Genomic DNA, 251,822 nt, shown 5'->3' with positions numbered 1-251,822 from the left:
GAGTTACAGTTTAGATTACTGGATATGGGTGCACTGAACTTGTTTGCCCAGTAGGTGGCAATGTTATGAAAGGTTTTATTTCTCCTGATAAACCATAACAGTAATGACAGTTATGTTTGAATGATCCTTTCACAGGGGTCACCTAACATCATTGTAAAACACAGATATTTACATTATGATTCATAACAGTAGCAAAATTACAGTTATGAATTAGCAATGAATATAATTTTATGGCCGGGGTCACTACAACATGAGAAACTGTATTAAAAAGTCACAGCATTAGTAAGGTTGAGAACCCCTGCCTTAAAGGGATGTGTGTATGCCCTAATTGGATGTGACCAATCTTACTTACTGTGGTGGTTTGGAAGAAAATGGTCCTCAAAGGGAATGGCACTATTTGGAAGTGTAGCCTTGTTGGAGTCGATGTGGCCTTGTTGGAGGAAGTGTATCACTGTGGAAGTGGGTTTTGAGGGCTCATATATGTTCAAATCATGCCCATCGAGACAGTTTACTTCTGTTGCCTTTGGATCAAGATGTAGGATTCTCAGCTCTAGCCCCATGACTGCCTGCATGCTGCCATGTCCCGTCATGATGATAATGGACTGAACCTCTGGAATTTTAAGCCTACACCTCAGTTAAATGTTTTGCTGTGGTCATGGTGTCTCTCCACAGAAATAGAAACCCTAATGAAGACACTTATGAAGGTCACTATTCCTGAATCTATTCTACATTGTTGGCATAAATTCTGGTATGTACTTTTTTTTTTTAATTGTTGTTTTTGAAACAAGATCTCACTATGTAACCTTGGCTGACCTGGAATTCAGTCTCTGCCTCTATAGTGCTGGGATTAAAGTTGTGCGCTACTGTACCCAATCTGGTCAAATTTTTTTTATTTGGTATTTTGAGACAGAGTTTCTCTGTAGCTTTGGTGCTGTCCTGGAACTAGCTCTTGTAGATCAGGCTGGCCTCGAACTTACAAAGATCCACCTGCCTCTGCCTCCCTAGTGTTGGGATTAAAGGCATGTGCCACCACTGCCTGGCTCTGGTTATGTTTTTAAAGTTTGTGGGTAAGGTACCTAAGTTCCTTGGCCTTATCATTTGTATAAGAAGCCCACTTGCAACATAATATTATAGTTAATATTGTCTTATTCTGCCTATGCCTTCAATGCAATCTAAGTTCCTTTCAGGACCCAGCTGATTCTGTTGAGACCGGGCTGTTTCCTGCTCCAAGTTACTCCATATTATGTGAAAGTCTTTTCAGACTGTAAATTGCTCTGAAAAACTTCACTATAATTTTTAATATATTGATATTGTGTATATGATGTGTGTGTGGGGAGTGTAGGAACATACATGCCACAGTGTAAAGATCTGATTCTTTTCTTCTACAACGGGATTCTGGGGTAGAATCCAGGTTATCAAGTTTTTATGGCAAACACTTTTACCTCATGAGCCACCTTACAAGCCAGAGAGAGTCTAAGCTGCTTTTGGAGTCCATTTTGAGTGGAGTCCATTTGAGTGGAAAGATGAATGGTGCCATACGTCTAGTACTACCCACATAGCACAACCATAAACAGCTTATTCCTAGGAGTGGAGAAGATGCAACTCCATGAACTTTTTGAGTGAACTGGGACTGTAGGGGCACATGAGCATGTTAAAATTACATCAGAAAGCCAGGCCCCAAGAACTTAGTGGACATATCAGACCAAGGAAAAAGTGTGACTTCTTCACCCAGATCCCATGAAGAGATGGACATTGTGGTGGTTTGAATAAGAATGGCCTCCATAGGCTCATATATTTGAATGTTTGGTCACCAGGGAGTGACACTAATTAGAAGGATTAGGAAGTGTGGCCTTGTTGGGCTAAGTGTGACCTTGTTGGAGGAAGTGTGACACTGGGGCTGGGCTTTGAGGTTTCAGAAGCTCAAGCCAGGCCCTGTGGCTCTCATCTGCTGCCTAGAGATTTGGATGTAGATTCTCAGTTACTTTTCTAGCACCATGTCTGCCTTCATAATGTCATGTTTCCTGTCATGATGACAATGGACTAAACCTCTGAAACTGTAAGCAAGCCCTAATTAAATCCTTTCCTGAGACAAGCAGTGGTGGCACACACCTTTAATCTCAGCACTCAGAAGGGAGAAACTGATGTATCTCTGTGAGTTCAAGGCCAGCCTGGTCTACAGAGCTAGTTCCAGAACAACCAGGAGTGTTATACAGAGAAATGCCATCTCAAAAAAAGAAAATCAAAACCAGAAAAAAAATAAAATCATTTCCTTTCTAAGAGTTTCCACGGTCATGGTGTCTCTACACAGCAATAGAACAGTGACAAAGATAGAAGTTGGTACCAGAGAGCAGGGTACTGCTGTGATACAGCTGACCATGCTGCTTGTTGGTGGAATGTGGACTTTGGGACTCTGGCTTGGGAAATCAGTTGAATGCTTTAGCTAAAGCAGAGCTTAATGGGCCATAATAGTAGTGCTGGGAGCAATGATGATCCAGCTTTATGATGATTCAGCTGAAGAGGTTTCAGAGAGAAAGAACATTAGCAAGTAGCCTAGTGGCTGTTCTTATGACATTTTGGCGAAGAATATGGCTGCTTTCTGCCCTTGTCCCAAAAACGGGTCTGAGACTAAACTGAAGATTTTGTACTCATGTCATTGATCTATAATGAAAAGAAACAGCTGAGAAAGGAAAAGCACAAAATGTGCAGTTTTGGAGACAAGAAGCGCCAGAAGTATAGTGGAGCTAAGCTCAGTGTTCAAGGAGATAAGAAGTTTAAAGAAGAATCTGGTGCTAAATTGAATAATTGGTATTGGTGACTTCAGTGAAAGACCCAACTCAGTTTAGTTTCCAACTTGTGAAAAGAAATTAAAGAAAAGCTTAAGCAGTGAAGGAACAATCAGCAACAGAAAGTTGAAGCAGATGTAATTGAAAGAGGGGACCATGTTCCAGCCCCCCCAAAACAGCAGAAATTGGAAGCTTTGGCCACGTGGTTCTGGCTTTTACAGTCAAGGATAGAAGAAAGGGGTTGTAAAATCTTCATCCTTGACTAAGGGAAGCTACTGAGGCCGGGTATGTGTCAGGGATGTCCCTGAGTGGAGGCCCAGAAAGGCCATTATGTGATGCTGTGAAAGAGAAGTCTCATTGGAGACCCCAAGATGTTGGAGGTGCCAGAGTCATGAGAAGTGTGTTACAGTCAACAAAGCTGAAGCAGTTTGGAGATCTGAAGAGTGCTTGGACATCAGATATGGAGATGCAGAGTTTGGAGTTTGCCCAGCTGGTTTTCAGACTTTCTTCAGTCCAGTGTTTCCTCACTATGCTTCTTTTTCTCCCTTTTGGAATAGTAATGTATATTGTACACCATTGTGTGTTAGAAGTATGTAGTCTGCTTTTTTATTTTGATTTTATGGGAGATTACAGTTAAGAGACCCCCATGAGTCCCAGAAGCAACTTTCGACTTCGAAGCAGTTTTAAGACTGTGGTAGACTATGGGGACTGTCGAAGTTGGACTGAATGCATTTTTGCAGTATGGTATGGCTACAAGCCTATGGGGGTCAGGGAATGGAAGGGTGTCTTTTTACAACAATAGGACACTGACTAAAACAGATACTTGGCACTGAGATAGTGACAGCCCTTATTGACTTGTTATTTGGCTATTTAGTATGTACACCAATGACTGCTGAGCAGAGAACTTCTCACTGTTCTAGGAACTTAAGCTCCTCTTGCTTCTTCCTACGGTTGATGTGGCTTACTTGAATTAGTGCTTACTCATCCTCCTGCTTACCTATCCAAACTTGCCCTCTGTTCATCCATCTGCCTGTTCATTCTTCTGGAGCTTGTTCTACACTTTCATGTCTGTAGCTAGACTTAGCTCTACAACTCATCTTTGATCCTGTGGTTCAAATCTAAGGCCGGTATCTAGCAGCCAGTTCTTAGCTTTGTTCAGTTGATACCTTATCAATACAGACTCCATTTGAACTTTCATCAGCTTCTGTGCTTTTCATTTCTCAAAAACTCTTGAACTCTGCTATAACCTCTGAACTCTTTACAACTATTCTATAAACTTTATATCATATATACATATATGTATCTATATGCACACACATATATTTGTATATGCATATATATTTACTGTATGATGTGTAATATATTATCTGAGAGTTAATATTACTAATAATATTGGAATTAAAGAATATTATGGTTGGAGAGATGAATTAGCAGTTACGATTGAGGACTCTCCTTGTAAAAGACTTAAGTTTGGTTCCAAGGTATCTGATGTCTTCTCCAGAACTCTGCAGGCACCTGAACACTACAGCTACACAGTCCCACACAGACAAACATATATAAACATAACAAAAGTAAAAAATAAATCATACACTAAGAGGGAAATCATGCCTAGTACTAGAAACCTGGACAATTATCTAGAGCTAATGAAGTCGTGGATCTTGTATTACTAAACCAGCATTCTAAATACATGCCCTTATACCCACAGATAAGTATACTCCTCACCATTCATTAAGCAAACTTCTCTTTGCAACAGATGGAGAGGACTATAGAAAACCACAACCAGTCATAATACAGATGCATCTACAAAACAGCCCCACACTTAAGACTCAGGGACCATTTCAAAAGAAGGGACAGAAACATTGTAAGAGCCAGAGGATTGGGGAGTTTCCTGTGAATTTTTATCTCCTGGGAATATCAGAAGTTACACCCATAAAGTCTCACCAGCAAGACTGCTCAAATATGAACGGAGCAAAGATTACTCCAAATGGGCATGCCAAAGTGGATGGGGAAAAGTCCACAAGGTCTCAACTATATACAAAGTACTATAGGCAACTGAGAAAAGCTGGGATCAAGGGAAGTAGTCTCCCCTAATAATGAGCAAAACAATTTTAAATTGTTCAGTGTCAAATGAGCAGCCTTGAAAATACATATCAGTGACATTATACAGAATGAGAAGGTTATATTTAGGAATATATATATATATATATATATATATATATATATATATACATACATACATACACAGAATCCCTGTATAACAGAAAACTAAAAGCCAAAACAAAACAAAACAAAACAAAACCAACAGCAGAAAATCAACAATCATTGGTCACTGATATCTCTCAACATATCAAAGATCTTAATTCCCCAATTAAAAAAAAACACAGGTTAACAGAATGGATGTGAAAACAGGATCCATCCTTCTGCTGCATCTAAGAAACACACCTCAACATCAAACATAGACATTACCTCAGAGTAATGAGTTGGAAAAAGGTTTTACCAGCAAATGGGCCCAAGAATCAAGCTGGTACAGCTATTTTAAATATCCAATAAAATAGACTTCCAACCAAAATTAATCAAAAGAGATGGACAAGGACACAAAATAATCATCACAGGAAAAATCCACTAAGATGATGTTTCAGTTATTAACATCCATGTCCCAAATGTAAGGGTACACACATTTCTTTCTGTTGGGAGATATATATCCCTGCCCCTAGACTTTATTTGCCTGCAGCTGATCTGAGCACAAGACCCTGTGTATGTACGGTCTTGTAGTGACATGGGAGCTACAGGACCATCAGAATTTTACAAGACCATTTCGGGTTTTTACATCTTTCTTTCTTCCTTCCTTTCTTTCTTTCTTCCTTCCTTCCTTCCTTCCTTCCTTCCTTCTTTCTTTCTTTCTTTCTTTCTTTCTTTCTTTCTTTCTTAGAATTGGGGATTTTTATTAATTTCGAAGCATCACATTGATATAAAAAGATTTTATAACACAGCAATGTAATAGTTAATGCCTGAGATTTTTTTCTGGTGACAAGGTTACAGGTGATATACAGAAGTTTATTTTCTTTTTATTTATTTATTTATTAAAAATTTCCACCTCCTCCCATTTCCCTCCCACTCCCCTCTCCCCCTCCCTCTCCAGTCCTAAGAGCAGTCAGGGTTCCCTGCCCTGTGGGAAGTCCAAGGTCCTCCCCCCTCCATCAAGGTCAAGGAAGGTGAGCATCCAAACAGACTAGGCTCCCACAAAGCCAATTCACGTGGTAGAATCAAAACCCAGTGCCATTGTCCTTGGCTTCTCAGTCAGCCCTCCTTGTTAGTCACATTCAGAGAGTTCGGTTTGATCACATGCTCCATCAGTCCCAGTCCAGCTGGCCTTGATGAGCTCCCATTAAATCAGCCCCGCCATCACAGTGGGTGGGCGCACCCCTCACGGTCCTGACTTCCTTGCTCATGTTCTTTCTCCTTCTGCTCCTCATAAGGACCTTGGGAGCTCAGTCCAGTGCTCCAGTGTGGGTCTCTGTCTCTATCTCCATCCATCACTGGATGAAGGTTCTATGGTGATATGTAAGATATGTGGCTATGGGATAAGGCCAGTTCAGGCACCCTCTCCTCTGCTGCCCAGGAATAAGCTGGGGACATCTCCTTGGACACCTGGGAATCCCTCTAGAGTCAAGTCTCTTGCCAACCCTAAAATGGATCCCTTAATTAAGATATCTACTTCCCTGCTCCCATATCCACCCTTCCTCCATCTCAACCTTCCCATTCCCCCAAGCTCTCCCCAATTCTCCCTTCTCCCTTCTCTCTCCCCATCTCACTCCCACCCCCGTGCTCCCAACTTTTCCCTGGCGATCTTGTCTACTTCCAATATCCAGGAGGATAACTATATGTTTTTCTTTGGGTTTACCTTCTTATTTAGTTTCTCTAGGATCACGAATTAAAGGCTCAATGTCCTTTATTTAGGGCTAGAATCCACTTATGAGTGAGTACATACCACATCTTTTAGGGTCTGGGTTATCTCAGTAAAGTGTTTTCTATTTCCATCCATTTGCATGCAAAGTTCAAGATGTCATTGTTTTTTATCGCTGAATAAAACTCTAAAGTGTACATGTGCCACACCTTCTTTATCCATTCTTCTATTGAGGGGCACCTAGGATGTTTCCAGGTTCTGGCTGTTACAAATAGTGTTGCTATGAACATAGTTGAACAAATGCTTTTGAAGTATGATTGGGCATCTCTTGGATATATTCCCAGGAGTGGTATTGCTGGATCCTGGGGTAGGTTGATCCCGAATTTCCTGAGAAACTGCCACACTGATTTCCAAAGTGATTGCACAAGTTTACATTCCCACCAGCAATGAATGAGTGTTCCCCTTACTCCACATCCTCTCCAGCATAGGTTATCATTGGTGTTTTTTATTTTAGCCATTCTGACAGGCATAAGATGGTACTGTTTTGATTTGCATTTCCCTGATTGCTAAGGAGGTTGAGCATAACCTTAAGTGTCTTTTGGCCTTTTGAACTTCTTCTGTTGAGAATTCTCTGTTCAATTCAGTACCCCATTTTTTAATTGGGTTAGTTAGAGTTTTAAAGTCTAGTTTCTTGAGTTCTTTATATATTTTGGAGATCAGACCTTTGTCTGATGCGGGGTTGGTGAAGATCTTCTCCCATTCAGTAGGTTGTCTTTTTGTCTTAATGACAGTGTCCTTTGTTTTACAGAAGCTTCTCAGTTTTAGGAGGTTCCATTTATTCATTGTTGCTCTTATTGTTTGTGCTACTGGGGTTCTACATAGGAATTGGTCTCCTGTGCCCATGTGTTGTAGACTATTTCCGACTTTCTCTCCTATCAGGTTCAGTGTGGTCAGATTAATATTGAGGTCTTTAATCCATTTGGACTTGAGTTTTGTGCATGGTGATAGATATGGATCTATTTTCATTCTTCTGCAGGTTGACATCCAGTTATGCCACCACCATTTGTTAAAGATGCTTTCTTTCTTCCATTGTTTACTTTTAGTTCCTTTGTCGAAAATGAGGTGTTCATAGGTTTGTGGATTAATATCTGGGTCTTCGATTCGATTCAACTGGGCAGCATCTCTTGTTTTTGTGCCAATACCAAGTTGTTTTCATTACTGTAGCTCTGTAAGAGTTTGAAGTCAGGGATGGTAATACCTCCGGAAGTACTTTTATTGTATAGGATTGTTTTGGCTTTCCTGGGTTTTTTGTTTTTCCATATAAAGTTGATTATTGTTCTCTCAAGGTCTGTGAAGAATTTTGTTGGGATTTTAATGGGGATTGCATTGAATCTATAGACTGCTTTTAGTAGAATTGCCATTTTTACTATGTTGATCCTCCCAATCCAAGAGCATGGGAGATCCTTCCATTTTCTGGTATCCTCTTCAAATTCTTTCTTCAAAGACTAAAGTTTTTGTCAAATAGATCTTTCACTTCCTTGGTTAGAGTTACCCCAAGATACTTTATGCTATTTGTGGCTATCTTGAATGGTGATGTTTCTCTGATTTCCCTCTTTGCTTCTTTGTTCTTAGTGTATAGGAGGGTCACTGATTTTTTGGAGTTGATCTTGTATCCTGCCACATTACTAAAGATGTTTATCTGCTGTAGGAGTTCTTTGGTAGAGTTTTTGGGGTCTCTTATGTACACTATCATATCATCTGCAAATAACAAACGTTTGACTTCTTCCTTTCCAATTTGAATCCCCTTGATCTCCTTAAGCTGTATTATTTCTATTGCTAGAACTTCAAGCACTATATTGAAGATGTATGTAGAGAGTGGACAGCCTTGTCTTGTTCCTGATATTAGTGGAACGACTTTGAGTTTTTCTCCTTTCAATTTAATGTTAGCTGTCGGTTTGTTGAATATTGCTTTTATTACGTTTATGTATGATCCTTGTATCCCTAACCTCTCCAAGACCTTTATCATAAAGTGGTGTTGAATTTTGTCAAATGCTTTTTCAGCATCTAATGAAATGATCATATGGTTTTTTTCCTTCGGTTTATTTATATGATGGATTACATTGATAGATTTTCATATGTTGAACCAGCCCTGCCTCTCTGGGATGAAGCCTACATGATCATAATGTATAAATTTTTTGATGTGTTCTTGGATTCTGTTTGCCAGTATTTTATTGAGAATTTTTGTATCGATGTTCATGAGTGAGATTGGTCTGTAATTCTCTTTCTTGGTTGTGTCTTTGTGTGGTTTTGGTATCAGGGTAACTACAGCATCATAAAAGGAGTTTGGCAATGACTCTTCTGTTTCTATTTTGTGAAACACGTTAAGGAGTATAGGTATTAGTTCCTCTTGGAAGTTCTGGTAGAATTCTGCATCTGGTCCAGGGCTTTTTTTGGTAGGGAGGTTTTTGATGACAACTTCTAATTCCTCATGACTTACAGGTCTATTTAAATTGTTCACCTGGTCTTGATTTAATTTTGGTATGTGGTACTTACTCTGAATTTCCTCTGTGTCTGTGGTTGTGTCCCCCTTTTCATTTTTTAAAATTTATTTATTTATTTATTTATTATGTATACAATATTCTGCCTGTGTGTATGTCTGCAAGCCAAAGAGGGCACCAGACCTCATTACAGATGGTTGTGAGCCACCATGTGGTTGCTGAGAATTGAACTCAGGACCTATGGAAGAGCAGGCAATTCTCTTAATCTCTGAGCCATCTCTCTAGCCTGCCCCTTTTCATTTCTTACCTTGTTAATTTGCGTGTTCTCTCTCTGTTCTTTGATTAGTAGTGATAGGGGTTTGTCAATCTTGTTGATTTTCTCCAAGAACCAGCTTTTTCTTTCACTGAATCTTTGAATTGTTTTCTGTGTTTCTATTTTGTTGATTTCAGCCCTCAGTTTTTTTTATTTCCAGTCATCTACTCCTACTGGGTTAATCTGCTTATTTTTTTAGAGCTCTCAGGTGTGCTCTAATGTGTGCTTTCTCCATTTTCTTTATGTGGGCACTTAGTGCTATGAACTTTCCTCTTAGCACTGCTTTTATAGTGTCCCATAGGTTTGGGTATGATGTGTCTTTATTTCATTGAATTCAAGGAAGACTTTAATTTCTTTCTTTATTTCTTCCTTGACCCAGGGGTGGTTCAGTAGTTGACTGTTCAGTTTCCATGAGATTGTAGGCTTTCTGGGGGTAGAATTGTTGTTGAATTCTAACTTTATTCCATAGTGATCTGATAGTACACAGGTGGTTACTACAATTTCTTTGTATCTGTGGATGTTTGCTTTGTTACCAATTATGTGATCAATTTTTGAGAAGGTTCCATGAAATGCTGAGAAGAAGGTATATTCTTTTCTGTTTGGATGGAATGTTCTATAGATGTCTGTTAAGTCCATTTGGTTCATTACATCTGTTAGTTCTCTTATTTCTCTGTTAAGTTTCTGTCTGGTTGACCTATCCATTGGTGAGAGAGGAGTGTTGAAATCACCCACTATCAGAGAGTGGAGTTTGATGTATGGTTTGAGTTCTAGTAATTTTTTTTACATATGTGGGTGCTTTTATACTAGGGGGGGTAGATATCCAGGATTGAGACTTCCTCCTGATAAATTGTTCCTGTTATGAGTATAAAATGTTCATCTCCATCTCTTCTGATTGATTTTAGTTTGAAATCATTTTTGTTAGGTATTAGTATAGCCACACCCGCTTGTTTCTTTGGTCCACTTGATTGGAAAACCTTTTTCCCAACCCTTTACTCTGAGGTAGTGTCTGTCTTTGAGTTTGAGATGTGTTTCTTATAAACAGCAGAATATTGGATCCTGATTTTATATCCATTCTCTTAACCTGTGCCTTTTTATAGGTGAATTGAGTCCATTGATATTAATTGATATTAATGACCAGTGGTTGTTAATTCCGGTTATTTTTTTCTGGTGGTGGTGTTTGTGTGTTTCACTTCTTTGAGTTGTGCTGGTGGAGGGTTGTCAGATGCTTGTGTTATTATGGGTGTTGTTTGCTTCCTTGGTTTGTGATTTTCCTTCTAGAATTTTCTGTAATGCTGGGTTTGTGGCTACGTATTGTTTAAATCTGTTTTTGTCCTGGAATATCTTGTTTTCTCCATCGATGGTGAATGCAAGCTTTGCTGGGCATAGTAGTCTGGGCTTGCATTCATGGTCTCTTAGTTTCAGCAGCACATCTCTCCAAGACCTTCTGGCTTTCATGGTTTCCATTGAGAAGTCAGGTGTAATTCTGATAGGCTTCCCTTTATAAGTTACTTGATCTTTTTCCCTTGCAGCTCTTAATATTCATTTTTTATACTGTATGTTTTGTGTTTTGATTATTATATGGCGAGTGGATGCTTTTTTTTTTTTTGATCCAGTCTATTTGGTGTTCTGTATACTTCTTGTACCTTCATAGGAATATCCTTCTTTAGGTTGGGAAAGTTTTCTTTTATAATTTTGTTGAATATATTTTCTGTGCCTTTGAGCTGTGATTCTTCTTCTTCTACACCTATCATTCTTAGGTTTGTTCTTTTCATGGTGTCCCAGATTTCCTGGATGTTTTGTGTTAAGAATTTGTTGGATTTGATTTGTTCTTTAATCAATGAGTTTATTTCCTCTATAGTATCTTCAGTGTCTGAGATTCTTTTTTCTATCTCTTGTATTCTGTTGGTAATACTTGTCTCTGTAGGTCCTGTTCGTTTACCCAGATTTTCCATATCCAGCCTTCCCTCAGTTTGTGTTTTCTTCATTACCTCCATTTCATTTTTCAAGTCTTGAACTGTTTCCCTTACCTGTTTGATTGCTTTTTCTTGGTTTTCTTAAGTATCTTTGAGAGATTTATTCATTTCCTCTTTTTGTTTATCATCTCCATTTCTTTATGGCAGTTTTTCACGTCCTGTTTAAGGTACTCTATTATTTTCATAATGTTCTGTTTAAAGTCAATTTCTTCTATTTCTTCCGGAGTAAGGTGTTCAATTCTTCTTGTTGCATTATTCCTGGATTCTGGTGATGTCATGTTGCCTTTCAGGTTGTTGGAGGAATTCTTGCATTGGCGCCTGCCCATCTCTTCCTTCAAATGCAGCCAGGAGAGTCTTGGTGTCTTGGTCCAATGGTGTAGGAGAATTGTCTGTAATCTGTCAATCATATTTTAAATAAATGCTGATTGGCCAGGCAGGAAGTATGGGTGGGAAAACCAGACAGGGAGTATAGGTGATGCAATGAGAACAGGAGAATTCTGGGAAGCAGGATGCTCCCTCGACCATTCCTGCCCAGACCACTAAAGAAGTAACATGTGAGCTGACAGCTGAAAAAGGTACCAAGCCATATGCCTAACGTAGATAAGGATAATGGGGTGATATATGTTATAAGAGCTAATAAGTAGCCAGAGCTAATGGGCCAATCAGTTTATAATCTTATGGAGTCCTCTGTGTGATTTTCTCTTTGAGGCATGCCAGTTGTGGGGTACTGGGTGGGACAGAGACCCCAACAAGTTGGCCTTCATGTTACAGTCCAATCTTTTCTGTGACTGACTCTCTGGGTGGATCTCCTCAGTGCAGGAGCAGGAACTGTTCCCATCTGGATGGAACTCCTCAGCACAGAAACAGGGACTCCTGGTAGTCCAAGGACCCCATAGACAAAAGGGCGAACGTGAGGGGAGGGCAGGGTTGAGTGGAACACAGAAGACCCTGCAGCAGAAGCTGAAGGTGCCCTGCACTCCCTTACAGGGACCTTCTGGCCTGCCTGGCCGGCAGACACTCACCCCTCTGGGTGGATAGCCTTAGTGTCTCTGTCTGTCTGTCTGTCTGTCTGTCTGTCTTCCTTTCTTCCTTCCTTCCTCCCTCCCTCCCTCTCTCTCTCTTTTTCTTCTTTTCTTCCTTTCTTCTTTCCCTCTTTCCTTCCTTTCTTTTTTTTTTGAGACATAGTTTCTCTGTGTAGCCCTGGCTGTCCTGGAACTCACTCTGAAGACCAGGCTGACTTCGAATTCGCAGAGATCTGCCTGCCTCTGCCTCCTGACTGCTGGAATTAAAGATGTATGCTGCCACCACTGCCCAGCAAGGGCACACGCATTACTAAAAGAAACTTAGTAAAGATTAAATAACACATCAAACCTTACTCATATAATAGTGGGGGCCTTTAATACCCCACTCTTACCAATGGACAGATTATCCAGACAAAAACTAAACAGAGAAATACTGGAGCTAACAGGTATTATGAACCAAATGGATCTAACAGATATCTACAGAACATTTTATCCAAACACAGAAAATATATGTTCTGCTCTCTCTCCTGCTACGCCATCCCAGCTTTCTGCCTGGAACCCTTACCCTTCCTCTCTCCCTTTTTCGGGGCTTAAATTCCTCCATCTCAGCCGGGATGGGCGCCACAGGCCGGGACAGGCGGTGAGTGCAAAAGGACGGGAGTCCCTTTGTTCTGATAGCCGGCCTGCAGCATGCTAAGACTGCAGGCAGGGAGACTTCTGACCAGCGAGTGGCTCTGATCCTGTACCAGAAGATACAACGGAGGGGTAAGTATGTTGTTCCTGACTGCCACACAAGTCCAGTTAGGGAACACACAATATTCCCGCCATCCTTATCTCCCTGGCTACTCCAAAGGGGTGGCTTCCCCCAGCTAAACCCTTTCTCCTGCTACGCCATCCAAGCATTCTGCCTGGAACCCTTACCTTTCCCCTCTCCCTTTTTCGGGGTTTAAATTCCTCCATCTCAGCCGGGGTGGGTGCCGCGGGACGGGACAGGCCGTGAGTGCAAAGGGATGGGAGTCCCTTTGTTCTGATAGCCGGCCTGCAGCAAGCTAAGGCTGCAGGCAAAGTGATTCCTGGATAGCAAGGGGCACTAATCCAGTAGAAGAAGACCCAGTGGAGGGAAGAGCCATTGGAGAGCATCTGAAGGAAGAGATGGGCAGGCGCCAAGGCAAGAATTCCTCCAACAAGCTGAAAAACAACATGAAAACACCAGATCCCAGCAATCTTACCACAGAAGAACTTGAAACCCTATTCCAGAAGAAGTAGAAAACAGTGTCATTATGAAAGCAATAGAGTCTCTTAAACAGGGTATGAGTAACTCACTTAAAGAAATAGAAGAGAAATATAACAAAAAGATGGAAGAAATGAGTAAAGAAATGGAAGACAAATATAACAAAAAGGTTGAAGAAATGAGTAAATTCGTAAATGATACCCTGGGAAACCAAGAAAAAACAATCAAACAGGTAATGGAATCAGTTCAAGAATTGAAAACTGAAATGGAGGCAATGAAGAAAACACAAACCGAGAACCGGCTGGATATGGAAAACCTAGGTAAATGAACGGAGACTACAGAATCAAGCATAACCAATAGAATACAAGAGATAGAAGAACGAATCTCAGATTATGAAGACACCATAGAGAAAATAAACGCCCTGACCAAAGAAAACATCAAATCCAACAAATTCTCATCACAAAACATTCAGGAAATATGGGACATAATAAAAAAACCAAATCTAAGAATAATAGGAGTAGAAGAAGGAGAAGAATTGCAGACCAAAGGTCCAGAAAATATATTCAACAAAATTATAGAAGAAAACTTTCCCATTCTAAAGAATGATATTCCTATGAAGGTTCAAGAAGCATACAGAACACCGAATAGACTGGATCAGAAAAAAACATCCCCTCGCCATATAATAATCAAAACACAAAGCATTCAGATTAAAGAAAGGATATTAAGAACTGCAAAGGAAAAGGGGCAAGTAATCTTTAAAGGTAAACCTATCAGACTTACACCAGACTTCTCTATGGAAACCATGAAAGCCAGAAGGTCCTGGATAGAGGTACTGCAGAAACTAAGCGACCATGGATGCAAGCCCAGATGACTATACCCAGCCTTCTTTCATTCACTATCAACGGAGAAAACAAAATATTCCAGGATAAAAACAAATTTAAACAATATGTAACTACTAATCCAGCCTTACAGAGAATATTAGAAGGAAAATTACATCCCAAGGAATCCAACATTCCCAACACTGCCTACAATTACTCAGACATCTAGCGACCCTTCACAAGCACAACTCAAAGAAGGAAAACACATACACTCTACTACCCCCCCCCAAAAAAAATGACCGGAGTCAACAACCACTTATCATTAATATCTCTTAATATCAATGAACTCAATTAACCTATAAAGAGGCACAGACTTAGAGATTGGATACGAAAACAGGATCCAACATTCTGATGTTTACAAGAAACACACCTCAACCACAAAGACAGACACCTACTCAGAGTAAAGGGTTGGGAAAAGGTTTTCCAAGCAAATGGACCTAAGAAACAAGCAGGTGTGGTCATTCTAATATCTAACAAAATCGACTTCAAACTAAAATCAATCAGAAGAGATGGAGATGGACATTTCATACTCATAACAGGAACAATTCATCAGGAAGAAGTCTCAATCCTGAATATCTATGCTCCTAATATAAAGGCACCCACATATGTAAAAGAAACTCTTCAAGAACTCAAGGCAGTCATCAAACCACACACACTAATAGTAGGAGACTTCAACACTCCTCTCTCACCAATGGACAGGTCAATCAGACAGAAACCAAACAGAGAATTAAGAGAATTATTGGAGGTATTGAATCAAATGGACTTAACAGACATCTATAGAACACTCCACCCAAAGAGGAAAGAATATACCTTCTTCTCTGCAGTTCATGGAACCTTCTCGAAAATTGACCACATACTCGGTAACAAAGCAAACTTCCACAGATACAAAAAAATATTAGTAACCACCTGTGTCTTGTCAGATCACCATGGATTAAAATGAGAATTCAACAACAATGCTACCCCCAGGAAGTCAACAAACTCATGGAAGTTGAACAGTCAACTACTAAATCACCCCTGGGTCAAGGAAGAAATTAAGAAAGAAATTAAACTCTTCCTTGAATTTAGTGAAAACAAAGACACAACATACTCAAACCTATGGGACACTATGAAAGCAGTGCTAAGAGGAAAGTTCATAGCAATAGGTGCCCAAATAAAGAAAACAGAGAAAGCACACATTGGAGACTTAACAGCACACTTGAAAGATCTAGAAAAAAAAGAAGCTGATTCACCAAGGAGGTCTAGAAGACTGGAAATAATCAAACTGAGGGCTGAAATCAACAAAATAGAAACACAGAAAACAATCCAAAGAATCAATGAATCAAAAAGCTGGTTCTTGGAGAAAATCAACAAGATTGACAAACCCCTATCCAAACTAATCAAACGGCAGAGAGAGAACATGCAAATTAATCAGATCAGAAATGAAAAGGGGGACATAACCACAGACACAGAGGAAATTCAGAGAATCATTAGATCTTATTACGAAAGTTTCTATGCCACAAAGTTGGAAAATATAAAAGAAATGGACATTTTTTTAGATAAGTACCATATACCAAAGTTTAACCAAGAACAGGTGAACAATCTAAATAGACCTGTTAGTCGTGAAGAATTAGAAGCTGTTATCAGAAATCTCCCTACCAAAAAAAGCCCAGGACCAGATGGTTTCAATGCAGAATTCTACCAGAACTTCCAGGAAGAGCTAATACCTATACTCCTTAATATATTTCACAATATAGAAACAGAAGAGTCATTGCCAAACTCCTTTTATGAAGCTACAGTTACCCTAATACCAAAACCACACAAAGACAAAACCAAGAAAGAGAATTACAGGCCAATCTCACTCATGAACATCGACGCGAAAATTCTCAATAAAATCCTGGCAAACCGAATCCAGGAACACATTAGAAAAATTATCCATTATGCTCAAGTCGGCTTCATCCCAGAGATGCAGGGCTGGTTCAACATACGCAAATCTATCAATGTAATCCATCATATAAATAAACTGAAAGAAAAAAACCATATGAGCATTTCATTGGATGCTGAAAAAGCATTTGACAAAATTCAACACCCATTTATGATAAAGGTGTTGGAGAGACTGGGGATACAAGGATCATACCTAAATATAATAAAAGTAATATACAGCAAGCCGACAGCTAACATCAAATTGAATGGAGAGAAACTCAAAGCCTTTCCACTAAAATCAGGAACACGACAAGGCTGTCCACTCTCTCCATACCTCTTCAATATAGTGCTTGAAGTTCTAGCAATAGCAATAAGACAACATAAGGAGATCAAAGGGATTCGAATTGGAAAAGATGAAGTTAAACTTTCGTTATTTGCTGACGATATGATAGTGTACATAAGTGACCCTAAAAACTCTACCAAAGAACTCCTACAGCTGATAAACACCGTAGTAACGTGGCAGGATACAAGATCAACTCCAAAAAATCAGTGGCCCTCCTATACACAAAGGATAAAGAAGCAGAGAGGGAAATTAGAGAAACATCACCTTTCCCGATAGCCACAAATAGCATAGCATATCTTGGGGTTACTCTAACCAAGGAAGTGAAAGACCTATTTGACAAGAACTTTAAGTCTTTGAAATAAGAAATTGAGGAGGATACCAGAAAATGGAAAGACCTCCCCTGCTCTTGGATTGGGAGGATCAACATAGTAAAAATGGCATTTCTACCAAAAGCAATCTATAGATTCAATGCAATCCCCATCAAAATCCCATCAAACTTCTTCACAGACCTTGAGAGAACAATAATCAAGTTTATATGGCAAAACACAAAACCCAGGATAGCCAAAACAATCTTATACAATAAAAGAACTTCTGGAGGCATTACCATCCCTGACATCAAACTCTATTATAGAGCTACAGTATTGAAAACAGCTTGGTATTGGCATAAGAACAGAGAAGTCGACCTTTGGAATCGAATGGAAGATCCAGATATTAACCCACAAACTTATGAACACCTAATTTTCGACAAGGGAGCTAAAGGTATACAATGGAAGAAGGAAATCATCTTTAACAAATGGTGCTGGCATAACTGGATGTCAACCTGTAAAAGAATGAAAGTAGATCCATTTCTATCACCATGCACAAAAATCACGTCCAAATGGATTAAAGACATCAACATTAATCCGTCCACTTTGAACCTGATAGAAGAGAAAGTGGGAAGTAGTCTACAAGATATAGGCACAGGAGGCCTCTTCCTAAGTAGGACCCCAGTAGCACAGACAATAAGAGAAACAATGAATAAATGGGATCTACTGAAACTGAGAAGCTTCTGTAAAGCAAAGGACACTGTCAGTAGGACTAAAAGGCTGCCTTCTGACTGGGAGAAGATCTTCACCAACCCCTCATCAGACAAAGGTCTGATCTCCAAAATATACAAAGAACTCAAGAAACTAGACACTAAAACTCTAATTAACCCAATTAAAAAATGGGGTACTGAACTGAACAGAGAATTCACAACAGATGAACTTCGAATGGTCAGAAGACAATTAAGGTCATGCTCAACCTCCTTAGCGATCAGGGAAATGCAAATCAAAACCACTTTGAGATACCATCTTACACCTGTCAGAATAGCTAAAGTCAAAAACACCAATGATAGCCTATGCTGGAGAGGATGTGGAGTGAGGGGAACACTCATCCATTGTTGGTGGGAATGCAAACTTGTGCAGCTACTGTGGAAATCAGTGTGGTGGTTTCTCAGGAAACTGGGAGTCAACCTCCCTCAGGACCCAGCAATTCCACTCTTGGGAATATACACAAGAGAGGCCCTATCATACTACAAAAGCATTTGTTCAACTATGTTCATAGCTGCACTATTTGTAATAGCCAGAACCTGGAAACAACCTAGGTGCCCCTCAATAGAAGAATGGTTAAGGAAGGTGTGGAACATATAGACATTAGAGTTTTACTCAGCGGTAAAAAACAATGACATCTTGAATTTTGCATGCAAATGGATGGAAATAGAAAACGCTTTACTGAGTGAGGTAACCCAGACCCAAAAGGAGGAATATGGTATGTACTCACTCATAAGTGGATTCTAGCCATAGTTAAAGGTCTTTGGGTCTATAATTTGTGATCCTAGAGAAGCTAAATAAGAAGGTGAACCTGAAGAAAATCATATAGTTATCCTCCTGGATAGTGGAACTAGGCAAGATTGCCGGGCAAACTCGAGTGCATGGGGGGTGGGGGGTGGAAGTAAGGGAAGATGGTCAGGGAGAGGGGAGGGGGGAGGACTGGGGAAGGCTTGCGGGAATGGGATGGGGGGAGGGAGGAAGGATGGTTGTGGGAGCAGGGAGGTGTATATCTCAGCTAATGGAGCCATTTTAGGGATTGCAAGAGACTTGATTCTGGAGGGGTTCCCAGTAAAAATTAAATAAAAAAATTTAAAAAAAAATTTAAAAATTAAAAAAAAATAATAATAATAAAAAGAAAACGTTTTACTGAGTCAGGTAAACCATACCCAAAACGAGGAATTTGGTATGTATTCACTCATAAAGAGCCATAATTAAAGGTCTTTGAGCCTATTTTTCGTGATCTTAGAGAAGCTGGATAGGAGGGTGAACCTGAAGTAAATTCAGGTAGTTTTCCTCCTGGAGATTGGAAACAGACAAGAGTCCCAGGTATCCTCGGGTGCATTGGGGGGTGGGAGGGTCGTGGGAAGGGGAGGGGGTTAGAGAGAAGGGAGCAGGGGAGGAAAAGGGAATGCTGGGGGACTGGGGGGGGGAGGAAGGAAGGATAGATATGGGATCAGGGAAGAATATATCTCAACTAAGGGAGTCAGTTTAGGGGTTACTAGAGACTTGATTATAAATGGGATCCCAGGTCCAAGGAGAGATCCCCAGAATGTTCTCTGGACAGAGGAGAGGGTGCCTGAACTGGCCTTGGCCCATAACCATACTGATGAATATTTTGCATATAACCATAGATCCTTCATCTGGCGATGGATGGAGATGGAGACAGAGACCCACTTTGGAACACTGGACTTAACTCCCTAGGTCCAAACGAGAAGCAGAAGGACAGAGAACGTGAGCAAGGAAGGCAAGATGAAGGGAACCTTCATCCGACAATGGATGGCGATACAGACGGAGACCCACATTGGAGCACCGGACTGAGTCCCCAAAGGTCCAAATGAGGAGCAGAAGCAGGAAGAAAATGAAAAAGTAAATCAGGACTGCGAGGGATGCGACCACCCACTGATACAAGGGAACTGATCTAATGAGAGTTCACCAAGGCCAGTTGTCTGGGAATGAGCGAGCACGTGATCCAGCCAGATCCTCTGAATGAGGCCGGTTTCTCTGAATAGGGCTGGCCCGGAGTCTTTCTGAAAAGCCATTGACAATAACACTGGGACTTGTTTCCTCTGCATATACTGGATTTTTGGGATCCACTCTGTTTGGATGCTCACCTTCTTGGACCTGGAGGGAGGGGGGAGGCATTTGAACTACCCACAGGGCGGGAGAACCTGACTGCTCTTGGGGATGGAGAGGGAGGAGGGGAGGGAGTGGGGGGAGTGGGAGGGTTCTGGGAGGAGGGGCGGAATTGGAGACTTTTGTATTTTAATAAACTTTGGGGAAAAAAAAGAAAGTACAGCAAGTAAAAAAAAAAAGAAAATATATGTTCTCTGAACCTCATGGAACTTTCTCTGAAATTGAGCACATACTTGGGTACAAAGCAAATCTCAGCAGATACAAGAAACTGAAATCCTATCAGACCACCATTGATTAAACCTGAATATCAACAACAACAGAAATAACAAAAAGCCTACAAACTCATGGAAATTGAGCAACTCTTTACTGAATGACTACTGGATCAAGGCAGAAATAAAGAAAGAAATTAAAGACTTCCTTAAATTTTCCCAAAGAGAGAATTCAATAAAAATAAATGTACATCATACCCAAATTTATGGGATACTATGAAATTGGTGCCAAGAGGAAAGTTCATAGCAGTAAGTGCCTACATAAAGAAACTGGAAAGATCTCACGCTAGCAAATTACCAGCACATCTGAAAGCTCTAGAACAAAGAGAAACAAATGCACCCAATTGGAGTAGATGGCAGGAAATAGCAAACTCAGGGCTGACATCAATAGAATAAAAACGAAGAGAACAATACAAAGAATCAATGAAACCAAGAGTTGGTTGCTTGAGAAAATAAACAAGAAAATAATTTGTTTGGTTATTCAAACAAATTAAAAGGCACAGCGATAATATCCAAATTAACAAATCAGAAATGAAAAGGGGAAATCTGAGGAAATCCAAAGAATCATTAGGTCAGACTTCAAAAACCTGTACTCCACAAAATTGGAAAATCCAAGAGAAATTGACAATTTTTTCCATAGATACCAATTACCAAATTTAAATCAAGATCAGATAAACAATTCAAGACCTATAACCTCTAAGGCACCAGAGGTTAAAAGTCCCCCAACCAAAAAAGATGGTTTCAGCACAGAATTCCACCAGGCTCTCAAAGAAGAGCTAATGCTAGCACTCCTCAAATTATTTCACAAAATAGAAACAGAATACAGACCAATTTCCTTCATGAACACTGATGCAAAAATACTAAAAAAAATACAAACTGAATTCAGGAACACACCAAAAAGATTATCTACCATGATCAAGTATGTTTCATCCCACATATGTCATATTACCAAAAGCAATCTGCAGATTCAATACAATCCCCATCAAAATTCCAATACAGTACTTTAAGACTTTGAAAGAACAATACTCTTAGTGAGGTAACCCAGACACAGAAAGACAATTAACACATGTACTCACTCATAGGTGGTTTTAAAACATAAAGCAAAGAAAACCAGCCTACAAACCACAATCCCAGAGAATTTAGACAATAATGAGGATACGAAGAGAGACATACATGGATCTAATCTACATTGGTAGTAGAAAAAGACAAAATCTCCTGAGTAAATTGGGAGCATGGGGACCTTGGGGGAGGGTCGAAGGGGGGAGGGGAGAGGCAGGGAGGGGAGCAGAGAAAAATGTAGAGCTCAATTAGAGTCATAAAAAAAGAAAGAACAATACTCAACTTCATATGGAAAAACAAAACAAAACAAAACAACAACCCAGGATAGCTAAAACAATCAATATATAATAAAAGAACTTCCAGAGGTATCATCATCCCTAATTTTAAGCTTTACTTCAGAGCTATAGTAATAAAAACCGCATGATAAAAGCATAAAATCAGACAGGTGGATCAATGGAATTGAATCAACGACCCAGACGTATGGGCACCTGGGTTTTGACAAAGAAGCCAAATTTATACAATGGAAAAAAGAAAGTATCTTCAACAAACAGTGCTGGTCTAACTGAATGCCAGCATATCGAAGAATGGAAAAAGATCCATATCTATCATCCTCCACAAGACTCAAGTCCAGGTGGAGCCAAGACCTCAACATGAAACCAGATACACTGAACCTGATAGAAGAGCAAGCAAGGAATAAAGAATAACCTTGAACACATAGGCACAGGAGACAGCTTTCTGAAGAGAACACCAATAGCTCAGACACTAAGATCAACAATTAATAAATGGGACCTCATTAAACTGAAAAGCTTCTGTAAAGCAAAGGATACTGACAATAGGACAAAAGGCAGCCTACAGAATGGAAAAGATCTTTACCAACCAATCTGACAGAGGGCTAATATCCAAAATATATAAAGAACTCAAGAAACTAGACATCAATAAACCAAATAATCTAACTAAAAAAATGGAGTACCAATCTAAACATAGAATTCTCAATAGAGGAATGTCAAATGTCCAAGAAACACTTGAAGAAATATTCAACGTCATTAGCCATCAGAGAAATACAAATCAAACTACTTTGAGATTTCATCTTACACCTGTCAGAATGGCTAAGATCAATAACACAAGTGACAGCTCCTGCTGGCCAGGATGTGAAGAGAAACACTTATACATTGTTAGTGAGAGTGCAAACTTGCAGAACCACATGGAAATCAGTGTTCCAGTTACCATATTACTCTTAGGTATATACTCAAAGAATGCTCCATTCTACCACAGAGACAACTCGCTCAACCATGCTCATTGTTGCTCTAGTCATAATAACCAGAAACTGGAAACAACCTATGTGTTCCATAACAGAAGAATGGATAAAGAAGGGGCTGGAGAGATGACTCAGTGGTGAAGAGTACTCACTGACTGCTCTTCCAACGGACCTGGGTTCAATTTCCAGTACTCATATGGCAGCTCACAACTGTTTGTAACTCCAGTTCCAGAGGATCCTACATTATCACAAAACATCCATGCAGACAAAACACCAACAGACATAAAAAAAATAAAATAAAATAAATTTAAAAAAGAAAGGATGTAGTGGCATTTTATTTGTATTTTAATAAATCTTGCCTGAAGATCAGAAAAGTAAAACAGCCATACTGGCCAGCCTTACAGGCCAAGCAGCAATGGCACACCCCTTTAATCCCAGTAGTCACAATGACACACAACTTTAATCCCAGTAGCAACAAAAGCACACAGTCTCATTCTGAGATTCCTGGAGGCAGAATTGCCATTTCGGACTGAGGTAAACGTAAGAGCCAGTGGCTGGCTGTTTTCTTTTCTGGCCTTCAGGTTGAACCCCAGTTTCTGTCTCTGAGTTTTTATTAATTGTGATTCAAAAGGATAAGGGACTGGAGAGATGGCTCAGAGGTTAAGAGCACTGGCTGCTTTTCCAGAGGTCCTGAGTTCAATCTCTAGCAACCACTTGGTGGCTCACAAGCATATGTAATGAGATCTGGTGCCCTCTTCTGGTGTGCAGGCAGAATGCTGTATACATAATAAGTAAATAAATCTTAAAATAAGAAAGGATAAACCTGGCAGTGGTGGTACACACCGTTAGTCCCAGCATTTGGGAAGCAGAGACAGGCGGATCTCTGTGAGATTGAGGCCAGCTTTGTCTACAGAACAAGTTCCAGGCCAGTAAGGGCTACACAGAGAAACTCTGTCTCAAAAAAGAAAGGATAAAGAAAATGTGGTACATTTACACAATAGAGTATTACTGAGAACTTAAAAAATAGACATAGTTTGCAGGCAAAAGGATAGAATTAGGAAAAAACTATCTGAGTGATGTATCCCAGACCCAGAAAGACAAATAACATATATTTGCTTGGATATGCGGATATTAACTGTTAAGTCAATGAGGACAAAGTTACAATCTGCAGAACCACAGAGGGTAGGTATAGAGTATAGAGGGAACAGACAGACCTTGTTAGGGAAGGGAAATAGAATAGATAAATTATTAACTGGCCAGGTAGTTACTCAGCACTTGGGAGACAGAGACAGGAAAATCTCTGTGAGTTTGAAGCCAGCCTAGGCTACAGAGTGAGTTCTAGGACAGATTTCAAAGCTACAGAGAAATCCTGTCCCAAAAACTAAAAAAAAAAAAAAAAATATTGATTGATTGACTGGGAGGAGGGGGCTGAAATGGGAGGGTCAGGTGGGAGCAAGAGGGGGTTATGGGAGGGAATACGGGGAGAGATAACTAAAATTGAGGGTAGTATGGAAACCAAATACAGTAGAAACCTCCATATATATATAAAGGTGATCTAAACGAAGTTGCCAAATAACGGGGGAGACAGAGTCCCAGCTGACCATCTCTTGTCACCAATGAAGCTTTGGTTTGGGTTACATCTAATTGAGTTGCTGGCCAAATGGGTACCACAGGGATTGAATTCCCAAACAACCTAGGCTGCTGCCCCCCACAAACTGACAGCAGGGTCCCATGACTGAAGACAACACCTACACAATTCCTTGAACATGGAGATGTTGAGATGTTGAACTGGTGCCTACATGGTGCCTATACTCCTATATTCTATTTGGTGTTCTGTAAGCTTCTTGTATCTTCATAGGCATATCTTTCTTTAGGTAGAGAAAGTTTTCTTCTATGATTTTGTTAAATAAATTTTCTCAATTTTGAATTGAGCTTCTCCTTCCTCTATACCTATTATTCTAAGATTTGGCCTTTTCATGGTGTCCCATATTTCCTGGATATTTTAGTTCAAGTTTTGGTTAGATTTAATGTTTTCTTTAACTGATGAGTCTATTTTTCTCTATTTTATCATCAGCACTTGAGATTCTCTCTTCCATTTCTTGTATTCTGCTGTTCATGCTTGCATCTGTGGTTCCTGATTATTTTCTCATGATTTCTGTTTCTATAATTCCTTCAACTTGTGTTTTCTTTATTGTTCTATTTCAGTTTTCAAGTCCTGGATAGTTTCTTTTATATGTTTGATTTATTTTTTCTTGGTTTTCTTTAAGTGATTTGCTGATATCTTCCAATCTTTTGTTTGTCTTTTCTTCCATTTCTTTAAGGGAATTTCTCATTTTTTTAAAAAGTTTATTAAATTATAAAAGTTTCCATTTCTGCCCCTCCTCCCAACACCCTCCCACTTCCCCCACTCCCTCTCCTCCTCCCTCTCAATCCCTAAGAGTAGTCAGGGTTTCCTGCCCTGTGGGAAGTTCAAGTTCCTCCCCCCTCCCTCCAGGTCCAGGAAGATGAGTATCCAAACAGACTGGATCCCAAACATCCAGTATATGCAGAGGAAACAAGTCCCAGTGTCATTGTCAATGGCATTTCAGAAAGACTCCGGGCCAGCCACATCCAGAGAATCCGGCCACATTCAGAGAATCTGGTTAGATCACGTGCCCATTCAGTTCCAGTCCAGCTGGCCTTGGTGAACAGTCCCCTTGTATCAGTGGGTGATGGCGCCCATCGCAGTCCTGATTTCTTTTTTCATTTTCTTCCTCCTTCGGCTCCTCATTTGGACCATGGAGGGTTCCGTCCGGTGCTCCAATATGGGTCTCCGTCTGTATTGCCATCCAACGTCGGATGAAGGTTTCCTCTGCTCTTGCCCTCTTTGTTCACGTTCTCCTTCCTTCTGCCTCTCGTTTGGACCTAGGGAGCTAGGTCCAGTGTTTCGACGTGGGTCTCCACCTCCATCTCCCTCCATCACCAGATGAGGGTTCTATGGTGATATGCAAAATGTTCATCAGTATGGTTGTGGGCCAAGGCCGGTTCAGGCACCCTCTCCTCTGTCCAGAGAACAATCTGGGGATCTCTCCTTGGACCTGGGATCCCCTTTATACTCAAGTCTCTTGTAAACCCTAAAATGACTCCCTTAGTTGAGGTATATACTTCCCTGATCCCATATCTATCCATTCTCCCTCCCCCCCCATCCCAGTCCACCGATCTTTCCCCATTCCTCCCCTACTCCCTTCACTCTAACCCTCTCCCCTTCCAAAAGTCCCCCCACCCCCCCAATGCACCCGAGGTTGCCTGGCACTCTTGTCTATTTCCAATCTCCAGGAGGATAACTACATGATTTTTGTCAGGTTCACCTTCTTATTTAGCTTCTCTAGGATCACGAATAATAGGCTCAAAGACCTTTGATTACGGTTAGAATCCACTTATGAGTGAATACATACCATATTCCTCTTTTTGGGTCTGGCTTACCTCACTCAGTAAAGCGTTTTCTATTTTCATCCATTTGCATGCAAAATTCAAGATGTCATTGTTTTTTACCGCTGAGTAAAACTCTAATGTGTATATGTTCCACACCTTTTTTAACCATTCTTCTATTGAGGGGCACCTAGGTTGTTTCCAGGTTCTGGCTATTACAAATAGTGCTGCTATGAACATAGTTGAACAAATGCTTTTGTAGTATGATAGGGCATCTCTTGGGTATATTCCCAAGAGTGGAATTGCTGGGTCCTGAGGGATGCTGACTCCCAGTTTCCTGAGAAACCGCCACACTGATTTCCACAGTGGCTGCACAAGTTTGCATTCCCACAGACAATGGATGAGTGTTCCCCTCATTCCACATCCTCTCCAGCATAGGCTATCATTGGTGTTTTTGAGTTTGGCTATTCTGACAGGTGTAAGATGATACCTCAAAGTTGTTTTGATTTGCATTTTCCTGATCGCTAAGGAGGTTGAGCATGACCTTAAGTGCTTTTTAGCCATTCGAAGTTCATCTGTTGTGAATCCTCTGTTCAGTTCAGTACCCCATTTTTTAATTGGGTTAATTAGAGTTTTAGTGTCTAGTTTCTTGACTTGTTTGTATATTTTGGAGATCAGACCTTTGTCTGTTGAGGGGTTGGTGAAGATCTTCTCCCAGTCAGAAGGTAGCCTTTTTGTCTTACTGACAGTGTCCTTTGCTTTACAGAAGCTTTTCAGTTTCAGTAGGTCCCATTTATTTATTGTTTCTCTTATTGTCTGCGCTCCTGGGATTCTGCTTAGGAAGTGGTCTCCTGTGCCTATGTCTTGTAGACTACTTCCTACTTTCTCTTCTATCAGGTTCAAAGTGGTTGGATTAATGTTGATGTCTTTAATCCATTTGGATCTGAGTTTTGTGCATGGTGATAGATATGGATCTATTTTCATTCTTCTACAGGTTGACATCCAGTTATGCCACCACCATTTGTTAAAGATGCTATCCTTCTTCCATTGTATAGCTTTAGCTCCCTTGTCAAAAATCAGGTGTTCATACGTTTGTGGGTTAATACCCAGGTCTTCTATTCGATTCCATAGGTCGACTTCTCTGTTCTTATGCCAATACCAAGCTGTTTTCAATACTGTAGCTTTGTAATAGAGTTTGATGTCAGGGATGGTAATGCCTCCTGAAATTCCTTTATTGTATAAGATTGTTTTGGCTATCCTGGGTTTTTTGTTTTGCCATATAAACTTGATTATTGTTCTCTCCAGGTCTGTGAAGAAGTTTGATGGGATTTTGATGGGAATTGCATTGAATCTATAGATTGCTTTTGGTAGAATTGCTATTTTTACTATGTTGATTCTCCCAATCCAAGAGCACAGGAGGTCTTTCCATTTTCTGGTATCCTCCTCAATTTCTTTCTTCAAAGACTTAAAGTTCTTATCAAATAGGTCATTCACTTCCTTGGTTAGAGTTACCCCAAGATACTTTATGCTATTTGTGGCTATCATGAAAGGTGATGTTTCTCTGATTTCCCTCTCTGCTTCTTTATCCTTTGTGTATAGGAGGGCTACCGATTTTTTGGAGTTGATCTTGTATCCTGCCACATTACTAAAGGTGTTTATCAACTGTAGGAGTTCTTTGGTAGAGTTTTTGGGATCGCTTATGTACACTATCATATCGTCTGCAAATAACGAAAGTTTAACTTCATCCTTTCCAATTCGTATTCCCTTGATCCCCTTATGTTGTCTTATTGCTATTGCTAGAACTTCAAGCACTATATTGAAGAGGTATGGTGAGAGTGGACAGCCTTGTCGTGTTCCTGATTTTAGAGGAAAGGCTTTGAGTTTCTCTCCATTCAATTTGATGTTAGCTGACGGCTTGCTGTATATTGCTTTTATTATATTTAGGTATGATCCTTGTATCCCCAGTCTCTCCAACACCTTTATCATAAATGGGTGTTGAATTTTGTCAAATGCTTTTTCAGCATCCAATGAAATGATCATATGTTTTTTTTCTTTCAGTTTATTTATATGATGGATTACATTGATAGATTTGCGTATGTTGAACCAGCCCTGCATCTCTGGGATGAAGCCGACTTGAGCATAATGGATAATTTTTCTAATGTGTTCCTGGATTCGGTTTGCCAGTATTTTATTGAGTATTTTTGCGTCAATGTTCATGAGTGAGATTGGTCTGTAATTCTCTTTCTTGGTCGTGTCTTTGTGTGGTTTTGGTATCAGGGTAACTGTAGCCTCATAAAAAGAGTTTAGCAATGATTCTTCTGTTTCTATATTGTGAAATATATTAAGGAGTATAGGTATTAGCTCTTCCTGGAAGTTCTGGTAGAATTCTGCATTGAAACCATCTGGTCCTGGGCTTTTTTTGGTAGGGAGATTTTTAATAACAGCTTCTAGTTCTTCACGACTGACAGGTCTGTTTAGATTGTTTACCTGGTCTTGGTTCAACTTTGGTATATGGTACTTATCTAAAAAAATGTCCATTTCTTGTACATTTTCCAACTTTGTGGCATATAAATTTTCGTAGTAAGATCTAATGATTCTCTGAATTTCCTCTGTGTCTGTGGTTATGTCCCCCTTTTCATTTCTGATCTTATTAATTTGCATGTTCTCTCTCTGCCATTTGATTAATTTGGATAGGGGCATGTCGATCTTGTTGATTTTCTGCAAGAACCAGCTTTTTGATTCATTGATTCTTTGGATTGTTTTCTGTGTTTCTATTTTGTTGATTTCAGCCCTCAGTTTGATTATTTCCAGTCTTCTAGACCTCCTTGGTGAATCAGCTTCTTTTTTTTCTAGATCTTTCAAGTGTGCTGTTACGTTTCCAATGTGTGCTTTCTCTGCTTTCTTTAATTGGGCACTTAGTGCTATGAACTTTCCTCTTAGCACTGCTTTCATAGTGTCCCATAGGTTTGAGTATGTTGTGTCTTTATTTTAATTAAATTCAAGGAAGATTTTAATTTCTTTCTTTATTTCTTCCTTGACCCAGGGGTGATTCAGTAGTTGACTGTTCAACTTCCATGAATTTGTTGGCTTCCTGGGGTAGCACTATTGTTGAATTCTAACTTTAATCCATGGTGGTCTGACAAGACACAGGTGGTTACTAATATTTTTTTGTATCTGTGGAAGTTTGCTTTGTTACCCAGTATGTGGTCAATTTTCGAGAAGGTTCCATGAGCTGCAGAGAAAAAGGTATATTCTTTCCTCTTTGTGTGGAACGTTCTATAGATGTCTGTTAAGTCCATTTGATTCAATACCTCCAATAAATCTCTCAATTCTCAGTTTGGTTTCTGTCTGATTGACCTGTCCATTGGTGAGAGAGGAGTGTTGAAGTCTCCTACTATTAGTGTGTGTGGTTTGATGACTGCCTTGAGATCTAGAAGTGTTTCTTTTACATAAGTAGGAGGCTTTATATTAGGGGCGTAGATATTCAGGATTGAGACTTCCTCCTGATGAATTGTTCCTGTTATGAGTATAAAATGTCCATCTCCATCTCTTCTGATTGATTTTAGTTTGAAGTCAATTTTGTTGGAAATTAAAATGGCCACACCTGCTTGTTTCTTCTGTCCGTTTGCTTGAAAAACCTTTTCCCAGCCCTTTTCTCTGAGTAGATGTCTATCTTTGTGTTTGAGGTGTGTTTCTTGTAAACAGCAGAATGTTGGATCCTGTTTTCGTATCCAATCTCTTAGTCTGTGCCTTTTTATAGATGAATTGAGTCCATTAATATTAAGTGATATTAATGACCAGTGGTTGTTGACTCCGGTTATTATTATTTTTTGTTTATTTGTTTAATAGAGTTTGTATGTGTCCCTTTTTTGAGTTAAGCTCGTGAAGGGTCGCTAGATGTCTGAGTTATTGTAGGTAATGTTGGCAATGTTGGATTCCTTGGGTTGCAATTTTCCTTCTATTGCTTTCAGTAAGGCTGGGTTTGTGGCTACGAATTGTTTAAATTTTTTCTTATCTTGGAATATTTTGTTTTCTCCATTGATAGTGAACGATAGCTTGGTTGGGTATAGTAGTCTGGGTTTGCATCCATGCTCTCTTAGTTTCTGCAGTACCTCTATCCAGGACCTTCTGGCTTTCATGGTTTCCATAGAGAAGTCCGGTGTAAGTCTGATAGGTTTACCTTAATAAGTTACTTGCCCTTTTTCCTTTGCAGCTCTTAATATTCTTTCTTTAATCTGTATGTTTTGTGTTTTGATTATTATATGGCGAGGGGATGTTTTTTTTTGATCCAGTCTATTCGGTGTTCTGTATGCTTCTTGAACCTTCATAGGAATATCATTCTTTATGTTGGGAAAGTTTTCTTCTATAATTTTGTTGAATATATTTTCTGGGCCTTTGATCTGCAGTTCTTCTCCTTCTTCGATCCCTATCATTCTTAGATTTGGTTTTTTTATTGTGTCCCAGATTTCTTGAATGTTTTGTGATGAGAATTTATTGGATTTGCTGTTTTCTTTGATCAGAGCATTTATTTTCTCTATGGTATCTTCAGACTCTAAGATTTGTTCTTCCATTTCTTGTATCCTATTGGTTATGCTTGTCTGTAGTCTCTGTTCGTTTACCTAGATTTTCCATATCCAGCCGGCCCTCGTTTTGTGTTTTCTTCATTGCCTCCATTTCAGTTTTCAATTCTTGAACTGTTTCCATTACCTGTTTGATTTTTTTTCTTGGTTTCCCAGTGTATCATTCATGGATTTACTCATTTCTTCGAACTTTTTGTTATATTTCTCATCCATTTCTTTACTCATTTCTTCAATCTTTTTGTTGTACTTCTCATCCAGTTCTTTAAGGGAGTTATTCATATCCTGTTTAAGGGACTCTATTGCTTTCATAATGGCATTTTTTCCCCGCTTCTTCTGAATTAAGAGGTTCAAGACCTTCTATTGTAGGGTCATTGGTATCTGGTGTTTTCATGTTGTTTTTTAGATTGTTGGAGGAGTTCTTGCCTTGGCGTCTGCCCATCTCTTCCTTCAAATGCTCTCTATTGGATCTTCTGGTACCAGGTCAGGTTCCCTTGTTGGGCAGGGACTTCACTGACAGAACGTCTACCTTTCGGCAGGTAGTCTATTGAAACACAGGCACTCCCTCCTGCCGGGTTGCACTCACAGCCCTGGCCCTGTGTGCAAGGGAGCTGCTCTGGGGAGATCTTGTGGCCCCAGAGGGAAGGGGGAAGAGAGGAAGGTGTGCCTGGATAAAGACTAGGACAGGGGAAGACAGGTGGACCAGGGGCCAGCTCAGCCACATTCCTGACCAGCAGGGGCCCTGACTTCTAGCAGAAGGCCATCTGAGGGGTGAGTTTCCTTCGGACCGGGGCAGGGTCCCGGTGAGGAGGAGCTTGGGCGTTCCCCAACCCCATAGACGCCCAGGTCGCCCTGCAGTGCTGGCTACCCCCTCCCGCCTGCCATCCCAGTTCCCATCTAGGTACGAATTCCTATATTTCTCCCTTCCCCCTGGGGCCATAAAATTTCCCCAGCTCAGCTGCCTTGTGAGCTGGGCCTGGGCTGCAGGCGCATCCCGGCTGGAGGCAGTTGCTGGGTCTTAAAGGCCTCCCTGAGGACAGGTGGACCAGGGGCCAGCTCAGCCACATTCCTGACCAGCAGGGGCCCTGACTTCTAGCAGAGGGCCATCAGAGGGGTGAGTTTCCTTCAGGCTGGGGCAGGGTCCCGGTGAGGAGGAGCTTGGGCGTTCCCCAACCCCATAGACGCCCAAGTCGCCCTGCAGTGCTGGCTACCCCCTCCCGCCTGCCTTCCCAGCTCCCATCCAGGTACGTATTCCTATATTTCTCCCTTCCCCCTAGGGCCATAACATTTCCCCAGCTCAGCTGCCTTGCGAGCTGGGCCTGGGCTGCAGGCGCATCCCGGCTGGAGGCAGTTGCTGGGTCTTAAAGGCCTCCCTGAGGACAGGTGGACCAGGGGCCAGCTCAGCCACATTCCTGACCAGCAGGGGCCCTGACTTCTAGCAGAGGGCCATCTGAGGGGTGAGTTTCCTTTGGGCCGGGGCAGGGTTCCGGTGAGGAGGAGCTTGGACGTTCCCCGACCCCATAGACGCCCAGGTCGCCCTGCAGTGCTGGCTACCCCCTCCCGCCTGCCATCCCAGCTCCCATCCAGGTACGAATTCCTATATTTCTCCCTTCCCCCTGGGGCCATAAAATTTCCCCAGCTCAGCTGCCTTGTGAGCTGGGCCTGGGCTGCAGGCACATCCCGGCTGGAGGCAGTTGCTGGGTCTTAAAGGCCTCCCTGAGGACAGGTGGACCAGGGGCCAGCTCAGCCACATTCCTGACCAGCAGGGGCCCTGACTTCTAGCAGAGGGCCATCAGAGGGGTGAGTTTCCTTCAGGCCGGGGCAGGGTCCCGGTGAGGAGGAGCTTGGGCGTTCCCCAACCCCATAGACGCCCAGGTTGCCCTGCAGTGCTGGCTACCCCCTCCCGCCTGCCTTCCCAGCTCCCATCCAGGTACGTATTCCTATATTTCTCCCTTCCCCCTGGGGCCATAACATTTCCCCAGCTCAGCTGCCTTGCGAGCTGGGCCTGCATTGTAAGCACATCCCGGAAAGAGGGAGTGCCTGTGCTTCAATAGCCTGCCTGAGGAAAGGTGGGCATTCTGTCAGTGAAGTCCCTGCCCAACAAGGGAACCTGACCCGGTAACAGAAGTTCCAATAGAGAACATTTGAAGTAGGAGATGGGCAGACGCCAAAGCAGGACCTCATCCAACAATCTGAAAAACAACATGAAAACACCAGATCCCAAGGACCCTACAATAGAAGGACTTGAACACCTTAACCCAGAAGAAGTGGAAAAAAGTGCCATTATGAAAGCAATAGAGTCCCTTAAACAGGATATGAATAACTCCCTTAAAGAACTGGATGAGAAATATAACAAAAAGTTTGAAGAAATGAGTATAGAATTAGATGAGAAATATAACAAAAAGTTTGAAGAAATAAGTAAATCTGTGAATGAGACCCTGAGAAACCAAGAAAAAACAATCAAACAAGTAAAGGAAACAGTCCAAGAATTGAAAACTGAAATGGAGGCAATGAAGAAAACCCAAACCAAGAACCGGCTGGATATGGAAAACCTAGGTAAATGAACGGAGACTTCAGAATCAAGCATAACCAATAGAATACAAGAGAAAGAAGAACGAATCTCAGATTCTGAAGATACCATAGAGAAAATAAATGTTCTGGTCAAAGAAAATGGCAAATCCAACAAATTCTCTACACAAAACATTCAGGAAATCTGGGACACAATAAAAAAACCAAATCTAAGAATAATAGGGATCGAAGAAGGAGAAGAACTGCAGATCAAAGGCCCAGAAAATATATTCAACAAAATTATAAAAGAAAACTTTCCCAACCTAAAGAACGATATTCCTATGAAGGTTCAAGAAGCATACAGAACACCGAATAGACTGGATCAGAAAAAAACATCCCCTCGCCATATAATAATCAAAACACAAAACATACAGACTAAAGAAAGAATATTAAGAGCTGCAAAGGAAAAAGGGCAAGTAACTTATAAAGGTAAACCTATCAGGCTTACACTGGATTTCTCTATGGAAACCATGAAAGCCAGAAGATCCTGGATAGAGGTACTGCAGAAACTAAGAGAGCATGGATGCAAACCCAGACTACTATACCCAGCCAAGCTATTGTTCACTATCAATGGAGAAAACAAAATATTCCAGGATAAAAACAAATTTAAACAATACGTAGCTACTAATCCAGCCTTACAGAGAATATTAGAAGGAAAATCACTACAGAAGGAATCCAACATTCCCAACACGGCCTACAATAACTCGAACATCTAGCAACCATTCACAAGCACAAATCAAAGAAAAAAAACACATACACTCTACTACCTAAAAAAAAAAAAATGACCGGAGTCAACAACCACTGGTCATTAATATCACTTAATATTAATGGACTCAATTCACCTATAAAGAGGCACAGACTTAGAGATTGGATACGAAAACAGGATCCAACATTCTGCTATTTTCAAGAAACACACCTCAACCACAAAGACAGACACCTACTCAGAGTAAAGCGTTGGGAAAAAGTTTTCCAAGCAAATGGACCTAAGAAACTAGCGGGTGTGGCCATTCTAATATCTAACAAAATCGACTTCAAACTAAAATCAATCAGAAGAAATGGAGATGGACATTTCATACTCATAACTGGAACAATTCATCAGGAGAAAGTCTCAATCCTGAATATCTAAGCTCCTAATATAAAGGCACCCACATATGTAAAAGAAACTCTTCAAGAACTCAAGGCAGTCATCAAACCACACACACTAATAGTAGGAGACTTCAACACTCCTCTCTCACCAATGGACAGGTCAATCAGACAGAAACCAAACAGAGAATTGAGAGATTTATTGAAGGTATTGAATCAAATGGACTTAACAGAAATCTATAGAATGTTCCACCCAAAGAGGAAAGAATATACCTTTTTCTCTGCAGCTCATGGAACCTTCTCGAAAATTGACCACATACTGGGTAACAAAGCAAACTTCCACAGATACAAAAAAATATTAGTAACTACCTGTGTCTTGCCAGATCACCATGGGCTAAAATTAGAATTCAACAACAATGCTTCCCCCAGGAAGCCAACAAACCCATGGAAGCTGAACAGTCAACTACTAAATCACCCCTGGGTCAAGGAAGAAATAAAGAAAGAAATTAAACTCTTCCTTGAATTTAATGAAAACAAAGACACAACATACTCAAACCTATGGGACACTATGAAAGCAGTGCTAAGAGGAAAGTTCATAGCACTAAGTGCCCAATTAAAGAAAGCGGAGAAAGCACACATTGGAGACTTAACAGCACACTTGAAAGATCTAGAAAAAAAAGAAGCTGATTCACCAAGGAGGTCTAGAAGACTGGAAATAATCAAACTGAGGGCTGAAATCAACAAAATAGAAACACAGAAAACAATCCAAAGAATCAATGAATCAAAAAGCTGGTTCTTGGAGAAAATCAACAAGATTGACAAACCCCTGTCCAAATTAATCAAATGGCAGAGAGAGAATATGTAAATTAATAAGATCAGAAATGAAAAGGGGGACATAACCACAGACACAGAGGAAATTCAGAGAATCATTAGATCTTACTATGAAAGTTTATATGCCACAAAGTTGGAAAATGTAAAAGAAATGGACATTTTTTTAGATAAGTACCATATACCAAAGTTGAACCAAGAACAGGTGAACAATCTAAATAGACCTGTTAGTAGCGAAGAGTTAGAAGCTGTTATCAAAAATCTCCCTACCAAAAAAAGCCCAGGACCAGATGGTTTCAATGCAGAATTCTACCAGAACTTCCAGGAAGAGCTAATACCTATACTCCTTAACGTATTCCCCAATATAGAAACAGAAGAGTCATTGCCTAACTCCTTTTATGAAGCTACAGTTACCCTAATACCAAAACCACACAAAGACACAACCAAGAAAGAGAATTACAGGCCAATCTCACTCATGAACATCGACGCGAAAATTCTCAATAAAATCCTGGCAAACTGAATCCAAGAACACATTAGAAAAATTATCCATTATGATCAAGTCGTCTTCATTCCAGAGATGCAGGGCTGGTTCAACATACGCAAATCTATCAATGTAATCCATCATATAAATAAACTGAAAGAAAAAAACCATATGATCATCTCACTAGATGCTGAAAAAGCATTTGACAAAATTCAACACCCATTTATGATAAAGGTGTTGGAGAGACTGGGGATACAAGGATCATACCTAAATATAATAAAAGCAATATACAGCAAGCCGTCAGCTAACATCAAATTGAATGGAGAGAAACTCAAAGCCTTTCCACTAAAATCAGGAACACGACAAGGCTGTCCACTCTCTCCATACCTCTTCAATATAGTGCTTGAAGTTCTAGCAATAGCAATAAGACAACATAAGGAGATCAAGGGGATTCCTATTGGAAAAGATGAAGCTAAACTTTCGTTATTTGCTGACGATATGATAGTTTACATAAGTGACCCCAAAAACTCTACCAAAGAACTCCTACAGCTGATAAACACCTTTAGTAATGTGGCAGGGTACAAGATCAACTCCAAAAAATCAGTGGCCCTCCTATACACAAAGGATAAAGAAGCAGAGAGGGAAATCAGAGAAACATCACCTTTCATGATAGCCACAAATAGCATAGCATATCTTGGGGTTACTCTAACCAAGGAAGTGAAAGACCTATTTGACAAGAACTTTAAGTCTTTGAAATAAGAAATTGAGGAGGATACCAGAAAATGGAAAGACCTCCCCTGCTCTTGGATTGGGAGAATCAACATAGTAAAAATGGCAATTCTACCAAAAGCAATCTATAGATTCAATGCAATCCCCATCAAAATCCCATCAAACTTCTTCACAGACCTGGAGAGAACAATAATCAAGTTTATATGGCAAAACAAAAAATCCAGGATAGCCAAAACAATCTTATACAATAAAAGAACTTCTGGAGGCATTACCATCCCTGACATCAAACTCTATTATAGAGCTACAGTATTGAAAACAGCTTGGTATTGGCATAAGAACAGAGAAGTCGACCTTTGGAATCGAATAGAAGATCCAGATATTAACCCACAAACTTATGAACACCTAATTTTCGACAAGGGAGCTAAAGGTATACAATGGAAGAAGGAAATCATCTTTAACAAATGGTGCTGGCATAACTGGATGTCAACCTGTAAAAAAATGAAAGTAGATCCATTTCTATCACCATGCACAAAAATCACGTCCAAATGGATTAAAGACATCAACATTAATCCGTCCACTTTGAACCTGATAGAAGAGAAAGTGGGAAGTAGTCTACAAGATATAGGCACAGGAGGCCTCTTCCTAAGTAGGACCCCAGTAGCACAGACAATAAGAGAAACAATGAATAAATGGGATCTACTGAAACTGAGAAGCTTCTGTAAAGCAAAGGACACTGTCAGTAGGACTAAAAGGCTGCCTTCTGACTGGGAGAAGATCTTCACCAACCCCTCATCAGACAAAGGTCTGATCTCCAAAATATACAAAGAACTCAAGAAACTAGACACTAAAACTCTAATTAACCCAATTAAAAAATGGGGTACTGAACTTAACAGAGAATTCACAACAGATGAACTTCAAAAGGCCAGAAGACACTTAAGGTCATGCTCAACCTCCTTAGTGATCAGGGAAATGCAAATCAAAACCACTTTGAGATACCATCTTACACCTGTCAGAATAGCTAAAGTCAAAAACACCAATGATAGCCTATGCTGGAGAGGATGTGGGGTGAGGGGAACACTCATCCATTGTTGGTGGGAATGGAAACTCGTGCAGCCACTGTGGAAATCAGTGTGGCGGTTTCTCAGGAAACTGGGAGTCAGCATCCCTCAGGACCCAGCAATTCCACTCTTGGGAATATACCCTAGAGATTCCCTAACATTCTACAAAAGCATTTGTTCTACTATGTTCATAGCAGCACTATTTGTAATAGCCAGAACCTGGAAACAACCTAGGTGCCCCTCAATAGAAGAATGGTTAAAAAAGGTGTGGAACATATACACATTAGAGTTTTACTCAGCGGTAAAAAACAATGACATCTTGAATTTTGCATGCAAATGGATGGAAATAGAAAACACTTTACTGAGTGAGGTAAGCCAGACCCAAAAAGAGGAACACGGTATGTATTTATTCATAAGTGGATTCTAACCATAATTAAAGATCTTTGAGCCAATTATTCGTGATCCTAGACAAGCTAAATACGAAGATGAACCTGATGAAGATTATTTAGCTATCCACCATGAGGTAGGAAATAGACAAGAGTCCCAGGTAACCTCGGGTGCCTGGGGGGGGGTTGGGAGGGTTGATGGAAGGGGAGAGGGTTAGAGAGAAGGGAGTAGGGGAGGAATGGGGAAAGCTTGGTGGCCTGGTATGGGGGGGGAGGGAGGAAGGATGAATATGGGATCAGGGAAGAATATATTTCAACTAAGGGAGTCATTTTAGGGTTTACAGGAGACTTGATTATATATGGGATCCCAGGTCCAAGGAGAGATCCCCCAGATTGTTCTCTGGACAGAGGAGAGGGTGCCTGAACCGGCCCTGGCCCATAACCATACTGATGTATATTTTGCTTATCACCATAGATCCTTCATCTGGCGAAGGACGGCGATACAGACGGAGACCCACATTGGAGCACCGGACTGAGTCTCCCAAGGTCCAAATGAGGAGCAGAAGGAGGAAGAACATGAAAAAGGAAATCAGGACTGCGAGGGATGCTATCACCCACTGATACAAGGGAACGGATCTAATGAGAGTTTACCAAGGCCAGTTGGACTGGGACTGAACGAGGACGTGATCTAACCAGATTCTCGGAATTTGGCCGGATTCTTTGAATGTGGCTGGCCCGAAGTCTTTCTGAAAAGCCATTGACTCTGACACTGGGACTTGTTTCCTCTGCATATACTGGATTTTGGGGATCCAGTCTGTTTGGATACTCACCTTCCTGGACCTGGAGGGAGGGGGGAGGAACTTGAACTTCCCACAGAGCAGGAAACCCTGACTGCCCTAAGGGACGAAGAGGGAGGAGGAGAGGGAGTGGGGGGAGTGGGAGGGTGTTGGGAAGAGGGGCAGTAATGGAAACTTTTATAATTTAATAAAATTTACTTTAAAAAAAAAGACTGGGACAGGATTTGGGAGAGCTCTGCAGGGAGGAGCCTCCTCTGCCTGGTGACCAGAAAGTCGAGGGGGGCGGGGAAAGTCTGAATTCCTCCTAGTCAAAGCCCTCGGGCCAGTAGCAAACTCACCCCTCCTTCAATGGATGACTGCTAGAAGATCACTGTCTCTTGTTGGCCAGGAGTGAGGCTGAGCTGAGACAGAGCTTACCTGTCCTCAGGCAGGCTCTCAAAGCAAAGGAACTGCCCTTGCCGGCCTGAGCCCACTTACCAGGCCCAGCGTGCAAGGGAGCAGCTCTGGGGAGATCTTGTGGCCCCAGAGGGGAGGGGGGAAGAGAGGAAGGTGTACCTGGATATAGGCTGGGATAGGATTCGGGAGAGTTCCGCAGGGAGGACCCGCCTCTGCCTGGTGACCAGAAAGTCGAGGGGGGCAGGGAAAGTCTGAATTCCTCCTAGCCAAAGCCCTTGGGACAGGAGCAAACTCACCCCTCCTCCAATGAATGTCTGCTAGAAGATCACTGTCTCTTGCTGGCCAGGAGTGTGGCTGAGCTGAGACAGAGCTTACCTGTCCTCAGGCAGGCTCTCAAAGCAAAGGAACTGCCCCTGCCGGCCTGAGCCCACTTCTGGGAATTTCTCATTTTATCTTTAAGAATTTCAAACATTCTCTTGAAGTTATTTTTTTAGGTCATTTTCTTCTGGTTCATCCATATTTGGTTGTTCAGGTCTTGCTGTTGTAGGGTCTTTAGGTTTTACAGGTGTTGTGTTGCTCTTTGTGGTATATCATGTGATCTTACCTTTTCTACTCATCTTTTCCTCTAATAGGTGTGGTTGGGATTATCTGAGATTCTGTTGAACAATCTAGGTGCCAATGAATCCAAAGCTCAGATGGTTGTTCTTCATGGTACAGTCAGTGTCCCAGTTCTAGTTACCCCGTTGGTAACTCCTGTTCCTGGAGATAGCTTAGCACTCCTGAGCTTTGCTCTGCTCCCTTGGAGTTTGCTGTCTCGGGCCTACTTTGGCCTAGGTTGCCAGCTTTGCCCTGTTTCTGTAAATCCTGATCTGGATCCCCTCTTTCAGAAGTCCCTGGCTGACAGAGGTCCTGGCTCAGGCCTAGTTCCTGGGAGGTCCTAGACTCTCGCCCAGACCCACTGGGGTGTTGGCTTATGTCTACTCCCTTGAATGTCCCAGATTCATGTCTGTACCCTCAGCAGTCTCTGGCTCTGGCTCACTTGCTCAGTGGTTATTCCCCTGTACCTGTTCCAGTGGAGATCGCTGATGTTAGATCTGGTCGCTGGCTCAATCCTGATCTGCCAGTGTCCTGGGACTGGATTTGCTCCTGGCTTCTACTCCTGGTGGGGCTTGTTTTCTGTCTTAGGTAGCTGGTTCAGTCCCACTCCAGTTCCGGTGGAGATCGCAGACTCTGTGTCAGGTTGTTGGCTCAATCCTGGTCTGCCAGTATCCCAGGACTGGGTTGGCTCCCAGGACTGGATTTGCTCCTGGCTTCTGCTCCCAGTGGAGCTTGTTTCCCACCTGAAAAGAAACCTCTGTGTCTTAATCCCGGCACTTACCGCCAGCCTCGGCATCCAAGCGGCAATGGCATGGCATAACACTGCTTGGGTGTTCAAAAACCTGAGACTAGATAGCCCAGGGACCTAGTTAAAACCAAATAATACTGCTCAAAAACAAAAACAAAGCAAAACCCCCACAAAATAAACAAATAAAACCAAAAAATGTAGTAATAAAATAACTCCTAATGATACGACATTCTACTCTTCTCATAGACCAGAGCCTTGTTCAGCCATCATCAGAGAAACTTCCTCCAGCAGAAGATGCCAACATATACAGATGCTCACAACTAGATATTACACTGAGAGCCATAGATCTTAGACTTCTCAGCCCTAAATGGGAGGTCTTTATCAACTCTCTCCTCTTAGAGCTCAGGGAACCTCGTGGAGGAGGAGCAGAAAGAATACAAGAGTCAGAGGGGATGGAGGACACCAGGAGAACAAGGCCTTCTGAATCCTCATGAGCAAAGCTTATATGAACTCAGAGACTGAAGCAGTATGCACAGGGCCTGCATGGGTCTGCACCAGGTCCTAGGCATATATATATATATTATACCTTCTAGTTTAGTGTTTTATAGGATTCCTGAATTGGTAGAGTGGTCCTCAGATTTTGTGGGTTTTTTTGGGGGGGCTCTTTTCTTTCTGTTTGTTTTGTTGTAGTTTCTTAAAATATGAATGAATGTAAACCTAGCCACTAGGGTAAAGGTTAACAACTGAACTGTCACACCTGCTGGGAGAGGGAAAATCAGTTTCTCCAATGGAGTGACACTGGGTATATCATCAGCCTCACATTCAGGAGGAGTCCAACCTATAATTCTACAGGGTGTTGTGTGTGTGTGTGTGTGTGTGTGTGTCTGTGTGTGTGTGTGTCTGTGTGTGTGTTTTATCTGTTATAGTTTGGTGGTTTTCTTTGTTTTATTTTTGTTCTGTTTAGGTGTTATTTTATTTTGTTTTCTTAATGAGGGGCTTTGTTGTATTGAATTTTTGTTATTTTGAGAAAAAAATTGAGTTTGTAGGGATGAGGAAAGAATCTGGGAGGAGTTGGAAGAGGAGAAGGAAGTAGGGTAAAAGGCTGAGCTCGATTCCAGATTTGAAAACCCAGTAATCCCTGGGTTCAAAAACCCATCTCCCTAGCAGGGCAGTGGTCATGCACACCTTTAATCCCAGCACTTGGGAAGCAGAGGCAGGAGGATCTCTGAGTTTGAAGCCAGCCTGGTCTATAGAGTGAGTTCAGGACAGCCAGGAGTACACAGAGAAACCCTGTCTCTGAAAACCAAAAGATAAAGAAAGCAGCCCAACTCCTTGAACTCAAATCCCTGGGATCTCCCCAAACTCGGAACTTGAAATTCTACCAATCTCTACCCTGGAAATCTTCACCCTGGAAAACTCATTCCCCAAGAAATTCTATTTAAGCCTGTCTGTTCAGTTTTGCTTCTTACTTACTACTTCTCGCCCTAGCAGAGGCAGCCACCCTCTTGTGTACCTCCCAATAAATCTCTTGTGTGAGTTTTGTTGTACGGTGTGACATTGTGGTATTCCTTGGCTCCTGAATGGCAGGATGCCTTTCCCCTCAGAGCTACAACACTTTCTATTCAGAGTTGTAACATTTACAAAGAATATGATCAAAATATATTTAAATTTAAAAATTGTTGTAAGTAATAAGATAAAAAAGAGAATTTGTTGCTGTTTCAGAAGATCTGAGACCTATATGACAGTTTACAAACATTCCTAACTCCAGTTCCATGCGGTCTGATGCCCTCTTCTGATCTCTTAGGGCATCAGGCACACAAATGATGCACATACATAGATGAAAGTAAAATAGTTACACATATAAAATAAAATAAACCTAAAATAATAAAATCACAAACAGACTCTTGGTTAACTGATGGTCTTTGTGTCTGGTCCTTTTTCCAGGGCTAGAATTTTGTTTGGTTCAAACCTATACAGGTCTAGTGTGTGCTGCTGCAGTCTCTGGGAAAGGATTGGAGACTCAACAAGACTTTGTGTTCTCAGCACAAAGGATATTTATTTGCCCCAGAGGAACAAAGGACAATGAATAAGAGACAAAGACAGGAAAGGAAACAGTTGTGGAAGAAGGGAAAAGGAGCAAGGGAGGGAGGCAAGAGATATTTGCCCAGAGGGATAGGGAGGAGACAGATGTGACCCATAGATAAATGGCAGTTTATAAAGGGAAAAGGAGAAACCCCATGTTAGGATGAGTTGGTTTGTTTTGATTGGGCATGTTAATAAAGGTAGCCAAAAGAGGGTATTTTAGTTAAGGTTTTATTGCTGTGAAGAGACAATAGCTTTGTGTGGGGCCTGGGATGGAAGAAGGATCTTCAATAGGTCCAAGCTGCTGTGCAAGTTGCTCTACCATTTGAACCATATGATCCAGCAGACTTGATGGGACTTGAGGTGTCAGTGACAGATAAGGATGCTGTTTGGAGCCATTGGCAGGGCCTCTATAAGTGAAATCACAGAAGAGTCCTTTGGGATTTCGGACCAAGGCCCTACCATCTTCTGCAGACAACTATTTTCCCTTTGAGAGACAGCTCTTGACATGCTATTGGGCCTTAGTGGAAACTGAATGCTCGATAATGGGCCACCAAGTTACCATGCAACCTGAACTGCCCATCACAAGTTGAGTGTGATCAGACTCACCAAGTCACAAAGTAGGATGTACACAGCAGAAAGCTTTTATCAAATGGAAGTGGTGTATATGAGATCAGGCCTGAGCAGGTCCTGAAGGCACTAGCAAGTTATATAAAGAAGTTTCCCAAGTGATTCCATCTGCTGCCAAACATGCACCTCATGGGGTGTGCCCTATGATTGGTTGACTGAGGAAAAAAGTAGGGCCCAGTTTACTGATGGCTCTACATGATATGCAGTCACTATCCAGAAGTGAACGGCTGGAACATTCCCACCCCCTTCTTGGACAACCCTGAAAGAAACTGGCAAAGGGAAATCTTCACAGAGGGCCTAACTTCAGGCAGTACACAGGGTCATACAGTTTGTTTGGAAAGAGAGATGACCAGATGTGTAATTGTTCACTTCTTTTTTTATTTTTATTTTTTTAAAAAAGAAAACAAAGTATCTTTTTTTCATTATTCATACCAATCCAAGTTTCCACTCCCTCCTCTCGTCCCATTCCCTTCACTTACCCCCCAACCCCACACCCCATCCACTTCTCAGAGAGAGTAAGGCACATTGCTTTGGGGAAGGTCCAACGCCCTCCCTACTATATCTAGGCTAAGCAAGGTATCCATCCAAAGAGAATAAGTTCCCAAAAAGCCAGTACAAGCAGTAGGGATAAGTTCTGGTGCCATTGCCAGTGGTCCCATCAGTCTGCCCCACATTCAGAGGGACTAGTTTGGTCTTATGCTGTTCCTTTCCAGTACAGCTGGAGCTGGTGAGCTCCCATTAGCTCAGGTAAACTGTTTCAGTGGGTGAACCTATCATGGTCTTGACCACTTTGCTCATATTCCACTCCTCCCACTCTTTAACTGGACCTTGAGAGCTCAGCCCAGTGTTCCAGTGTGGGTCTCTGCCTCTGTTTCATCAGTTGATGAATAAAGGTTCTGTGGTGATATTTAAGTTTTTCATCAGTCTGACTACAGGGCAAGGCCAGTTTGGGCCCCCTCTCCTCTATTGCTTAGGATCTTAGCTGGGGTCATCCTTGTGGATTCCTGGGAATTTCTCTAGTGCCAGGTTTCTTGCTAGCCCCATAATCAAGCTATCTTGATTATGATATCCCTCAATCAAGATATCTCTTTTCTTGCTCTCATTTTTGTCCTTCCTCCATCTTGTCTATCCCTCAAGTTCTCCTTACCCCTCCCTTCTCCTCTCCTCTTCCCCTTCTACTCTCCCTTCTCCCTTCATCCCTATGTTCCCAATTTTGTCAGGTGATCTTGTCTATTTCGACTTTCCAGATGGATTTATGTTTTTCTTAGGGTTCAAACACCTTGTTACTTAGCTTCTCTAGGCTCAATGTCCTTTGTTTATAGCTAGTAAAACCTATGCGTAACTACATACCATATTAATCTTTTTGGGTCTGGGTTACTTTGCTCAGGATGATGTTTTCTAGTTCCATCCATTTGCATGCAAAATTCAAGATGTCATTGTTTTTACCCACTGAGTAGTACTCTAATGTGTAAATGTGCCACATTTTCTTTATCCATTCTTAAGTTGATGCTCCCCTTCTTTTGCAAAAAGAAATTTCCTTGATGAGAAGTGAAGACAGCTTATCTGTGGCTGTATGGGAAAATATTTAGAATATAGTTAGGGACTGGCTTGATTTAGTAATTGTTGCTGTAGGTCCTCCTAGTCTAAGAGCCATGACTTCACTGGCCCTGGCTAGGTTTCCAGTATTGATTTCCTCTTGTTGAGTGGGTCCAATTAGAGAACTGTTGCCTACTGCCCAGGTGGACAGGCCACTACTGCAACCTTAGGGCTATTGTGTGATATTGGTGGTTGTTGTGGGTCATAGGCATCATAGCTGGGTAGTACTGTTAGTTGCTTCCCTCCTTTGGAAGCTCGCATGGCACCTACTGGTACCCTGAAAGCTACTTCCCAGGGAGGAGGCACCCAGGTCAATTCCACCTCAGCAGGCTCTAGGCTCTTGCTTATGAAGGACATATCACCAGCAATAGGGACTTACCTATTAGGGAGAGTACTGAGCAATATTCTATAATGTTTGGTGTTGTTAGGACAACCCAGCTAACAAGTCATGTCTGGTGTTGGGGTTTTTGTCAGGCGATCCTTGATTCTTAGAGGGAACATTGTCAGTCCAGATGAAAATTCTGACAGATATAAGATAAAATCTCAAAGTTGTTTAGATTTGCATGTCTCTAATTGCTAGGGATGGTGAGCTATTTCTTAGCCATTTTTTCTTCTTTTGAGAACTCTCTATTCAGTACTTAGGCTCAGTTTTTTTAAATAGATTATTTGTTTTTTGACTCTTTTTTGAATTCTTTGTTTATTCTGGATACTAAACCTCTGTTAGATGTATAGATGGCAAAGATTGTTTTGCATTCTGCGGGCTTCCTCTTCATCTGATTGTTTCTTTAGCAGTGCGTTGGGAAATATTATTTTCAGGTCTGTGACTTTTGTTTACAATGCTTTCTCATTACAGATGTTTGTGAGCCACCATGTGGGTTGTTGGGAATTGAACTCAGGACCTCCAGGAGAGCAGTCAGTGCTCTTAACCTCTAAGTCATCTCTCCAGCCCCGGGACTTGATTCTTGAGTTGAAACTGGGAATTAGTATCTGAAGAGGGAACACAACCTTGGTTGTTGGAGGAGGACTTGGAGGACTTATTCTCTTAAGGCAGAGATCCTGACTTGATTTCTGGTGGGAGATGTGAAGACTGAGTCTTTGCACTGAGAGGCTAGAACTCATTCTCTCAAGCAAACAGACTCAGTAGAATCAATAGGGGAGGAAGCCTATGGGGAAGAACAAAAGTGGAGTGTTGAAATCTGGCACAGGGAAGGTAGGACTGTGAGCCAGGTGGAGTCAGCTGTTACTGTCTAATTTGAGGACCCCAGACTCAGTGTCTGGTAGGTGAAGGTCCATAACTCTAAACTTTAGCATCTGAAAAGTCTGAAATTTCATGAACAAGTTGTCCTGTTTCATGGAATTAAGTGGAAGCATGAGACCCCAATCAGAAACAAAAGGACTTTAGGGACTGGAGAGAGAGCTCAGTGAGTAATAGTGCAGATGACCTGGGGTTGATTCTCAGCACCATGCCAGGTGACTCATAACCAACTATAGCTCTAGCTCCAGGGTCGAAAATTATACTATCAAGTAGAGAAATAGCCAAATAAGATGTTATAGTTGTGCTTTTCTTTGTTTCTTTCTGAGTTAGAAGAAATAATTGACAGAATCATGGAAGGGCCTGGGCTTGGAGAGATGCCTCAGTCAATAATGTGTCACCAAACACGAAGACTTGAATTTGGATCCCCTAGTACCCATGTTAAATGGTGTGTGGCAGTACATCTTGTCTTGTTAACTCCTGTGTCGGGAAGGCAGAGGCTGTCAGGACCTTGGTGCTCAGTGACAAGCAGCCTAGTGAATTGATGAGCTCCAGGTTCAGTGAGAGACCCCGTCTCAAAGAATAAAGTGGAGAGAGATCAAGGACGACAGTTGATGGCTTAACCTCAGTCCTCCACATATACTTTTACATGCATATGTAAACACACACACACACACACACACACACACACACACACAGAGAGAGAGAGAGAGAGAGAGAGAGAGAGAGAGAGAGAGAGAGAGAGAGAGACAGAGGAGAGAGAGAGAGAGGAACCTCCTAAAAGATCTAATGAACATTTACAGAACATTCTGCCCCAAACAGAACACACATTTTTCCCAAATCCATATCAGTCAGTGAGATAATCTATAGCCTGACTCATAAATCCAACTTCAATGAATTTCATAGAAAGTATGTTGTCTATAGAATGAAACCTAAAATCATTGCCAAAAACCGTAACAGAAAACTTTCTGAGCATTTGGAAATTAAACAACATACTCTAGAACTAGCAAGGTGACTCAGCTGTGCTTTCCAGTAAGCTGGAAAAGAACCTGAGTTTAATCCCTGGGACCCAAATGCTGGAGAAAGAAAGCCAGCTTTGGAAACTCGTGCTCTAAGCTCCACAAGTGCGCTCTGACATATGCATATGTGCGCGCACACACAGTCAACTAATAAAAATGGAATATAAATTCTTAAATGGGCTGGGTAGATGGCTCTGTGTTTAAGTGCACTGGGTAGACTTCCAGAGGACTCGGAGCCAATCCCTAGCACCCACATTTCATTCACAACCGTTGGTAACTTGAATTCCAGGGAATGTGACATTCTCTTCTGGCTTCTGCAGGCCTCAGGCATTTAATTATAGACATACATGAAAGGAAAAAACTCATAAAATAACTATAAAAATCTAATGTATTTGATAAAAAGAAAATCTAGAAAATTAAAAATATTTAGAATCGAACTAAAATGAAAACTCGAATGGAACTTGGTAACAGGCCTATAGTCCTAGCTACTGAAGATGCCGAAATAGGAGGAAACCTTGAGCTATGATAATTTAAGCCAGTCTGGGCAAGATAGCTAGACCCAATTTTTTTTGATTATGGTTGAATTTCCATTTTTAATTGATTTTTATTGAGCTCAACATTTTTCTCTGATTCCCTCCCTGCCTCTCCCCTCCCCCTCAACCGTCTCCCAAGGTCCCCATGCTCCCAATTTACTCAGGAGATCTTGTCTTTTTCTACTTCCAATGTAGATTAGATCTATGTATGTCTCTCTTAGGGTCCCTATTGTTGTCTAAGTTCTTTGTAGGCTGTTTCTTTGCTTTATGTTTAAAAACCACTTATGAGTTAGTACATGTGATAATTGTCTTTCTGTGTCTGGGTTGCCTTACTCAAAACCATGTTTTCTAGCTCCATCCATTTTCCTGCAAGATTCAAGATGTCATTATTTTTTTCTTCTGTGTAGTACTCCATTGTGTAAATGTACCACATTTTCCTTATCCATTCTTTGGTCAAGGGGCACTTAGGTTGTTTCCAGGTTCTGGCTATGACAAACAAAGCTGCTATGAACATAGTTGAGCAGATGTACTTGTGGCACGATTGAGTATCCTTTGGATATACACCCAAAAGTGGAATTACTTGGTTTTGAGAAAGGTTGTTTCCTAATTTTCTGAGAAATCGCCACACTGGCATCCAAAGGGGTTGTACCAGCTTGCATTCCCACCAGCAATGCAGGCAGGAGTGTTCCCTTTCCCCCACAACCTCTCCAGCATAAGTTATCATCAGTGTTTTTGATCTTGGCCATCCTTGCAGGTGTAAGATGGAATCTCAGAGTTGTTCTGGATTTGCATTTCTCTGATGACTAAGGATGTTGAACATTTCCTTAAGTGTCTTTCAGCCATTTTAGATTCCTCTGTTGAGAGTTCTCTGTTTAGTACTCCAATTTTTATTGGATAACTTGTTCTTTTGATGACCAATTGCTTGAGTTCTTTGTATATTTTGGAGATCAGACCTCTGTCGGATGTGGGGTTGGTGAAGATCTTTCCCATTCTGTAGGCTGTCGTTTTGCTTTGTTGACCGTGTCCTTTGCTTTACTGAAGCCTTTCAGTTTCAGGAGGTCTTATTTATTAATTGTTTCTCTCAGTGTCTGTGCTGCTGGGGTTATATTTAGGAAGTGGCTAGACCCTAACTCAAAACAACTCTGGATTCAAATCGTTTCACTGGTTAACTTTGACACATATTTAAAATTAAGCAATAATAATTATATACAAACTTTTCCAGATATATGCAAGATCTATGTTTTCAAATCTATGAAACACTAGTGAAAGACAGTGAATAGTGAGCCATGCTATGTTCTGAAATCAATGCTAAAAACCAAAACTCTCTGAGCACTGAAAAGCATAAAGAGACTGGGATATTAAGTCTTTATTGTCAACTTGACAGAACTTAAAATAACCTAAGAAATATGCCTCTGGGAGTGGGTATGAAGGCGTTTTTCACTGAAGGTGAAAAACCCACCATGAATGTAGGGGGAACCATTTCATGGTCTGGGGCCTTGGACTGAACACAAAGGAGAAATAGAGGAAAGCACCAGAATTCTTCATCTTCAGGTTCCAGAAAGCAGATGCAATATGCCTCACACTATGGCTTCCCCAGTGAGTTTCCCTCCCACCATGTTTTCCCCCGCTCTGAGGAACTGTACTTGCGAACTCTGAGCAGAAGGAAATGCTAAGTTGTTTCTTGTAAGGTATTTTGTCACAGCAACAAAAAGTTCCTAATGCAAGAGCCAATTCTCTCAACTTATTCAACAACTTTTAAAGAAATTCCAATTCACATTGGAGCACATTTATTCAAGGTGATTTAAGAATTTATAAATGGACTAGTGTGCATTTCAGTGCTAGAGCACATGTTTAACATGTGTCTAAATTTGATCCCCAGAATCCAAATATGAGTAAAATTAAATATTATTGAAGGTCAAACTAACGCAACTAAAACAATTTTGAAGTTGAAAGTTGGTAGTGGTGCCTCATATCTGTAATCCCATTACTTTTGAGGCTGAGACAGAAGGACTATCATGAGTTCAAGGCCTGTTTGAGTGACAGTGATATTTTGTTTAAAAAAAGAAACAAAACAAAGCAAACTTAAACAAAATAGAATAAATTTGGAGAAATCACACTATCTAGTAGTGTCTGTATATGTGTGCGTGCATATATAAGTGTGTGTGTGGTATGTGTGTGTGTTACTAGGGACTGAACCCAGAGCCTTATACATGGTGAACAAGCCTTTAACCGCTGAGCTATAACCCCAGTCTGGTACTACCCAATTTCAAGGTCAATTTAAAGGGACAGAAAGAAGATCAGTGATCTGAGGATGGGGTTAAAGTATGCTGAAGGGCAGAAAGAAAAGATGACAGTGGGACACAAGTAAACTTTTGGGGGTAGTGAACAGATTAATTACTTTTTATGTGGTTGATATGAATATATATGACATATGTATATGAATATATGATAATTTTATACACTTTAAATATGATCAGGCTCAACAATATTACTTTAAAAAAATTCTTTCTTTTAGGCAGTGGTGGCGCACTCCTTTAATCCTAGCATTTGGGAGGCAGAGACAGGCAGTTTTGTGAGTTCGAGGCCAGCCTGATCTACAAGAGCAGTCCAAGGCTACAGAGAAACCCTCTGTCGACCCGCCCCCCCACCCAGGAAGTCCTACAGCCAGTAGTTACCTGCCCACTGGGGCGTGGCCTCTTATACTATATATGCTGATATAGAGCATGTGTCTGGCCTCTTTTCTGGCTGCGGGATCCGGTTTCTGATCTCTGCTCCAGCAGAGGATTCTGATTTGTGAGTCTACCCCTAAATAAATAACCGTCTATCTCTCAGTTCTGAGCTAGTGTGGGATTTCTTTTAAGTGTCCTTCTTGACCCCCCTCACCCCCGCCACAAAAAACTCTTTCCAAACTCGGCATGGTGGCACACATACATCTCTAGCATCTGGGAAATGGAGGCAGGAGGATCAGGAGTTCAAGGCCATCCTCACCTAGAAAGCTCAAAATCAGCATGAACGACATGAAAGAGACCTCATCTCAAAAAAGAAAGTGGAAGAGGGCTGGAGAAATTACTCAGCAGTTAAGAGCACTCGATGTTCTTCCAGAGGACCCAGATTCAATTCCCAGCAATGACATTAGCTCTCAAATGAGATCTAATGGTCTCTTCTGTCTGATGCCCTTTTCTGTTATACAGGAATACATGGAAATAGAGCAGTCACATCCATAAAATACATAAATAAATAAAGGAAGAGGAGAAAGAGGAAGCAGCAGCAACACTCAGTGAGATGGCTCAGTCAATAAAGGTACCATCTGAGATCAAGTCCTTGAAATAGGATTTGAAGAAGGAAATAACTGGGTCTTATAAATTGTTCTCTGACTGATTTGCACGTGTGCACAGCACACACACACACACACACACACACAGATGAATAAATAAATGTAAAAAAAGGAATGTAAATTCTTTGCCATTTGATGTATTTTTTTATATCCAGTAGGCGGCAGTTAGAACCACAGATTGTGCCACAGTGTTTGTATCATATCCTGTGACAGTATTTTAGTTTGTAAAAATAACAAACAGGAAGTTTCCCAAAATCATTACAAATCACCAAGTTTCTATGCATTAATTTTTTGGAGCTTTGGATACAGCAAGTATGGAATGCAGGAAAAGAATGGACAAAGTCCCATTTCAACCCAAGAGCAATTTGCAGTCATCAGGCTGATTGATAGTTGAACAACTTTTTGCATTTCTATAGGATTGTTTTTAATAGAAGGTGCTATTAAGTCCATTTATTCTCTGTGAAAAAATGCTCTACTTAAAAAAAACACTAGGGATGTAGTTCACTGTTAGTTTATGTTCTTAATTAATATGTCACACACTGGGTTTATTCCCCAGCACCCAGTCGAAACTATAAATTAAAGCCTGACTCTGCTATATCATTGTCTCATTAAAAAAAACTAGATTGAAATTTCATTGATTTAAGTTCCTTAGTTCTCCAGTTGTCTTCAAAGCTTTTTCTTCTGATAGCAAGGAAGAACTGCAGTTCACCCTGCATAGGAATATGGGGCAATTCCTTTGACCCCAAGACCAGTTATCTGTTGGGAAAAAAAGAATGAAACTGGTAAATTATAGTCTTCAAACCATCGTTACAAATCCAGGCATGGTGGCTCATACTTGTAACCTCAGTACTTGGGTGGTTGAGGCAGAAAGACTACATAGCCAGCCCGGGCTATGTAGTGAGATCTTGTCACAAACAAACACCAAGTAAATTGAGATTTATAATAATATATCTAGGGGCTGGAGAGATGGCTCAGTGGTTAAGAGCACTGACTGCTCTTCTAGAAGACCTGAGTTCAATTCCCAGCAACCACATGGTGGCTCATGACCATCTATAATGAGATCTGGTGCCCTCTTCTGGCCTGCAGGCATACATGTAGGCAGAACACTACATATAATAAATAAATAAAAAATAATAACATGTTTAGCTACCTTTAATAACCCCATTTTATTTTTTTATCATGAAAAAGAGTTAGGTATTACATGGTTCAACCAGTCATTCACATACATTCTAGCTCAATGAGCAAGCATGCACACTGATATAGAACAATTTAGTTCCATCATTTTCTCACCTGTCAAGAAAGGTGAGTTTTTATTTGTTTGTTTGTTTTGGTTTTTCAAGACAGGGTTTCTCTGTGTAGCCCAGGCTGTTCTGGAACTCTCTCTGTGTAGATCAGGCTGGCCTCAAACTCACAGAGATCTGCCTGCTTCTGCCTCCTGAGTGCTGGGATTAAAGGCATGCACCACCACTGCCTGACTCATGTATGATTTTTTAAATCAGTGTTTGCTCTGTCACAAAAATTGTTAAAAACCTGCACATATTTTTTATGACATCAGAACAATCAGATGATCTTACAAACACTATTGAAGCATGCAAATATTTCAAAATACTGAAAGTAGGTTAGACACATCATTCTGAACTTTATATAACTTATAGTCTAGAAAATCAAAATGGTTAAGTTTATTGTGACTAGATTAACATGCCAATCACATGTTTTTGGGGAAGTATGCAGAAGCACTGATCAATTATTTTACAGAATACCCTCCACACCCCCCCAAAAGACCACATCACCTTGAAAATGCCACCAGCATCAGGCTGCCTCAGAAGGCCTTCAGCATCCATCCCATCCCTGGCACAGGTCACATACATTTCAGAATAATCCTTTCCTCCAAAGCAGCATGATGTTGTTTTATCAACAGGCAACTTTACAGTTTGGAGTCTTTTTCCTAGGTCAACAAATACTTTATTTGAAATTTAGGTCTAGAAATTTGCATCATACACAATGCTTCTGGAGCTTTTATGAAGGATAGGGATGGTCTAAGAGACTGTGGGGGTCAGAATTCATCCCGTGGAAGGGGCTAATGCACAACAGAATGGCGTACCATCATGTGCTGACTACATCAATTTAAAACCTGAGGAAGCTTGGAAAGGAATTCTAGACACAAAAGAAAGCATGGCTTCTTGGTAGCCAGCATTCCCCCCCCCCACCATGGGCTGTGCTTGCTGGCAGTGAGCAGGAGCTCCGCAACTCCTTTAAGAAAAGGCTTACTGACTCAGCATAAGAAACGGGAGCTTCTATCCTAATATCCAACAAAATAGACTTCAAACTAAAATCAATCAAAAGAGACAAAGTAGGACATTTCATATTAGTCACAAATTCATGAATAGGAAATCTCAATACTGAACATCTATGCCCCAAATACAAGGGCACCCTCATATGTAAAAGAAACACTTCTAAAGCTTAAATCATACATTAAACTCCACACACTAATAGTGGGAGACTTCAACACTCCCCTCTCACCACTGGACAGGTGAGTCAGACAAAAAATTAACAGAGAAATAAGGGAACTAACAAATGTCATGACTCAAATGGACTTAACAGACATCTATAGAATATTCCATCAAAACTGAAAAGAATATACCTTCTTCTCAGCACCTCATGGAACCTTCTCAAAAATTGACCACATACTCGGTAACAAAACAAACCTCAACAGATACAAAAAATTGGAATAACCCCATGCATCTTATCAGATCACCAAGGCTTAAAACTAGACTTCAACAGCAATACTAATTCCAGAAAGCCAACAAGCACATAGAAATTAAACAATGCTCACCTGAATCATCAATGAGTTAAGGAAGAAATAAATGGAGAAATTAAAGACTTTCTAAAATTCAATGGTAATGATCACACAACATACCCAAATTTATGGGACACAATGAAAGCAGTGTCCCTACATAAAGAGGCTAGAAAAATCCCACACTAGTGAATTAACAGAACATTTAGAACAAAAAGAAGCAAGCTCACCTAAGAGAACTAGATGGCAGGAAATAATCAAATTGAGAGCTGAAATCAATTAAATAGAAAAAAGAAAACAATACAAAGAATCAATGAGACAGAGTTGGTTCTGCTAGAAAATCAACAAAATAGACAAACCTTTATTCAGATTAACTAAAAGGCAGAGAGAGAATATTCAAATTAACAAAATCAGAAATGAAAAGGGGGACATAACAACAGATATGGAGGAAATATAGAGAATCATCAGGCCATATTTCAAAAACCTGTACTCCACAAAATTGGAAAACTTAAAGGAAATGGACAAACTTCTGGATAAATATCACTTACTAAAATTAAATCAAGACCAGATAAACAAATTAAACAGACCTATAACTGCTGAAGAAATAGAAACAGTCATCAAAAGTCTCCCCCCCAAAAAAAGCCCAGGACCAGATGGTTTCAGCTCAGAATTCTACAAGATTTTCAAAGGAAACTAATACCAATACTCCTCAAATTGTTCCACACAATAGGATCAAAGGGAACATTGCCAAACTGTTATTTTATGAGGCTACAATTACCCTAATACCCAAACCATACAAAGACATCGCTTAGAAAAAAATTACAGATTAATTTCACTCATGAAATTTGATGCAAAAATACTCAATAAAATACTGGCAAATTGAATTCAAGAACACTTCAGAACCATCATCTACCATGATCAAGATGACTTCATCCTAGAGATGCAGGGATAGTTCAGCATATGAGAATCTGTCAATGTAATCCACCATATAAACACACTAAAATAAAAAACACATGATAAAAAAAGATAAAAAACACATGACAAATCACATTATATGTCAGAAAAGCTTTTGACAAAATACAACATCCCTTCATGATACAGGTCTTGGAGAGAGCAGGATTACAAGGAACATAAACATAATAAAGGCAATATACAACAAGTCAACAGCAATATCGCACTAAATGGAGAGAAAGAAATCAGAGAAACATCATCCTTCACAATAGCCACAAATAGCATAAAATATCTCAGAGTAAATCTAACCAAACAAGTGGAAGACTTACTTACATGACAAGGACTTTAAATCTTTGAAGAAAGAAATTGAAGAAGACACCAGAAAGTGGAAAGATCTCCCATGCTCTTGGGTAGGTAGAATTAACATAGTAAAAATGGCAATCTTACCTAAAACAATCTACAGATTCAATGTAATGCCCAGCAAAATCCCAGAAAAAAGCCAGACACAGAAAGACAATTATCACATGTACTCACTCATAGGTGGATTTTAAACATAAAGCAAAGAAAGCCAGCCTACAAACCACAATCCCAGAGAACTTAGACAACAATGAGGGCACTAAGAGAGACTTACATACATCTAATCTACATGGGAAGTAGAAAGTAGAAAAAGACAATATCTCCTGAGTAAATTGGGAGCATGGGGACCATGTGGGAGGGTTGAAGGGGAAGGGGAAAGGCAGGGAGGGGAGCAGAGAAAAATGTAGAGCTCAATAAATATCAATAAAAATATTCCAGCAAAATTCTTCACAGACCTTGAAAGAATGGTACTCAATTTTATATGGAAAAGCAAAAATCCCAGGAAAGCCAAAACAATCCTGTATAATAAAAGAACTTCTGGAAAGATCACAATCCCTGACTTAAAATTCTACTACAGAGATACAGTACTGAAAGCAGCCTAGTATCAGCATACAAACAGACAGGAGGACCAATGGACCAAATCGAAGACACCTTCGAACACCTGATTTTTGACAAAGAAGCAAAAAAAAAAAAAATCAAATGGATAATAAAATATCAAAAAGAAAGCATATTTAACAAATGGTGTTGGCATAACTGGATATCAACATGTAGAAGAATGAAAATAGATCCCTATCTGTCACCATGCATAAAACTCAAGTTCAAATGGATCAAAGACATCAATATAAAGCTAGCCACACTGAACCTCATAGAAGAGAAAGTGGGAAGTACACTTGAATGCATTGGCACAGGAGACCACTTCCTGAATATAACCCAGGTAGCACAGACACTGAAACAACTAATAATAAATGGGATTTCCTGAAACTGAAAGGCTTCTGTAAAGCAAAGGACATGGTCAATAAGACAAAACAACAGCGTACAGAATGGGAAAGATCTTCACCAACCCTGCATCAGACAGAGGACTGATCTCCAAAATATACAAAGAACTCAAGCAATTGGTCATCAAAAGAACAAGTTATCCAATAAAAAAATGGAGTATAGACCTAAACAGAAAATTCTCAACAGAGGAATTTGAAATGGCTGAAAGACACTTAAGGAAATGTTCAACATCCTTAGTCATCAGAGAAATGCAAATCCAGAACAACTCTGAGATTCCATCTTACACCTGTAAGGATGACCAAGATCAAAAACACTGATGATAACTTATGCTGGAGAGGTTATGGGGAAAGGGAACACTCCTGCATTGCTGGTGGGAATGCAAGCTGGTACAACTCCATTGGATGTCAGTGTGGTGATTTCTCAGAAAATTAGGAAACAACCTTCCTCAAGACCCAGCAATACCACTTTTGGGTATATACCCAAACAATGCTCAGTTGTACCACAAAGACATGTGTTCATAGCAGCTTTGTTTGTCATAGCCAGAACCTGGAAACAACCTAAATGCCCCTTGACTGAAGAATGGATAAGGAAAATGTGGTACATTTACACAATGGAGTACTACATAGAAGAAAATAATAACATTTTGAAATTTGCAGGCAGATGGATAGAGCTAGAAAACATTATTTTGAGTGAGGTAACCCAGACACAGAAAGACAATTATCATATGTACTTACCCATAAGCATTTTTTTTAAAACATAAAGCAAAGAAAATCATCCTACAAATCACAATTCCAGAGAACCTAGACAACAATGAGGATTTTAAGAGAGACATACATAGATCTAATCTACATTGGAATAGAAAAAGACAAGATCTCCTGAGTAAATTGGGAGCATGGGGACCTTGAGAGAAGGGAGGGGAGAGGCTGGGAGGTGAGCAGAAAAAAATAAAAATCAATAAAAATAGAAAGTATATAATATAAAAAATAAAAAAAGAAATGGCAGCTTCCTGGTTTTTCTGGTTCATGATGCCAGCATGAACTCTGACTCTTTCAGGAGGCTGAGCACTTAAATGGGGTTTGTGAGCAACATGCTACTAGTTGCTAAATGGTGACATAGACCAGCTGCGACCCTGGAGCTGGGGCAGCGTGTGTGGCTCTCAGAGGCAGTGAACATGCCTCCACCATGTTGGAGTGGGCAGAACCAACAGACAGGACCGTGGAATTGTTCCTAGCAATGTCTGCTTAGCATTTTTAGAAGTGGTCCTGGTCAGAAAAGGATTATAGATAAAATTATGTTTTGCAATAAAAACAAATTCAGATGGTAAAGACCTCTAAATGGGTTACATTGTTGGATAAATGTACATGGGCTTGAGAGAGAGAAGAAAAAATATAGAAAAAATAAAACATAGTCTTTAAAGAGATAGAGTAAGACAGTCATAGATTAAAGGAATAAAGAAAAATAAGCAATGTATACCTGGAAAATACACAGAGAGTATGAATTATGTTTAGTATTGTGTTTTCTTTGAATTTTTTGACTACAGAGAGATATTTGCTTTTGGGGCTGCTAAGTTAAACCAACATATATATTTTAAAGGTATTTTGATTACAAAATTTGGGTCTAAGGATTTGTTGCTTTGGAAAAGAGGTTCTGCTTTTATGGATTCTTTCCAGACTAATGTGGTTTGATGGGCCAAGACCATCCAAAAGATTTCCATGAACCCTCAAAATTACTTTGCCCAACAAAAAGCAGGAACGGTTTGGAAAGAACTATGCACAAATTACCTAAATAATTGTTTATAAATATGTTTACATTTAAAGGGGAATATTCTATAGAGATTTGCATTGGTATGGATGTTGGTTTATTGATACAAATTTAAGATCAATTTTGTTATATGTGTATTTATGCTCTTGTTTAAGGTATTGTTTTTGTGCAGCTCTTTTAAAAATGTAATATATAATTTAAAAATATAGGTTAATAGAAAATCATCTATGATAGTCAAGTTTGTAGTGAGGTTAGTTAGGTTTTCTAGATACATAGAAATATATTTCAGTTAGATAGGTATTTAAAATGTTTTAAGAACTTAGGACTTTTCATGACAATGAGACATATCTGCTCCTGGCAGCACCAATGTACTTCAAGAGGATAATAGGCATCAAAGAGACTCCTTATGGAGTTGGTTAGCCATTTGAGCAAGAAACTGCTCTTGCCTGGACTGCTTGATGTTATGCTGTATGAACTGGATATGTAGGACCCACAGAAAAATGACTGCTAAATTTGCCTAAAGATGAGATGGTCCTTTGGGGTTCCTGCTTCATGAAAAAAGTCTGCCAGACATTCTTCGGGATACAGAAGAAAGTGACTGGCAGACTACCAATATAGGGGGAACTGTCTTTGAAATTTTCTGCTTCTTGGAAAAGTCTGCTAGATACTATGGGCCTGTAGGGTGAAGACGGGTGCCCCAATGTTACAGAAGAACTTTGGGTGACTGTCTAGGCAGTGAGATGTCTCTTCAATTCTAGAGTTTTGGAAGTTGCTTACAATGCACTTCCTGTTTACTTAGGTAATATTTTATACTTCTGAAGTCTTTGATGGAGTTAAACAATAAATAGTTATAATTATAATTTTCCTTAGTTATGATAAAATATAAAGTAGATATAAATAATGTAACTGTAATTCTTTTTTGACACCTGTTTTGTTACATGTATTTTTTACTAAACCTTCATTTTTATTTAGACAGAAAAGAGGAAATGATGTGGGAAGTCCTTCTGTATATGTATTGCTTTTATTGGTTAATGAATAAAGAAACTGCTTTGGCCTATGATAGGGCAGAGTAGAGCTAGGTGGGAAAATTAAAGTGAATGCTGAGAGAAAGAAGGCAGAGTCAGTGAGAAGCCATGGAGCCACTGCAGAACACAGATGCTGGATGGAACCTTACTGGTTAGCTACAACCATGTGGCAATACACAGATTAATAGAAATGGGTTAATTTAATGTGTAAGAGCTACCTAGTAATATGCTTAAACTATTGACCAAAGAGTATTGCAAATAATACAGTTTCTGTGTGATTACTTTGGGTCTGGGCAGCTGGGAATGAATGAGCCATCTCTGACTACAAACCCCCACATGGCTTGACTGCCTCAAACTCACCATCTCCTTGGCTTAACCTCCTGATTTCTAGGTTTATATATAAGCTACCATATTACCTGGTTCCCATCCATGTATTTAACTTACCTTCTCTGACAATTTAACTATTGGCAGAGAGACTTACTTCCATAGGAAAAGAAATTCTGACTATAAATTTGGCGTTGTGTATTTTGCCTTCATTTCCAAAATTGCCCAGTTAAGACCACTAACATAACTCTAACTGTATTAGTAATGATCTCTAGTTTTCTGGACTGGGTAGGCTGTTCCATTTTGTCTCCAGCGTACCTGTCTCAGGATCTAGACGAATTACTCTTCCTCCATTGTAACAGGCCACCCAAAGCTTTCCCTCAGCATCAATGCACATTCCATCTGGAATTTGTTCATCTTTCTCCATCTTGTAAACAATTCTGCGGTTGGCTGCAGTTGATAACCAAAACCAAAACACGACAAAACAATGGGTCACAGAATGCTGACAAGTAGACGGTGCACTCTCAAGCACTGTCACTTATGCTTGTCTAGTGGCTGGCATGTGAAAAAAAAATTTTTTACTATATCATTTGGGATAGATTCACTTCCTTTTGTCTTTATAAAGATATATATGTCTAAGATTTCTAAGGCTTCAGAGGAAAAGAAAAGTTTTGTTTTCTTTTTTTCACTTCTGGAGGTAGAATTCAGAGCCTTGTGTATGGTAGACAAGTGCTCTACCACTAAGCTCAATAAAACTGCATTATCTACTTATTTAGATACAAGTTCTCATTTTATATCCAAGGCTGACCCAGAATTCATGTGTAGCCCAATCTGTCTTCAGAGTCTTAAAATAATCTTCCTTCCTCAGACTTCTGAGCACTAGGATTAGTCTTGAAGGAGCAGTCATCATGCCATTTCCGAATTCTTAGTATCAATAGGTAGCTCTCTGAGGCTGACCAAAACTAAGCTTTGCAAGTCTATCTCGAATGTTCTTCAGTCTGTGCTTAGATCACTATCTTAGTTACCAACATTCCTGCTTTTACTAAGCAGCTTAATGGTACCACATGAACAATGCATGTACAAAATCTGGGGAGACACTCATTATTTTTCTTACTTGCTACAAAATCAAGAAACAACAATTAAAGAGCTTACTTATTAAAAAGGGCATTCTAAAATCCTCAGGTTGCTTAAAGGAGATCCAGAGTAACTAAACAATGGACACTGAAATGTAGAAGAGGGCTGGAATTTCACCTTAGTACACACACAAAGAAATGAGTTTGGCCTCCAGCACCTCAAAACAAAAAACAAAAAACAAAAAACAAAACAAAACAATGCAGAAGAATAGCCAGCTACAAAATTCAGGTCATTCCAGCAATCAAATTGAGGTATAATGGAAAAATGTTAAAACCATGTGTAAGAAAATTGGGTAAGAATAGTCATAAAAAAGAGCACTACATACTTCAAAGAAAAGCCTCTGTACTGGAAGGGTTTGCCCTTGATTAAATCTACACAAAGCCTTGTGACTTTTTTCAAGTCATTTTTGCTCTTCCTGTCTGGCACTTTTCATCAAGCAGTTTCAATGTCTCCGTTTCAAATTCTTCTAAATAATTTTTTCTCTAGAAGTTCCCAGTGATGGCTCATTTTACAGAACATTGATGGAACTGAACCATGCCTATGGTTAACTTAAGATCAAATAAGAATCGGGCACCAAAATGTTCAGAGTTTTCCCTCTTTTCTCACACTCTGTTGTATATTATGAGCCTCTAGGCACTGTCTGATAGGTTAAGATTCATCTCCAGGGAGGAGATGGAAGAAACAGTTCAGGCCTAGTTGCAGTAGGCCAGCTATAGCCCTAGTCCCAAATAGCAGAGTTCAGATGTGCTGAGGACCACAGTTTGACTGGCAGTTCAGTCAAGTCTGAGTCATCTTTAATTTCAAAGTTCTGTAGTTGACAAATAAATACCTTTTCACATGGACTGTGGGAGATATCCCTTACTGATCATTAAGACATAAAAATGATATGAGTGGTATTATAAAAAATAATAAAGATGTTCTTACAGATCTGTCCTGTATGCAGGTCATAGTCAAAGGCATCCACAGAGTAGGACAGGCTGTCAATATAGTAGAAAATTTTATGGTCCAGGGACCAATCCAAACCATTGGAGATGTCTACTTGGTCAAAGTATTTCTTAACGTTGTGATCAGGAAAGAGGGAGTACAAGGACCCTTGGTGTCGCTCAAGTACTGCTGGGGCTGTTTCCTCAGCCATGGTGCCTTTGGGACACAAAGAACATTAGCTCAGACCTGTAGATATTCATCCTGTACAACCCCCATCTTCTCTCATTATGGATCATTTGCAGTATTTTAGTTAAGAGAATTTTATACAATCTCAAATTTAAACAATCTCTTTTTCTTATCTTTTAAGGATGGCAACTGCCTTTCTTATAATGGAAAGAAACCCACCCTAAGGCTGGGTGTGATAACACACCTATGATACCAACACTTTAGATTAGGAAACACGAGGGTGAATTTGAAACAGCTTGGTGACTTTGAGGTATGGTTGGGCTACATAACAACCTCCTTCCTCAAACTCACTCTCTCTCTCTCTCTTTCTCTCACAAACACGCACACACATACACATATACACAAATGCACAATACACTATTTAGCAATTTAGAGATATGGTTTCAAATAAGAAGGGATAAACATGAACTAACCTCATTTTCTCCTACTGAGCACAAGTATAAAACCTGAACAAAATGCATGGTATATGCTAAGTGTGGTGGCCCCTCCCCTGTAATCCCAGCACTCTGGAAGCCAAAGGAGGACAATCAGAAGATTGGGGACCACCTGAGATATGTAAGAATGTAACCCCTTAAAAGAGATTTGTGGACTCCTAGGCTCATCCTCAGCCTGTATCACAGGTTCTAAAGGATTTAAATATTGTGCAGGGTCTCATAACACAATATTCATAATCTCTAGGATATAACCTAAAATTATTTGGTGCTATATTTGGCATTAAATGTCTTCAAAAGCCAAAAGCCCATGTGTTAATGACTTGTGAGATGCTGTGACTTTTTAGGGGGTGGAGCCTATTAGAAGTCTCAGGTCATTGGATGCATGACTTTTTAAAAAAATATTTATTTATTTACTTATTATGTATACAATATTCTGTCTGTGTGTATGCCTGCAGGCCAGAAGAGGGCACCAGACACCATTACAGATGGTTGTGAGCCACCATGTGTTTGCTGGGAATTGAACTCAGGACCTTTGGAAGAGCAGGCAATGCTCTTAACCTCTGAGCCATCTCTCCAGCCCCTGGATGCATGACTTTTAAGGGGGTTGTGGAACACTGGCCAGTCTAGTCATCTTTTACTTGCTGGCTCACGAGATGTGAAATTTGCTCTACCACACGTTCTCAACACAATATGTTTCCTTACCAGAGGTCCAAAGCAATAGGGTCATTTGATCATGGACTAGAACCTTTAAAAATGTGTATCAAAATAACCTTTTTTTCTCTTTGTAAGTTAATCACCTTAGTTATCTCATTATTGTGATGGAAAGATAACTAATAAATTGAGCAACACAGGGAAGGAAGGGTGGATGACTCAATAAGTGTAGGAAATCAATAGATTATGAAAATCATATGGCACAGATGTTGGAAGATTTTGTTAAAGACTAATGCAAGTTTTATAAAAAAATAATTATAAACAGTCATGAATCTCAGAATAGAACACATTGCCAAAGTATTAGAAGCTGTGAAGAATAACCAAACAAAACTAGAGAGTGCACTGGACCAACTCAATAGCAGAAGAGCATTAACATGAACAAAGGTCAGTGTAGTCTATGTTAGAGCAATGAAAATAAGGTAATGGGCTGGAGAGATGGCTCAGTGGTTAAGAGCACTCTCAGATGTCCTAAGTTCAGTTCCCAGCAACCACATGGTGTCTCATAACCATCCATAATGAGATCTGTAGGTGTACATGCAGGCAGAACACTGTATACATAATAATAACAGCTTTTTAAAAAGAAACCAGGTAAAGTGAAAAGCAGAGCCAAAAAGCTTTGGAAGACAAAAAGAGCAGATCCTGTAGCCCCAGGGCAGCAAAAAGGCTAAGACCTCATTGGGTGCCTAGAGAAAAAGAAAAAGTGCAGGCGAAAGGTTTTTGAAGGTTATGTGGCTCAAAACTTTCCAGATTGGAGAACATTATCAAAGTTTTCAGTAGACTTAAGAAGCTGAGCAAATCCAAAACATAATGAACAGAAAGGAACCAAGACCCCCACACACTGTGATCAAATTACTGAAACCTAAAGTCAAATAAAGATACTTGAAAACAATGAAGGAAAAATGTCATATTACATATGGTGGGCAAAGAGGGGAGTTACAGGTTGAAAATGGCCTAGTCACTAAGAATACACAGCAATTTTAAATGGCTATTTATTTAATAGTACAGCATTAAAACAACAAAGAAAAATTTGTCATACCTGAAAAGAGGTAGAAAAATACTGAATTATACTGGGAACAATCAACATCCTTCTCTCAGTGGCAGGAAGTAGAAGAACTGAGAGCAGAGAGTTACTGCCGCTTACAGAATGCTTTGCCAAGCAACAGCAGCATATGCATTCGTCTCAAGTACTTCATTCCCTTAAGTCAGTGTTCAGTATTCAGGGAGATGGACTTGGGTGTCACATGCTCTCAGAGGCCAGAACAGACTCTGATTAGAGTGAAGAAACTGGGAAGCTACTATTTCATACTTCATTTGAAAGAAGAGGAAAATAGATTGCAAATAGGAGAAGCAAGCTTGAGTGGCAAGAGGACAGTGTATAGGTACATATATATACCTATATATATATGTATATAGTGTATAGGTCCTCTATCTTTCTCTCTATATAGGTATATAGTGTATAGGTCCTAAATATATAGACATATACTGTATAGGTCCTCTCTCTATATAGGTATATAGTGTATAGGTCCTATATATAGGCATATAGTGTATAGGTCATATATATATATATATATATATATATATATATAGGTGTAAAATGCATAGGTCCTCCTTCCCTGGGGAAGATGAGTCACTCAGCAGTTTCCTGCTATCTCAAAGTTGCTTCACAAACATTCTTCCACACCTCTCACGAAGAGACTGAAGAACATGTGGAAGGGCTATCTTTCCTCCTTTATCTAAGGTTGTGCTATGTAGCCCAGGATGGATTTGAACTTACAATATTCCTGCCTCGGTTTCCTGAGTGCTAGGATAACAGGTGTATGGCACCGGGATCAACTTCATAATTCTTTATCTAGCAGAAATTATTGGCAGAGGGACTCTCTATAGATTTCCATCTTTATTCTTTCAACCTACGCTGGGTAATCTCTGTGGTTGTAAACAGTCCAGCAAGATGTGGACCAATAGATAGTCAGTTCATGACATCTTACCTGCCTCTCCTGCTGATAGTGAGTCACCATGGGAAAGGCTGTCATAGCCAAACAACATGAGAAGGCAGTGTAGGGATGGAAAAATGGGGATGGTGAATCAATGCTGGCTAATTCCCAGGGTGATAGGAGGTGAAAAATAACTGATATTTTAAACTACAGTTAAAATTCTTCTAAAGTCAGATGTAGTGTTTGATATGTGTCTATAATCCCAGCATTTGGGACCTGGAGGCAGGAAGATTGCAAGTCTGAGGCAAACCTCATCTGCATAGCAAGTTTGAGGGCATCCTGGACCCCATAGTGAAACTTTTTCTCAAAGCAACAAAACAAAACAGCAGTTACTATGAAGCAGAGATGCTGCAGGACTTCAGCATCACCAATGAGGGGCAGAGGGACAGCGTGTATCTCCAGGCTGGATGCCCTGAGAAGGACAGGACATCACCTCCACAGTATTCCAGTCAGGAATGTCTAACATCAAACTAATCTCAAGGAAACATCAGACATCTACAAAATGAACAATGTTTTATTATTAAAGAGGGTGGGTGGGATCATAGTCTTTAAAAATGGCAATGCCATAAAAAAGAGAGAAGGGGGAGGGTCAAGAAAATGCTTCATATTAAGAGGATAAAAAGACAAATAAGTACAGTATGTGATTCCAGACTGGATCCGTCACTGGAGGGGAAAATTCCATAAGGGACATTATTTGGTCAGTTGACATAATAGAAATACAGACTTATTGAATCAATGCTAAACTTCTGTAAATTGTGTTCATGTAAAAATATGCCATTCTCGCCAGGCATGGCACGGTGGCACACACTTTTAATTCCAAAATTCAGAAGGCAGAAACAGGTGTATTTCTGTGAGTTCAAGGTCAGCCTGGTCTACTTAGCAAGTTTCAGTCTGGCCAAGGTTGCATCGTAAGACTGTGTCTCAGAAAAAAGTCGCTTTCCTTAGAGAACACACAACACACACACACATACACATGCAACCCTAAATGTTTCTGGAGAGAGAAAGGCTCTGATAGAGTACATATTAAAACTAGAACAAAATGTTTACAAGTCACTCTCTAACTCTGGGTAAGGCTTAATATATATGTTCATTATATAGTATCTAGTATATATACATTTTTTTCCATCCCATAGTAACACACACACACACACACACACACAGAGTAAGATTCAAACACAAGAAATAGGGGCAAAAAAAAAGAAAAAGAAATCATACCAGCAAAGTATCTTCCAGCAGGATCCACCTTCCCATCATTGAATCGATTATTTGTCTTATCTTTATCCACCGTGGCTAAGACAAATACTGATTGATCTTCCCAGTTCAAAGCACAAAATTTGGTTCCAATGGTGGCAACATAGCCACCCAACTGTCGAAGTGCCACTGAGCTAACTGGGGCATCTGCAGAGGTAAAGGCAATACCTAGAAGGTAGTAGGCAATCTGGTGGTCCAGCACAGAGGTCATTTTGTCATGTTTCATCTCTTAGGCAGGGGTTCAGTAATTTTTTTGGGGGGGGGTTTGAGACAGGGTTTCACTGTTTAGCTCTGGCTGTCCTGGAACTTGTTTTGTAGACCAGTTTAGGGTGGCCTCAAACTCACAGAGATTTGCCTCTCTGCCTCCCAAGTGCTGGGATTAAATGAGTGCACCACCACCCCATGGGTCCAGTGATTTTAATAGTACTAAAATGTTGTCTGACCATGTAGCTGAGGGGTAGCCCCAATCTCAGTATTCTCTTGCCTCTTCCTTCTGAATACTAGTATTATTGGTGTGCACTGCCATATTAGTTAATACCATGTTGAAAGAGTCCTTATTTTTAATATATTTAATTACAAATTGTTACTCATTTTCCAAATATTTTTGAAAGTATGCAAGGTATGACTAATACGATTGTATATGCAATGAAATACAACCCTTATATCTCTATTATATTCCTATATTTTTATTTTAATAGTTAGCTTTTCTGGTTTTAATATTCTTCCCTGTATTAAAAAGAAAGCTTTTTAAGTGGAGAGAGATTACCGTGTTGAGTATCACAGGAAATACAGTTATCTGAGTTTGTTTAGAAACATTTCCCAAGCACCTCATCAAAGCTAAATGCTCTTAGCTCAAAGCCCTGCTCAGAAGTTGACTCAAGCCCTTGGGGACCCTGGGAATATACAAGACCATATAAGGAGGGTCATGCTCTTAACAAGGAATTTAACTACAGCCTGAGATGCCTCCTGATAATTTAGTTTTCTAAACTCCTGATAAAACATAGACCCTTGGCAAGACTGGGAGACTTTGCTAATTATGGGTAGGAATTTGGGGAATGCTGGGAATGAGGGACCAGGGAAGGCAGAGGCAGAAGCATTCTGCTTGGAGCTATAAACACATTGATGGGTAAGTTTGAAGCTGATTCTAGTGGAAGCAAGAACCTGTGAGTTCCACATCAACCTTAGCTATATGTCAAGCCCTTGCCTTATAAAGAAAACGGTTCAGTAGGTAAGGGCTTTTTGCCACCAAGTCTGATAATCTGAGTTCAATCTCCAAAACTCATATAGTGGAAAGAAAGAGTTCCAAAAGTTGTCCTCTGACTTTATATGGTGGAAGAAGTGAACCGACTCCTGCAAGTTCTTCTCTGACGTCAACATGGGTGCGGGGGAACCAGTATGCCCCAAACACAAAATCAATTTTTTCAAAAAGTCTGGGAATGCAGCTTGTGGTGTGTGTGTGTCCTGGTTTCAATCTTCAGCACCAGGGAAAGATGCTTTAAACTCACAGTTGAATTCATGGGAAGAGAGCAGAAACCAGAAATTCCCTTTGATTTAGGAAAATCCTGCTATCTCTTCCCAAGGATCCAATAACAAAAACAGAAACTTGTTTGCCTACTCGATAAGCACTCCCGGCCCATCGCCTGGAGACATAGAAAGCCCTAAAAACTCCTTTGAAACCACAAAGCTCTCTTGGGAATCCTGTCAGTAATCTCACATTTGTGCTGGGAGTAAACAGTACTGGTTGATGCTTTTGAAGCCTAGGAACTCTCTCTCTCTTTTTTTTTCCCACAAAGAAGTGATACATCTGTTTATATTGTTGTTGGCTTTTTTTTTTTTGAAAATGGAGGTCTTGGCCTAACCAGAGTAGATAGCTTTTGCTATGCCACTAATGGAGTGTTCGCCGTGGATACTGTTATCTGAAGGCAATCACTATACTGAAAGAGACACTATAGTACCTCAGCATTAAAACAAAAACAGGGCACTGGAGGCATAATTTCGTGGTAGAGTACTTGCTGAGCATGCCTGAAGCCGAGGGTTCCATCTCCAGCAGCACAAACTAAAGCAAAGGAAGTTGGGAATGTTGTGCTCCAAGCAAGAGGATGAGAAAAGTATTGATGATCATCATTGGGTTCACATGGATCACAGGTACAGAGACCATGACAACCCAAAGCATTTCAAAGTATCTTTAGTCAGGCTTTAAGAAGAAGGACCCAAGTCAATGATGTCCCCCTTCTCCCCCCCCCCCCCCCCAAGCTGGGAAAAGATGGCTAACTGTGAGGAGAGGAGCTTGGCTTTCATTCTTACCCACAGCCACTCGTTGCACATGCTTGCTGAGTGAGTCCCATCGACAAACCTTCTTTGCAGGGATGTCTACAAACAGCAGAGAGTTGGATACCTCCTCCCATACCGGAGACTCCCCACACCTGCAGTTCTCTCGTAAAACACATTCGATCTTGATGGAAGACATGGTCGCAGGAAAAGCCTATTAAAGGGAACAGAGAATAAATGAAAGGCAATTGTATGGAACAAATTCAGCACAAGACCCAGTACGGATGGCAGGGATACCTTGGTTTCTGGTATTGTGCAGATACGACAGTTTTCTGAAATTACAGGTTAATGGCAATCCTGCATTGAGCAATTCTATCTGCACCAGGTTTCCAACAGCTCAGACAGTACTGAGGGTTTTGAGCAATAAAGTATTTTTTTTAGTTAAGATATGCACAGTAGCACTTCTGTACACTGTAAATGTAGTTTTTATATGCACTTGGAAGACAAAAAAATCTGTTAATTGATTATTATAAAATTAATTTTATTAAGGCAGTCTGGAACCAAATCTGAACTCTCCCTGAGTATTGAATCAGAATAAAAAGGCGGGTGTACTTCCCCCCATCAGAGCAAGGTGTGCAGCATGGCAGCAGATGGTGAGGAGGAGAAAGAAGAAAGGGCTAGTAGGACATGACATGAAGCATCTCCAGTCAACTTACCAGTGAGGGTCTTTTCAAGCTGCCTTTAAAACGGAAAAGAAAAGAAGCACTCTGCCACCCACACCTTGGTGGTAGTAACTCAGCAAGAGTGCTAGGCAGCCTTTTATGCTTGCACCCTGACCTCCAAAGGGCGGGCAACTCCCTTATTGGTGGCCCCTCTGGGTGTCTGCAGGTCACCTTTTTATGCTGTCACTCCTCCCTCATCAACTGATGCTATTGCTCTCCTTGGGGGAGGGCAGCCAGTTTTAGAAATGTATTCATCAGTGATAATACCCTGAATTAAGTTAACAGCCAGAGGCTTGGTGTGTGGCCAGGGTACAACAGTTTCCTAGTGCTAGGGCTTGGGGTTAATATCTAGTACTGTCCCTACCTCCCCCAAAAAGTCTATGTCCATTTTCAAATTCAGACAATCGCAGGTGTGAAGGGCATTTTCCCTGGTAAGTGTTTTTGTTTGTTTGTTTGTTTGTTTGTTTTTAAGTGTCAATGCGGGGCGGGGATGAAGATAGAACCAGGACCTTGATGCACTCTGCTACAGTACTCCACCTCTCGCTCCCTTAGTTGTTGAAGCTTGGCTCCTTGAGGCTAGTTGGCAGGGAGCCTTGAATCCCAAAGGCAAAGAACAATCTATGCTTGGACTTTAGGCCAAAGACTGTAGCCATTGAACTGGGAGAAATTAAAAAAAGAAAAATTATCAGAAAAATAGAGATCTGTCAAGAATTCTCCCTTGAAGGGGCAGGAAACTTTGCTCTGCAAGTCTGCCCCAGTAGGTCTTAGTGCTGATGGAAATTGCGGCAACTTCATGCTTCTCCCAGGGGTCTACCTGATTTGAACTAAGCAGTTCCACACGTGGGTGGGCAAGTGAATACAAGGGTCGGGGGAGAACAAGCTTTGGTTCAATATTTCCTTCAATAAATTGCATGATTTTAGAAACACAGCTCAGACCTCTGTCTCAAAGTATTAACTACCAGCACTGTAGCATTTGCCATGTTTCATTGGCTGTTAAAAATTGACCCAGGCTCCAAAGGGCTTTCATGCTATCAATCTTAGATAAGCCGCAAGATCAGACGCAGGACTTTTGCAATAGCATTTTCAACTCCACAGTCTGTCCTGCGAGCAACGGGGGGTGGGGGCAGTGCTGCCAAATGACCCATTTTTTGACCGGGTTGAGGGGAAGGGAGGTTCTGACTGCAAACTGGCGGCTTGGATGGGGGTGGAGTACCTGTGCCAACGGGAGGGTTCTTCGGACAAGCTGGTAGCACTGCTGCGCCTCCCGAGGTTGGGGGCAGTGACAGCAATGACAGAGCTCTGGGAAGCTGACCGCCACCGAGCCTACCTTGCTCCTGGCACGGGGTCTCCGGTTGGTCACAGGGCAATCTCTGCGCCGTGTGGGAAGACAAGGGTGAGCGAATCTAGCTTCCCGGTCGCCTGGGAATCTAGCTTTCTTGCCTTCTTCACTAATGCTGTCCTGTCCTGGATATTCGCAAGGCTAGTGTGACAGCGCAGGCAGCTCAAAGGTCACGCAGAGAACCTTGGGAAGGAGAAAAAACTCTCCAGGCAGATGGATAGCCACAGGCCTGGGGACTGTGAGGCCTCACCCTTCTCGCTCCTGGTGCTCACGCTGTCTCCCACAGCAACTGGAAGCACCCAGCTGAATCCAGCCCAGGCCGGCATGAGAAGCAGCAGGGGGCACAGCAAAAGTAAACTTTGGAGTTTGGACGGCTATCTAAAGTTAATCTCTTAGTTCAACAAACAGAAAGAAGTTGTTAAAATGCCTAAAGGATTGGGACAGGGATCTGGTTAAACACAAATAGGTTAAAAAGAAAAGAACAAAGCGGTTAAACAAAGCCCTTCGCCTCCCTAGCTGGGAAGACCTTGGTGACAACAGGCCAACCCTTGCAAAATACTTTTGGAAGGGGAAGAAAAATGACTTTATTTGATATGGTTTAAAAATTACATGGAATAAATGATCCTAAACAACATTTAGCTTTCCAGTTCCCACCGAGAGCTATACATAGCTATACTTTTCTCCAAAACACCCCTGAGTTTGTGCTGGTTCTAGAATCAGTAGTATATAAGTGCTCAACTGGTATGTCTGGAAGTTTCAAAGGTACTTTCATGTTATTTCTTTTCCCTTCATTTTTGTAGGGTTAGGGTGAAACTCAGGGCCACCTACCTCCAAGTATTCTACTACTGATCCACACTCTTAAGAAATTGTTGCTTGACAGTCTCATTGTATATCACCAACTCCACACCAAAACTCAGCCCCCCTTTCTTTTCTTTTGAAACAGTCTCAGGTAGGCTGGGCTGGCCTTAAACTGGTTATGTAGATAAGAATAGCCTTGACTCCTCTTGCCTCTGTCCCACTTTTCCCTTTTCTAAAACATAATCATTTATTTTTGTGTGTGTGTGTATGTTTGCTTGTATATATATATATATATATATATGTATTGCATTGCATACATGCCTGGTGCCTGTGGAGACCAAAAAAGGGTGCTGGATCGGGTGCTGGGAGTAGAACCCATATCATCTACAAAATTAGCAAGTGCTCTTAACTGCTGAGTTATTTCTCCAGCCCCAATTTTTTTTTCTTAAAAAGCAATGGAGGGAGGTGGCTGTGGTGGTACGTACATAACCGTAGCACTCCAGAGCTGGAAGCAGGAGGTCACTGAAAGTTCAAGAACAGCCAGGTTTAGGTGAAGAGTTCCAAGTCAGTCATAGGGGCATAATGAGATCATTTCCAAAATTCAAAATTAAAATAGGGGCCTGGGAAATGGCGTATTTGGTACAGTACTTGGTGTATGTGCATGAGGATCCAAGTTTGGATCCCAGCACCTACTGAAAAAGCCTGGCGTAGCAGGTGGCCTCATATCTGTAACTCTGGAGTAGAGAATGGAGCGTCTCTGGCCAGCTAGCTTAGCTAAGTTGGTGAATTCAATCCCTAGGATCCATATGGTGGAAGGCAAGAGCAGAATCCCACTAATTTTGCTCTGACTTACACACACAGACTATGACATAAGCATGATACCCCCTCCCATAAATAATAAGTGTAGTTAAAAATAAAACATCTAGTATTTCACTTGAGATTTGTGTGCTTTATTGTATGTAAATACTCTAAGATCGCTATCCTGAATATACTGTCCCATTCTTTGCCTTCTGAACTATGCAAAAGTCATCTGATACATTTAAAACACCATTGGCTTGGCATAATTTTAATTCACTAAGGAAGAAAGGAATAAAATGAGCAATCCAAAGTACAAGATACTCCAGACATGTTGGACACAATCAGAACAAACTCATTTCAAAGTTTTCTTTCTTTGTGGACAGTACTGGGGATGGGAACCTAGGCTTTGTCCATATGCAACACACACACACAGTATCCCTGAGCTGTACTCCCAGAACTCAATTAAAGTTTAAGGACGGGGTGGGGGTGGGTGGAAGTTTAAGGACGGGAACTTGGAAAAACCAGTTTTTGACTGCCTTCATCCAAGGATATACTTAAGACAATCATGCTAATGTGTTCTCAAACATCTACAAAGCGGGGAGACTCCCAAATTGTATGTTCAACTGGAGAAAAGCATCTGTCAAGCACACTCAGCCATCCAGAACAATGTGGGAACTTTTTTTTTTTTGGAGGGAGTGAGAGGGGTTTCACTCTATATCCCAGACTGACCAAGAACTCACAATGCAGTGCAGGCTGGCCTCAAACTCAATATGATCCTCCTACCTCAGCATCCCAAATGCTGGGATGACAGCATGTGTCACCACACCTGACTTCTGCTCTACTTTCTAGGCAGTCCCCTTTTGTTCCTGTCTGGTCTTCCTCTGCCTCCTGGAATGCATATGGCTCCCTCCCTAGTCTGTATCTCAGCCCTGATCTTTTCCAGAGTTACAGCAGGAAATCAACCTCTTTGAACAGTCAGCAAGCCTGGTGGGCAGTCCCAAAGCAATCCTCCCCTCAGTAAACTTCCTGCCCTGCCTTCATGGGTGGGAACATCCAAACTGGGACATCTCACCATTTCTCTTATTTCCTAATTAAAATCCATAGAAATGGTCCTTCTGACCACCTGAGATGAATCCAGAACCCACATGGTCATGGTGGAAGGAGTGAGAACCTAGTCCTACAAGTTGTCCTCTGACTTCCAGAAGTGTGCCCTGGCTCACACACACAATGTACAAAATTTTCTATAGTGTAACCATGGTTGAAAACTGGGTCCCCTACTCTGGTGTAAGTTTTTACAAAATGGTGCAGATGTCAACAAACTTGGCTTTGGTGAGGTTGCCCAAGGTAGTGGTGTGGCCCCTGATCAAAGTGCAACAATCAGCATCAACCAGAATTGTTGTTTTCTTCAGCATAGGCACTGAGAGAGTCCTAGTATCTCTGACTGGAGATTAGGTGCAGAAGCAAGGAGCCACCTTGCAGGATTGCTGTGGGGTCTGCTGCTCTTGCAGAAGCACCTCCACACAGACACAATGACAGCTGGACCAAGCCAAGTCAAGGGTCTGCTTCTGCGTCAGCATGATCTTTAATGGGGTTGGGTAGATGAATCAGTAAAGTGCTTACTTTGCAAATGTGAAGACCTGAGTTCAATGCCTAGAACCTGCCATGTATGTGTAATCCCATACTGCCATGTGGTTGTAATCCCAGTGCTGGTAGGTGGAGGCAGGAGGGTCTCTGGGGCTCAATGACCAGTCAGTCCAGGCTAATTGGTGAGATGTGAGCCAATGAGAGAACCTGTCTCAAAAGAGGGACATCCCCAGGCAAAGGTTATTTATCTTATTTATTACTTATCTCAGACTCTTAATGGATGGAGAGGGGAGACAGAAGCCCTCCTCTGTAAATTGATCTGACCAGATGACTTCCACGAGTCTGCAGCCTCAGCCCAGCTAACCACTGTGGCCTCAAGGCTGCTGCTGCAACATCCATGGAAGCTGCTGTGGCTCCCATGCCTAGTCCAGGGGTTTTGTGATCCTCCCCATGGTGCTATCTGCTATCTGCCATTTGGTGTTATCCCCAGGAAAAACGAGCAATCTCCCTTTATTTGCCCGATGGTTTTGACATTCTTTTTTGTTTGTTTTTCGAGATAGGGTTTCTCCATAGCTTTGGAACCTATCCTGGAACTAGCTTTTGTAAACCAGGCTGGCCTCGAACTCACAGAGATCTGCTGCCCATGCCTCCTGAGTGCTGGGATTAAAGGTGTGTACCACCACCGCCTGGCTGTTTTTGACATTCTTTAATTCATTCAGGCCTCCACTATTTCTCTCCTAGACTTCTGTCATCCTCCTGGGGACGTCATCTCAGCTCTCTGGATCTGCTGCTGGAAAGACTCACTAGACAGGGAGTCATATAGGTCTGGGAGTGGTGTTTGTCACCTTTATTTTCTGTCACATGCCATGCTGACACATAGAGTTTTTTCAAGTTGTTACTGTTTTATTTTTTTCACGGAGGGATAACCTTATTTTTTTATTTTGGCTTTTTTGAGACAGGGTTTTCTTATGTGGCCCTGGGTGTCCTGAAGCTCACTCTGTTGACCAGGCTGCTCTCAGACTCTCAGAGATCGGACTGCCTCTGCCTCTTGAGTGTTGAGATTAAAGTTGTATTTCACCACACCTAGCTGGGACAACTTAGAAAAAAATTTTCATCTTACAGAACATTCGTGTCCTGGTTTTATTTCTGTTGCTATTTTAGGGGAAGAAGGGGCTTATTTGGCTCATAATTCCATTACAGCCCAGTACTGAGATGTCAAGGCAGAAACTTAAGAAACTAGTCGCAGCAAATCAACAGTCAAGAGCAGAAAGAAATGAGTGCCACAGGCTACTCACTTGCTGGCTTTGCTCGCTTTCCTCACTCTTGTGCCTAGCCTAGGGAATGGTGCCTCTCACATCATCTAGAGTGATTCCTCACTGGCATTCTCTTCTCAGGTGATTCTAAAATAACCAGCACAAGTTGCAAAACTAGTGTAAAGAATTTATGTTTATCCTTCAGCTGGATTCTGCAAATGTTCTCTCTCTTTCTCTGTGTCTGTCTATCTGTCTTTGTCTCTCTTGGTGAGGGGGGGCAGGCAGCACTTGAATCTAGGGTCTATTCATGCTACTACATTACTATATAAACTACACTACTGACCTACATCTTAGTCCTTCAAAGGTGTTCTCTTACATAGCCATAGTACAATAGCCACAATCAAACAAACTTAAGTTTGACTCATGGCTACGAGAAAGGAAAACACACACCATGGGGAACTGTGCCATATTGCAGCAACAAAGTTTTGGACAGAAACTATAGAAGCTTTTGACCTTGTCTAGGGTGATTTCAGGGAGCGTCTGAGGAATGGATGCTGTCAGGGAATAGGAGTAATTATATGATTGGGTATTTAAATTTTTAAATTATTTATTATTTTACATGAGTAGGTTTCTTGCCTGCTTGTAAGTCTGTGTACTATGTATGCCTGGTAGTTACAGAGCCCAGAAGAGAGTGCATGATCCCATGACTTTGCAGTTCCAGATGACTGTGAGCCACCTGTAGGGGACCAGGTCCTCCAGAAGTGCTTTTACAAATCTGCTGAGCCATTTTCCAGGTCCTATTTAGAAAATTGTTAAAAATGTATTTTGTATTTGGGGTCTTTTACCTGCATGTATGTCTGTGCACTATACATATGTCCGGGAGCTGAGGAGGCCAGAAGAGGTGGATTGCCTAGATGTGATTGGATAGAATAATTGTGAACCTCTCTGAGGGCACTGGAAATTGAAATCAGATCCGCTGGACAAGCACCTTAATCATCAATCTACCTCTCCAGCCCTTATGATTGGGTATTTTCATTCTAGTCTAGTAGATAAGGACAATGACAGAGAAGTAGGACTCACCAGTGCAAACCAGGGTAGGGTAGTTTTAGTTATTTCTGTGAATTGGACAACTTCTATAACTAGTCTTTTCTTTTTTACATTCATTTGTTTGTTTTTTTGTGTGTGTTTCTGAGAGAGAACCCATGACCTTGCACATGCTTAGCAAACATCCCATCAATGGACCCATGTCCCTAGACTGAAACAATATCTATGAGACCATTGTAATGTTAGTAAGAACTTACCAAGCAGAATGAGCCTCCAAAAAGAAATGGGCTTGTTAAAATGTTTAAGGGAGAAATAATGAAATTTTGGTCAACCAACAGTTAAAGTCAAAGTAATGACTCTGGTTCAAAGAGAAAGTCATCAGAGTGATTTCTTTTTTCTCAGCTAGGTGCTGTGGCACGCACCTGCCATCCCAGCACTGGGGCAGGTTTGTTATCAGCAGCAGAAGCCCAGCTCTACACTGAAGCCTGGAGCACTCTCAGGAGTTCTCTTAATTGGTTAGGGATCTTGACTAGGTAAAACCAGATACTTGGCCCAGCACAGAAAAGGCTTTCAGGATGAGCCAGCAGGGAGCAGAGTTGGAGTTAAATAGAAATGGGAAGACAGGCAGGCAGGGGAAGAAGCCAGCACATCCAAGATTACGGGTATGAGCTTCTGGAAGATGAGTTACTTTGAAATCTCTTGGCATTGGCTCCATATACAGTTTTGATGGCTCTCTAGTTACATTTCAAAGGACTTCTAAGCAATCCTTGCATTTTTTGATAAATAAACTTATGAGGTGGCTCTGGAGGAGCCTGATAAAATAAAATCAGGAGCCACCAGGGCTATGAGAGATTAGGATTATCTTTTTACTAGAGAAGGGTATCTGGTGAGATAAATTGTTTTTATCTGGGTCAGGAAAAACCTTCATCAGCTGTTAATTATGATGAAAAAATTTAAAGATTTATTTTATTTTTAATTCTGTGTGTGTGTCTTTGTGTGGGTATGTGCTCAAGGGCATAGGATCCCATGAAGGTACAGTTAAGGATGGTTGTCAACTGCCTGCCATGATTTCTGGGAGCTGCACTCTGGTCCTCCACAATCATTGTTAATCACTGAGCTATCTCCCGCACTTTGTGCTGGCAATACTGATTCTCAGTTGTTGAAGGGCTTCAACCAGACTTTGGGGTGAGGGACTCCTTTCCCTTCATGTATCCCCATAATCTCCCCTGTCTTTCTATCCTGCCTCAGGGATGGGAGGATCTGGAGTTCAAGGACACCCTTGCCACTAACAAACAAACAAAAATATTTGTTTTTTTCTAAAACGGGAGAAGACTCTAAGGTAAAAAAAATTACTGAGTGGTTATAAATAACACTATTGTGCTTCCCATGGTGCCGAGTATGGCTTTCAACTCCTGCTCCTCTGCTCCAGTGCTGCTGTTAGAGGCAGGCATGACCACCTGGCTGTTCTGGTTTTTAAAACAAGGTCTTACCCTGTAGTCCAGACTTGACTAGAACTCACTGTGTAACCCAGATTGATTTCAAACTCTGGGCAATCCTCTTAGTTCAACTTCACTGGTCCTGAAGCTATAGTCATGTGCCACCGTGACTAGCAATCCATCACCGAACAATAGATAAACATTTTTTTTTAACAAAAAAGAAAAGCCATTTCTCAAAGTCACAGGATCAAGAAAGTAATGTATACTGATAGGGCTTCCAGCTGGTTCCTGTGTGAAGTACAGTAGGCATAATAAAGGGGGGGGGAGGGAAGAAATACTGAAGAATCAGGAAATTAGCCTTGGACTGATGCAATCTATTTGTCATCAGCTTTTGGAGGCTTCCTAAGAATTCTTAGGATTTCTAGACAATGTGTTTAATTCCAGCACTCAGGAGACAGAGGCAAGTGGATCTGAGTTCGAGTCCAGCCTGGTCTACCAGAGTCAGGACTACACAGAGAAATCCTGTCTCAAGAAAGAAAGAAAGAAAGAAAGAAAGAAAGAAAGAAAGAAAGAAAGAAAGAAAGAAAGAAAGAAAGAAAGAAAGAAAGAAAGAAAAAAGAAAGAAAGAAAAGAAAGAAAGAAAGAAAGAAGAAAGGAAGAAAGGAAAGAAGGAAAGAAAAAAGAAAAGAGAACAGAAAAACATTCTTAGGTGTTTTTTTTTTTTTCCCAGAGGTGGGGGAGAAGTTGGAGGCAAGAATTCAAACAGGGCCTGGTACATGCTGGATAAATACTTAACTACTTAGCTACATCCCAAGCCTGAATTCTTAGCTTAAGGTTGCCTTAGGGAATAAATGTTCAATGGTGATCACAGCAAAGGGATGCTTACTTGTCAAGTCAGGAAACTTGATTGAACTTTGCACAAATGCCTTGGAATTTGGTGTGACGTCAGTAACTGACAGTTCCTGACAAGGTCTTTCCTTTAAGGCTCAAGGGCAGTTTTTCTCTGGCATTTTTTAGAAAACCCCACTTTCAGGTTTGAGATTTTGTACAGGCTTGAGGGCGTTTTGTCTTTTTGTAGCTTTGATGATGAAACTCAAGGAAGCCCTCTTCTGCTAAACTCCATTCCCAACACTTGTGCCTACTGGAGATGAAGCTAGGGTCATATCTGAGACCCAGAAATAGTTGGTCATGTCCTCTTGGGATAAAGCATAGTTCAGAAATGGGAGCATTTTCCAAGTACCTGGTCAAATTCCTTATTTAGCACAGAAGGGGTCACACTTGGGACTGCCAGAGGAGACAGTTTTTTTGTCATCAAGATGACAGCAAGCCAGGCATGGGGCACATACCTGTAATCTCAGCACTTGGCAGGTAGAGACAGGAAGATCAAAGCTATTCTCAGCTACATACAGAGTTCAAGGCTAGACAAGGCTACATGATCCTATCTAAACAAACATTTTAAAAATGAATCAACTATTTATCATGAATGATTAACTTAATTATTTTAATGGCTGCATTTTAATTTTCATTTATGTTGTTTTCATCTGTGAATGTAGTCAGTACAGGAAAATGTGGCCATAGTTTTTTTTTTATAGAAACACATGTTAAAAGTGAACATTTTGAAGATTTTTTTAATTGATGAAAGAAAATAGCTTAGAGTTACACTTCCAGAGGTGGATGGAAAATTGCTCCCTTTAAGGTGCCATTCTTCTTTATTCTGATTTAATTAATTAATTAATTAATTAATTTTCTCTCTCTCTCTCTCTCTCTCTCTCTCTCTCTCTCTCTCTCTCTGTGTGTGTGTGTGTGTGTGTGTGTGTGTTTGTGTGTGTAGGTTAGAGGAAAACTTTCAAGAGTTGGCTCTTTCCTTCCTCCTTGTGGGTCCTGGGAATTAAACTCAGGGCAACAGTCTTGGTTGTAAACATCTTTACCCTATCTTGCCAACCCTAAGGGCACCATCCTCAAAAGCTAAGAATTTGGTATTTGAAAGTTCATCTTCAGGGAATGACATGTAATATAATTGAACTAAAGGTATAACCTTAAGAGTATTATAACTGAAGACACCGTGGGTGAATTGGTTAAATGTAGTGACAGTGACTTTGATAAAGTGTTCATGCACAAGGAAAATGTAGTCATTAGATTTTCCTGCAGTGATGCAGTACAATTAATAAAAACCCAGAGACAGATATTGGGGTTCATCCTGAAAGTCAGAAAAGAAAAACATCCAGGCACTGGCTCTTACCTTGACCTCAGTCTGAAATGGCGATCCTTCTTCCAGGAATCTCAGAATGAGACTGTGTGAGAGCTGTGTTTTTACTTTGTAATTTGTAGTCCTCAAATGGCTCTTATTGCAAAAGTAAGATCCGTCCCTACACTCAGGTTTCTTGTTCTTTCTTTGAATAATGGCAATACTTTAGGCTGCTAATATTCTAGGGTTTTCTGGGAGCCTTGGTAATTGTAATTCCATCAGTTCTCTGTACTTCTCATGAATTTATGCTTGATAAGAGTGATGTCATTCTAGGAAAGAAGAATAAAAGATTGCATTCAGTGGCCAATATATCTCTTTATTTGAACTGTCAGTTTCTCATCTGTCCATTGTATTTATTAAGCAATTCAATATTTTTTCAAAAGTGAATTCTATTTGTTTATTTATTCAATGCATGTACCTGCACAAACATGTATAGGCACACATTTGCCACATCTGGAGATCAGAAGACTTGTCTATGTGGGACCCAGGGATAGAAGTAAGATCATGAGGCTTGGTGGCAAGTGCCTTTATCAGTTGAGCCATCCTGTTGGGTTCCCAACTTACTATTGTATCTAAGGTCTTGGAGTCAGAATTGGAAAATGTCCATTCAAGCTAACACTTGAAATTCTTATCATTTGTAGCAACAATGTAAAGGTTTTATAAACTCGAACTTTCTTCTAACACATCTGTTATTATCATTCCATATAGCTGTTCTCATACGTATGTATCTGTAGAAACAATGGGGACTCATCTAACTCCTGAGGGTATAGGTCACTGGCTGTGTAACTAAGTGGCAAAGCACTTACTCCACAAGCATGAATGAGGCTTCAGGTTTCTTTCACAGCATTACAAAAGAATAAGAAAATAGAACAGGGAATTTTAAAAAGTTTGAATAATGTACCCCTTATTCTGTATAAATTAACATTACATATATGGTGTTGACAATCTAATTTTACTTCATTTTTTTTAATGTCATGGATGAAGTCCAGGGCCTTGTCCATTCTGGACAATAACTCTGTTCAGTAACTCTGTTACTGAATTGCACCTCCAGCTTTTGGAATTGTTTTTAAATGGTCAGTAAATGTTATGAGACTCGCAGTCATGGGTGAGCTAACCATGCATGCATGCCTTTCCTATCAGCACTCTGGGAGGCAGAGGCAGCAAATCTTTGAAGACTAGCCTGGTCTACACAGTGAGTTCCAGGTCAGTCAGGCTATGAGGTGAAAGCCTCAAAACAACAAAACAAAACCACAAAAGACTCAGTTGTGTCAGAAACTCTTCCTTTTCTTGGAATTAAGTTTCTTTCTTTTCTCCTAACCACAATAACAAAGTCTTCTTGTTCTGTAAAAATATTCCCAGGACTCACAAAAAGAAACACAATTTAATAATTTTTTCTTTCCTCCTTTTGGACACTATACACTTGACATCACATTTGACATTTTATAGACACCATATTCCTAGAGTGTACCTAGAGCAACTAAATGGTCTCTTTTTTGGATTTAATCTTTAACATTTCCCCAAGGAGAGTAAAAGACAAGAAAGACAAATAACAAGAACAAAAACTTCAGAGGGAGCCACCTTCAGCAAGCATGCAGTTATCATTGTAAAGGCTTTGTTTCTTCTCGGAGGACAGAGACTAGAGGGATAGACAAAGTTCATTCGGACAATGCATTGTGAGGGAAGGGAAATTACATCAGCTTTAGAGGACAATTTGAGACCTTGAAAGTTTTTTTTTTTTTTTGTAGCACTGGAGATGGAAGATCTTGCTTGTATAACTCAAGTGCACTACTACGAAGTGCCAGTTTCTCTGTTTGTTTGTTTTTTCTTCTTTAGACAGGATATCTCTATGTAGCCCTATTAAGTCTCAAACTCAATATGTAGACCCAGATAGTGTTAAACTCACAATTCTCCTACTTTGGCCTACTAAATTCTGGGATTATAGGCACAAACCATCGTACCTAGCTTCAGCACTTAACAGTTTTTACCAATCTGAGAAAATTTAAAGTAAGGAGTAGTTAAACTTGAAATACGTTACACCGATGCATTTTTCTTTCTTTTTCTTTTTGGAGACAGGGTTTCTCTGTGTAGCCCTCGCTATTCTGTAACTTGCTCTGTAGACCAGGCTGGCCGGCTGCAAACTCAGAGACCCGCCTGCCTCTGCCTCCCAACTGCAGGAATTAAAGGTGTGCGCCACCACGGCCAGGTTTAGATTGATTTATTTTATTTTATTTATTGATATTTATTGAGCTCTACATTTTTCTATGCTCCCCTCCCTGCCTCTCCCCTCTAAATTGATTTTTTTAAATGTTAAACTGACCTTAATTTTGAGATAAATCCTGCCTGGTCATGATCCATCATGATCATGATCATCAGGATTCAGCTTGCCAAATTTTTACTTTTTTTTTTTTTAAAAAAATAACTTTTTAATTTTTATTTTATGTACATCGGCATTTTGCCTGCATGTATGTTTGTGTGAGGTATCAGATCTTGGAGTTACAGACAGTTGTGAGCTGCCATGTGGGTGCTGGGAATTGAACCTGGGGCTTCTGGAAGAGCAGCCAGTGCTCTTAACCACTGAGCCACCTCTCCAATCTCCAAATTTTGCATTTGTTTAAGTTTTTCTTAAGAATTTTCCATATATACTTATGCTACAAAACCTGTGATTTTCTTTAGTGTTTGTTTGGGCTTGTTACCAGGGTAATGCTGGCTTCCTAGAATGGGCTGTGAACTATTTTCTTTTGTTCATTTTTGGTGAATTTTTTGTTGAATCAGTCAAATTTATTTTTTGAAAGCTAGTTAGATTTTACTAGTGATGTCACTTGGACATGGATTTTCCTTTAGCAAGCTTTCAGCTGAGTTATTCAATAATAAAGAGCTCTTCAGATATCCATTTCCTCTTTAGTGAGCTTTTAATGTGTCTTGGAAGGCATCTAGAAGATGTCTGTCCATTGTCCATGTGTTCATCTGTCACTGACCTTTTAAGGTATGTTTGTTCATCATATTTTGCTGTTATCCTCTTAGTGTCTATATTATCTCCTCTCTCAATTCGCCTTTCTTTCCTTTTTCTTTCTTTCTTTTTTTTTCCTTATTGGTTTTTCGAGATAGAATTTTCTGTGTAACAGTCCTGGCTGTTCTGAAACTCACTCTGTAAACCAGATTGGCCTTGGACTCACAGAGATTTGCCTGTCTCTACCTCCTGAGTGCTGGAATTGAAAGGTGTGTGCCACCACTGCTTGACTCTTTTGTTTTTCTTGAAAAGTATCACAAGACTTTAATTTATCTCATTTTAGTTTTCCAAAGAACCAACTTTGGTCCTATATCCCCAGCATTCAGGAGACTGAAGCGGGAGATCAGTATAAGGTCATCCTCTATTGCATAGCCAGTTTGAGGCTATTCTGAGCTACCTTGCCTCAATAAATAAATACATAAATAAATAAGTAAGGGCTGCTATTTATAATTTTCCATCTTCTACTTACTTAGAATTTCTAAACACTTACTCATTTGTTCACTCATTTGTTTATGTATGTGTGGTATATACACTTGTTGGTGTGGGTGTGTGCACATGTGCATGCATGTGAGTGTACAGGCCAGAGGTAGACTCATGAGTATTTTCTGCTGGCTGGTGATAGCACACTCATTTAATCCCAGCACTGTGGAGGCAGAGGCAGGTGGATCTCTGTGAGTTCAAGGACAGCCTGGTCTACCGAGCAAGTTCCAGCAGGACAGGCTCCAAAGCTACAGAGAAACACTGTCTCAAAAAACCAAAAAAAAAAAATCTTTCCTGGATTGTTCTCAACTTTTATTTTTTGAGACGGGGTCCCTCTTTGAATCTGAAGCTCATCAGTTCAGCTGGCTTTATTTGTCAATGCCACCTAGGTGCTGTGGTTACAGGTATGCATCACCATGCCAAGCGTTTTACATGATTCTGGAGATCTAAACTCAGGTTGTCTTGCTTATGTGGTAGACACTTTACAAACTAAGTCATCTTCCCAACCAACTATTTTGTTTACTTGGCTTTATTTTGAGATAGATATAAGACCTCTCTATGTAGCCCTGATCTATGATCTATGGAGACCAAACTAGCCTTGAAATTTATGTCAACCCTCCATTCTCTTGCATTATAGCTTTATAGTTTGCCAGCACCTCCACTGGGCCCTTGCTTTCTAATACAAGCACTAAATTCTAGAATCTCCCCAATATTGCTTTAGTAGCATCCAACTTAGGTTTTCTTTTCATTTTATTTTTTTTTGCTGTTATTGTTAAGATTGAAACTAAGGCCTCTTCATGCTAAGTAACACACTCTTTCATAGACTACATAGCCATTTAAAATGTGTTATATAATTTCATTTTGAAAAATTATCTACCCTATATGTATGTATCTACTGTCTATCATCTATCTATCTATCTATCTATCTATCTATCTATCTATCTATCTATCTATCTATCTATCTATCTATCTTTCTATCATCTATCTTCTGTCTATGGGTCTATCTATCTATCCTACCATGGTTCTGGGGATTGAATCTGGCGTCTTCAGCATACTCAGCTAAGCATGAATTCTGCCACAGAGCTGCACTCCTACCACCATAATTTCTTTTCCTTTTCTTTTTTTTGAGACTGGTGTATTGTTTACAAATGTGATTTTTAGTTTCCTCTACTTTGATTTTCCAGGAATGTTTATAATTGATGTATAATTTCATTTCATTGGGGTCAAAGAACATACTCTGTTTGACTTGAATCCTTTAAAATTTGTTTTGGCTTAAAATTGAAATTTATTATCTCATAGTCCTGGATTACAGAAGTTCAAGGTTACTTACATTGGACCAATATCAAAGTATTGGCAAGAATCACTCCTTATATCATCTAGCTTTGATGGTTTTGGTATTCCTTGGATTGCGTCTTTTGAAAGTAGTAAGGTATGAATGGGTATGGTGCTGCATGCCTATAATAGCAGCACTTGGAATGCAGAAGGATTGTGAGTTTGAGGCCAGTCCATTCTATAAAGTGAGCTGCAGACCAGACTGGCCTCAAAAGTATTGATTTGAGCTGGGTGTTGCATGAATAATAAAAACTCAGAGACAGATATTGGGGTTCAACTGGAAGATCAGAAAAACAGAGCAGCCAAGCCACTAGAGAGCTCTTACCTCTATGAAATCTTCAGACTGAGAGCAAGTTCCTGTGTCATCTTGCCTTTCTTGTTGTTGGATTTTGTTTTTATTTGTTTTTTGTTTTGGTTTTTTGAAACAAGGTTTCACTGTAGTTTTAGAACCTGTCCTGGAACTAGTTTGTGTAGACCACGCTAGTTTCAAACTCACAGAGATCCATCTGTCTCTGCCTCTCAAGTACTGGGATTAAAGGCGTGTGCCACCACTGCCCAGCTAAATAAATAAATATTTTTTGTGTTCTCTTTTCTTTTCTTTTCCTTTCTTTTCCTTCCTTCCTTCCTTCCTTCCTTCCTTCCTTCCTTCCTTCCTTCCTTTCTTTCTTTCTTTCTTTCTTTCTTTCTTTCTTTCTTTCTTTTTGTTTTTCAAGATGGGGTTTCTCTGTAACTTTGAAGCCTATCCTGTAACTAGCTCTTATAGACCAGGCTGGCCTCAAACTCACAGAGATCTGCCTGCTTCTTCCCCCAGAGTGCTGGGATTAAAGGCAAGCACCACCACTGACTGGCCTCATCCCACTTTATGTTCCTCTCTAGTGCTGGGATTACAGGTGTGTGTCACCACTGACTGGCCTCTATGGCTGACTAGTGTGGCCATTATGCATTCTGTTCTTCAGGCAAGTTTTATTAAAATACAAATGAAATATCACTACATTTCCCTTTTTTTGTCTAAGAAGGAAGGCAATAACTAATATATGAAAAGTGATATATGATAAGTACAATAACTATATACAATATATATAAGCATTAAGTACATCAACAATGTATTTTGTAAATTGTAAATGTAAATTCTCTATTTGCATTTGACAAATTCACAGAAAATACTCCATATCTGTCCTATCTTGGTGAGCCCAAAGACTTGTACCTAATTTACTTTATATCAGAACATGCTTTCTACATCAGGTAAACAAGGAAAGTTATAACTATATAGTCTTCAACTCCCTCAGATACCCAAGAAGGAAATAATATTAACTGAGTAAGTAGGAAGTGCAAGCAAATGACTCTCAAAAATTGTGAGAAATGACAGAAACAGCTGGCTACCTGGATAGTCACCCCAAATTCCTATGCAACATCAGGGCATCCATTTTTGGCCTACTGGCCTAGCATAAACAACAGACTTTTCCATGAAGCAGGATATTCTGTCCCTCCTTGTCTTGACAATGTTTGGCAATCACATTCTTTTGTGTCCTGCTTGGCCAATAGGTCAGCTTTACTGTCAGCAGTCACGGCAAGGGCATTTTCATGCCCAGTGGCTTACTTTGTCACAAAGAAAGGAAAATACATGTGAAGTTTCTTCAATGCCCATTATCTGCTCTAAAGTAGATTGGTGCTGCCAGGAATAGACATGTCTCATTGTCATAAAAAAGAAGAATCTAGGTTATTAAAACATCTTATATACCATATTCTATAGATATTTGAAGTGTTTTAAGAGGAACTGTCTAAAATATATCTTTGTTTGACCTTGAAAACATACCTAATGTGACTACAAGTTTGATTATCTTAGGTTATTAACTACTAACCTACATTTCCTTATTATTGTAAACAGCTGGTAATAATAATTTTCAAGAACTAGAAATTTGTATTGCATTGTTAAATGAGTTGTATAGGTACGATACCTTGAACAAGAGTAGAAATGTATGTGTATGTTTTAACAAAATTAATCTCACATTTGTATCACTATACAAAATTTGTATACAATATATAAAAATCCAATCCACTGTAAAATATTTAAAACTAGTAATCACTTTTTAAAAGTAGACTCAATATTCTAACATTTTATATTATATCTGTATCCTTTTTGCTTTTCAGAGTAGATTCAATAATCTACCCTTTTATCCTGTCATATCTATATTCCCATTTTTTCTTTTCAAAATAAGAACACTGACTCTAATTTCCTTTCGACTTTCCTCCTGGCTGTAACCAATAACAACTTGTAACCAATCCCCCTAAACAATGATAAATATCCATAATCCATTGAATGACCAAAACCCACCTACCCCACCTCTTGGGAATGTGGGCATTATATTCTTAAATTTACTTCCTACTGTCTGGGGACGATGGTATCTTTAGGGGATCCCGAAGAGAAAAATATGTGTTAATTGTCAAGTCCTGTGAGAGGTAGCTATATCATTTGCTGTCCAGTTTATGCATAATGGGAAAGTGCAGGGATTGTCTCAAGTCCAGGCTAGAGTAGTCTGTGAGACTGAATTATCTTATCTAGCCACCTTGAAATTATTCTGAGAAGTTTGTAGTTCAAAGCCGATCTTTAGGTGGTGTTTTTCAGCTTAGTGGTGTTATCATAGTCCTGGAGCAGTAGTAGTTATGGGGCTCCATCCTCCTTATGGAGACTTCAAAGGTTGCTGTTAGGTGTGTTCATGGTTCACTGTAGAAAACTGATAGAGACTCAAACCCAAAATCATGTACAGGAAGGTAGATGAAATCTTTTTCTAGAATTAGTTGGTACTCTATATGACCATGAATATCATATCATACATGAGATTCATAAGTTTAATATATATAATCTTATAATTAATCTTATAATCTTATACCTTAAAAAAGCTGCTAAAGAATCAATAAAAAACCAAAAGGTTATAAGATCAATGACAATAAAGTAGTCCTTAAATATTTGTTTTTCTGCTGTCCCATATCAGGAGACATGGGACAGAGATTTTGGATTTCACTTTGAATAAGCATGCTTGGGTTTATAGAAAGAGAAAGACACACTCCAACTTTAAAGCCAGCTTTAATTTTTGACTGAACTGGAACTACAAAAAGACTGTTTGCATTATATATCTGGAGAGAATAGCAGAAAAAACATTTGGGATGATGTATGAAATTTTATCCTGTTGGAAATATGATATACCAATAGGCCAATTTAATTTTTTATTGAGATGTTTTCTAGATGATTTGTACTTTTTCTTCAGATGTCTCATTTGTCCAATGGTCTTCAGAATCCTTAGCTGGATAACTTTATTCTCCTGAAAAGACAGAAACAAAACCCTTTCCCAACACTAGCTTTGGGGGGATTCTCTTTTGGCAAGTTATATTTGATCAAATGAAAATATTTTCATTTTTTAATTTTTGTGAAATTCTGAGGCATTCAGCATATTTCCAATCAATAATTGATCTATTTCTGCACTACCTTGTGCTATAGGACCTGGCAGACCTGTATGAGATTGGATATGAGTTATGTATAAGGGACAAAGCCTATTCCTGATTATATCTTGCAACAGAATAAATAATAAAGTCAATTCTGTATCATCTGGTATAAATTCAACAGTTTCAATATACAAACATTGTGAATCAATAACTACATCGAGAAGTTCTTTAAAATCCCTTAGTACCACGAGAATAGCATATGATTCTGACTTTTGGACAGAATCATAAGGGCTTTGATCCACTTAAATTTTCTGATTTGTAACCTGCCTTTCCTGATTTATTTGCATCAATATAGAATGTAGATGCTCCAGTTATTGATGTGTCTCATACAATGTGAGGAAGAATCCAGATAGTTCTCTTCATAAATTGAATTCTCTTGCTTATGACATAGTTGTTGTTAATCTCTCCCCTAAAATTACTACAAGCTCTTTGCCAGGATTCACATTCTTCCCATAATATTTCAATTTTCATCACTATTAAAAGGTACTACAATTTCTGCTTGGGCTATTCCTGCTAAACTGATAAAGTCTCAATTTTCCTTTTAGAATGAACTCAGATACCTTTTCCACATAAGTTTTAAATTTTTCACTTGGTTTATGTGGAAAAGGTATCTGAGTAGGCACTGTGAAGGCATTTTTTCTCTGTCTTTTTCATGTAAAGGTATAGTGAAGAAACAATCTTTCAAATCAGTAACTATAAGATGCCACCCTTTAGGCAATAGAGAAGTCAAAAGAATGCCAGACTGTTCAACCATTGGCTGAATCACCTTATTAACAGCTCTTAGATCTGTCACCATTCTCCATTTTCCAGATTTATTTTTAACAAATACAGGAGAATTCCAAGGGCCGGTTAATTCTTCAATATATCGAGCATCTAGTTGCTCCTGTACCTGCTGTTCTAAAGTCTGCAATTTCTCTTTTATTAAAGCCTGCAATTTCTCTTTTATTATGTACAATCTACACAGGTTTGTCTGTCAGCCATTTTAAAAGTATGGCTGTTGGTGTCTTTGAAATATCAGCTGTTGTGCCCTGTTCTTGTACAAGCTGAATGGTAGATGACTGTTCTTTATATCTTGTAATATTTTTCCCAGGAATATATGTTAATTTATAGTTTGTTTCTAAAATTGGGAAAATGATAATCTGAGTATTCCATTGCTGTAACAAATCACATTCCCACAAATTCATTGCTATGTTTGCCACATATAGTTTGAATAGTCTTGGTCCTTCATGTCCTATACATTCACCACACTCCGCACTCTGCTTTACCTGAGATAATGTTCTAATCCCTAAAAACTGAACATTTACATCCTGATTAGGTCAATTTGGATGCCAAGACTCTGATGAAATTATTGTTACTTCCATACCTGTGTATACCAGACCTTCAATGACAATGTCATTTATTCTTATTTTTAATTTTGGTTTTTATTCATTTATAGAAGTTTGTCAAAATACTTTTTTATGGTTTTCCTGAAGTTTTTGTTCTCTCCTCTATAACTGTTCTTTTATCTAAAGCATTAAGTTTTCTTACAATAGGCATTGGGTTCTTTAATTGCTCTGGGAAGGAGTTTTCTCTACAATAGTGAAAAACAACTGAACCGGATTTGGCACCGAGGCCTGCAAGAGGTCCCTCACGGAATTACCCATTGGCAAAGAATTACCTTGAGTAGTCCTCATTGACCTCTATTCATTAGTCCACTACCTGCCTTTGCCATATCTTCTGCATAATCCAGAAGGGAGGAGTATTCTGAATGGATTATTCTTAGAAAAAAACATTGTTTCTAGGAATGTCCTGTCTACAATCCCTTTTAAGGTGACCTTGTTTGCCACAATCATACATTTTGACATTTTGATTTTTCCTCAAATCTCTGGAAATCACTTCTATCCACACATCATCATGGTCATGAGATTCAATATTAATTGTATCTTGAATCCATTCTTCCAAAGGTGCTGACCTTGCCTTTACTATTTTAATTACCCTTTTGCATAGAGAATTGGCATTTTCAAAGGCAAGATATTCAATTATTATTTGTCTAGCTTCTGAATTTGGAATTATTCTTTCAACTTCTGATGTCAATTTTTGTAAAAAATCCATGAAGGTTTCTTTTGGACCTGTATGACTTTGGCAAATGATTCAATCTCATTTCCTATTTTTTCAATTCTTTTTTTTTTCAATTTATTTTTCCATTCAAGAATTTACACTTCCTTCCCTCCTCCCATTCTTCTCCCACTCCCTACTCACCCTCCTCCCTTCCCCTCCTTCCTTAAGAGAGGGCAGGGTACCCTGCCCTGTGGGAAGTCCAAGACCCTCCCCCTCCATCCAGGCCTAGGAAGGCCAAAATAGACCCAAATAGACTAGGGTCCCCAAAAGCCAGCACATGCAGTAGAAACAGGTCCCAGTGCTATTATCAATGATCCTTGGGCAGCAGAGGAGAGGGTGCCTGAACTGGCCTTGCCCCACGATCACATTGATGATTATCATGAATATCACCATAGAATCTTTGTCTAGTGATGGATGGAGATAGAGACAGAGACCCTCATCAGAGCAATGGACTGAGCTCCCAAGGTCTAGTTGAAGAGCAGAAGGAGGGAGAAGATGAGAAAGGAAGTCAGGACCGTGAGGAGTGCGTCCACTCACTGAGATAGCATGCCTGATCTAATTGGGAGCTCACCAAATTCAGCTGGACCGGGACTGAATGAGCATGTGATCAAACCAGACTCTCTGAATGTGGCTGCCAATGGGGGCAGACTGAGAAGCCATCTATTTCTTCAATTCTATCCCAAGCATTCAAAGCTGCTGCATGAAATAAAGCCAGGATGTGACCATTATATAGAGATTACCTTTCTACAGTAGCATATTTTCCTTCTCCAAGAATTTGATCTTGGGAGATTTCCCTACCTCTAGCTTTACTCCCTTGTTCAATAATCTTAGCCTGTTCTCTGAACCAGCTACTCAATTGTAATTGTGGACCAGACTCTAAAACACCATTAACCAACTCTATCCAGTCATTAAGGATATTATTGCAAACTGACCACAGGTTTAACATTTGCTTCACAAAAGGTGAATGCATGCATATGAGACTATTGCTCCCTTGAAACTTCTTAAATCTAACATTGGCATAGGAGTCCAGTTATCTGTAACAGAGCCTCTTTCTTTTGGCAATTCTTGTAATATTACTAGATGTATTTAGGTTAGTTGCTTGAAAATCTTAGGCTGTTCCTCTCTATTCTTATAATGCAATGCTAAAACTGGTTCTCCATTAAATTCTTCTTCTGGGTTTGAATATCTCTGTGATCTGTTTCATTAAGTTTTTCTAAGGCCTGTATTTAGCACTCAGATTAACCAACATTTTTAGTGATAACACATATGATAAGGATGATAATGTTTATAATTGATATTACATAAATCCCATCTGAGTTAGATATCCTGTCATTTAATTATTCCATTTTCAAACATTGTCCAGCATATTATAATACAGAGACTCAAATTCCTCCAATGCAATGGTGTTTCCCATTTTTTTAATGTGGGAAAAATCTCTCTCTTTTAATTCTTCCCTTTAAGAATTCCCATTTTCTTACCAAATCTATTGATCATGTTGATGAAGACATGAGGCTTATTGCTGCTGCATAGAAACATACAACCCTGACAGGATTTCAAGGCAACAGCCTGAGAAGGGGGTTCAGGGAGAGCCTGTAACCCACAGTGGAGATAGATAGATAGATAGATAGATAGATAGATAGATAGATAGATAGATAGATAGATAGATAGAGACAGCTGTCTGAAAAACACACAGGGAATTGTTGTTTGGAAAAAGTATGTGTGGCAGATGCTGCCTGTCCACAGAAGCAGTCAGTTTAGGGCAGGTAAGTTCTGTGGCATTTGGAGCCCAGGTGCTTCTGAAATTAGGGTGGCAGCTAGAGGCCACAACAGGAAAATCCCAAACTCACTCAGAGGCTTGGGAGAAAAAAGAAAAGAAAGACTAACCGGGTGGGGTTAGAGTCTAAAAAGCCACAGGCAAATGTTTTTTCTCTTTTTGAATCTGCACTTGAAACGTTGGGCGCCAAATGTTGCATAATAAAAACCCAGAGACATGTTCAACCTGAAGATCAGAAAAGCAAAAGCGCCAAGCCACTAGAGAGCTCTTACCTCTATGAAATCTTCAGACTGAAAGAAAGTGAATTATTGTCTCATCCTACCTTATATTCCTCTCTGCTGGAATTAAAGGTATGCACCACCACAACCTGGCCTTTATGGATAACTACTGTGACTGCTGGAATTAAAGGTGTGTGTCACTACTGCCTGGCCTGTATGACTGACTAGTGTTTTGATCTTCAGGCAAGTTTTATTTATTAAAATACAAATAAAATATCACTACAGGGTGTGGTGGCTCACACCTTTACTCTCAGCACTTGGGAGGTAGAGACAGACATATCTCTAAGAGTTTGAAGCCAGCCTCATCTACATAGTGAGTTCTAGAATCAAAAACCCAAACTAAGATTGTGCATAAATGACATTTTTATTGAAGGCTTACTAAACATAGGTGTGGATGTAAGTATCATTACTCTAGAATCTTGGCATCCAAATTGGCCTCTTTAAGAGGTAGATGTTCAGTTCCTGGGAATTGAACCCTATCTTGGGTAAGACAAAGCACGAGATGGGTTGAATGCATAGGGCCAGAAGGGCAAATATAAAGACTAAGAACATATACAGCTAATATTGCAGTGAATTTGTGAGGTTTTAGAACAGCTGGTACAGGAGCAACTAGGTGCTCACCATATTGAAGAATAAACAGCCCTTGGAATTCTCCTGTATTTGTTGTTAAAAAGAAATTTGGAAAATGGAGAATGGTGACAAATCTTAGAGCTATCAACAAGGTTATTCAATCTATGGACCCTCTACAATCTGGAATTCCTCTGCCTTCTCTGTTACCAAAGGGATGGCCTCTCATAGTTATTGATTTGAAGGATTGTTTCTTCACTATACCTTTACAAGAAAAGGATAGAGAAAAGTTTGCCTTCACAGTGCCTACTTATAATAATTCTCAGCCTACTAGAAGACACCAATGAACCTTTCTCCCACAGGGAATGCTCAATAGCCCCATCCTGTTAGTCAGCCATTGGAAATAATTTGTAAGCAATTTCCTAAGTCTATAATTTACCATTACATGGATGATATTTTGTTATCTGATTCAAATATAGATATTTTAGAAAGGATGTTTGAAGAAGTAAAGAAAGTCTTGCCTAAATTGATCCAGAAAAGATTCAAAGACGAGATTGCTCTTGAAAAGATTCAAAGAGGAGATTTTGTTAATTATCTAGGTTACAGAATAGGTTTACAGAAAATTAGAACTCAAAAGTCACAAATTAGAAGAGACTGGTTGTGGACTCTTAATGACTTTCAAAGATTATTAGGAGACATTTCCAGTCTATGACTGGCTTTTAGGATAACAACAGATCTAATAATTCATTTAAAAAACCTGAGATGGTGATATAAACTTGAATAGTGTCAGAGAATTAACAGCTGAAGTCGAAAAGGAATTGATGATTGCTGAGGAGAAATTTCAGTAAGCACATGTAGACAGGGTGAATCCAAATCTTAATTATATTCTAGTCATATTGACTTCTAAAATTTCTCCTACAGGAATTTTAATGCAGAGGGACAATATTATCTTAGAATGGATCTTTTTACCATATAAACCAAGCAAAACATTAAAAACTTATGTGGAAAAAGTCTTTAAATTAATTATAAAACGTAAATTGAGACGTTGTCAATTAGCAGAAATTATAGTGCCTTTTACTGCTGAAGAAATAAAAAAATTGTGGGAAGACAACGAACCCTGGCAAAGGGCTTGTGCTAAATTTTTGGGAGAAATTAATAGCAATTATCCCAAAAGTGACAGACTTAACCTTATAAAGAGGATTTCTTGGATTCGTCCCCAAATTGTATGTGATGTACCAATAACTGGAGCCTGTACATTTTCTACTGATACAAATAAAGCAGGGATGGTAGGTTACAAATCAAAAGAATTAAAGAAGGAGAACAAATCCCTTATAATTCTATCTAGAAGGCAGAATTATATGCTATTCTTATGATACTAAGTGATTTTAAAGAACCTCTCAAGATAGTTATTGGTTCACAATATGCAGTAAGAGTTGTCTTGCATATTGAAACTGCTGAATTTTTACCAGATTATATGAAATTGACTTCATTATTCATCCAGGTGCAAGATATAATTAGGAATAGGCTTTGTCCTATATACATAACACACATCCAATTCCATATGGGTCTGCCAGGTCCTCTAGCACAAGGTAAAGGAGAAATTGATCAATTATTGATTGGAAGTGTGTTGCTAGCCTCTGAATTTCATAAAAACATCATGTCAATAGCAAAGTTTAAAGAAAGAGTTTTCTATTACATGGCAACAAGCTAAGGAGATTATAAAGAGGTGTCGTATTTGCTCTTTCTATAATCAAACACCGTTGCCTGCAGGGAGTAACCTGAAGGGTACTCAAAGGAATGAAATCTGGCAGATGTTCCACTTTACAGAATTTGGTAAATTAAAAGGTGTACACGACACCATAGATACATAATCAGGTTTTCAATGGGTGACTGCCTTGAGCTCAGAAAAGGCTGATTCAGTAATCATATACTTATTGGAAATTATGACCATCATAGATATACCTGCACAAATAAAGACAGACAATGGTCAAGCATATGTTATCTAAGAAAATGAAATAGTTTTTTGTAGCTACCAAGGTTTCTTCCCTTCTCTCCTGGCGATTCGCAGGGCCGTGTGACCTCTGGCTCCCTGGAGACTCTGCACTAGCTCTGGCTTGAGGGGATGACTTAGCAAGAACCTGGTTCTCTTTGTTAAGGTGATTCCACTTGTATTCAAGGTTTTAGCAGTGGACCCATAACCTGGCTCCCCAGCTGATCCTGCTCCAGGCGCCGGGAAGACTTTAATCTTCTCCTCCTGCTCCTGGATGGGAGGAGGCTTTGCATTTTCGATCCTTCTAGCCCACTGGTATAAATACCCGACTTGAGTTTAATAAAGTTGCCATTTACTCTGGTAAATGAGCAAAGGTCTCTTTTGTGTGTGTCTCTTTTTCAACCCTCAGGACAATCGTCCATTCTCGTGGGCTCGAGTTCGGGAAAGCGCGCAGCCTGAACCGGGTGTGGGTATCCATTGGAAAGTGCAGACTCTTACAGTTTTTTGCTTATTATAATATAAAGCACATTACAGGTATACCAAATAATCCTACAGGTCAGGCAGTTATAGAAAAGTCAAATTGTACTTATAAAGTATATGCTGAATAAACAGAAAGGGATAGAAAATACCCCCAGAAATCAATTACATAATGCTTTATTAACCTTGAATTTTCTTAACGCTAATGAGAAAGGAACAACAGCAGCAGAGAGGCATTGGATAAAACTTCTGAACTGAATCAAGCAGTATATTTCAAGGATGTGTTGACCTTACAATGGAAACCAGGAGATGTACTACGTTGGGAAAGGGGTTTCGCTCTTGTTTCCACAGGAGAAGAAAAATTATGGATACCATCAAAATTAATAAAAATTCACTTTGAAAAGGAGAAACCTTTGAAACAGAGAAATGACAGTTCATCCAAAACGGTGACAACTATACAGGTGGTAAGGAAAGCCATATAGGGCAGGGTTCTACTCTTATCTTCACAGGAAAATACACATCATCAAAAATTTAAGAGACCTGGATATTTGAATGTTGACAGAAGGAAAAATAATTATTCACTAAGGATTGTCTGAAAAATGGAATATGGATTATGTATACAGGTACTGGTTACACTTACATTTACACACACACACACACACACACACACATACACATTCAGTGGTTTTGGAGTTGGACAATGGCTCTGTACTTCTCTAAATCCAAGTGTGTTGTTTAAAGAACATTCAGAGTTTCTGTCTCATATTGGGAACCATCTGGTATGGAACAGAAGGAAGACTTTAGGAAAAATTTTACTGTCCCCATGCCTATTTTGTCTATATCATATTCTTTATTGAATGCATGTTTATATGAACGATGTTTAAGTTTTCCATGATGAACAATGAACTTTCCTACAGATAATTTTCCTGCAGTAATCTTTGAAGTTTCCAGGAAGAATATGGGGCCCCCCAGCAACAACTCCAGCTAGTTGAGATGTCATCGTGATGTAGACAGCACTTTTTTGGGGTACCAGCTGCTGAAATGGTGCACCTTCTCATGACATTCTGGCCAGAACTCCAAATAAGAACTTTGAAAAAACAAACAAACAAACAAACAAACATCCAAAAAACAAAAAACCCTATCAACTGCTCTGAAATTGTTTGCAACTATACTAGACAATAATTTTGAAACTTAACCATCACTTTACTTTTGCAGGATCCCATTAAGAGCACATCACCCCCATGACAGCGGATGGGGGTGTTTCTAGAGGATGATGCCCCTGTCCCAAAAAAGTTTGTCCATAGGGTTGGGAACATTGTTTAGGGGTTGTTGATTATTACTTGTACTAGATAGAGGGTTGGGGTGAAAACTATGTTTGTTCAAAAAAAAAGGGATAACAATAGTTGGCAATAGAGTGAATACTTGTGAGCTGTTATTCATGGCTAATTTACATTGCTATAGTCTTTGTATATTGATACAAGTTCAAATTATATTTCTTATTTTTGTTTACATTATTTGTATACCTATTCAAAATTATTCTGTCAGATTGTATATATATGCATGTTTTTACCTCTTTTTAGGACATTTTGTATATTGATACAACTTTTAGGATGTATTTTCATATTGCATTGTATATTACTCCTACCTCTGATCAAGATACTTACACATTGTTTAAATTTTGAGGTCATTGTCCTCATTTGTTACACATTTGTTTACAGATTATTTAGTATTCTGACATGAAGTTTTAGTCTTTAAATTATACAGGTATTAATTATTATAGGTCAATAGTTGTTCATGCTTGCTGTACATACAATCAGATCAATAGGTTCTTTAGATACATAGAGATTGTATTCTGCCTAGATAGGTAATCTTCAACAACTTCAAGGATCTGAAGAACATGGCATTTCAATAACTTAGGGTTCTGTCGACATGAGACATAACTTCTTCTGACAGCACCAATCTATTCCCAAGAGAATGTTGAGCATCAAAGACACTCTACTTGGAGTTTGTTTTCTTCTTGGCAAAACTGGCCTTTGGGCCAGGAACTAACTGACAATGCCTCAACCACTGACAAGTAACATGGTATCTGCAAACGGATAAGCAGGACTGTCAAATCTTGCCAAGATAGGATAAGATGGTTTTGAAAAATTTTCTGCCTCTGAAAATGGTCTGTCAATTACGCTAGGCCATAGCCAAAGTTGGCTGCTTCAATGTTGCAAATGAGACTTTGGGTGACTGCTCAGGTAGCTAATTGTCTTTATCATATATTGCTTGCTTTGGAAGCTACTTGATTGTACTTCCTGTCTGCTCAAGTAATATCATCTCCCTTCTCAGGCCTTCAATGGGGTTGAAAATTAGATAGTTGTAGTTAGTGTACTCTTATGATCTAGCCAAGCCATTTTCTATATAAGACTTAGACTCTATAGGATAGAATGTTTATTAAAACATTTAGCATATGTTCCTTGCTTAATATTGTATATGCTGGTTGTAATTCTAATTATACTTTATATCTGTTCCTAGTATAATCGTTTTATATTGGGTTTGGAACTCTCTTATTTAAACAAAAGTGGGAGGTGCTGCAGGAGCCCATTCTGCTCCTTCAGCCAATAGTCTTTAAGATACCAGTCCATTTGGGCATGATCTCTTATAATGTAAAAGCAGCGGTAAACATGCACCTGCTCTCTTGCTTTCAGCTCCTGCTTCTGACTGCTAGACTGTTACTGTTTGCACAGAGGACTGTTGTCTAGGACAGTGATCTGTAAGTTTTTCCCTTAAATAAATAGCCCTTTTATTATTCTTAATTCTGAACTGGTGAGGGATTGTTTTGTGATTTACATCACTGAGTTATCTCACTGGCCCTGTTTAATGTATTTATAGCTGTGACAAGGTATATACACATTTAGGATTGTTTATGTTCTCTTGATGAGTCTGTCTTTGTAGGCTATTCGTACAGTGATTCGTCTTCTTTCGGTATATTCCTTTCTATTCTTTTATTCTTTTTTAAAAGTTAGGGTTTTACTGTACATCTCAGGCTGGCTTTCCAAGCTTTAGCTTCCTGAATGTTGGGATTATACTGGTATGTCACTATATCCAACCTCTATTCTCCTAGTTTTTAACCTATTTGTGTCTTTATATTTTAACATTTCTTATTGGCATCATAGAGTCGTGTTATTTGATTCCCAAGCTCTGATACAGGTATTTGGGTTCTCCAAGAACTCCCTCTCAAGCTACTTTCTTTCTTGGAGGAGGCTTTGCTAACTAGAGCATCATTCCTCACAATGAGCTAGTACTCCCTTCTTCCCTCTCCCATCTGGTTGAACACTCAAGGATTTATTTATACTTTCCAAAAACACTGCTTCAAACATCATGGGTATACAAACTTATGCCAACCCAACAAGCAGTGCCAGATTGTTTGTGGATGATTACCCAAGGACAGTTGAGAAGTACTTAGGGCTACACTGGAAAAAGTTGGGAGGGCAAAAATGAGAAAACTATTTCTCCAGGAGATTTTACTGATAGAAAAAGATCATGTGTCTTCTATTTCAAGGAAGTATTTCAGATAAGAGAAAAAGTAAGACCTGATATGTGACCCAGTGGTAGAGAGTACTTTCCTATCACAAACAAGGTTCTAGCACTGCACAACCAAAGTGAAAGAAAGTACAGGACCAACTTCAGGGTATTTCAGTCCAAATAGGTCTGCTAGAAATGAGAACCTCTCTGAAAGGCTGGGGAGCACTTACTCTATGCTCAATTTATTAGTTTCCTACTTCTGATGTAAAAAATTGTCATAAATTCAGTGCCTATTTTTATTCTTTATAAGTGTAAAATGAGTGTGGGGGAAGGCTGAGTTCCTTCTGGAAGCTTCAGGGGAGAATGTGTTATCTGGCTATTTATTCTTTCTGGAGGCTACCGGATCATGGCTCTATCCTGCTAGGATATCCTTCTACCTTCCTACTTTGTATAAAATACTTTGTATAAAATACCCTTGTGAAGTTATTGGATGAACCTGCTTAATAAAATCTTCCCTATTTCAAGGATCTTAACTTTAATTACATTTGGAAGGCCCCTTTAATCATGTGAGTAATATACTAGGTCGTGGGGATTAGGGCGTGGCTATATTTGGAGAACCATGGCTTAATTTCTATGGCCAGTTAGATGATTGAATTAGTTAGGCAAAGACCTCCAGGTCCTAAATCTGATGTGGGGCTTACCCTGCCCAGATTTGTGTGAACTATCCTGTTCTTTGAATATAAACTTGTTTTTGTGTAAAATGTCTAATTTTTTAAAAAAAGATCTATTTTATGTATATGAAGTATTCTATCTGCATGCATGTGTATGCATTATGTGCATGCCTGGTACCCATAGAGGCCAGGAGCCCCTGGGATTGGAGTCCTGGATGGTTGTGAGCTACCATGTGGGCACTGGGATCTGAACCTGGGTTTCCTGCAATAGCAACAAGTGCTCTTAACCACTGAACCATCTCTCCATCCCCTAAAATGATCGATTTTGATTTATCTGTTCTATCCAAGATGGCAAGGATCAAGAGGCATCAAATCCATGAATACCCCTCAACAAAGGTTGTTTTCTTCCCCCAAGTAGAAAATGAGTAGGAATGCTTGAAGGTACCCTGCATTCAGGAATTAAGCATGATTGTACTAGCTTCCATCTTGATGCTGCTGTATGACCTTTAACAAGTCTTAACTATTTGTCTATTTCACATGTGCCAAATGGACTATACATATCTTCCTGTAGTTGTGTATAGGCCTGACATAGTATGTTTTATTATTCGAAGCCTTAACTAGTTAGTCCCAAGTGTGTTTTCTGGTTTGTCCTTGGTTGTTCTGTAAGGGACCCAAGTAACTGTCTTGAAAGTCACCTTTATTTATTCTTTGTCCAAATAGTTCTGTCCATTTGGGGGATCTTGAGGGCAAGACACTGAGTCAAATTCTCTGAGGTGAAGGCAGGCTTGTTGCTATTCAGTTAGCAAGTGTGACTGAAAAGGCTGAGTGGCTACACCAACAGCAGCCTTGAGAACATTCTCATTGTTTTTACCCCTCTAGATTCTGTTTGCAGACACAAGAGAAATGGGGAAGAATTTAACCAGAGTTTCTGTTTTCCAAAGTAGAAGAGCAAAAGCTCAGGCAAAACCAAAAACCAAAAACCAAAACCACAAGGAACATAGGGCATAGGTCAGGCAGGCTTATCAAAGGAGGAAGAAGCATTTAAGGCTCACATCCCCATGAAGCAGTAGAATGATCTAGAATGGGTACTATCCAGCTGTGCTCATTCATTCATTCATTCATTCATTCATTGTTTTAGGGCTAAAGGCATTACTTCTGTGTAATTTTGTTTCTAAATTTTAAGTTTTAAAGAGTTTAAGGTGATGTTGGGTGGTGGTGACACACACCTTTAATCCCAGCAATCTGGTGGCAGAGGCAGACAGAGTTCTGTGAGTTCGAGACCAGCCTGGTCTACAGAGCAAGTTTCAGGACAGGCTCCAAAGCTACAGAGAAAATGTCTCAAAAAAACCAAAAAAAAAAAAGTTTAAGTGAGAAATGACTTAAGCAACCCATGCTTTCTTAACCCATATGTGCTTCAAGAAAGTAACTCCATTACAGCTTAACACTTCAGTAAAAGGTGATTCTGAAGATGTTCTCTTTGTTTAGCTTTTGGATAGCAGCTTGCACTGCTCAAGGTTCATCTTTCCAGATTATTTCTAAGATACTTGCCACTTACTTAACCTAACAGAAACTGAAGGGAACTGAAGGAAAAGGGAAGGGAAGGAGCCTGGTGGTCAGGCCTTGCAAAACGCTCACACCTTGATCCACCTCAACAAGATGATAAATGTGCTTATTCAGAAGCATAAGGTGGAGGAATTCACCAGTAACTAGACACAATGAGTTATGTAATTACCTGTCCATTTTATTGCAAAGACAAAGTCTTTAGATCATATAATCTCTTCCATTCTGTGATGTAAAACCACTCTCAGAAGCCTCCTTTAACAGTGCAAAAAAGAGTGTTAAAAAGTTGGCCACTCCCATAGAGGGATTTAACCAAACCTTCTTTTAAAACCATTATCACACAATTTCTGATTTTCACAAAACAATCCAACTGAGAAAATCAAGTGTTTATATAATACAGTTTTTGAAATAATGCCACATCAAAGTTAATGGGTGCTAAATATGCTTTTGCTGCTGTGTACTTTTCTTCAGTTCTGAAAGCCAGTAAGGGGCTTGGCAGCTCAGTGTGAGAGTGTTTATTTAGCACGCTCAGAGTCTTGATTTCCAGTCTCAGCACAGTAAAACAGAAAAACAAAACAAAATATTAAACCCAAATAAATAAGCAAACATATTGACGATTTTGATTTTGCAGGTAAAAAAACCTGGGACTGTGCATTATTATCTGGCTTGCTCTCTACATTTAAACACTTTTTTAACACAAATGTTCACCTCCCACTGGAAATGTATACATTCTTATAAACCCAGCCTTTTTTGGCTGTAAGTGGATATACTTAATAGTTTAAAATCTTCAGAATGAATTTCTAGAACAGTCATCTACTAACAAGCACATGAGGTAGGTAGAGGCAGAAACAATCATTTTCATCTCTTTCACTATTGATTTACTTAATGATCTTTGACAACTTGAAAATATTGACCCTTTCAAAGTCCTATCCAATGAGACCATATAACCCTGATTCCATGACAGACACCCAGAGTTCTACATAAAATGAGTATTATAAACAGTTGTCTTGTGTATCCTGTCACATTATGTCACTGACCATTTTAAATATTGATCCTAAGGTTTTTATCTTACTAGCCTGATGAAATCATGGTTTCTTGGCAAAGTACAAAGGGTTCTCTTTGATTTCTGATATTGACCTGAATTGTAAATGTGCTTTTTCTTTCTTTTTTTTTCTTTGAGAAAGGGTCTTGTATCCAAGGCTGTCCTAGAAGTTATCTTCATGCCTCAGCCTTAAATGCTGGGAGTCTAGGCATGCATTGCCATGACCAGGTGATCTGTGCTTCTAAACATTCAATTCTTCATCCTTGAACCTCCCTTCTAACATAAGTAAATTCATAGATTTTTAAAAATCAGTATGCTAAAACAGAAAATTACCACACTAACAGTAGTTTATAGTTTTCATAATTTAATGAAAAAGTATTGATAAAAAGGTGACATCTGAAAAAAGGTTGAGTTTAATCTTCAAAACTTGAATTATATAAGACAAGACAAAAAACATTAACAAAGGTTAAGAGGTAATACTTCAAAGAACAAAATGTTGCAGATGCATTTTGGGGTATTTGGAATGTATACAAACTGAAGGCTCATTTGCTACCCAGGAAAATTCTGTAAAAAATATTACCATTTTATCTCCCTGACTTGAATGATATTTCAGGCAATACTCTCCCAATGGCATCACATATGGAATTTGGCTAAAGCACTATTTTCATGTTTGTCCCCTCCCCCACTCAGAATTCAAAGGCATGAAAGCATACAGGCAGTTGACTGACCTTTAATATAAGAAATTTACCACTCACCTCCATTATACTCTCATTACCATGAAAGTGTTAAATTTATATGTACCTAGGAGTATTCAAATAAGCAGAGGCCAAGGGTATTAAGAGGAAATTCTCTTCCTCATTTTTCAACTAAAACAAAATACAGGACACCTACTACACATGTTATAGTATGTTCACACATGTTCATAGGCACACGAACATTTTGAAGATGCGGCCAAAGGAAAGGCAATAAACAGGAGAGAGAGACAGAGACAGAGACAGAGACAGAGAGAGAGAGAGAGAGAGAGAGAGAGAGAGAGAGAGAGAGAGAACAAAACCCCAAAGACGCCTTTAACAAGGTTCTAAGAACAAAAGCAGGAGGGGGCAAACTGCTCCACTGCATTGGCTAGAGGGCTACTGCCCCCTCACTGGCACCTACTGCTGCTTTCACCAGCATGAAACTTCAGAAATTGAAAATGGCCTCTTATTTGAAAACTTATATGTTCCCAAACTAGAAGAAAGAGAATATTATTTTAAGGCTAAGAAGAAAAGGGAGCTGAGAATTACAGTCTGCCTCACATTTTTTTTTATATAAACTGTTACTTTCCTCTTTATCTTAAATGGGAAGCAGACCTATTTCATTCTCTGATTCAAAATCCTCTTCCTCTAGAAATGAATCAAGGCTGATTATTTGGTAACGTGGTATAATCAAGTTCTGAAAAATGGCTCTAACTTTTACACTTGGGAAATTGCCTTGGATTCAAAATTCATACAAAGCTAAATTATATCCATGTGTTAAACACATGCTTTCAAATTTGTCTGACAATAAAAATCTGTTTCAAAATTAAAGCAGGTAAGAATACTTAACCCTCTGTGCATTACACTATATTTTAATTATACCTCAATAAAAATTTTATAAACATTAAATCAGGTATACAAAAACTGTCAGCCCAACTTTAGTCAAACTTATTTGAAAACAACACAAAAAACCCTGACCTGGTACAAATATCCCAGAAAAGGTCACACTTCAGGAAAGGCTCTGAAGTCTTAGCAAATGCCTTGAGAAAAAAAGCAGAGCATTTCCTTGGAAGTAGTACTTTTGTAAACACTATCCACAAGTTAGCTTGTTAGCTGGATAAGAGAGTTATGAGTGTGTTCCCAACAAGCAGGTCTAGGAACAGGCACTGGACACTTAGGAGAATTGACTTTATACGATATGATACTGTGAAAGAAACTCAACCTTGCATGAAGCAAGGAAGACAATAGTGACAGTATCTGAGAAAGCTGCTCTCCCGGTCTCTCCCTTGAAGAGGTTTATAGATACCAGTGAAATTAGAAACTTTCTACGTACATGAGCTCTATGGAGTCACATGTTATAGTTTCAAAAGATAAGTAGTTTTAGTGTCTGTCATGTTCTCTTGCAAATTCATTGACAATGCAAGGATTCTTAATACGTAGATTAATCAGTGTGTTAAGATAATTGAAAAGCAGCCCTGAAGTACTCACTGAGCAAATACTCTGGGCCTAACTGTTCCCAGCAGCCTCCAACAAAACAACTCCAGTCAATCTGCAACTCTTGTAATGTGCTTATAAAAACTAGACCTGAAACCTTTTCAAAAACATCACACCATAATTTTCCCTGCAATTCCTCCTAATATACACTAGAATCCTTTTGGTGTTTAGATTTCCCCTAGTATGTGGGGCAAAGACAAAGGCTGCTTAGGTGTTTCTGATCACCTTTGCATTGAGCTGTGGGAATGAGGATGTGTCTCGCTTTTCCCATGGCATTCCCGAACAGAATCATGAGAAGGGTTTTCTTGGTCAGAACTTTCTCTCTTTACCCTTGCTGTTTCCTTATTCCCCTCCCCTTCTGCTTCTGAATCGCTGGGCTCTAAATCAGGGCAATACCCATCAGTTTCCTGATATGGAGCTCTTCCTGCTGACCGCCTGAGAAGCTGTCTACCCCACAACTGCTCCTTAGAACTCACATTCTTAGTTGGTTTAACACAGTACTGGAGGTCCTCAGTGGGCCTCACCCATGTATCGGTGGCCTCCTTAAAGGATCTGCTAAAGTGTTCTATGCCAGATTTTCTAATGTTGCCCTGACTGGGCAAGTGGGAGCAGAGCATTGACTCCTGGTCACAGAACATCTCATCTAAATTATCTTTCTGGGTGATGCTCCCAGACCAGTTGCCCTCCAGGCCATTGGAACCGGTAAGCCTGGAGTTAGGTTGACTCTTCCCATTACCAATAGAAGCCTGTCCATGGAGGGCAGCTTGAAGGGCCAGAGGCTTCCCTAATGATTGCCCATGATAGAACTCGGCAGATGGAGCTCTCCGAGCAGGACTGGTACTCTTGGCTTCACTTCGAGAATGACTGCGACTAGCCAGCAAACAGTTACTCTTGATTTCTAGTGGATGTCTTGGATATATTTTCACATTCATGTCCAGTGGCTCCTCAGGCATTTGTGGGCTCCTTTTATTGTTACCAGGGGAGCTGCTGCCAGGCGAGGAGGGTTGGTGCTCTGTTTCTGTGGAGCTGTCTCTGCAGTCTTCTGAGGTTGATTTAGGCATTTTCAACTTTAAGGTGATACGTGGTGGTGGGTAAAACAATGAGTTCTCTAGTGCATTTGTCAAAGAAAGTCCTGAAATCAAAAAGGAAGATTTGCTTAACAACTGATTTAATTATTAGCATGTGTGTATCAAAAAGAGAGTTCATGAACCTATTGTTCCAAATGTCTAATGAGCACCTGTCTTTGATGAGCATGTATACCATGGTGAGCAGAAAAAGTGAGCTGCAGTAGAGGATGAACCCAGAGTTCCACACTATCCATGGCTCCCAACCTTTACACCTTTGCTTTCCTAACCTATAAAACAATAGCAACAACTAGTGTGCTCTGTCTTATGTCTCTATCTCCATGTCTTTCATTTCTTGTGTGTTTATGATTGGGCATATGGGTAATGAGTAGGACCGAAGATGTGCCTCAAACACAGGACATTTCAGATTTTATCCCTCATTCTCTTCAGGCATTCCCAAACAAGTCAAATAGAAAGCCACATAGGTATTTTATTTAATCTGGCATTAGAAGCAGTGGGTGGTTCCTGAATATTTTATGCCCTCACTTTATAATATCCTGATTACAAATTACCATTGTAGGGTATAGAATAATTTAAAAAATATTACTGGACCCATATATGGGCACATGTGCGATAGCATGCACGTGAAGGTAGATGACAACATTATGCAGTCAGTTCTCTCCATTTTTACATGGGTTCTAAGGATCAAATTCAGGCCACCAGGCTTCTGAAGCAAATGCTGCTGAACCATCTTGCTGGCCCTGAGAGAGGTATAGGATGCCTATGCAAGGATGCATTAATTACCCGGATATGTTACCATAAAATTGGTCTTTGCCGATTATCTTCTTATAATATATAGCTTCATAAAAATGAGGTAATAGAAAGGATAGCTTGGAAGTATCCTAAAGGATAGCATGCATTCCCCAAGGGTCCATTTCTAGTAACTACAGCCTCCATCTCTGCTAGGGCTTGCCACATGTTGATACTGTAAGTTATATTCTTATAATCAGAAGCCACTTGGCTGAGTCCAATCTTGTTATCACACAGGGGCTCCTCCCTGTTTTCCTTTACTTCTTATTGCTTTGACAGTCATGTTACAGGGTAACCTTGTGGCTGAGTATCCCTGCTACTTCCTGCTATACCAGTATGCTATAATACAGTCACAAAATACCCCAGGGGCTTTTGATGTCTACCTAACATCTTGTTTCTATGTGTTTATCTTATTTTATGGTTGGCTTTTAACAGGTGATGATTTTATACATTTTGCCTAAGTTACCCTTAGTGATCATGTTCTCCCACCTATTCTATATTAAAGGACACACAGGGAAGTGTCCTGTATATGACTGTCATGATTCTAGCCAAGCATCTACCTTAGGTACTGTATCATCATGTATCTTTCTCATCAAGTGGGTAATGCAGGGATTTCTCTGTTGACTGCTCTATCTTCTAGTTTAGTTCTTAGTTCCTAGTACAGTGGTATTCAACCTTCCTAATCTGTGACCCTTTAATATAGTTCCTCATGTTTAATGGTTCCCCAACCATCAAATTATTTCGTTGCTACTTCATAACTGTAATTTTGCAACTGTTATGAATCGTAATGCAAATACCTGCATTTTCCAATGGTCTTCTGTGACCCCTGTGAAAAGGTTATTTGACCCCCAAGGGGTTGCAACCCACAAATTGAGAACCACTACCCTAGTAGGTTCTCAATAAATATTAGTGAATAAATGAAAAGATTAGAACTATATCTCTTTTAACTTCTAGCTAAAGATCTGTTTTAACAGATTACTTTTAAGATGAGTAACCCTGAAACTAAATGGTTTCTGGAAACTAGAATTTGGTGTTGGCTTCTTGATTTTAAGTGAATTTGATAATAACAAAACACTTTCATGGCTGTAATTAATAGATTATCTGGCTTAGATTTACAACTCATCTAATCCTATCCTGGAATTTCTTTTCCTTCCTTTCATTTTTTTCCGGGAAGGGGATTTCTACCCAGGAATTAATTTCTCATTGGAAGTTGACAGTGAAATAGGTCACATAATTATCAGGATTAGACTGAAGCATATGAAACAATTTTTAAGTGGCACAATAGATATAAAACTAAATTGTAAAAATGGATATAATCAGTATCTATATTTGCTAGGACAATTTTAACACACAGGTTGTTACCTTCTGTAACTTCTTTGTTGATAAGTTGGACTTGCAAACCGAAGATCTGTTCCTGCACTTTGGTGTGTGACAGTTTCAGCTTTTCTCGTCTGCTTATCATGTAGCATAGATTTCGAACCTGCAAGCCCAATCCCCAGCGAATAAAGATGTTTGTTATATTAAGCAAATTTACAGTTGAAATTGTTCAGTTACACTGAAGGTCACTGAGTTCTGGTGGCTGTGTGAGTGAGGAGTGAAGATAAGACCTAAGGGCCACAGACCATGACCCAAATCAAAGGAATTACTATAGCATGACAATCATCAGGACATGGTTCCCATGTCAATGGGCTTTAAGAGCAAGTGCTCCAAGATTCTCTCTGAAACCTATTCTCTAGTCTACAATTTAACAGGATCAATATTTATGTATAAAGTCCAGCTGAGAAGATAATGGCATCATACGTTAGCCTCCCCTTTTTAATCCCTGAGTATGAATGATAGCACTTGACATCTGTACCACCAGGCCTGGTTCATTTCCAGAATTAGACAATTATGAAATTTCCTAGGATAAACACAGTACCTAACTTTTCTCTCAATTCTTATAGTACTTAATTTACCTGATGAATATATCATAAGCGAAATTACCTGTTGAAGTGGCTGTCAACCAGAGATGATTTTAACCCCTAGGAGGAATCTGGTAAATTTGGAAAACAACTTTGTTTATCAAAACCAAGTATGTAGGGGAATAGCATCTAGTATGGATCTAGTATGGATGCTGCTAAACATTCTATCCTGCCACTTCTAATAAAGGGTAGCACTCCACACAAATAACTAATGCAGCTCAAGATGTCAATAGCGCTGAGTCTGAAAAACCCTGAGACAGTGCTTTTCTGAATAAAATTCATTCATCAGGCTTCAGTCTCAGGAATTTGTCAGTAAAATATAGCTGAGTCATTTCAGACTTGACAGTGAATTAAAAAGTGAATCAACTGGGAATCATAAATTAAAAGTTCATAGAGCAAGTACTTATGAAGCCTCTCCAATCCCAGTCAAAATTTAAACAGAACCCAATATCTGGGACCACAATGAACTCAGATGATAAGGAAGGACACAGAAGCTCACACTATATAATGGGGTGGTCATTTTAAAACTGGAAGTGATAAACTGAAAGAAAAAAACCATATGATCATTTCATTAGATGCTGAAAAAGCATTTGACAAAATTCAACACCCCTTTATGATAAAGGTGTTGGAGAGATTGGGGATACAAGGATCATACCTAAATATAATAAAAGCTATTTACAGCAAGCCGACAGCTAACATCAAATTGAATGGAGAGAAACTCAAAGCCATTCCACTAAAATCAGGAACACGACAAGGCTGTCCACTCTCACCATACCTCTTCAATATAGTGCTTGAAGTTCTAGCAATAGCAATAAGACAACATAAGGGGATCAAGGGGACTCGAATTGTAAAGGAAGAAGTTAAACTCTCGTTATTTGCAGATGATATGATAGTGTACATAAGCGACCCCAAAAACTCTACCAAAGAACTCCTACAGCTGATAAACACCTTTAGTAATGTGGCAGGGTACAAGATCAACTCCAAAAAATCAGTTGCCCTCCTATACGCAAACGATAAAGAAGCAGGGAGGGAAATCAGAGCAACTTCACCTTTCACGATAGCCACAAATAGCATAAAATATCTTGGGATAACTCTAACCAAGAAAGTGAAAGACCTATTTGACAAGAACTTTAAGTCTTTGAAGAAAGAAACTGAAGAGGATGCCAGAAAATGGAAGGATTTCCTGTGCTCTTAGATTGGGAGGATCAACATAGTAAAAAATGGCAATTCTACCAAAAGCAATCTATAGATTCAATGCAATCCCCATCAAAATCACAACAAAATTCTTCACAGACCTTGAGAGAACAATAATCAACTTTATATGGAAAAATAAAAAAACCTAGGATAGCCAAAACAATCTTAAACAATAAAGGAACTTCTGGACCATCCCTCACTTCATACTCTATTACAGAGCTACAGTATTGAAAACAGCTTGGTATTGGCATAAGAACAGAGAAGTCGACCTATGGAATTGAATAGAAGACCCGGATATTAACCCACAAACCTATGAACACCTGATTTTTGACAAGGGAGCTAAAGGTATACAATGGAAGAAGGATAGCATCTTTAACAAATGGTGCTGGCATAACTGGATGTCAACCTGTAGAAGAATGAAAGTAGATCCATATCTATCACCATGCACAAAACTCAAGTCCAAATGGATTAAAGACCTCAACATTAATCTGATCACTTTGAACCTGATAGAAGAGAAAGTGGGAAGTAGTCTACAAGATATAGGCACAGGAGACCACATTCTAGGTAGAACCCCAGTAGCACAGACAATAAGAGAATCAATGAATAAATGGGACCTCCTGAAACTGAGAAGCTTCTGTAAAGCAAAGGACACTGTCAGTAAGTCAAAAAGGCTGCCTTCCGACTGGGAAAAGATCTTCACTAACCCCTTATCAGACAAAGGTCTGTTCTCCAAAATATACAAAGAACTCAAGAAACTAGACACTAAAACTCTAATTAACCCAATTAAAAAATGGGGTACTGAACTGAACAGAGAATTCTCAACAGAAGAACTTTGAATGGCCAAAAGACACTTAAGGTCATACTCAACCTCCTTAGTGATCAGGGAAATGTAAATCAAAACAACTTTGAGATACCATCAGAATATCAGATCACCTGTCAGAATAGCTAAAGTCAAAAACACCAATAATAGCCTATGCTGGAGAGGATGTGGAGTAAGGGGAACACTCATCCATTGTTGGTGGGAATGCAAACTTGTGCAGCCACTGTGGAAATCAGTGTGGCGGTTTCTCAGGAAACTGGGAGTCAACCTCCCTCAGGACCCAGCAATTCCACTCTTGGGAATATACCCAAGAGATGCCCTATCATACTACAAAAGCATTTGTTCAACTATGTTCATAGCAGCACTATTTGTAATAGCCAGAACCTGGAAACAACCTAGGTGCCCCTCAATGGAAGAATGGTTAAAGAAGGTATGGAACATATACACATTAGAGTTTTACTCAGCGGTAAAAAAACAATGACATCTTGAATTTTGCATGCAAATGGATGGAAATAGAAAATGCTTTACTGAGTGAGGTAAGCCAGACCCAAAAAGAGGCATATGGTATGTACTCACTCATAAGTGAATTCTAGCCATAATTAAAGATCTTTGAGCCTATAATTCGTGATCCTAGAGAAGCTAAATAAGAAGGTGAACCTGAAGAAAATCATATAGTTATCCTCCTGGATATTGGAAGTAGACAAGATTGCCAGACACACTTGGGTGCATGGGGGGTGGGGGTGGAAGTAAGGGGAGATGGTTAGAGAAAAGGGAGAAGGGGAGGATGGGGGATAGCTTGGGGGAATGGGATGAGGGGAAGGAGGAAGGATGGATATGGGAGCAGGCAAGTATATATCTCAACTAAGGGAGCCATTTTAGGGTTTGCAAGAGACTTGATTCTAGAGGGGTTCCCAGATTGTTCCCTGGGCAGCAGAGGAGAGGGTGCCTGAACTGGTCTTGGCCCATAACCATACTGATGAATATTTTGCATAGCACCATAGAACCCTCATCTGGCGATGGATGGAGATAGAGACAGAGACCCACATTGGAACACTGGACTTAACTCCCTAGATCCAAATGAGAAGCAGAAGGAGGGAAAACGTAAGCAAGGAAGTCAGGACCACAGGGAACCTTCATCCGACGATGGATGGAGATTGAGACAGAGAACCACATTGGAGCATCGGACTGAGCCCCCAAGGTCCAAATGAGGAGCAGAAAGAGGGAGAACATGAAAAAGGAAGTCAGGACCGCGAGGGGAGCGTTCACCCACTGATACAAGGGCACTGATCGAATGAGAGCTCACCAAGGCCAGCTGGACTGGGACTGAAGGAGCATGTGATCAAACCGGAGTCTCTGAATGTGGCTGACATGGGGGCTGTCTGAGAAGCCATTGATAATAGCACTGGGACTTGTTTCGTCTGCATGTACTGGCTGTTTGGGATCCTAGTCTGTTTGGATGCTCACCTTCCTAGACCTGGAGCAAAGGGGGAGGAACTTGAACTTCCCACAGGGCAGGAAACCCTGACTGCTCTTAGGACTGGAGAGGGAGGAGGCGAGGGAGTGGGGGGAGTGGGAGGGTATTGGGAGGAGGGGAGGAAGTGGAAATTTTTATAAATTAATAAAAAAAAGAAACTAAGTCAAGACACCAAAAAAAAAAAAAGAAAAGAAAAAGAAGAAAAATGTAATAGCCAGAACATGGAAACAACCTAGGTGCCCCTCAATGGAAGAATGGTTAAAGAAGGTGTGGAACATATACACATTAGAGTTTTACTCAGCGGTAAAAAACAATGACATCTTGAATTTTGCATGCAAATGGATGGAAATAGAAAACGCTTTACTGAGTGAGGTAACCCAGACCCAAAAAGAGGCATATGGTATGTACTCACTCATAAGTGGATTCTAACCATAGTTAAAGGTCTTTGAGCCTATAATTCGTGATCCTAGAGAAACTAAAAAAGAAGGTGAACCTGAAGAAAATCATATAGTTATCTTCCTGGATATAGGAAGTAATCAAGATTGCAAGGCAAACTTGGGTGCACGGGGGGGGGGGTGTGGGGGGTGGAAGTAAGGGGAGATGGTTAGAAAGAAGGGAGAGGAGGAGGATTGGGGATGGCGTGGGGGAATGAGATGGGGGGAGGAAGGATGGATATGGGAGCAGGCAAGTATATATCTCAACTAAGGGAGCCATTGTAGGGTTGGCAAGAGACTTGTTTCTGGAGGGGTTCTCAGGCCAAGGAGAGGTCCCCAGATTCTTCCCTGGGCAGTGGAGGAGAGGGTGCCTGAACTGGCCTTGGCCCATAACCATACTGAAGAATATTTTGCATGTCACCATAGAACCTTCATCTGGCGATGGATGGAGATAGAGACGGAGACACATTTTGGAACACTGGACTTAACTCCCTAGATCCAAATGAGAGCAGAAGGAGGGAAAACGTGAGCAAGATAGGCAGGACCAGAGGGAACCTTCATCCGACGATGGATGGCGATACAGATGGAGACCCACATTGGAGCACCGAACTGACCTCCCCCAAGATCCAAATTAGGAGCAGAAGGAGGGAGAACATGAAAAAGGAAATCAGGACCACGAGGGGTGCGTTCACCCACTGATACAAGGGGACTGATCGAATGAGAGCTCACCAAAGCCAGCTGGACTGGGACTGAAGAAGCATGTGATCAAACTGGATTCTCTGAATGTGGCTGACATGTGGGCTGACTGAGAAGCCATTGACAATGGCACTGGGTCTTGTTTCGTCTGCATGTACTGGCTTTTTGGGATCCTAGTCTCTTTGGATGTTCACCTTCCTAGGCCTGGAGGGAGGGGGGAGGAACTTGAACTTCCCAGAGGGCAGAAAACCCTGACTGCTCTTTGGACTGGAGAGGGAGGAGGAGAGGGAGTGGGGGGAATGGGAGGGTATGGGGAGGAGGGGAGGAAGTGGAAATTTTTATAAACAAACAAAAAAAATTTGAGATTTCAAAAAAATATAAAAAAATTAAAAAAAGAAAAAGAAAACTGGAAGTAATATCGCCTATCTCTGTGTATACAATAGTAAGAGCTGGTCATCTTACCCTCTCTAGGTCCTGCCGTAGGTGCATAAACATTCTCATGCGAGTATGGATGTTTTCTTCTTTTGGCTGTACCAAGCCATTTTCTTCATCCTCTTTGGGAGGAATTAATGGCTTGTTGAAGTTGCTTTTGCGCTTCAGTTTCCAGTAGTTATAGATAAAGTCAACAGTTAATGCAGATAGACCAAGCTCCTTGGCAACATCTTCCACCTGGACCAAGGTGTAGAATTCTTCCTCCAGTTCACGAAGTTTCTGTGTCCGCAGGCTGGTTTTCTCACTTTTTGCCTGGCTCTGCTCAGCAACTCTATGGTGGTGGTACTCGGCCTCCCCAATTTTTGGCTTGTTTTGGCTATGCTTGAGGCAAAATGACTTGAATTTTACTTCATCACCTTCATCTAGGATAGTCTTCATTTCCAAGCTGTGCTCAAAGGCACAGGTGACATGGAAGGCAGTGATACAGCTTTTCACAGAACACTGAAGGAGAAAAAAATGTGTTAAGGCAGTAGATGGGAAGAGGATAGTGAACACCTATGTCTCTGGGCTCCAACTTGAGTTTATAGAAAGCAAAAAAGACAGGGGAAGGCTTGACCATGACAAATATTTTACAAGTAAAAAAAAAAGAGAGGAACATATTTTACAGTTAAGAAGTTTTTATAAATTATTATATGCTTTTCCTCTTTTTTTCTTTTAAATAGATTTATTTATTCATTATGTATACAGTGTTCTGCCTGTATGTCTGCCTGCAGACCAGCAGAGAGCACCAGATCTTGCTAGGGAGGTTGTGAGCCACCATGTGGTTGCTGGGAATTGAACTCAGGACCTCTGGAAGACCAACCAGTGCTCTTAACCTCTGAGCCATCTCTCCAGCCCAAGAATTTTTTTTTTATGTTACCCAGGAAACTTGATCATATAGAAAAGAGCAAAAATATGAAATTCCTATTTTAAGGTTTCAATTTAAGCTGCAAGTATTGAGTTACTTTTTTTTGAGAAGTCTCTAATTTATGTAAAGTTATATGGTTTCTTCTCTGCATCTTCCACACTGCCTATATATGCTTTTATTGTAATACTTTTCACACACTACCTACTAATAGCTGAAAAATTCCTGAACATAAAGCTTAAGACAGAAGCTATGTCAACTACCTATGCACCAGGATGTCATCACTTTAGGCAATACCATAAACTACTGAGAAAGCACAGTTGCTCAGAATAAATGAAAGAAAATACATAGTTAATATTATTGCTAGGACATCCATGGCTCTAAAAGGTCACAATAAATCCAGTATCTAAGCAACCTTACTTCCTGAAATTATTCTAATACACCTGAACTATGCATTAGACTACAGTCATGAATGGCTACTTAAATTTATATTAACTTAAATGGGGCCAAGATGTCGAGCCATGTTAGAACCCATCTGTTGCATGTGTGAGGCCCTGGGTTTCATCTCCTAAATTCCAAAAAAGGCTAATTAAAATTACATACTATGAGGAACAATGGCTCAGCAGATAAGGGGTTTTGTCACCAAAACTGATGATGAATTAGATCCCTAGGACCCACATGTTAGGAGAAAGCTGACTCTTGCACGTTATTCCCTAATCTCCATGTGTGCACTCCCTCAATAAATACATGTTATTTTAAAAACTGACATACATTGAAAAATTTAAATTCTCAGTTCCAAGAGCCACATTTCAGCCAAACTAGACAACACACACACACACAAACACACACACACACACACACTCCATCACTGTAGTAAGTTACTGAAGGATTTTGTTACAGACATTTTAAAATTAGTTTGTATTACTCTGTCATCCACTGATAAATTCAACACATTTATTAAGCATTACCATGGAACACACTGACTATTCATAGGGAGAAAGAGTAGGAAGAATCTAGCCCATGAGAGATAAATTCCGGTGCCTAAGCTAAATTACCATTTGTTATGGTTAAAATGTTAGAGCTTTTGAGTTGGGTGGTGGTGGTGCATCTGCAGAGGCAGGCAGATCTTTGTGAGTTCAAGGCCAGTTTGGTCTACAAGAGTTCGAGGACAGGCTCCAAAGCTACAAAGAAACCCTGTATCAAAAAACTAAAAAAAAAATTGTTACAGATTTCCTTTTAAGAGATCTTAAAATACATTGGTAAACATATATGCTAACACGAGAGATTTTTTTTCTAAGAAAATAGAATAAGACCATATATACTGTCAAAACCTTTTTGAATTAAATCAAATGTCCTTAATTTTCTGAATGAAAAGTTAAGAGCAAATATTATTTATTTATTTTATTTACTTATATACTTTTTCAAGACAGGATTTCTCTGTGTAGTCCTGGTTGTCTTGGAACTCACTTTGTAGACCAGGTTGGCCTCAAACTCACAGAGACCCACTGCCTCTACCTCCTGAGTGCTGGGATTAAAGGTATGAGCCACCATGCCTGGCAAGAGTAAATATTTTTTAAAAGTAAAAATAAAACAAAGAAAAAGAAAATGGTAGCACTTTTCTTAGTTCAAGATACCCAATAGAAATGAAAACAAAATAACAGCAGCATTATTTTCTAATAGCTGGCTTTTCCTCTTTATCACTAAAATGTACAAACTTTTAATTATAATATCATATGAATTTAAAAATATTTGTTTCATGTGAATGTGTATGTATGTTTACTATGTATATAAAAGTCAGAAGAGGTGTCAGGTCACCTGGAATTGGAGTTACAGAGTTGTGAGCATGTCTATGTGGGTGCTAGGACTTGAACCTGGTCCTCTGCAAGAACATCAAACCCTTTTAACTACTGAGCCATTTTTTTCAGTTCCTAGAATGATCTTTTCTAAAAACTAGATGGTTTTATAGCAGTTTGCTAAGAGACATTCCTAATTATCACTTATGTATTTTTTATCTGGTGCAGTTTATATTTCTACATTCTATAACTTTGATCTGAGAGATGATCTGTTTTTAATATCCCACTGATAGTTGCTGAAGAATATCTTATATTATTTGTTGTATAATTATTTCATTTTTCTTGAATACTCAATCCTTTTCTAAGACAATACTGTCAACCAGTAAAGCATTTTTTCAAGACAGGTTTTCTCTGTGTATCCCTGGCTGTCCTAGAACTCACTATGTAGACCAGGCTGGATTTGAACTCAGAAAGATAGTCTGCCTCTGCCTCCGAGTGCTAGGATCAAGGTGTGTAGCACCACCCACAATTTCAAAGAATAAAAAAAATTCAGGAATGGGATATAATTCTAATATCATCTAATCTAGTCTTACATTTACTGTTAATTAAACTTCTCCTAAAATACGTGATTTAGACATGTCCATTTTCAATGAAGTGGTAATCTAGATACCCACTAGATTCTTTCACTGACCAAAAGCACATTCTCACAAAAAAACAGCCATTCTTAGCTTTGGACAGTTCTTTTGGAAAATTTGGTTATATTACATAGAAATATGTATCCTTGAAATTTCCACATATTTGACAAACCTTATGAAAATGAAGATGATGCTAAACTCAAGATACATTTTTATCTGAGTATTTTTTATTATCACTTGGATTAAAAAACTATATACAGATACTTATAAACCAAATAGTAAAAGGCATATTTTAGCAACAACCAATAAAGTGTTAAAAAAAGATGTCTTCCAGGACAAATTTATAGAATGTAGAGAGAGAAATTACACAAAAAAAGACAAATACATGGATGATAATAAGGAATGTCTCTTAGCAAACTGCCATTAAAACCATCTAGTTTTAGAAAAGATTATTCTGTGGTATTTATAATTGGAAGTCTGTACACTTTGGGGCTAAAAGAAGAAAGTCCAGCCAACTTTTGGAGCCAAATATTTATTTATTGCTATTATAAAATAATGGTGCTATGAAAATTTATGCAGAAGTTTTTATTTATGTTTTCATTTCTTTTGAAAACCATGTAGCAAAGGATTAACCTTGCCCAAAGAAGGGCTTGACCCTTTGCCTCTATTAGCTGAGAAGTAGCAAGTAAGCCTTTGGAATGTTCTAATACATAGTTTATGCTAACTGTGTGTCTATGGTAGAGGCTTTGGGTTACATGATATCAACCTGACTTCCAGAAGGACCCAAGAACAAGGTGTCAGGCAAACTGGAATATTACCTCTGGCCTCCAAGGCTATGATGAGTAGAGAAATAAACACTGAATGTATGGTTTTGGGGGTGATATAGTGGGAAGCATAAGATATACATCTCCTTGGACAAGCTGTGGTATTTAGGCAGGGAGTAGAGGGCATGGTGGTCACTGACCCTGACCACTCTAATGAGTCATAAACCCAGTTATTTTTAGGTTATTGTGGAGACTGAGAGGACAGAGCCTTTGGAGCTGATACTTTATAACTGGTACTTGGTCATTAGGTAGGCCTACTCTTGGGTTATCATTTTTTTTCTGCAGCCTCCTTTGGGGTTATTAATTCCTGGGTGGGGTCTGGTAGACAGAGTACTGGGTTTCCTTGATTCTTTCTGTCCAGTGCAGAACGTGGTGCATTTTTTTTGCCTCCCCATTCTTTGATGCATTTGCAGAATACCCCTTAGCTTATGCATTAACTGGCCATGTAAGCCTTAAATCAATTATGAGGATTTGGTGTGAATCTTGCCATATCCCCACTAGAGGGGGGAGAGGGAGGGAAGGAGGGAGGGAGGGAAGGAGAGAGAGAAGGAAGGAGGGGGGAAGGGAAAGAGGGAAAGAGAGACAGAAACACACAGATTCTGTGTGTGGTTAAGTGGCACCCTGCTTGGCTCCTATGGCCAGCACTGGCTTTTAGTAGCTAAACAGAGAAACTTCTAGAGCAAATGCATTCCTGATACAGATAACATATCCTGAGTAGGTCCAGCCCTATTGGAGCAGCAGCATATAGCAGCAACTTGTACTGTGGGAAAAGAGAAGTATTAAGATAGATTCAGTTCCCTCCCTCTCCCAGACCTGGTGCATTCTAGTATTTAAAGACTGGGAAAGGATGTTGTATCAATTATATATTTTAAAGATTCAGGTTATTTATCTTTTTACTATAGTTTTAGGTTTTTCAAAATTTTGTTATTTAGGGGGCTGGAGATATGGCTCAGTGGTTAAGAGCACTGACAGCTCTTCCAGAGGACCGGGTTCAATTCCCAGCACCCACATGGCAGCTCACAACTGTCTGAAGATCCAGTTGCAGGGGATCTGACACATTTACAACAATGCACATAAAATAGTTAAATAAACCATGAAAATATTTTAAAAAATTTTGTTATTTATAGTTTTATTCATATTTTACTTATATTTATTCACCTTTATCTGACTTTATTTACATCTTCTATATCTGTATTTTAAAACAGCTTACTCTTTTCCTCAGCTTCATTTTTTCTTTAACCTTGCTGCTGCTTCTTTTTTTCCTTTTTCCTATACCATCTTTATTTCATTTATTATCTTTATTCATTTTTTTAGTTTAGGCTTGCCTTGAACTTCCAATCCTCCTTCCTCCCCCTCCCATGTACTGGGCTTACAGGTGTGCACCACCTTTATTAATTATTTGAGACAGGGTCTCACTATGTAAAACTTGCTATAGAGCTTGCTATGTAGACCAGGTTGGTCTGAAACTCAGAGATTTACCTGCCTCTGCCTCTTTAGTGCTGGGATTAAAGGTGTGCACCACCTTTATTAATTATTTGAGACAGGGTCTCACTATGTAAAACTTGCTATAGAGCTTGCTATGTAGACCAGGTTGGTCTGAAACTCAAGAGATTTACCTGCCTCTGCCTCTTTAGTGCTGGGATTAAAGGTGTGCACCACCACCTGGTTCCATCTTAACTTTTAACTCCATAGTTTATTCCACATTTTTGCCACTTTCTTTTCTTTACAAAGATTAAATTTTAATTTCAACTCTGTAGATATGCATGCCTATATGTGGTTATATGTATGCATAATAGTGCAGTGTCTTGGAGCTGGAGTTATAGGCAGCAGCTGTGAGCAACTCAATTCACGCTGGGAACCAAACCTGGGTATTCTAGAAGACTATTATATATTACTAACTACTGATATGTCTCTACAGCCCCACTATTTTCTTTTCTACAGCTACTGGTGATATGGCGGTTTGACTTTTATGTTTCATACTTGCTTTGTTTTGGTGTTATGATGATTAATCACTAATGTCAACTGACAGGGTTTAGCATCATCATGAAAACATTCTGTGGTGGCTTTGAGACTATTTCTAGAAATATTTAGCTGAACAAGGAAGGTTGACTGAATGTTGGTGGAACCATCCTCATTGGTTAGTGAATTAAAAAGGAGAAATTGAGTTGAGCATTCATCTCACTTTCTATTTTCTGACTGCAGACACAATATGACTTGCTGACTCATTCCTCTGACACTGTGCTTTCCTTGCCAGGGTGGACTATACCTTCAAATTGTGAGCCCAAATAAACCTTTCCTTCCTTAATTTGCTGTTGTCAGGTATTTTGTCACAGAAACACATAAAATTAATTAATAGATATGTTTCTGTTACAGCATTTTCTTCTTCTGACTGGTACTGAGGTTGGGCCCTCAAGGGAAGGATGCTCACTTAAAGACCACCATACAAACCCAGAATCTACCCTAATAACAGATGCACAAATTGTAATACAGAAACAGGAAATAAAAAAATCAGGAAGGAAGGAAGGAAGGAAAGAAGGAAAGAAGGAAAGAAGGAAGAAAGGAAAAAGGCAACATAAGCAGATAATATCTACCTGGGACACCCAGGGCCTAATATATGTGTCTTTAGCAGTGTCATGCCATCGGAAGAGTATCTATTTTGTTGTCTTTAATCCTTAACAAATGGATGGTGTCAGAATAAGTTGCTTACAGAGTGTGTTGGCACATACCTTTAATCCTGACACTCAGGAGGCAGAAGCAGGTGAACCTCTGTGAGTTCAAGGCCAGCCTAGCCTATATAGAGTTTTCCAGGACAGCCAGAGGTAAATAGTGAGACTGTCTCAAGAAACAATATATAGTTTACTGTTTACTATAGATGGATTTTTATTTAGCCTGCCAATTCAAAAAAATGACATGGAGACTTATTATAATGAAAGCTAGGCCTATAGATTAGGATTATCTCACAAGCTCTTATAACTTAACCCATTTATATTAATCTACATTTTGCATTGTGGTTTTTTTACCTCTCTTCCACCTTATACCTCTTGTTTCCTCTCTGTATTCTCTAGCATCTCCCCCAAGCCTAGATTCATCTCCTTTTCCTCTCTCTCTGCCCAAAAGTCTTTCCTAACTTCTTCCTGCCTAGCTATTGATCATTCAGTTTTTTATTATACCAATCACAGGAATACATTTTCACACAATATACAAATAACCCACAACAGTTTACAGAAACAATGCCATAAATAGTCTAAATTGCACTACAAAACTCACTTTTGCCACTCTATACTCTTAACATCCACAGTAACTACCAGCTCTTATCTTTCAGCCCTACAATCTGAGAAGAGATGTCACTGAAGTGTAACCTAACTTTCCCCCCTTTTTTTTGTTTTAAAATGGGATGGCCTGACTATATAGTCAAAGCTGGCTTTGAATTCCTCTACCTCCCAAGTGTTGGTATTACAGGCATGTATCACATCATGTCCAGCCCATGTTTACATTTATCTTCCCTTTAAAATGTTTTGATCTCCCAAAGGCAGAGATGATAACAGTCTTAGAACAAGAACAACTTCCATTAACAAATTGTGAAATACGTGAAGAAAAAAAAAACAATGACATGCTTCCCTAGGTGGGTGGAGGAGTGCTCTTTTATGTTGTTATGTGCATGTGTGGAGACTAGAGGTTGATGTCAGATGGCTTCCTTAATTGTTCTCCACTTTACATTTGAAACAAAGTCTGTTTCTGAATGTGAAGCTCACCATTTCAGCTTACTGGCTAGCCAGTTAAGTGATTCCAGGATCTGCTTGCTTCTGCACATCACTCCCAGTGCTGGGATTACAGATGTATGATGCCAAACATTTAGTTTTAAATAGGTGCTGGGGATTCAAATTCAGGTTCTCATGCTTGTGCAGCAAGTACTTAACCACTGAGCTATCTCCTCCACCTTCCTTTTAATCTTAGTATTTCATTTTCCTTATTGTATCACTTTTAACAGTCACTGGAAAAAAAACTTATTTACTAGTTCTCCACTTGAAGATTTTATCTTTTAGAAGTTAATTTCCATCACAATTGAACTCATATTGGCCTAACAGTAAACTCATGCTAGTTTACCAATTTAAATTTTGTATACTTGTAAGTGACTTCAGACAGGCCTTATCTCTCTACCATCAATCCAAGCCACAAATGTTGGATGATTCTATTTAGTTTGGCTAGCCAAATGAATGTCAGAGATTTTTATCAGATAATCAGATTTACTCTAGGGAATAATAATATGGGCATATACAATTACTAGCTGTCCCATTAACATGTATATTTATCTGTTAGGTACTATGCTATGTTTTCTGCCATCTTAAGTAATTACTATTATTGTCTCCAATTACAGATGTGGAAACTGAAGCCCAGAGATGTTAGGTAACTTTTCTAAGCTTACATAATCAGCAAGAAGACCAGGTTTCAAATCCTGTGAGGCTGGCGCCAAAGAGTATATTCCTTCTCTTCTCTCCTCTCCCCTTTCTTCCCTTTCCATCCCCCACTTTCCTGTATCTTTTCTTTCCTTCCATCTTGTGTTTTAAGACAGGGCCTAACTATATGGCCTAAGTTGGCCCTGAATTGGTGGTACTACTGCCCCAGTCTTCCAAATGTTAGGGCTTATAGGTGCATGCTATCATGACCAGCTTCAATTCATAGACACAGTCTCAATTCATAGACTAGGTTAAGCCTCAGGATCTAGATAGAATAGGAACTTCAAAATAAGATATAGAATAGAGAAATTTGGGAAATCTGGCAATTAGAGCAAGTATGTCTAGAAAGCTGGGCAAAATTCAGGGCTTCCTAGACATCTAGCTTGAACCCAGACTAGTGTCTGCTAAAGGATTATCAGAAGCCTTCATGCTCAAAAAGGCTCTTATTTATTTAAATACTGTCTATGGCCGCATTGCAAAGTTGAGTGGCTGTGACAAGAAACTACATGGTCTACGAAGTCTAACATATTTACTATCTTGCTATTTATAGAACAAATTTAACAGTCCTTTCTCTAACCAATAAGGACCCATATAATTTCTTTGATCTTCTTTCCCAAACATTCCATTTTCATCTTGTTGGATTCTTTCTTTTTGATCAAATAGGCCAGGCACACTCTTATCTCATGGTTTTTTCAATGGCTGTTTCCTCTACCTGGAACACTTTCATCCTAAACATCTACATAGTTTTTTTGTCTTGCACTGAAGTCTTTGTTCAAATGTTACCTCCATAGTTAGTCCTACTCTAACCTTCAGCATAAACTTGTAACTCACACTCCCTGCATCACACTTCCCAACTTCTTACTGACCTCCAGTCTTTTCCACAGCAGGTATTACCTTCTAACATTTTATTTAACATCTATTGCTGTCTACTTTTACAAACTAAAATATAAACTCCACAGTTGTAGACCCAAAGTAAACCCTAGTATACAATTAGGCATATACATTTGTTGAGCGTATTAAATTCCTTATACTAAAGTTTGTGATAAGGATGTAGTTCAGTGGTATAGCATTTGCTCAGCATACTTAAGATCTTGAGATTAATCCCTAGCATCACAGAAAAATAAAAATGCGTATTATCAGCATAGACACCAAGAGAAACAATTAATAAATGGGACCTCCTGAAACTGAAAAGATTCTGTAAAGCAAAGGACGCAGTCAACAAGATAAAATGGCAGCCTACAGAATGGGAAAAGATCTTCACCAACCTCACATCACACAGAAGACTGATCTTCAAAATATGCACTTAAATCAAGAAATTGGTCATCAAAATAACAAATAATCCTATAAAAAAATGGGGCACAGACCTAAACAGAGAACTCTCAACAGAGGAATCTAAAATGGGTGAAAGACACTTAAGGAAATGTTCAGCATCCTTAGCCATCAGAGAAATGTAAATCAAAACAACTCTAAGATTCCATCTTACACCTGTAAGAATGGCCAAGATCAAAACCACTGATGACAACTTATGCTGGAGAGATTATGGGTAAAGGTGCTGCGGGAGTACCTTCCACTCCTTCAGCCAAAAGTGGCTGAAGTACGAGCCCACGGTGCTGTGGGAGCGCCTTCCGCTCAGTCAGCCAATAGCCGCTGAAATACCAGTCCACTGGGGCGTGGTATATTTCTCTTTAAAAAAAGAGCAGCAAGCCTCAGCTTGGCCTCTTGGTTCCGGCGCTTGGTTCTGGCTCCTCCTCCAGCGACTAGGCTCCTTTCTTGACGGTTTATGTGTATGTAAGTTTTATCCCCCAAAATAAATACCCCTTTAAAACCTAACTGGTGTGGGATTGATTCGCTAATAAAAGGGAACACTCCTGCATTGCTGGTGGGAGTGCAAGCCTGTACAGCCCCTTTGGCTATCAGTATGGTGATTTCTCAGAAAATTAGGATACAGCCTACTTCAAGATCCAGTAATACCACTTTTGGGTATATACCCAAAGGATGCTCAATCATGCCACAAGGATATGTGCTCAACTATGTTTATAGCAGCATTGTTTGTCATAGCCAGAACCTGGAAACAACCTAAATGCCCCTCGACTGAAGAATGGATAAGGAAAATGTGATACATTTATGCAATGGAGTACTTCACAGTAGAAAAAAATAATGACATCTTAAAATCTACAGGCAAATGGATGGAGCTAGAAAACATCATATTGAGTGATGTAACCTAGACCCAGAAAATCAATTATCATATGTACTTACTCATAAGTGGTTTTTAAACATAAAAGTAAAGCAAGCCAGCCTGCATTTTACAATCCCAGAAAACCTAGACAACAATGAGGACCCTAAGTGAGACATACATGGATCTAATCTACACGGGAAGCAGAAAAAGACATCTCCTGAGTAAATTGGGAGCATGGGGACCTTGGGAGAGGGTTGAGGGGGAGGGGAGAGGAAGCAAGGGGAGCAGAGAAAAATGTAGAGCTCAATAAAAATCAATAAAAAGTGTAATCTTTTCTAAAAAATGCATAATAGCCTCAAATTAGTAAGAGTTCTCTAAAACCAAGAATCTGATCTTTAAGAAATAAAACTAAAAACCATTGGTCTGCAGACCAAAAAACCCTTTAGAATGTTCCATCTACTCATCTGTTTATCCATTAGCCACCCATTAATCTAGTATTTACTGTATGTCTAACCATGTTAAAGTGTGGGGAAAGTGTAAAACAAAACTAGGGAAAATAAAACCCATAGATGAACAATATAATAGAATACAGAATGTGGAGCCTAAGGCTGCATGCAAACTCAGATCTGCAAAGGTTAAGGCCAATGTTTTTTTTCCTATGTTACTAATTACTGACTGCATCAAAATAATCTTTAACAGCAAAATAGTGGGAAATGTGGGTACCATAATGAGGAGAATAGGTAATTTTTTGAATACAAATTCAATCTCCACTGTAAAATTATTAAATAATGCACATAGAAAATATTATTTTAATGGAATATATGTATTATAAATTAATTTGATACAAGGAAACATATATGCATTTATTTAATGAACCCTAAATGAATACTAATGGTGGAATGGTGTATCATCTTAGCCTTTAAGAGGCTCATATCTGGAGAGCAAATAGGAAAGAACTTAAACAAACAGACAATGTGTTAGGTTAGTGGCTTAGGGTTTCTACTGCTATGATAAAACACCAATACCAGGCCTGGCATAGTGGTCCATGCACAATCCCAGCACTTGGGAGGCAGAAATGTGAGGATCTCTGTGAGTTTGAGGCCAGCCTTGTCTACAAAGCGAGTTCCAGGACAGTAAGATCTGTTATGCAGAGAGCGCCTATTTCTAAAAACAAAAAACCAGGAAAAACAAAATAACAAACATTCTCACAAAAACCAAAAATCCACCATAACCAAAAGTATCTTGGGGGAGAAAAGGATTTATTTCATCTTACAACTTGAATAACCCAGGGAAGTCAGGACAGAAAGTCAAGGCAGGAAATGATGCAGAGGCCCTGGAAGAGATCTGCCTTGCTTCTTATGGCTTGTTCAAACTGCTTTCTTACAGTACTCAAGACTAGACTGGGAGTGGCAGCTCCCCCCACACACAAGGTGGGCTGGAACCTCTCATAGCAGTCATCAAACAAGAAAATGCATCACAGGCTAGTTTACATGCCAATCTATTTATGGACATTTTCTCAGTTGAGTCATTTCCAAAATAACCCTCGCTTGTGTTGAATTGACATAATACTAGACAGCAAAGTCCATAAATAATAGGGGGACATTTTCCCTTTATAAATACTAAAATGTTATAGCTAAGATAAATAAAATCAGCCAAAAGAAATTTTTAACAAACATGACAAGTGCTCATATTTGTTAGATGACAAGTCTGCAACCTGTCATGCTAAGCAACAATGAACACCTAGAGTCATTGTCTTAAGTTATGACATTACAGAGACTTCTTTCTCTGAAGGTGTACAGGAAAATCTAATTTCAACCGTCTGCAGCTTACACACAGTAAGACTATGGAATGGAAGGTCAGTCCTTCCTTCCCACTTACAAGCAGTACCACCTTAGTATGTTTGGAACAGAAAGTGAAGTGATACTGTACCTCAGATACTTTAGAAAACATTACTTGTACTGCCACGTGCAACATAGAAGCCTATGAGAATGATTTTCAAAACTAGTCACCAGACTACCTATTCAAATATACCTTTCCACACCCAAATGTTTATAGAGCCATCTATTTAATCATTCTGGATCTTAAATTAACAATGAATTTACTGAACATGGACTTACAGCTTACAGTTATAGGCTTATAGCTTTAGAGTTATAGCTTATTCCTACTAAGAATGAAATCACTCAGCTTCAGAGTTCAGTTAATTCATGAGCTCTGACACAAAAAATACTCATAAATACCACTACGAGTATTATTTTGAGAAAGGGTCTCACTATGTTTTTTCAGGTTGGCCTTGAACTCCTGAACTGAAATGATTCTTCTGTCTCAATTTCCTGAGTAGCTGGGCCTAAGGTGTGTATCACTATGCCCACAACCAATATGAATGTTGAAAAGGAACAGACCAAGGGTCAGAAAGTTGGCTTAGTGGTTAAAACCATTTATTGCTCTTTCATAGGATCCAAGTTCCCAGCTATGCTAAATGGTTCACAACCTGTAAATCCAGTTCCAGGAGCTCCAACACTCTCTTCTGGCCTCTGGGGGTACCCACACACATACACATAAATAAAAATAAATCTTTGAACAACAACAACAAAACACGCTGAATAGCCCGGAAGCAACATCTGAAAAGATTTCCACACATGGTCTGTGGAATGACATCATCCTGCACATGAAAGGGTCTTGGTTTTAGATCATTCCACCACTTCTCAGGGCACTTACCTGAATACAAGCCCCTGTCTTTAATTTGCACAGGCTGCAAACTAAGGCCCACCGGCTAGGTGGAATATGGGAGATTTTTGTGATAGGTTCCATTCTCTCAGGACAAGCAATGCTGACCTACAAATAAAATATCATCATAAGGCAGAAGCACCAGGGCATCTCAGAAGTACTTTTCACAAACTATAAATGATGTTATATGAAGTTGAGAACATTAAAACAATGAGGTAAGCCATATCTTCCAAGGTTAGTATGAAATTAAGAATAAACAAAACAGATCTCTTTTCATTGCTCAGTCTTTCAGTTACTTCTAGCAATGTAAACAATTCATATATGTGATGAGAGTGCACGAGTGTAGACTAGGTAGGCATGGTTACCTTAAAGAATCAAGATATATCCATCTTTACTTAGGAACCAAAGAAAGCTACTAAGGAAAGGAAATAAAGTTTAGAAAATCTAGTATCTGTCTTATGTTAGAGTACCACATGCCTTGCTATTTCATTTAATCAACTAAATATAAAGACAGGCGGTGACAGATCTTTATATTTGGTTCACAAAGCAGGATAATATTGTTTGAAAGTAGCAGCAAATTTATGTAATGAAGAGACTGCAGCATGTAATTAGAAAGAATGAGGATGATATCACTTCTAAACCCCAATCTTTAAAACTATGTAACTATTATCAGCTTACCCTACTCTCTCAGCCAAAGTAGCTTCAAAGTGAAATTAAGTCTTTGGGGATGCTGAAAGGAAAGGGATACTTTAAAAAAAGATGAAAAAAATCTTTTCCATCTGGAAACAAAGGGTCATGTAATTACTGCTAAAAATGTGTTCTTGTTTTTCTTTTATAACTTTATACATTTTAAAAGAAATAAACTGTTTTCTAAATATTTATCCTATTTGTATGTATATTTTGCCTGCATGCATATATATGTGCACCACATGTATGCCTGGTGCCATGGATCCCCTGCAACTGGAGTTACAGATAGTTCTGAGCTGCCATATGGGTGCTTGGACTTGAACCCGGGTCTTCTACAGCCACAGCCAGTGCTCCTAACCACTGAGCCATTTCTCCAGACTCAAGAAATAAACTTTTATAATTATTATTTTTTGTTTTATTTTGTGTGTATGAGTGTTTTGCCTATATGCATGTCTGTACACCATATGCATGTAGTGTCCACAAAGGTCAGAAACAAAGTATTGGATTCTCTGGGAATGGAGTTACAAATGGTTATAAGCCACTATATGGGTGCTGGGATTTGAACCTAGGTCTTCTGGAAAAGTAGCCAATGCTCTTAATCCCTGGACCATCTCTCTAGCACCAGAAAGAAAAACAGGTTTTAAACAGTGAATAACTATCAAACTAAGATGATTCATCTAGTACAAGTTTTATCCAGATCAGGAAAGAGAGATCTTTAATAATCCAAAATCTAGAAATCAAGAATTAGAAGCCCTTTATCATAAAGGGATGTTGGATTTTGTCAAATGCTTTTTCAGCATCTAATGAGATGATCATATGGTTTTTCTTTCAGTTTATTTATATGATGGATTACATTGATGGATTTGCGTATGTTGAACCAGCCCTGCATCTCTGGAATGAAGCCTACTTGATCATAATGGATAATTTTTCTAATGTGTTCTTGGATTTGGTTTGCCAGTATTTTATTGAGAATTGGCAACACCACACCACACCGAGGGCTAATTTCCAAAATATATAAAGAACTCAAGAAACTAGACATCAAAAAAAAAAAAAAAGAAAGAAAGAAAAAAAAGAAAACGCTTTACTGAGTCAGGTAAGCCAGACCCAAAAAGAGGAATATGGTATGTATTCACTCATAAGTGGATTCTAGCCATAATTAAAGATCCTTGAGCCTATTATTCGAGATCCTAGAGAAGCTAAATAAGAAGGTGAACCTGAAGAAAATCATGTACTTATCCTCCTGGAGATTGGAAATAGACAAGAGTCCCAGGTAACCTCGGGTGCATGGGGGTGGGTGGGAGGGTTATTGGAAGGGGAGAGGGTTAGAGAGAAGGGAGTAGGGGAGGAATGGGGAAAACTCGGGGGACTGAGATGGGGGAGGGAGGAAGGATGGATATGGGATCAGGGAAGAATATATCTCAACTAAGGGAGTCATTTTAGGGTTTACAAGAGACTTGATTATAAATGGGATCCCAGGTCCAAGAAGAGATCCCCAGATTGTTCTCTGGACAGAGGAGAGGGTGCCTGAACCGGCCTTGGCCTATAACCATACTGATGAAGATTTTGCTTATCACCATAGTTCCTTCATCCGATGATGGATAGCGATACAGACGGAGACCCACATTGGAGCACCGGACTGAGCCCCCCATGGTCCAAATGAGGGGCAGAAGGAGGAAGAACATGAAAAAAATCTCAGGACCACGAGGGGTGCGATCACTCACTGATACAAGGGGACTGATCTAATGAGAGTTCACCAAGGCCAGTTGGACTGGGACTGAACGAGCACGTGATCCAACCAGATTTTCTGAATGTGGCCGGATTCTCTGAATGTGGCTGGCCCGGAGCCTTTCTGAAAAGCCACTGACAATGACACTGGGACTTGTTTCCTCTGCATATACTGGATTTTTGGGATCCAGTCTGGTTGGATACTCACCTGCCTGGACCTGGAAGGAGGGGGGAGGAACTTGAACTTCCCACAGGGCTGGAAGCCCTGACTGCTCTTAGGGATGGAGAGGGAGGAGGAGGGGGAGTGGGGGAGTGGGAGGGTGTTGGGAGGAGGGGTGGAAATAGAAACTTTCATAATTTAATAAACTTTGAAAAAAAAGAATTAGAAGCCCTAATAGAAGGTTAATATCTGTTAAAGTTTTTTTTTTTCTTTCAGAACAGGGTTTCTCTGTGTAACAATTCTAGTTGTCCTGGCACTCACTCTGTAGACCAGGCTGGCCTTGAACTCACAGAGATCCACCTGCCTCTGCCTCCCAAGTACTAGGATTAAAGGCGTGAGCCACTACTGACTGGCTAAAAGTTTTAGTATTTTTATTTTTGAGATGGCATCTATGTAACTCAGGGTGGCCCTTAACTCATGACCTTCTTATTCCAGCCTTTTGAGTGTTAGGATTATAGGTGATTTGTTTTACTTTTATGTGTGTGGTACTAGGGATCATGTCCAGGCTTTTGCACATGCTAAGCAAGTGCTCTACCTCCGAGCTACATTCCCTAGCTCTTGTTTTTTTCTCTGTTTGAGAAAAGGTCTCACTATAGCTTAGGTACTCTTGAGTTTACCATGCAGCCCAGGCTTTGAACTTTTGACTTTCCTGCCTTTCCAACCAAAGATGAAGGTTTACAGGCATATGTACCAGGACAGGCTTCAACCTTTTTTAATTTAATTTTTTGGTACTAGAGAGCTGCTTTGTTCATATTAGGCAAATACTCTACCACTAGCTACAGCCTAGCCCAAATCTGTGGGTTTTGTTTGTTTGTTTGTATATTTACAGGGTCTAAGTATGTAGGTTGGCTTTGAGCTCACTAGACAGTTCCAAGCTGGCTTCTAGATCTTAATCTCCCAAGTATAGGGATAAAAGGAATGTACTACCATGCTTAGTTTAGAAGCCATGTTTTAATTAAGTTAATGAACAATATCAGAATGAATAAACAGTATATCCATAAAATGGTAAACTACCTAGCAATGTAAATTGATGAACTACTGATACATATTACAACATGGAGTGCTAGCCAGACAGAAAATAATACTTACTGTATGAATTCCTTTTACATGAAACTTAAAAATATATAAAACTTATCTATAGCTGATCAAAATCAAAATGGTTATTATTCCCAGGAAACAAGGGGATATGAGGGAGCCTTCCAGAATGCTATTAGTATAGTTCTGTGGCATTTCATGTCTTAGACTGATTTGTGGCTATAGGTATTTTTGTTTGTTTGTTTTTTGAGACAGGGTTTCTCTGTAGCTTTGGGACCTGTTCTAGAACTAGCTCTGTAGACCAGGCTGGCCTCGAACTCATAAAGATCTGCCTGCCTCTGCCTCCCGAGTGCTGGGATTAAAGGTGTAAACCACCACTGCCTGGCTGGGGCTACAGGTATTTTAAAGTAAGGTAAAGGTTACTTGAAAAATGTTTCTCACACTTTGTCTTTTTTTTAAAAGTAGTTTGCTTATTTTAAAAATAGTAAATAGTTTAAAAATATTTGTTTATGAAAATATTACTATATGTGTATATGTCTACAGGTATCTCTGGAGACCACAGGTCATCAATTCCCTGGGAAGCAGAATTAAAGGCAGTCAGTTGTGAACTGCTTGACATGGTACTGGAGCTGAACTCAGATCCTCTATAAGAGCACTGTGAGCTCCTAACAGCTATGCCATCTCCATCTCCCACACTCTGGTCTTTTATGTCTCTTCTCTCAAACAAATTTATCAAACACCACTGGAAGTACCACTCACAAATACATAACTTTGGGCTAAAATGCACACTTGTGTCCAAGAAGATCTGAGGTAGCACAGAAATCTCAGAAATATAGGTGAACAGGAAGCATTTCCATGACAAGTATCTGTCTGTCTAAACATCATGGGAAGTAGGGCAACCTGGAGTAAATGCTCCCAGATTCAGATGGTTTCTTACTTCTGGAATCCACAGGGCACAACTGACATGGGCCCATTTAGTCCCTGTCCTAGTGGTCTTCATGGCTCCACCTTTCTTAGGACACAAAACACATTGTGGATAAATGCCCAGGACACAGGAACGGCACAGCCAGCTGCCTTCTGGAATCTTAAGGATGCCATAGCAAGCCTGTAGGCATGAGGAAGAGAGGGAAGAATGGTCAGTGTATCTGTATTAGCACTAACACCAATTTTGACACAGTTAAGAAAATATTCTCTGTTTTGGGGATAAAGACAAATCTAGCTGAAGAAGTTCATATCTGGGATTTAGCAATTTTTAAACACTAAAAACCAATGTAGCAGCATCTAAACTAAGATTAGCATGCCTATCTATGAGAACTAACTTGAAGGAAGATAGAAAAAGACAAGGTGGAGATTCATCCCAAAGTTAGCCAATTATTAACAGAGAGTTGGGTTACAGACATTTTTATTTAAAAAAAATATTGAAAATGGATTTTTTTTCCTGTTTTCCAAATTGTCTTCAATGTTTATATATTGTAACAGGTCATCAAATCAGTACTGGAGTAACTTCAACATGTCATGTACTATTGTGATCAAGAAAAAAGGCGATCAAAAATAGTGAACTATATGAATACAAATCAGCTAATGTTTATAAAGAGTCCAATATGACCTGGTATGTAAAAAACATTCAGCAAATTGCAGAAATTATTTGTTTAGGTTGAACCAGGAGACTTGTGAATTGAATCACAATGATCCATAATAAGTTCGGAGAGCCTTTTTAATTCTTTATGTAATGATATTGGAAAATATATGAACAACTCAGGGAGGTGGAAGATTACTTGAAATTATTCTAGATCCCCCATCTTCAATTCTGTTCAGTTCCCCTCTTAATTGCTCTAATCTATTTCTGAAGAAAATCAGGTGCCTCTAGGTTCTTCACATGGCTAAATATACAGAATATCAACTGATTCACCCTAGCAGTTCCAAAATTTGTGGGTTCTAAGAGATTCACCCTTAGGTGCGATTCATTAAGAGTTACTATCATCCATTTCCAATCTCCTTTCCACTTCATACCATGCTTTCTTTTCCACCTTTCAGACCAATTCCTGGACTTTTATTACCCACTTACTTTCATCCATTGGTCCCTGGTACTTGCTTCTTACACTGAGGCTGAACTTCCTTTCCATACCCATCCTCACTACTACTGCTCCATTCAACTCCTTGTCACATTATTTTAGGATAGATTTATTTCTAAATTTGTTTATTCATTCTTCACACCTTTAACCCTTACTCTATTAAGTTATTAGATTATTCTCAGTAAAATCAAGCACAGCAGTAAATCCTCCAGGGATTTCTCCCATTCTTATCTCATTTGCCCACCATCACCTAAATTAGGTGTTGGTTACTACTTGTTAGACCTGTTTTATAAGGTTAATACACAGAGAATGTTTTTTCACATTTTTAATGAGTTGTAAGAGGAAAAGGAAAAAACACACAATAGAGACCACATGTAGCTGGAAAAGTCTAAAGTATTTCTGACCTTTTAAATAGATTTGCTGTTCTCTGATCTGAAGTTTGTAACCTCCTCTCACCTTACCATTTCTTCTTACCTCCCATCATAGTTAAACACATGGCATCTATTTTGCAGAGGCAGGTTTCTTGGCTTTCTCCATAACTGTCCACTCTAGTTCTCATGCCCATGTGTCTTGTATCTACCCTACTGACTGACTCTCATCCTCTACTTCATGTGATTTTCCCTCATCAATTACACAGCATCTGTATTCTACTCTCCTAGTTTTGTTCTTGTGCTTCATAACCTTAGTGAGAATGGAAGGTTACTAGGCATAGCTCTTATCATTGATTTATATCAAGTGTCCCTCCCCCTGCTTAGCTTAAATAGGTGTGTTGTGAGAACAAATTATTAATGACTTGGCTCAAGAACCCAAGCTGGACTTTCAACTTAGGTTAGACTTCAACTAGGCTGCTTTCATGTGAGCAGGGCATCATTTTATAAGGTTCCTATTGTTGAAACCCTTTTTCTCTGAGGCCTATAATGTTGCCAGAGAATGACAAAAGTAATTCCACCCCAAATTGGAGTCTGTTTGAGGTCAGTGGATAGTTCTAAGAATGCTCTTAGTCATTCTATGGAACACAAAATAATTTTCAGAGTGAGCTTCTTTATAAATATAATAGTCATAAGATCATAAAAGCTTATATATCATAGTGATTTGAGTGAGCTTCTTTATAAATATAATAGTCATAAGATCATAAAAGCTTATATATCACAGTGATTCGAGTGAGCTTCTTTATAAATATAATAGTCATAAGATCATAAAAGCTTATATATCATAGTGATTTGAGTGAGCTTCTTTATAAATATAATAGTCATAAGATCATAAAAGCTTATATATCATAGTGATTCGAGTGAGCTTCTTTATAAATATAATAGTCATAAGATCATAAAAGCTAATATATCATAGTGATTCTCAACATTTTATGGATCACAAATGATGAAGGTTGTAAATTCTTTTGAGAAAAAAGCATAAGTTTGCTAATACATATTAAGGATAATTTCAGAATGTCAGAGACAGTGTCAACTATATTTATACATGTATAAAAACTACAGTATGTGCTATTAGCTAAACTTAACCCAATCTCAATCTCAGTATTCAATATTTATACTAAGTAGAAATAAATAAACACAAAACGACTTAAAATGCTTTTAAATTAACTTTCACATTTTTAGAGAAAAAAAATTAACTTGTATGATGTTAAAATCTAAAGTCTATTGATACAAACTTCTAAAATAATGCATTATTGTCACTGAAGAACAAACCCTGAACAGGATGTGGTGGAACAAATAAGGTGAATTATGTTTAATAAATCCAGATGCCAATATGCTACTATTCTTTTATAAAGTAAACAAATATTCTAAATTATTATTTAAGTGACTTTATAGTCAACAGAGGGGGCTCTAACCTAAGTAGTTATTTATCATCCAAGTAATTACAGCCACTTTATACAAATCTCAGTATCTTACTCATATGCTTCCTGTTTTTTGAGACATTATGCATACATGATGAGGAAAGTCTTTTTGTATATGTGTTGCTTTTATTGGTGAATTATGAATAAAGCTGCTTCAGCCAATGGCTAAGCAGAATAAAGCCAGGTGGGAAATCTAAACAGCGATATAGAAAGAGAGTAGGCGGAGTCAAGAAGATACCATGTAGCTGTCCAAGAAGCAAGAGGTAATAAACCATAAGCCTCGTGGTAAAATATAATAGAAACAGGTTAATTTGAGATGTAGGAATTAGTTAATAAAAAGCCTGAGTTAATAGGCCAAACAGTATTGTAATTAATATAGTTTGTGTGTGTGTGCGTGTGTGTGTGTGTGTGTGTGTGTGTGTGTGTGTGTGTATATGTATATGTCTATCTCCTGGGACTTGGTTATGTAGCTCACCAAACTCACAAATCTCATGCCTCAAGTGTACTGCCATGCCTAGATTGGAAGAAGCTCTTTTCATGAAATGTCATATATTCCCAGCATTCAGATATATCACTTTATTGTCTGTAAGGCCCAGTCAGCCATTATTGCCAACATGTGAGAGGATTATCATTTATAGTGACTTGGTGTGTTTCTAAAACAAATGCCATATTCTTGGGGGGAATTATGTTACAACTAATTCTATTAGTAAAAGAACTTGAAAATAATTCTTTAATACTTTGTCCTAATTATAAAAGACAAACGTAGAAAATCAATACAGATGACTTCTGTCTTATTCCCTTCAAGTCTACTATATATTCAATAATTATCTGAAACCTTTTTGATAAGAAACATTATAAAATTCAGAACTGTTTAGATCTTAGAAAAGTTATATACGGTATATAAGTCAAGTGGTATCAGGGACAATACCATATAATATAATATGCTAGTATTTTTCTAAAAATGAGTGTTTACATAAAATGGGTAAAGGCTATAAACACGGATTTAATGAATGTGTTTCTAAACCATTTTCTAAATTTAACGAGTTTATTTTTCCTTGCTAACTATTACCAAAGTATTTTCAGCATTCTTGCATTTCTCTGTAAGAGCATATTTAACAAATGTTTCTCATTTCTGCATTTATAACAAAAATGTAACTGTAACAAAAAAAGGCTATAAACAGCCTCATATATTAGTAAAGTTCTGATATTGTCTGCAAATTAGTTCTGGTTCAGAATTCGACTAAAAGTGAAATCTTCAGAGATTTCTAATTTTGAAATTAACTATATGAGGGGATCTATGGATCTGCATTATCAGATACTTTAAGTTCATAATTAAGTCATAAAGATTTTATTTCCACTGAAAATGTAATACAAATGTCAATAATTGATACAATGAAAATAAAACTTCTAAGTTTACTATTTTAAATATAGAAGTAAATGAAGAAAAAGGCTAAATTGGTGTTGTGGTCTGAATAATAATAGTTCCCATAGGTTCACATATTTGAGTATTTAGTCACTAGGGAGTAGTATTATTTAAAAGGATAAGATTAGGAACTGTGGCCTTGTTGGAGAAGTGTGTCACTAGGGTGGGCTTTGAGGTTTCAAAAGCCCATGCCAAGCCAGAGTCAGTCATTCAGTCAGTCAGTCAGTCAGCCTGTCTGTCTCTGTCTTTGCTTGTGGATCAAGATGAGGCTCCATGGTGATAACAGACTAAACCTCTGAAACTGCAAGCAATTAAATGCTTTCTTTCATAATAGTTGCTTTGCTACCATTCCAGACAACAGCCCCTCTGTGCGATCAGGAAAGGAGGCTAGGAGCCGGAAGCCAGAGAGAGAATGGAGGACAGACGCTGCTTTTTTAAAGAGAGAGAGACCACCAAATGGGCTGGTATCTCAGCGGCTATTGGCTGAAGGAGCAGAAGGAGCTCCTGCAGCAGTCTCTCTTCACAACAATAGAACAGTGATTAAGATAACTGGTGACAAAATATTCTGAGTTCCTCCTATGATACTGAAGGTTAAGGTTAGGCAGCCCAGAGAAGTCCTGGTTGTTTTCTATCTCCTACGTTATGTAGGCTCATCATTATAGTAGTTTCTGGCCAAAATGTTCTTTCTAGAATACAAATATCCTTTTAGGGTTGATAGAATAAATCAGAACTTTATTAGTTTGTCAGAAGATTCTTCACATGTGTGACTTTTCCCCTTCCATACCCCTAGGAGGCTTTTCCTACTCCACTTCTCTATTCTTAAAGTACTTTTAGATGCTTCCAAAATATTTTGTCCACTTTGACTACTTGCTATGAACATATTCTCTTCTGACTGAACAGACCTCTCTGGTTTAATTGACATACATTTTTACATCCAGCATGAGTGCCACTTACTGGAAGCTGTTCTTTAATTTTTATCTCTTTCATGCATGCATTTTCACATGGATTTATAATCTACAAAATCAGCTGGTGGAGAGGTGGTGGTGGCACATGCCTTTAATCCCAGCTCTCAGGAGGCAGAGACAGGCAGATTTCTGTGAATGTGAGGCCAGCCTGGTCTACAGAGTGAGTTCCAGGACAGGCTTCAAAGCTACAGAGAAACCCTGTCTTGAAAAACAAAAACAAAAAAACCAAAACCAAAAATCACCTGGCACTCTGGTAAACTGGTAGTTTCTTTTTAATCATTATACTGTAGTTTTCCTGGGGGGAAGGTGCAGAGAGTATATCTGGTTCTTCATCACTGTGTCACTATAATGCAGCATGATTCTGGCTCACAGATGGTGCTTAGTGTATTTACAGTATTTGTTACATAACTAATAATATGAATAAAATATACAACATGTTCAGAAGATTAAAAATTTAGTTAGGTAGAAGAAGTCAAGAATTGAATTGAACTACATCTTGGAAGATATGTACACTTTGATAACCTAAGGTAGGAGACAAGATTGTGTATGGGTATTCTCGTGTGTGTGTGTGTGTGTGTGTGTGTGTGTGTGTGTGTGAGTGTCTTCCTCAATTGCCCTCCACCTTGTTTCTTGAACCAGAGTCTCACAAAGGACTTAAGAATTTGATTCAGCTAGATTGGCAGGCCAGCAAGTACCAGGGATCCTATCTCTGCCTCTCCATGTGTGCCCCTGTAACTTAGTTCTTTACGTGTGTTGTGGAAACTCAGGTTCTCATGCTTTGGCATCAAGTACTTCACCAACTGAACCACCTGTATCTCTCTCTCAGAAGATATTTTTAAATTCAGACATGGCTATAAAATGAAGATAGGATAGTGTTAGCAATATTCATCACTGTACCTCAAGTGACCTTGTTTCACCACAGAACAGAGCATAGGATATGGGTAAGAGTTGAAATAAGTGTTGATATCATTAAAGCTAACATTACTAATATGACAGTGTGACAGATCAAATGTCAACTAACTTGGGTAAAGTCATTTAACCTTTCCTTACATTGCTTGTAATAATAAGATGTTAAGACAGTCAGTCCTAGAATACTGTGGTCTCTAAAAGTAGGGTTGACCTAGGTTTCTGGGAATAGGGAGGGTCTTTGGTATTAAAATAAGAAATCTTGCAATATATATAAAAACATATATATATATAATTGATAATGGGTCAGTGATGATGCCTTAAGTTCTAAGGCAGAGGAAAATCTCCAATGTAGATGAGGCAAGAAGCATAGGGACTTCCTGAGTGAATCAAATGAGAAAAATCTCAATGGTCCAGACATGAAATGACACAATAAAGGCCTAGGTTTAGCCTCTTGGGGGAATATTAGTAGGTAAAGCAGCTTAGGGACCACGAGCAGTGTTTGTAGAGAAGTACTGAAGAACAGCAGAACCTAATTTTGATTTTCACCTTTAAATATAAGACATTGCTCAGATATGAGTGTTAGAAATAATAATCACTGAGCTTCAAAAATGTTGACTATTGGAGCAATGAGATATCAGATTAAGGGCACTTGGACTAAGCCTGATGATTTTAGTTTAAACTTCTGAACTCCAATACTAGAAGAATCAACTCCTAAAAGTTGTCTTTTGACTTTAACACTAATATGTTGACCTTGGGCAGTCTCCATTTCCACTAACCTGATGCACACAGACGTTACACTTATCACAGAATACCATATCATTCCCTTCTTCACTGTCTGGAGACCGGCACACATCACAGATCACATCTTCATCATATTCTATTCCTAGCCCTTCTTCTGTCTCAATAGCATGGTTCATATTTTCATGGCAGTGGCGTTCTAGAACTTCTATTGTTTTTTCCATAAGCGTCTCATCAATTGGCCCATAACCTGCATAAAAATAAAAACAATAACTCAACACTTCTGTCAGTTGTCATTCCCAAATCATCAACTGCAGGGGTAGGTAGGATGCTAAGAGACAAAGCCATCTTCTTCTTTTTCTGTTCTAAAACAACCAGATTTCAAGGAATTTTTTTTAACTAGAGAAATTCTAACATCGAGTATAATAAAATTAGTGTTTAATGCATTAATGAAGAAATACATCACGACACATGTTCTTAAAAATTTACAGACGCTTACATTTTTTACTAAATCCTAGTCAGGGGCTAGTGAGATGACTCAGTGGGTAAAGGCACTTGCTGCTAAGTCTGATGACTTGATTTTAATCCCTGGAAACCTCATGATGGCAACAATGAATCAACTCTCAAAAATTCTCCTCCACACACATACACATAGTGGTTATGCCAAGAATTTTTCATTTGATAATGTATTAACCCATAAAAGAAAATTCTAGGTAATATGCATATATGGATATGTATATGAAATACTGTTTTTCAAACCTGATTTAAAAAAATCAAATATTTTTCAATAACAAGCAATAATAGAAACCTCCTAACATTCACAAAGATTTAAATGTAATTCTGAAATTACCCTTTTTCTTCCTGATTCCTTTTTCTTTTTAATATGCTTATTTTTCTCCTCACTCTCTACATTTAACCCAACTGAAAGACTCATAGGGCTGATACTGGTAAAAATTAAGTATTTTTCTTCTTAAGAGGACCAGTGATTTTTTGAAAATTATTTAGTTACTCTTAGAAACTAAGGAATAATATTCAAAATGATCCAAGATAAATTTATCCAACAATATTTTTAATGTAAGACATCTAAAGAACTTTAAAATATGTATGAATTACGTTTTAAAATTTTATTTACTTATGAAGCAAAGATTTTCTCTGGCTTATTTTCAGCCTAGACATATCATATACACACACATACACTTACATACACATATGTATACATTAAATACACATATAGATATGTAGGAACAAAGCATATAGTGTCTAGTCTGGATATATACTCAAAGAATTCTATATCCCGTCACACAGATATTTGCATATCCATGTTTTTTACTGTTGCTCTATTGACAATAGCAAGGAAATGGAATCAGCCCAAACAAATTCCCAATTGATAACTGGATAATGAAAATATAGTATATAATAGAACTTTATCAATTCATAAAGAAAAAATGAAATTCACAGGAAAGCAGAAATAACTGGAAAATATATTGTGTGTGGTAACATGGTCTCAGAAAGATAAGCACCATGTTTTCACTCCTATGTGGAACCTATAGTCTAATTCTAATATATTTATATTTGTGTAAAAATGATTATGAATAGAGTTCAGGAAAATATGAATATTATGTATAGAGTTCAGGAAAATAGTTCCGAAAAATAGAAAGGGACCTATGACAGGAGAAAAAAGAGGCGCTAATTTAGAAAGATGGGTGGGAACATGTGATTTGAAAACACAAGGGGGAATACCAAAAATATAAGGGTTTAAGCAGGTATGGGAAGTGGGGAGATGAGGGACTGAGGACTGGGTAAACCAAATTTTAATGTAATAAACTTGTTACTTTGTAAACTAATTTTAAAAAGCAGAGTTGTAGAGTCTAGTTATAAAAACTTGGATTCAAATTCCAACTTTGTCTTCTATTAGTTATGCAAACTTTGTTATCTTACTGTTTTTATCTATAAAATGATAATACTAAATTCATTAACTTGTAAGGATGGGATGTTTGCTCATTGGTTAGTATTGTACCCATATATAACCAGCATACACATTTTAAATTCTTTAATTTGAGCAAAAACGCTTAATTTAATATTTTTAAAAGTTTATTTTAAGCTCTAAAACGTGTGACTATAACATCATTCTTCCTAAGGAAAAATCCAACACAAGGCAATCCTCCTCAAAAACTCTGGAGCACTTGTTCTTCTAGAGGACTTAGGCTCAAGTACCAGTACCTACATGGTGGATTGCAACCATCTGTAATTCCAGTTTCAAGGGATTTGATGCTGTCTTCTGGCCTTTGCAGATATCAGGCATGTATGTATGCAGTGCATGTACACACATATAGGCAAAACTCTCATATAAAGAAAATAAATACATCTAAAATATTTAAAAACTAAAGTTCAAACAAAAACCTATTTTTTATTTTGTTGAGATTATAATATATTCACATCATCTCTCCCTCTAAACCTTTTCATATACCTTCCTCATTTTTCTTCAAACACATGGCTTCTTTTTTCATTAATTATTGCTCCATGAATATATATCTATAAATATAGGTTCCTAAATATAACCTGGTCAATCTGTATAATGTTACTTGTATGTATGTTTTCAGAGTTAACCATTTGGTACTGAATAACTGATCATTGTGATCTTCTCTGTTTCTCTTGCTCTTAAACATTCATTGATTGCCCGTAGTTCTTTGTGTAGGGTTGAGCACTGCACGATAACACTAAGAATGCAATAGTGGTATTCACACCTTGCTAGTTAACCAATACCTCTCTTATTGAACTTAAAAACCCACTTAACAAGAGGGAAACCATACTGGAAACCTAGCTAATTACTCAATGCAAGCAAAGTCATGGATATTAAAGGAGAACTTAAAATCACTACTTTATTAAGCCCTAACTACATTCTAAACATTTGTCCTTATATCAACAGGTAAGTGTAGTCTTCACCCTTCATCAAGGAAACTTGTCTTTGAAACAAATATAGACCACCACAGAAAACCACAAACAATCAAAATGTAGAGTTATGAAGCCAATGATAAATCTACAAAACATGTCTGTTCAAGCTAAGGGAACATTTCAGATGAGGGAACAGTATGATTGTAAAAGCAAGAAGACCAGACCAGGGAATTTTCTGTGAGATTGTGTCTCCTAGTGATGTCAGAAGCTACACACATAAAATCTCACCAACATGATTACCTATACATGAGCTGAACAAGGATGACACAAATAGACATGCTAAAGCAGACAGCGGAAAAAAGTCCATGAAGTCTCACCCCTACCCACACAAAACAACTCTTCTAAGATTAAATGAAATGTACTGTTCCGGATGAGATGGGATCCTAGACAAGAAAAAGATTAGTAGAGAGTACAGGGCACTTCCAGCTCCTGCTGCAGGGGCTTCTTTGTTCCATACGACCCTGCTCACTCCAAGTTCGCCCTTTTGTCTGTGGGGTCCTTGGACTACCAGGAGTTCCTGTGCTGAGGAGATCCATCCAGAGGGGTATTGGCCCAGGAACAGATCCTGCACCTGCACTGAGGAGATCCAGCCAGAGGGCACTCCTTTCCATCTGCGGGGTGCTTAGATCCACCACCACGACCAGCTCCAGTGCCGAGCGGCCCTAAGAGAGGCCAGACCAAGAAAATTCCCCAGGTACACAGTCAGTCACAGCAAAGATTGAACCAAGATGCCAAGACCCTCATGGCTGCATCTGAAAGAAGAGATGGGCAGGTGCCAATTCCTCCAACAACCTGAAAGGCAACATGGCGACAGCAAAATCCAGGGATCACGCAACAAGAAGACTTGAACACTCTATTCCAGAAGAAGTAGAAGAAATCGACTTTAAATGTAACATTATGAAAAATAGAGGACCTTAAACAGGATGTGAAAAAATCCTTTAAAGAAATAGAGAAGACAAACAAAAATGTAGAAGAAATATATAAATCTCTCAAAGATACCCAAGGAAACCAAGAAAAAGCAATCAGACAGGTAATGGAAACAGTTCAAGACTTGAAAAATGAAATGCAGGTGATGAAGAAAACACAAACCGAGGGAAGGCTGAATATGGAAAATCTGGGTAAACGAACAGGAACTACAGAGACAAGTATTACCAACAGAATACAAGAGATAGAAGAAAGAATCTCAGATGCTGAAGATACTATACAGGAATATTGATTAAAGAACAAAACAAATCCAACAAATTCTTAACATAAAACATCCAGGAAATCTGGGACACCATGAAAGGACCAAACCTAAGAATAATAGCGGTAGAAGAAGGAGAAGAATTACAGCTCAAAGGCCCAGAAAATATATTCAACAAAATTATAGAAGAAAACTTTCTCAACCTAAAGAATGATATTCCTATGAAGGTACAAGAAGCATACAGAACACCAAATAGACTGGATCAAAAAAAGCATCCCCTCAACATATAATAATCAACACACAAAACATACAGAATAAAGAAAGAATATTAAGAGCTGGAATGGAAAAAGGTCAAGTAACATATAAAAGGAAACCTATCAGAATTACACCTGACTTCTCAATGGAAACCATGAAAGCCAGAAGGTCTTGGATAGATGTGCTACAGACACTAAGAGACCATGGATGCAAGCCCAGACTACTATACCCAGCAAGGCTTGCATTCACCATCGATGGAGAAAACAAGATATTCCAGGACAAAAATAGATTTAAACAATACGTAGCCACAAACCCAGCCTTACAGAAAGTACTAGAAGGAAAACCACAAACCAAGGAAGCCAACAACACCCATAATAACACAGGCATGTGACAATCCTCCACCAGCGCAACTCAAAGAAGGGAAACACACAAATACTACCACCAAAAAAAACCCAGAATTAACAAGTCATTAATATCGCTTAATATCAATGGACTCAATTCACCTATAAAAAGGCACAGGTTAAGAGAATGGATACAAAAACAGGATCCAATATTCTGCTGTTTACAAGAAACACACCGCAACCTCAAAGACAGACAATACCTCAGAGTAAAGGGTTGGGAAAAGGTTTTCCAATCAAATGGACCTAAGAAACGAGTGAGTGTGGCTATACTAATATCTAACAAAATTGATTTCAAACTAAAATCAATCAGAAGAGATGGAGAAAGACACCTTATACTCATAACAGGAACAATTAATCAGGAGAAAGTCTCAATCCTGAATATCTAGGCCCCTAATATAAAAGCACCCACTTATGTAAAAGAAACACTTCTAAAACTCAAGGCAGTCATCAAACCACACACACTAATAGTAGGAGACTTCAACACACCTCTCTCACCAATGGACAGGTCAATCAGACAGAAACTCAACAGAGAAATAAGAGAACTAACAGATGTAATGAACCAAATGGACTTAACAGATATCTATAGAACATTCCACCCAAACAGAAAAGAATATACCTTCTTCTCAGCATCTCATGGAACCTTCTCAAAAATTGATCACATAATTGGTAACAAAGCAAACATCCATACATACAAAAAAGTTGTAGTAACCACCTGTGTACTATCGGATCACCACGGAATAAAGTTAGAATTCAACAAAATTCTACTCCCAGAAAGCCTACAAACTCATGGAAACTGAACAGTCAACTACTGAACCACCCCTGGGTCAAGGAAGAAATAAAGAAAGAAATTAAAGGTTTCCTTGAATTCAACAAATATAAAGACACAACATACCCATACCTATGAGGCACTATGAAAGCAGAGAATTCTCAACAGAAGAAATTCAAATGGCTAAAAGATACTTAAGGTCATGTTCAACTTCCTTAGCAATCAGGGAAATGCAAATCAAAACAACTTTGAGATACCATCTTACACCTGTCAGAATGGCTAAAATAAAAAACACCAATGATAACCTATGCTGGAGAGGATGTGGAGTAAGGGGAACACTCATTCTTTGCTGGTGAGAATGTAAACTTGTGCAACCACTTTGGAAATCAGTGTGGCGGTTTCTCAGGAAACTGGGAGTTAACCTACCTTAGGATTCAGCAATTCCACTCTTGGGAATATACCCAAGAGATGCCCTATCATACTACAAAAGCATTTGTTCAACTATGCTCATAGCAGCACTATTTATAATAGCCAGAACCTGGAAACAACCTAGGTGCCCCTTAATGGAAGAATGGGTAAAGAAGGTGTGGTATATCTACACATTAAAGTACTACTCAGCGGTAAAAAATATGGCATCTTGAATTTTGCATGCAAATGGATGGAAATAGAAAACACTTTACTGAGTGAGATAACCCAGACCCAAAAGAATACATACATGAATATGGTATGTATTCACTCATAAGTGGATTCTAGCCATAAACAAAGGACATTGATCCTATGGTTCGTGATCCTAGAGAAACTAAATAAGAAGGTGAACCCAAAGAAGAACATATAGTTATCCTCCTGGATGTTGGAAATAGACAAGATCGCCAGGCAAAAGTTGGGAGCACAGGTGTGGTGGTCAGTGGGGATAAGGGGAGATGGGTAGAGAGAAGTGAGAAGGGGAGAACTGGGGAGAGCTTGGTGGAATGGGATGGTTGAGATGGAGGAAGGGTAGATATGGGAGCAGGAAAGAAGATATCTTAGTTAAGGGAGCCATTTTAGGGTTGGCCAAGAAACTTGGCTCTAGAGGGGTTCCCAGGTGTCCAAGGGGATGTCCCCAACTAGGTCCTTGGGCTGCAGAGGAGAGGGTGCCTGAACTGGCCTTATCCCATAGACACACTGATGAATATCTTGCATATCACTATAGAACCTTCATCCGGCGATGGATGGAGATAGAGACAGAGACCCACATCGGAGCACTGGACTGAGCTCCCAAGGTCCTTATGAGGAGCAGAAGGAAGGAGAACAAGAGCAAGGAAGTCAGGACCACAAGGGGTGCATCCACCCACTGAGATGATGTGACTGATCTAATGGGAGCTCACCAAGGCCAGTTGGACTGGGACTGAACGAGTATGTGATCAGACTGGACTCTCTGAATGTGGCTGACAATGAGGGCTGCCTGAGAAGTCAACGATAATGGCACTGGGTTTTGATTCTATTGCATGTACTGGCTTTTTGGGAGCCTAATCTGTTTGGATGCACACCTTCCTAGACCTGGATAGAGGGGGGAGGGTCTTGGACTTCCCACAGGGCAGGGCACCTTGATTTCTCTTAAAACTGGAGAGGGAGGGGGGGGGGAGGAGTGGGGAGAGTGAAGGGAAATGGGAGGAGGTGGAAATTTTTAATTTAAAAAAAAAGATTAGTAGAGAAAAAAAAAAGCCCAAAATTCTGGAACATCAGTTAATGGTGATGGTTTCTTCATCCCGACAAATGCATCATTGCAAAGAAATATGTTAATATTAGGGACATAGAATATACTTTAGGTATACATTTGTATTCTCTGCACTGAATGTCCATTTTTTCTGCAAATCAAACCATTCCATTATAAAAAATATAATCCTCATCCAAAGAGAATTAGTTGTAAAACATTAAACTTATACGGCAGTTTCTTATCAAAGGAAGCATTGTGATGATTGTATTATCATGAATTCCATTTGCATACAAAACCACACACTGTGGTACTTGATTATGTCTTTGTCCTTCTTTTATCCCATTCTCTATGATTTACACTCTAAATTGGCCACATACTTATTCCTCTTAGAGAACAAATCAAGAGGAAACAAAACATACTAAGATTATAAAACAAAAATTAAGAAGTAGTTGTTGGCAGAATAGCTTCCATTGTCATGCCAAAGAAGATTTAATATAATTTTAACTTTTTCACATGTATTCATATAGTAGGTTTAACATAGAGAACTCACTGAAGGTAGCTAAGAACTACTTTGGAGATATTTTCCCACAGGGCTACCATTATGGGCAACAAAATTAGAAGACTTATATTAAAGGGCAATGGTCATAGTAACCTGTCACTTGTAGTAGGATAGTGGGTACTGTTAAATACTGATAGACCTTTTTTCTAACACCTGAAAGACACACCTCTATGGACTTGTCCATTAATAAGAGTGATTTTCAGGACTGATTCAAAACACAGATTTCAAAACACAGTATCCTTTCTAACCAAAAGTTCAATCAACCATTACCACACTAACATTTAGCATTATGAGGCAACTTCATGAAACTTATGTGCCATCTGTATCTATGCTATTATACTGAATAAATGAAGAAAGCATCACTTAAATTTTATTACTCTATCTTAATACTGATTAAAATTAATACTGATAAAATACTGCTATACTTTACACATTTGAATAAATAGCTCATTTCTTCAAAAATAAAAATAAGCGAAAGAGTGGGTAAGAAAGGAAAGCAGATGAAAAAAGTTTTATAGAGTTCTACCAATTAAAAAAATCACTGGTGAAAGTCAATGCACAATTTACTTGTAAGAAAACAGCTTACCCATTTCTCCAAGGTCTTCATTGAGTTCCTGAAGCCAGAAGGTGTCCATGTCATCTAGGTCATAACGGCATGTAGATGCTGCCAGCTCTAGGGTATTGATATAGCCAGGCTCTGCAGACTCTGGGCTAGAGCAACGGATATATTTCCGGGGCCGGACAAAGAGAACTTCCTTTACTTTTTCAGATATAATCCTAGAAAAGCAATAGAAAGACATTGGCAACAATCAACAAATGATAGATTTCAGGTACTGACAGGATAAGCCAAATAATTCTGGCTCCACAAGGGCACATGTCCTGCTATTCCTTCTGGGAGATATGGAAGATCCCTTTCTAGACTCAGATGATTCTGAAAATTCAGTTTCAACATCTGCTGTAAACTTATTGACTGATAATGATGTGCTTCATTTACCTACACAGATCTGGGACCCTACTACTATTTATTCTAAAAAAATGTTGTGTTCTTGACCTAATGGTCACCAAGTATATTTAAAAGGGAAAAATCTGGGAATGAGTGCTAGCTGCACAAAAGTATCATGTTTAAACACACACCTCAGCAAAACCTGTGATTTCTTTTCTTCCATGGACAGACTATTAGATGGTAGTATACAGCATAGGTTTTAGACTTACACAAGCCTGTTTCTTTTTCCTGCCATTCATTTGTAAAGTGGTTCTGAAAAATTACTTCATTTAGATAAGGTTCAGTTTTCTTTATGAAAAAGTAAGGACAAGAATAATAAATTGTTAAAATGACACCAAACTTGTAAGATTATTTTGCTTACATGAAATAAAGTATTTGGTATGGCATATAATAAAAAACATGTTTCAGTAACATTAGTGTTATATTTCTTACTACTTTCATTATGCAAATGAGTTAAAGTCAAGAGATTATAGAGTTGCATAAACTCAAGATATATGAGAGCAGGCATAGGTCTGAGCCAGGGCTACATGATGAAAAAAAATTCCTATTATTGCATCAACTTTTGTAGTGAGCATGAGCAAATCCATAGCCTTTCTGATACCTAAGAACTCAAGGCAAGAAAACCAATCAGGGAAAGAAATGTCTACAACTTATTCTATAATTGATGGTTTAAGTGCCAGATGAGGCATCAGAAAATATAACCAAAAGGAAATCTGGATTATCTTTTCCTGGCAATTTTAAAGAACAGTGTGGGATATCTAAAAAGAGAGGGGGGGGGAAAGAAATATTATCATAAAATAATGAAAACCATTCATCTGAAAGGATTTTAGATCTAATTCAATTCTAGAGTCATTATATATGTAGGATAATTAATAAAACAGTATCAATACATGTAATATATATAATTGACCATGTAAGTGCAGAAAGTACATATTTTCTCCTAAGCATTCTTCCCAAAGCTTATGATTTCAAATAAAGTAACTTGAATAGTTAACAAATATATATATTTGTACACTAAAATTATTTTATTATATGGAGATCCAAAACCAAAAGCAATAAATATTGGAGGAAATGCAGAAATTTTAAGCATTAACTGAAGCTAAATTTTGGAACTGTATTCCGAGGCCTGCTTCTAACTGAAAAGGACAAAATACATGCTCTCCAGAGACTTCAAGATCAAATAAATAAATAGCGCTTCTTTGGTGCAAGGCAATTATAGAATATTTGATTTTTCCTAAGATATCTTTTTCTTAAAAAGATTTTATAACTAATGGTTCATCTCAAATGCTTCAAACTGTACGAGAAAAAAAGTGATTATAAATTTTCTTGAATGAAGCTTTTGTTTATAAAGCTTCTGGAAGAACACAGAGGAGAATACGTTTATAACATCAGGATAGGCAAAGATATTTTAAATGAAACACAAATGTCATCAAACAAAACAGGAAAAGATTGAAGAAACATACACACTAAAACTTTGGTTACAAAAAGAGAGTGAAAAAGCAATTTATGGGGTAGACAATATTTACAATTAAAGATATAAAAAAATCCAGTTAAAAACTAGGCAAAAGGTTTAGGCAACACTTCATAAATAAGACTACCTCTTGCAGCAAATAAACAATTAAAAGGTTCTCAACCTAACTAGCTATCATAGATATTGACATCATAATCACTGTTATCTACCAGAATGAATAATATTTAAAAAATTGACCTCAAAGTGGTCTTTGAAGGTCTTAAGTGACGGTAACAAACTGAAGCAAATAGACCTATTGTTACATTGCTGGCTTCGGCATGAATTGATATATGCCACTTTGGGAGTAAATACGTTATAATGTATGTACAGGATATGAATATATATATATATTATGTTCTTTGACCTAGCAAATATATTTTTAATATATTTAAATTTTAAATATATTTTTAATAAGAATGTAGACATTTTATTTTACAGAGGGTAAAAAGGTTCAGTTTCTACAATAGCTGGAAACAACCTAAATGTCTTACTAAATGTGAATGGATAAATTGTGGCATATTCAAACAATGAGATATGATGCATGAGTGAAAAATGAACTACATGCAACAGCATAGATGGATCTCACAAGCATAATGATAAACAAAACAATCCAGTCTCAAATGAATACATACTATAGGATTCTATTTATATGAAGTTCAAAAACTGGTAAAACTGTTACCTACGGTGAGGGAGGTCAGTTACTGGCAGGGAGCAGAAGAAAGGCTTCTGGGGTGTTGATAATGTTCTATTTCTTGATCTGAGTGGCAGTTAAATGAATACGTTTAATTCATAAAAATTCATTCAGCTATTCAAAAATGCATTCTATATTTTCTGGGTGTACATAATACTTCAATGCAAAGTTTATCATAATGATAATTAAAATGGTGATGTCATCTTAGTCATTTTTCCATTAAGTATAATGAACTAAAGTCTGAATCTAAGAACAGAAACATTAACACCAAATGCAAGAAAACACATGGGTAAAAGGTTAAATTAATGTAAATTTAAAAGAGAAATTATTGAATTTATGACAGAGGAGATCTGTGAAAATGTTATTTTGGGATTTTATCTTATTTTTGGCTTCTTGAGACAGGTCTCACTATGTAGCACTGGCTATCCTGGAATTCAACATGTAGATCAGGCTAGTCTCCAACTCACAAAGAATCCACCTGCCTCTGTCTTCTGAGTACTGTGATTAAAGACATGTGTTATCATGCCTGGAGGATTTTATTTTGTTTTTTTTGAGACAGGCTCTTGCTGTGTTCCCTGCTTCAGTCTCCCAGGTGCTGGGATTATAGGTGTGTTATCATTTCCAGCCTGGGACTTTTTAGAAAACAGCTTAGATCATCATCATTTACACATGCACACACACAAATTTCCAGTTATCAAAAGACACTTTGCTTCATGTGTGGGCCTGTGTGTGTGATTGCTATTGCTTTAGAGCAGTGGTTCTCAAGTTTCTTAGTGCTGCGATCTTTTTATATAGTTCCTCATGTGGTTATAAAATTGTTTTCATTGTTACTTCATAACTGTAATTTTGTTACTGTTATGAAATGTAATGTAAATATCTGATATGCAACTCCCAAAGAGGTTGAGACCCACAGGTTGAGAAACACTACTTTAGAGGAAATCCTAGAAAACTATGGTTTTCTTTGCCAGTCACTATGGACTAAGTATAGAGACACTATGAACGGCATCAGATCACTGACCATATCAGCAAATGTTTACAAACACAAAGATTTAAGTAATTTTGTCAGGACAACATAAGCATAGCTTTCAATTTAGATAAACATAATGTTTTTTGTTTATATTTTGTTTATATATTGTATTTATAAAATACAATATGTTTATCATTAGTATAACATAATGTTGTAGTAACTTTTTAGATGATTGGCTTTTGGTTAAGGACCCATATCGACTTCTCTATAGAAAGGTTTATTCATCTGTTCTTCACTAGTAGGTTAGAGTGGCTGGAATATTATTAACTCTGGCCCAAGTAGACACTACTGTGCCACTGAGGAGTCATTGAAAATGAAATTACTATTACTGTTGTTTGACCTAAAGCTTAACATAGTGTCTTTTTTTTAAAAAAATTATTTTATTTTATTCTTTTTTTTAAAAAAAAGAGAACTATCTTTTTTCATTTTACACACCAATCCCAGTTCCCAATCCCTCCACCTACCCCACCCCACCCTACCCCCTATCCACTCCTCAGAGAGGGTAAGGCATATGGCTTTGGGGAAGGTCCAAGGCCCTCCCTACTATATCTAGGCTGAGCATGGTATCTATCCAAAGAGAATAGGCTCCCATAAAGCCAGTACAAATAGAAGGGTGCCACTATCTGGTGCCACTGCCAGTGGCCCCTCAGTCTGCCCCAGCCATACAACTGTCACCCACTTTCAGAGGGACTAGTTTGGTCCTATGCTGTTTCCTTGCCTGTCTGGCTAGAGTTGGTGAGATCCCATTAGCTCAGGTAGACTTTTTCAGTGGGTGTCCCCATCACGGTCTTGACCACTTTGCTCATATTCTCACTCCTTCCACTATTTAACTGGACTTTGGGAGCTTAGCCCAGTGCTCCACTGCCTGTGGGTCTCTTCCTGTTTCCATCAATTGCTGGATGAAGGTTCTATGGTGATATTTATGATACTCATTAATCTGACTACAGGGCAAGGCCAGTTCAGGCACCCTCTCCTCTACTGCTTAGGGTCTTAGCTGGGGGTCATCCTTGTGGATTCCTGGGAATTTCTCTAGAGTCAGTTTTCTTGCTAGCCCCATAATAGCTCCCTCAATCAAAATACCTCTTTCCTTGCTCTCACCTCTGTCCTTCCTCTATCTCGACTATCCTGTTCCCTCAAGTTCTCCTCTCCCCCCTTCTCTTTTCCTCTTCCCCTTCCACTCTCCCTTCTCCTTCCATCCCCATGCTCCCATTCTGTCAGGCAATCTTGTCTATTTCCCCTTTCCAAGTGGATCTATGTATGTTTTTCTAAGGGTTCACCTTGTTACTTAGCTTCTCTAGGATTATGAACTATAGGCTCAATGTCCTTTGCTTTATAGCTAGCATCCACTTATGAGTACATACCATGTTCATCTTTTATGTTCATCGGGATGTTTTTTTCTAGTTCCATCCATTCTTATTGACAGTGACCTTTCAGGGACTTTTCAAATGACTTTCAAATGTTTTGAAAGATAGATACTATGCTGTTTCATATATAAAAGCATTCTCTCTCTCTCTCTCTCTCTCTCTCTCTCTCTCTCTCTCTCTCTCTCTCTCTGTGTGTGTGTGTGTGTGTGTGTGTGTATGCTTGGGGGGTCCTACTGATTGGAGGTTGCAGTCTACCATGACCTGGCAGCTCTCTCTGAGGTCAGCAACATGGATGCCTCCCCCACCCCCACTCCCGGCGAAAAGCATCCTGTTCTCTACCAGACCTTATTTGGAGACTGTCTTTAGGCCCTGATGCCTGACTTATCTCTAGTATGACCCTTGACGCAGTTCGCTGCAGAAGTTTTACCTTTGTTGCTGCCCATATGGTAATTAGACATTGTGCTACTGCAGAAGTTTTACCTTTGTTGCTGCCCATATGGTAATTAGACATTGTGCTAGGAGCATTACAAACAATAGGACCGTGCTTCCACAGATGATAACTAAGACTTGTAATAGGAGTTTTATGATAGGAGCATACTATTTAATGCAAATTATGTGATGCCCCAGCCACTGTCTCCATTCTTTATATCGCCCCTCACTCTGGAATACAGTTGAGCTGATTCACTGAAGTTATCTCCTGAAGAGCTATATCCATTGTGCTCACAGACCGTACAAAGCTCTCTATTGTCGCTTCTGCCCCTTGTCCTCGTGGACTGGTGGCGAACAGGATGAGAGGAAAATGCTCCCCGCCCCATGTATATGTGTGTGTGTGTGTGTGTGTGAGAGAGAGAGAGAGAGAGAGAGAGAGAGAGAGAGAGAGAGAGAGACTGAGGATCAAATCCAGAGTCTAGCAAGCATTCTTAGGACAGAGCTATTCCCGCAATCCCTTTTTGGAGTATTCTTGATGAGTCATTTCTTATTGAGAACTAGATATCTGAGGTGTTAAAAACCTGGGGCCTTATTTAAACCTTTAGTTTTGGCTGGTTTCCAGCCAAACTACTATGGTTGGTCATCAGAGTTGGAGTGGAAGACACTGTCTTATTATTGCCAAGAAGTCTAGTTTACCATTTGTCCTGTATTGCAGGGATTTTCTGTTACTAATGGGGTGAGTCTGGAAGTTCTGGCTCCCACTAGGCCTTCAATGATACCTCCCTCATTGAGATTAGTAAAAATGACTGAATGGCCTTGACTGATACCACTAGAGAAGAAAGAATTCTCATTATTATCATGTAGAAATGAAAACTGTTTCTCCATTAAGTTTTCTATCACAACCCTTAGATGGGTTGAATCATTACTGACTGTGGAGTTAAGTTAAAGTCTAGGCTTCTTACTGCATCTGTGCTGCAGGAGAGGGCAGAGTGACAGCCTAAAGTGTTTCTCATGGTGTTTGACTGGTGATGAACAAACATTATCTGAAAGATTTCTGTTTCGATAGGCTGTCCCTTTCCCAGTCACTAAAAAGAATAGGCTTTTCTTATCTGTTTTTTTAAAATCATCACTGGCTGGTTGTTTCTCGGTTGCTACCTTTTCCAGTATTAAATCTGGGAGCAAAAAGAAAATTCAGGGAACACACGGCTGTGTTGTTTCAGAGGTTATGTCTCAAGAACCCTAGATTTTCTGCTACCTTCTTTTGAGCTTTTAAAAGACCAACACTTGTGTTTTACAAGCTGCTCAGGACTTTTAGTTGTACTTAATGGGGGAGGGAAGTGGTCATAGGGAAAATTCATCTATTCAATCATTGTGGAAGTGAAATATTGGCCAAACTGTCAAATTTAAAAATGACAGCAACAGAAAGAACACATGAATATATGCATACACATAACTTTGACAACTTAGATCAAACAAACTAAGCTGTTAAAGCACCCAAGAACTAAAAGTCATTCAATATGAACTAGGTAACTATGAAAGATTAAATTTATAGATAAAACACCAAAAAGGCAGATTCAGAGTATTTCACTGGAGAATTCTATCAAATATTGGGGTTGGAGAGAGATGGCTCACCAGTTAACATCTCTTGCAAAGAACCTAAGTTTGGTTACTAACATCCACCTAGCAGCTTACTACCAGATGCTATTCCTGGCTATGAGAAATCTATAGGTAGAATGCCATGCTTAGCTTTGATGCAAAGGGGAGGGGCTTAGTCCTGCCCCAACTTAATGTGCCAGACTTTGTTGACTTCCCAGGGGAGCCCTTACCCGCTGGGGGAGTAGATGGGTTTTGGGCTGGGGGGATAATGGAGGCGGGAGGAGGGATGGGGGAGGATTGTGTATAGAATGTAAAATGAAATAAAGAAATCTGATGCCTATGGCCTCTACATACATCTGCATGTATGTATCTGCATGTATGTACTCATACTCATACTCCTCTCTAAATCACATAATTAAAAATAAAAAAATTTAAAAAGAATCAATACTAGTTTTATACAGTACCTTCTGAAAACAAAAGGGCAGAATATCCCCCCAATTAAATAAAAAATTTTAACATAATACTTTTATTAATTTGAAATTTTTAATATATTTCTGATGTATTTTATTATAGTCAGCCTTCACTCTCCTTGTGAATTCCTCCAAGATCCATTTCCTACCTCCCTCCTAACTTCATGCCCTTTATTCTTGTAGTCCACTGAGTTCAATTTGTGTTCCCCATATATTCATGGATATGGGAGCATGATCAACCTGCCAAGGGACCATATCTTTAAAAAAAAGTGACTTTCCTCCAATGGCCACCAACTGCCATTAACTCCTCAAATAGAGGTGGAGGACTTAGAATTCCCTCCTATTTCCATATCAGGCTGACTGGGCCTTGATCTTGTTCAGGCTTCATATGGATATTTTCTGAATATGACAGGACTGTGGCATTCATGAACTCACAGCAGCTTTGGAAGCCTGCACAAGGCCTCCCCAATTATTTTATTAGGGGTGTATCACCTCTATAACAATTAATAAAAATACTATGAGAAAAGAACACAGGGCTTTTTTCATGTCAGGAATACAGACAAGAAAATTCTTAACAAAATATCAAATTATATCAAGCATTATACCAAAAAAATTCTAAAGCCAAATTAACTGGGTGTCATGGACTGAATTGTGCCATTCCACAGCCAAAAAACCTAACCTCAATGTGACTGTGTTTGGAGACAGGGATAGTTAAAGTTAAATGAGTCTATATAGATAAAGCTCTAATCCAATAGGACTATTGCCCTTATCAAAGAGAAAGAATTCATTCTCTCTACATGTTCACTAAGAAAAGGTCATAATAGCAGGAAGGACTAACATCCTTATCAGGAGTTAAATCCTGCTGGATCTTGATCCTAAGAAGTTCAGCCTTTAGAATTTTGAGAAATAAGTTTCTGCAGTTAAAGGCATCCAACCTATGAGATTTTATCATGCAGCCCAAGCTATTATAGGAAGACTTATTTCAACAAAACAAGTCTAGTCAATATTCAAAAACTTCCGTCACAATCTATGATATTAACAGGGTAAAGGTGATAAACCCACGTTTCTATCATTTGATACAGAATGAGTATATGAGATGATAAAAATTATAATAAATTAGGAACAAAGGTGAGTTTCTTCAACTTGACAAACAATATCTATAAAAACCATAAAAATTAATATCATGCTTAATACTGAAAGACTTAATGGTTTCTACCTAAGACTGGACAGACGGTAAGAGTCTCTGTCCTCAATGTGATACTGGAAGTTTTAGCCACTGCAATAGTATAAAAGAAAATAAAAGATGAAGAGACTACAAAGGAAGAAAGAAAACTATTTTATTTTCAGGTGACATGATAGTATATGTAGAAAAATCCCAAGGACCTGAGAATTTAGTGGCTCGTGCCTATAATCCTAACACTCAGGAAGTTCAGGTAGGAAGACTGCTCATGAGTTCATGGCCAGGCTGGGCTATAAGCAAGACCCTATCTCATAAAGTTTGTTTTTTTAAAGGGTGCTGGAGAGATGGTTTAGGCATTAAGAGCACTGTTTGCTTTTGGAAGACCTTGTTCAATTCCCAGCACCTACATGGATGCCCACACTGTCTCAAACTTCAGTCTCATGGGATCCAAACCTTTTTCTGGTCTCTGTGAATACTGCACAGACATATATGCAGGTAAAACACCCATACATAAAACAAATAAATACAAATTAAAAATAGTTAAAAAGACATACAGATAGGCAAACACCTATATGCATAAGAAATAAAATAATTTTTAAAAATTTAAAAAGTGAAATTATGAAATTTACTGAAAATGGATGGAACTAGAAAATATTGAGGCAACCTAGACACCCAAGGACAAATGTTCTGTGTTCTCTTTCATATGTGTATTCTAGCTTTGAAAATGTAGATGCTGTGTTAACCTGGAGTGTCTGTAAAGACCAGAAATCTAGAAAAGTATCTTAAGGAGGAGGAAATAGTAGGACACAGTAATACAAAAGATAATTCAAACTTAGGAGATATGAAAAATCCATATAGAAACCTAACTACTAAAGAGCTGGAGGATAGGGAGAAGTGCTGTAAAACTCTTGGACATGACATGGCTACTGCATCCATGAAACCACAGTAGCTATGATTAACTTCAGAAGAGCTACAAAAGATTTGGTTCTTCAACATTCCATCATGGACAGGGAGCAGCTTGGGAAGCAGTACTCTTCTCTTGAGTAATGAGCTATTAGCAGTTAATTCCATTTTCTTCAGTGATGTAGCCAGTAGATGTTGCCTATGCTCTAGCAAATAACCTTCTACTCATGCTTATATAAGCAACCCTAATTAAGTTTGAAAAATATCCACTAAAGCAGGAGAGTTATTTGTTGGGAAGAAGTGCTTCAATAGGAATAGGAGGGGGATTAGAAAGGGAATTAAAAGTTGCAAATAATCAAAGCATATATGCATAAAATTGTCAAAGAGTAAACTTTAAAAATTAATTCAAAAGAGAGCATACATTTAAATGTAAAGTATATAACTATAAAATTGCTAAAAGAAACACACGAGAAACTCTTTGAAATGGATGAAAGGCAGGTGAAAATTTATAATTTGACACTAAAAACACATCCTAAAAGAAAAAAAAATGACCTGGAGTAAAAATACTTTTACTTTCTAAAAGACTATTAAAAAAATGAAAAGACAATTTGCATCTATAGAAAGCTGTAAGAAAGTAAATACAAACCACATTTTTTGAGGCAGAGGCTATGTAGCTCTCTGTCTATCCTAGAACTAGACAGTAGAGAAAGCTAGCTTTGAACTACCAGAGATCTGCCTGCACTGCCTCCCAAGAGATAGGATTAAAGACGTGCACCGTCACACTGGGAGCAAACTATATATTTGACAAATGATTCATACTGTAAATGTAAAAATAGTTCGAAGACTCAATAAACCAATATTACTAACTCAATATTAATAATACTGTCAAGGTTGCCCCATGATTAAGGACACTTGTCACCAAGCCTAATGACCTGAGATTAATTCCTTGATCCCACATGGAGATGGAGAGAATTGACTTCTGAAAGTTATTCCCACATACAAGTGTGTGCGACTAAAAAATTAAAAAGCAAAAAAAACCCCACAATGAATCAGAAAATGATCAAACATCATGAAGATACATTCTACTGAAGAGAATCAGGTCATATACAGAAGCCAGTCTTGCGGCCATTTGATGTTATGGGATCAAATAAGCCTGATACAATAACATAAAACTTAATTAATTTTATTTTATTTTTTTGAGTTAGTGTCTCATTATGTCCAAGTTGGCTTGGAACTTTTGCTTCCTAAATATTTTACACACCAACCTGGTTAAATTTGTCTTTGAAGATACAGATGAAGGCATAGAAATGTATTCTTTTTCAATATTCTAATATCACATCACAAAGACTTACTTTTTATTTATTTGTTTGTTTATATTTTTATTTATTTTTTTCAAGATAGGATTTCTCTGTAGTTTTGGAGCCTGTCCTGGAACTCGCTCATAGACTAAGCTGGCCTCAAACTCACAGATATCTGCCTGTCTCTGCCTCCCGAGTGCTGAGACAAGACATGTGCCACCACCACCAGGCAAGACTTAATTTTTAAAGGTGACCTACAAAGTCCAAAGAAACCATAGAACAGTTTGGTCCCTGAAAAATGCTGGTTATTAAGAGTAGCAGGTGCAATAAGCAGTTATAATTGAGATCAGGTACTTCAAACATAAAGCTCCAATTCTATAATTGAGCCTCTAAATATGGTTGATTACTACTTAAAGCCAAAGGGGACTATTCAAAGAATCTTACAAAAGTACAAACTCTAGGGGCTAGGAAGATACATTAGTTGGTAAAGTGCAAGAACCTGTGTTTGATATATAGGACCCTCATAAAATAAGCAAACAACAAAAAAAGAAGCCTGGCATAGTGGTGTGTTCTTGTAATCTCAGCACTGGGAAAATGGAGACAAGCTGATTTCCTGGGGCTTACTGGGAATTCTCCAGTCATCATATTTGGAGAATTCCAGACCAAGGAGAGACTGTCTTTAAAAAAGAAAAAAGAATAAGGCTTCTTCCTCTAAGTAGCTTAAGGTGACTTATGTAAATAGTTTACTATTTTCTTGGCCTAGAAAACTCCATAAAACCATACAAATAAAGAGGATCAAATCTTTGTATTCCCCTTAAGAATACCCTTGAAGCTGTCTAGGTCATCAAGGGCATGAACATCAGAAAAGACTATGCCACTTTAAAAAAGTAATGTGTGCCTTTCTGGTAGTATATTGTGCCCAGGTCAAGCAGTGGGGCTGGACTGGGTCTGTGTTTCAAAAACAATGCTGAATTTTTGCTCAATATACTTAAAAATACAGAGAATAATGCTGAACTTAAGGTTTTAGATGTAGAATCTGTAGTCATTGAACACATATAGGTTAACAAAGTGCCTAAGAAGGGCTGTTGAACTTAAGAGTTCATGGTCTGATTAACACACACATGAATGGCCTCTGTTACACTGAGATGATCTTCACTAAGAACGAACAAATTGTTCTTAAGTCAGAAGTTGCACAGAATAAAAAAAGTATCCCTGAAGAAATATTAACACTTATGGCTTGGGAATAAGTTCAGCATAAAATAAATACAAATCAAAATTCATATAAAAAAGATGGATAGCACCTGAGGAATGACATCCAAGGTTGTTGTTGGAACTCCACATGCTTGTACTTAAATGTGCATGTGCTCATACACACACACACTAAATTCGTTTAGCAAATATGATTAACATATTCCATAAAAATTGTTCCCAAAGTGTCATACTCTAGACTATTGGTATAAACACTGTGCGAGAAACTGCTAGACATGTCTGTAATTCCAGCACTTGGGAATCCCAGCACAGGAGGTGGCAAGGAGCTACACAGTGATACCCTATGTAGACCAACAAAACAAATCAAACTTAAGCCTCACACTTCAGAGTTACCAAATCAAAAACTCTGAGGATATGATTTAAAAGTCTTTTTTGAGACTAGTTTCACTATGTGTAGCCATGGTTAGTCTGGGAACTTGCTATGTAGTAACAGAGATGTTTGTCTGCCTCTGCTTCACAAATACAGGAATAAAAGGCATGTACTACCATGCCTCCAGCAAGAAATTTGCTTTAACAAATATTTCAGGTACCTTTGCTAAGCAAAGGAAATATATATTACAAAATTACCGATACCTTCTAAGAAATTGAAAATACAATCTACCTATCAAGAACAACCAGTTCTGAATTTCGTTAAGGAATTTATATGATCATTAATTAATTTAGTAGCTTACCTTGATCAATTAAAATTAAGGGCTTTATAAGATAGGCAAAGGAAACAGAGGGTATTTACTAAAAATCACAATATATAAAAAATGGTAAATATCTTAAACTCTCAAAAGAATAATTAGAGCAGAGTGCTTATATGAATTATTGAGTATATGTGTATATGTCTCTGTGAGAGGAAGCTAACTCTCAGTGTCTAAATTTTCTCTTCTTAAACCATCCTAATTTTGTTGTGCTACTTATCAGATAGATATAATTTTTAAAGTAGTACATTCTCCACTTAACTTGCAAAAATTAAACTCACCTCAATAAAGTATATTTGATATACTGACTTGATATCAGGGCCAAACATTGAGGTGTTTCAATAATCCTTGGAGTGTTAGTGGAAAATACAGTACTAGGGTGTAGGTACACAGGTCTTTCCCCCTTTTCTTTGTGGCGATTTGCAGGGCCGTTTGACCTCTGGCTCCTTGGCCTCTCTGCTCTGCACTGGCCTGAGGGTATAGTTTAGAAAGAACTTGGCTCTCTTTTGTTATGGTAATTCCACCTGTGAACAAGGTTCCAGCTGCAGGCCCTATATGCCTGCCATGCCTGGCTCCCCCAGCTGCTTCTGGCCTGAGGCGCCAGGCACCTGTCATCCTATTCCACTGCTCCTGATGGGAGGGGGCCGTGCCCTTTTGCCCCCGTTGCCCACTAGTATAAATACCCGACTTGAGTTTAATAAAGTGGCCATTTACTCTTTGGTGAATGAGCAGGTCTTTGTGTCTGTGTGTTTAAACCCTTAGGACAATCGTCCATTCTCGTGGACTCAAGTTCAGGAAAGTGCGCGCCTGGATCGGGCCTGGGTATCCACAGAAGAGTGCAGAGGCTAACACTAGGGCCCTTATATTTATGTAAAAAATATGACAGCAAAGACATGAAAATATGCCCCTCTCTCTTCTTTTTCATTCCTGGTGTTACTCTGTTTAGGAAGTAGGAGACAGTATCAATGATAAGCAAGTAAAGCTTGGAATGTGTGTTAAACAAGAAAGAGTTTGGGAGTTTTCCTTAACCGAGTGTGGGGTGCCTGGACCTGCATTCCTAGAAGTGATTCAATAAGCACTTCGAGAGCATTAACAGGACATATAAACATGATGACAAGAGTAGAAAAATTGGGGATGTTTATCTCTAGCCTTTAAGAAACTAACATGTGTCAGGTGGTGGTGGCACACACCCTTAATCCCAACACTCAGGAAGCAGAGGCAGAATGAGTTCTAGGACAGGCTCCAAAGCTACATAGAGAAACCCTGTCTTGAAAAACAAAACAAAACAAAACAAACAAAACAAAACAGAAAGAAAGAAACTAACATGTATTAGGCATGATGACATACGCTTGAAATCCCAGTACTCAGAGGGTTGAGGCAGAACAACAGTAGTTTGAGGCTATTCTGGGCTATACAGTGAGTTCAAGGCCTGCCTAGGCTATACAGTGAGACACTATCTCAAATAAAGTACTTTATTAAGTAGTAGAACTAAATGTAGAATGAGATCTATACTTTTTTACAGTAACCAACACGTTCTACCATTCCTTCATCTGGAGCTGTGAGCTCTATTTATTAATTATTGCACTCACTCAGACTTATACTGAACATTCTACTTCACGTCAGACTTTTGTAGAACACTGGGAACACCAAAATCAGTAGGATAAAATGGTTTCTAAAACCAGCATTATCTTGAAGAGCTTACAAATTCCTCTGGAATAAAACCTCTTTTCCACAAAATCAGTCTTTCTACCTTAACTGTTTTCGAGTCTTTAATGTGAAGGTTATGTGCTTACAGTCATCCCAACTATTATTACTCCCTTTTCATTTGAGTTCCTGTTTTAGAAGCTATATGCTTTGGTTACTTAGTAGTACCATCACTAATGAGGCTCCACTTATATCGAAGCAATTTCCTATGAGAAAGTTATCTCTTCAAAGACTAATAAATGCTACTGATGGCTGAGTCAGATATGGAAATCTTGGGGAAACCTTTTCCTAATTTTAGATTGGACTTCAGGGCATTTCATCTTATAAATTTTTTAGATAAATGAGCTGGACTTTATTTATCAATCATGACCTGGTTTAATAGTTAGGTTAACTTTGTATGTTAGAAATGTGTAGCTACTCCTCAGTTTCGCCACAAGAAACACAAAAAACTAAAAGAGCTCTTTTCCTAAGTCAAAGTTGTAAACATGCCAATACCTGAGAGAAGGTGTTGGAACAGAGTCTGGATTGGCTGGTACTTGTACTCCCTTTTCCCACTCTTCTTTCCATGTGTCAGTAAAGAGGTAATAGCTGTCAGGATTAACATGGTGAGAGTCAGGAATTTTCATCGCACTGATGAGGTCCTTTCGGAATACCTGGGAAGACACATTGCACATACTTAAAAATCACTATGAAACTGATACGGTTTAATATTCTTTTAAAAACAATTATCCATGCTCAACATCTATTTCTATTAGGAGAAACATCTCCTGATTCCTAAATGGGCATGACAACTTCTGTTTGGGAAGATTTGGAATACTGACTGGATTTAATGAAGGGTAAAAGGAGTCCTTCCAGCATTTTTTGGCTCCTTGAATTTAAATAAACAATTATAGCTCATTCCAAAGAAGCTTTTTTATTTTAATAAAAGAAACAATCCTTAACTCTCTTAAAGTAACACATATCTCCTGATAACTTAAAATTATTTAGGCATTATCTCATTTACTTAGAAATAATTATTCTTTGAGATCACCATGGCCTACAGTATAACCATACTGATGAATATTTTGCTTATCACCATAGAACCTTCATCTGGTGATGGATGGAGATAGAGACAGAGACCCACATTGGAACACTGGACTTAACTCCCTAGGTCCAAACGAGAAGCAGAAGGAAAGAGAATGTGAGCCAAGAAGGCAAGACCAGAGGGAACCTTCATCCGACGATGGATGGCGATACAGACGGAGACCCACATTGGAGTACTGGACTGAGCCCCCAAGGTCCAAATGAGGAGCAGAAGGAGGAAGAACATGAAAAAGGAACTCAGGACCGCGAGGGGTCCGATCACCCACTGATACAAGGGGACTGATCTAATGAGAGTTCACCAAGGCCAGTTGGACTGGAGCTGAACGAGCACGTGATCCAACCAGATTCTCTGAATGTGGCCGGATTCTCTGAATGTGGCTGGCCAGGAGTCTTTCTGAAAAGCCATTGACAATGACACTGGGACTTGTTTCCTCTGCATATACTGGATTTTTGGGATCCAGTCTGTTTGGATACTCACCTTTCTGGACCTGGAGGGAGGGGGGAGGAACTTGAACTTCCCACAGGGCAGGAAACCCTGACTGCTCTTAGGGATGGAGAGGGAGGAGGAGGGGGAGTGGGGGGAGTGGGAGGGTGTTGGGAGGAGGGGCGGAAATGGAAACTTTTATAATTTAATAAATTTCAGACAGTTGAAAAAAATTTTATGAAAATAGCACAGCATTCTTATGTATCTTCTTCAGCACAGCATTCTTATGTATTCTTCAGATAGTTTTACATAATATTAACATCTTAAATACAGGGTAAATTGCTCAAAATTTTTTTGTTTTGCTTTGACACAGGGTCTCATTGCATAGCCCTGACTGACCTCAAACTTGCTAGGTAGACCAGTTTGGCCTCAAACTAATTGATACTTCTGCCTCTGGATCTTAGTGTTGGGACTAAGGGCATATGCCAACATACCTGGTCTTAGAATAAATTTATCTAAACCAGAAATATTTTGATTTAATTTTGAAAAAAGATCACACTAGCTAAGGTTGATCTAGAACTTGCAGGAATCCTCCTACTTCAAGCCTTGTAATTGCTGGAATTACAGGCCCAAGTTGTTATACTGGCTCCTAAACTAATAAATAAACATTACAATATACTATTGCCTAATTTATAGACTTCAATTTTCACCATTTTTCCGTACCGTCTTTTTGATTTGGAGTTTAACCCAGGATTCTGTATTACAATATAGTTGTACCTTCCTAGAATCTTTTGATCCATGACAATGTCTCAATCTTTTCCTGTCTTTCATGACACTTGAAGAATATTTGTAAGATATTTTGGAGTGTGTTTTGTCAATTGAGATTTGTCTGGTATGTTCTTACTGGTTTGAGGCTATACATGTTTGGGTTTTAGGGTTCGTTTAGTAAGAGTATCACAGAAAAATTGCTGAGTTCTTATGCTAATATATCAGGGATGTATGATGTTCAATGTCTTCCTTACTGAAATATGACTACTCAGTTCAGACAGTATCTTATCAAATTTCTTCAGGTGTTGCCTTACTGGTTTTCATTGCTGCTAGGTGAGCATATTTTCCTTTTGTAATGTAAATATCTTAGAATAGACACTTAGAAGCCTAAAAATATCTTGCTTCTTAAATTGTAATAGTTGTTTGTTTCCTATTTAAAGGAAATTATTGATGTTTTATAAAAATATTTATCTTATTCTGGTTATGTACTTTCAGGGTACCTGAGAAGGTATATTCTTTACTGTTTATTTTGGTAAAAATACAGTTTGATAGATATTAGTTAGATCTACTTTACTATGTATGTTCTTTAGAACTTCTATTTTCTAATTTGTTTTCATTTACTTAATCTGTCTGATACTTTAAGATGTGTTCTGTTTAACTTTTCCGCCTGTGGTGCTGAACATTCAACCCTGGGCTTCACATCTACCACTGAGCTGCATTATCCATTCTCCCATTTTGTTGTTTGTTTTTTTGTAAAGCAGAACTTAATACTGTAGTCCAGGCTGGTCTCAAACTTGAGGTAATCCTCCTGCCTCAGCCTCCTATGTACTAGTATTATAGACATGAACCACCATGCATAATCCTTCAATTGTGTCATATTTTATAATTACATGCATTATGATAATTTTCTATGTTTCTTTCTTTCTCCACCAGATGTGCATTTTTTTTTTACTCACATGCAAACACAAGTACATGTTTGTGCTTGTACTTAGAGATATATTACACTTCAAGTTGATAGTTTTATTCTACTTATCTTTATACTCAAAACTTTATTTTAGCCAGCTTATCCATGTTTTTCACTATCAGTGAATTACTCAGGGGTAAGAAGGATATGAATAAGTATGATGGTGGCAGGTAAGAGACTCCTAGTGAAGGCCTAAACTCCATCTCTTTCAGAGAGACATAGCTGTATAGGAAGTTCAAATATCAGACGTAGGGCAATGATTAATGTACATAGTTACAGTGTGGACTCATGTTAACTAGTTAGGAAACACGATTGAAATGTTTCTGGTACCCAACTTTCAATTCTGCCTTGTCATCAAAAGAACAAAAAGGTATAACACAAATACTTAAGCTAACATGGCCATAATTTTAGTAAAGAATGTTCAGTCAACATCTAGGCAATAAGGAATCACACTATTACATGAAAGCATAATACACTGGTCTATGATTTATAATGTCTACAATGAAAAATCATACCATTTACAGGACTAAGATAAATGTGCCTACATTTCGAGAAGATCAAGGGAAGAGCTGCTATGAAGCATATTTTAGTTTTTAATACTTATCAAGTCTCTCAAAGGAGAATGTCCAAGTTTTGTATAACATGGAAGTAGAAGTACATATTATGAAATAATAAAACAATGACTTCTCAAGAGATGTAGTCATGTTTAACTGAGGTAATTTTTACAAAGTATAGGGACAAACTATTACATAATCAAATGGTGTCATTTAAATGAGGAAGAGCTCACCCCATTTCCTACTTTGAAGGGACAACTGAAAATGTTTGTTGGTTTCACTTAAGAAAAATTCTAGGGAACAGCATAGAAGTTTATATTAAACAGAAAGGTGGTCAGGTGGCAACAAAATGATCTTACTAAGAATCCTGGTCAATTAAAATTAATTGGGTGATGCACTGGGATAAAGCTAAGGCTACAAGAAGCAAAAACTGGTGGTTCATTACATAATGCCTCATATAAGTGGATGAGAGATCACAGACATAACTATTTACCATGATTTTCACAGAGCTCAGTGTATAGGACGAGACAATGAATCATCATTTTGCTGAACACTGTAATTCACATTTATAAATTACTAGAGTGCCTTTCATGAGCCAGTGGTTAAGTAGCAGTCACAGTTTATAATAATTAATGCCTTTGAGAAAAGGTAGTATTGTGATAAATCTTATCTTAGATCTGGAAAGATAACTAGAGATAAATATCTGACAACAGTCCCAAATATTTCAATATTTTCCAAGTGATGCTCTTTAAAAATATTTATTTTTATGCACATGAGTGTTTTGCCTGCATGTATGTATATATACCACATGCCTGCTGCCCACAGAGGAGAAAGGGGTATCAGATCCCCTGAAACTATGAGTAACAGGTGATTGTAAGCTGATATGTGGATTCTGGGAAATGAATTTAGTTCCTCTATAAGAGTATTAAGTGTTCTTAACCGCTGAGTCACCTCTCCAGCCCTGTTCATAAAATGTATCAACTGACTATAAAATCATACTATGGAGTTTTAAAATAAAATCACACTATGAATTTTAAAAGGCCATATAAACAAACTGAAAAATAAAAATCACAGGATCATCTCATTAGATGCCCAAAGAGCTTTCTATAAAATACAACCTCCCTTCATGATAAAGATCTTGGAAAGAGCAGGGATACAAGGAACAAACTTAAACATAATAAAGGCAAGCTAACAGCCAACATCAAACTAAATGGAGAGAAACGCCCAGCGATCCCATTGAAATCAGGAACAAGACAAGGTAGTCCACTCTCTTCATATCTATTCAATACAGTTCTTGAGGTCAGAGCTAGAGCAAAAAGACAACAAAAGGAAATCAAGGGGATACAAATGGGAAAGAAAGAAGTCAAACTCTCACTGTTTACATAAGTGATCCCAAAAATTCTACCAAGGAACGTCTACAACTCATAAACACCTTCAGTAATATAGTAGGATACAAGATTAACTCAAAAAAAATCAGTAGTCCTCCTTTACATAGATGATAAATGAGCTGAGAAAGAAATCAGAGAAACATCACCCTTCACAATAGCCGCAAATAGCATAAAGTATCTTCGAGTAACTCTAACCAAATAAATGGAAGACTTGTATGAAAAGAACTTTAAATCTTTGAAGAAAGAAATTGAAAAAGACACAAAGTGGAAAGATCTCCCATGCTCTTGTGTAGGTAGAATTAACATAGTAAAAATGGCAATCTTACCTAAAACAATCTACAGATTCAATGAATGCCAATCAAAACCCCAGTAAAATTCTTCAAAGACCTCGAAAGAACAGTACTCAAGTTCATATGTAAAAACAAAAAACCCAAGATAGTCAAAACAATCCTGTACAATAAAAGAACTTCTGGAGGCATCACAATCCCTGACTTCAAACTCTACTACAGAGCCACAATGCTGAAAACGGCCTGGTATTGGCATAAAAACAGACAGGAGGACCAATGGAATCGAAAGACCCGGATATTAAGCCACACCTGATTTTTGACAAAGAAGCAAAAAAATATCAAATGGAAAAAGAAAGCATATTTAACAAATGGTGCTGGCATAACTGGATATCAACATGTAGAAGAATGAAAATAGATCCCTATCTATCACCATGCACAAAACTCAAGTCCAAAAGCTAGCCACACTGAACCTCACAGAAGAAAACATGAAAAATACACTTGAACACATTGGCACAGGAGATCACTTCCTAAATATAATCCCAGTAGCACAGACACTCAGAGAAACAATTAATAAATGGGACCTCCTGAAACTGAAAAGCTTCTGTAAAGCAAAGGACGCAGTCAATAAGACAAAAACGGCAGCCTACAGAATGGGAAAATATCTACACCAAGCCCACATCAAACAGAGGTCTGATCTCCAAAATATACAAAGAACTTAAGAAATCGGTCATCAAAAGAACAAATAATCCAATAAAAAATGGAGTACAGACCTCAACAGAGAACTCTCAACAGAGGACTCTTAAACTGGCTGAAAGACACTTAAGGAAATGTTCAACATCCTTAGTCATCAGAGAAATGCAAATCAAAATAACTCTGAGATTCCATCTTACACCTGTAAGAATGGCCAAGAATGGCCAAGATTGATGACAACTTATGCTGGAAAGACTGTGGGGTAAAGGGAACACTTCTGTATCGCTGGTGAGAATGCAAGCTGGTACAGCCCTTTTGGATGTCAGTGTGGTCATTTCTCAGAAAATTAGGAAACAACCTTTCTCAAAACCCAGTAATACCACTTTTGGATATATATCCAAAGGATGCTCAATCGTGCCACAAGGACATGTGCTCAACTATGTTCATAGCAGCATTGTTTGTCATAGCCAGAACCTGGAAACAACCTAAATGCCCCTGATTGAAGAATGGATAAGGAAAATGTGGTACATTTACACAATGGAGTACTACAAAGCAGAAAAAAATAATGGCATCTTCAATTCTGCAGGCAAATGGATAGAGCTAGAAAACATTATTTTGAGTGAGGTAACTCAGACACAGAGAGACAATTATCACGTGCACTCACTCATAGGTGGTTTTGAAACATAAAGCAAAGAAAACCATCCTACAAACCACAATCCCAGAGAACTTAGATATCAATGAGGATCCTAAGAGAGACATACATAGATCTAATCTATATTGGAAGTAGAAAAATACAAGATCTCCTGAGTAAATTGGGAGCACGGGGACCTTGGGAGAGGGTTGAAAGGGAGTGGAGAGGCAGGGAGGGGAGCAGAGAAAAACGTAGAGATAAATAAAAATCAATAAAAATGAAAAAATAGCTATTAATGTAGCTAATTGAAACCTAAGGAAAAAGATTATTCATATTGTAATTCAATGACTATCTTCTAGGGGAAAACAAAATAGTATATTTGATGCCTCTTCCCCAGATCAAGAGAAAGCCTCTACTGACAGTAAGAATGGCTAACAACCGGGAATGCTGCCAGAGACAGGATGTCTGAAGACAAACACAAAAGGACCCTAAGGTTCTACGTCAAGAGGGCAGACAAGAAGGTCACTAAAGAAATCTGATAACTGTGGTACTCAGAGTGATAAACAGTTCAAAAACTAGTATGTACTTCCATTAAGACTGAAGAATGCTGATACCACTTTAGAAATTAGTCATGGAGCCCTTCAAATTATTAAATAGAGTTACTATATAATCTAAGAATTTAAGACAACTGAAAATATGTCACATCATAATCACTACAAACGACAAACAATGCAAATATTCATCAATTGATGAATGAGGAAACAAAATGTGGTTGTTTATACAATGTAGTATTATTTGATTATAAAATTGAATGAGGTACTGATATGTAGTACAACATGGTGAACCTTGAAAACATTATACTAATTGAAAAAAACTGGGAACAAAAGATCACATACTGTATAAGCCCCCCTTACAAGAGATGTCCAGAATAAGCAAAGTCAGAGATGGAAAGTAGCAGTGATGTTCAAGGAAAGGGAACAGGGAGACTGGGGAGTTAGCTGCTATGGGTTAAGGGGTTTCTTACAGGAGGAATGAAATATTCTAAATTTAGATTGTGGTAAAGGGTACATAACAGTGGATATACTAGAACTTATTTAGTAATAAACTTCAAAATTGATGAGCTGTATGTTATGAGGATTGTATTTCAAAAGATATATTTGAAAAATTTTGAGACAGATTAGCAGTATCTCATTTAATCCAGGTTGGTCTCTAGCTCACTTGTAGCAAGAAGATGACCATCAACTTCTTATTCTTCTGCCTCTACCTCCTGAGGGCTGGGATTGAACCCCAAGGCTAAGTAAGTGCTCTATCAACTGAGATACATCCCTAGACTATGTTCTGTCTTTTTAAAGGGTAACTAATGTGGTATTAAAAGATACAACAGACCTTAATATCTACTCTCATCTAACATTAGTAAGGAGCTCCCCTTGTCAAGGTGGTATCAGGTAGACTGAGCTGTTATCACTGCATATCAGTAATATGGTATCCCTTGTTACTGCTACTCCTCCTATTAGTTGAGGCAATAAGGTGAGTATTACCATCCCTACCAAGTATCAACAAAACTCCACGTCTAGCAGAACTGAGAAGGAGAACCCAAGCATCCTGCCACTGGTAGAAACAGTACTTTTAATCCCAATAGCCTAGTTATAGCAGAGGTTTGATAAAACAAAAGATTTAAATAGATTCAGTGACTTATAACACAATACAAAAAAAGTCAAGGGTAAAATAGAAAATTATTTGCTATGTTAAGAACTGAGAATAAGAATAGACAATTAATAGGCACCAATATCAAGATGTCTAGAATGTTAGAATTATTGAACAAGAATTTTCAGGCCTCCATGATAATTATGCTTCAATAAGAAATTGCAAACACTCTGGAAATGACAAAGTCTCAGCAAAGAAATAAAAGATAAGCAAATATAAATTTCAGAATGGAATAATACAATAACCAAATTAACAAACTCTTGGGTCAAGCTCAACTAAAGAATGAAATTAGCAAAAGAAGGAGCCAGGACTGGGGATATGACTTGGTGCAAAGTCGAGGTCTTAGTTTCAATTAGTACCACTGTTTAAAAAAAAAAAGCATAAAAGAAAGAACTAGTCTATGACAACAATCACGGGATCTCAGAGGACACAATGAAGGAAATGAGAAGATCTTTAAAAATCTGTGGAAAAGGAACAAAATTAACACTCATGTCATTACTAAACTGCAAAAGAGGAGAAATAAGGTGCAGTTTAACAAATACTGAAAATGGCTATGATTTCCCCAAAGTTGGCAGATTATATAAATCTGAGATTCAGTATCACAAGCAGAATAAATAAAAGGAAATCCACAGGGTTGGAGAAATGGCACCACGTTTAAGAGTATTTGCTGCTCTTGCAGAGGACCCAAGTTTGGTTCCTAACACTGGTAGTACATAACTGTCTATATCTCTAGGTCCATGGGACCTGACATTACTTTCACATTTCTATGGCACAATCACTCACCAAAAAACAAAGAAACAAAAAATTTCAAAACTATACCTTTGGCTATAAAATAAACCTCAATAAATGTAAAATAACTGAAGTCAAACAGTGTTCTCTGACAAAAAGGACTCTAATTAGAAATCAACAAAAATAAAACAAATTAAATAAATAAAAATTTTAAAAGAAAATTAAATATAAAAATTAATAGGATATGGCTAAAATGGTATTTAAAAGGAAATTTATAGCACAAAAAGTTATACAAAAAGTTATACAAAAACGGAGACTTGGAAATGTAGCTCAGTAGTAGACTCAAGACATTGGACTTGATCTTTAACACTATAAACAAAAAGGTATAAAACTACCTGTGTAATTAATAACTGAAACCAAGGCTCAGTTGTTGTAGAGTATTGGCCTAATAACTTAAGTATCCATGTCAAAAAATCTAGAACAACAAAATAAACCTGAAGAAAATAGTATAAATAGGAATTGAAATAGATGAAATTGAAAAGAGAAAATAGAGATGATTTTATTGGTGTAACGGACAATTTCAAAAGTGCAGTAAGTTATATAGGATAACAATCTAAAGTATAAAGTAGAGTGGGGATGTAGCTCTTTGACAAAACCCAACACCCCTTAATGATAAAAGTGTTGGAGAGTTCAAGGATACAAAGGATATACCTAAACATAATAAAGGCAATAATACACAGCAAGCCTATAGCCAACATCAAATTAAATGGATAGAAACTCAAAGCAATTCCACTAAAATCAGGAACAAGACAGGGCCGTCCATTCTCTCTGTAATTATTCAATATAGTATTTGATGTTGTAACTACAGCAATAAGACAACAAAAGGAAATCAAGGGTATACAAGTTTGGAAAGAAGAAGTCAAAATATTGTTATTTGCAGATGATACAAAAGCAACCCCCAAAAATCTACCAGGGAACTCCTACAGCTGACTGACAAACACCTTTAGTTAAGTGGCTAGGTACAAGCTTCAACATAAAAAAATCAGTAGCCTTCTTATACACAAATAAAAAAAAAACAGGCTGAGAAAGAAAGCAGGGAAACAACACCCTTCACAACAGCCACAAATAGTATTAAATATCTTGGTGTAACTCTAACCAAGCAAGTGAAAAACCTATATGACAATAACATCAAGTCTTTGAAGAAAGAAACTGAAGAAGCTATCAGAAGATGGAAAGCTCTCCCATGCTCATAGAACAGTAGGATTAACACAACCAAAATGCCCAGCCTACCAAAAACAATCTACAGATTCAATGCAATTCTCATCAAAATTCTAACACAATTCTTTACAGACCTTGAAAGAACAATGCTCAACTTCATAGAAAAAACAAAAAACACAGGATAGCTAAGACAAACTTCTGGAGGAATCACCATTGCTGATTTCAAGCTTTTCTACAGAGCTACAGTAATAAACACCACATGGTACTGGCATAAAAAACAGACAGGTGGATCAATGGAATTGAATCAAAGACCCAGATGTAAATCCACATACCAATGGACCCAGGATTTTTGACAAAGAAGCCAAATTTATACAAGGGAAAAAAGAAAGCATCTTCAATAAATGGTGCTGGTCTAACTGGATGTTGGACCATATCTATCCCCATGCACAAAACTCAAGTCCAAATAGATCAAAGACCTCAACATAAAACCAAATAAATACACTGAACCTGGTAGAAGAGAAAGCAGGGAACAGCCTTGATCACATTGGCACAGGAGACAACTTCCTGAAGAGAACACCAATAGCTCAGGCACTAAGATTGGCAATTAATAAATGGGACCTAATGAAATGGAAAAATGTCTGTAAGGCAAAGGACACCATCAATTGGACAAAACAGCAGTTTACAGAATGGGAAACAACCTTTGGCAACACCACATCACACCGAGGGATAATTTCCAAAATATATAAAGAACTCAAGAAACTAGACATCAAAAAAAAAAAAAAAAGAAAAAAAAAGAAAAAAGAAAACGCTTTACTGAGTCAGGTAAGCCAGACCCAAAAAGAGGAATATGGTATGTATTCACTCATATGTGGATTCTAGCCATAATTAAAGGTCTTTGAGCCTATTATTCGTGATCCTAGAGAAGCTAAATAAAAACGTGAACCTGAAGAAAATTCAGGTAGTTTTCCTCCTGGAGATTGGAAATAGACAAGAGTCCCAGGTAACCTCGGGTGCATGGGGGGTGGGGTGGGAGGGTTGTTGGAAGGGGAGAGGGTTAGAGAGAAGGGAGCAGGGAAGGAATGGGGAATGCTCGGGGGACTGGGAGGAAGGATAGATATGGGATCAGGGAAGAATATATCTCAACTAAGGGAGTCAGTTTAGGGGTTACTAGAGACTTGATTATAAATGGGATCCCAGGTCCAAGGAGAGATCCCCAGATTGTTCTCTGGACAGAGGAGAGGGTGCCTGAACTGGCCTTGGCCCATAACCATACTGATGACTATTTTGCTTATCACCATAGATCCTTCATCTGGCGATGGATGGAGATGGAGACGGAGACCCACATTGGAACACTGGACTTAACTCCCTAGGTCCAAACGAGAAGCAGAAGGAAAGAGAACGTGAGCAAGGAAGGCAAGACCAGAGGGAACCTTCATCCGACGATGGATGGCGATACAGACGGAGACCCACATTGGAGCACCGGACTGAGTCCCAAAAGGTCCAAATGAGGAGCAGAAGGAGGAAGAACATGAAAAAGGAACTCAGGACCGCGAGGGGTCCGATCACCCACTGATACAAGGGGACTGATCTAATGAGAGTTCACCAAGGCCAGTTGTCTGGGACTGAGCGAGCACGTGATCCAGTCAGATTCTCTGAATGAGGCCGGATTCTCTGAATGTGGCTGGCCCAGAGTCTTTCTGAAAAGCCATTGACAATGACACTGGGACTTGTTTCCTCTGCATATACTGGATTTTTGGGATCCAGTCTGTTTGGATGCTCACCTTCCTGGACCTGGAGGGAGGGGGGAGGAGCTTGAACTACCCACAGGGCGGGAGACCCTGACTGCTCTTGGGGATGGAGAGGGAGGAGGGGAGGGAGTAGGGGGAGTGGGAGGGTGTTGAGAGGAGGGGCGGAAATGGAGACTTTTGTATTTTAATAAACTTTGAGAAAAAGAAAACAAAAACCCCCCCCAAAAAACAAATAATCCAATTAAAAACGGGGTAGAGATCTAAACAGAGATTTATCAACAAGGAATCTCAAATGACTGAGAAACACAAGAATGTTCAACATCATAACCATCAGGGAAATGCAAACCAAACAACCATAAAATTTTAACTTACACCTGTCAGAATGGCTAAGATAAAAAACACAAGCAATTGCTCATGCTGGCGAGGATGTAAAGTAAAGGGAACACTCCTCCATTGCTAGTGAGAGTGTAAATCTGTACAACTACTTTAAAAACCAATAAGGTGGTTTCTCAGAAAACTGGAAATTGATCTAACTCAAGACCCAGATATACCACTCTTGGACATATACCCAAAGGATGCTCCATCCTACCAGAAGGACACTTGCTCAACTATGTTCACAGCAGCTTTATTTGTAATAACCAGAAACTGAAAACAAACTACATGTCCCTCAACTAAAGAATGGAGAAATAAATTGTGGTACATTTACATAACAGACTATTACTCAGCTATTAAAACAATGCCATCATGAAATTTGCAGGCAAATAGATGGAACTAAAAAAAAATCATCCTGAGTGAGGTAACCTAGATCCAGAAAGACAGACATGGTTTGTACTCACTTGTAAGTAGATAGTAGCAGTAAGATAAAGGATAACTATGCTACAATCCACAGACCCAGAGAAGCTGAGTAACAAGAAGAGCTTGAAGGGGTATGTATGAATCTCCCTGGGAAGAGGAAATAGAATAGACATTGCAGGTGGAAGAGAAGGTGTGGTGAGGGACGGGAACAGGCAGGATCAGATGGAAGGGAGAATGGAGGGAGAGAGAGTATTGGGAGAGACAAGTGGAATTAGGGGACGTCCTGGGGATGAGCTAGAAACCTAGTACAACGGAAACTCCCAGGAATCTGTGAGTGTGACTCCTAGCAACAGGGGATATGGAGCCTGCACAGTCCATCTCCTGTAACCAGGCAAGACGTCCAGTAGAGGTATTGGGACACCAACCCAGCCACATAACCTTCAACGTGTAGTATGTCTGGCCTAAAAGATGGGCTGAGGTAAAGGTGGCTTAGAAATTGTGGGAGTGGCCAACCAATGATAGCTTGAGACCCATGCTAGCTTGAGACCCATGCTATGAAAGGGAGACCACCCCTGACACTGCCTAGAGCGTCAGGAGCCAGAGGCTAGAAAGTCCAGATACCTAAGATAGAACCAAACACGACTGGTCAAAAAAAGTCAATGAAATGATTCCTAACAATATTCTGCGATATTTATAGATTGATGCCTAGTCCAAATGTCATCGAGAGGCTTCATGATGGAAACAGATGCGGAGACCAACAGTCAAACATTAGACAGAGTTCAGGGAATCCTGCTGAAGAGGGGGAGGAAGGATTGTTGGACTCAGAGGGATCAAGTACATCACAAGAAAACCCACAGAATCACTAGCCTGGGCTCAAGGGCTCACAGAGTCTGAACCAACAACCAGGGAGTCTGCATGGGACTGACTTAGGCCCTCTGCATATATGTTACATTTGTATAGGTTGGTCTTCTTGTGGGATTTCTAACAGTGGGAGCAGGGGCTGTCTCTGACTCTTTGCTAGCATTTGGAATCATCATCCTCATACTGGGATGCTTTGTCCAGATTTCAACTTGATATGTCATATTTGGCTGGTATCTACGAGAGGTCTGCCCTCCTCTTAATAGAAATTGAGGAAGAGTGGATGGGGGGAGGCAGAGGGGATGAGAGAGGGGGACTAGGAGGAGAGGAATGAGGAGAAAGAGTTGCTGGGTTGTAAATAAAGAACTAAAAAATTATGTAGGATCTAAATATATAAATGTAAAATATAAAGTAGGGTAGAGATGTAACTCAATAATACAGTACTTATCTAGCATGTGTGAGGCATAGGTTCAATATCTAATAGTTACGAAAAACTTAAAATATAAAGCAAATACATATAAGCCCATATTAAAAATGTATATAATTAAATTTTTTCATTTATTTATTGAGTACACATGGTGTGTGTGTGTGTGTGTGTGTGTATGTGTGTGTGTGTATGTACCACACTTCAAGTGTCACAGTCAGAGGACAACTTGCTGGAGTTGGTTCTCTCCTTCTACCATGTGAGTTCTAGAGATAGAATTAGGTTGTCAGACTTGGCACCAAGTACCTTTACCCACTGAACCATCTTATCAGCCCTATATTTTTTTAGTCAGTGAGAAGATATAAATTTCTACAGAATATTATCAAATGTATTTGCTAACTCTTTCCTTCAGCAAGTAAATCTTTGCCTAACATCATTCCTATATTTTAGTATACCAGTCTTAGTGAAACGAACAAGATAATGGGGGAAAAAAGTAATGTTATACTGGAGAAACCTCATGTTAATCAAATAATAATCCTTGATATAATGTGACAAGAGGGGCTCTTCATCCCATTATATCATTCTCCCAAAACTTAATTATAGTCTAGTCATAAGACAAATAAGGGACAAACCTAGGCTAAAGAAAATTCTAGTGAACACTCAATATTATTCTTAAAATGTTTTTTAAAGATTTATTCTCATATGTGTAAGAGTGTTTTGTCTGCAAATATGTGTGTATAATAGATGTGTGTCCAGTGCCTGAGGAGGCCAGAAGGTATCAGATCCCTGGAAGTGGAATTATAGATGGTTGTGAGCTTAACCTAAATCCTCTTGAAGAAAAGCCAGTGTTCTTAATTGTGAGGCATCTTTCCAGTCCCCTACACTCCAGTTTTTCCCTAAGTTTTTCCTGTATGGTAGACACATAAAAAATACCCTGACGTTCAACCAGGTGCACAAAGATCCCTGACAAAATAATAAAGGGAGATGGTGACAACTGAGAAAGGAAGAAATGCTCTCTGGTGGATATATTTGAAAAATAATATCCATCAGTTACTCTATTTTTGTGAGAATGAGTGGAACCTATGATTTGCTTCTAACCATAGACTATTGCAAATGTTTTAGAAGATAAAACAATTTTAAAAAAATACTGATGCCATATAAAATTTCATTTTAGCATATGGGAAAGATTCTCTTTGTTGCCCCTGAGAAAGTGGCCCTGTTGTAAGAGAAGGTCAAATTGCAAGAAACTATAAAATCTTTTAGATATTGGGTGCTTTCTGTCAAAAGACTGCAAGAAAACAAGGATCTCAAGTCTTTCAGCTTCAAGAAAAGGAATTCTGCCTATAACTTGAAAGTGAATTCTTTTCTAATCCCCAGTGAGAACATCGCAGTGAGCACAGAGTTTGCAGCCCCGAAAGACTATGAACACAGAATCTAGCCACACTCGGTACAGACTCCTTACTCACAGAAACTGAGATAATAAATGTATACTGTTTTAAGCCATAAATCTTGTGATTATTTCCAATGCAGGAACAGATAACTAATGCACTTTTTTTCCTTTCTAGCCAAAAATGTTTATTGCTAGTAAAACTGAAGGAGCACCGGGTCAATTTTTCATAATTTAATTTCCACTGAGGAAAGTCTGTATGATCCACTAAATGCAAGTACAATTCTGGTAGTTTGATGCTCTTGGAGCAGATGACCAGCATCAGAGAAGAGATAGTAGTATTTGAAAAGCTGTCAGGACTCAGTACTTCCCTCTCCAAATACAACCTCTTTACCTATCCTCTTCTTGCACTATCTCCCATCCTCTAATATAACTTTGTTTTCAACACTAGGCTATAAGAGTTTGAGATACTTCACAGATCTTCAAGTCTAGCTTTCTTTGATTTCCTGGCTAGAGGAGGACTGTTGTAGAGTTGGGAACTAATTCCTCAAATAAAATCAGTGTTAAGAGAGTGTCTGGAGGGCCCTATTCTCTAGGCCCTCACCCTTGGAGGTACATCTGTGCCCCACCCCCACCCAGAAAAGTCCCAGAGGCCTGGGAGGAGACTCCACACACCTGCAACCATCCCCCACTGCATCTGAGACCATCAGAGCCTTGGCCCCACCTACACTTTGAGAGGTGATCTGGATTCCCAGCTGGAAGGCCCTACCCTCTAAGCCCTAGACCTTAATATTAATATACACACCTATAAATACCTGACATTTGACAAAGAAGCTAAAATTATACAATGGAAAAAAGAAAGCATCTTCAACAAATGGTGCTGGCATAACTGGATGTTGGCATGTGGAAGAATGCAAGTAGATCCATATCTATCCCCATGCACAAAATTCAAGTCCAAATGGATCAAAGACCTCAACATAAATCCAGTTACACTGAACCTGATAGAAGAGAAAATGGGAAGTATACTTAAACGCATTGGCACAAGAGACCACTTCCTAAATATAACACCAGTAGCACAGACACAGAGAGTAAATCAGACCTCCTGAACAAAACAGCAACCTATAGAATGGAAAAGAATCTTTACCAACCCCACATCTGATAGCGAGTTGATCTCCAAAATATACAAAAAACAAAACAAGACAAAACAAAACAAAAACAAAAAAACCTCCTAAAGAAACTAGATAACAAACTACCAAATAATCCAATTTTAAAAATGGGGTACAGATCTAAATAGAAAATTCTCAACAGAGGAATCTCAAATGGCCAAAAGACACTTAAGCAAATGCTGAACATACTTAGCCATCAGGGAAATACAAATAAAAATAACTCTGAGATATCATCTTACACCTGTCAGAATGGCTAAGATCAAAAACACTAATGAAAGTGTATGCTGGAGAGGTTGTGGAGTAAGGGAAACACTCCTTCATCGCTGGTGACAGTGCAAACTTGCTCAGCCACTTTGGAAATCAGTATGGCAGTTTCTCAGAAAATGGGGAATCAATCTACCTCAAGACTCAGCAATACCACTTTTGGGTATACCCAAAGGATGCTCAATCATACTACAAGGACATGTCCTCAACTATGTTCCTAGCATTATTTGTAACAGCCAGAAACCGGAAACAACCTAGATGCCCCTCAACAAAAGAACAGATAAAGAAAGTGTGCTACATATACACAATGGAGTACTACTCAGTGGTAAAAAACAATAACATCTTGAAATTTGCAGACAAATGGATGGAACTAGAAAAAAAAACATCCTGAGTGAGGTAACCCAGACTCAGAAAGACAAACATGGTATGCATTTACTCCTAAGTAGATATTAAACATAAAGCAAAGGATAGTCTATAGTCCACAACCCCTGAGAAGACAGGAAACAAGGAGAACCCTAAGAGAGACATACACGGATTCCCCAGGAGAGGGGAAGTAGACAAGATCTCCTTCATAAACTGACAACATGGGGGAGGAGGATATTAGGGGAGTGGGTAGGAAAACATGAGGGTTCGGGAAGGTTGAGTTGAGTGAAGGACAGGGAGGGAGAGCAAGGAAAGAGATACCTTGAAAGAGGGAGCCATAATGGGGTTAACGAGAAATAAGGCACTACAGAAATTCCCAGGAATCCACAAGGATGACCCCAGCTAAGAATCTAAGCAATAGTGGAGAAGCTACCTTATCTGTTCTTCCCCTGTAATTAGATTGATGACTATCTTAATTGTCATCATAGAACCTTTATCCAGTAACTGATGGAAGCAGATGCAGAGATTCACAGCTAAGTACTGGGCCGAACTCCTGGAGTCCAGTCATAGAGAGGGAGAAACAATATTATGAACAAAGGAGTCAAGACCATGATGGGGATACCCACAGAAACAGCTGACTCAAGCTAGTGGGAGCTCACTGACTCCAGAATGACAGCTGGGTAACCTGTATAAAACTGAACAAGGCCCTCTGAATGTGGGTGACAGTTGAGGGGCTTGAGCAGTCTGTTGGGCCACTAGCAGTGGAATCAGGATTTATCCCTAGTATATGAACTGGCTTTTTGGAGCCCATTCACTGTGGAGGTATACCTTGTTCAGCCTAGATGGGGTGGGGGGAGAGGACCTTAGTCCTGCCTCAACTGATGCGACAGAGTTTGTTAACTCCCCATGGGAGGCCTCACCCTCTCTGAGGAGTGGATGGGGGTGTGTATGGGGTGGGGAGGAGGTGGGGGGAGTAAGAGGATGGGAGAGAGGAACTGGGATTGGTATGTAAAATAAAATTGTTTTAAAAATAAAAATAACTTCAAACAAAAAACAAAAAAAGAAATCAGTGTAAAAATTACCATTCTCATAAAAGAAAAATGAAATATTTCTTAGAAATTAAGTACAATTACCAGAAAATGAGCCTATGTATCCAGTGGTATATATTTTACTCTGCACATTTTCAAGTTCTGGGTATTGTAAGCATGTTGGAAGGAGGTAGATATTGGCTTTTAAATGTGAAATTAAATATTTAATCTCACCTCAGCAGACTTCTTATGTTCCTTGGGATTTCTTGACATCTTCCTATACATTAAGCTAGAAGTAAAGGAAGTAGAAGGACCTGCAAAAGACAATTAGAAAAAATACCGAAACATATTAACCACTACTTTAAATAAATGTCAACTAACTAGATATATGAAAGACAGGAGATCACATAGAAATCATACTAATGTAGAAAATATTCAATTGTGCCCAAGAGAGAGAATCTTAATGAGTTAAACATTAGTGACCACCCAGACTTAAAAGCTTTAATAATGACTGTGAAGATTCAACTTGGTGTTAATCCTAATTCATGTTCTGCCAGGAGAAAAAGATCTATCAACAAACAACCACCCCCCCAAAAAATTATAGAAAAACTAAGAATGTTGTACAAATAATCTTTTAGCACTTACCTAAGGGTACTGTTAGGGCTTTAAACAAATCAATGTTTGACCCACAACCAAACATTTAGCACTGTAGTTATAATCAAAATCAGGATCTATAGTTTATATTCCCGATTTTTTTTCTTCCTTTCAGGAGAAGTTCTATTAAAGCATTGGTAGATTTAGCTTTTGTTATACTCAAATTTAAAGTAAAAAAGTGTTATATTACATATAAAACAATTCTATTTAATTTATACATTTCTAATAAAATTAAATAAATAAAAAATGGATCTTGACCTTTCCTTTTCAGAAAGATTTAAATTGTTGGAGGAAGCATGAACAATTTATTCTCAAATCAAAGAAGATATCCTCAATTGGCAAAGATACACAGGTTACTAGCTAGTTCTACTCACACTCATCTGAACTCTCACTGCTGCTGAAAGGTCTCTGTCGTTTCATCATGGTGCATCCTAGGAAAGAGAACAATACCGAGTGAAATGATCAATATATACTTGTCCTAGATGTCAGCCCACATTGAGAGGCTGACATTAAAGAACTGCTATGAATTCAAAGCCAGCCTAAATTATAATCGTGAGACTATCCCAACAAATTAATTCAAAGAATTCCAAAGGTTGAGTGAGACCATAACATTAGTCCAACAGATGCTGAGTGGTACACTGTTGGCCGGAATCAAATTAAGGGGTGTCAGCTGAGTTATCTCCAGTCAGAAACCCCAATAAGAACATGAAAAGAAAAAGTAGTCATGAAGGCGTAACTTTCAAAGGCCTAGGCTGAAAGGCATAAAAAATGGCTGAAAGGAAACACACCTCATTTTTAAGAGAATGACCACACAGCCTTTCTTCCTGCCCCTTTTCCCCTTTCCTTGTTCCCATTTTCCAAACAAGAAGCCTAATCTACGCCAGGCAGTGGTGGCACGCGTCTTTAATTCCAGTACTTGGGAGGCAGAGGCAGGTGGATCTCTGTGAGTACGAGGCCAACCTGGTCTACAGAACAAGCGCCAGGACAGGTTCCAAAGCTACAAATAGAGACCATGTCTTGAAAAAAAACATTGGTGTGTTGAAAAAAAAATCAAAGGGGAAAAAAAGAAGCCTAGTCTAAAATATCTCTATGTACATAGTAAGCTTTCTTATAAAAAGTTCCAATATTGTAAAGCTTTGGACTACATCTTCTAATGCTTCAAGTGTCCTTCCCTGAGTGTTGCTATTAACAGATTGAGTCTATCACCTTTCTGAAAACATACACTAGAGTTAAGGAAGACACAAACACTTAAAATGAGAGAGTGTAACATCTGTCTTCAGGTCATAGTGTTAGTGGTGTTGAACAGCAAGGAACAAATTAAGAATGGGTGATGCTGAGGAAGCCAAAAAGATCTTTGTTTAAAAGTATGAAAGGGGGGCGGCTGGAGAGATGACTCAGAGGTTGGGAGCATTGCCTGCTCTTCCAAAAGTCCTGAGTTCAATTCCCAGCAACCACATGGTGGCTCAAAACCATCTGTAATGGGGTCTGGTGCCCTCTTCTGGCTTGCAGGCATACACACAGACAGAATATTGTATACATAATAAATAAATATTTTTAAAAAAAGTATGAAAGAAGACAGGTCTGCTGGATTCTCTTCCACAGATGCCAACAAGAACAAAGGTATCACCCAGGGAAAAGATATACTAATGGAATATTTGGAGAATCCCAAAAAGTACATACCTGAAACAAAAGTGGTCTTTGCTGGGATTAAGAAAGGAGAAAGGGAAGACCTAACAGCTTATCCTAAAAAGGCTATTAATGAGTAACACCATATATTACAAAACAAACGTCTTGTGGCTTTTAATTTGTACTATAATTTAGTTCATACACCAGAATTTAGATCATGAATGTCTAACAATGTTTTTATTGGACCATCCTGATTTAAATAAAATTGACTTGCAGTAAAGTGGATATGATGTTTCTAAAAACAACAATTTCAATTGGCATAAATACTGTTACTGCTTTCTCAAGATAGGGCTGGACTTAATTAGCAATGCTCAACTTTCCAAAAAGTTGGGGTGTTACCTCAAAACCTACTGAAAGATTTTATACTTAGATTTATATAACTGGCATTTGATTCTATTTAAACAATGGGAAAATTCTCACTGTCTCTGAACCAAACAGAAGTTACCTTTCAGTTTGTGTTCTCTGATTTGTTACAGACAATGGTTAAACATCAGGAAGTAACTGCCTATTCTTAACAATGTCAATTAAATTAGAATTCCCTATGTCAAATACTGCCTTTGACTGCTGAGAGGCATTTTAGTGTGGTTTATGTATAATATCATATATTTAATACTTCTTTAAATTAAACTAAGATGATTTAAAAAGAAATCAGCAACTTAGACCCTTACTTTTAAGTTCTTTATTATCTAAGACTAAGATGTAATTCAGAATCGCCTTAAACACCCATTCAGAAACACACAAAACTGGAACCACTATATATGTGATTGGTAGCATTCTTTGCCACTTTATTAAATGGAAAGATTAAGATAAAGGAGATAGTTTATAAGTTGTCAACAGCAAGAAGTTAATTAAAACAATCACAGATCATGAATAATGAAAAAACCAAACACTTAAAATCATGAAATATTAAAAACACAAAGTAGAATTGACTTTTGTCAGTTAAGGAATGACAGTCACAGAAAAAAAAAACGACAGTACACAATACAAGGATTCTAAATATAAAGACTAAAGATACTGACTTCAAGCCACTCACAATCTACCAAGGCAGTAGAAGTTCAAGTCCATGGCTACTACTGAGTAACCATGAGCAACAAGAGACACAAAACTTTAAGTTAAAAGGCTTGTCTAGTTCTACTTTTGGCATAATTGTATATGGAGTTCTGGGACTCATTTCTTAATAAAACTGGTAAAGTTATTTCAATTAAAACCACAATAGCCAAACATCAGAAACCTCTAGAAATGGTCTTAAGGGCATATAGCAAAGGAAGGAACATCTATTCAAGATAATCTACTAAAACTCAAAGTAAATTAAATAAATGTCAATCTATGGCATTTGACCTCAATTCATTCCCTCTGTCTCTCTAGCATAAACCTCATGCCAGACTGGTGCAGCTAAGAACATAGAGCTTCCTCTTCCCTAAAAGCCAGTTGGAAGTCTTTCTTCCTGGAAGATCAGTACCATCAATACTGTTTATTCTGTCACCAGTTACTGAAAGGTTGTGTGGGTCAGACTCCTTTTTTTCTACCTAGTCCTCAATCATGGGATGGAGACAATGCCTTGGGTGTGGTGCCACTAAAAATACCGAGTCCTTGATTGTCTTAGTCCCAGCTTGAGGGGGTTGAGATTCTATAAGGCAAGCCCAAGAGACATGGAGCTATCATTCAGAAGGACATTGCTGTGATTATTCCCCAATAAGGGAAAAAGGGAAGTCATAGAATAGAGGGCTCTAATTCTTCCCCCAGTGGATATGACTTAATTTTCAAACGAGTTATGACAAGTTCAAGCATAGGCTGTCAAATACACCAAAGAAAACAAAAAGAAAAGAGGGGAGGGAAGAGGGAAGAGTCTCTTGGGAGTCAGAAGAAACCTCTCTCTATAGTGTTGGTATTACATCCACGGCCCTGCATTTGCTCTGCAAGTACTCTACTATTGAGATCTACTTATTCCACTCCAGAAGAAATCTCAACTACCAATTATCAGGAACTATATCTTCAAAGGAGTGCTAATTTGATCTTATTGGTCTGTGCAACAATTTATACCCCAAGCAAGATGTATTGAAAATAGCAAAACAGGGGGCTCCAGAGACGGATTGGTGGCTAAGAGCATTTCCTGCTCTTGCAGAGAATCTGGTTTCAGTTACCAGCATCCATATGACAGCTCACAAACATATGTAACTCCACTTAAAGGGGTTGTGATGCCTTCTGGTCTCTGTGGGCATCAGGTATGCACATGATGTATATACATTATACAGGCAAACCAATACATCTAAAATAAATAAATAGTTTTAAAAAGCAGCAGAAAAATTAGCTATCAATGAGTGGAGTTTAAAAGTGAAATGTGGGGTTGGGTGACACATACTTTTAATTCCCGAATTCCAGAAGCTGAGGCAGGTTGCTCTCTAGGACTTCGAGGTCAGCCAGGTCTACATATTAAGTCCTAGGCCAGTCAAGGCTACTTAGTGAGACCCTGTTTCAAACAACAATCATAAAAATAAAAGAAAATGGAGTGTGGTTAGGGAAGGGAAGAGGAAAAGAACACTTCTCAAAAACACCATCTCCCTAGGGTGACTATGGGCATAAACCAAGACTATACTTCTGAGGCTACATTAGAAGCTTTATATTTCAAGATAGGGGTTGAGGATTAGTAAATGAACTTCAGCAAAAATAATTCAGCTACTCAAGAAAGAAAGAAAGAAAGAAAGAAAGAAAGAAAGAAAGAAAGAAAGAAAGAAAGAAAGAAAGAAAGAGAAGAGAAAAAGGAAGGAAGGAAGGAAGAAAGAAAGAAAACAAGCAAATAATAAAGCTCTCTCTGTGTGTGTGTATGTAATCACTATTACTGAAAACATCCAGTTTCCAACAAAACTGGTAAGACATTCAAAGAAACAAGAAAGAATAACCAAACAACAGCAAAAAAGGTAAGCAACAGAAACTATCCAAGAAAAAAAACCAGACATTGGATTTAGTAGACATAGACTCATGTTACCTAAATAAATGTATTCAAAGAACTAGAGAAAACCATGATTATTTAAAGAAGTAAAGCATGATGACAATGCTTTGATAAACAGAATTTCAAATAAAGAAACAAAGTATGAAACATGACCAACTGGAAAAATCTAGGGTTGTAAAGTATAATAACTAGAAATCTAAAGAGCTCTAAGAGTAGATTTAAACTGACAGAAGAAATCAGTGAACTGGAAATAGTTCCATAGATATTAGGCAAGCTGAAGAGAGAAAAAGATAAAAATAGAAAAGAGTTTCAGAGTAATATGAGGTACTTATTATGTGCATTAACATATAAGTAATGGGAATACCAGCGAAAACACAGGAAAAGGAGAATACCCTCCCTGCCACAAACTTCCTAAATTATTGGAAAACATTAATTTTCATATGCAGAAAATCAAACAAACTCCAAGTAGGATAAATAAGAGTCACAAATACAAACATTATATCAAAACTGATAAAAGCTAAAAAATAAAATCTTGAAAGAAGTCAGAAAAAAACCACTCTTTATGCACATCCCCCAATAAGATCAATTTAATGACTTTTCATCAGAAAGAAAAGCCAAAAATCAATGGGGCTAGCAAATTTAAGGAGCTCTGTGGTGATGGCTGCACGTATCTGTAAAGATATTAAAATCATTGAATTGTATACTTAATTGGGTGAACTATATGGTATATGTTTTATCACAATAATGCTGTTACAGAAACCCAAAAAAAATCTACATCAAGATCAGGCATGGCCTTGTATACCCTTTTTTCAAACTTTTATTGATTCTTTGCCGATTTCTCCCCCTCCCCCTGTCCCTTCTGTCCTCTCTGTTCATGTAACTTCCCCCCCCACAAAACAAAATTCAAAAGAAAACCCAAAAACCAAAGCATACAAACAGAAACAAAGCAAAACTAAACAAGCAAAAACAGAAACAAAAACAAAACAATAAAAAAAAGAAAAAAGAGCCTTTCGCTGCTGCGTCCGCAGCCATGAGTATGCTCAGGCTACAGAAGAGGCTTGTCTCTAGTGTCCTGCGCTGTGGTAAAAAGAAGGTCTGGTTGGACCCCAACAAGACCAATGAAATCGCCAATGTCAACTTCCGTCAGCAGATACGGAAGCTGATCAAAGATGGACTGATCATCCGGAAGCCTGTGACTTCCCAGGCTCGATGCCTGAAAAATACTTTGGCTTGTCGGAAGGGCAGGCATACGGGCATAGGATAGCAGAAGGGTACTGCCAATGCCCGAATGCCTGAGATGAGAAGGATGCGGATCCTGCGCCGGCTCCTCAGGAGCTACCGTGAATCAAAGAAGATTGACCGCCATATATATCACCGCCTGTACATGAAGGTCAAAGGGAATGTCTTCAAAAACAAGCGGATTCTCATGGAGCACATCCACAAGCTGACAGCAGACAAGGCCCGCAAGAAGCTCCTGGCTGACCAGGCTGAGGCTCACAGATCTAAGACCAAGGAAGCACGAAAGTACCAAAGCACCCGAAGGAGCGCCTCCAGACCAAGAATGAGATCATCAAAACTGTCCAAGGAAGAAGAAACCAAGAAATGGAGCTTCCCTTGTGTCTGTACATAGTGGGCTGCCTGTGGCCTCAGGTGGATCAGTCATTAAAATAAAACAAGTCTTAAAAAAAAGAGAGAAAACAATCTCGTTGTGGAAGCTGGAGTATGGCTCAGTGTGTCATACAGTTCACCCTTTAGTCCTTTCATCTTCACTTGCAAGTGTTCATTGCCATGAGTCATTGGTCTTGTTTGAAGTATCTGACATCTGCTACACCACTAGCTCTCACTGGGGCTCCTCTGGATATCCTCTTGTTGTCCTGTGTTGTGAAGATCCTGCAGTTTTAGATCTATAGGTTTGTCCCCTTCACATGCTCCAATAATTTATAGATGAGGTGGGTGTTGGAGTGGGCCAACCCTTAGTCCTGGCTCTGAGCCTAGGTGGTAGCTGTGTTGGTCAGTCTGCCAGCTTTCCCCCACTGTCACCACCCAGGTGAGCTCTCTGCCTTGGCCAGTCCACCTAATGCAGTTTGCAACAAAAAGTGGGGGCCAGTTCTCTTGTCTCAGGCTCTCTGGTCTGGCTCACCCACACTTAGACCACCAGGGCCAGTTCTACTGTCTTGCGCAGGAGAGATACAGGTTCCTCTCTCCCAATGGCTGTAGGGGGTATATTGGGGAAAGGGGTCTCCTCCACTCATGTCCTCAGGGCTGGCTCACTTGTATGACAATAGGATCAGCTTTAGTGTGCTGCCCTGGCAGGGTGTAGGGTCCATCTCCAGTGTTCTGCAGCTGATGAGAGATGCAGGGCTAGTTCTCCAACTCTCATGATCCCAGAACTAGTCCTCTGGCTTGCTACCAGTAGGAAGAGGTGGCATCCATCCATCACCAATGAGGTGCGGGCATTTTTTTCTCATTGGGGCCACCACATGGCAGACAGGGGAAGAGGGGGGTCAGCTCTGGTGCTCTCACACCCTCAGGGCTGGATCACCTGAGTCCCCTACAAAAGGGGCAACACTAACATCAGTTGCACACCTTAGCCCCCAACATTTAGGAGGCAGAAGCAGTAGGATCTCTGTAAGTTTGAGGTCACCCTGGTCTACACAGTGAGTACCAGATCAATCAAAGATGCACAGTGAGACCGTATCTTAACTAAATGAAATAAAATAAAACCATTTAATTTAAAATCATAATGTAGAAATTCAAGTAGAAATAAAAGTAATATATTTTCTAACTATTTCATATTGAATGCACAAATTTGCTTGTAGGATCACTTCATTTGTGTAATTGTACAAGGATATTAGTCTTTTGGTTTGTTTGGTTTTGGTTTTTTGAGACAGGATTTCTTTGTGTAACAGCCTTGGCTGTCCTGGGACTTGTTCTTGTAGAACAGGCTGGCCCCAAACTCACAGAGATTCACCTGCCTTTACCTCCCAAACGCTGTGATTAAAGGCATACACCACCACCATCACCACCAGGCTCCTAGTACTCTTAACACTGCCGAGCCACCTCTCTTTTCCCCTTGATTGATATTTTGATTTTCTAAATGTCAGTGCTGAGAGTGTTACTTCACACAAGGACATAGTAGAAAATGGCTGAAGTATGTTTTGAACCATTTTAGAAACTGTTGAGAATTCTGTCCTCATATCAAGCCAAAATTCATTTAATATTTTTATGTAAAATTAAAGCCAAATTAAATAAAATAGCAACTTTTTAATGACAGGGTCCATTACATAACCCTAGTTTGGTCTAGAACTTTCTATGTAGACCAGGCTGACCTAGAACTAACAAAGATCCACCTGGAGTGCTGGGGTTAAAGAAAGGAGTGTGCTACCACATCTGGCTTCAAATATCCATTTAAAAAGATTTACCTATTTTTTATGTGTCTGTGTCTGAATGAGTTTATGTGTATCACATGAATGCAGGAGACTGTAGAGGCCAGAAAATGATATGGGATTCCTCTCTGTATGTTGTGAATGTTTTATTACCATTGGTTAATAAAGAAGCTGCTTTGGGCCAATAGCACGGCAAAATATAGCCAGATGGAAAATCTGATATACATAGAGAGTAGGTGGACTCAGGGAGACACCACGTAGCTGCTGAAGGTGACAGACACGCCAGAACCTTGCCAGTAAATCAGGAGTCTCATATTAAAATACAAAATAATAGAAATGGGTTAATTTAAGATGTAACAATTAGTTAATAAGAAGCCTAAGCTAATAGGAAAAGCAGTGTTTTAATTAATATAGTTTCTGTGTGATTATTTTGGGTCTGGGCGGCCAGGAAATGAACAAGCAGTCTCTGCCTACAAGAAAAGGGTATCAACCTCCTGGAATAGGAGTTATAAGCAGTTATGAACTGCCATATGGGTGATGTGAACTGAGCCTAGGTCCTGTGAAAGAGTGTTCTTAACTGCTGAGCCATTTCTCCAGTCCTATCAAACAACAATTTCACTTATTCTAACACAATACTATCCAAATATATACTAATTTGATACCTGCATCCCAATGAATAATAAGAAACATAAGAGTGAAAGGGCTTTGCTTACTAAAATGTTTCTTTAAGAGCAGAAAACTTTGTTTAATAACAGCACTGCAATGTATAATATTTAAACCAAGCTCCAGGCAGAGTTAATTGGCATTGCATGGTATGATAGCAGAAGCTATGCAAAGTGAATATGTCATGTATTCAGAACCAAGGCAGCTGTGAAATCATGTGATGTAAGACAGGAGAGTACTGCCAGAAAAATCTGATTCATTATGCACTTGATTTTGAATCAAATTTAGTCATTGCTTCTTCAGAAACTTTTAATAATTCCAAATTTTCATGATTCCCACATTCAGTCATGAGATTTCCCCCAAATGGGGTTATGGCCTACAGTTTAAGAAATATATGATCGCCAGGCAGTAGGTGGTGGGGCACGCTTTTCATCCCAGCACTTGGAAGGCAGAGACAGGAGGATCTCTGTGAGTTCAAGGCCAGCCTGGTCTACAGAGCAAGTTCCAGGACAGATTCCAAAGCTACAGAGAAACCCTGTTTCAAGAAACAAAAACAAAACTCAAAAAGAATATGACCTAGCATATATATGTACAGAACTAAAAAATAATAACAATAAACCACCAACCCCTCTAAAAAATTCCATCAGTAAATGGCAAATAAACATATACTTCTTAAAAGTAGTATAAATGACCAATAAATATGTGAAAAAATGCTTAACATTCGCAACCATCAGGAAAATGCAAATTAATACTATACTGAAACTGCAAAGTGGTGCGTACATGTGTCATATCAGTACTTGGGAGATAGAGGCAGACAAAGAGGAATTTAAGGCTAGCCTCAGCTAAAATCAAGTTTGGAGGCTAGTCTGGGTTTTATAAAATCCCATCTTAGAAAACCAATCAACACACCCACCCACATCACTGAGATTTTTATCTCACTCTAGTCAGAACAGTTATCATCAAGAAATGACAAATGCTGGTGAAAATGTGGGGAGTTGGGGAACAAAGAAATCTTTTCCTATACACTGTTGTACATTAGTGCAGCAACTATGAAAATTAGTATGGAGGTTCCTCAAAAACTAAAATCAGAACTACCATATGATTCAGTTATACAAGCCCTGGGAATATACACAAAGGAATCTAAATCAGCCACACAGATAACTACACATCTATGTTTATTATGGTACTATTCTTAATAGTCAAAATGTAGAAGCAGCCTAGTTACCCACTAATGGATAAATGAATAAAGAAAATGTGTTGGTTGTGTGTATACCAAATGGAGTTTTATTTAACCATAAATAATGAAATTACATCATTTGCAGGATAATGAACAGTACTGGAGATCATAATAAGTGAAATATTATGATCAGAAAGAGAAATAAATACTGTGTGTGTACACACACATGCACATACACATAAATGCCTGTGTATGACATGAAAGAAAAAGAGGTTCTATTTCGGAAGAGAAAGAAGACTAACAGAAAAAAGAATTGAGGACAGAAGAGGACAGTGGGAGTGAATATGGCCAAAAAGTATATACCACACTCAAATGAAAATATTATAAAACTCATGACTTTGTCCAATTAACATTTGTAATTAAATTTTTAAAAGAGAACCATAGGAGAAATAATCAGAGATATAGGACTAAACATGGAATCCATAGATTAAGAATTCTTAGAATTTCAAAGTATAATTTACCAAAAAAAATTTGTCTTTGAGCACAAAATAAAAGTTTTTGCTACGAGCAGCCTAGTGAAACCATGTCTTAAAAACAAATAAAACAAATAATAGAAACAAAATACAAAAGTAAACCAAGCTACACAATAGAATAGTCAAAACACATATTGTATGTATATAACATTTAAATATTTACTACAAAGAGTGTATCTGAGAGTGGATATATTTTTAAAATATTTAAAGAAATCAAACTCAACTGTAGGGAACTAAATGATTTAATTATAAGATGAACAGATACTTTGCCAAAAGGGCCAATGGCAAGTAAGCATATAAAAAGAAGTTTAACACCATTAGTTATTAGGGAAATATAAGTTAAAACTACAGTAAGAGGTCTTTATACATTTATTATAATGGCTGAAATTAAAAAAATAGTAAAAATTTCAAATTCTAGACAAGATGTGGAAAAACTACAATTCATATTTTGCTAGTTGGACTCTAAACAATACAGCTACTCTAGAAAATAATTTGGTCATTTCTTGAAAAGTTAAGCATTCAAATACTAGAAAATTCAGCAATTATACTCCTGGGCAAATATCCCCAAAAAAATGAAAACTTATGTTCACATAAGTATTTATGGCAGTTTTATTCATAAGAGCTTAAAAACTGTAAACAACCGAGATGTTTTTCAACAAATAAATAAAAATATCTGTGGCAAATTCATACTATAGACTACTTCATAATCTAAAGGAACAAATACTGACACATGTAGTAAAAAAAAGCAAGTGAAAAACAGGTTTTTCATCATAGTATGCTACCATAATCACAACACTCAAAGGCAAGGGAAGAGAATAGTCATATGATCTCATCTATAAGAACTGTCCAAAATAGATAAATTTATAGAGACATGATGTAAGTAGACTGGAGTAAGAGCGCGGACTAACTGTAAATGATAGAAGGCTCAATTGTGGGACGATAGAAAAATTATAAAATATGGATGATGAAGATGACCTTCGCCAGAGCAGGCCTGAGGCAACAACCTCCAAAGGAGCAGGTAAAAGGGAGCCAACACTGAGGGAACAGGCCCGAGCCAGAGACCTCTGCTTAACCAGCCATAAATCAGCTACCTCTGAGGTAGCAGGCCCAAGCCAGTGACCTCTGAGGGAGCAGACCTGAGGCAGCAACCCCCAAAGGAGCAGGAAGATGGGAGTGACTGCTGAGGGAACAGGCCCTAGCCAGAGACCTCTGCAGGCCCTTGTGTGAGACTGGGACCTCCAGGGAGCAGGCCTGAGACAGAGACCTTTGCAGGAACAGATCAAAGCCACGGACCTCCACAGGAGCAGGCCCAGACCAGGAAAATATACAGAAACAAGCTTGAGGCAGGGACCTCCACAGGAGCAGGTACAATCACCAAAGGAGTAGGCCTGAGCCAGAGACCTCTGGGGGGTGGGGTATGGGGACTGGGTGAGTCAGGAACCTCCAAGGGAGCAGGCCCAAGCCAGGGACATCTCTGTGGGTGCAGGCCTGAGGGAGCAATCTCCCCAGGAGCAGGCTTGGAGTCAGTGACCTCCACTGGAGTAGGTACAAGGTAGCCACCACTGAGGGAGTAGGCTGAGCCGGATGTGAATCAGCGACTTACAACCAGGGGCCAGTGACTCTACCACCAGAGCATGCCTGAGTCAGCGACTTCTGTTGGAGCAGACCCAAGGCAGCAACCTCGGGGGAAGCAGCCCCAAACAAACAAGCAACGTGGGAGCAGGCCAGAACCCCCAGTATTGCAGAGGGACCACGGGGAGTGCTAAGAGACGTCCAGGAACACCTCAGGGGTGACTGGAACCATGGCCCTGACTGCATCACCAGAAGCAACCGTCTGAGTCTTGGATCCACTGGCACCAGGAAGACTGATCACAGAGATACAGCCAAGTACACGATTCAGAGGAAAAGGTGGGTAAACAAGGCAAGAGCACACTCAGCACCACAAAGAGCAACACAACACCAATAAAAACAAGTGGCCGGCAACAGTAATATTTGAACAACCAAATATAGTTGAAGAAGAAAATGACCTAAAAAATTTTAGGAGAATGTTTAAGGCCCTTAAAGAAGAATGAATGAGAAATTCCCTCAAAGAAATAGAGGAAAAGATAAAAAAAAAAATTAGAAGACATCAACAAATCCCTCAAAAGCAAGAAAAAGCAATCAAACAGATGAAAGAAACCATTCAAGACTTGAAAACAGAAATAGAGACAATAAAGAAAACACAAACTGAGGGAATTATAGAAACAGAAATTATGAAAAAACGATCAGGAACCACAAATGCAAACATGAACAGCAGAATACAAGAGATGGAGGAGAGAATCTCCAGAGCTGAAGATATGATATAGGAAACAGACTCATCATTCAAAGAAAACATTAAATCTAAAAAAAGCTTAACACAAAATATTCAGAGAATATGGGACACCATTAAAAGACCAAACCTAAAAATGATACGTATAGGAGAACTTCAGCTCAAAGGCACAGAAAATTTATTCAACAAAATCATACAAGAAAACTTTCCCAACCTAAAGAAAGACATGCATATGGAGATACAAGAAGCTTACAGAACACCAAATAGACAGAATCAAGAAAAAAATTCCTCTTGCCACATAATAATCAAAACACTTAACATACAGAATAAAGAAAGAATATTAAGAGCTGCAAAGGAAAAAGATCAACTAACATATAAAGGCAGACCTATCTGAATTACACCTGACTTCTCAATGGAAACAATAAAAGCCAGAAGGTCGTGGTCAAACATTATGCAGACATTAACCACAGATGCCAGCCCAGACTGGCATCCCAGCAAAACTTTCAATCACCATAGACAAACAAAACAAGACATTCCATGACAGAACCAGATTTAACCAAGACCTAGCCACAAATCCAGCCCTATACAAAGTACTAGAAGGAAAACTCCAACCAAAGGAAGTTGGCTACACCAACAAAAACAGACAACTGATGATCTCACAGCGGCAAATCCCAAAGGGAAAAACACACACAATAACATCACCAACAAATAAAACCAAAATAATAGGAACTAGCAATCACTGATTAACGGACTCAACTCACCTATAAAAAAGACACAGGCTAACAGATTGGATATGAAAACAGAATCCATCCTTCTGCTGCATACAAGAAATACACCTCAACCTCAAAGATAGACATCGCCTCAGAGTAAAGGGTTGGAAAAATATTTCCAATCAAATGGACCTAAGAAACAAGCTGGTATAGCTATCCGAATATGTAACAAAATAGACTTCAAACTAAAATCAATCAAAAAAGACAAAGATGGACATTTCATATTAGTCACAGGAAAAATAAATCAAGAGGAAATCTCAATACTAAACATCTTTGCCCCAAATACAAGGACACCCTCATATGGAAAAGAAACACTTCTAAAGCTTAAATCATGCATTAAATCCAACACACTAATAGTGGGAGACTTAAACACCTCACTCTTAACACTGGACAGGTCTGTCAGGCAGAAAATTAACAGAGAAATAAGGGCATTAACATGTTATAACTCAAAAGGACTTAACTGACATCTATAAAACATTTCATTTACACATAAAGGAATATACCTTCTTCTCCACACCTCATGGAACAGTCTCAAAAATTGACCACATACTAGGTAACACTAAACTTCAACAGATATAAAAAACTGGAATAATCCGACGTATTTTTTTAATCTATTGAGTAAATTGGGAGCAAGAGGATCATGGGAGAGGGTAGAAGGGGAGAGGAAGGGAAAGGAGGGGAGCAGATAAAATATAATAGTTCAATAAAAACCAAAATATGGATAATGTTAATGATTTCACAAATGTGGAAATAGGCTATCCCCTATGGCATTGTACACTTAAAATAGAGAAATTATAGGGCATTTTAAGTTATTTATCAATAAAGCTAAGATAACTTAAAGTTAACAAAATATTTCAGTTTGGAAGAAGAGGATTATGAATACAGAAGTCCAAAGTTACTTAGGAATTCTGACTCACTAATTAGTTTGACCTGTACTGAAGTGCCAGCTAATGCTCATGCAGACATGCTAAATTACCCACAGGCCAAGAACTCTGCACAATTACTGCAGCTCTTGGTAAAGAAACCCACTTTAACTGTGATTCTAGATGTTAACTGCCTCCTCTGGCCATAATGCAAAATTCAAATTCCAGAGGCATGAATTAATTGAACTAGGGATTCAACCTGATGAAAAAAGTCATAACACAGTAGATAAATTCTGAATATTAACATGAAAGGCACCAATGCAGTTGCAAACATCTGTAAGAAAGCTCTCCTTCCTTCAGCTGCTGTATTGGCTGAAAACTTGTGAGACTTGAGACTATGATAGCATCCCCACTGTGGTATTCAGTCACTCTCCCCTATTGGCACAGTAGAATTCAAGAAAAATGAAGTCATTTATAAATATAGAAAAGATCTACTAACTACTTTTACTTCAATGTATCATTCAATGAGCATTAAAAATAGTTTATCATTAAAAATAGAACTTATGTGATCAGAAATTTGCTGAGTCTATTTGATTATACTTCAAAACCATTAATATTTAAAAAATGTTAACAGCTCTGTGTTTTCCTGCTCAGTCTCAAATATAATACCATATTAAGTGCAATAAAAATAATGTACTTGAATTAACATAGCTTTCTATTTTTTGTTGTTTTGAGTGTTTCATATAACCCATGCTACTCTCTAACTTATTATGTTGCCAAGATTGGCCTTGAACTACTGATTCTTGTCTCTACCTCCATAGTACCTTTTTCTGAAGCTAGAGTCTCATTATATGCACCTCAGATTTGACTCAGACTCCAGATTTTCTTACCTCAGCCTCATGAGTGCTGAGATAACAGGTGTGAACTATCACACTTGACCTACATTGCTCATTTTTATAGAGGAAAGTGATTGTAGCTCTTCATATAGAAATAATACAAGTGCACAAAACCTTTCTTTCCATATATATTTTAAGCTATTACTGTGCTCTGCATATTGTAAAGCTGCTTTAAGGATGTGATCATTTAATAAATTTTTAAGATTTATTTATTTTGTATGTATGAATGCTTTTCTTGCATGTATGTATCACAACATGTGCATGCCTGGTGCCCATGGAGGTCAAAAAAAATGGTAGCAAGAGATTCCCTGGAACTGCTGAGCCACCTCTCCAACCCCTATGTGATTTTCTTCTAATCTCCTATATTATTGTTTTGTTTTATATTATTTTAAATGGTTTGTATTTTTTTATATGATGATGTATATCAAAATTAGGAAAGATGAGGATGGTAGTTAAATATTTGAGAGTCATTCTAGAAGTAAGTCATGATTTTGGAAAGGGTGGGTTAAAATCCTTCAGAAGAGTTCAGTGAACAATTTTAATATTTATATATTTTGCCATTTATTGTTCAGAAAATTCATTTAAAAAAATTGAAAACCATAGCCTTGTCTTAGAAAGTATATTATGAGCTTTAAATAAAAAAAATCTAAGAAATTCTGTAAGTCAGAGTAGTATGTTCAGGATTACAAGACAGTTTCCATGACCTGGGTGATCACAGCCTAAAAAACTGTCACACATCAAGCCAATTAGAGTGGGTTTCAGAGTTAATCCTCAAAATCAATCAAGGCAGATGTGTGTGTGAAGTGAAGAGGGTTTGCTGTAAAGCTCATATTGAGTCAGAGAGGCAAAAGGGCAATGAAAGATGGAAGTTACCATACAAGCCAGGACTAACTTGAAGAGTACCACAAAAGAGAAAGGTCGAAATACAAAGAGTCTCAGAATCATGTTAATGCCAATTTAAAACTTAAGAAAATTTTGCCTTCATAGCAGAAGCCCTAAGTTCCCATTACACACAAAAATCTTCTATGACCTTACAAAAATCCCATATCAGAATCTCTCTTCAAAGTCAAACTTTTGCTATTTGCTGATGATATGATAGCATACATATGTGACCCCCAGAAATTCTACCAGGGCACTCCTATAGCTGATAAATACCTTCAGTAGTGTGGCAGAATATAAGATTAATTCAAAAAATCAGAATCCCTCCTATATACAGATGATAAACAGACTGAGAAAGAAATCAGAGAAACATCACATTTCACAATAGCCACAAACAATACAAAATATCTTGGGATAATTCTAACCAAAATAATGGAAAGACCTACATGATAAGAACTTTAAGTCTTTGAAGAACAAAATTTAAAAGATATCAGAAAATAGAAAATCTTCCATGCTCATGGATAGGTAGGATTAACAGAGTAAAAATTGGAATCTTACCAAAAGCAATCTACAGATTCAATGAAATACCCATCAAAATCTCAGCACAATTCTTCTTGAAAGAACAATACTAAATTTCATATGGAGAAACAAAAAGCCCAGGATTGCCAAAACAACCCTGTACAATAAAGGAACATCTGGAGGCATCACCATCCCTGACTCAAAGTAATGAAAACAGTAATGAAGTTTCATTTCATTTCAGAAAACAGTAATGAAGCCAAAGTAATGAAAACAGCTTGGTATTGGCATAAAAACAGACAGGTGGATCAACAGAATCAAATCGAAGACCCTAATATTAATCAACACACTTATGAATAATTGATTGTTGACAAAGAAGCCAAAATTGTACAATGGGAAAAAATTATCTTCAACAAATGGTGCTCGCAAAACTGGGTGTCAACATGTAGAAGAATGCAAATAGATCCATATCTATCCCCATAAACAAAACTCAAGTCCAAAAGGATAAAAGACCTTAATATAAATCCAGCCACATTGAATCTGATAGAAGAGAAAGTGGGAAGTAGCCTTAAACGCATTGGCACAGGAGACCACTTCCTAAATATAACACCAGTAGTACAGAAACTAAGAGCAACAATAAATAAATGGGACCTCCTGAAACTGAGAAGCTTCTATAAAGCAAAGGACACAGTCAGTAAGACAAAAAGGCAGCCTGCTGAATGGGAAAAGATCTTCACCAACCTCACATCAGACAGAGTACTGACCTCCAAAATATATTAAGAACTCAAGAAATTAGACATCAAAATACCAAATAATCGAATTATAAAATGGAGGTACAGATCTAAACAGAGAATTCTCAAAAAAAAAAACCTCTCAAATGGCCAAAAGACACTTAAGGAAATGCTGTATATCCTTAACTCATCAGGGAAGTGTAAATCAAAACAACTCTGAGATACAATCTTACACCTGTCAGAATTGCTAAGATCAAATATACTCATGATAGCTTATGCTGGAGAGGATGTGGAGTAAGGAGAACACTCCTCCATTGATGGTAGGAACGCAAATTTGTACAGCCACTGTGAAAATCAGTATGGTAATTTCTAAGAAAACTGGGAATCAATCTACCTCAAGATCCAGCAATACAACTTTGGGGCATACACCCAAAGGATGCACAGTCACACCACAAGGACATTTGATCAGTTGTGTTCACAGCAGCATCATTCCTAACAGCCAGAACCTGGAAACAACCTAGATACCCCTCAACCAAAAAATGGATAAAGAAAATGTGGTACATGTACACAATGGAGTACTAATCAGTGGTAAAATACAATGACATCTTTAAATTTGCAGGCAAATGAATGGAACTAGAAAAAAAATCCTGCGTGAGGAAACTCAGACCCAAACAGACAAATATAGTATGTACTCACTCATAAGTGGTTATCAGACATAAAAGCAAAAGATAACCATCCTACAGTCCACAACCCAGAGAGAAGCCGGAACCCTCTTCCAGAAAAAGATGGAAGAGATGCAGAGATCCACAAATAACCACTGGGCTGAGCTTCTGGAGTACAAATGAAGGGATGGAGAAGTGATAATATACGTAAAGAGGTCAAGATCATGATGGAGAAACTGACAGAATCAGCTGACCCGAGCTAGTTGGAGATCACTGACTCCAGACTGAAAAATGAGGAAGCTGCGTAGGATCGAACTATGCCCCCTGAATATAGGTGACAATGGTGTCGCTTGGGCAGTATATAGGGTCACTGGTAGTGGGATCACGATCTAACTCTAATGTATGAATTGACTTTGTGAAACCCATTCTTTATGGAGAGATAGCTTGCTCAGCCTAGGCATGGGGGTGAAGCTTGGTCCTACTTCAAAGAGGCCATGGGACAGACTTAGTTGACTTCCCAGGAGAGACATTACCCTCTCTGAGGAGCAGATGGTAGGTGGAGTGGCGGGAGGTAGGGAGCGAGAGGAGAGGAAGGAGAGGGAACTGGGATTGGTATGTAAAAAAATAAATGAATAAATAAAATTAATTATAAAAAAGAGTATCTTCAGTGTTAGAAACTTCTAATTTAAATAACAATGACTTCTTCAATATAACCTTGTTTATTCTTGTTTTGGGTTTATTTTATTCTTCTTTTTCTCATTTCTTAAACTGGGAATTTAAGATTTTTCATTTTAGTCTTTCATCTTTTCATTGTATACACACTCAGTGCTATGAATTTTCCTCTCAGCATTGATTTAAGTTACATTCTACAATTCTGGTACATTGTATTTCCATGTCATTATAGTTAGTTTTCCTTTTTTTATAAAAAAAAGCATAGATGGCTTTGAACTTAGAACATCCTAACTGTCTCTTGAGAACAGGAATTATAGGTATTCATTACCATTCTTGGCTTCTGGTTTTATCTTTTTCTACTGATATCTTTAAAATCTATCTATAACATTATATTGAATGAGAATATATTGAAGAGTGAAACAAGTCTACTTCATCCAGTTTATACCTGGAAGTTTGCACATCTTTATTCTTTTTAGCTCCTGTCTAAATTTATTTTCTCAAAGTCTTGTAGTTTCAATTTTTTTTGAATTGGACATTTATTTGGTGTTATGGAGAGGAAGAAAAAGGGGAGAAAGGAGGGGAAGAGAGGAGGGAATAGAGGCTGCCTCTCAGAGAGAGACAAATTATTTTTTTCAGAATAAAATATGAACTGTTATTATATATATATATAAATTATTCATTTTCCCAACACATCTGTAAGGCATTAATTTGAAAAACAGAAAATCTAAATTACAATCTTAAAAGATTTTACTTACTGCACTCTCCTAGAGCAAAAAAAGGGCAATAAATAAAATAAAAAGTATAATAATAAAATAAATAAAAATAATTAAACAATAAACTAATAATAAAAATAAAACAAACAATAAAAATAAAAAATAAAAAGTTTAGAGGTAGTTCTATGTATGGTTATCTATCTGTAGGCCAAGTAATAAGGCAAATTGGTTAGCACTAAGGATGTATCTATTTTTCTACAAATGATTAAGTATTCATCATATCTGGTATCCCATTACTTTGGTTACAGGAAGCTGTTTTTTCCAATACTTGCACTTTTTCAGTGTTCCTGCCTGAATTTTAGCCGTTTTTCTATTTATTAGGATTTCAAAAGTTTAACAGATAAAACTCAAGATGTGTAACTTTTGAGACCAATTAAAACTTTAATCAGTTTGTTATATTACTTGTTAGTTCTAGAAAAGAAATGATTAACAAAAAAGTTGAAAAGATTGACGAAAATGTGGCTTTCTGAGAATTAGTTGAGTTTGGTTATTTTTTGCTGTTTATTCCAGTACACCTAGGAAACTGTACTGTTTGTACAGGCAAACAGATAATACCTGAGTCATTTGAAACCAAACAGAAACATTATTCTGAGTTTTGTTTTGTTTTTGAGACTGTTTTACTTTGTAGTCCAAGCTGCTCTGGAATTCACTATATAGTTCAGGTTGGCCTTGAATTCACAGCAATTCTCCTGCATTAGTCCCAAGTGCTGATAGCTGATATTACAGGTGTGAGCCACCATGTCTGGGACCCAAAATGGCTTTAAACAGTTATATAAGCAATCACTAAAAGATTCAAGATGCAGACTAGAGAGCATGAATGGATCCTAATTACCTCTTCATTTTAAAAAAAAAGGAAAATAAAGTTATACACATACTAAAAAGGGAATCCAGATTGGAATAGGCAAAAAGGAAAAGGATATTCCTCTATTTGCTGTCTTTTCAGTTCCATTTTAGTTAATTCAGAATAGCATTTTATAAGAAATATGGACAGATAGAAAATGCTAAAAATTCTGAAAAAGAAACTCATTGTTGAGGTACAATTTGTGGAAAGTAAAACCTTGTCAAAAGTGCTTGTGAGCCTAGAGCATGGAAGATAGTTCATGGTGCCTGGAAAAAGAAAATCCATTCATCTGCCATGTGTAATGGTTAATGCTATCAACTTGACAGAATCTAGAAATAGCTAGAAGACAAACCTCAGGGCATGTTTGTGAAGGAGTTTCTAGATTGTGTTAGTTCTGTTTCCTGGCTGCCAATGCAATGTGACCACAAGCCTCAAGTAGCTGGCATCGTGACTTCCAGGCCATGATGGCCTATGTCCTTCAAACTGTGACCACAAATAAATGCATCCTTAAGTTGCTTATTGTCAGGTATTTTTGTTTCAATGAGAAAAATAACTCACATATAGTACTTTCTCTCTTTTTTTCATACGATATATTTGATCATGTTTTAACCCTTTCCCCGTCTTCTCAGTTCTCCCCATTTCCCTATTCAACCAGCCTTATGTTCTTTTTCCCTTTTAAAAAACCAACAAAAACAAAAATCAAAACAAAAACAAGTAAGACAAAAATGCCAAAAAACCAACACTGAGAATTGAATAAAAGTATTCATTATCTTTCTATACAGTTGATCAAAACATATCTTTTACTCAACTACTCTAATGGCTTCCTACCTAAACAGCAGTCTACTTTAAATTTTCAACAGCTCTAAATGAAGGAATTATTTCATATGTACAGAAAGCTTGTCTTTTAACTTCCAAACTTTGTATATATACTAATTTGATAGCTTATCTTCATTGTCAGCTTTACTAAATTTAAAATGACTTAAAAGACATACTCCTGGGAAACTTGTGAGAGTAGTTTATAAGAAGCTTAGCTGAAGGAAGAAGACCCACCATTAATATGGGCAACATTATCCCATGGGCTGTGGGCCCAGGCTGAATAAAAAGGGAAAAAGGATAGAGGGCCAGTAAGATGCCTTTAATGGGTCAAAGCATTTGTTGTACTAGCCTGGTGATCTGAGTTTGATTTTTGAAACTCATGGTAGGAGAGAAACAAGTCAAAGCTGTCCTCTAACCTCTACATGCATACCATGGCATGCATGTGCCCACAATACACACACAAACACACACACACACACACACACACGATAATGATGATAAATATATAATAAAATGTAAAATGCTGGTGATTCAGAATTCATCTTTCTCTTCTTAATGAATGACCAGGTACATGGGGGTAGTTTACATATATGCAAAATATAAGATGGAAGGGGCATTGAGACTTTCACTAAGGTTGTGTCATTGTACACTTAAACTGATTTGTTTTGATTGTTTTAGTTAAGACTCTGTACTTAGATGTCTCAACAATGTTTTGTTAAGACTTTTAAGGGGACTTTTGAAGATGGATTAAATATATTTTGCCATATGAGATGAACCCGAGGCTTTAAGGGCCAAAAGTGAAATATTAGTATTTAAAGTGATAGTCTGGTATCAAGTTGACAAGGAGTGGACTTGTTAATCTTTAATCTTAATGGTTATTAGAATCACCTTAGAACATATATCTCTGGATACATTAGTGACGTGTTTCCAGGTAAAAATGGAAAGATCACCTTGAACATGAGCCACACCATCCTGTGAGCTGGTGTGATTTATCTCTCTCTTTTTCCAGACTGCAAATGATCTATTGTTTTATGTTCCTGTTGCTTCAGTCCACAGCTGCTACTGCCACTGCTACCATGTATTCTCCACTATGACGTTACAGCCACAAATAAAGTAACTAATACAAATATTTGTATCTGTCTAAACAGAAAGAAATCTCTATACTCAACTATTTCTTGACCTTAGTTGGTTTTTCTATAAGTAATTCTCAAGGCCAACATGACCCTCCACAATTAAGCAGCATCTCTTTCTAGTGTGATTCCTCTCCATACTCTGCCCCAGTTTTATGTCAAACAATGCTAAACCTGTGTTCTCACTCCCATGCTTTATATACTCAAACTATCTTTTCAAGATCCTTCATCAAAAATACTTTTTAATTTCTAAAACCTCCTAAGATATAGAAAAATAGAGGATCAGTGAAAGGTTACACAGGCAAAAAAAAAATTGCTGCTAAGCCTGACAGTCTGAATTTGACCTTTGAGACCCATATAGAGATGGAAGGAGAGAACTGAGGACTTCAAACTATTCTCTGACCTCGACAACTCTGTGGTGTACACACACACACACACACACACACACACACACACACGAATTAAATTACTTTATTAACAGGAAAATGAATGCAACCAAAAAGCCTATTTCAGATGTAGTGAGGAGCTGCGGGCAGGCCTGCTTTTCATCCCGCCCGGCTCCCACACAGCTAGCTTAGCCCTGGAAATAACAACACACAAATTGTATTCATTTAAACACTGCCTGGCCCATTATCTCTAGAGAGTTAGTTACTGGCTAACTCTCACATCTTGATTAACCCATTTCTAATAATCTGTGTAGCACCACGAGGTGGTGGCTTACCGGGAAAGATTCAGCATGTCTGACCTGGTGGCTGGCTCCATGGTGTCTGCCTCATTGCCCTCTTACCAGCATTCTGTTCTGTTTACTCCACCTACCTAATTTTCTGTCCTATCAGAGGGCCAAGGCAGTCTCTTTATTAACCAATGAAAATAACACATAGAAGGCCCACCTACAGCATTTCCCCTTTTTCTATTTAAACAAAAAAGAAAGGCTTTCACTTTAACATAGTAAAATTACATATAACAAAACAGAGTAAGAATTACAATACTTATATCTATTTTATTTTTATCATAATAATGGAAAACTATAACTAACCATTCTTCAACTCCATCAAAGACTCCAAAGGATATAATATTACCGAAGTAAACAAGAAGTAAGCAACTTCCAAAACTCTAGAAATGACAGAGACATCTTGCTGCCTGGACAGTCACCCAAAGTTCCTCTGTACCACTGGGGCATCCTTCTTCACCCTACAGGCCCATAGTATCCAAAGACATTTCCATGAAGCAGGAAATTTCAAAGGCAGTTCAGTCACTATCTGCTGTGTCCTGCAGAATGTCTCACAGACTCTTTCATGAATCAGGAACCCTGAAAGATCATCTCACCTTTAGGCAAGTTCAGCAGTCCTCTCTCTGCGGGTTCTCTGTGTCCAGTCTATACAACAGTCCAGGCAAGAGCAGTTTCTTGCCCAAAATGGCTAACCAACTCTATAAGGAGCCTCTTCGATGCCCATCTTCCTCTTGAAGTAGATTGGTGCTGCCAGGAGCAGACATGTCTCATTGTCATGAACAGCCCTAAGTTATTAAAACATTGAAAATGCCATATTCTTTGAAAGCTATGAAGAATGCCTATCTAACTAAAATATATCTCTATACCTAGAAAATCTAACTAACATGACTACAAGCTTGATTATTATCAATGATTATCCATTAACAACCTATGTTTCCTAATTATACATTACATTTTTAAGTGAACTACACAATCATAATACCTTAATCAAGATCAGAAATATATATACATATAATAAAATTGACCTTAAAATCCATACCAATGCAAATTATTCATATCTATATCCTATCCCCCTTTAAATGTAAAAGAACATTTATAAACAATAGTGGGAGAATTATTTGTATTCTGTCAATCATGTATTTTAATAAAACGCTGATTGGCCAGGCAGGAAGTATAGGTGGGTCAACCAGACAGGAAGTAGAGGCGGGGCGATGAGAACAGGAATATTCTGGGAAGCAGGAAGCTCCCTCCGCCATTCCTGCCCAGACCACTGAAGAAGCAACATGTAAGCTGCCTCCCCCCCCCCCCCCCGCTGGAAAAGGTACTGAGCCATTATGGCTAACATAGATCAGAATAATGGGTTAAGATAAGTCATAAGAACTAATAAGTAGCCAGAGCTAAGGGCCAATCAGTTGCTAATCTTACAGAGATCTCTGTGTGATTGATTTTCTCTGGGACTTGCCGGTTGTGGGGTACCGGGCAGGAAAAGATACCCCAACAAGCCGGCCCTCATGTTACATTCACGGAGGCAAATATCACATGGTGTACACACAGACTCTAAATACACGAATGAATAAACCAATAAACAAATACATCTTTTAAAAAGAGTAAAAAAAAGGAAATTTTGAGTTTTCTTGGCATACATACATTTATTTTTGTGTGGGAGATGGCCTAAGCATTTTAAAAAAGATTTATATTTTTGTGTGTATGAGTGTTTTATTTGCATGTATTTCTGTGTATTGTGTGCATGCCTGGTGCTTAGGGAGGTCAGAGGACATTGGATTTCCTGGAACTGGAGTTACAGATAGTTTTGAATCACCACATAGGGTCTGGGAATGGAACTTGAGTACTCTGCAAGAGTATCAAGTGCTCTTACCTGCTGAGCCATCTCTTTCCAGTTCCCCAACCTTTTTTTTTCCTGAGACAGGGTTTCTGCTCTGTAAGTCAGGATGTCTTTGAACTCACAAGAGATCTGCTCCAGAGTGCGGGGTTTAAAGATGGGTGTACCACCACCGCCCTGCTTAACCTTTTGTTTATTTTTAAAGATAGTGTCTGAATATGTAGCTCTAGTTGGCCTAAAAACTTGTCAATCTAATGCCTCTACCTCCCTAGTGTTGAGATTATATGTATATGACACCATATTCAGCTTTTACATTTTTATTTTCCTGGATCATTTATTTCTTGTCCACTCTGGATTACAATTAAATGGTTAAAAAATCAATTAAGAATAATTTGTAACACATAAAATTTTGTTCAATTGCCTTTTCAGGGTCCATAATATTTTGCATTGGAATACAGTCATGCCCATTCATTTATGCTGCTTACTTTTTGACTGTTGTATATAAAAAAAAAAACGCTGTAAAATTTAGAGGTCACCACTTCCTCATCTCTTAAATCTTGTGGGAGGGGAAATCCGAAGAAACTAAGGATTGCTTTTTCGATGTGTAAAACTTCACAATGCATAGAACCACCTCAGCTGAGGAGATTCAAACAGATGGAATCATCTAAGGGTCCTTCACTCATCTGGAACCTCTGATCAAGATAGCTGTACTCAGGCTGAAACCATCATCAGGGCATTTATATGAGGCCTTTATGGCCTAGGTAGTATATCAGTCATTTTCTCATTGCTATGAGCAAAAGATGAGTGGAAAGATTTATTTTGGTTCTTGGTATCAGTCATGACAAAGAGTTTGGAAGGACAGAGAAATTAAAATCAAGGCATCCAAAAAAAGGGGCTGAAGGCTGAGGAGTAAGGGTAGGAAAATGGCAAGGGCAGGCCAGTAACAAGCCTAAAAGGAGAGAGACAAAGACAGAGAGAGACACAGACACACATACACACACCGCCAGCAGGGAGGGGGGCAATGACTTGCTAACAAGCTTTTTCCTTTCCCCTATAGTCTATCAGAGTACTCAACCTATGGAATTGTACTAATTATATCCAGAGTAGGTCTTTCCACCTTATTCTTTCCTAGTTCCTTGAAAATCTGATCAAATAAATTATTAATATTAACTACCATGGGGGGGCCATGGGTCAAAACATTTTGTGTTACCAGGAATTAAATGGAGAACCAAGTGCTCTATCATTGAACTACAGCTCCACCTCTAGTTAGACTTCTTATATGACAGCTCAAAACTGTTCAACTTAACAAGGCAGTAGCTGTATCACCTTTTATGACTTAGCCTCATAGGTAACTTACTCTATTGTACTTAAGGGATCAAAAATTCATTCAGATTTAAGTCAGGGATATAAGCCCTATGTCTTGATGACAGGAGTACCAAGAATTTGCAGCTATATTTATATCTCCAGTTAAGGTTTTTCACATCATCTGTAGTAAGGACCCAGAATTATTATTCTGACCTAAACAGAGGAACATATAGGTATGTAATCATACAAGTTTTACAAAGGACTGTAATTGAGATCCTGACCATAAGAAAATTAATACTTTCCTCTTTATTTCTGACTGAGTCTTTTAACTCTGAAAATATAGATGATGTACTTTAGCAGTAGTATGCATGTGCAATGTCTGAGGTTTTATTTTCCCAGAACTACAAAAAGATAAGATGTCATAGGAGTAACTTTTGAGAATATAGAGAGGCCGGGTGGTAGTGGTGTAAGTCTTTAATCCCAACACTTAGGAGGCAGAGGCACGTGGATCTCTTTGAGTGTGAGGCCAGTCTGGTCTGCAGATCGAGTATCAGGACAGGTTCCAAAGCTACAGAGAAACCCTGTCTCGACCCACACACACACCAAAAAGAAGAATCTAGAGAGATTGGGGTATAGTAACACACACTTATAACATCAGCATTTAGGTAATTGAGGAGTATCATAATAAAGCTGACCTGCCTTTTCTTCTTCTTTCCCTCTTATTTTTTGAAGGAGGGGGTGAGACAGGGTCTCATATTGTCAAATCTGGCCTTGAATTCCTGATCATCCTGCCTCAACTACACAAGTGCTATGAGCATTGTATTATATCATCATATCCAGCTTTACATTTTCTTTTATTGTTTTCTTTGCAATGTGACTTTACAGCACTTTGACTCTAGATTACCTTCTGACTTGGTTAGAGAGAATATATCAGAGGTACATTGTAAATTCTAAGTCTAGGCCTCAAGAAGCCTTGCTGTTTCTCATACTTATAAACCTTCCTAGATATTATAAACAAGTCAGGGCTAGTTGCTGTTAGATGAATGAATAACAGATAGCCTAGAGTTCCTATCCTTTATCTCTGTCCCAACTGTCAGATAGCCTACCTTAGAAGCAGCTCCCTGCTTTACTGTAGTTGATCATAGGCATAATGGGGATTAGCTGAGAATAGCAAAACTGCTCAACTGAATCCAACCTATTTAATGGAACCACAGGTACCAACTACTTTTCTAAATAGTGATATAACATAGTTAACAGGTAGAACTCAGAAGACAATTATTGATTATCTGTGCTTACTATTAGTGAGTTACAAGCTAAACTTACAAAGTAGATACCTTTACTAGGATCAAATAAAGAAGATGGTAACTAATGCTATGATCATGGAATGATAAAACACTTGGTCAAAGATGAAGTCTTAAGAGCAGCCACACAAATGTGAAGTTGTCTCATTCTATCTAAGGCCAAGGCAATCATAAGATTTTTCCCAGACCAGAGATAATGGCACCTGCAACAATCACTTAATTAGAACATCAATGCTAACATCATAATTTCTCAAGAGTTTTAAGCTCCATCATGAGAACTTAGAATCCTTCTCTTTTTTAGTTATAATCACCTTCTTATTTCCATCAACGTTACCCTTCAATACATTCCAGTAAAGACAGATACCAACTCAAAAAGATTAATTATACACATGTAACTATAACATATTTTTTGTTTTCAAAACAAATATGTCAAAACACATACACCCAATTACAAGTTTATTTCTGAGAAAGTCTCTAGAGTAGCAAATGCTTGTTACAGCAATATAATCTCTAAATACACAGGGCAGTGGTTTTTTTGTTTTGGATTTGCCTTCTGTTCCTTTGGCACGGTATTTCTTCAAATAAAGGTCAACAGAGACATTTTTCTCTTTGAGACTGAATTTACGTTTTGGAAGCAATCAAATGTTATTCTAAGTACATTCAAGCGAAGATGCCATTGAGGTGTGTGAAACCAGTTTAATTAGAAACAAGGCAGGAAAACATATTTCAAGGCTAATTTATAATTTCAATTGTATGACTCAACTATCATTAGCGATCAGGCTAAAACTCAAATAAGTACACACATACGCAAAACAGCAAGCAAAACCAAACCTTAAATTCTCTATAGCTCAAAATGCAAAGTTTAAGTTTCTAGATTATGGATTTAAGGAACTTCACAATGTGGCCAGAGCTAGCTTTTCATCTCACTTTCCTTATACAGTCACTTCTTCTGGGACATTAAGTCCTTCACTTAAGTGCCCCCATTTTCATGTTTTGGTGCTATTTTAAAATTAATTTTATTTCATGTGTATGAATGTTTGCCTGCATACGTGTGTGTGCGCCATGTGCCATGTGTGCATGCGAGCACGCACGCGGGTGAATGTGTATGTGTGTGTGTGTGTGTGTGTGTGTGTGTACTATGTGAGTGACTTGTGCCTGCTGGAATCAGAAGGGGGTATTGGGTTTCCTGAAATTGTAGTTACAAATGGTTGTGAGCCACTATGTGGATCCTGGGAACAGAACCCAGGTTCTCTGCAAGAGCAAGTGCTCCTAACCACTTAAGTCATCTTTCTTGAATGGATGCATTTGTGCACATTCCTCTCCTGGACCACTCTCTATGTCCATATCATCTCTATTTCTGCCCCATATAGTGCCCAACACTGTAAGTAACTCTGATACTTACTAAATGAAGTAAATAATTCCTTTGGTAGTTTAGTGGCTTTGAAAGTAACTTAAAAAAGTACAGTTCCAAAAATATTCTGAGTGGTAAATAGCTAATTTCTAACACACATTTAAAGGATTTAAATTATGGAATGCCATAAAGCAACTGCTTTGCAGTCATACCTAAGAAGGACTGATACTCATCATTGAACAGAAACAAAAAGTTTCAGCAATATTCCATTCTACATTGATGATAGATCACACTGTGTATAAAATGATGGATGTCACTGTATTTTAGACAGCAAGGCTCTGTGTTTTAATAATTCTCCCCCAAAGAATACCTAAGTTAAGAGCAAATGCTACTTTGATAAGATATGGGCATATAACAAATTTTTCAAAGAATAAAGATTCTAGAGCTAGGTGTGTTTCTTGGTTACTTTTCTATTGCTACTTAGGGAGGGAAGGGTCTATTTCAGCTTACACTTCCAGGAAACATCAATGAGAGAAGTCAGGGCAGGATCTCAAGGCAAGGACCTGGAGGCAGGACTTGATGCAGAGTTCATGGAAGAATGCTGTTTACTGGTTTGCTTTCCTCAAGGCTTTCTCAATCTGCTTTGTTGTATACTCTAGGACTACATTCCCAGTGTTGGTATCACCAGTAATATGCTGAACACTACGTCAATCCCCAACTAATAAATTGTACCATAGGCTGGCTCACAGGACAATCTGGTAGGCGTATTTTTTCACTTGAGGAACCTTCTTGTCGAGTTGACATAAAACTAACCAGTTTTTCATTTGAGGTACCTTTTGCCGAGTTGACATAAAACTAATCAGTATAGCATAGTAGCTGTGAATTTGTAATCCCAGAATTTGGGAGGCTAATAGGTTCATAAGTTTGAGGTCACCTTGAGCTATACAATGACATCCCATCTTAAAAAACAAAAACAAAAACAAAAAACCCAAAAACACCTGAAAAAGAATTTATGAGAACTTTCCCCTTTTGGGTGAAACTAAAACTAACACAATAACAAATTGAGAATAATTTCAGAACACTGGAATGATGAAATGTAAAAACTGCTATTGCTATAAGTCAAAATGTTTGAGCATCAGCAATTCTATATGGTTCAATATATTTCAGGATTTTGTTCACATACAAAAACAAGTAAACAAAAAATTCCTTCCTTGGATGAATATGGGATCAGGGAAGAATATATTTCAACTAAGGGAGTCATTTTAGGGTTTACAGGAGACTTGATTATATATGGGATCCCAGGTCCAAGGAGAGATCCCCAGATTGTTCTCTGGACAGAGGAGAGGGTGGCTGAACCGGCCTTGGCCCATAACCATACTGATGAATATTTTGCTTATCACCATAGATCCTTCATCTGGCGATGGATGGAGATAGAGACAGAGACCCACATTGGAGCACCGGACTGAGCCCCCCAAGATCCAAATGAGGAGCAGAAGGAGGAAGAAAATGAAAAAGTAAATCAGGACTGCGAGGGATGCGATCACCCACTGATACAAGGGGACTGATCTAATGAGCGTTCGCCAAGGCCAGTTGGACTGGGACTGAACGAGGACATGATCCAACCAGATTCTCTGAATGTGGCCGGATTCTCTGAATGTGGCTGGCCCGGAGTCTTTCTGAAAAGCCATTGACAATGACACTGGGACTTGTTTCCTCTGCATATACTGGATTTTTGGGATCCAGTCTGTTTGGATACTCACCTTTCTGGACCTGGAGGGAGGGGGGAGGAACTTGAACTTCCCACAGGGCAGGAAACCCTGACTGCCCTTAGGGACGAAGAGGGAGGAGGAGAGGGAGTGGGGGGAGTGGGGGGAGTGGGAGGGTGTTGGGAGGAGGGGCGGAAATGGAAACTTTTATAATTTAATAAAATTACTTTCTAAAAAAAAAAAATTCCTTCCTTTGGTTTTCTTCTTTCATCTCCAAAGTCGATACTCACTTTAGAGAGCTTAAATTCCAGTGAGGTATCTAATCTTTCAATATATACCTCAAATATCTAGGTCAGATCTGAGAACCATTTTCCCATATTCCATTTGCACATAGGCCATCACAAAAAGGTGCTCTATCAGTGTGTGCATAGTGGAAGTTGGGGTTTATGTGTGTCAGACAGCCTAGGGTTTTTTTGTCATTATTTTCTGTATTTTTTCTTTCTTTCTTTTTTTTTCTTGCCTTGGAGTTGCATGCAGATGGCTGTCATCTCTGGGTCTCTTGACAGAGGAGTGGAACCTTTCATGGGCACCATATCTAGCCCTGCATATATGGCTAGAGTGGTGAGGATGTCTGATGATATCTTCATGGGTAGCTACAAAACCCCATGAGGAGTCACAGGTGCTTCACCCAACTGGTACACTCCCAGACCACATTCACTTGCTCAGAATGGAGATTCAATTTTAACTCTTTTGGGAAATCATTTCACAAGACATCTATTATACAAACATGTAATTGATGTAATGCTTTTGTGTGCTCGTGAGTTTTGAACTGCTAAATTTTCTATATTGACATGTTAAAAACTTCCTGCACAGAAATTTTTAGTTACCCAAGACAAGTATAAATGCAATCTTCTTCATGGTGAATGTTATTTCATGAAAAACATTGCACACTTAATTTCAGCTTCAACGGTCAGTAGATCCTGTGCTTTTAAGGTTTCTGATAGAAATGTAAAACAGAGGCTGCAAAACTTCATCATCTCACCTTTGTTCCCTCAGTACTCCATCCAAGATTCTTTTAATAAGATCTTTCATCCAGTGTGTTTTATGTAGCCCTTCTCTATTTCCATAAGATTATTTTAGTATAATTATATTCTCCCTTAGGAAGTACCACTCCGATAAACAAAAAAAGATGAAACAATGGTGTCAAATTGTACAAACAGAAATATTTCACTTTTATCAATTTAAGAACTATAAAAATTTAAATTGCCCAAACTATCACATAGCTATTAATATGTAGTATTTTAAACATCGGGAATTCCCAGGTAACTGCTATAACATTTCTTGTTTATTTAGTGCTTTCCTAGGTTTTACTTTCAGAAGCTAACAGATTTTGACAGTTGACAATATCACAATCACCAAAAAACCCAAGTCCAGAGTGTTCCACTGTAGACAGTATTAATGATGCTTATATTTGCAGGTACTAGCTTAGAAGTAAAGCCAAGGCATCTTACATGTTCCCTCTCACCGGGCCCAGAGAAGAGCACAATAAAGATTTGATGAAAGAACATGGGTTAGAATTTTGGAAGCTTGGATATTGGACCAAATTTCTAATCTACTAGCAAACCATTTTATTATAGTGGCTTTGTTTCAGGTCTTAATCTGATAAAACGGAGTCCCTTAACAAGATTTCCTGATTCATGGGTATTTATTCTTTCCAAATGTTATTCTAATTATAACACTTGGTGTAACACAGTTTGGGCACAATAAGCTACCTTTATTAATTCTAGGAATGAATGGCAGAAACCTCCTGAAAATCAAATTCCCAGATGAAAGTACAGGGCCAACCCTGTAAACACGCTCTTTCAAAATAAAGCCTACTATGATAACACATGTTTTCTTTTGCAAAGATGCCAATCATTAGCCTAGCTGGGTACCCAGATTTTCTTCTCAGACTTAAAAAGAGGTATACAAAACTGTGACAGTACTGATCAGGAGATTAAAGGAAGAAGAATGGAGAAACACCTACCCTCCCCAAACATGGTAGCACAAGCTCCAAATCCTGAAGTTGGGAGGCAGAGGTATAAGGATTACTCTAAGTTCAAGGCAAGCCTGAGCTACATAGTGAGTTCCAGGCCACCCTGAGTTGCTAAGACCCTGGGACTTGGGGGCAAGGAAAGGAAAGAGAGAGAAATTCCTATCCCCCTTCCTAATAACAAAAAATGGCAATAACTGCTTCTTGGGAGAAGCAAAGGCAGAACTAGAGCCATGTTTGGACCCATAACAGATACTGTGTGGTACCCAGGTTTAAATCCCAAGTGTATGAATTTGGCTAGTTAACCAAACAAACCTTTATCTCGAGAAGTAAGCTATTCACATGGGCTGTGGACATTAATCACTTGTATTTCTTTATTAAACTCTGTATGGCTTCCAAACCTCTTTCATGATTACACAGTTGTCAGAGGTGGTGCCAACCTTTTTTAACTCCACCTGTGTCCCTTCAGTCTCTGTGACCCAACAATTGGTGTCTCTTTCCAGTGCCTGCAGCATGGCTTTTCTTTCCCCATGGCTTTGTATGTACTATCCTATCCTCTTACTCTGGACTGCTCATCATTATTCTACCTTACTAAATAGATCACTCTTACTCACATCAGGTTTCAAGCCCATCAACATTTCCTCAGGGCAGCCTTCTCTTACTTGCCTCAGAGTGGCTAAGAACCTTCGTTATTTGCTTTTCAGTGCCAGTAATTTGTCTTTTTAAAAAATCAATGTAAGCACATTAGAGTACATTTTTAACATGCCTATACTTTAAAAGAGTAAGGAACATCTGTGTCATTCATGTTGATAACTCTAGAGCCTAATCCAGCATTCATTATATAATGAATACTCAGTAACTGTATAAATGAGGACCTACTTAAAGTCTGTGTGATTGGAATCTGAATAACTTTCCCTTTCCCCCAAATGCATATACATATACCTCCTGAGTCTAAAACATAGGACCCAAGATAGACCAGCAAGTTATAATGTTTATTTTTTTCTTTTTGGCAGTACTGGAAGTAGAGCCCAGGGCCTTATGCATGGTAGGCAAGTACTCTACCAGTGAGTTGCACCTCCAGCCACAGCCTAGTGTTTGAAAGAGGCACTGTATCTGACAGATATTCTGATTAGAAGAAAACTTATAATCAACAGTAGAAAATTCAGGGCTGCTATGAGTACTGGATATAGCCATTCCCAAAAGCAACAGCAATCTGTGGCCTATTCATATACCAGAATATACCAGAAAATTCTTTATTTCTTAGGCTAACTTAAGTTAGATCTGACATATGTTTCTAAAAGCCCAGCTATAAAATTGGCTAGAACTAGACATAGAGTTGGTACAAAGAACAAGAGAAAGCCTATCAGCAAATCTAATCTGTGGTAACTACTAGTCCACAGAGTCCTTAATAGCTCCTAGATGAACAGGCTTGGTTATGGTATATGACAAAAAGATGAGCTAGGCGTGATGGCACATACTTAAAATCCCAGGATTTGGTAAGTGGGTATGGAGGATCACAAGTGCAACCCAGGCATGGGGTAATGAGCTCTAGACTATCCTGAATACAATGGTACCCTGTCACAAAATGAGGAAGAGAATAAAAGACAGGAAAAGGAAAACAAACTGCCCTAGCTGGGTAGTACAGCAAATATCCAGGCTGGCTATTATCTTAAAAACTAATGTATTACTGGAAACTAAAACAGAAATTAGATCCCCAATAAGCTAGTGAAAGAAAAAGTAGTTGTTAGTACCAAGTACAGGGTTCTCTGAAAATATGAGTCTCTGAATTTACTTGCAGACTTATTTTTGTTCTAATCATTCAATTTATTTGAGAAAATTACAGATATATTATATGAAGAAGCAGCTAACATGTCTCATAGATTTTTTTTTAAAGCAAATCCAGTAACTGCTTAAGTTTCTGTCAACAGGAAAATAGCTACACAGAATAAGATCCATTCAGACTCTGGAATACTTGTAGAAGTTAACAACAATGAAATATGTCTACATATTAATTACAATGGGGTAAGAAACTCAAGTGGTATCATACAACCAAAGTCTTATGCTACATGTTTCTCAAGTAAGTTGAGAATGTGGGGGTTGAAGGAAAAACTCAGTGGTTAAGAGCATTAGTTGTTCTTTCAGATAAAACAACTTCCATAAGCCACATGGTGGTTCATAATCATCCAAAACTCCAGTTCTAGAGGATTGGATCTTTTTATCTTCACAACACCAAGCATGCATATGGTATAATACATATATGCAGGCAAAATACTCACATGTAAAACGAAATGAATAAATTCTAACAGAAATTTAAAAATTAAAATAAAGTGTGTTGGACAAAGAAGTTATTACAATTATTCTTGACTCAGGCTGTCAGAGATTTCACCTCCATCACTAGAAAAACGGAATGTAACAAAGCTCATACTGGCTCTTGAACTTCCATTTGGAAATACACCTATTAGTTTTATTGGCATTTTATTGATCAAAACAAGTTGCATGGTCACATCTAATTTCAAACAGGAAAGAACTTTTGCTTATGTATGCCTGAATAGCACACAGGCCAAATTAAATGCTCTGTCACTAGCACTCTCTGGCCACCTTCTCAGTGTGTAATAATCAGAAAAAATGTACTATGGAAATATTAATAGACACATGAAAAGAGAGAGCTAGGCTACATGCTTTGCAATGTAGAAAATGTTCATTCATAATACCATTATTTATGTAAATGAAAATGCCTATATGAAACAAATCTATATATTTACACACACACACAAAACTGAGATCGGACTAAGAACACCAGGAGTAACCAAATAGAAAGTAACTATTTGTATGTTTTAATTTTAGTTAAGAAAATACGACAAAATATTAATTACTGGTAAATTTAACTGATGGAGAGGATGTTCCATCACATCACTCTTCAAAATTTTTCACTGCATTAAAATCCTTGAAAACAAGTGTTGAAAGAATCAGAAATGTTTCAGTCTAAAAAGATAGCAGGTGAGAGGAAAATAGGAAGTAAAAACGTTTAAATAATGTGAATAAATTTGATTTGCTCTTTGGCAACTAAAGGGAAGAACATTCCTTTGTAACAAAAAAAGTATTAAGGATAATGAGTGAGTTTTCTTTTGAACTTGTTGCTTTGGCTACTGTCAAAAGAAAAAATTAAAGTTTTACTAATGGAAAAGAAGTACCAAAGCTAATAAGGTCATAACTCAGACATCTCCACGATGCTAACTTGCTCACAGGCAAGAAGACAATAGATTTTAATTGTTTTAAATGAATAGGGCAATGTGCTATACCTGAGACTCTTCTTTGTGAAAGATATCATAGTTTTTAATTCAACAAGTTTTTTTCTGTACATAGTTTATACATGCCCAGAGGGCTTTGAGTTGAACAGCCTTTGCATGACTAGAACACAGTGATCCTTAACAGACAATGTGGAAGCTTACTGTAGTTTTTTTTTCAAAGTTTATTAAATTATGAAAGTTTTCATTTCCGCCCCTCCTCCCAACACCCTCCCACTTCCCCCTCCCCCTCCTCCTCCCTCTTCATCCCTAAGAGCAGTCAGGGCTTCCAGCCCTATGGGAAGTTCAAGTTCCTCCCCACTCCTTCCAGGTCCCTGAAGGTGAGTATCCGAACAGACTGGATCCCAAAAATCCAGTATATGCAGAGGAAACAAGTCCCAGTGTCATTGTCAGTGACTGGACCAGGTAACCTCGGGTGCATGGGGGGGGTGGGAGGGTTGTTGGAAGGGGAGAGGGTTAGAGAGAAGGGAGTAGGGGAGGAATGGGGAAAGCTAGGTGGACTGGGATGGGGGGAGGGAGGAAGGATGAATATGAGATCAGGGAAGAATATATCTCAACTAAGGGAGTCATTTTAGGGTTTACAGGAGACTTGATTATAAATGGGATCCCAGGTCCAAGGAGAGATTCCCAGATAGTTCTCTGGACAGAGGAGAGGGTGCCTGAACCGGCCTTGGCCTATAACCATACTGATGAAGATTTTGCTTACTGTAGTTTTTAAAGCACATATGTTTCTACCATAAAGATAGTGATTAAAAACACATGCACTTTGGTGCATTTAGGTTCTCCTTCCTTCAATGATTCTGTATCATATAACTAAGAAAAGAAAAAGCTAATTATTTGATAATTTTTCCTATAAAAAACAAAAAATATGGGCAAAACAGATGGATCAGTGGCTAAAAGCATGTACAGTTCTTCCAGAGAATCTGAATTCAGGTTCCAGCATTCACATTGCTCAGTTTACTCCAGCTCCTATAACTCCAGCTCCAGAGGATCCAACAACCTCTTCTGGCCTCTGCACATGTCCCCACCCAAACACATACATAAATCTTTGGGGGAAACACCCCAAAACTGTCAATAAAGCTTTTAGGCGTTCTCAAGTTAAAGAAATTTGAATACTATCTTCTTTCTAGATCCAACAGTACTGGTTATACTGGAGTTTCATGTGTCCTGGCCTTACTACCTCCATGCAAAAAAAAAAGCCCTTCAACTGAGGAAAGTTGGGAGAAGAGGAGTCTTTCCCCACAGAAGAGCACACCAATTGGTTATCCAGTGCCCTGAAGACATATGTGTGCATGTGCGTGTGTGTAGATGACTGAGCAGATTACATTTAGGAATATATATGTATAAAGATATACATATACACATGCAACAACAATTAATGAAATAAGAGGCCATGAGTTTGAAAGATAGTGAGGAGTATATAGAAGGGTTTGGAGGAAAGGGAAGTGAGAAATGTTGTAATTATATTATAATCTCAAAAAATTAAAAAGACCTAATATTAGGGAAAAGTAGCTTGCCAAGCTACCAAAATGCCTGCAGGAAAAAAAAAATCGGTACTAATCAATGAGCTATAACTGATTATCTAATATCATTAAGGCTCTATAAGTCTACTACCATAAATCATTAAAATGCAAGCACTTATATCCTAAAATTTAACAAAGCAGTGTATTTATCCTTGAAGACAGAATTGGGTGACACAATGAAAAGATGTAACATCAGAAAGAAAAAAGTATGGGAAAACAAGAGATGAACATGAGAGCTATGAATGAACGTTCAGAAGGCAAAGGTGGCAAAAAGATAGCGGTGCAGAACTGAGCAATGTCAGAGAGGAATCTAAGAAAACCACATACAGTTGGTGGTATAGTAGATAAGAACAAAGTACATACATTTTTTTAATGAGGATGAGATTATTAAAATGCCTTCGGAAAAGTGACTCTGCTTGTCAGTGTATATTTAATATATCCAGTCAATAATACAGCTCTCCTTGCAAAAACTAATGCAGCTCCTCTGCTTAGCAACTTTTGGCTGGGAATGGTAGTGCAGACCTTTTAATCCCAGCACTTTAGAAGACAGAGGCAGGTATGCTTTGAGTTTGATGTCAGTCTGGTGCCAGAGCTATACAGTGAGACCCTGTCTCAAAAAATAAACAGAAACTTTAGCCAATTTTGTCTACCCAATTATACCAAACACTCTGGAAGAGAGCAATCAACCCAAAAACATCCAATAAAATATCACTTAAGACTTCTGGTTCTAAACAAAAAAAAAGTTTTTTTTTTTCCTAATAAAATGGGATACATACACAATCACCTTTTTTAACCATTGGATTCAACTATAAAACCTGCAAAGAATGAAAAGGCAGTGTGATGGTTTGAATGAAAATGGCCACTATAAAGTCACAGGGAGTGGCACTATTAGGAGGTGAGGCTTTGTCAGAGTAGGTGCGGCCTTGTTTGAGGAACAAGGGGTGGGCTTTGAGGTCTCCTATGCTTAAGTTATGTCCAATGACACAGTTCACTTCTTGTTGACTGCTGATCAAGATGTAGAATTCTCATGTCACATTATGATAGTAATTGAAAAAACATTTGAAACTATAAGTCACCGCAATTAAATGTTTTCCTCTATAAGAGCTGCCATGATCATGGTGTCTCCTCACAGCAATAGAAACCCTAAGACATTCAGGCTGGCCCAGAATTTAATATGTAGCCCAGAGAAGCTTCAAACTAGTGGCAATCCTTTTATATCTCTTCAATGCTGGAATTATACCTAGCCTAGAACTCTTAAAAGTATAACAATAGGGGATCAGGAAAGAGTATCAGAATGTAAAGTATAACTGAATTGACAATACCTTCACTGTGTTTTTGGGAGTGGGGGCATGCTAGGCCTGGAACTTAGCTAGGGCTTTGTACAAGACTCTACCACTGAGCTAAGCCCCTGCCTCACTTTACTCACTTTTACTCTTCTAGTATCCTCTGGCCTGAACTTAGCACAGCAAAACTCTACAAGTGAGTGCTGTGGTTTGGTTTTTTTGTTTGTTTGTTTGGCTTAGTTTTAAAAGGGAACTTTTAACACTCAGAAAAAACGGAGAGAAATCCCCTGGGTTTTTCTCTCCTTTTCCTCCCCTCTCATGCCTGAAAAATCCCATGATGGGGGCTATGGCAACAATGATAATGAGACTAAAGAAACTAAAATTCCAAAGGAGAGCAAACTTTCATTCCATATGATGGAACCATCAATGGCTGAAAAGAGTAAAATTATATTTTGTTTAGCTTTTGAGATAGTTCTGAGTTTGTAGCCCAAGATGACCTGAATTCACTTTGTAGTCAGTCCATCACCTGTACCTGCTGAAGGGTAGCTTTTACCCTAATAGGGACAGGTCTGTACAGTACTTCAAAGACACTGACTGATGAAGCAAACTGGAACTTGTAGTTTGAATCTAACTAGGTTAACCAATGCTAAAACAAATACATCAATAGCCTTCATTGGTAGTTTGAATGTAATTGGTCCTCATAGGGAGTAGCACTATAAGGATGTGTGGCTTTGTTGGAGTGAGTGCGGTCTTGTTAGAGGAAGCGTGTCCCTGTGGAGGTGGACTTTGAGATCTCATATACACTCAATCCATTCCCAGTGTTTCAGATCACTTCCTGTTGCCAGTAGGTCAAGATGTAGGACTCTTAGTTCCTTCTCCAGCATTATGCCTGCCTACACACCACTCTGTCACACCTATGGATTGAACCTCTCAAGCTGTAAGTCACCCAATTAAATGTTTTTCCTTTATAAGAGTTGCCATGTTTTGTTGATACTCATGGGAGACCTGCCCTTTCCTAAACAGAAATAGAAGAGGGGTGGATTGAGGGGTGAAAACAGTGGGGGGAGGGGTAGGATAGGGTATAGGGACTGAGAGGAGTGAAGGAGTGGAAACTGCAACTGGGATGAAAGATAAACAAATATTATTTTAAAAAAAGAGTTGCCATGGTCATGGGGTCTCTTCTCAGCAGTTAAAACCCTAAGACACCTTTATTGCTCTGAAACAAGATCCAAATTCATATAAGACAATATTCAAATTTTCCAGGGTAAAAATCTAAAATTACTTGTTATACAAAAAGAAACATAAAAATGCCAACTTACACACTGGAAAAGACAATAAGACAAACACTGAAATTATTTTTCCCCTAGGATAAAAGTTTTAATAGAAATGAAAGAGGTGGGAAAAAGGGGAATAGCATTGTTTATGAGAGATTCAGGTGGCCCAAATGTTGAGATGATCTAATAACCTTAAATTAGCTGTTATAAAAATTCTCAAATAAGCAACATCAAATGTGAACCCATTCAAAAGAATGCCAAAATAAGATGAATACAGTGGCAAGGCTTACAATCCCAATAATTGGAAGGTGGGGGCTGGAGAATTAGGAGTTCAAATTCAGTCTGGTTTATATGAGATCATTTCTCAAATGAAAGCTAAAATAATAAATACCAGTAAAAAAAATCTACAAAAATATAAATTGAAATGTCAGTAAAGGAAATTGAAATAACCAAAATAAAAAAAAAACTGTACCACAGAATGGAAGACAAAGTAGACTTAAATAAATCGTTCAATCTAAATGATGGGAAAATGGAATAAAGAATAAACATCAGGAATACATGGGATAACAAAGGATCTAACATTTATGTTCAGATACAATACAAAGAAACAAAGTGTAATACCAAAAAATTTGAAAGAAAAACGAGTTAAAATCTGCTGAAAAGTGGAGAGAATACCAAACAAAATAAGTACAAATAAACTCGAACTGAGACACAAAAACTACAGAAACTAAAGACCAAGAAATGAAGAAACAATACAATTCAACTTTAGTAGTTGAAGACCCCACTCTTGATAATAGAGCTAGAAAGAAAATCAGTAAGAACACAGAAAATTTAAGCAACCCTATACATACATATACGTATATATACACTATATATACATATGTATTCACACACACACACACGAATATAGCTCAACTAGCATCCTTAAAATACTCCTTTGAGTACAAGCAAAATAAATATGCTTATATCTATATAAGCTACATTTTCCAGAAACTGCTGCTGAACAATAAAATAGTTCCAATATCAGGAAAATAGCTTGGCAGTTTATTTCTTGCCTTTTCTTTTTTTCTTTTCTGAGTCAGGGTTTCATGTACCCTAGGCAAGTTTCAAACTTTCTATGTAGCCAAGGCTGACCTTGGGTCTCCACCTCCCATGAGTTATAAATGTACATTGCCACATCCAGCAGCAGTTTCTTTTAAAAGCTAAATAAACATTTACCACATAGCCCAGCAATTCTACTTCTATGAATTTACCCAACAGAAATGAATATAGCTATGTCCATACAAAGGTATGTACCTGAATGTCCATGACATCATTATTCACGAGGACAAAAAACTCAAAATTCCAAATATTCATCTATGGCAAATACATAACCATATATACTATACCTATATAACAGAAATTATTTTCCATTTTATTATAAACTATTAAAACATAGTAACAACCATTGATAAACTTAAAATTAGTATGCTACATAACAGAGCTATACAGAAAAGTCCATATATTATATGTTGTTATTTTATGACATTTTCACAAATCTACAGAAGCACATAATGAGTGCAACTATGACAAGGATAGCTGACAATAACAGGCAAAAGAATTTTATTAAGTGATGGAAATAATCTCAAATTGAATTTTAGATTGTGCAATTTAGTAAATTTGTTTTTAAAAGTATTAAACTATTAATTTTAATGTAAATTTTGTGGCGAATTATACTTTGAAAGTTAAAAGGTAAATTTTAAGACGTCTATAAATAAAACTATATAGTATGTAAAATTCTGAGACTGACTTTTCTTTTCATTCAACATTAATAGTGTTGAGATCCATTCAAGTTGTTTCATATAGTAATAATTCCTTTTACTCTGTATGAATGAACCACAGCTTACCCATTCACCTATTAGTATTTAGGAGTCTCTAGTTTGTGTTTATTACAAATAAAGCTGCTATAGACATTCCTACATGGTTTTTATGTATATGTGTGCACATGTATAAAGTATTTTTGTTTTGTTTTGTTTTGTTTTTTGAGAAAGGGTTTCACTATGGATTCCTGGCTGACCTAAAATTGGCTATATAGACCAAACTTGCCTCTGCTTCTCAAGTGCTAGGATTAAAAGTATTTACCTTTAATGTTCATTTTATTTTTATAAGCGCTGGTGTTTTGCTTGCATATATGTGCAGGTATCACATGTGTGCCTGGCACACTGTGAAGGTTAGAATAGGACACAGATTTCCTGGAACTGGAGTTAGAGTTGGTTTTGAGCTGCCACGAGGGTGAGGGAAACTGAACCCAGGTCCTCCGGAAGAGCAATTAGTGTATTTAACCACAGAGCCATCTCTCCAGCTCACAGATGTTCTCAGGACAGTGAAAGTCTGGCATTAGACTAGAATGGATCAATATTCAGTCTATGTAAAGAGCTAACACTTGAGCAGGTTCTTTATTACATATCAGCTAGCCATCAGGGAACTACATATTAAAGCTGCAATAAGGCTCCAAAAAAAGGAAATATTCATTAGTAAGAAAATAATAAATTGTGTTACCTTTATACAATGAAATACAAGTAATAAAACAGGATGGACTACTGATACATAAGGTGTCATGGATGAATCTCAAAAACATTGCAGTAGCTCCTCCTTACCCACAAAGGAGATATTCCAAATCCATAGCAGATGCCTAAGACTCTGTATAGTATTGAATACAGTCATGTTCTACATAATAAAGTTATAATACAGTCAACAATAAACCACAATGATATAGTAGTGTTCCCATAAGATTGGGTGACATCATGATTGTTTCAGTTTGAGTAAGTACATACTATAACATTTACAACAAAATTACCTAGCAACTCATTTCTTAGAACATGTCCCAATTTTTAGACAATATACGATGCAGTATTTACATACATATACATATATATTTGAGTTTAATATAGAAATTAGGCATAGAAAAATATTAACAACAAATATAACAATATAGTGTAATACTGCTGGGTGTGATAGCATACGCCTTTAATCCCACTCAGAAGACAGGCAGGTATATTTCTGAGTTAAAGGCCAGACTGGTCTATAGAGTTCAAGGACAGCCAGGGCTACATAGAGAAACCCTGTCCTAAAAACAATAACAAACACAAAAAAATGGCCAAAGTAGTATAATAAAAGTTTTGTTAATATGACCTTTCTAAATAACTTTTGTAGATCTTAGCAATTTCAGCATGTAATTTCATTCTCATAAATTCAAGAACTTTCGCCTTTCTACTTAAAGGAAGAATTTTACAGCTTCCCTTTGGCATATTTAAATTGCTAATATCACTACTCTTAAACTTTGAGCCATTAAGTAAAATGAGGGTTACTTAAATATAAGCATAGCAATACCTTGACAATTATTCTGATAACAGGGACAGCTTAGCACTCAGTGAATATGGTGGCTAGTGTATATAATGTGGATAACCTCTATTTAACATGGATAACCTGTATTAAGTGCTGATTCACATGCTGGGCAGCACAATGCTCATCAAATCTATTCAAAACAGTATTCAATTCAAAACATAAATTGTTTATTTCTGAAATTTTATATTTAGAACTTTTCAGGTTGTGGCTACAGTGGTTAATTGATGTGAAAAGAGAATCTGAAGATAAGGGAAAACTACCACATATTGAGTAAAATAAGCCTAAATCAATCCAGACACAAGAATATATATGGTATAATTTCATTCATATAAGTGTATTAACAGGAAACACTATAATCTACAGTGAAATAAGTTAGAAAAATAATTGACCCTGGTTGGAAGGAACTGACTGGAAAGAGATGGAAGTACTTTTCACATGCACTTGTCAAAACTAAGAAACATTACATAAGGAACAAAAAAGCTATCCAGGAATTAACTCTCAATGTAAAAATCTGAATTTAGATAGTGTACTAGTTTGCTCTCTGTTGCTCTCTCTCTCTCTCTCTCTCTCTCTCTCTCTCTCTCTCTGTGTGTGTGTGTGTGTGTGTATGTGTGTGTGTGTGTGTGTGTGTGTGTGTGTGTTGGGGGGAATAATGACCAAACTAACTCTGGGAAGGAAAGGGTTTATTTGGCTTATAAATCTACATCACAGTCCATCATTGAGGAAAGTCAGGGCTAGAACTCAAGGGAGGAGAACTGAAACAGAGACCATGAAAGAACTTTGCTTTTTAGCTTGCTCAACCTGCTTTCTTATAAAAACTAGGACACAGTGGGTTAAACACTCTCACATCAAACTTAAATCAAGAAAATGCCCCAACAGACATGACAAAAAGACAATCTGACAGAGATAAGCAACTGAGGTTTCCTCTTCCAAGGTGACTCTAGCTTGTATCAAGTTGACAAAAACCATAAGAGAGGGGAGTTTTAGTCTTTAAAATAGAGAGAAGGGAGAAGGGGAGGATTCAGGAAAGCTTGGGGGAATGGGATGGGTGGGATGGAGGAAGGGTGGATATGGGAGCAGGGAAGTAAATATCTTAATTAAGGGAGCCATTTTAGGGTTTGCAAGAGACTTGGTTCTAGAGGGGTTCCCAGGTCCAAGGAGAGGTTCCCAGATTGTTCCTTGGGCAGCAGAGGAGAGGGTGCCTGAACTGGCCTTGTCCCATAGCCACACTGATGAATATCTTGCCTATCACCATAGAACCTTCATCTGGCGATGGATGGAGATAAAGACAGAGACCCACATCGGAGTACTGGACTTAGCTCCCTAGGTCCAAATGAGGAGCAGAAGGAGGGAGAACATGAACAAGAAAGTCAGGATCACGAGGGGTGCGTCCACCCACTGAGACGGTGGGACTGATCTAATGGGAGCTCACCAAGGCCAGCTGGACTGGGAGTGATAGAGCATGTGATCAAAATGGACACTCTGAACATGGCTGGCAATGAAGGCTGACTGAGAAGTCAAGGACAATGGCACTGGGTTTTTATTCTACTGCATGCACTGACTTTGTGGGAGCCTGGTTTGTTTGGATACTCAGCTTTATAGAGCTGTATGGAGGGGGGAGGACCTTGGACTTCCCATGGGGCAGGGAAGTCCCTGACTGCTCTTAAGACTAGAGAGGGAGGGGGAGGTGGGGAGAGGGAGGGAAAAGGGAGGCGGGGAAGAGGTGGAAATTTTTAATAAATAAATAAATTTTAAAAAAACCAAAAAGTCCTACATGCTAGCTTAGCTTACTTTTAATTTCACAAGCTTTTATTCATTATTTCATTCACACTAAAAATTTGTTTAGAGGTCTGACACCAGTACTGATTCTATAAATAAAAGGAACACATAATTGCCAGGTCTGCAATCTCAAATTCAAAAGGAGGGATTAACAGAAGGAAACTAATTACCAATATTCAGGATAACAGGCTTATAACAGAAAGCATGGCTCTAAATTTCCTTAGCAGCATTGAGGGGTAGCATGTTAGTCCTTCTCCCACTCATTCTGACATAATACTTCTGCAAAATAACTGAAAAAGAAAGATTATTTCAGACCATTCAGTCAATCATAGTGAGGAAGGTGTGGTGGAGCAGAACAACTCTGGTGCACAATCTCAAACAACCAAACACCAAAAAAAGATAAAAAGAAAAACAAAGAAGTAACTGGCAAGATAGCTCATTGGATTAAAAAAAGTACCTGCTGCATACTCGCTTGAGACCCGAAACACCAATAAAAAAGACTAATGATGGTTCTCATCTATAATCCCAGCCCTAACCTGCCTATGGAGAGATGGGAGACTAAGACAAGAGAATTGACCAGAAGCTCATACATGAAGTGCAGTGGCAGAATAACAAGAGAGACTCTGCTCAAAACCAAGGTAGAAGGAGAGAACTCCTGAAAAGTTGTTTACTGGCCTCTACACATGTGCCAAGGCACAAGCATGAACGCACGAATACACACACACATGTGCGCACACACACAATCTTTAAAAACCAAAAAGAAATTTGACAAAAATGAAGTTTGATAATCATTTGAAGCCTATGATTTTGCCCAAGTCGCCTACCATCTACCTAAGTATACAGTATATAAATGATTTGCAAGGAAACAGAAATATGACTATGATACTGATTTATGAAGAAGTTAATTATAAGTTATCCATGATAACTTATAAACCTAACCAGAAAATCTTTGCTGGAGGCTGAACACTTAGTTGGAGTCAGCAGAACTAAGAACCATCAGATTTGAGTACAAATAGATCCAAAGGTACCAAGGCCTGAGGACATTTACATCACATAATGCTTGTGTCCTTGGGACAGGGATCAATGTTTCTTGATTGGACTGACAACTTCTTAAATATAAGAAAAGTAAAATTCAGAAATACTTGATTTTTTTTCTGCCATTTTCTTTATTTAGTCTAATTCTACTGCTTTTTGTTTAAAACACAGCCATTATATTTTGTTGGAAGCCTTGCTTAACTTCTCTCTTCCACTCTAAACCTGGGTTGAATACTAACCTTTTGTCTTTAATATTTACCCTCACAGTGATCTGATTATCTGACCATGTCTCCCATTGTACTTTAAATTCCTGGAAGGTAAAGAGTATGTCAAACCTTACCTTTGTGTCTATTAACTAGCCTTAGACTTGATAGCCAGTTGGATCTTTGTGTAGGGGGGAATGTGCATGTGTGTATAGATACTTAAGAGGTCAGTGTCAGACACCTTTCTCAACAACTCTTGTTGATCGTATTCTTTTAGATTAGAGTCCTTACCACCGATGATAGAAGGCACTGGAGTCCTTGATAGTTGGAGTTATAGGCAGTTGCACATTGTCTGACATGGATGCTGAAACCAAACTCAGCTCCTTTCAAAGAGCAGCAAGGGTTCTTAACTGCTGGGCCATCTCCCAATTGCCCTCTACGGTCTACAGTATTTTTTGATAGAGTCTATTACTGAAAATGGAGCTTATAGATTCACTTAGGTTGGTTGGTCAATGAGCTCCAGGTGTCTGCCTATCTCCCTCCTCTTCCCATCTCACTGCTGCTGGAGTTAAAGATGCACACCACAACAACAGGCTTTGAGTACTGGGAATCCAAATTCAGGTCTCAGGATTATGTGGCAGGCATTTAACAACTGAGTCATCTCCCTAGGCCTCAGTGAGGGTTTTTAATTGAACTTGGGTGATAACATTTGAACAAGGTCAAAGAACTACTACATGGCAAGAGAAGAACTAGAACTCAGACTCTTAATTCTTCATATCTAAGTAAGCTTTCAGTTACATCATATATAAAGAAATCATTTAAATCATGATGCACATTTAAATCGTGGTGCACGCCTTTAAACCCAGCACTCGGGAGGCAGATGCGGGCTGATCTCTGTGAGTTCGAGGCCAGTCTGGTCTACAAGAGCTAACTCCAGGACAGACTCCAAAGCTACAGAGAAATCCTATCTCGAAAAACCAATAAAAAAAGAAAAAAGGAAATCATTTAAACTGAATGTGATGGCACACGCCTTTAATCCCAGAACTCTGGAGGCAGAGGCATGTTGATTTCTGTGAGTTGGAAGCTACCCTAAATCTACATAGAGTTCCAAGCCAGTTAGGGACACACCATGAGACCCCCCATCTCTTAAAAAAAGTCACACAAACCTAGTACAAATCTAGAAAATGTATTCTAGAAGTAGATACTGAATTGATCTCTGAGAGCTAGAAAATATGAATGTTCTAAATAAATCAACGAAGTGATTGGCAGAATGCATTAAAACATGCCCTATTTTATATACTGTATACAAAAAACTTACTTTGAGTCAAAAAGTGAAGGAATAAAATACAAACATTACTCAAAAGAAATCAAAGTGGTGCTGGGTGGTGGCACAAGCCTTTAATCCTAGCACTTGGGAGGAAGAGGCAGGAGGATCTCTGTGAGTTTGAGGTCAGCCTGGTCTATAGAGTGAGTTCCAGGACAGCCAGGGCTACAGTTACCCTGTCTCAAAAATCAAAAGGGGGTGGAAGAGACACAGACAGACAGACAGCCAAAGAGAGAGAGAGAGAGAGAGAGAGAGAGAGAGAGAGAGAGAGAAGACACAGAAAGACAGGGAGCATGATAAAGAGAAAGATAGATTTGTTTTTTCTTAGGGATGGTAGAAAAAGATTGATTACACAGGGATGATCTGGATTTTAGGTGCAGATACTAGAAAAATCAGACGTTCAGAATACTAGCCAGCTCAGTGGGTACACGTTCTCTCTCTCTCTCTCTCTCTCTCTCTCTCTCTCTCTCTCCTATAATTAGTATCTTAACAATATATAGAGACATAAAGATGATACAAAATAAAGCATATTTACATATACCTGCAAAGAATAATAAGAAACTGAACCTTTGTTTCTAATTAACATCATTACTGTCAAAGAAACCAAACACTTGTTTATAAATCTAACAATGATTTATGAGATTTTATGCTGAAAACTACAAAACAATAAAGAAAATGTAAACAAATGGAGAAACATACCATATTTAAGACTCAACATATTAAAGATTTTGATTCTGTCCAAATTTATTAAATTTAAGTTCCAACAAGCATCCAACAGGAGTTCTGTAGATTTATAAATAAGCTGTTTATAAAATTTATTAAGAATAAGAACTAAAACAGTCATAAAAAAGAATCAGAGGAATCAGCTGATTGCAAGTAGCACACACCTTTAACTCAGCATTCAGGAGGCAGAGGCAGGTGGATCTCTTATCAATTAAAGGCCAGCCTGGTTTACACAGCTAGTTCCAGGACAGCAAGGACCACATAGTCTCAAAGAACAAAACAGAACAAAAATGAACGGGAAGAATCACATTAACTAAGTTTATGACTTACTACACAGCTACAATAATCAATATAGGGGTACTAGCAAAGTGATAAAAAAAATAGATCAGTGGACCACAAAAGAAAATCCAGAGACTGACCTACATAAACAGAGGCCACTCATTTTCCACAAAGAGAAAATAGCAATTCAAAGACATCTACATGTACAAAATAGACTTTCACCTAAACCTAGCATTGCATAAAACACAAGATAGATATAATTATAAATGAAAAGCTAAAATTTTAGAATACAGTACAGAATCCTCACAACTAGAGTTTAAAAGGTGTTCTAACATTTGAGTGCAAAACAAGCCTTTTTAAAGTGATAAATGATAAATTGGACTTTGTTAAAATTTAAAATCTTAGCTAAGTGTGGGAAAGTGTGATTATAACTCCAGACTAGGAGGGTGAGGCAGGATTATGACTATGTGATCAACCTAGGATGTATAACAAGATACTGTCTCACCCCCATCCCTATCACTAAATTAAGATTTTGTTTAATAGACATTGTTAAATCAACGAAAAGCCATGCTACCAACAAGGGGAGAGGTGGAGTAACTCAAAACATTGTAGTAATTTGTATTTTTTAACTGGATTTTGAATCCAGAGCCTCCATATACATGATAGGTATTTTTTAATATTACTTTAAATACATTTTTCATTTATTTTACATACCAACTAATTTCTCCTCCCTCCTGTCCTCCCATCCCCTTACCTTTCCCATTTACCCCCACTCCCCATCCACTTCTCCTCCATCTCTATTCATAAATGGACAGACTTCCCATGGGCTTGCACAAAGCATGGCCCATCAAGTTGAGGCAAGACTGAGCTCCTCCCCTTACGTGGAGGCGGGGCCAGGTAGTCCAGCATGGGGAAACAGGTTAACAAAAGCCAGCTAAGCACCAGGGAGAGATCCTGATCTTACTGTTAAAAGCCTTACTAAGAGACCAAACACATTGATCTCACACCATGCAGTGGGCCTAAGTCGGTCTCATTTAGGCTCCCTGAATGTTAGTCTCAGTTCATGAGCTCCTATGAGCTCAGTTCAGTTGTCTGTTGGTTCCCCTATCATGAACCCCCTGGCTGGTACAATCCCTCCTCCCTTTCTTCCACAAGACTCAGAGCTCAGAGTAGTGCTAATCTGTGGCTATCTGTTTCCAATCGGTTACTGGATAGAGAATCTATGATGACACTCAGGAAAGTCACCAATCTGCTTACAGTAGATGGCCAGTTAGGCACCCTCTCTCTACAATTGCTAGGAGTCTTAGTTGAGGTCATCTTTGGGGGTTTCTGGGGTTTCTCCTGGCACCAAGTCTTTCCCTAACCCTGAAATGCCCCCTATCAAGATGTCTCTTTTGTTACTCTCCCCCTCCCTCCATCCTGCCTCCAACACCGGCTTGCCCAACCCACTCCCTTTAGTTCCCATCCCTCCATCCTCTACCCAACCCCACCCTGGTCCCCAGTTTACCCAGGAGATCTTTTCTACTTCCCCTTCCCAGGGAAATTCATACATCCCTCTTTGGGCTCTTCTTGTTATCTAGCATCCATGATGGGCAAGTATTTTGTCATTGAGCTACTTCCCTAGCAAACCCCAAAACTCAATGGAAAAAGAATAAGTGACTCCCATTTTAAAATAGGCAAAATATTTGAACAAATATTTCTAATATATTTGACTAAAATTCCCTGGTGACAAAAGTAACAAATTTAAAATTAGCCCAATTTTTTATAAATTGAAAAGATTGGAGTAGCACTCTTCATAGCTCTCTACATCCTGAGGCAGAAGTTGGCCCAAGTGATTAGTTTTTTTCAAAATCACAATATAAAACAGTAGTTTTGCCGGGTAGTGGTGGCATACTTTCAGAGCTAGGGAGGCAGAGGCAGGAGGTTCTCTGTGAGTTCAAGGCCAGCCTGGTCTACATAGTGAGTTCCAGGACAGCCAGAGATACACAGAGAAACCTGTTTTGAAATACTTAAGGAAATGTTCAAACATCCCTAGTCATCAGAGAAACACAAATCAAAAAAAACCCTCTGAGATTCCATCTTACACCTGTAAGAATGGCCAAGATCAAAAACACCAATGACAACTTATGCTGGAGAGGTTGTGAGGAAAAAGGGAACACTCCTGCATTGCTGGTGGGAATGCAAGCTTTGGATGTCAGTGTGGCGAGTTCTCAGAAAATTAGGAAACAACCTTCCTCAAGACTCAGTAATAGCACTTTGGGGTATATATCCAAAGGATGCTCAATCGTGCCACAAGGACATGTGCTCAACTATGTTCATAGCAGCATTGTTTGTCATAGCCAGAACCTGGAAACAACCTAAATGCCCCTTGAGCGAAGAATGGATAAGGAAAATGGGGTACATTTACATAATGGAGTACTACACAGAAAAAAATGACATCTTGAATTTTGCAGGAAAATGGATGGAGCTAGAAAACATTATTTTGAGTGAGGTAACCCAGACACAGAAAGACAATTATCACATGTACTCACTCATAGGTAGTTTTTAAACATAAAGCAGAGAAAACCAGCCTACAAACCACAATCCCAGAGAACTTAGACAACATTGAGGACACTAAGAGAGACTTACATAGATCTAATCTACATGGGAAGTAGAAAGTAGAAAAAGACAAGATCTCCTGAGTAAATTGGGAGCATGGGGACCTTGGGGGAGGATTGAAGAGGGGAAGGGGAGAGGCAGGGATGGGAGCAGAGAAAAATGTAGAGCTCAATAAAAATCAATAATAAAAAAACCCAAAAATATCAAAAAATCAAAACAAAAACAAAAAACCCAAAAGACACAAAAACAGTAAGTTTTAAATTTTTGTTTTGTTAAAATAATTTTTAAATAATTACCAGGGGAGAAAGCAGGCTAAGTTTTTCTTCCATTCCTATCTCATATCTTCAATCATCTATGTTCTCCTTCACTCTGATGTTTTGGAATTTTGGTTCATACTTTTAAAATGGATGCCTATGCTAATAGAAAGTTAGTAGTTTGAGGCTGGAGAGATGGTTCAGCAATTAATAGGACCCAGGTTTGATTTCCACACCCACATAGGATAGTTCTTGACCATCTGTAACTCCAGTTCTAGGGGAATCTGACATTTTCCAGGTCTCTGCAGGTACTGCAGGCATGTGGTACATAGATATACATGCAGGCAAAACACTCCGACACATAAAATAGCAGTAGTAGTAGTTAAAAAAAAGTTCATACTTTCTTCTTTTTGTATGAATGGGAACCAAACTTGGATTATTTCTGAATTTGACTCTTTTAGAAAGAACAGTTTATTGAGTAAACACAGCCCAAGAAGGCACCACTACTCTAGGTAGTAACTAGAGTACAGACTGCAGCTGAGTTTGAATTTTTACTTTGATATTTATTTTATTCTTCTTTCAAAAATGTTGTCTTAGTTTGGTTTTCTAATGCTGCATTTAAAATTCCATGACACAAACCAACTTGGAAAGGGAAGCCAAGGAAATTCAAACAAGGGAAGCCAAGGTAGAAATTCAAACCAGGCAGAAACTTGGTGATAAGAACTGATAAGAAGGACGTGGAGGAGTACTGTTTACTGGCTTGCTCCTCAGGCCTTCCTTGTTCAGCTTGCTATTTTATAGAACGCAGGACCTATGGGTGGCACCATCCACAGTGAGTCAGGCCCTCCCACATCAATCATAAATCAAGACTAAATACCACAAGCTTACCCATAGTTCAGTTTGGTGGATACATGTTTTCAACTGAGTTCCTCTTTTCCAAAATGACTTTAGCTTGTGTTGAGTTTACATAAAACAAGCTAGTAGATCTGTTAACCTTATTCAGAGTATTTATAAATACCTGAATAGAGAAACATACTTTAACCTGGTATTTTTTTTCTCATAATGTTTCAATTCTCTAATATTTAGTAGTCTTATGCTTGAGATGATGGTGCATACCTGTGTTCCTAGCATTTGGGAGACAGAGACAGGACGATTCTGAGTTAGATGTCAGCTTGAGCTGCACAGTGACACTGTCTCAAAAATATCGAACTGTCTAGTAGATAAAGGTTTTAATTAATATGAAAGACTCCACTCTTTTTCTTGATTCTATTTTTTGAGTCCTTCAGGTACTAACAGGGCAGACTTTAACTCTCAGTTTAGGCTCTGATCTTTTTTTTGCATTCCTACAGCCACAAATTAGTGACACGGAGGGTGAGGCAGGGAAGCCTGCTTGCATTACAAGTTTAGGAAAAGTGAGGAAACATAAGGACCATGCACAGTACCCAAGAACACTGGGCATTTGTGTAATTTATTGATCTGATTATATTCCCAGTACTGTGAAAAGAAAAATGTTAAAATAAGCCAGTTAGAGAAAAGGAGGTTTTATCATAAACTGCAGTTCATTTTGCCAAAGCTATTAGATTTTTAAGATAGCATATAGTTTAATTTTTATCATTACCATATTGTTATTTTATCATCATTACTAGCAAAAGTAGACTACAGAAATACTGTTTGACAAGAAAAAAAAATGGTCCCATGTAGGTCTTTCTTCTCTGGATCTCCTAAAATAAAGGATTCTTAATACATTCTCTCCAATTAAAGAAACAGGAAATTGATATAAAGAAACATCTCTTTCCTTTTTTATGACAAGAGTTACAGAAGCCTTTCTGTAGTGTTGCTGAGTACCTGCTGAAAGGATATCCAATCTTCTTCTTGAAAAATCATCTTTTAGGTACAAGCATAATCAAAAAGTATTTCAAGGAACTGGTAAAAAGAATCAAAATTAGCAACTCAAATGAGCATTGTTGGGAGCTGTGAACCCCCAGATCCTGAATTTCTTGTAAACGACTTGTTTTCCTCTGCTCTGAGACAGCTTGCAGCTGCTCTGAGCACAAGACCCTCAAAAGTTCCCGATGGCAGGAGAGTGGTTTCTGGGGCATGGCTATCAGTTAAGGATCTCTATATAAGCGGCTATGGGTTCTTAGGGGCTCACAGAGACTGAACCAACAACCAGGGAGCCTGCATGGGACTGACCTAGGCACTCTGCATATATGCTACAGTTGTGTAACTTGTTCCTCTTGTGGGTTTCCTAACAGTGGGAACTCTGGCTCTTTTGCAGTATTTCGAGATCCTACTCCTCATACGGGATAGCTTTACCTAGCCTTATTACATGGGGAGGTGCTTAGCTTTATTGTCACTTGATATGCCATGTTTTGTTGATATCCATGGGAAACTTGCCCTTTCCTGAACAGAAACAGAGTAGTGAATTAGAGGGTGAACAACAAGGAAGAGAGGAGGAAGGAGAAGGGAAAACTGCAGCTGGGATGTAAAATGAATGAAAGAAAGAATGAATGAAGGCTCAGAAGGTAAAGGCACTTACGTACCTTCAAGTCCGATTTGATTTCAATTCACAGGACCCACATGGTGGAAGGACAATATTAACTCCTGCAACATGTCCTCTGACTTCCACATGTGCATAGTGGCATGTGCATGCACATAGGTATGTATATGTGTATATGCATACAATAAATAAATGTAATCCCTTTTAGAAGTCTACTACTCTATATTAAAATTGTATGAAAATATCCTTAGGAAAATTAAGCCATCCATTTCTCTTTTTGTTTTGTTTTAAATAATTTCTGTTAATAAAGGGAGACTGTTTTATTTTATACCTGAGTCTAAGCCTCTGAAAATAAAATTCTGGTCCTAGTAGGACTATCTTTTAGAATACTGTAGTTATGCTTATGTATATTAACTGTTCCATATAATACTTAGACATTTTTATGGATGTGTATGGACATAGACATTTACCTTAAGATCTTAAAAATCACCTGATAGCTACCTAAAGAAGAATAATCATTTGTATATAAAGAAGGAAACTAGTACAAGAAACAAGGAAACTGACATTACTGAACACCTACTGTGTGTGCAAGTTTATTCTGAAGGAGCCAAATTTAATTTCATGTAATAACAAGTTACTTATACATTTGGCCATACTTAAATATATGGATGTGTTTGCATAATTGCTTTGAACTACTACTTAATTAAAATTGTATGCATTATATATATGTATATATATATCTTTTTAAACATACAGTTCAAATTTTGACAAATGATTACAATCACTACAAAAAAGATACAGAACAGTTCTGAGCATAGTTAACTTTAAAATGTCAATGAGTCAACAACTATTCTTTAACTATTGATGTACCTAATAGCTAATGATTAGCCTTTGAATTGCAATATGGAAAGTGGGGAAAGGCAGAAGTTAACAGTTATTATGCTCACCAAATAGTAGATAAGAAACACATAATCTACTAAGTAATAGTTTGTATAAGATGTAAATTCTAGTCTTGAATTCTATCATATGATAATGAATAAACAATCACCAATGATGAGTTCTTTCTGAGCTTTGCTTTTCTACTTCAGAACTGGAGACTTTGTTTTAGATAATCTCTAAGGACTCTAGTTAACTATGAACACATGTGATTCGGGTATTGAGCATTTGGGGTAACGAGGTTTCAGAAGCTAACAGCTTTATAGCACTGAGGTATTCAATGGATTAACTCAAAAGGATTAGTAAATAAGGGTAAATAGAAGGGATGCAACATGGAGCTGATGTAAGAAATAAATTGTTATGGGACTATGACTGGGGCAGTTATATAGATGCTGACCCAGTGGAGCAAAGAAACATAAGGTGTAATTCTGGAAGAATATGTCAAGGCCAAACTGGATTGTTGTGAGAGACATGGAGAATCATAATGACTGAGAAGCTTGAAGTGAAACGAAGACAGTGATTCACAACAATCTTTTACTGAAAACCTGCCATAGGCACGCCCTTTAAGACTTTTCGAGAATACTACAAATCTTGCCATTTCAGTTATTTAGTGTGACAAACATAAAATTTTAGAGGCCAAAATAAGACTCGTTTTATTTGCTTACAATCTAATAGGTTAGCAATTTGAACTACAATCAGCTGGAAAGTTTTGCTAATCTTTTCTAAGATCTCTCATGCAGTTACAGTAGCAAATTGGTTGGGACTGAAAGGTCTAAGATGGCTTCACTCTTGTCTAGTTAACTGGGCCTTTCTCCTTGTATCATATTATCATATGATATTCATCCAGCAAGCTAGCTGGAGCTTCAAAACATTGCATCAGGATTTCCAGGGAACAAGAACAAAGTTAACCTAGGTTAAGTTCCCTACAATTAGCTTATACTATAATGTATCAGTCAAAGCAAGTCACAAAGATATTTCATATTTAAGGAGTAGACAAACAGATTCCATCTTTTGACAGGAGCTATTGCAAAGTCACACTGCAAAAGGGTGTGCTACACAGATGAAAAGACAGGGCATCCATTAAGTATTCTGTCATACTGTCCCATTTAGTAATGAGTATTGAGCACATTTAGTCCCAGCTTCAGAGGTGGGAAGAACCACTGAGGTGAAAAAGATGAGATCTGGAGGTACATCTAGGATGGAACAGAGGAATAGGGAACATTCTAGACAAAGGCACTACATAATGACTTGTGCTTAGACTCTAATGAATACAAACTTGGATAAAATAGGCAAAAAGGAGGATTTTGAAAAGTATATGTAAGATGGTAAGGAAGGTTATGATATGAGTGAGACATCTTGATTTCCATGGTTTCTGGTTTAAGCACACTATCTGTTGTGCAATGAGAAGCTATGGCCCCGTGGTGGCCTAATGACAGTGATAGTGATAGGAAAATGAGCAAACTTTTAGAGACTGCATTTCTGTGGAAAGTATTCTAGATGGAAGTTAAGTTGAATCTGGGAGGGTGGCCTTGAAATCAGGTCAAGAAAGGGGCCTAGAGTTTCCCTAAAAAGCAGATGCTTACCTAGAAAGGCTAAAGAACAGTTTTTACAGGTTTATTTATTTAGTACTATAAAAAAGTTGAAGATTTAAGTTAGTCATCCTAGTGCTAGCTTTATTTAGACTCATGACACAGATATACACACAAACATGCATGCATCTACCTCTCATTATAAAATGTAAACTTGTCCTCTAAGAAAATCTTACTATGTAGCACACAGGTAGTGATTATCATTGAGTCCTTCTTCTCCCCTACAAAGAGACCAAGCTGGCTTCAAACTCACATTCAGTCTCCTGAATTCTGGTATTAAAGGCATGTGCTATTATATCCATGTAAGAGGTAAGTTTCATGTGAAACAAGTAGGATACAGATGTTTACTATATCTATTTATATTTTAAAGATAGCCAAATAAACATTAAAAAGATAGTCCAAATATTACATAATGGACAAGAATTCCAGCACTAACTCTAACACTTGGGAGGCAGAGGCAGGTGAATCTCTGTGAGTCTGAGGCCAGGTTGGTCTATATAATGAGGTCCAGGAAAGTTAGAGTTACATAGTGAGACCCTGTCTCAACCAAGCCCACACACACACACAAAATAAGTGCTGGAGAGAAGGCTCTTGCAGAGGACCTGGATTCAGTTCCCAGCATCCACAGGGAAAGTTCACAACCACCTAACTCCAGTTCCAGGGGACTCAATGCCCTCTTCTGGCCTATGTATGTATGGACGTATGTACGTATATACGTATGTATGTGTATGTATGTAGTGTGTGTGTGTGTGTATTCAGTTTGGCTATTAATTGAATAAAAAGCAGCAATTCTCCTCCATACATTTTTGAGGAATAAAATGTAGAAAACTTTAAGTGTCCTATACTCTGCAAATAGCAATTTAGTTGTATGCCTGCAAATAATACATATGTAAATTGATTACAGGATAAGGAAGTATGACATTTAAGTGCCATAGTGAGTAGAAAAAAAAAATTAATGGAAGTTTGAAGATGGATTAAGGGATGATATCTAAGAGAGTGGAATGAATCTGAGGCAGTATGTAGTGGGAGGTCTTTTGTTGACACAATATTTGGAAGGTACTGTCCCAGATAAGATTGATAGGGCAACAAAAGAAAGGTGTTTCAGCTGTGAGCAAAGGTTCAAGGTATGTGAATATGAAAATGACAGATTACTGGTAATGCACAGGAGGGGAGATAGCAAAAAAACAGCTCAGAGGTGACACCTGAAACGGACTACTTGAGAGTTATTTCAGTAGCTCTCCTGAAATCTGAAGCAGGAAAGTATTTGCATTTGAAGATATTACAAAACTGAACTAACAGACAATAAAAAATGAACATTTGTGTTCCTTTTTCCATATAGTGAATTACAGCCATTGTTTGGTGAATTAACAGGTGGAGAAAATTCTCCAGGAGAGATACATCTTTGCCCTTGGTGCTATTCAGACTGAGACACAGAAATCATTGGGGGAAAGTAAATTTCTGTTGCATATTCTAATGATACAACATTATAGGGAGATATTTGAGTGGGCATCCAAAATTTTAAAATTTCATCCTCAATATGCTTCTCAAAATTGAAGAGGTTTCCTGTAAAAATGCCTTTTAATGTAACACTTGAGAAATCATAGAATTCATTCATATTTTAAAGACTCCGAGAAGACAGACTTTGTCAGTGCCAACAGCATTTTGAAAAATTACAGGGTTTGTGGATATAGCTCAGTGGTAGAATACATGTTTAGCACACATATGGCCTCAGGTTTAATCTCTAGCATTAAAAAGATAAAGAAGTTATAAATGGCTTACTTTTGGGGGAGGTACTCAAGCTAATACACTCGATGAATGCTTTACCTAGGATTTCCTGTATAGAACACACGATTCAATGAATGTTAGTTAATTCTGAGCTATTTTCAGAGCTTCTTCTAAAAAATATGGCAATACACTCAATTTTTGGTGAACATGATTCTCTCATGTTAGAACACAAATAAAACCATCAAAACTTGCCATTTTATTCAACCTCTGGATGTTACTCAGACCTCTCATATATTCATATTTACTATGGAAGAGTTTTTAAATTTTTTTACACATTTTGAAAATAAAACTACCAAGAACACCATAGATTATTTACTCTTGCTTTAATTAATCAGACAACTGCTTCTGACAAGAAACAATTCTATTAAGCATAATAATGTAATGAGTGTACTAAACATTGTTCAGTCTTTTATTCTTAGTATACTATTTATTCCATGCAATAATCCGAGATATTACTCGTTTTACAAGTAAGAGACACAAATAAATTAAATTCAAGGTTGCACAGCTAACAGTGAAAAAAGCAGGATCCAAACATGGGTTTCTGCCATTCTATTCCACCATTCAAATTCTAGTTAACTAGTTATTGTGAATTATAGTATAATTCTAATAATCTCATTCCCAGGAATTACTCTAGAAAAATACAAACTTACATGCACACAAATATTTACATGTAAATTTTTACAGCAGCTCTACTCATAATCACCAAAACTCAAAAATAATTCATCTGCCCTTCCATGTTGAACAACTAAACAAATTGTGATATATCTATACCATGATCTACTCTATGCAGCAAATACAAAGGAAACAAAATATTAATATAACAATTTTTATGATGTGAGTTCTCAAAAGCATTGTTGTGTACAATACCAAGATTCACAAGATGACATCCATTTTATACATTAAAACAAAAAAATTATAATAGAATACAAATTAATGGCATCCAGATATTAAAGTAGGAAGATTCCGTGATTAAGCTAGTATAAAAGAATTTTCTGGGGTAAAGGAACCCTTCTGTACTTAGACTGAGGTGGTGGTTACATAAAAGTATAGAAGTTAAAATCCATAGGAATTCATACAACCCTCAGAAATTCAATTTAGCTTTATAATTTTTTAAAGACATGTCATCTTTTTGGTTGGTACTAATTTCTGTATTCCTATCTTCTATATACATTTAATAGAATTCTACCGACCACTACAATATGATTTATTATTAAAATAGATTAGAATGTAGACATTTTAGAAATTAAAATATTCTTCCCATCATGGAAATTTTACTGCCCGTGGGGACCCTTTACTTTACTTACCAGGATGGGCCTGTATTAGACTCAAAATTTACTGTCTTGTTCATAAACACAAGGTGCAACCAACCAATGTTTACTAAACTGACTGGCTCTGGCAATGTGGAGGAAGTGACACACACATGGTCATTAATAAGATCTCTACTAGATAGACTAAATCTAGCTCTAATTTCTAATGAAACAATTACATCTAGATAGGCTAAATCTTGCTATAATTTCTAATGAAACAGTTACTAAATTGTTAAAGATTTGCTCAGGAACTACAAGGCATAGAATTTTGAAAGAAAGCAGACAGCACACTGCCAGTGGTACAGAGGTTTTTAAAGCCTAAAATAGGCAGAATCTAAACAATAATTACTCCATGCCCCCTAATCATAAATTTCAATGGGCTAAGTAAAAGATATATAAAGAAAGAGGTATGTATTGACTTTCTAGATATGTGATGTCTTGCATTAGGCAACTTATTTTAAGGGATCACATGCCTGCTCATATATGTAAATCTTTCAGAGGCCATCATCCTACTCTTAAAATAAAAAAGCTTGCCAAACTGAAGGGCAATCTGGCAGGGAAGTGAAGTTGCAGAACAAATTGCCACTCTCATATCCAAAGAGACCAGAAACTTACAGAGACACAGGTTTGGGCACATAAGCTTGTAAGAATTTTGAATCAAAAATTCTATGATTAGTCATAGTGTGAAGCTCCTGTGTTCCACCCCTTTAAAAAGCTTTTCCTACAGGAATCTCACCAGACTTTCATGGTGAAGACCAGGGAAGATCTAAGAGAAAGCTCCTGTAGTGGTACTTGGCTGGCTGGCTGGCTGGCTGACTGACTGCAACAGTCCACCCGTGAAACTCAGACCATGTTCTCTAATATTTAGTAAAGGGGAAAGGGATAAATCCTCAGGGAGGAGAACATTAGTATACCAAATGGGGTGTGGTAAGGGGTAGGAGCAAAGAGAAAGAAGCCCTACACAAGAAGAATGAACAGGTAACCTTGCTAGAAACACACTCAAGACCCAGGTTCACTAGAACCTGACCAATCAGATAATCAGAGAACACCTTCTCCTCAAACAACCACACCTGACATACCATCTACCTAGTAACAGTGGAATACAATTGGAAAAACTATAAAAACCTACTTTTGGAAAGCATCACAATGGACAACCCAAACCAAGAACAGTAAAAATGAAGTTATCATGGTGTCCTTACCCTGACTTCCACCTATACACATCCAGGCCAACAAAAAACACTGAACAGGCAAACTCCTCACTAAAGACCCAGAAAAAGAACCAGAGCTTTCCAACTACTAAACATTTATCAGAATCTCTTGGCCATGTGAAGTTTTCAGGATGTTCAATGAGGTGTATCAAAAGGTAAGAAAATACCCCAAGTTACAAAGGAGTCACTGGGTCCAAACATAGTAGTACAGATGTTGGGACTATAAAAAACTGAAACATAAAATAATTATGATTCGTTAAAACATCTAATGGATAAAGTAGAAAATACACAAGCCCAGACAGATAACTTCAGCAAAGAAATAGAACCTACAAGAAAAAGTATATTTACTAGAAATACTAGAAATAATAAAGTTTAAACAACAACAACCCAGTGGGCTCAACAGTAGATTTGATGCAGCCAAGAAAATTATCAATGAACTTGAAGGTAATGTTTATTGATCAGGCTACTAAAAATTAAAACAAAAGAGGACAAAGGAGAAAAAAAGAACCAGCACACAAGGACTGGAGTAATGGTTCAGTGGTTCAAAGGCCACAAAAATTAAACAAATGGGTAAAAAGGAAGGAAAAAAACCATCATGAAGGAGCTGGAGTGATGGCTCAGTGGTTCAAACCATTTGCTGCTCTTGCATAGGACAGAGAACCAACATGCTGGCTCACAACCATCTGTAATTCCACTTCAAGGGGACCTGACACCCTCTTCTGGCCTTCACAGACACTGCAGACATGTGGTGTAGACATACATGCAGGCAAAAATAAACATAAAAAAGAAAAACAGCATATAATATTCAAGAATTTTGAGCCACTAACGAATTGGAATCCTAGACAAACAAAAAAGCAAAATACATAGAATTATTTAAAAAAATAATGGCTGAAAGCCAGGCACGGTGGTGGCATATACCTTTAATCCCAGCACTGGGTGGGAGGAGGGGGGGTGCAGAGGCAGGCTGATCTCTGTGAGTTCAAGGCCAACCTGGTCTACAGAGTGAGTTTCAGGACAGGTTCCAAATCTACAGAGAAACTCTGCCTTGAAAAATCAAAAAAAAAAAAAAAAAAGGCTGAGAAATTACATACATAAACCACAGAAAAAAGAAGCTTGGAGAATATTAAACAGGATAAATATGAAAAATATATAGCCATATCTAGGTGTATCATACTTAAATTGCTTAAAATCAAAGGCAAAAGAACCTTTAAGGAAGCCAGAATCAGAGAAAGACATTAGAAATACACAAGGATAATAGGATAATAATTATGCAAGACTTAACTAGAGGATATGTAACAGTGGAATCATACATTGAAGGAAAGGAAAAATTTCTTCCAACCATCATTCTATATCATACAAAATGTCCTTATAAAGTGAGTGGAATATGAAAACTTTCTTAGACAAACAAAAACAGAATTTACTGCCATCCAACCTACCGTAAAAATATTAAAGGAAATTCCTTTTTAATTAAGATTGTATTTTATTTTAATGTTACATTTTTATTAATTCTTTGAGAATTTCGGAATGCATGCAATGTATTTTGATCACACCCATTGGTGTGGGAGAATTGTCTGTATTCTGTCAATAATATTTTAAATAAATTCTGATTGGCCAGTAGAGGTGGAAAAACCAGACAGGAAGTAGAGGCGGAGTAAAGAGAATGGGAGTATTCTGGGAAGCAGGAAGATCCCTCCGCCACTCCTGCCCAGACCACCGAAGAAGCGCAACATGTGAGCTGACAGCTGGAAAAGGTACTGAGCCACATGGCTAACACAGACTAGAATTATGGGTTACCGTAAGATGTAAGAATTAGTTAATAAATAGCCAGAGCTAAGGGCCAATCAGTTTATAAACTTACGGAGTCCTCTGTGTGATTTTCTTTGGGGCTTGCCAGCTGTGGCGTACTGGGCGGGACAGAAACCCCAGCAGCCCAACCCTCATGTTACAAACCATCACCTTCTCTTCCCTCTAACTTCTCCAAGATCAACCCTCACCTCTCTCCCAACTTCATAAGCTTTTTGAAAACTAACTTAAAGTACAATTTGTGCTGTCCATATAAAGCATGGATAATCTAGTAGGGACTATACTCCTAAAGGAAACTGACTCTCCTGTTCCCAGCAGCTATCATTCTCAATAGCTCTTCAACTAGAAGTGGAAGCTTATGAACCTCTGCTTCCCCTCCATGCTGGAATGCTGACTAGCTAAAGAAAATTACTTAAGCAAGTTTGGAAACTAGAATTAACAAAAGAAATAAGGACTGGAGAGGAAATAGATGACAGTAGAGTATGACATTTATTTTTCTGAATGTTTAAAAAGTCAATCTTCCATCTATCAGTCAAAGGCCAATTTTACAAGCAAGTCTTCTAAGACAACAGCCTCACAAATGCTAGATAAATTGATTTCTACACAAAAAGATATAATTATAAAACAAAACCAAAATTCTACAGCTAGTGTTATTATTGATGAGAGATGGGAACAGGTTAAGTGTTCCCTTTTCACAATTCTGGAGAAGAAAAACGTCAGAATACTAATATTATTTATTTCAATACTCACTACAAAACTATAGTACTCAAGAAAGTGTGTTAACATAGTGTATCATGGCTGGGGGTGAGGCTCAGTGGTAGAGCACTTGCCCAGCATACTTTAGGTAATGGGATCTACCCTCAGCACTGCAAAAATGATAGTATAATTAATGGAAAAATGGTTAAGACACACAGATTCATGGAGCACAGCAGTTCAGGAACAGATGCACAGATGCAAAGGCAATTTAATAAATAAAAGATAGACTTTTCAACAAATGGTGCAATAAACTATCACATATGTGGGAAAAATGAACTTCAACACATATTTCACTTTCATGGCTTACTGGAATACAAATTAGTAGAACCACTTTAGAGGACAGTTGGTTCACTTCTGTCAGAGAAAGATCAGCAATTCTATTTCCACGTATTTATCCAAAAGGAACTGGAAACTTACACTCACACAAAGACCTAGAAGCTAATATTTGCCATACCTGTTTTCCTCTAGCTTACACACATGTAATTCAAAACTAGAGGTATAGTTCACTATGTATCTTGTACAAAGAAAGCCCCAGACAGGCTCAATCCCCAGCACCACAAGAAAAAGCCAGAAGTATACCAAGAAGCATTTCTAGGGGAAAAAACTTACCAGAGTCATCATATGCACCATTTTTGTTTGTCTGTTTTTTTAAGGACACATTTTTGTTTGTTTTGAGGCAAGGTCTCATATAGTCCAAGCTGTTCTTGAACTTGTTATGTAAACCAGGTTGGCCTTGATTTCCTGATCCTCTGCCTATATGTTCCATTCCCTTAAGAGCTAGATATATATTTTGGTACAAGAATAGATGTGATCAAGTCAAGTTGGGAAGGAAACCATGAGAGTTCCTATCACTATGTAACAGGTCTCTTTTTAAAAACACATTTAATTTTTGAAATAGGAAAATAAACAACACATCTTGAAATTCAAAAGGTACACATTAGAGCTTATGCAATGAAAAGTCTCATTTTCAACCACTAGTCCAGGCCACCAAACTGTCAGTACTTGAATAAGCCCTTCAGAAATTCTGTGTCTATGTAAGCAAATACATATATATTCTTGCCCTCAACTCATTATCTGTTTTACATGAATGGCAACACCTGCTTTACTGTTTTTTGGTTTTTCTAATTCTATACACATAGATTACACGATATATAGTGTAATACTCTTGTAAAACTAAGCCCTGACTGATACTCAATTTATCACCAATCTTCTGCTACTATAGGCAATATTCCAAATAACTTCTAAGTATTTGTTGAATAAATTCTTGGATAAAGTGCTAAATCAAATGTTATATTTATAAATATGGACAGCTCTTTTCAAGTTACTGAGTTAAATATCAGGAATTCTAAAATTTTGTCTTAGGAGAAAATAAAATCTAAGATTATATCATCACACAATTTTCAGGAGAAATACATAACCCCTATGATACACAAAATGAGCATTTCACTCAGTTCTCCATGTTTCTAAAGATCATTATATTTTTATATAATGAATTTCATCCTGCAAGTTGTTGAAAAAAAATCTATGTTATGTAAAGAATGTTACCTTTGAGATCGTCTTCCAGAACAAAGGTCAAAGCCTGATGCCTCACACTGGTGGATCTTGACCACTCCACAGTATGATACTGGATTCTTCACTGCAACCACAGGGATACTTCAAAATTTGAATAAATAAAACATAGTTACAAAGAATCCTTTGTCCTTATTACAATGCCCAAATAAGCATTTCTTCTTTTAGGTAAAATTATTTTGAAAAAGGGGAGGGACTAAAGGCAAAATTGCCAATGGTCCTCTCATTGCTTGGTGGTAGATTCCCTAGTATTTTTTCTTAACTACAAAACATAATACAGAAGAATTTTGTGATAAAACTTGAATGAGTGTTGAGGAAACTCAGTAGTTCCTTTGATAATAGTTGTTTAAGATGAGGGAGCAGTTGAGCCATTTGTGTGCATATCTACTTCCAAAACCACACCGCCTCCCTCTGGCTTTTCACTCATTACCAATTATGTATTATTGCTGTAAAGGTTCCCAATTTGTTCACAGTTCCTTATATCCACATTTTGAATGGTCTCCCACAATGTGTCTGGACTTGGTCACGAAAGCACTCTTGTGATTAAGCAATGTAATAATAGCAAATGTGACAGGAGCAGACACTTGAAAAAAAGTACTTGTGTACTGGCTGGTGCTTGCTCTTACTTGCTTCTCTCTTTTGAGACTCTGAGACTACTACACTAATAAGTCCAGACTAGCCACCTAGAAGAGACTACCACATGGAGTGATGAACCACCCAAGCTTAGGACCTCCTACCTAAACAACTAGTCTACCAAACACTAGCTGTCTATGCAAGGCCACCCTAAATCATCAAGCCACTAACTAAGCACTTTCTCTTATTCCTAAAATCTAACTAGAACAGGCTACTTAAAAGTATGTGACCCAACACATACAGCAAGGGGAAGAGAATACAGATTTTCTCTTGTGAGGTTTACACTGTACATAAAGTTTCAAATATAAAAACTTCCACTTCCTGAATGAAAATAAGAAAAAATATTATAGAAAAAATGTTTCAGTCTTCCAAAGTCTCACAAATTGCTGTCTGCCATCACAGATGGCACACAAAATTAAAAAAAAAAAATGGCAAATTTCTATTTAGTCACAGAAGTATCTTAATTATGATATATTTAAAACAAAGCCTTATACTCCACAGTTCCACTTGTAATGATAAATCCAGAATTTCAGAAATTACTTTTCCTCTCAATTCCAACTGTTTATCTATTTTGCAGGCTTAATGAAAACTGAAAAATTTCCCTTAATGAAGCCTAAAATGCAAGAGATATGAACCTAATTAAACCTCTTTCTACCAGCATTCTTAAGTGGCATCTTCTAGCATCATGACATCTCTTACCAATACTCACAGAAGATAGTAAAAGTCATCTATCAACATTTTAGTGGAAGTTTATAAAGAAACATCACCTCTGTTGGAATGAAAGGTGGAACAGTGGAATACTGAGGAAATGACTTAAAAGTTCTTTTAGGCACCACTGGATACTTCTCTGAAGTACACACACATGACATTTAGGAAAAATCTAATACCTTTAAGAAACATCTGCGTATCTTTGAAATAAAGCACAAGGTCTTTAATGAAGTTCCACAAAGCCTGTCAATTTTCTGCTTACCTTTTTTTCCCAGATCCAGCCAAACCTGTGTGAATCCTTTATTCCTCTTTCCCACCTCAATGCTGTCACAACAACTGCTATTTCCTCTGCCTGGCAATCTCTTCTCTCTACCTTTTACCTTATTTATTATTATTCATTCTTGAGGCTCCAAGGGCACTCCACTGGTTTCAGTCACAGAAGAATTAATTCTATATTTTTCTTGCTGTGTGACCTTGTACAACTTGGCTCTGTTTCACCATTTTAAGAGTCACATCTCTGAGAGATATGCTCTGCTAAGAGAGCTATCCAATGCTCAACCTAAAGGAAATTGTTACCAAATCTCTGTTGCTATTATTTTTATTATTCCATAAGGTAATCACCATTGTCTTTCCTAGAACTAGTAGTCAGACATTACCTGTTGAAAAAATAGCTCCTTGGATCCTACCTTAATACCTAACACTTTAAACGTTATTTCCAACAAACAGCATTTTGGAGGGTAAGGGGAGATGAAATAAAAGGTTACAGAGCAAATACTACTTCAACCAAATTCTCACCACCATCCTCAAAGATATGATTTGTCACATGAAGAAACTAAGGCACAGAGAAGTAAACTAGCCAAGATCAAGTGGAAGAGCAGAATATGAGTACAAGTTTGCCTAGTTCCATTCCTGCAGTGGATATATGACATCAAAGGATTCCCTAATTCATGGACTTTGTCATCTAAGAGCAGAAGACCTTAAAGATGGATATGTACAGTTAACATCCTGTTAAGTGACTCCCAGATATCTATTATCTACTCTTCAGATCCTTAACCAGGCCTCTGTTCCCATCAGCAGAACATTCCTCCTCCTAACTGCTGAAAAGATTCCTCAAATTCTTTCCACTGGACATTAAGCTCTTACTTAAGGGGATGAGTATATTTCTCCCTTTATAGCCCTAGCAAATAGAAAACAGTATGTTTGCTGAATGAATTACGTGGAAATTATATTAATGACCACAAAGTTGAGAGTTTTCATAAAATTTGACATAGGGAAACACACAACAAAAACAGTGAAAGGGAGAGGATATCTTAAATACTTTTACCATTGGTCATGATTTCTCTAGTATCAGAGATTCCACTTGATTTACAAATATATGCTTGGTAGCTACAGTGAGACTTTACCTCTGGGGCCCTGCCCCACCACTAATGTTCTGCTATACCAATGGCTGCATCTGAGACACTCTTCACGAAAGGATGGCCTTGACAAGAACCACTCTTTCAGTGGTTACGCTCAAATGATTTGTAAAAAGAAACAGAAAGAGCAAATGAAAGCAAACGGCTGATAACTAATGACCTTGGATAAAGGGAATACAGTGAGTTTTTGTACCAATCTTGCAACATTTTTTAAAATTATAATATTTTATCAAAATTAAGTTTTCAAAATCTAAAAAGGAATAATAGCAACAACTTTCCCAGAAGATTTCAGCACAAAGGGTTCAATGTATAAGTCAAGCTGATACCACATTTTCTTGTTAGCTAGTCCAAAAACAACATTCTAGCTAACCATAGTAGTGCATACTTTATAATCCCAGCACTCAGGAGGCTGAGGCAGGAGGATCATGAGTAGGAAAGAAAGTCTGGGCTACACAGTAAACCCTGTCTCAAAATAACAAAAAAGCCACACTAGCTTAGGTTTGTGGGTTTGGTTTTTGTTTTTGTTTTTTTGCCTATCAGCGGGTATCAGAAGAAAATGACCTTTATGGGTAGTGGGGTATAGCCGTGGCTTATGAGTTAGAGTGGAAAAATTATTTGTAGCTTGAAGGGTACTTATAATATCATAGATGCCTCCTACTTGCCAAAGTCCCAGTATAACTGCCCCTTGACAGATCCTTTTTCTTCAGGGCATATCAGAACCCCCTCCCCCGCCCCCAGTACCAGGATATGCCCTCATGTTCAGAAAAACAGCATTTTGAGTTCTTACCTTTCCTTTCCCAAGTCTGGCAGATTAGATCACGTAAGTGGTTTTCAAAGACTAAGCACAGAAGCACTTTTGATTGTAGGATCCTTGCTTCTGTTATCTATGGATAGCCCTATCCAATAACAAATAACAAAATAAATATCCAATAACAAAACAATAACCACGGGGGAGTCACAAAACCAGAAAATTTAAAGCAGTAGTTACTTGGTCTATAATGATCACCTGCTAGCATCTTCTTATTCATTCATCACTTCTAACCACCCATCCTAGATTCTCCCCACCCTGAAAACCTTTATAAAGCTGAGAATGCTTTAGCTTTCTCATCCACAGAAGTAACCAGAACAATATAAACTTACGAATGAGTCAAATGTCCCCACTTTATCAGGGTATCAGGGTAAGGGGTAGGTAGCTCAGTAGTAGAATGTTTGCTGAGTATGTGCAAGGCTCTGGGTTCAATTTTCAACACCAAAAATTATGGTTAGGATAGTGCCAGATGGGTATCACCCAACACCCACCTCTCATCTAGAAAAGACCACAGTAAATTATCCCAATGAGAGATTTTCTTAATATAAGTCAGACTATCAATTCTATCTTCTTCAGTTCCTACTTTTTGTAAACTCCATGAAGAGGTAGGTACATTATGTCCCATGATAATATTCAACCTCATTTTAGCCTCTCTCTCTGCATTCCTATCAAAGCTTCTAAAAGCTCTCTGATGTCACATCTGCACAAACACCTGATGTCTTCTGATTTCCTCACCACTACCAAAATATGTGATTAGTTTCATTTAGACCTCAAAGTAAAAAAAGAAGAGATGGCTTTGTATAGCTTAGAGGACAAACACTTGCTATGGTTGGTAGAACACAAGAGAGGGAAAAAGCAAGCATTATTAAAGTAGATGGCCATACTAAATCTGTAAGTCTTTAACATTCTTGTACTTTAGCTTTCACTAACTCATATATCTTGGGTGTAATAACTGCCCCCAGAATCATTGGTTGCGATGGTCCTGGTACTCTCCTCTATAAGCCAGAAAGTGGTTCACAAGTGCCTGGAAAGCTGTTTCCAAGTCATTCCTGGCTCCTTCACTTTGAACTGCCTGTGATCAAGAATCATATACCACACTGTCATGGTCTGATTCAGTAAAGAGGAAACAAAGTATGGATTCTAGAATTAGAACACTGTAACCTATATTATTCCAGAACTAATTGACTAAAAAATGTGAGGAACTCTTTTAAGGTAACAGTATTGGAATAAGAGCTCTTCTCTAGTGAACAGAGGACACCAGTGAAAGAAAGGTGGCAATGATGGTACCCGATGTTGGGAACTTAATATGAACTGTACACTCCCCAACTTAATATGAACAGCATTCCTCCAACTTCTGTAATCCTTGAAGTGAGAATTTATCCTCTAATAATTCAAGTATTTAAACTCAGAGCTCACCTTAAATCAAAAAGAAAATGATAATTATGGAAGTAGGACACTCTTAATGTTAAACAAAAAAAACCCCTGTTTTTACTTATCCAGAATCATCATATAATGTGTAAGAACTACACTATTCAACGGGTACAAAGGCCAGACTCTGTGTTCCCACCATTGCATATGTTATAGAAATACTAAACTAAATAAAACATAATGCTTTGTTTCAAGTGGACTCTGCTCTTTTCCCCACCCCCGTTCTCCAACCCCTCAGGCAGACAAGAAGTGGCTGCAGGCAAGGTATTTAAGAAGTGCGCTGGGAAAGTGGATTCTGGTTAGCATGAACTAGGCAACGATGTTGTGTAACCAGTTTTTACCTATTTTTTCATTACTTTTCAGAGTTTAGAGAGTAGCAGCTATCTTTATCTGACTGAATACAGGGAATGAGGTCTCTTTTCCCTCTAGGTCACTGGAATCACTGTCACTAAGGTTTTGATTTCTTATACGATCTATGGAGGACAGAGGGTGGGGGGTCTCATCCTCAACTTCAGAGATGAGTGCATCTCACAAGGTGGGTGAGGGTCGACCCTTGCACACATCTCAGAACATGTATTTCCTTGCACCTTAGGCCAATGGAGCAGCCAAACAAGTTTCTTGCCAAATCCCTACAAGCGACATGTCCTAGGGCTGCACAGAGATAAACTCTTAAGCACGTCTTCACCATGAAGTACACTTACTTGAGATGCCAGCACCACTTTCTTTCTGACAAATAATGAACGCAGGTTGCCCGAAGTAATTTAAAGCCAGACTCCACCAAAGCCAAGGTTCTGCTCCGAAATGCAAGAGGGAAAGATGGGAAGATTAAATAAATAAATAAACAAACAAACAAACGTGGCCCCCTCAGAGGGGGTAATAAAAAACGAACTCGAGAGCTGGAAAAAAAGTTAACAACTGTACCATGCCCGGTGGCAGAAAAATCTCCCCGTAATTGGCGATTTTCCCACCCCCAGGACCGCAGGGCGCTTGGCTGCTGTGAACACTCACAGGGTTCTAACAATGACGGGAGAAAGGAAAGTTCGCCTTTCGCCAGCCGGCAGGGCGCCCGCGCTCCCGCTAGCTTGGCATTTGGGCTCTCTGGGTGCCTGGTTGCTCCCTGCACTGCCGGTCTTCCCCGCTCCAGATACTCGGTGTCTTCCCGCTCCGCAAGGCTCAAACAGCCAGGGTGCGCCCTCTCGCTGCTAGGACTGGCCAGCCGCAGGCGGCAGAAAGAGCATGCCCTCTAGCCCCGAGGTCTGGCCCCCACGAGTCCCGATAGCACAGAACACGCACGGGAAGGGGCGCCGGGAGGGGACTCTGAAGGGAACGGCCGCCACAGTTATGGCGCTCAATGCCTCCCGAGGTGGCCCGAAGGCTGCAGCCAAGCTCGCGTGTCCGTGTCCGCCCCCCCCCCCCCAGCTCGGGCCACCAGGCACAGAGCGCCACCAGCAGAGAGGCGACTGGGCACTTTACCTCAGCCCACACACGCTCCCCGCTCCACGGCTCTCGGGGGACACCGGAGGCAACCGCTTCGTGGAGCTGGAGCTCCCCCGAGCGCGGCGAGGCCGGGACCCCTAGCTCCACGCCGCCCTCGTCCCACTCCTCGAGGCCACCACTCCCGCCGCCAAAGCCTCACTATGCCCACAACCTCGCTGCCGCTACCGCGGCGACCCTTGGGAGCTCCTACCTTCGGCGCCGCTTCGGGCTCCGCTCCTTTCCTGCCGCACTCAGGGGCCCCTCAACGTGCCGGGCGAGTCCGGCTAGGGTGGTAACCGCCCCCTAGCCGCCCGCTTTCTTCTCTTCCCTCCCTCGCACCTGCCCCCTAATCTCCTCCTCACCCCGCCCTCCCACCAGGGCCTCCCGAGCAGCCACGGGGGCCGCCCCCTAGCGCTGTGCTCCCGCCCTCCGCCCTGGCCGCCTGGCCCGTCAGGCCTCAGCCCTGGGCAGGCTGCTGGGCGGCGGCGGCCGAGGAGGCGCGGAGCACTATTGTATTCCTGACACTGTGCGCTCCCACGCTCCGCCTCTTCCCTTTCCTTCCTCACCACCGCCACTCCCCCCGCCCCTCCACCGCCGGCTGCGCTTGCTCTACCCGACCGACTCCCCGCCGTCTGCTCGCCGCGCGCTCTTCTGGCGGGCTGGGCGCCGTCGCCAATGCCACCGGCTTCGAGGCTCCGCCCACTTTGGGC

General features: G+C 38.7%; 2 protein-coding genes and 1 pseudogene across 7 annotated transcripts; 1 reads left to right on the top strand and 2 right to left on the bottom strand.

Moving 5' to 3' along the window:
• Positions 1 to 50,849: 50,849 nt before the first annotated feature.
• On the bottom strand, positions 50,850 to 70,209 carry Rgn (regucalcin). Of its 3 annotated transcripts, none has more exons than XM_048461448.2 (7): positions 69,949 to 70,209; positions 67,936 to 68,113; positions 65,596 to 65,778; positions 60,999 to 61,214; positions 59,259 to 59,390; positions 52,523 to 52,677; positions 50,850 to 51,488 (listed from the first exon to the last, which is right to left on the bottom strand). In XM_048461448.2, the coding sequence occupies exons 2-7, from the start codon at positions 68,096 to 68,098 to the stop codon at positions 51,438 to 51,440; spliced, it is 900 nt and encodes a 299-aa protein (XP_048317405.1). In that variant the 5' UTR covers positions 68,099 to 68,113; positions 69,949 to 70,209; the 3' UTR covers positions 50,850 to 51,437. The 3 variants fall into 3 exon arrangements, with proteins under 3 accessions (XP_048317405.1, XP_048317404.1, XP_048317406.1); XM_048461447.3 differs by lacking the exon at positions 69,949 to 70,209 and adding an exon at positions 68,616 to 68,772; XM_048461449.3 differs by lacking the exons at positions 65,596 to 65,778; positions 69,949 to 70,209 and adding an exon at positions 68,616 to 68,772.
• Positions 70,210 to 101,748: 31,539 nt separating this feature from the next.
• On the bottom strand, positions 101,749 to 251,457 carry Jade3 (jade family PHD finger 3). 4 transcript variants are annotated; one of them, XM_085684613.2, is made up of 16 exons: positions 251,324 to 251,457; positions 250,338 to 250,427; positions 248,188 to 248,296; positions 244,621 to 244,728; positions 203,289 to 203,477; positions 180,088 to 180,144; positions 179,294 to 179,373; positions 161,082 to 161,239; positions 148,649 to 148,726; positions 146,043 to 146,233; positions 137,686 to 137,897; positions 130,629 to 130,796; positions 126,016 to 126,132; positions 112,545 to 113,015; positions 106,866 to 106,983; positions 101,749 to 104,761 (listed from the first exon to the last, which is right to left on the bottom strand). In XM_085684613.2, exons 6-16 carry the CDS (start codon positions 180,134 to 180,136, stop codon positions 103,851 to 103,853), a joined length of 2,553 nt encoding a protein of 850 aa, XP_085540739.1. In that variant the 5' UTR covers positions 180,137 to 180,144; positions 203,289 to 203,477; positions 244,621 to 244,728; positions 248,188 to 248,296; positions 250,338 to 250,427; positions 251,324 to 251,457; the 3' UTR covers positions 101,749 to 103,850. The 4 variants fall into 4 exon arrangements, with proteins under 4 accessions (XP_085540739.1, XP_085540740.1, XP_048317414.1 ...); XM_085684614.2 differs by having other exon boundaries at positions 203,289 to 203,439; XM_048461457.3 differs by lacking the exon at positions 203,289 to 203,477.
• Positions 185,600 to 185,976, top strand: LOC125417845 (large ribosomal subunit protein eL19 pseudogene; annotated as a pseudogene).
• Positions 251,458 to 251,822: the final 365 nt, after the last annotated feature.

This window comes from Myodes glareolus, chromosome X, assembly GCF_982192425.1.
Source record: "Myodes glareolus chromosome X, mMyoGla1.1, whole genome shotgun sequence".
Taxonomy (NCBI): domain Eukaryota; kingdom Metazoa; phylum Chordata; class Mammalia; order Rodentia; family Cricetidae; genus Myodes; species Myodes glareolus.
Note: the sequence above shows the minus strand (reverse complement) of the source record. Positions and strands in the feature narration are given on the sequence as shown.

Excerpts from the sequence above, each read along its gene's own strand:
- Rgn (XM_048461448.2), bottom strand. The coding sequence starts at position 68,098 with ATGTCTTCCATCAAGATCGAATGTGTTTTACGAGAGAACTGCAGGTGT. Across the intron at positions 61,215-65,595 it reads TGCTGGAAGATACTTTGCTG|GCACCATGGCTGAGGAAACA; the intron begins GTATGATTTCTT and ends TGTGTCCCAAAG. Across the intron at positions 51,489-52,522 it reads ATGCTGGTGGCATTTTCAAG|ATAACTGGTCTTGGGGTCAA; the intron begins GTGATGTGGTCT and ends TTTTCCCAACAG.
- Jade3 (XM_085684613.2), bottom strand. The coding sequence starts at position 180,136 with ATGATGAAACGACAGAGACCTTTCAGCAGCAGTGAGAGTTCAGATGAG. Across the intron at positions 179,374-180,087 it reads CAGTGAGAGTTCAGATGAGT|GTCCTTCTACTTCCTTTACT; the intron begins GTGAGTAGAACT and ends TGTCTTTTGCAG. Across the intron at positions 104,762-106,865 it reads CAACAAAGAAGTTACAGAAG|GACTTTCTTTGACAAATGCA; the intron begins GTAACAACCTGT and ends TTTTGATTTCAG.